Here is a 265,422-nt window from a genome sequence, read left to right as displayed (position 1 = left end):
GCGGAGGGGGAAGGGGGGGGGATGGCAGTCACTGGCACTTGGCCCAAAGTCCCCAAACCAGCTCCTGGTGACGGCATCTCCGTCCCTTTCCCGTGTCCTGGAAAGTGACGGGGCTCAGCCGTGTCCTCCACCGGTGTCACTTGGGGTGCAGCTCTCATCCCAGGGCATCCAGCACCTCAGGCTCCCCAAATCCCCAGGATTTTGGGGCAGCAAGAGCCTCAAGAGGGAGCTCAAAGCTTTCAAGCTGCCACCCCGGAGCTGGGAAGAAGCAGCCGGGCACAGCCCAGCCTGGGCACCCCCTGACCCGGGGGGACCGGGGGGTCCCTGTGCCCCAAAATGGCTTTGCTTGGCAGGGCTGGGAGTGGCTGTGAGCAGGGCCGAGCCCTGGGAAGTCCGAGGTGAAGGAAGGACAGGGCAGGGCAGGGATGTCCCACAGCCGAGGCGGGCAAGGAGCCACCCCGTGTGTCCCCAAACTCTGTCCTAGGGCAGGCTGGGACACCGGGATGTGTCACCTCAGGCTCTGCCGGGACGTGGCTCTGCCGGAGCCCTGGCGCTTCTGCTCTCCCTCCCACCCCCTCTTCAGGATCAATTAAGATTACGAGCGTGGCTAATTAACACTCTGCTAATTGCACTCTATAAATCATGAGCTTTAAAAGCAGCTCTAAGGAAGACGTTGCGTCCTTAACGCCAGCGCGGCCTGAAAGCCTTCATCCAGAAATTCCTCATTTTCCCAGTCCCTCTTCCCAATCTTCCTGGGACTGGGAGTGGCACTGGACCCCCCGGGATGGCCAGGGTGCAAAGATGTCCCTGCTGTGGGGCTGGGTGGGCTCTGATTTCCCTGGTATCCCGTTTTTCCCACCTGCTGCCCGCCAGCTGGAGTGGGAACTTGGGAATTGCGTCCCAAGTTGGGAATTGCTGCTGTGGTTCCCTTTGGGATCCCGGGGAGCCCTGCAGCTTCCCGAGGCGCTGGAGGGGTCAGGATCCCCCCCATGGCACCCACCCAGTGTCCCGGTCATCCCTGTGCCTCCACCACGACTTTGTCCCCGTCAGGGCAGAGGACACGAGGCGGGTGTGGGTTGGGCAGTGCCTGCCCTGGGCTGATTTTGGGATCAGGTTTGGGATCAGAGCCCAACTTCTCAGCCTGGCTCCTCCGCACCTTCCAGCCGGGAACGCCGACTTCCAGCTCCGGTATTCCCTCCCCCCCAGCCCCAGGCTCTGTCACCAGCAGCATCTGCCCCCTTTTGCCCTACAAAGTAATTTTGGGGCGTCTTCACAGCCTTTGAGCCACGGGGTGCAGAGCCAGCAACATCCTCTGCTCCCTGCTTCTCGTCCTCAGGTTCCTGTCACCTTCCCGGGGCTGGCACTGGGAACAGGGACTCACAGCACCGAATGTGCCGGGTGCTGCCAGGGCCGGGAGGGTGACACGGAGGTGTTGGGGTTTGTCCCCAGGGCTGTCCCACAGCCTCCCTGTGGCGTGGCTCGGTGGTGACACGGGGACAGGCTGCGACAGGAGGAGGGGGTACCCCACTCCCCCACCCAGGGCAGTCGCTGCCTTTATAAAAATATAAAAAAGAAATGAAAAGAAGGAGGTTTTTGGAGCTGAGGAGGTTTCTTTCATCGTGGTTTTGTTGAGCCCTCGGTGATATTGGGGAGCAGGGGAGTGACACCCCCAAACCCTGTGGCTGATGGGGCTGGCGGTGCTGGGGAGTCCCCTGAAACCACAGTGGGGGACCCTGGGGATATGCCATGAGCCAAACCCAGAACCTGCTCCTGAAACTGCACCCCAAAACCTCCATCCCAGCCCGGCCTGAACCCCCCAGTGAGGGCACAACGTCCCCTGGGACCCCCCAAACTTCACCCCGTCCCAGTGCCCCAAATTCCCACAAACCCACCATGTCCTCCCCTTCCAAATCCCCCATCCCAGGCCCCCAATCTCCCCAGCCTCACCCCTATTCTATCCCCCCACATTCCCACAAACTCATCCACGTCCTCCCCTTCCAAATCCCCCACCCCAATTTCCCCGGGCCCCCCAGCCTCACCCCCATTCCAGCCCCCCACATTCCCACAAACTCATCCACGCCCTTCCCCGCCAAATCCCATCCACCCCCTAGGCCCCCCCAGCGTCACCCCCATCCCAATTCCCCCCATATTCCCCCGGAATCCCCCCAATCCCACCCCCCAAATTCCCCAGGCTCCCCCTCCCCGCAGCCCCCCGATCTCCCTGACCACGCCCCTTCGCCTTCGCCCCGCCCCTCTCCCCGACAGGGGCGTGTCTATGCAAACCAACCCTCACCTTTAGCCAATGGCAGGACAGCCCGGCTGCTCTATGCAAATCTTCCGGCGGGATGGGCGGGGTTATGCAAATGTCACCGGCGCTGCTCGGGCAGGCGGCGGCCGCGCGCGCTCCGGGGACACGAACGGGACCGACACCGGCACCGGGATCGACACCGGGATCAGCACCGGGATCAGCACCGGGATCAGCACCGGGGCCGCCCCGGCTCCGCCGCAGCGCCGGGCACCCGCGGCCGAGCGGGCGCGGAGCTGCCGAGGAGGAAGCGCCGCTGTCCAGGTGCGTGTCCCGCGGCGGGCACGGGGGGTCCCGGGCGCCCCGGGACGCGGCCGCGCTCCGGCGGGACCGGGGCCGAGCAGGGGGGATGACAATGGCACATGACAGCACCGCTCCCCGTTCTACTCCGACCGGGCTCCCTCCGCATGCCGGCGGCCGCGCCGTCGGGGCGCACGGGCAGGGGGAGCGGGGCCGGCCCGGGGAGGGGCCGGTGCGGCCGGGCCGGCGCCCGGCGGGCTGGTCTGGGCACGGCGGAGCCCCGGCCCCCGCCCCGCCGTCTCGGGATGGCGGGCTATAAAAAGCCTGTGGTTTGCGCCGCGCTCGGGGCGGTTATTTTTACTCGTGTCTGCGCAGGGAGGAACGCCCGGGTTTAACCCAAAAGTGCAGCCTGGGTGGCAGCCGCCCTGCCCCGGCCCCGCCGCCACCTCCCCGCCACCCCTGGGCCCACCGGGGGCCTTTGGGGGTTGGGGCTGAGCTCACCGCGCGGGGGGAAACTGAGGCACCACATGGCCGGGCTGTTGGCTGGATGTGGTTGTAGTGACAGCGGTGACACCGTGCCCAGGCAGCCCCGATGGCACTGGCACTTCGCTGGGGTGTCACGGCGGCCTGGCTGTTCCTGGCATGTGCTGGTGGCAGCCCAGTTCCTTCCCACTCCCAGGTGGGGACAGGACATGGCCACGGCTCCAGACAGCGGCACCTCCAGGATGGTGGCACTTCCAGGGTGGTGGCACCTCCAGGGTGGTGGCATCTCCAGGGTGGTGGCACCTCCAGGGTGGTGGCACTTCCAGGGTGGTGGCATCTCCAGGGTGTCCCAGTGCACCTGAGTCCCCCCGTCACCTATGGAGAGCGAGGTGGATCCTCTGCCAGATCCTCCTGCCCACCACAGCCCATTCCCAGCGTGTCCCTGTCCCCATCCTCAGGGTTTTTCCTCTTCTGATGAGAGAAACTCTCCCAGCGCTGCCAGCTCTGGGGTTTCACAGGGAATGAATTAACCTGGAAGCTCGGGATGAGCGGAAAGCAGGGATGGGACCACGGGCTGTGCCCCCAGGGGACCTCCACGGGCATCCCTCGGGGCACCGGGCACCGGCTGGGAAAGGGACCGTGGGTGACCCATCCGGACATCCCAAACCTGGCCCTTTTCCATGTCCCCGGCTGCCAGCTGGACACGTCAGGGTGACGTGTGGGGAGATCTGGGGGTCAGGAAGAAGGGGGGATTCGGGAGAGGGGTGCAGGCCTCAGGTTTCTTTTAGGATGTGAAATGTTCCCGGTCACCTCCATGCCCAGAGCACTGATGATATCCGGGGAAAAAAAGCGGTTTTGGGAAACTTTGGGAAACTTTGGTGCAAGAGGCCAGGGATCCTGCTGGGTCATCCCAGCAGTGAGAAGGCTGGAAAGCCTGGCACGCTGCTGTGGGGAGAGCCAGAAGGATTTGGGGGGGAATTGGTGCATTTGAGACCTTCCAATTTCCCTCATCTTCCCGAGAATCCCAGCAGGACTGTCAGGAGCAAACCAGGCCTGTGAGCCAGGCAGCCCTAAAGCCACGGGGCCAGGCTGAGATCAGCCCTGAGTGCACCCAGCAAAGCCTCCAGCACCAACCGAGCGTCACTTCCCAAATTAATTCCCAACTGTGGCGCGGGGCAGCCCAATCCCATGGGAATTGCGAGTTCCTTCCCATGGACGTGGCATCCACCGAGCCACAAACGCTCTCTGGGCATGGAGGGGGGGTCCCCGTGTCCGTTCATCCTCCCGAGGGCCACGAGCCACCTCGTTTTTGGGGGCCCTTTCAATCCTTCCTCCTTCCACACACTCATTTTGGAACCGAAAAGCCTCCACCCATCGGCACCGGGCCGTGGCAGCGCCTGGGACTTTCGCTCTGTGTCACCCCCGAGCGAGGTGACAGTGGGGTTGGAGGGTGGCAGTGTCACCCCGAGCCTGGATGTGGCTCTGGATTGTCCCAGGGCACAGATAAATTAATTATAATCCCCCTTAGCGGTTTTGGGGTCGCTGGGTGATGTTTGGGAGGTGGGGGACAAGGCTTTTGGAGGTCGTGGTGGTCCCAAAAATCCCTCAGCACCCCATCCCCACCTTTCCCCTACTTCCCAGCTGGCTCCTCCTGCCTTCCCAGTCCCCACCCAGCGCTGCCAGCCCCGCGCTGGTTTGTACTGGTCGCTTGTTTAAACAACCTATAAAAAGCAGAAGGGCCCGGCAGAAACTCCATGCTCAACTTTGACTTTTCCCCGGGCTGGGGCTCGGGATGCTGCTCGCACCAGCTCAGCCGTTCCCTGGGGATCACCGGGATCCCGGCCCGCGCCCGGGGCTGGATGTGTCCCTCTGGTCCCAGCGCTCCGTGTCCATCCCGGTGCGTCGGGCCTTAAATCCCCATTTCAATCCCCGTTTTCCTCCCTGTCCCTGCATCATCCCCGCCCTCCTGTGGGATTTCGCTGCTCGTGGCTCAGATTTTCCCCTCCCTCCCTGTAGGAGATGGGATGGAAACTCTTTCTCCCGCTTTAATCGTTGTTTTCCTCCAACAAAACGCTTTTTGGGAGCTGCCAAATGCGGGTCCTCGATAACCACTCCCCTCCTGCTCCTGCCCAATCACCCCCAGCTCTCAGATTCGCAACAAAACCCCCAGAATTTGGTGAAAACAGCTTTCCCCCCTCACTTTCTGTGTCCCGTGGGAGCTCAGGGACCCAAACCTGGGGGTGTTTTAGGGGAGCGCTCAGACCCCGGAGCAGCTTTTCCCACAATACCCCACCTGCTTGGATTTTAGGATGAATCCGGTGGATTTAACGCTTCTGGGATCATCCAGGGCTGTAAAGGTGTTGAAGGCAGTGCTGGGAGGCCCCGTCGCGGTGCCGGGAATCCCGCACGGGCTCACGGAAAACCACGCGGCTCTCCAGGGATCCGTTTGGTGTCCCCAATCAGGAGCTGGAGAAGGGAATCTGCACCCCCCTAAAGGCGCAGAGGATCCGGGGGATTCATTATAAACCCGATCCCAGCCCGGGGCTCGCGGGGAGACCGCGCTGGATTCCAGCGGGAATGGTTGGGATGAGGTGGGAGCGATTCCGATCCCGGTGCGTGCGAGCCCGGGCTAAAGATAAGCACCCGTGGGAGGCAGCGGAGCCGGACGGGTGCCAGGAGCACCGGAGCCTCTCCCGGACAGGGAAGAGGGGGGAATCTCCTGTCTGGAAGGTTTGGAGAGCTCCAGAGCGTCGGGATTTCTTGGAATGCCGGTGCTCTGGGGATATTTAGCGCGTCCCCGCGGCGGGGACAATGCCAGGAGGGGCTCTGGGGTCCCTCCAGGGCTTCTCCCCGCCCATGAGCCCTCCCTGGAGTCAGGTTCCATCCTGCCCTGGAGGTGCCACCTGGCTGGAGGTGACGATGCCGCCCCGTTGTGCCCTCGCTCACCTTATCCCCATGAAAATCCCGATGGGAAAATCCCCGCTCCCCTCCCAGCCCTTCACACCTGCCCGGGGGGTCCCGGGGACGCGCTGAGGTGGCCGAGGTGACACCGAGCGCCGCGTTCCTGGGGACATCTCACCCCGCTGGTGGCACCTGGCCGTGCCCCCGGGGCTCCCGGGAGGGGCAGAACCGTGAGGAGCAGCCGCCGATGGAACGGCCCCGGCGGCTGCACGAGGCCTCGGCCGCTTCTCCCGGTGCCGAGAGTCCCGACCTGGAGGGTCCCTGGATGCCCTGGATCGATGGGGCTGCGGCTCTGCTTCCTCTGGACTCCCTCCCACACCTTCCAGGACTCTCTCAGCATCACCCCGTGGGTGTTTGCGCCTTCCAGGACCTTCTCAGCGTCATTCCGTGGGTGCTGGAACCTTCCAGGACCATCTCAGCATTGCCCTGCGGGGCACTGAGCATCCAAGGAGCTGAGGTGGATTGTGCCCAGGCAAATCCTTGGAATTATTTCATGTCCCTGCTGCAGGTGGAGGTTTCATCCATCCATGGATCCATCCATGGATCCATCCATCCCTCCATGGATCCATCCCTCCATCCATGGATCCATCCCTCCATCCATCCATCCCTCCCTCCATGTATCCATGGATCATTCCCTCCAGCCATTCCCAACACTCTGGAGCCTCAAAAATTCCTGCCGGGATGAGGCTGTGCCAGGACACAGGGGGGGTCACAGCCGGGCGAGCACCCCCTGCCCCAAACGGGGCCAAACGCAAGGATCAGCCCCAAATTCCCACCCCCAAATGAAACACCGTGGAGTGGGGACCCTCTGGATGTCCCCAAGGAACACCGCAGGTGTCGGAGCCGGGAGGAGCAAGGAAAACACCCCAGGGATGGTTGGGAATGGGAAAACCTCTGCCTTTCCACCAGGGAATTCTCGGCCCTTTCCGGCGGGGCCGGGGTGGTCTGGGCACCCCCCTGGACCTCTGGAGGGGGGCACGGGGGGGGTCGTGCGTGGGCCCGGGGACACAGGGTGGCAGTGGGGCCGTGGGAACGGCAGCGCAATTTCCTTCCATAAATTAAAATTAGTTTTGATCAGCTAAAAATAGCGGCCGAGCACGATGGTAAAATGGCAGCGTGCTCGAGAGGGGGAAGCGGGACACGCCGGGGGCATCGGGGGACCGGAGGGTCCCCAACTGCACCCCTGGCATCCGACCTGGCACTGGGGGGGGGGGGGGGGGGAAGGGGCTGCTGGCCCAGCTGGGGGGTCCCAAAGTCGTCCCCAACACGGAGCTGCCGCCCCGCTGCCTTCCCAGCTCCGCTCTCGCCCCGGGCTTGGGGTTTGGGGACAGCAGGGACAGAGCCACCCCCAAACCGGGGTGGGCACGAGGGTCCCGTTGGGAGCCACCCGCGGTTCTGCACCATTGGTGGCGCTGGGGTGTCCCGGAGGGATTTTGGGGTGGCTCTTGCTGGGTGGGGGTGGCAGAAGAGCAAGAATTGGGGGGGTGTGACAGCAGCGGGGTGTCCCAAGGCTGTGACAGGCTCGGAGGGTGCTGGCACCCCACAGCCAGGGTGGCACGGGGGGTCGCCAGCCCCGTATCCCTGCCCAGGGCTGGCTCACGTGGCCGCAGGAGTGGGTGGGTGGTTTCACTTTGCTGTCTCCTCGTGCAGCCACTTCCTGGCCTGCGAGCGGTGGAGGTCAAATTTAGTCTGGTGGAGGTTGAAAAAAAAAAAAAAAAAAAAAAAAATTAAAAAAAAAACCCCAAATTTGAACCTAAAGCCAACCCTTTTGTTCAAGGGACCCTCCCCACCGCCAGCCCGGCCCCCTTTTAAACGCCCTCCGCATCCCACGGAGCCACCGTGAGCAGCTTCAGGAGCAGCCTCGGAGCGGCCCCTTGGGTTTGGGATGAAAACTCTGATCCCAAACTCCCGCTGAAGCATTTGGGATCACGGCACTGCCGCTTCCCAGCCAACACCCAAAGGTGCTTGGGGCTGCCGTGGGGGTGATGGATTGGGGCTGCTGGGCAGGGCCAAGGGGAATTTTTCCCCTCTAACCCAGCAGAATTTCCCATTTTTTCCCCATTTTCCGCTTGGCCACCATCTTTGCGGAAGAAGAAATGACCGAACTTCCTCCGAAAACTGATTTTATTTGGGGCAGCCAAACTTATTTTTGGCGGCGCTGGGGACAGCCCCGAGGGCTGTGGGGCTCAGAGGTTTCTCGCTCTCTTCCAGCCCCAAACCCAGCAGAGGAGGCAAAAATGGGCCGGAAAAAAATCCAGATCAGCCGGATTTTGGATCAGCGGAACCGGCAGGTAGGGGCCTCTCGGGGCTGAGGTGGGGCTGAGGTGGGGACCGGGGTGATGGGAGGCAAAGCCGCCCTGCTGCCACCACCACCCCGTTGGGAGCGTTTTTAGGAGAATCTGGGCTGTTTTACGGGGCAGGTGACCTTCACCAAGCGGAAATTCGGGCTGATGAAGAAGGCGTACGAGCTGAGCGTGCTGTGCGACTGCGAGATCGCCCTGATCATCTTCAACAGCACCAACCGCCTCTTCCAGTACGCCAGCACCGACATGGACAAGGTGCTGCTCAAGTACACCGAGTACAGCGAGCCCCACGAGAGCCGCACCAACTCCGACATCCTCGAGGTAGCGGCCGGGGGCGGCCCCCGGGGCCCCGGGGTGGCCACAGGGACCCGCTCATTGTGGCCTCCCCGCAGACGCTGAAGCGCAAAGGGCTGGGGCTGGAGAGCCACGAGCTGGAGCTGGAGGAGGGGCCGGAGCCGCCCGGGGACAGGGGGAGAAGGCTCGGGGACGGCGTGGATCTGGCGCTGGCGCGGCCCAGGTTTTATGTGAGTGGGGGTGAGGGTCCCCAAGGGTCCCGTCCCATCCCTGGCTTTGATTTCTGCTTTGTCCTGAAGGGTCCCGAGGGTTCCCAAGGGTCCCGTCCCATCCCTGGCTTTGATTTCTGCTTTGTCCTGAAGGGTCCCGAGGGTCCCCAAGGGTCCCGTCCCATCCCTGGCTTTGATTTCTGCTTTGTCCCCAAGGGTCCCGAGGGTCCCCAAGGGTCCTTGTCCCTGTCCCCTCCTTTGACATCTCATTTGCCCTGCAAGGTCCTGAGGGTCCCTGTCCCCATTTCCTCCCTGTCCTTGATCTCTGATTTGCCCTGCAAGGTCTTGAGGGTCCCCGAGGGTCCCGTCCTATCCCTGCCCTTGGTTTCTGGTTTGTCCTGCAGGGTCCTGAGGGTCCCCAGCCCCTCCTTGAGCTCTGGTTTGTCCTGAAGGGTCCTGAGGGTCTCCCTGTCCACTCCTTGTCCTTGATTTCTGGTTTGTCCTGCAGAGTCCCAGGTGTCCCCAAGGGTCCCTATCCCCTCCCTGTCCCTGACCTCTGCTTTGCTCTGCAGAACCCCAGGAGTCCCCAGGAGTCCCTGTCCCTTCCCTGTCCCTGACTTCTGCTCCACTCTGCAGGTCCCCATTCCCTTCCTCGACCTCTGCCTCTCTCTGCAGTGCCCCGAGGGTCCCCAAAGGTCCCGAGGGTCCCTGTCCCTGACCCCTGTGTGTCCCCACAGAGCCCGGTGCCACTGCCCGAGGCAGCCTATGGCAGCTCCCCTCCGGCCACCGACACCTCCCTGGGCAGCGCCAGCAGCTCCCCGCAGGGCCAGGGCCGCTCTCCTGCCTTCAAACCGGCTGCCTCGAAGCCACCGGGACGGTCCCCAGGGCCACTGCCCCCAGGTAGGCTCGGGGCCATCAGCCGGGCACACTGTGAGGGGGTGGGCGCAGGGGAGAAGGGCCCTGCCATGGGTGTCCTGTCCCCACCGTGGGCACCCCATCATCACCCTGGACACCCCGACCCTGCCATGGACACCCCATTCCCAACACGGAAATTCCATCCCTGCCATGGACACCCCAACACCACCCTGGACACCCCATTCCACCCATGGACACCCCGTTCCCAACACGGACACCCCATTCCCAACACGGGCACCCTGCCCCTTCCATGGCCACCCCATCCCCACCATGGCCACTCCCTCCCTACCACGAGCACCCAAACCCCACGGCCCCGCGGGGATTTTCCCAGCCAGGCCCTGCCAGGCCCCGCATGCAAAGCTCCTCTCCCGGGGACTTACCGGGAACGGGGCCGGGGCGGCTGCGTGGGCAGGAGCGGTGCCGCAGCTGTGGAAACACCGGCCCCAACCTCCCTCCAGCTGCTTCCTGTGCCCTGCCAGCAGCCGGCACCCAGCTGTCCCCTCACCCTGTGCCCGCAGGTCCCTCCCGCGTGGCACAGCTCGGCATGGGGGGCTCATCCTGCCCGCTGGGACAGGGTGACAGAAAAGCAGCTGGAAACCCCACAAAACCTGGGGCTTGACCAGTGGAAACCCCAGCCAGGGGGGTGGGAGGTGGCGCAGGATGGGGACAGGCAGCATCCCAAACGCTTGGATGGGGACAGGGGCACGCTGGGCATTGCCACGGGAGGTTCCGGCCGCTCCATGGGGAGCTGCTGCTCCCCTCAGCAGGGTCCGGCCAGGGGGGTTTGCAGCCTGCTGGATCCGGCCACTGCCTTCGTGTGTCACCTCTCGTCACAGCCCGTGGCCACAGCCCAGGTGGCCCATGGAGGAAGTGGCTTTGCCGGAGCGCGGCACCGTGCAGGCACACACGGCTGCCCACGGCCCCGGGGCCACTGCGGCCACCGCGGCCACCGCCACGGGGATCCCCCGAGGATCATCCGTGCATCCTCCTGTCCCTCTGTCCGCCAGGTCTCAGCTACCCCCTGTTCCCTGCCGCCAGCCTGAGCCGCGCCTTGGCCACCAAGACGCCACCACCGCTGTTCCTGGGGGCCGAGGGCCGGCGTGGCGAGCCCCAGGGCAGCCTGGCGAGTGGCCGGAGCGGCGGCAGCGCAGCGGTGAGTCAGCTGTCCCCACGGCCACACGGGTGTCCCCTCCCCAAATCCCTCTGCTCCGATCTGCCCCTTCCTCCGGGGCTTTGCTGGGGGGCACAGGGAGCGGTGCGGAGGGGTCCCCCGAGGGTTTGGGGCACAAAACCTATGGGGGTCACCCCATTTCCCGCAGCGGCCGCTGTACCCCGCCCTGCAGACCCTCAGCCCCGTGCTCAGCCCGGGCAGCTCCGGCCTTCCGAGCCACGGCCTCGCCGGCTTCCCCTTCCTCAGCCCGGCCCAAGCAGGTGAGTCGCGGTCGCTCAGCTTTGGGACAGCGCTGTCCCCACATTTGTGACCTTCCCCTGCTCACTGTTGTCCTCCCACCCCGCAGATTTTGGGGCTGGCGAGGTCCCGCCGCCCCCCGGCTTCCTGCAGCCCCCGGCGTGGCAGCACCCGCGGGACATGGCAGCGCTGGGGTAAGGATGGGGGGCACAGGGGGACAGGGCAGGCATGAGCCCATTCTGCCGCACCCGCGGGTGTCACCTCCCAGCCGTGGGCACCGAGGGGCAGCCCCCCACCCACCAGGGTGGTCTTGGGGGTCACCCCAAAGCCTCTCCAGAGCTTATTTCCAGCGGGATTCCCCCACGGATCTTGTCCCCATGTCCCCCCCCCCCCCCAGTCACACTCCAGGCTCCCAGCAGCCGTGCGAGCACCGGCCCAGTGCCCGACTGGGCCAGAACCAGTCCAGGACAGGAATTTGGTGGGGTCTCAGCCCCTCTAGGTGGGAAAGGGGATACCTGGCAGGGGATACAGGGAGATGCCCTCATCCCCGTCCCCTCTCGCCGCAGGGCCAGCAGCCGGATCGTCCCCGCGGAGGAGCCCGCGCCTGCCCCCGGCGCGTCCCCGCAGCACCAGGCCATCAGCATCAAGTCGGAGCGGGTGTCGCCGGGGCTGGGCTGTCCCCCGGGCACCCCCCAGCCCTCCCTGACCAGCCTGGCGTCCCTCAGCGAAGCCTCCCGAGCCCCCGGAGACCTCCAGCCCCGGGATGACCTCGCCAAGGGCTTCCCTCCCTACGCGCTGGGGCCACCGCGGCCACTGCCGGACGAGCAGAGGGTCCCTGTCCCCTCTCGGCGGGGACAGCCCGTGGACGTTTGGCAGAGATAGCGAGGCCGCCGGGGTGCAGGGAGGGGGAAAACCCAGCTTGGGGGAGCAGCCCCCCGCTTCTTCCCCACCCTCAGACCCTCGGGAAGCCCCCCGTGCCCGTGGCAGTGCGGTGGTGGCGACCAGCGGTGACACCGGGCTCCCTGCAGGGTCACTGTCGCCCAACCCTGGGGCTGCAGCTCCTCGAGACCCCCCCCCTCCCTGGAGCCCCCAGATGCCACCAAGTCCCCTCCTTTCAGCTCTGCCCGCCACCCCCTGCGAGGCCAGGAGCCCAGCGCTGTGCCGGTGTCCTGTCCGGTGGTGTTGGACACCGGCCATCCCCGTCCTTGCGCCTGTCCCCGCGCCAGCAGCGTGTCCCCAGCGAGCGGGAGTGGCTGGGAAGTGCCACGCGGTGGCAGCAGGACTGAGAGCACCGGCAGCGGCTCCAACCCTGCAGCCACCGGCCCAATTCCGCGTCCAGGGGGACACGGGAGGGGGACAGGGGACAGGCGGGGTCGGGGGTGCCGCTCCCCCAGCCAGGGACTCTTTTCTATTTATTATCTTCTCACCAATAAAGAGCTGGGGGTCTCGGGGTGTCTGGTGTGAGCTTCTTGGGGTCAGGCAGCCCAGTTTGGGGGTGGCACGGCATTGACGTCCCCAAAGGGAGAGGTGGCACATGCCCACAGCTCTCAGCGTCGCTGGGCCCCCCGTGTCCCCCAGGCTCAGAGCCACCTCTCAGGGTGGGTGACAGCCGGGTCACCCCCACTCTGGTCAGGTCGTTGGGGCTCAGCCGTGGTGCTCCCACCCCTCAGTGACCCCAAAAAGCCTCTCAGGGGGTGTCAGAGCAGGTGGGAGAAGGAAAAACCCCTTAAAATCGGGATTTGGGGGCCGAGGCGGGGGTTAGGGGGGGGGTGGGCCTGGCCCAGCTGAACTGAGCCTGTTTTAGCTCAGGGCTGGGCTGGGCCTGGGGGTTCTGCCGCTTTTTGGGGTGCATCCCCTGGGTCCTGTGGCGTGCTGGGTGTGGCCACAGCCACGCTGCTGGGAGGTGACCAAGGAGGGGGCACCAAGGTCCTGCAGCACCATCACCCCACAGGGACATTTTTGGGGGGTTTGGGTCCCCCCCCAGCACCACCTGGGCACCCCCAGGTCGGGATCAGGCAGGGCTAGGGGTCCCCCCACACCCTCCAGCGCCGAGCTGGGCCCCTTCCCTCGGAGGCGGCGGGGATTACGAGCCCCGAGATTAAAACCTGGGCGGGAGATTAATCCTGGGAAGAGTTTGCCCCGTTTAATAGAGCGCCATAAATACCAGGCGGGATTAGGGGCTGTGCCGAGTCCCGGAGCCGGGCTGGGCCACCCCCCCAAAAGGTGGCAGGTCCCCTCCAGGGCCACCTTTGGGACCGGGAAAGGGTTTCTGCCTGGCAAGAGGAGGCGAGACACCGGGTGCAAGGAGTGGGGGCTGGGGTAAGAGACACTGATTGAATAGCAATGACTGCATGATTTATGGTTTGCATTATTGCATGGCTCATTTGAATATATGCTAATCAGGCTTTTCTCCCCTCGTTTTGTTTGTAAGATTTAGATTTGCTATGGCAACCCGCTGGCATGGAAGGAGCGCCAGGAAATGTCAGGGCGAGGTGAGCCCCGGGGAGGGGCTGGGGGCTGCCGGGATGGGGTGGCGGTGGCGGGGGGGGACTCGTCGCATCCCAGCACCGGGACACGGGAACGGCCGGCGGGACCCGGAGGGCAGCGCCGGGAGCGCCGGGAGCTGCTGGAGCCGCGCGTCCGACCCCTGCCTGCAGGTCCAGTAACGCCCATTGCGACACGTCCCAAACTGGGCTCGGGAGGTGCCCTGGGGTGTCCCCAAGCCCCGCTTTGGTCCCGCAGAGAGGCCCCTCTGTCCCTCTGTCCCCTGCCTTCCTGCCGGGTGTCCCCAGCGCGGGGGAGAGGGCGGCATGCCCCATGGCACTGCCCCGAAGGTGGCACCCAGGGCCCCCCAGCTGCCTCGGGGTGCTCGGGGGGGACACTGGGAGGCGACAGCGCTGCCGTGTCCCCCACCACGGCCCACCGTGGCCACCTCTGGCGCTCCGTGTCCCCTTCCCAGCTGGCCCGGGAGGTGCCCCAGTAAAGCCCAGTTACCTGCAGGCCCAGCCCGGGGGCTGCGCTGCTCCGGGGGGTGCTGGGCTCCAGCGGAGCCGCCGGGGCTTTGTCTCTGCTCGGAGCCGGCGCCTCCCCCTGCGCTGCGGGCGGGATGTGCTGGGGGGCTCCGCACCCCAATTTGGGGGCCGAGGATCTTTCCGTCGGGGTGTTCCCTCGCTGCCATGGGGCGGTGTTGGGGGGATTATTCCCTGCCCAGAGCTGTGGGGGAGCAGCCCGTGTCCCCGGATCCCTTGGGGCGGTGATGTCCCCCTTCCGAGGGGACATCCCGGGTGGCCGTGGGGTCCCCCCGCTGTCCCCACCCCCCTCCCGCTCTGCGGCACCCGGGGCCGGTGCGGTCCCTCGGAGCCCCACGGCCGCGCGTGACCGCGGGCAGGGCCGGGCACACTCCGGGCTGCGGCGGTGGCCCCGGGGCCGGGAGCCGCGTGTCCCCGCAGGGCCGCCCGCTTCCAGCCGGGACCGGTCTCCGAGTCGCCGGGGCCGTTTCACGCCCTTATAACGGGGCTGCAAAGAGCCCCGGGGCTGCGGACCAGCGGTCGCCTCCGCGGTCCCGACGGAACGGAGGTGACCGGTCCCTCCTGGCGTCCCCGCCGCCTCAAAGCGGGGCCGAGACGGGCACCGGGGGCCGCCTCCCCCCCGGTGCATCCTCCCCCAAACACCCACTTTGTTGTTTAGCGAAAGCCCTGAAATATTCATGGCGCTGCGCCCAGCGCCTCTTAATGAATTTTTGATCAAAACTCCATCAGGGAGCCAAAATACGCCACCCACTCCCCTAAATCCGCGCCGTCGGGGGTGGGGGGCAGCGGGCCCGCCGGTACCGGGCGGCTGGAGGAGCCGGGCCCGGCCCGAGCGCCTTTTACCGGGGGAAGCCCCTCAGCAACCCGGGGGTCTCACGGCCACCGAGGGCGGGGGTCGCACCCCAGCGCCGGGCACGGTAATTCCGAGGCTGGCAGTAAGATTTGGGGTGCCCGACGCACAGGCCCTGCCTCCTGCTTCTCCCGGGGCTGGCAGGGACCGGCCGAGCCCCCGGGAAGCCCCGCTTGGACGGGACGGGCGGCGGGTGGCCGGGGCCGCGCGTCCCGGTGCCCCCCAGCTCGGCCGCGAGAAATATTCGTTAATGAGGAAATGCATAAACGGAGCTCATTAGGGGAGAGCGCGGAGCTCGCGGCCTCCCCGGCAGCACCGGGCCGGGGGCTGCCCGTCCCCGGGGCGGGCAGGGCTTGGGAGGGCACCGGGGCGGCACCGGCAGCGGCACCGGCGCGGTCCCGGTTCGGCGGCAGCGGCCGCGCATCCCGGTGGCTCCAGGGGCTGCAGCCAGGCCCGGCCCTCCCCGGCCCCGCTCGGTGGCTCAGGGTCTGCGGGGAGCTGGGTGTCCCTGGGTGTCCCCCCCTCGCCGGGGCCGAATTTGGGGTGCAAACCCCCCCAGGCGTTGCGCGAAGCCCCCGATTTTTTAGCGCTCCCAAATTCCCGGTGCGCCCGGAGGAGCGGGGGGAGGTGGGAATCCATTCCCGGCCGCTTCCCGGGGGCTCGGAGGTGTTAACCCGAGGAGCAGCGGGGGATTTGGGGTTGAATTAAATAAAAAAATCGCCAATTTCTGCTTCATTTCCACGCAATCATCCCGCAACGGCCGGGGAACGGCGAGCGCCTTCCCCAGCCCCTGCCGCAGCCCCGGGCAGGGGGGAAAGGGCAGGAGAACCCCCCAACCCTCCCTCTGCACCCCATGGGGCGCCCCAAATCCCGAGGGAAGGCGAGGTGGGGTCCCCGGAGTGGCCGGTGCCACCGGCTGCCCTTGCAGGGCCGCATCGGCGGGGTCAGCGGGCTTACCGTTATTATTATTATTATTATTATTATTATTATTATTATTATTATTATTTCTCTCTCTTTTTTTTTTTTAATAATAAAATCCTCGTTATTTTTAGGTTCTGCTGCCAGAGCCGCCCCCCGCCCCCGCGCTCCCCCCAGCCTGGTTTTTCCCCCCCGCCTCCCTCTCCAAGCTCCGGGCTAACCTATCCCGCTCCCGACGCGAGGACGTCATTCCTTACGTAGTAAAATATGGAGAAAGCAAGGGGGAAAAAAAAAAAAGGAAAAAAAAAAAAAAAAAAAAGACGCATTTTTCCCTCCTCTCTCCCATCTCCATTTCCAAAAGGGACAAAATGGATGTTTGGGCGGAATCCTTCCCCCCTCCCACACCCGCCCCATCCCGAGGCCCCGGTGGCGGCGGGCCGGGGCTGCCCGGTGCGCTCGGGGGGTTCGCGGCGTTCAAGCTCCGGGCAGACGTTCCCTGTTTAACCCCACGTAAAGGCAACGTGATCGCGGGGGGCTCCGCTTCCCACAGCCCGGCCGGTCCTCTCCGGGAGCCGCAGCCCCGGCTCCGCAGCGCCTGGATGGCCCCGGGCTCCGCGTCCTGCCCGCTGCCGGGGCCGGTTCTCCCCCAGCCCCACGCCCCGGAGGCTGCCGGTGTCCCGGCGGCTCCCGGCTCCCGCTGCCGCTAAGTCATTAATGGATGCAGAGGTGCGGAGGGAGGTAAATAATCCCACCCCCCCCCCCCCACTCCCCTTTTTTTCACCGCCGTTTTTATCCCCCCCTCTCCCTGCCCCGCACTGAACTCCCCGCGCCCGCCGGGGCAGCCGCCGGTGCTGCCGGTGCCGGAGGGGCAGGGCTGGGCGGGCACCGGCGGCCGCGCCGCTCCCCCTCCCGCTTCTCCCAACTTGGAGGAAGTCTGCGAGGGGGGACCCCGCGCCTCCCCTTCCCTCGCCTGATATTTTTTATTTTTTTTCGGGGGGTGGGTGGGGTGTTCTTTGCCCTCCCTCCCTCCCCCCCCCCCCCCCCGCACCCCCCATCCCGGATTAGGGTCCCGGCAGCCCCGGTGTGAGTGTCGGGGTGGGGGTGAGATGGCGGGGGGGGGGGGGACGAGGCGTGGAAAGCTGCCCTCCCTCCGGCTCCCGCAGCGCCGGGAACAATGGCCACGGGCTCCGTGGGGACAATGCCCGGCGGAGCCGAGCTGCTTGGGTTGCAGGACACGTCCACCACCGCCTCGGCCACCCCGGGCCCCGGCCCCCCGCTCCCCCGGGGCCCGCACCCCCCGTTCCCCCGGGACAGGCACCCCCCGTTCCCCCGGGGCTGTGGGAAAACGCGTGGCCGGCGCTGGCGGGGAGACAAGGGGCGACACCAAACTTAGGGAAAAGTGTCCCCACGCCGCTCCGGGGGTCGGCACTGTCCCCTCGCGGCTTTGGGGTCCCCCTCCCGGCCCCGTCGAGCCCGGCTTGTCCCTGTCGCCCATCGCGGCTCTTCCCGCAAACTCCAGCGGGTGCCGCCGGCCGGGGCTCAACAGGTCGGTACCGGGCAGCGCCCAGGTGCGCTCGGCTGCGCTCCCCCCGCCCCGCCGGCCTTTCCCACCCCTCCAGCACTCCCCCAGCGCCCCGCTCTCCCCCCGAACCCCCCTCCCCTCATTATTCCTGTTATCCCAAGGCAGCCTCCGTGCCCAAACGCCGGCATGTGCGAGGCAAACAGAGAGCGATTGTTCGGAGCCTGGGAACGCGCGGAGGGGGCGCGGGGGCCGCCGCCCGCCGCCCCCCGCCCGGCCCCCGCTCAGACGCGATTGTGATGGAAATAGGCCTTTCCCCGCATGCTGTTGAACTTGATGTTGACTCCTTTTCTTTGGAGTTTCACATCTCCTCGGTCACTTGTTTTGTGGGAAAATTTTCTCCCGAGCTTCGGTGTGAAATTAATTAATCGGGGCCTCTAGATGGCAATGGGACACAAAAGGGGACAGCCCGGGGAAACTCCGGCAAACTCACAAAAGCCACCCCCGGGGTTTATAGCCCCGGGGCCGGTCGGACCGACTGCCCTGCCCTGCCCGGTGCCCGAGGTAAGGGGCTGCCGGAGCGAAGTTTCGGTGTGTGCAGCTATTTTTTATTTCGCGGGGGAAGGATTTGGGGGAAAAAAAAAAAAAAAAAAAAAAAAAAAAAAAGGAGAGCAGGGAGAAAGGGGTGTGGGGGATGTTGTGTGGGGTTGGGGTGTTGTGTGGGCATCCCCTTCCGTCCCCTCCCAGCTCTGCGTTGGTGCGAGGTTGTAAAAAAAAAAAAAAAGAAAGAAAAAGAAAAAAACAAGAAAAAAAACCAAAAAAAGAATCCAAGGGGGGAAAAAAAAATCCCCAAGCAAAAGGCCGGGGCTGAATTGGGCATTTCTGGGGAAAGGAAGAAAAAATAATTAATTCTCTTGGTTTATTACTATTTTCCCCCTTCAAAAAAAAAGTAACTGGGGGGTGCTGCTGTGCCCGGCTCTGCCCGAGCGGGCACGGCGGGGAATTCCACGCCGTTGTTCCCCGAGCTGGGAAATCTCTGCCGTGCGCGGGGACGGGGGAAAACCGTTCGGCTCCGAGTTTGGACTGGGAATGGTTGTTGGATTCCCAGTCCCTCTCCTCGCTCGCAGTTTCGGCGGGCGCCGCGCGTGTGCGTTCTCCGGCGGGATCAGCAGCGGCGGGGGGATAAATGGAAAATCAGATTTTCCTCGGGAGCACTTTGCAGGGCAGGATGTGGTGGTTTTGAGGCACATCAATCTTTCGCAAAGCGTTCGGGGCTTTGGGGGAATATTTTTGCACGGGAACAGGCCAAAAATACGAGCGTCAAATGCCATCCCGCTCTTTGTTGCCACAACACCTTTGGGTGACAGCGGCTGCTGGAAGAAAATGACGAAAATCTGTTAAATCTTTAGTTTCCCCCCACATCGATATTTTCAGCTGGGCGGGAATTCGGGGGAATTTGGCTGGGGGTTTGGGGACCCCTTTTCCTTGGGATCGCTCCCCCGCCTCTGCCGTGCTGGTTGAATCGAGCTGCGAAGCGACGTGGAGGGAAACGAGTCGTTGTGTTTTAAATGCAAATAATTCCCAGCGACGTTGGAGTCAAACGAGGGGGGGGGGGGAAAGAAAATTAGAGGGAAAAAAAAAAAAGAAACTGGGGCGGGAAAAGGAAAGGAAAAAGACCGAGGAAAAAATCTCGGTGGGAGAAAAAGAGGGGAGGGAAATAAACAGCAGAAAAATGCACTTTCGAGGGGAGCCGGGCCGGGCGAGAGAGCGGCTCCGGTGCCCGGGGAGCGGCGGGGGCTGCCCGGTGCGAGGCTGCGGTGCCCAGGGAGGCTGCGGTGCCCACGGCAGGGGGGAGCTGGTACAGACGGACAGACAGCCGGACAGATGGACAGGCACCAGGTGTGGGGCTGCCCCAAATCGAGGGTGTCCCCGGCAGCAGAGGCCGTGTCCCGGCGTGGCCCTGGGCTCCGGGGGGGTGTCCCCACCCCGCGCGTGGACGGAACCGGCTGTGGGGGACTCCACGCCCTGCTCGCCGGCGGGACCGGCCCCGGCTGCCGGGCAGGGGCTCCAGCGCCGCCCACCCCCCGCCCCCGCCGCCGGCCTCGCCGGGAAAGTTGCTCCAAGTTGGAGCGATGGCGGCGGCTCCTCCTGACGCATCTTCTCTCTTTCCCTCCCCAGGTGGGCTCGGCCGAGCGGCGTCGCGGGCACCGGACAGCGGGCGAGGCGGAGGTAACCGCGGCTCTCCCCCACCTCTTCCCCAGCGGCAGCCCCGGGACGCGGCCGGTAGCACCGGAGGGATGCGGGGCAGGTGCGGGACCCGCAGTTGGTGGCGTTACCGGGAACGGTGGCAACTTCCCGGGGAGCGGCCCCCGGCGGCATCGCTCGGTGCGGTGGGACGGGGCTCCGCGGCCGGCCGGGCTGCTCGGGCTCCGGGGCTCCGGGGAGAAGCGGGGACCCAGCGCCGAGCCCCGCCGCGCTGCCTCCCGCCGAGGCGGCCGCCGGTTCCTGCGGCGAGCGCCGTGCTCGCACCGGAGCCCAACATGGCTGCTGTAGTGAAGGTATTTGATGCACACGGGGGTGTAGGCGAGGGGAAAAGGGGGGACCAGAGGCGCCGGGGCCGTTCCAGCGCCCGCAGCCGCCGGGGCGATGGGTACAGGCGGGCGACGAGTCGGTAAGTGCCGGGAGGAACGGGTCCGGGCGGGCCCCGTGCAGCCCCCGCCGCGGACACGCGTGGGGCGGCCGCCTCCCCCGTGTCGGCGATGCCAAGCTCCCCCCGTGCCTCTCGGGGACGGCGAGCCGTGGGCAGCGGGCACCGGCGATCGGCGGGGGCGAACCGGGCCGCCGCGGCCCGCCAGGGCCCTGCGCGGTGTCACCGGGCCCCTGGGCGGTGGGAGCGGGACCGGCGGGGATGCTGCAAGCGGCCCCCCCGTGCCCGAAGCGGCCCCTCCTGGAGCCGGGCCCGGGCCGGAGCGGGCTCCCGAGGCGGCGGCGAAGCTCCGCCGGTCTCCTTCGTTCCCTCGGCGGAGCTGCGGGGCCGCGCTCGTTGTTGGGGTTTTACCCTTCGGGCAAACACCGCCGCCGGGCCAGCCGGGCCAGAGCCGTGGTCAGCGGGACCCACCGGGACGGCGGAGCGGGGCCGGCACCGGCGGTGCCCTGGCGGTGTGGGAGGCAGCGGGGCCGAGCCCGCCGGGGCCGCCGCGGCCGCCCGGGGCCGGGCAGGGAGGAATTTCGGAGCCCGGGTTCGGAGGTAACGGCGGCGGCTCGGCCCACGCGTGGTTCGGGGCGTGGGGAGGATGGCGGGCAGCAGCACCGGGGCTGTGCGGGGGGACGATCCGGTAATTCGGCAGCCGGTGGCCGCGCTGGCACCATCTCCCCGCTCTCCGGTCTCGGCAATGCCGCGGAGCAGCGGAGCCGCGGGGACGGTAACGATAATAATTAATAGCCGTAATAATAATAATCAATTAGCGGCAGCTCGGTGAGAGAAGGCCGGAGCAGGCACGACCCCGCACGGCCCCGGGGCGCGGCGCGGCCTCCGTTCAGCACCACGGAGAGCGGCGGGGCCGGTGCCCGGTCCCCGGTGCCCAGTGGCGGCGGGAGGAGGCTCCGCTCGTTGCCCGCGATGCTACGGCCGCCGCTGGCAGTCTGGGGGGCTCCGACCAAGGGCTGCCAGCCCTGGGGATGCCCGGTGCGGGGCAGAGAGCCCCGCTGCTCCCGGGGAGCCGCCGGTGCTGGCGGGTTGGCATCTCCGCAGGCGCCGCCGTGCCTTCCAGCGCGGATATTCCGTATATTCTGTATGTTCTCTCTCTATAGGTGAGGATATATAAAAGGGCGGGTGTGGGCAGAGGCGGCCAGCTCGGATCTGTGCCTCCTTCCCGAAGTCGGAGCACCGGGAGCGGGAGCCGGGCCCCGCCGCCCACCCCGACCCGCTGCTCCCGGTGCCCGCAGGAAGCGGGGCCGGCCCGGCTCTGCCCATGGCCGGGGCACCGGGCCGCCGCTGTGCCCGGGGCCGCGGCCGGGGCTGTGCCAGGGCCGCCTGTTGGTTTCGTTTTCCGCCGTTTCACCGGAGCGAGGTGCGATGTGGCGGCCCCGGGAGGGCTGCGGAGCCCGCCAGGCCAGGGCCAGGCCGGGGTACCGGGGGCATGAGGAGACTGGGGACAACCAGGGGGGACATTCGGGGGTCCTGCGTGGCTGTGGGTGCGCCCGAGTGCGTGTGCGGAGCCGTGCGGACATCGGGGCGAGTGTGACCATGGGTGTGAGCCGTGCACCGGGGGTGAGATGAGCGCTGCGGGGGGCTCCGCTGTGCCCGGGCACCCCTGCGTGGTTCGAACCCACGGCTGTACCCCCCCGGTGCCCTCCCGGTGAGGCGGCGGGTGGGTGCCGGGGAAAGGCCGCTGTCCCCCCGGTGCTGCCCCGGGAGAGCGGAGCGGGGCCCCCGCACCGGGCAGCGCCGGCGGGGACCGGCCCCGGGCGGCCGCACGGGGGGGACGTGGAGCCGGACCTCGGCCCCGCGCCCCGGGCTCTGCCCCGCCGCCCCTCCGAGCCGCGGCCGCGCTTTGTCCCGGGCCAGGGGGGTCTCTCCCCGGTCGGGAGGCACAGCCGAGGCCGGGCCCGTCGGGGGACCCCGTTAGACCCGGGTTAAGGGGTGGTTCGAGCCGCGCTTGACTCTTGAGCATCTTCCCAATTTCCCCTTTGCAGCGGCGCCCGTGAGCGCAGCCCCGACGGGAGGGACCAGCCCGGCCGCCCCCCACCCCCGCGGCCGCTCCTCCTCCCCGGGCACGGGGGGTTTAACCCCAGCCTCGGCCCGGGTGGGCGGCTCCGGCAGCGCCCTGCCCGAGCGGGGTTACCCCCGGGGCACCGCCGCCTCCCCGACGGGGCGGGCCGGCTGCGGCGGGAGGCTGCGGCCGGGGGGTGGGCCCGGGCCGAGCAGACGGAGCGGCCCCCGGGGACAGCGGCGGCCGTGGCGAATGGCGCTGCCCCCCCCGGGGGGGTGACCCCTGCCCCGGCCCCACGCCCGGGCTGTCCCAGCCCCGCCACTCGGGCTTTGTCCCCGCCGGCCGCCCCGTCCCTCCTCCCGCCCTCCCCCGCCCTCCAGCCAGCCCTGCGCCGCCGACTCTGCCTCAACTTTAGAGGCAGGTCCCGGAGGCGCCGGGCAGCGGGAGAGGGACAGGCACCGGCACCGGGCGGGGATGTCCATCCCCATCCCCGGGCTGAGCCTCCTGCGCTCCCCGCCAGCCTGGGAAGGACGCGGCGACCCGGAGGCGACGGCGACCGCGGGCAGCAGCGGCCCCAGCGGGATGAGCAGGTACCCCCGCTCCGGGAGCCCTCCCCGGGACCCCTTCGGGAGTCTCTCGTCCTCTCCCCGGCTCCCGTTGGGCACCGGAGCAGCCGCTCCGCCGAGTTTCCCTCCGAGCAGCCGGATCTCCCTGGGAACAACCCCCGCCGCTGCCCGGGGCCGCTGTCCGGAGCCTCCCGGCCAGGGCGCAGAGTCCCGGTGGGGACCGGGCCATCCCGGGGACTTCAGGGTGACCCCCCCTCAGGGAAATTCACGGCCCGGACCCGCAGGAGGTGCGGGATCCCTGCCGGGTTTGCAGGGCCCGGCTGCCGGGAGCAGATGCGTGAGGAAGGGGAGGAAGAGGGGCACGGCGCGGGGGCGCGGTGGGAACCCCCGGGGGGGCCCTTTCGGCTGGGCCCGTCCCTTGCCCAACCACTTTCCTGACTCAGCAGTTCCGTGCCAGTAATTTCCAGTAATGATCAAGCGGGAGCGGGCTCCGGGCTGGGTCTGGGGGGTGAATTTGGGGCTGGCAAGGACGCAGCTCCCTGGGCCTGTCTCCGGGGCTGGACCCTGGGGGGGACACCCTGCCCGGCGACATCCCCCAGGCCGCGTGGACTGCGCGGGGGCCGAGCCCGCTTTAGGGTCCGGCTCCTTTTGGGGGGTGCGACGTGGCCTTGGGGCTCTGGGCTGGGCACCGGGGGTCGTTGTGTCGCATTCCAAGGCACCGGAGCCGATCCCTGCTCGCCCACCTTGGGGCTTCCACCGTTTTTGGCGCTGAGGGGACAAAACTCGCGGCCACCGGGGGGGCTCCGGTGGCCCCCGGGCGCGCGGCAGCGGCCGAGGCCCCGTTTGGTCGAGACCTGGGTGGGTTTTTCTCTTTGGTTATCTAGCTGTATGAGTGTATGTGATATCATAAAGCTAGAGAACCGAATGTAAAAACCTTCTCGCTATCCTCCGGGAGAGAGGGGCTCACTGCCCACCGGGCTCCCCGAGCCACCGGCCCCGCTGCCTTCGCCAGGGGACAGCGCTGGCAAGCCAAATGGAGCAGGAATTTTGCCTTTCATCATTTTTTACCGAGGCCCAGAGCTGGTGCCTGTGCCTGGCTGATGATTTCTCTTCCAACCACCAACCCCGGCGCTTTTATTTTATTAATTTTTTTTTTTTTTCTTTTTTTTTCTCTTTTTTGCCGCTGTGGTTTTAATTTCCACCCCGACAATTAACGCTGCCTCGCGCCGGAGATAAATGAAACGGGGCCAGCTCCGAAATAACCCCCTGAGAAACGCTGTTTATAACGAAGTGCAAGGAAAGTTGCTTAAATATATTACCGCATGCAAATTGTAATTTAGCACAAACCCCGTTCCTGAGGCCGATTTATCTGCCGGGGAAGGGAAATAAATCATCGCCGCTTGTCGCTTCCTCTGCATCTGCGGAGCTTTGTTCTTCCGAGAGAGGGATTTGGGAGCATCTGAGGGTGCTCCGGGCTCAGCCTCACGCAGATCCCTGCAGGATCCCCCGTGGATTTGGGATCCTGCTCTCTCCTTCCCTTCAGCTCCTCTCCATCTCCAGGGAGAGTGTCCAGAGTGAGGGCTGCGCTGTGGGAGCTCTGGATGGTGCTGGGATAAGGGAAGGCTCTAAGTGGTGACCCCAAAGGTGGATCCGTGCCCAGTTATTCCTGGGAATCCCAGGAAGGTGTTTCCAGGTGGTGTTTTGGGGTGCAGCCTTGAGGGAGGGCCCTCAGTGCCCTCTCGGACATTGGGGAGAGGGAAGTGGGGATGATCCCTGTGCTGAGAACATTTTAGGATCAGGACCACCCGTTGGGGTGCAGGAACAGCGTGAGGGCGGCCGGAGCAGGGCGGTGGCACCGGGGCAGCTTCACTCCCCCCTCACTGTGGGGTTTTTGGAGCAGCAATTCCCAGGCCAGAACTGAGAAACGGGAAGGGGAGGAATGAAAAAGCTCAAGGCCCCAGTCCCTCTCTCCATCCTCCTCTCCCTGGTTTCCCTGCGGGATTGTGTCTCCTCTTCCACCTGGAGGCTGCAGCAGAGGAGGGATTTGGGGGCCAATCAACAGGTTCAGGCAGGAGAGGAGCAGATTCCTGCTCCTGGATCCCTGGGATCCCTGGCTCTGATCCTGCCCCCCCAGGACACCCTGGGCTCACCCAATTTGGGGCCTTTCCCTGGGCAGGGAGGACCTGGCATGGCATAAAGCAGGAACAGCCCCCTGGACACCCCAAAATGTGGTGTGGGATGAAGAGGAAGCGGTTCCCTGTCCGCCCTGGGCCCCAAGGAGATATTCCACATGGATTGGGGCCAGGAACGCCGGCGCTTTGGCCGTGGTGGTGCAGACACGGAGCTGCCGAGGCATCCGGAGACACCCCGGGTTGTGTCCTTGGTGGAGACCCTGACCCCAAGGGAAATGTGCCCTGTCCAGGGGCTGATGCCACCCTGAGGGGCTGGACGGGCAGGGAAAACCTTCCCTGGCTCCTCAGCTCTTCCCTGCACTGCTCCAAAGGATGTTGGGATGCTGTCGGAGCAGCTTTTCCATGCTCCACCCGCTCCCATCCTTTCTCCCATCCCCAGACCCGACCCAGCCCTGGCTCCCATGGCTCCCTGTGTGAGTTTGGGCAGGGTTTGGGCAGAGAATTCCCGAGTTTCTGAAGCTGGAAGGAGCCTCTGGATGGTGGAGACAGCAGGGGACAGCCAGGAGGGTGCCCAGAGGTGGCTGTGCCACACCAGGACGGACACCCAGCACCCAGCACGGCTGGGAACCCATCCTGCCCTCACCTCTCCCACTCCCAATCCCAAAAAACCCCACCACGCCCCCCCCATATCCCAGCTGGGACCGGCGGGGGGCAGGGGGGGATCGGCGCAGGCTCCGCCGCGCTCCAGAATCCTTCTCCTCCCTCCTGACTACTTGTAAACCATTTAGCAGGAATTTCTTAAAATAGGTTCCACTTTAAGGACTTATCTGCTGAATGCCATTAATTTTCTGGGGTTCGTTAAAAGCAAACTTGGTCTCATAGCAACGGAATCTATTCCAGGGAAGCAGCCAATTGCAGGGTGTGCAACCCAAGGCGAGAGAAAAGGAGCCTTTCAGGTTTATTCCAGGCCTTGGTGCCGTTTTTGCCAGCGAAGTTTTTTAATTTCCAGTGTTTTATTCCCCCCGGGCGGAATAATCCCGAATTTCTCCCCGCAAAAAAGCAAAATATTGGTGGGGGGGGGGGGGGGTGTGGAAATCGCTGTGGTTTTGTGGTGTTTGTGTGCAGGGACAGGAGGGATGGATCCTCTTTGGGACAGCCGGGTCCCTCCAGGGGTGGCACTGCCAATGTCGCCCTCGGCGTGGCTCAGCTCCGCTTCTCCGGCCACCCCGGCTGGATCCGGGACGGCCCGGCGGGATTTGGGGTTTGCTGGAAAAGCGAGGCCGTTAATCCCCGTCTCATTTCCCCGGCCTGGCTAAAGGAATTGTCATTATTTCCCTTTTAATCCCATCTCTCTCCTCTTTTCCATTAGGCCCTAAGCTGCAATCTTGTTCCCGGGGGATGTTCCGCAGGGATAATCCCAGCAGCTCTTGGGGTGCCCTGCACGGCTACTTTTGGGGCAGGGGGGTGGCTCCCAGCCCTGGGCTGCCGATGGATTGGGAATGAGCTGGGAATCTCCAGTGCTGCGTTGTTGATGGGTCAGGAATGAGCTGGGAATCTCCATCCTGATTTCCAGCCCTGGGCTGCCGATGGATTTGGGATGAGCCGGGAATCTCCAGTCCTGGTTTACATCCCTGGGCTGCCGATGGGTCAGGAATGAGCCAGGAATCTCCAGGCCTGGGCTGGTGATGGGTTTGGGACAATCCGGGAATCTCCATCCCTGATTCCCAGCACTGGGAGAGGACCCGGGATGAGCATCCCAAAACGGGCACAGCAGAGCGAGGAGGGGACAATGGGATGCTCTCAAAATCCCGTGGGGATGGGAATAGCTCGTGATGGCTCGGTTGTTGGGATGCTGGGATGGTGTTGGATCCAGCCTCGGGATTAGTGTTGGGATAAAAGGAGCCGTGGGCTGCCGGGATTTGGGGTGGTGAGAGGAGCCAGGGGCAGCTCCACCCCGGCCTCGTGGTGGGGATCAGCCAAAACCCCCCAAAATAACCGTGCCTCCCACCCCAGCATGACAACATCCAGGTTTTAATTGGGAATGAGTGGTGGGAATTGAGTTTGGAGCTGCCCAGCCCACTGGCATCATTCCCAAAGGTCTTGGCACCTGATTTCGACCTTAAATCCCAACTCTCTCCATCCCCAGGCGAGGAGCTGCCTGTGCCACCCTCCAGCCCTGACATTTCCCACCCCAAACTGATGATTTTCCAACCTGACGGCGCCAAGGGAGAAAAATAAAAGTCATTTCTGATCAAAAGTCCCACTTAAAGTCCCACAAAAGGTGGAAACCCCAGACAAAACCATTTCCCTGGGGTGGAGGGAATGGAAAATACAGGGATGGGTTTAAGTTTAGGCCATTTAGAAATCAGAATTCCTTCCCATTGGGTCCGTGTCGGAGAAGCTCCCGGTTATTTACCCCGGGTCGGCTCTTTAGCTGCTAATTTTTATGGATGGAGATCCCAGCCTGGATAAATCAGGGGCTGGAAGAGGAGGAGGAGGAGGAGAAGGAGGAGGAGGAGGGAGAGGTGGGAAACTCTCTGGCAGTGCTGGAGGGATGGGACCTGGGTGAAAATGAGACCCCAAGTGCAAGGACAGATGCCCAGGACATCGGGATCTGCTTCCAGAATGCCAGGATCTATTCCCAAGGATGTTAGGATCTGTTCCTAGGACATTTATTCCCAACCCACCAGCCCCACACGCCGGAGCAGTGCGTTCTCTCCCTATTTTATTTATTTATTTATTTTCTTCTTTTTTAATGGAGAAATTATTATTTACAGTTTAATATCTTCATGTTTCTATGGAAACTCCAGGGCTGTGCCGGGTGGAGAAGTCCAAACCGGCCGGGAAAATGGGAATATCGGGAAGCAGGTGGGTGCTTGGACAGGGAGCAGGGCCTGGATGTGGAGGAAGCCGCTGGGAATGCTCAGGGTGATGGGAATATGGGAACAGGAGCGGAGCAGGAGCTCGGCCTGGGGTGGGGACAGGATCCAGGCTTCGGTGACGCTCCGGACGTGGCTTTGGGGTGGCTCTCCCTCAACTCCAAATCCAAACCGAAGGATGCACGAATGGAGCATCCCTTCCCCTTCCCCACACCGGGAATCCTCCCAGGAAAACCCCTCGGGCAACCGGAGGAGCCTTGGGCACACCAGGCCTGGCATCGCCCGCCCGCAGCCCCGAATGTAGGTCACGCACGTCCCGTCCCTCGTCACAGCCCAGCGGTGGCTCCCCAGAGCCGGGGCTCATCCGTGCCTCTCCCATCCTTGGGAAACGGGGGGCGAGCGCGGGGCACCGGGGGGGCCGGGGGCACCCCCCTGCCTGGCACCAGCGCCGGTGCTCATGCGGAAAGAGCGCGGTGGCGGCGGAGACCTTCTCGCCCTAATCGCCGGTGACAGGGACGCGCTCGTGGCGATGTCCCCGCGGAAGGTGTGCGGCGGCCCCGCTTTTGTCAGAAAGGATCTGATCAGAGCAGCGGGGAAAGGTCAGCGGGGAAAAGCACCCGAGGACGTCCGTGTGTCCGTCCCGCCGTCCTCGCCGCTCGGCCCCGCCGAGGGGAGAGGCGTAAAAAATAAAAACGAAACCCCCGAGCGCTTCAGAAAAATCAAAAAAAGGAAGAAAATACCGGAGGGTTCTGCTGGCGGAGCCTTCGGGGATGGCGTTTGCGAGGCTTCCTCGCCGCCACCAGGAATGTATTTATTTATTTTTAATGAAAAGCACCAGCTCTGGGGCTGGGCCTTGGCAAACAAGGGAAGATGTTGGGAATGGGAATGGGAATAACGGGGCTGCGCCGCCACCCCTCGGCTCTGTCGGCCCCGCGAGGCTGAGCCCGGAGTTTCTCTGCCCTAATTCCCTGGGAAGCCAGGCGAGGGCTGATCCTGGCGCTGCTGGTTGTTGTTTTCCAGAAATCTTGGGTTTCTACACAGCTTGGAGAAGGTTTTGGGGCAACCTATGGGGTCGAGGGTAGGGGGGATCGAGGTGTGATGCCCCAGAACCGCCCCGTCCCTCGGGAATTCCTTCGTGTCGTGCGCCAGGCGGGGATTTGATGTGGAATATCTGCTCCTGGAGCATCAAATGCTGGGTGTGGAACACGAGGAGGGCTGCGGTGTGGAGTGGGGTGGAGGGACGGGGCTTTTTGGGGTCCCCATGGCTGCGGTGTGGAATGATGGGGGGTTTTTGGGGTCCCCATGGCTGTGGTGTGGAGTGGGGTGGAGTGAGGGAGCTTTTTGGGGTTCCCCATAGCCGGGTTGTGGAGTGGAGGATGGGGGTTTTTTGGGGTCTCTATGGCTGTGGTGTGGAATGACGGGGGATTTTGGGGTCCCCATGGCTGCAGTGTGGAATTACAGGGGGCTTTGGGGTCCCCATGGCTGCAGTGTGGAATTACAGGAGTTTTTGGGGTCCCCATAGCTGCAGTGTGGAGTGACAGGTGTTTTTGGGATCCCCACAGCTGCAGTGTGGAGTGACAGGTGTTTTTGGGATCCCCACAGCTGGGGTGTGCCCTGCAGTGAAGGATGGGGGTTTTTGGGGTCCCCAAGGCTGTGTCCTGGACAGGGGTTAGGGACACCAACCCTGCATCCCCTCTCCTCTGAGTTTTCAAACCAACGCCGGGCACTGCTCCTTTTCAAACCCCATTTTTACCCTCAAAATCGAAACATTTTGGACCCGGGGGGAGCCCAAACCCGCAGCACCAACACCGGCAAACTCCCCATTGCACCCAGAACGCGCTTCAGGGCTAAAAACCCCACAGCACCTGCACTTCCCAAAGCCCGGAGGGGCCACACGCGTGCACCCCCGGCCTTGCACACGCGTGTGCAGCCGGGCCGGAGCCGCTGCTCGGGGTGCGAGTGGCATTTCAATGCGAGCCCGGCGCGAACAATGAGGTGTGTTTTTAAGGGACTGTGAAAAGGGTGGGTTTTTTTTGTTGTTGGTTTTTTTTTTTTTTTTTTTCTCTCCGCGCTCAAGGCCTGAAAAGGCGGCCGGGGTTGGGGGGGAGAAGGGAGGGGAGGAGAGGAGGGAGGGGAGCCGGGCAGCCCCTCCATTAGCTCAGTGCAGCAGCGAGAACAGCTGTGAAAAGAGCCCAGGCCTTTTTCCCACGCCCAGAGGAGCGGAGCGAGGGAAGGAGCCCTCCCAGCGAGGTCAGATCCCATCGCTAATACAGACACAGGCTGTGCCCTCATTCACGTCACCCCGGCGCAGGTTTGTTTAAGGCACACACACACACTGACACTAATTTCTCCTCGCCCTCGCTCCCCCAGCCGGCCCCATTATGGTCCCCGCTGCATTAAACCCTCCCCGTGCGCCCCGGCGACGGCTGGCGGCACCCAGGGGAGTGGGTTTGGGGTGGGGTTTTTGGGTTTTTTTTTTTGGTTGGTGGGGTTTTTTTTTTTGGTTGGTTTTCTTCTTTTTTTTTTTTTTTTGATTTGCCATCCCTCCCCCCTCGGCCCTCCCAACACCTGACCGACAAGGTCAAGACGAGTTGCCCGAGCCCCGGCGGAGGCGGCGATGATCGCGGTTGTGGCCGGCAGCTGCTGCGCCGGGGCCGGCTCGCAGGAATGCGCCGGGCCCCGCAGATGGGACCTGGCGGGGGTCTGACACCCGGGACTCAGCTGGTGGAGGAGGGTGGGGGATGCTGGGCTGGGGGGAGAGGATGGAAATTCCGCCCCCGTGCCGGCTGTGGGCATCCTTGGAGCGTGGCTGATCGATGCGGTGGGAGGGTGGGGTTGGGGGGTTTTGCTGGTGGCAAAGGGAGGGTGGGTTCGGCCCTGCCTGGTTTGTGGTTTTCTGACCCTAAATGGGGAGTTTTGGGGTGGGTTTGGGGCTGCCGGCAGCGTCTCGGTGGTGCCAATGTGAAGGGACCAACGCAGGGCACGTGTGATGGCCAGAGCCTGCCCTTGGTGTCACCATCCCCTGCAGCCCAGCTCTGGGGAGGGGTTCAGACCCCAAATGAGGAGTTTTGGGGTGGTTTTGGTGCTGCTGGTGAGGTCTCACCGGTCCCAATGCCACCAACACAGGGCACGTGTGATGGCCTTGCTGCCACCCTCCCAGTGCCCTGCACCCCAGCACTGGGAAAGGTTCAGACCCCAAATGAGGAGTTTTGGGGTGGTTTTGGTGCTCCAAGTGGGGTCTCACCGGTCCCAGTGCCACCAACACAGGGCACACGTGATGGCCCGACCCTGCCCTTGCTGCCACCATCCCCATCCCCTCCACCCAGCCCTGGGAGGCTCTGGGGGTGGTTGCTGCTGGTGTGGGGGTTCAGGGACACCCTGCAGCCCCCACAGAGGGTGAGAGAGCTGCTCCCTTCCCAATCCCCGGTTCCAGGGCTCACCCCATGCCCCCTCGCTGCCATCTGCCGCTGGGTGAGCGGCGAATAAATCAGCTCTTGTTTATTCTCGTGCCTGGGCTTGGTGTGTGAGTTCATTTTAAAACGTTCTGCCCTAAATTACAGCCTAATAAATCAATACCCACTTAGCCGGGCGAGCCAGCGGCCGCAGTTTGCCCAAGGAATTAAAGTTCCTTCCGTGGCTGCCGGGGTTTGGGAAGGGTGAGGGAGCGAATCCCAGCAGGATCCCAGCCTGGGATAGGTGTGGGCATGGCTGGGAGGGGCTGGGATGTGGATGTGGCTAGTTGGGACATGGCTAGGACACACCTGGGCACGGCCAGGACAGGTGTGGCATGTCTGAGGGACACGTGTTGTGTGGGGGATGGCCCCGAGATCCGAGGGGATGGTCAGGGTTTGTGGGTTCACAGCCTGGAAATCCATGAGGACGGTCAGGGTTTGTGGGTTCACAGCCTGGAAATCCATGAGGATGGTCAGGGTTTGTGGGTTCACAGCCTGGAAATCCATGAGGACGGTCAGGGTTTGTGGGTTCACAGCCTGGAAATCCATGAGGATGGTCAAGGTTTGTGGGTTCACAGCCTGGAAATCCATGAGGATGGTCAGTGTTTGTGGGTTCACGGCCTGGAAATCCATGAGGACAGTCAGGGTTTGTGGGTTCATGGCCTGGAAATCCATGAGGACGGTCAGGGTTTGTGGGTTCATGGCCTGGAAATCCATGAGGATGGTCAGGGTTTGTGGGTTCACAGCCTGGAAATCCATGAGGATGGTCAGGGTTTGTGGGTTCATGGCCTGGAAATCCATGAGGATGGTCAGGGTTTGTGGGTTCACAGCCTGGAAATCCATGAGGACGGTCAGGGTTTGTGGGTTCATGGCCTGGAAATCCATGAGGATGGTCAGGGTTTGTGGGTTCACAGCCTGGAAATCCATGAGGACGGTCAGGGTTTGTGGGTTCACGGCAGGGACATCGGTGTCACGGCCCTGCATGGCACTGGTGACGTGTGCCAGGGCAGGTGTCTGACACCAACCACCCCATGCAGGGACCTGGGGCAGCCTCGGAGCCAATCCTAATCCACTCTCCAACTCCTCTGGCACTGGGTTCCCCAAAAAATGGGTTCCTCACCTCCATCTCCCACCTGCCTCTGCCTGGATGTCCGCTCCCCGCTCCGGCCACTCCATCCTGGCCCAGCTTTCCAGGAGTTTCACCCCTTCCCTCACACCTAAATCCCCTTGTATTTGTCCGGGGCTGCCTTCCAGGGCCTCCCACCTCTTTCTGGGGCCGAGGAACCTCCGCCAACCGGGTGCTCCTTGGCTTGGAGGGACCCAAGTCCCTCTCTCAGCCTCCCCATCCTCCTCCTCCTCCTCCACGACGATTCAGCGCCCACAACCTCCCGGTGCCACCGCTGCCAGTCCCCACCAAAACCACTGCTCGGGGACCCTCATGCCGCTCCTCCCCGAGCTGTGTCGGGGCCGGGTTCCTCTTTCCCTCCTTCCCTCGCTCTCTCCCTGCCCCCCTCGTCTCCTTTGCCAAGCCCTGACACTTGATGGCAGCCCATTCAAAATGCATGGGCTCCCCTTTCCGAGCGCCCCGGTCCTTTTGAACTAAAAGGATTTTCTCAGAGGCTAAGTTCAAATGTACGGCCGTTATTTATTTATCACCCCGCTATGTATTATTCATTTATTTAAAAATGTATGGCAGCTGGGAGCCCCGTGTTTAATCACCCCACGGATGGCGAGGGCCAGGTGGAGCCGGCCCCTCGCTCCGCCGCTAACCTGGCGCGGTGGCCTCACGCCTCAGTGACCACGGACCCAACCAAAACTGCCCCCAGACCCTGCTGGGGCCACAGGGGATGCTGAGGAGGAGCTGCCGTGCCCCCAGTGCTGGCTGTGGGGTTGTTGTCATCCTTCCCCCGCGCTGCTTTTTTGGCTTTGGGGACAAGGACGTGCCAGATCCCAACGCGAGGACAACGCGGCCGAGGCGCTGCTGCCGTGCGGGGAGGATGGAAGGGGCTGGCATTGGGCTGTCAGAAAGGAAAAAAAGGCAGAAAAAGAAGAAAACAAGGCCGGGCTTTGCTTTCCTCACCATGGAGGGGAGGAGGGGACACATCCAGCCCTGCTGGCATCTCGCTGTCCCCGCAGGGCTGAGAAGTCCCCTGGAAGGGTTAAGGATGCTGAACGTCCCCCCAGGAGCCCCGAGGAGCCCCCGCCACCCCGTTCCTCGGCGGGACAGTCGCTAATTGAGACAGCTCCGGCCGCTGCCTCCCTCCTCTCCCCCTGGGGCTGAGCTGCCTCTTCCCAGGGGGAGCACATTGTCTGCTCCGGCGGGTTGATGTAATCCCTAAGCCCGAACAATACTTCCCCACCCCGCTCCGGCTGAAAGGGTATTAGTTGCCCAATGAGATAATTACTCCGCAGGCCACCCTAATCATCCCCTCCGCTTCGCCCGGGAGCCGCCCGGGATGTGGGGTCGGGGGTGGAACCCGCCGCAGGGGCTCATCCTACGGGGCCCTAAAAAGCGGCAGGGAAGTGTTGTGGAAAGGAGGGATGTGCTCCTGTGGGGTCACCTGCAGGCTCACCTCAAAATGTCCCTCGTTGTGCGGGGTGTGGGTGGGAGTCCCCGCATGCTGATGGAGCAGGGCTGGGATGAATCTCCTCGCGCTGCGATGGGATTTGGGTTTTTCCCGAAGTTCCAACCCGGCCTTGACCCCTCGGGAAGGGTCTGGGCTGGCAGATGTCCCTCGAGTGCCCGGCAGTGAGCACGGCCCTGTCAGAACCTGTTTGCCAGGTTAAAATCTGGGGAAGCAGAATTCCGTGTTTTCCTTAAATATCCCAGAATCTCAGAATCCCCGAATCCCAGGAGCAAGTTGGCCTTGAATCCAAAACCCCAAATTTCATCAATTTAAACCCCTGTCCCAAACTCCAGGATAAATGTGCAATTCCCAGAAGAGGTTTTTAGGGAATAATCCCAATTTCCGGCTCCATTTTGCTCGGGATTTGCTGCCACAGGGACCCTGCGCTCGCTCCCATGGAATTTGTGGGATCACGTGTGTACCCACCCATCCCTGGGCTGGAATTTGGTGGTTTTCCCAGCTGGATGATTCCAGGGCTGGTTTTCCCCATCCTGGAGCAGCAGCCGTGGCCATCAAGCTGCAGAGAGCTCCTGATGTGGGATTGAGAATGCTGCAGGAAAAGGGACCTGCTGAAATTAAAGCCTGGTTCTTACTAATCCCGGTCTTTGCGGCTCTGGCTCTGCCAAAGTCGGGGATTATCCCGACTGCCGGGACAGCACGAGCCAGGCAGCCGGGAATTAATCTCCTGTAGGTTCTGCTGATCCCATTCCCTCAGGAATGGGGGCTGGGGGGGATTGGAGGGGCTGGGGGACAGAGACAGGAGGGGGACAGGGCTGGGATGGGGACAGGGCTGGGGTGGGGACAGGGACAGGATGGGGACAGGGCCAGGATGGGGACAGGGCCGGGATGGGGACAGGGCCAGGATGGGGACAGGGCCGGGATGGGGACAGGGACAGGATGGGGACAGAGGCAGGAGGGGGACAGGGCTGAGATGGGGACAGGGACAGGATGGGGACAGGGCCAGGATGGGGACAGGGCTGGGATGGGGACAGAGGCAGGAGGGGGACAGGGCCAGGATGGGGACAGGGACAGGAGGAGGACAGGGCCAGGATGGGGACAGGGACAGGATGGGGACAGGGACAGGAGGAGGACAGGGCCGGGATGGGGACCGGGCTGAGATGGGGACAGGACCGGGATGGGGACAGAGGCAGGAGGGGGACAGGGCTGGCATGGGGACAGAGGCAGGAGGGGGACAGGGCCAGGATGGGGACAGTCAGGAAGGACACAGCACCAGGAGGGGACCAGAAGGGACAGAGCCAGGAGGGGGACAGGACCCTCTGCCACCGCAGATTTGCGGCGCTCGGTGACATCCTCAGCGGGATATTCCCCAGGACGCTCCCCAGGAGCAAGGACGAGCTTCGAGGCCTGGCACCAGCAGTGGCTGCTCCACTCCACCCTCCCAGCGAGGCTGCCAAAACCCCATTCCCAACCCCGGCATCGCCGCCGGCCGCGGGGGCCGAGCAAGGCCAATGCCAGCCCAGGCCCTGCCCGCTGCCCTGACCGCTCCTCCCCGGCCCTTGCTGGGCTCTGTCCTGCCAGACAAACCCCGGCTCTTTGCCGGCCACAAAGTCCTTGGCCAGCCAAGCACACAAAGCGGCTCCATTATCCGAGGGGGGCCGCAGGGGAGGGGCCGGGGGCGGCCGCACAACGCGCACGAGTGGCCGCCCCTATTGTGTCTGGGCAGCAAGGCCGGACCCCCAGCGCGGCCCCTCAATGGCCCCATTGTGGCTGAGCCCCCCCAGCGACTCCTCGGGGTGTTTGTCCCCCCACCCACCCCAAATCCGGGCAGTTTGGGGGTCTCCGTTCCCGTCGGGAATGTTTTGGGGTGGACGGGGGTGCTGTGGTCACTGAGGGTTGGAGCTGTCGCCTCCCCCCGCTGTGGTTTTGGGGGATAAAAAGGCTGATTTGGGGTGGCCCCGCGCTGGCAGTGGGTGCTGGGGACAGGGGACACGGCCGAGGTTTGTCCCCATCGTTCAGCATGGAGGGATTTCCCTCCCCACCGGCTCCTGGATGCTCTCCCTGCCAGGGTCATCCCGGCTGCAAAATGTGGGATGTGGGATCCGTGGGGTGATGGAGCTGCTGGAGCCACTCCAGATCCCACTGAAGGGGTCAAACAGAAACTGGCCCCAAACTGGGGCCTGGGATTGGCGTGGTTTGGGGTGATCGGTGAGGGTTTGGGGTGATCAGTGTGGTTTGGAGTTGATCTGTGAGGGTTTGGGAGTGACCAGTGAGGGTTTGGGGTGATTAATGAGAGTTTGGGGTTGATCCCTGAAGGTTTGGAGGTGATCAAGGAGTGTTTGGGGTGATTTGTGAGGGTTTGGAGCTGATCAACGAGGGTTTGGAGGCAATAAATGAAGATTTGGAGTGATCAGTGTGGTTTTGGAGATGATCCATGAAGGTTTGGAGGTGACCAGTGAGAGTTCGGAGTGATCAGTGAAGGTTTGGGGTTGATCAATGGGGTTTGGAGCTGATCCACGAGGGTTTGGAGTGACCACTGTGCTCCTGGAGCTGACAGAACCCCTCATTCCATTTTGTTTTGCAGAGCAGAACCCCCACCTCACCCTGACCACCCCGATCCAGCCCCATCCTTCCCCGGGAACAGGGATGGGACGGAAGATCCGGAGCCTTGGGAAGACCCCGCATCCTGCAGCGCCCTCACCCTGGAAATCCACGGATGCAGCAGCCCCGGGAGCTGCCATGGACTGGAATTTCCTGCCCCTGGGAGCTGGGAAAAGGATTTTCCTGGGTTTGTAGGGGCCAGGCTGGTCTGATCCATCCCTGTGGGATAATCGGGATGTCGGCTTCGCTTTCCCAAGGATCCTCGAGGCCCCTTCACTCCCCTCTCCTGGATGAGGTAAGTTTGGGATTTTCCCTGCTTTTCTCTCCTTCCCTGCAGGCCCAGAACTGGCTTTTCCATGTGGAATCTCCCCCTGTGCTCTCTCCAGCAGGGATTTGGGGGGATCAGGGAGCAGCTCACCCCATCCTGATTCTTTTCCCCTTGCATTGAGGGGAAAAACTCCATTTGATCCCCATTTTATTTATATTCCCCTTTGGAAATATTCAGATTCCAGCCCCTCCCAGAGCTGGTGGAAAACTGGCCTATTTGGGATGCCAAATAATCGATTTTTCCCCCATTTCCCTTTTAACTGATACCCCAAAATCTTCCCCCCATGACCCAAACCCATCCTTTAATCCTTTAAAAGGGAATTTCCTCTCGTTTCCCCCCCACCTGGACGTGCATCCCCCACCCCTCCGTGCTGCTCCATCCAAACCCGCTTTTCCTGGGATTTCACCACTTCCAGCTGCTCCTGGGAGCTGTTTTGGGGTTCCAGCTTCATCCCAGCCTTCTCCTGGAACAGGGAAGGGGGTGGGGACAAGCAGAACCCTGCAGCAGCAGCAGCAGCAGCAGCAGCAGCAGCTCATCCCATCCTTGGGAATCAGTCAAGGGAGAAAATCCACATCCCCTGCGGTCCTCCCTCCTCCAAGTTTTTTTTCCACGTGACAGCCAAGCTGTCCAAAACATTAGGAAAAATAACTTCCACCTTTCCCGGGGTGAGCCTGGCAGCCGGCGCTGCTCTCCCGGGCGCATTTTCCAGCAGGGATTTGCTTCATCCCAAATGCGCAGCGAGGGGGTGAGGGATACGAGATCCCAATTGTTTTCCCCCCACCCCAAATGCAGGAGGGGGTTGGGTGTCTGCTGGTGGAGGTTGGATTTTCCCGGGGTCACCCGTGGGAGAAGGGGCTGGAATGTTCCTGTGGGTTCCTCGTCTCCCATCGCTGGGGACACCAATCCCCTCATCCGCCCTCGGGACCGGGATCAGCTCTGTCCCATCAGGGTGAGGCCGGATTTGGGAGCCCCAGTCCAGGCTGAGAGGCCTCAAACCCCCTAAATTCTGAACATTTCCCACGTTTTTCTCTTCATTCTTTTCTTTCAAACCCCTTCTTCCTCCTGGCCCCACCAAGGCCGTGATGGGGCCGGATTTGGGAGCCCCAGCTGAGCCTGAGAGGCCTCAAAACCCCCAAATCCCCACATTTCCTACATTTTCACCTCATTCCCTGCTTTTAAAACCTCCTCTCCTTCCTCCAAGGCCACCATGGGGCTGGATTTGGGAGCCTCAATTGACGCTGAGAGGCCTCAAAACCCCCAAATCCTGAACCTTTCCCACATTTTCCCCCTTCATTCCCTGCTCTCAATCCTCCTCCTCTTCCTCCAAGGCCTTGATGGGGCCGGATTTGGGATCCCCAACCGAGCCTGAGAGGCCTCAAAACCCCCAAATCCTGCACCTTTCCCACATTTTTCCCTTCATTCCCTGCTTTCAATCCCCCTCTCCTTCCTCCAGGCCCCACCACGGCCATGCTGGAGCCAGATTTGGGATCCCCAATCCAGGCTGAGAGGCCTCAAAACCCCCAAATCCTGAACCTTTCCCACATTTTTCCCTTCATTCCTGTGATGGGGCCGGATTTGGGATCCCCAAGTGAACCTGAGAGGCCTCAAAACCCCCAAATCCTGAACCTTTCCCACTTTTTCCCCCTCACTCCCTGCTTTGAAAACCTCCAAGGCCGCCATGGGGCCGGGTGGTGCCCGCTGGGTGCCCCCAGCAGCTGCTCGGTGCCACCGTGGGCAGAGCCACCCTCACCCTCCTCATCCTCATCCTCCTCCTTTTCCTCCTTTTCCTCCTTTTCCTCCTTTTCCTCCTTTTCCTCCTCCTCCTCCTCCTGGCTCTAAGATGGCCGGCGGCCCCAAAATGGTGCTGAGCATGAGACGCCATCTGCAAGGCTGGTCCCACGCCCGGGCCGTGGCCTTTTTATGCAAAGGGAAATTAATTAGATTTGAATATGGTAATTAAGCCATCAACCCCTCCTCCCCCCGCCCCCCACACCCCCCCCTCCCCAGCCGGGTGCTCATCACGAGGTTCCCTTTTTTCTCCCGGGCTTTCTCCTCACCCCCTCTCTCCCCCTTCCCGCTTTTTCCCCCTTTTTCCCCCTCTTTGCCCCCAAAGAGCTGCTCCTGAATCCTAATTAAATTCCCGGGGCTGGCAGTGCCATCCCAGCCCTTTTCCCGGCCCTTTTCCCGGCCCTTTTCCCGCTGTTTCCATCCTTGGCCAACGCTTGTGGCCGTGCCCCTTCATGCCCCCCTCACAAAAGCATCCGCAGGGATCAGAGCCGCCACCCCAAAAGGAGAATCGGGGATTTCCATCCAAATCGAAAGCAGGGAATGGATCCAAAATTAATTCCCTCCCCCCAAAAAAGTCGTGTTTTGAGCCTCTCTGATCCTCAAATTCCCAATATTCCCTTTTCCCCCCCCCCCCCCCAGCCTGGTGCTGCCCTTGGGTGGGCAGGGATGGGGGAAGCTCCTTTTGGGATTTCTGCCGGGGTGCTGTGGGATGGGAAGGGAAAGAATTGAGGATTGAAGGAGATTCTACGTCCAAAAAAGGATTTTTTTTTTTTTGTTTTAACTGGGAATTAAAGCTTTTCCCATTCCCACATTTCTTCAGTGTCCATCCGCTCACCCAAACCTGGAATTTATCCACCTGAGCCTGGGGATGTGCAGAGCCTCGAAAACCCCTGGAAAAAAAGGGATCTGCACAGGGAAAAATAAATCTCATTGGGATATTTTATAGACATCTATATTTATCAGGAAAACATTTCCCTTTTTTCCCCACTCGCCTCATAAAACAAACGAAGGAAATTTGGGAATACCCTGCAGGAGCTCAGCAGAAAAGCCCCCGGGTGTTTTCTGGGAGAGTTGTTGGGATTGCTTTGTTTAAAATTGAGGATATTTGCAAGGGGATAAATTCCAGGGAAACTCTAAAATCCACCTGCAACAAGAAATAGGCTGAAATCATAATTATAAATCTATTTACATATTCATATATTTATATATTTGTATATTTATATAAAATATATCAATATATCAATTTATGGGCTGTGTATTATATATATTTATGGTGGTGAGGCGTGGATATTTCTTTTTCTATGGAATATATTTATTTATCCGGCGCTGGGAAGAGGCTCCCGGGGTTTAATCCCAGTTGGAATCCCGGATTCCTGACTCTGACCTACATAGGACACGATGACGACCACGGAGCTTCCCTTTGGCACCAGTTTGGGTGGAAATCAAGGAGAATTGGGATTTTTTAAATCCTGGCTCCTCTGTGGGCAGAGTGTGTGGGAGCAGGGATTTTGATCCTCAAATCCGGGTGATTTTCGGGATGAATTCCTGGGTTTTGCCTCATCCCGACATTCAGGACGCCGCTGGCATCTCCCGGGCTGGAATTCCCAGCTCAGCCTGAAGCAAGATCGGGAAATGCCACCCAAATTCCCAGTGCCAGGGAGGGGAAATCCAGCGGGGGGAGGGAAAAGGAGCAGGAGAAGGAGAAGGGGGAGAAAGCGGAGGAGGATCCGCAGAGCGCGAGAGGAAATAAACCGGAGAGGGAGAGAAAAACAGAGGAGAGATCCTAAAAAAACATGGAGAAAAGGGGCAGAAGTCGATTATTTGGCATCCCAAAGGATTCCCTGAGCATCCCTGAGCATCCCTGAGCATCCCTGTATCCCTGTTTTCCACCCACGCCCTGCAGGTGGGCAGCACCCACGGCGGGCAGGTGGCCGCGGAGGGAAGGGCAGGGCCGTGAATCTCCGGCAAAGCTTTTCCAGGCAGGATTTCTCTCTCCTCTTCCCACTTTTTCTTTTTCTTTTCTTTTTTTTTTTTTTTTTTTCCCTTTCCCCGCCTTCCCGCGGCCGCCACGTGGATTCCCCGCGGCAAAGGAAAACAAGGCGAGGATGCTTTTTTTTCCCTTTTGTCTCGCCTCGGCCGCGGCTCGAATCCAGCCCGGCCTCCTCCCTTCCATTCACAATTTCCTTCCGTAGCTGGGGAAGGGGGGGGGGACAAAAAAAAAAGGGGAAAAAAAAGGGAAAAAATGATTATATTTTATATTTTAATTTTTGTTTTGTTTCATTAAAAAATAAAGGGAGGGAAGGAGGGAGGGAGGGAGGGAGGGAGGGAGGAAGGAAGGAAGGAAGGAAGGAAGGAAGGAAGGAAGGAAGGAAGGAAGGAAGGAAGGAAGGAAGGAAGGAAGGAAGGAAGGAAGGAAGGAAGGAAGGAATTAGGAAGGAAGGAGAGGAGAGAGGAAGGGAGGGAGAAAGGAAGGAAGGGAGAAAGGAAGGAAGGGAGAAAGGGAGGGATGGAGAAGGCCGAGCTGGTCCCAGGGTGACCCCAAGGGTTTCACTCCCCGAGCCCCCCATGATGCCACCTCAACGCGGCCTCCGAATGATTTCTATGGATTAAAAAAAAAAAAAAAAAAGAATAAAATAATAAAATAAATCCAAGCGATGCGCCGGGAAGCGCTCGGGATTGGGGGAGAGACGGGAAAGAGGGGGGAGGAAAGGAGGGGGGAGGATGGCGAGAGCTTAAAAATTACAGTGGGAATTAGCAGGAGTCTGAGCCGTTGTTTGCGCTGCCCATTAGCATCTGCCTATTTATCTGTCACCAGATCCTCGTGGCATCCATCCCCGCATCCATCTGGATCCCTGTCAGTCCGGCTGCCTGTCCAATTATCCGGGAGCATGGCAAAGCCCCCCTGACAGGGCAGACGCGAGCCCACCTCGGCCGCCCTTCCCCAGCCCTTCAGGAGCCCATTCCCTCCCCGAACAGCACAAGGGCGCTCCTGGAGGGATGCGGGAACGGAGGGGAAAGCGGGGAAGTTTGGCACGCTCGGTTTTAGGGCCGAGCTCTCCCAATCCATGGCCGCCCCATGGATGCTCCATCCGGGGCGCGGGCACTGGGGCAGCTCCGGCGCTTCTTTGTGGGGTTTCTTTGTTCAGGTTTCCCCCCCTCCCCGCCTGCCCCCCGGCCCCGAGGAGCAAATCAGCGGCGTTTGCATATTCAGAGCAGGTGGGGGCCCATATGCCCGAGATGCACCAGACAAAATTAGCCACCATAATCATAATCAAGTGTGCCGAGGTGCTGGGGGCAGGGCGAGCCTGGCAGACAAGGCTGATAATTATGGAGCTCAGCATGTGCGCAGCGCTTTTCCCAACAATTATGCCGAGCTCAGCAAGCTGGAGATGAGGCTCGTTCCAGCCACCCTCCGTCGCCCACCGGGAGATCGCTCCCGGGAGGGTTGAGCCGGTCCCGGTCCTTCCCGAGGGTCTTTTGGGAGGTTGGCGAGGGTCCCACCCCATCCCGATGCCCTTTTCCGATCCGTTTTCCAAGCTGGGTTGTGGCTTGCTGGTGGCAGCTTGGGCGTCGCACGGCTCGAGGTGAGCCCCGAGCTCCTTCCCGCATCTCGATCCTGGGCTTAAATCCGCATTTCCCACCCGGATTTATCCAAGGTTCTTCCAGAACCATCCTCATCCCACCCCCCGCTGTCCCTGTCCTGCGTGGAGAACAACACAAACCCTCCGTAAAGGGAGCTTCAGCTTCCCAAAAATCCCTTTATTTTTGCCTCCCTGCCCCTCGCCGTCCTCCCCCGCCTTTTCCAGGGGTGCCTTATCCCCTCGGATCCCTGGGAAAGGCGGGCTGTGGCGGGAGGTGACATTCCGGATTCATCGGCGGGGCCGGTGTCAGGCAGCATTTCCCGGGAGGAGCCCTGCGGAAAGGGCACCGGGAAGGGCACCGGGAAAGGCACCGGGAAGGAGCCGGCGGGAGCTGCGGGAGATTTTCGGGACCAGCCCCCGCCTCGGGATGCCCCAAGCACCTTCCGACCTGCGTGCAGCCGAGCAGGAGGAGGAAAATCCAGTGTTTTCCTCTTGGAAAAAGGCTGGGAGCGGCTGTGGGTCCGTGGGAGCTGCTTCCCTTGGGGTGCCCCGGTGAGGTGGGGACTGAGCTTGGAGCTGTTCCCGGGTGGATCAGCGCAAGGAGCTCGGGACGGGTGGGAATCGCGGCTCTGCTTCCATCCTTCCTCCTCCTCTTCCTCCTCCTCTCCCCCGTGGGGTGTTTGGGGTCAGGAGAAGCAATTCCCACCCAGCCCAGAGGAAAATGCCGGAATTCCACAGCTCTGGGACAGCTCAAAAAAAAAAAGAGGATTTTCCAGGAAGGGAGGTTTGGGGACATCCCAGAATCCATTCCCAGTCCCCTCCCAGCTCCATGAACTGCAGGGAGCACCAAAACAGCACAAAAACCCGGGGATTCGTCAGGAAATGATGGAAAAGCTGGGAAAGGAGCAGTTCGGATCATTGAGGCATCTCCCAAAATCCAGGAAAACAGCCCCAAAATCCCACATTTCTCCAGGATGGGGCAGCAAATGCCCCTGGGGACAAATTCCAAGCCTTGGAGGGGGATTCGGTGTCCCTGAAGATCCTGCCCGGCTGTTGGAAGAGCCACTGGATCCTTTCCGGGCTGGATTTTCCCTCCGGGAAGCGGGGAAGGATCCGATCCTTGGCAATTCCCCATCGCTCGGCATCTGATCCGCACCAAGAATTCCCGACCCTTATCCATGCGGGAATTTCTGTGCGGCTGGAGCCCCGAAAGATCCCGCAGTGGCCCCATTTCCCACCCACAGAGATCCGCAACTCCTTTTTTTGGGAGAGTTTGGAATAACTCGGCAGGAACTTGGATTCACCCCCCTCCAAACCCTTCTTGCCCTTATTCAAGGAAAATTTGCCTTTTTTTAGGATTTTCCAAATCCCAGCAAATCGGGGGCGTTTCCATGCCGTGAGCCTGCGCTGATCCTCCTCTTTCTTCCCCAAATATTGAGTTTTTCCCTGGCTGAGCCCTTCCCAAATAAGCCCAAATCATCTCCTTCGGAGCAGGGAATGCTGAGGAGCTTCCCGGGGACTTCCATGGGTTCAGGGCAGACCCCAAATACCCCATTTTGGGGGGTGTTGGGGCTGCGCCCACCTCTAGGAGAAGGATTTTAAAATATTCCCTGCCGGAGATTCAGGATTTTGAGGTTTTTAAAGGAATTGGCCGGCGAGAAACAGAAGAAACAGAATTAAAACAAATCAGCTCCGCCTTTTCACCCCCTTTCCCATGCTTTAGGAGCAGAGAGGCTTTGGAAAACTTGGGAGAAGCGGGAAAACCCCTCCACCTGTTTGCTTTTAAATCGCTTTTTTTTTTTTCGGGGAAAAAAAAAAAAAAAAAGGAAAAAAAAACCGGGATGAGGGGAAAAAAAAAAATCCTCTCCCACCCCACAGGACTAAAAAGCGGCCGTAAATCCCGCTGGATCTCGCAGGCCGGCGGTGATTGAGATGCAGGGAGCAGGGGACAAGGTGACTGCCGGCTCCATAAATATTATTGGGAGCGACGGGGCCGCCCGGGGCCGGCGGGAGGGGACAAAGCGCCCATTGAGCTCCGGCCCAGCTGCCGCGGGGAGCCGGGACGGGCGGGGGTCAAGGTCAGAGGTGGCCCCTGCCTGGGTTTTTCCCCCTTTTTCCTCATCAAAACCCCTTTTCCTCAAGCGCGGAAAATTTAAGAACGCTCCGCCAGGGAGGGGAAACTGAGGCACGGGGGTTGGCTCCGAAAGAGCTTTTTGGGGTCTGTTTAATGCTAAATAAATTCAGATTAAGGCGTGGTGGGCTCTGCTGTGTGCCCACCCCAAACCCCTCCGCACCCCGCGCTCGGATCCCCCCATTCCAGCGGTTTTTCCACGCGGATGGAAAACTTGGAGCTTGGGGTTCAACGCTGCTGCCCCAAAATCTTGGAATTTTCGGGCTCTCCATCCCTTGGCAACACTCGGTTTCCATGGCAAAGAGCCGGGAACCTCCGGGAGAATCTTCCAGGAGAATCCAGCTCCGTTTTTGGGGTTTTTTTGGGGGGGGGATGTTTTGAGGCCATCCTGAGCCTCGCAGCCCGGCTTTACCTGGGAACAGGTGAGCAGCCAGCAGAGCTTCTCCTGGAAAAGAGCAGATCATTTTTTGGGATATCCCCACCAAAAAGTGCTCCTCCCCATCCCTGCAAGCCCAGCTCGGGAGCTCCAGGGTTTCCAGGCTGGTTTTGAAAGGCTCCAAATTTATGCAAATGAGCCGCTTTTCCTGGCTTTTCCCCGCTTTTCCAAGGTTTAACAGAAACCAGGAAAGGAGGCGCAGGGCACTGGGGCAGCGCTGGGGGCTGGGAATGAGCCTGAATGCTCAAAAATCAGGATTCCCGCAGAAAATCCCAACGGAAAGGATATTTTTTTCAGTTCAAAAAGCAAATAAATGTTAAAATCCCGGAATTTCTGCGCCCCGCTTGGCGTTGTCCGAGAATTGGGTTCAATTCTCCTTTTCCCCGTCCTCAGTGGATAAAATTCCACACGGGAGCCGTGGCAGGATCAGGGTCAGCCCCTCCGCGGAGACATTCCCGGCAGAAACCACCCCCAATCCCCCCTTTTCCACCCCAAATTCCCGTTTTCCACCCCAAATTGGCTTCGTTTTTTTGTTTTGTTGTGGGTTTTTTTTGTTTTGTTTTGTTTTGGTTTTTGGTGGTTTTTTTTTTTTGTTTTGGTTTTTTTTTTTTTTTTTGAGTGGTGCTGGGTTTTCCCATCTCCACCTCTCCAGGAAAATAAAGGAAATTCCTTCTTTTTTTTTTTCTTTGCTGCAGTGGAAGCGAATCCTCGCAGCCCTGAAGGAGCCCTCAAACCTCCCGACTTTGCCATAAAAAATCTGTTGCTCCGCTCGTTTCCAAGTGTTCCCTATCCCGGATTTTTTTACCCCGGGAATTTGAATCCCAGCTCACTCTTTGAATCCCAAATTCCGAACAGAATGGGGGGAAACCCCCCCGAATCCGTCATTTCAATGCTCTTGTGCCGTTTAATAGGGGGGATTATAATTTTTCCTCTGTTCCAAGGGGGCCTGGGGAGGGCTGGAAAAGCTGGAAAACCTCGTGGCCTCGGCAGTTCCTGGGATTTCCGAGTCGTGGGATCGTGGGTCTGCTCCAAGAGGGGTTTTTCCCCACCCTGGATATTCCCGTTTTGCTGGAAATGGGATGGGAGGGCTGGGGGTGAGCAGAATTCGGGGACATCGCTGTGTCCCCCCTCTGTCTGTGCCAGAGCTGATCCATGGGGATGGAGAATCCTTCCCAAAATCCCTCTTTTTGTGCCCAGGGAGTGCTGAAAAGCAAAACGTGGATTTTTGGCGCAGGTCAAACATCCCCAGGGAAAACCTGGGCGAGGTGGGCGCATCCATGGGTTTTCCATCATGGAAAATCCCGTCGATTCCCGAATTTGCGCCTCCCAAATTTCTCCCCTTAGTGGTGTTTTTTGGGCGATTGTCGGGTCACTGCTTGGAAAGTTCGGGAATTTTGGTGGGGTTTGGATTGCTAACCTTGGGAGCAGGGATTTTGGGAGGCTCGGGATGGGCTCCAAACATTCCCGAAGCTGGGAAGGAGGGATGGAGGGGGGGGAGGATGGAGCCCCCCACCTTCCTCGTTTTCCCATCTCCCCCAATCCAGGCTCAGCTCCCACACGCTGCTGGGAAGAGGTGAAATTAATCCCTATGGAAATTTATTTAAATGAATTCCCGCCTGGACACTCAAGCTGTTCCCAGCCTGGCGAGGGGGGGAGGGAGTGGAGACTCCCGGGAACCCCGATTGCCCCCCTTACAGCCACATTTCCTGGGATTATTCCCTCCTGGAAGTGCGAAGTTGAGCCCCAAATCCAGGTTTGAATCCATGATTTTTGCCAAGGGGTGTCTTGGGGAGCAGGGAGAAGATTCCAATGGCTCTCGTTGTGCCTTGGAAAACGTTGTGGTTGTTTTTTTGGGTTTTTTTGTGTTGGTTTTGCCCCAAAAAAACTCGAGCCTCGGTTATTCCACGAAGCAAAAATGGAGCATTCCCAGAAATGAGAAATCCGGGTTTTCCTGCCCGAAATTCCTTGGTTTATTCATTAAAATGGCCCTGAAATAGATCCCAGATTAAGCAGATCTGGCTCTTCCCGTTCCTGTTGGGATGGGGCCCAGGGAGATTCCTTTGGGTTCGTGGCCCCACAGTGACCCCAAAATCCCGGGAATTCTGGGCAGCCCCCTTGGGCCCCCCTGATCCCATAAAGCCTCTGGAAAGGGGGATCCAGGACATCCGAATCCCTGGGATGGGGCTCCTTTGGGACTGTCAGTGCCAGGAAAGGGCGAGGGAGATCCGGGACTGGGGTTTGACCTGGGATTGAAGTGGGAAAAGTCGGGATTGAGAGGGAGCACCTCTGGCAGGATTCCCATCCCCTTTGGAGCATCCTGGAGGGAGAGCCTGGCCAGGCTGTGGCAAAATCCCGGGATAAAGAACTTTTCCAAGAGCAAAATTCCCACTGGAGCATCGAACACACTCCCACCATCCCTGCGTGGGCATCGTGTCCGTGGGTGGATTCAGGGAATCCCTGGGGCCATCCTTGGGGCTGGAGGGGGTCGGGAACTTCACCTGGACTGGAATCCCAAAGATCCTGGGAATCAGAGCTGGGAGAGCCAGCAGGGAGAGGCATTTCCAGGGATTTCTGGGATGCTGCACCCCATAAACAACCCCAGGGGCTGAACGTGCAGGGGGAGCGCAGGGCCACCGCGATTAATTATCCCAAGCAATTAATTAAAGAGGGAATTTGGGCTAAGGCCGTGCAGGGCTGTGTGAGGAGAGGATGGAATAACGTGGGATAATGAGGGAGATGGGAATTGGGAGGAGGGACATTCCTGGGGACAGCAAGTGACATTGGATGTGTCCATCCCTGTCCATCCCTGTCCCTCCCTGTCCATCCCTGTCCATCCCTGTCCATCCCCATCCATCCCCGTCCCTCCCTGTCCATCCCTGTCCATCCCCGTCCCTCCCTGTCCATCCCTGTCCATCCCTGTCCATCCCCATCCATCCCCGTCCCTCCCTGTCCATCCCTGTCCATCCCCGTCCCTCCCTGTCCATCCCCATCCATCCCCATCCCTCCCTGTCCATCCCTGTCCATCCCCATCCATCCCCATCCCTCCCTGTCCATCCCTGTCCATCCCCATCCATCCCCGTCCATCCCCATCCATCCCCGTCCCTCCCTGTCCATCCACAGGACACTGTCCAGGCCCTTGGCTGACCACACCCCCTGGCCAGGACATTGGGACCCTCTCGAGCCACCCGCAGTGACAAGGACACGAGGGAAGAGGTGCCACCGCCTGTCCCCGAGGTCACCCTGTCCCCAAGAGACCCCGCCCAGAGGACGGCGCGTGGTGAGGAGCTCCTGGGAATGGGGTGGGAAGTGGAATTGTCACCTGCCCTCCTTCCAGGTGTCCCAAGGTGTCACCAGCCCCTTAAACGCACGCTGATGTCAAATTCCCGCCTGTCCCTTTGCTGGAATGTCCCCAAGTGCCCGGCAGGGTGGGGACAGAGGCTGTGGGGACAGAGGGAATGATTTGGGAAGGGATTTGGGATGGTGGGGACACCGTCACCTCCTCGTCCCTGGTTCTCACTGGGCTGGCGCTGGGCTCACACCAGTTTGTCCCATTCACAGGTGACAAGAGTGGGCGTCGTGGGGGTCCAGGTGACCGAGAAAGGCTGGACAAAAGCCAAGGCTGGGCTGGAGCCGTGGAATTCCCACTCCAGGGTAAGGGATTGATCCCTCCTCTCCCAAAATAAAGCAGCTCCCAAGCCGGAAGGTCCCACCTGAGTGTCCCCCAAGCCTCTGGGCCAGGTGACAGCGAGGTGACATCCCAGGACGCCACGAGGACACGGAGCCGGTGCCACCAAGCCCAAGGCACCGGGAGGACGAGGGGAAGGGAAAAAATTCCAGTGCATTAAAAAGTGTTGGAAGCTCCCAGCCTGTCCCAGCCTGGTGTTTGAGTGGAATTTTGTCCCTTTTCCCTGCAGGATCCCCCAATCCCTGCAAAACTCGGTGTCCAGGGGGTGTTTCCTTCCCCCCCAAAAATTGGGTTTTCCTCTCCCAGCCCTCTCCTTCCCTGCAGAGGGAGGTGAGGGGTCCCGGCAGCCCAGAGGGGACAATTCCTGTCCAATTCCCTGCGGGGACAGGGATGTCCCCCCTCACCCTCGCTCCCTTTTCCTCTCCTCATTTCCATCCAGGACCTGGGAACTGGCTCTGATCCCTCTTTCCCGACTCCCTGGGATGACCCTGATGGGGACAGGTGGGACAGGCTGGGGGACAAGGCCAGGTTGCTCCAGCTCCAACTGGTCCTGCTGGTCCCAAGCCTCGTTCCAGCTTCAAAATTCCCGGTTTTTTTCCGTCTTTTACCCGGATTTCAAGGCAAACCCACAGCTCCAGCAGCGGCTGGGGATGGAGCACGGCAGAGTTCGGTGACTCCAGCTCTGTCCTCTCCACAGGGGGACAGCTCTAAAATCCCACCAAACCTTTCCGGGGACCAGCGACGAGCCGGGACAAACCTCGGGAAGGACATCCCGAAATTCCCAACCTCCCAATCCCTCCCAGCACACGCTCGCCGCCGCCGCTGCCGCCGCCCAAATATTGAGCTCTACATTAAATTAGCCAGGGGAAAATAAATAAATAAATCAAGAAATCAATCAATAAATAAAATGAAAAAGGTCCGGGAGGGAAAGGCGAGCACGTCGGAGGGGAAGCGTGGCAGTTTGTTATGCTAACCGAGGGGGGCTCCGCTCGGGGGACAAGTCGGAGAGGTCTGAAGAGCAAGGAGTTCACAGGCCCTCTCCTTTTGTCATGCTAAAAGTGCAACACAGAAAATATATACAGGCAGCTGCTCAATGGAGCGTGAAATACGAGTGATTTCTCCGCCGGCCCCGGGTAATGCGATGCAGCCCCGGGACAATGCCCGGCCGCCGCCTTTGTGCGCCACGGGAAACTTTTATTTTATGTTTTTGGGGCGGTGGGGAGAGAAGAAACGGCCGCCGAAAGGGAGGTGGAGGTGGGAAGTCCCCTGAGCGCCTGGCGGTGTCCCCAGGATTGAGCTGGGTTATGCCAGGATGGGCCGCGGCTCGGTGGCTGCGAAGTCACCTGGGAGGAAATGTCCCGTTTTGGGGACATTTGGGGACGCTGCGAGCGGGGTGGGGAATGCGGACCCCGTGAATTTGGCCGCGGTGTCCCGCGGCGGCCGCTCCCTTTGCTGATGCTAATTGGGAGCGGTGTAAAATCAGCCCTCAAAGCGGCTTTTGTGTCCCCCGGGGGAGGCCGGCGGGGCTGGGGGTGCTCCGAGCATCCATCTTCCACCTTTCCCTCGGTTTCTTTTTCTTTTTTTGTGGCCCGGCCGAGCTGAAAGCGGCGCTGTGGGGGCTGAGAGGGTCCTGGGGCTCTGCATTCGTTCCAAGAGGGGCCGAGGTGCCGCTTTGGGCAGCCCCAGTGCAAAAACTGGGGGTCCCGCGGGGATTTTGGGCGGCCCAGGGCATGGAGGCAGCGAAGGTGATGGAGCAGGCTGCTTCCCTGGACTCTGGCAGCCAGGACTGGGTCATTTTGGGGGAATTAGGGGGATTTTTGGCGTCGCATGCCATGGGCCGAGGGGCTGCTCGCTCCTGGTGTGGGTGGCACACCGGGGGCTGCCCCGGGGGTGCGCGGGGAGGTGTTTTGGGGTGTCACCCCCCCAAAGCCGGGTACCCCAAGGCCTCGGGGGATGCTCTGGGCACGGGCGGAAGCGACATCTAGTGGGAAGCGCATCCCGTCGCCAGGGAGATCGATATCCATGGCAACCCCTCGGGAACAGCGCGCCCGCCTGGACCAGGGACACCCCGCGGGGACCCCGGGATCGGCTGGAATGCTCGCAGATCCCGGCGGGATGTCGGTGCTGGCACCGGGATTTGGGTCCTGGCACCAGGATGTGGGTGGTGGCACTGTGATTTGGGGGATTTGGGGCCTGGCACTGGGATGTGGCATCGTGGTGGGCGCTGAACCCGGGCTCGGCCCTGTCCCCAAACACCTTTGTCCCCTCCGGTGCCCGCAGCCGGGCAGAACAGCGGGATAAAGCCAGGAAACGATCCCATTTATCCCATTTATCCCCCAAGGAAAACGCGAGGAGAAGGACGCGGCGGGTGGGGTGGGCGCAGCTGGTCCCGTGGTGTCACCAGCAATGGAGGCACGGAAAAGATCCGTGATGTGGCACCTGGGTGACACGGTTTGGTGGCAGAATCTGGGCTCTGTGGAGAGAGGAGCCTGTCCTGGAGCAGGGCAGGAGCGTGAGCAGGAAGGGGCAGCAGGGACAGCACCATGGACTGACCCCATTCCCTGTCCCCTTGTGCCACCGGGGGAAAGGAAGGAGAGAATTTGGGAATGAAGTTAAGCTCCGGAAGAAGGGAGGAGTGGGGGGGGAAGCTGGTTGTAAGATTTCGCTTCATTCCGCATTATCCTGCTCTGCTTTGATTGGTAATAAATTAAATTAATTTCCTCGAGTCGGGTCTGGTTTGTCTGTGTGGGTCAGCTGAGGAGGGGGAGTGCTGGAGCTGCTTTGGCGGGTCCCTGGCGTTTCTCCGGGGTCAGCCCACGAAGGGGACGAGGGAAGACACGCGGATATGATTTATTATCGACATTATCGAGACCGAGATCCCGTGTGGGGCTGCGTGCAGGGCGCACCCGGGACTCGAACCCGCGGCCCAGCCGCTCCCGGGAGGCCGCGCCCGCGGAACCGCGCGCCGCGCAGAGCCCGCCCCCCCGCCCGCATCCCGCTCTCCATTGGTCAATTAGCTGCCAATCAAAGCGAAAGCGGACGCGGATTGGTTGTCTGGATGGGGCGTGCCCTCGGGGGCGTGGCCGCGGGCGGGCTTCCTGCGGCCGCCTTTGCGCTGACCCCCGGCATGGTGGGCGCGGGCCGGGGCCGGGCCGGGCCGGGCCGGGGGGTTCTGACCGCGGGGGTGCGAGGGGCCGGCCCCGGAGAGGGCTCTGAGCGGGGGGTGCATGTCCAGGCTGCCCGGGGGGTGCGGGTCTAGGGGGTCCCAGCCCGGAGGGTCCCAGAGTTCGGCACGGCCGGGGGGTCCCGGGGTGACCATGGCCGAGGGGTCACTGCCCGGGGGTCCCATCCCGGGGCGTCTCTGGGGTGCGCATGGTCGGGAGGTTGCTGTCCGGGAAGTGCCAACCTTGGGGGTCCCTGCCCGGGGGTCCCACGGTGACCATGGCCAGGGGGTCACTGCCCGGGGCTGTGCCCGGCCGGAGGGTCCCTGCCCGGGGGTCCCACGGTGACCATGGCCAGGGGGTCACTGCCCGGGGCTGTGCCCGGCCGGAGGGTCCCTGCCCGGGGGTCCCACGGTGACCATGGCCAGGGGGTCACTGCCCGGGGCTGTGCCCGGCCGGAGGGTCCCTGCCTGGGGGTCCCACGGTGACCATGGCCAGGGGGTCACTGCCCGGGGCTGTGCCCGGCCGGAGGGTCCCTGCCTGGGGGTCCCACGGTGACCATGGCCAGGGGGTCACTGCCCGGGGCTGTGCCCGGCCGGAGGGTCCCTGCCTGGGGGTTCGCATCCGGGGCGTCCCCCCCCAGGGGATCCCCAGCAGGGGCAGGGCTGGGGACAGTCCCCACGCCCCCCATCCCCGGGCCCTGGGGTGACCCCGCGGTGTCCGTGTGCAGGCGGTGATGGGGGTGCAGGTGGTGGTCACTCTGCTGGCCGCCAGCCTCATGCAGAAGATGGCCCCGCACTGCTCCTTCGCCCGCTGGCTGCTCTGCAACGGCAGGTACGACTCTGTCCCTGTCCCCAGCGGGGCTCGGGGACCCCCAGCAGCTCTGACCCCCCTCTCCCCGCAGCCTGTACCGCTACAAGCACCCCTCGGACGAGGAGCTCTGCGCCCTGGCCGGGAAGCAGCGCCCCAAGAGCAAGAGGGACAGGTCAGCCTGGGTCACCCCTGCGGCCCCGGGGGGCGGGAGGGGCTGGGAGTGGGAAATATTTGCGGTTGGGGACAGTGGGAGTCACCCCAGAGTGCTGAGGGGTGCACCAGGGGTGTCACCCCACCACGGGGTGACACAAGGGACGAGCCAGCTCTGGTTTCCACCGCAGGAAGATGAACGGGATGATGGAGGACAAACCCCTGTCCGTGCCCCGGGACATCAACCTCCAGCTGGACACCAGCCCCATCACCGCCGTGGACGCTCTGGGTAATGCCCTGTTCCCCCAGGACGCCACCCAGGCCCCCCCAGGGGTGTCCCCAGGGCGGTGACACGTCCCCACGCCCCCCCAGTGCTGCGCTATTTCCTGGAGTACCAGTGGTTCGTGGATTTCGCCGTCTACGCCGGCGCCGTGTACGTCTTCAGCGAGGGCTACTTCTGCCTGGTCAGCCCCACCAGGGAGACCAACCTCGGCGTGCTCTGGTGCCTGCTGACCATCGTCTTCTCCGTGTATCCTGATTTTTGGGGGGCCAGGCTGAAGAGGGAACCCCCCCAACCCTTATTTTTCTTCCGCGCTGAGGCGTAAAACTGAATTTTACGGATTGTTTATGACGAGTTCTGAAGGTGCCCCGAAGAGGAGCTGGTGGTGGCTTCATGGTGGAGATGTTTAGGGGCCTCTCCGGGGTTGGGGTGTCCCCTGGTGTCCCAAATTTCCTTGACAGCCTCCCCCAAACCCCAGCAAGGTTTTCTTCATGGTGATGCGGCATTATTTCCGCTCGGAGGAGGGCGGGGAGCGCTCCGTGTGCCTCACCTTCGCCTTCTTCTTCCTCCTCCTCGCCATGGTGGCCCTGGTGGTCCGCGAAGACTACCTGGAGTTCGGCCTCGAGGCCGGTGGGTGACAGGGACGGAGACAGGGAGCAGGGAGGTGACCCAATCATGGGGGTCACTCCCTACTAATTGGTCACCCCCTACTCCCAGGGGTCACTCCCCACTCCCAGGGGTCACTCCCCTCATTGGTCACTCCCCACTCACAGCAGTCACTCCCCACAGGGCTGTCCGGAGTCACCCATAACCTGGAGGCCATCCTGAAGCCACGGGGCTGGGAGTGGACGTGAGTTGGCAACTGGGCAGGGAGGGAAATGGGGTAAAAACTCCTTTTTGGGGAGGTTTTTGGGAAGTTTGGGGTGGGAACAACCCCCCACTGTCCCTCCTCTGCGTCCACAGGCTGCCCCTGGCCAAGCTGGGCTTCAAGCTGGGGCTGGTGGCCCTGTGTTCCTTCCTGGGAGCCCTCCTGACCTTCCCGGGGCTGCGCCTGGCCCAGACCCACCTGGACGCCCTCAGGATGGCAGCGGACAAGCCCCTGACCCAGTTGGGTGCCACTGGGGGACAGCGGGGACCCCCTGGCTGTGGGGGAGGTTTGGGGTGGGAGGGAAGGGGGCAGCGGGGGCTGTGGGGTCTCTGATGGTCCCCCCGCAGGGTCCTGCTGCACGTGGGGTTCGTGGCGCCCGTGCTGGTGGTGGTGATGTGGGTCAGGCCCCTCTCCCGGGATTTCCTGCTCCAGGCCCCGCTGGGCAAGCGGACGGTGCAGATGTGAGTGGGACATCTGGGGGGACACTGGGCCACGGGGGTCTCCCATCCCCCAGTGACCCCCAGTGACCCCCTGTGACCCCCTGTGTCCTCCCCAGTAACCCCTGTGACAACATCCCCACAATAACCCCCAATGACCCCCCACGTCCCCTTGTAATGACCCCCCAATGACCCCTGTGACCTTCCATGACCTTCAGTGACCCCTGTGGCACTCAATGCCCCCCCAATGTCCCCTAATAACCCCCCCAATGACCCCCACACCCCCCATTCTCCCTGTCCCCCGTGTCCCTTCTGGAGCAGGGGGGGTTCCTGTCCCCCAGCCCTGTCCCAGCCCCTGCTCTGTCCCAGCCTTTCCGACTCCTCCTTCGACACCGCCCGGCTCTGGGCCATCGTGGTGCTGTCCCTGCTGCGCCTGCTGGGGACTCGCCACCACCTCCAGGCCTACCTGGGGCTGGCCGAGCGCTGGGTGCAGCGGATGAGGAAGGAAGCCGGGCGCATCCCGGCGCTGGAGATCCAGCAGAAGGTTGGGATTGGGATTGGGGCTGGGATCGGGGCGTGGCTCCCCCCCCCGTCCCGCGGGGCTCCTGCTGAGCATTCCCGGAATTCCCGCAGATCACCAGGATCTACTGCTACGTGTCTGTGGTGAGCCTGCAGTACCTGGGGCCCATCATCCTCACCCTGCACTGCGTCCTGCTGCTGAAAACACTGGGTGAGGAAGGGGGTCGGAAATTTGGGAGGGTTTGGGAAGGGCAGGATGAGCCTGGAGGTCACTGGGAAGCCACCAGCACCCAAATTGTCCCCACCTGTCACGGACTCAGAGCTGCCTGCAGCTCCTCTCGAGGGGCAGCTCTGATCTCTGGGAGCAGGGACAGGGCCCAGGGAGCAGCTGGAGCTGTGTCAGGGATTTGGGATGGAGAGCAGGGAAAGGTTCTTTCCCCCAGAGGGTGCTGGGCACTGCCCAGGGAATGGGCACGGCTCCGAGGCTGCCAGAGCTCCAGGAGCATTGGGACAACACCCTCAGGCACAGGGTGGGATTGTTGGGGTGTCTGTGCAGGGCCAGGAGCTGCATTCCACGACCCTTTGGGTCCCCTCCAGCTCAGGACATTCCGTGGTTCTGTTCCATGATTCTGTTCCATGGAACTCTGCCACCAGAGTGCACAGAGACCCCCCCAGACCTGTCCCCTCTGTCCCACAGAGACCCCCCCAGACCTGTCCCCTCTGTCCCACAGGTCAGCACTCCTGGGGGCTGTACCCCGAGTCCCCCCCCGTGTCCCCGGCAGCGCCGGTGGCCCCGCCACGCCCCGAGGGTGACGCCGGCGAGGACGTGCACGCGGTGGTGCAGGAGATCTCGGGGGTCCTGGGCTGCATCTTCACCCCCCCCTTCTTCCGAGGACTCTTCTCCTTCCTCACCTGGTGGGTGGCCGCCTGCCAGGTGGTCACCAGCCTCTTCGGCCTCTACTTCCACCAGTACCTGGCAGCGTCCTGACTGGGAGGGACTGGGATGTGCTGGTCAGAGCCCGGCTGCTGGTCCCTCGCTGCTGCCTCGGCTGGTTGTCCCGCTTTGAGGACACGTGTGGGGACATTGGTGCCACCAGGACGGGTTTTGGGGCCGGGTCTGTCACCTCTGTGCCTCTCTTGTCCTTCCAGCCCCTCATGGGGACACTCCAGTGCTGCTTTTTCCTGGAGGGCAGCAGCTCCTGGTGCGCTGGGGACACGGTGGGGACATCCGGCAGTGGCACCTGGACTTGCCAGCACAGACTTTGGGGTGTTCTCAGCTGAGGCTGAGGGGGTTTTTGTAGGGTCTCTGCACCTGGGCTTCACCCCCACCCGTGCTCCGTGTGACTCCTCAGGCCCAGCAGCCTCGGGGGTGGCTGCTTGACAATAAAGAAGTGACACCAGAGTCCTTGTCACCCAAAAGCTGCACTCGGTGTCCCCAAAGCCCCCTCCCCCCGAGCAGCTGCTTTAAGCATCACCCTGGAGGAGACCTCAGCTCACCCCACTGGTGCCTGTCCCTGGGGTCACCCCGGGGCTGGTGACACCGGCGGTGGCTGCGGGGGGCGGGGGACGGGGACAGGGCCCCTCATCCCTCTGAGCCGAGCTGTTCCACGTGGTGGGTGCATGAAACAGGATTAGCAGGTCTGGGCTGCTCGGAGAAAGGGAGAGGGGCTCTGATCCTATTTGATAGCCTTGTAATGGTCTTAATTCCCTCTCGCCGAGGGCCGGGAGGAGGCAGGAGCCCTGGGCCCGGTGTTAACTGGGCTAATCCAGCCTCCTCCTCCTCCTGCTGCTGCTTCCCGGGAATCCTCGCCGTGGACATTTGAGGAAAAAAAAAAAAAGGGGGCGGGGGGGGGGAGAAATTCCCATTTTGTGACGGGGGAATCCAAAGCTCAGCCCGAGTCCAGCGGTGCTGCCGCGAGAGAAGGGTGGGAAGGCGCCGGGAGGGAGCGATTCCCGCAGGATTGGGATGCGGAGGGACCTGTCCCAGCCGCCGGGGCCATCCCATTAAGAGCCGGTCCCGCCGCCTTGATGGCTCATTTATCTGATTTTCCCGGAGGAGGCCGCCGGGGGCGGCGGGCCGGTTGCTAAGGCCGGAGTCAGACACGCAGACGGAGCCTCCCCGGGGAGCTGCCCAGACGGGTGACCCTCCCCGGCGGGGACAATGACAGATCGAGCAGCCGGCAGCGGCAGACACCGCCGCAGGCAGCGAGGGAACCATTCCCAGCCCGTTTTCCGGGATGGTTTTCACTCTGGAGTTCGGTTTTCTGCCGAGGATGGGGCGGGCTGGGAGAGGGGGACACGTGGGACCGAGAGGTTTTGTTGCTCCAGATCCTGGTGGGATCTGGAGAAGAACCCAAGGGTGTCCCTGGAGCTCTTCCTTCGTCCCTGGCAGGGAGGGAAGCAGGGAATCCTTTCCCACTCCGCTTCCATCCCAAATGAGACCCCCGCGGAGCTGTTCCTGCGTGGAGCAGAGGGAATTCGGGAGCAAAAGCAGTTCCCAAACCCAGGGAATTCCCTCATCCAGCAGGCTGGTCCAGGGAACGAGGACAGGGACCAGTTCTGCCCCAGGATTCCAGCCAGGTTTAAACCAAGTCTGAGCCTCCGGGTCTTGATTTCCCTGCGGATACAACCGGGAACAGCCATGGGATGCAGGGAGGCGACTCTGGGACCTGTCCCTGCTGTGACCTCCCTGTCACCCGGCAATGTCACCCCCACCCCGGGCCTGGAATGCGGCTGGAATCCCCCCCAAAAGCGGGGGTCCCCAAGCTGGGGGAAGGCACCAGGCCGTGCCTAAGCCGACAGTGCCACCTGCTGCCACCGCACACCCAGGCTGGGGACAGGGACAGGGACAGCTCAGCCCTGGAACCGTCCCCAGAGCTCCTTCCCTTCCTTTGGGATTCTCCCGACTGCCCAGCAAAGCCCTGAGCCGCAGCACAGGAGATTTGTGTGCTCAAGGGGGCACAACTCCCCAAAAAAGTCCTCATAACCACCAAAAAAACCCCTCAAAACACCCCTAAGCCCCCCCAAAAAACCCCTCACAACCCCCCCAAGAAAACCCTCATAACCCCCCCAAAACCCCTCAAAATCCCCTCCAAAAATCTCCTCCTAACCCCTTAAAAAACCCCTGACAACCCCTCAAAAACCCCCTCAAAAATCAGCTCATAACCCCTCAAAAAACCCCTCATAACCACCCAAAAAACTCCTCACAACCCCCAAAATAACCCTCAAAACCCCTCAAAAAAAACCCCTCAAAAAAAAACCCCTCAAAAAACTCCTCAAAACCCCTCAAAAATTTCCTCACAAACTCTCAAAAATCCCCCCCAAGGTGTTCCAGGCCTCAGAACAGGAGCCACCCGTGGCGAGCCGGAAAGTCAATCATATTTTTTATTAAATATACATCCTCTCTTGGCACAAATCTTAAAATATATAAACATTATATAACAAAGTGTCTTCACTGCAATAAAATAGAACTCCAGATCCAAGAAAAGCCGTCAAAATCGACACACGCACACGCATCGATGGTGAGGACACAAAAAGGCAATTAACAGTGTTTGTGCTAATTAATAGATGCATAGACCACACAGGCAGTGACCAGTGCTGGGACACCCTGCAGCTCATGGCATTTTTGTGGAGGAAAGAGGGAGGAAAGAGGAAGGAAAGAGGGAGAAAAGAGGGAGAAAAGAGGGAGAAAAGAGGGAGAAAAGAGGGAGAAAAGAGGGAGAAAAGAGGGAGAAAAGAGGGAGAAAAGAGGGAGAAAAGAGGGAGAAAAGAGGGAGAAAAGAGGGAGAAAAGAGGGAGAAAAGAGGGAGAAAAGAGGGAGAAAAGAGGGAGAAAAGAGGGAGAAAAGAGGGAGAAAAGAGGGAGAAAAGTGGGAGAAAAGTGGGAGAAAAGTGGGAGAGAAGAGGGAGGAAAGTGGGAGAGAAGAGGGAGGAAAGAAAAGAGGGAGGAATCAACCCCTACAGGGTACAAAGTGAAGATGCCAAACCGGACAAGGAGCTCAGGAAACTTCCTCAAACCATCCCATGGTGCCTGAAATTCCTGGAGCATCCAGGCTGTGAGGGGAAAACGTGGTTTGGGCTGTCTGGGCGTCGCTAAAAAGCTGCAATTTTGACATTTTGGGTGTGGTTTTTTTGGACCTGGTTTTCTCGAAGTGCCAGTGCGGGGCTCAAGGTGCAGGAAGAAGCAGGGGGAGGGAGAGGAAAAGAAAAAGCACAAATTTGGTGGTGATGCATTAAGGATCTGTGAGGAAGGTGAGTGGGAAATCAAATTAGAGAGGAATAAAATGCAAAATTAGGGAATTGCAGGGAAGGAAAAAAAAAGGAGAACGTTCCTGTTTTGAGTTGTTTCCTTTCTCAGAGCTCTTCCTGGCCAGCACACCTCAGAAAAAGATCTGGAACGTGTCTGAATCCACGGGGGGAAGGAGAGAAGGGAAGGGAACACTCCATTTCCCCTTTTCTACATTCAAATCAGAAGAAAAAAAAAAGAAAAAAAAGGGGAAAAAAAAAAGCTTTTTCAACCAACCCAAAGCAGCAACACACTCTGAGAAGAAACAAAAGCACCAAAACCATCACAGGCTGAATTCAAAGATCTGCCTCTGCACAAACACCCAGCCTGCAAAACTTGGGGGAAAATTGGCTGAAACTCCACTGAATTTAAATCAGGTGCAGCTGCTAATTAGGGAACAACTTCTCTTAGCCTGGCAAGGTGGGAATGGCAGGGTGAACACACAGGACCTGCTGGCACTCCTGGAACTGCCAGGGAATTCCTCTGGATCGGGACAAGAGCAGGATAATCAGCTTCTCCATTGGAGAAAAGAAATCAGGGCTCTCACACGGGGCTGAACAAAGGGAAAGCAGAGCTGAGCCTTTTCCAGCAGCCAAAAAAACCCCTGCAGAATTCGTGGCCATCACCTCCCCAAACCCCACAGATCTTTAATTCCCAGGTAAATCAGGGAGTGTGTCCCAGTGGAAACCACCCCTGCTGGGCTCGAGGGCAGAATTCCCGAGGTTAATCCCAGTTCCAGGCTGCCCCATCCCAGCTCTGAGAGTAATTTGTGTGTCAACACTTCAGTGCTGGCTCTGTGCCATTCCCACATTCCCTGGGATTGATTCCTAAGGAAATATTTGGCATCAGGAGCAGGTTTGTGCTCCAAAGAACGAGTGCAAAGACAAAAGAAAGGAGAAGGCTGCTCCTATCCCCTTGTGCAATTCCCTCCATTCCCATTAATCCCATCCGGCTACAACAGCCAAAATATGAAACAACCAGGAAAGGACAGGATTTAAATTAAATCTTTTTATCTTTTTATACATTATGGACTCTCTGGGAAAGGGATTTTTCACCTTGGTTTGTGTCATGTGATCAGAGGAGTCAGAAGTCTGCTCTGCACTCCAAATTTAACACAGGGATGGATCAACCCCACCCCCCCCCCTTCCAAAAAAATCTCCATTTCCCTGAAAACTGATTTGAAACAGAAACACCAAGAGGTTCTTCTCGTTGTCAAATTCCAGCTGGAAGTGATTGGCACAGTAGGGTCAATGCCATGGTGCCCACAATCCCAAGGAAGGGTTAAATCCCAAGAGGAATTTTAGGGATTAAAAAGCTGAGGGGATGAGTTAAAGAACAGAGGTGACACGACCTACACAGCAGGTACCAAAAAGGACAACCAGGATGTCCAGGAGCAGGGCCAGGAGCTGGGATCAGCTCCCAGGGCCAGCTGTTTTTTGGGACAGCCCAGGCTGCAGCAGGGTTTGTTCTCACACGGTGCATAGAGCAGCGATAATACTGAATAAAACAAATGGGATGTGAAGGATGTAACACCTCCTTCCTCAGTGCATCCACACCACCCCTGGAAAACGCTGCCTCTCCAGGGTAGGACAGCACAGAAGGAAAAAAACACAAATGCAGCTGGGGTGGAGCCAGGTTGGGAATCCAGGCACAGCCCTTGCTCGGCGACACTGACAACACACGCAGCAGAATTTCATTTCTAAAGGGCTCAGGACTCCCCTCCCCTGCTGCCTCCAGTCTTTGGTAATCTCAGAGGGACACCACAAACGAGGGACGTTGATGCAGCTCAACCCAAAAATGAGAAAATTAATGGAAAAAAAGGCAGCATTCCCAGCCAGAGAGAACATTCAGCTTTCGGAACAAGCGCAGTGTCCTGGGCCTGCCCTGCCCTGCCTTCACAGGCCAGGGGAATCTGGAATTCCCTACAGACTACACTGGAATATTGCACTTGGCAGACTGCCTCCAGCTACCCCACGGAGCTACAGAACTGCCACTTCCCAGATCCAGGGGTTCACTGCCAGCAGCTCCGAACCCCGTCTGTCACCATCCATCGCTTCCATCTGCCCGCCGAGAGCCAGGTGAGGAGCCAGGAGCAGCACAGGTGGGGTGGGGAGGCTCCACTCCTGGGGGCAGAGTCCATCAGAAGGGTGAGGCAGCTGCTTTGGAGGACTCAGCTCTGCAGGATCGGGAATTTTCACTTAGGGAACAGTTAGCTTCAGGTCGAGGCTTCCAAATTAAAAAGGGGGGAAAAAAAAAAAAAAATCCAGGAACAACAGAAAAAAAAAAAAAAACCAAACCCAACAAGATGGGCGAGTTCTCAGCTGCAGGAGCACGTGAGAGGCCAGGGAATTAATTGCTCTTTCTACACGTGGGGACGAAGCCACTACCTCTCCAAGCCGGGGCCGTGCTGCAGTTTCCGGAGCAGGATCTGTGTCAGGTCGAAGGTGGTGAAGCTGATCCCCACGGCGATGGGGCCCTTGACCCAGTTCATGCTGAGCCCTTTGTACAGGCCCCTGATGAGTCCCTCCTCCCTGACGATCTCCTGCATGGTGAGCAGGATGGAGCTGTAGGTGTGGCCCAGCACGCCGGCCGTCTGCATGCGGCGCCGCACCACGTCCAGCGGGTACGAGGCCGACTGCCCGATGAGGCCGGCGCACGCCCCGAACAGCAGCCGCTCCGGGGGCGAGGGCTGCGCCTTCCCGCTGTGCTCTGGGGGGACAGAGAGGGGGCACAGAGGTGGGAACTCCTTGGAATGAACGCACGGTTAAGGGTGAGCGGGTGTAGAGCCGGAGGTTTTGTTCTCCACAGGTTGCGCCGCCCGAGTTGGAGCTCACGAGGTTTTGTCGCCCGAGTTTTATTCCCGAGGTTTTGCTGCCCGAGCTTTGCTCCCCAGGTTGCACTCCCAAGCAAAATCATTAGATATGGTCCCCAAATCACTAGATAGGGTCCCAAAATCACTAGATATGGGCCCCAAGTCACTAGAAAAGGTCCCCAAATCACAAGGAAATGTCCCAAAATCACTAAAGGTCCCCAAATCACTAGATAGGGTCCAAAAATCACTAGAAAGGGTCCCCAAATCACTAGAAAGGGTCCCCAAATCACAAGGAAATGTCCCAAAATCACTAGATATGGTCCCAAAATCACTAGAAAAGGTCCCCAAATCACTAGATATGGTCCCCAAATCACTAGATATGGTCCCCAAATCACTAGAAAAGGTCTCCAAATCATTAGAAAAGGTCTCCAAATCACTAGATATGGTCCCCAAATCACTAGAAAAGGTCCCCAAATCATTAGAAATGGTCCCAAAATCACTAGAAAAGGTCTTCAAATCACAAGGAAATGTCCCAAAATCACTAAAGGTCCCCAAATCACTAGATATGGTCCCCAAATCACTAGATATGGTCCCCAAAATCACTACATATGGTCCCCAGAAACAAAGCCCTGAGAGATGTCCCATTTACTGACACATCACAGGTACAGCTCCCGAGGTTTTGCTCCCAACCTGGTGCATGGACCAACTCCTTCTCCACCTGGGAATCCCACCTTGTTCCTCCACAGGACAGGCACAGCTTTCCTGTAGCTTTCCCTGCTCATCATCCAGAGCTGGACAGATTCCAGAGTGTTGCTTTTTGCGAGGAAAAGCACTCTGACCCCTCCATCCAAACCCCTGGAGCTGGCCCCAAAACCTGCAGCATTTGCCCCGATTTACCTGCATGGACTTTCTTCAGCGTCTCGTAGGTGAAGAAGCTGAGGCCGGCGTAGGGGATGACCCCCAGGATGGTCGGTGTGAAGCCCCTGTACAAGGTTTTCAGCCCCTCCTCCCGGGATATCCGGATGAAGACGTGGACAATGCTGCTGTACCTGGCGTGGGGACAACGGGGAGAGCAGACCTGCGCTGGTGAGCGGCTGGGATATTCCCAGCAGGGCTTCCTGATGGATTAACTGTTAATTAATTCGGCTCTGAGCTCATCAGGCAGCTCAGAGGGGATTTCACCCGAGGGAGCAGCTCTCCCACAGCCCTGCTGTGCTGTCTCTTGGATCTTCCCGGATCCAGCTGGCCTCCTAAACTGGTCTCCCAGTATCCATCTCCTCCCACATTCACGCCTCTGCTCACTGAATCACTGCTCAGACCCCAGGGCTTTATTCCACCAAAGGCTCCCAGCAAGAAATGACCCAGAAAATGGGAATAAAGCCACGTGACCTTATTAAAACCCTAAAAAAAGTTGTGCATGAGGCACTTACATCTCCTTGGGTGTGACAGCCATGCGGGCACGGACCATGTCCAGGGGGTAGGTGACCATGGCAGCCGTGGTGCCAGCCAGGGAGCCGGCAATGAAGCGAGGGAAAGGCGTCAGCGCCCTGAAGTGAGGGGAGAGAAGAGACCAAACGTCACCTGCAGCTGCAAATCCCACCCGGCTGCTGGGAATGGCTCTGCTCTGCCTGCTCCCCACTCCCTGCCCTGCCTGCTGGGCTTTCCCAGCCATCCCACAGGGAAAATCCATGGGGAGAAGAGGCTCAGGGTGAGGCTGGAGCCTGCTGCTTCTCCTGCTCTTTGTTTTGCCTGCCTATTGCTGGTGCTGGGAATTGCTCGTTCCACGTCCAGGCCACTTCTTGCTCACGCCTGGACACAACAGGGTTGTGTCCTCACAAAATCTGCCCTTCCCTTGGCCCCTAAAACCCCATCCCAAGAGGGGCTGGCACTCGGAGCTGCCCCCCCAGAGCTTCCACCTTGGAGCTTCCATCTTGAAGCTTCCCCATCAGAGCTCCCCCATCAGAGCTTCCCCTTGGAGCTTCCATCTTGGAACTTCCACCTCGGAGCTTCCCCCTCAGAGCTTCCATCTTGGAGCTTTCGCCTCAGAGCTTCCTCTTGGAGTTTCCATCTTGGAGCTTCCCCTCACAGCTTCCACCTCAGAGCTTCCACCTCAGAGCTTCCCCATACAGCTTCCACCTCACAGCTTCCATCTTGGAGCTTCCCTGTGGAGCTTCCATCTCACAGCTTCCCCCTTGAGCTTCCCCTCACAGCTTCCATCTTGGAGCTTCCACCTCGGAGCTTCCCCCTCACAGCTTCCCCGGAGCTTCCATCTCCCAGCTTCCCCCTTGAGCTTCCCCTCACAGCTTCCATCTTGGAGCTTCCCCTCACAGCTTCCACCTCACAGCTTCCCCTTGGAGCTTCCATCTTGGAGCTTCCCCTCACAGCTTCCCCCTTGAGCTTCCCAGTAAAGCTTCCCCCTCACAGCTTCCATCTTGGAGCTTCTACCTCAGAGCTTCCCCTCACAGCTTCCATCTTGGAGCTTCCCCTCACAGCTTCCCCTCACAGCTTCCACCTCACAGCTTCCCCCTTGAGCTTCCCAGTAAAGCTTCCCCCTCATGGCTTCCATCTTGGAGCTTCCCCTCACAGCTTCCCCTTGGAGCTTCCCCCTCACAGCTTCCCCTTGGAGCTTCCACCTCAGAGCTTCCCCCTCAGAGCTTCCATCTTGGAGCCTCCCCCTCAGAGCTTCTCCTTCAGAGCTTCCCCCCTCCAGCCTCTGCTCCACCCTCCAGGATCCAAGGATCCCAGCAGGATCCCGAGCCCTGCTGCCTCTTACTTTCCCTGGAATCCGTAGTAATTCCCCAGGATCTGCTTGTACTCCTCGTGGGCGCAGAACTGGATGGCGGCGTAGGGGATCACCCGGACCATGGTGGCGGAATTCCCTCTCCAGAGGCTCCAGAAGCCCTCGTTGAGGTAGGTGTGATAAATCAGCCTGTACGCTTCCTGCAGGGATAAATCAGCCCGTGAGCTTCCTGCGGGGAACAGGGCAAGGGTCAGGCAGGGACACAGGGATAACGGGAATGCAGGGGAAGGAGGTGACCCCACAGCTTAACCTCTCCCAGTCCCCCATTCCCAGGGAGCTGATGTGGCAATCCCGGATCCTCTGGGGAGGCTCCGTCGCATCCATGTTAAAGCCAAAGGCAGGGAGAAGGTTTAGATCCCAGCCTGCCTTGTTTTCCCTCTGAGGGAAGGCAGAGTTTGCACAAAACCCCTTCCCAAACCCAAATTCATCTCCTCAGGGCCGGGCAGGAACATTTAGATCGCACACACACGGGCATGGCACACGGGGAAAAGCTGGAATTCACAGGGAAAACCACTCAGAAAGCCACGAGAGGGATCAGCTCCCGGACTTAATTCCCTATAAAGGCTGGAATGACTCCTGTGTGGTTGGGGGAAGCAAACAAGCACTAGAAATGGTCCCAAAATCCCCAGGAAAGGTCCCAAAACCCAAAGCCCTGAGTGATGTCACATTTATTGTCATGTCACAGGTACAACCTGGAGTTTGAACCCCCCCAATAACCACTGTCCTAATTAATCCTATAATTAACAACACCATTCCCAGTCCTTCCCTCTGTGTTTTCACAGAATGCTGCTGATAAATCCCCAAAAAAGTGAAATAAAGGCCAACAAAAGATTGATTATCAAACACTTCAGGGCAACAGCAGACAGACATCACCTCACCTTGGCAGAAAATCTTTTTGAAGACACTAAAAAAAAAAAAAAAAAGAACATTAGGGCTTGCAAGACATAAAAATAAATATCTGATCCATGAATCCCTAAATAAACTACACAGGTGTTTTGGCTGAAGGGATAAAAATAGAAGGAAAAGAATGAATGCAAGAGGAAACAGAGATTCTTTATTATAAAGGCTTTCCACTGGTAAATGCTCCCATAATTTAGCACAAAAGCCCATTTTTTTTCCCCACTGCCTGTTAGGAAAATTCAGTTTGTGTGGAATAAATGAATAAATAAAAAAAAATTTTAATTAAGGAAAAACATCAAAACTGCACCGTTCACTTATTTTTCAGAGCATTTCCATGCCCAGATCCCAGCCTAATTCCAGAATCCAGCGAGGAGCAAGCGAAGCTCCACGCAAGAGCAGCTCCATCCGAGCAAAACTCAAATGAACTCCCTGTTTTTTTCCTTCCCTTGCATCCATCCAAAGTGACAGCACCTCCTTATCCGTGGAATCCACGAGGCCTGGGGAAGCAGGATTTGTTTGGCAGCTCTGCTTTGCAGCAGGGAAGGGAAAACCCTGCCTGGAAACCTCTAATGAAATGTGGCTCCAATTAAGGGGCTGCTGCAGCTTCCTCCTCGCTCATCTGAGACCTGGGAGCCTCTCGAGTGTATCCAACAATCCCATGCAAATCCATTTTCCCCACTGCTGCTCCTCTGTGCAACTCAACACTTTTATTTGGATTTTTTTTTTTTTTTTAAGGAATAAAACCACCGCCACTGGTTATTGAGGTGGTTTTATTCCTTTAAAAGGTTTTCTCCCTCTGCCACAGGGAAATTTATCGAATCGTGGGATGGTTTGGGTTGAGAAAACTCATCCAGTTCCATCCCTCTGCCATGGACATTTTCCACTATCCCAGGCTGCTCCAAGCCCCATTCCCCAGTTTTTAATTCAAGGGATCACTCTGACAATCCAGAGGTGCTTTCCTTCTTCACAAGACAGGGAATGAAACCCTTTAAGACAGCAAGAACCCAAAAAATCCATCAGATCCCAAGAAATTGCTCCAATTGGAACATTTTAATCCCATCCTTTCCAGCCACGTGGATGGGCCAAAGCAAACAGGGATTTTTAGGAATGTGGCCTGTCCAAACTCCAGGTGATTCCCTTGGTCTGCTGCTGGCTCACCCCAACTCTGTGGCTTCCCTCTCATCCTTGCTCCTGATATTTCCAGCCTGAGATGAACCCGGGTTTGTGTTTTTGGTGGGAAAACCCAAAAATTCTGGTCCAAGTGGCAATCCCAGCACAGGATTTATTTGGCTCCCTGATCCATATCCCAGCAATTCCAGAGCTCCTTGCTCTGCCCAGAATGCAAATCATGTGAGTGAAAATCAATTCTAAATTAAATGTCAGCCAGGGATTAGATGGAGCCCCATTCAGTTAATCCAGGACGTCACCAGATTTAAAATTCTTGGCTTTCCCCAGCGTCCAATGAATTAAAGGCCTGTGCTGCTCCCTTTGGGATAACTGGTGGAGCTGACAGTCCCTGCACTGCAAAAGATCCCAAAAATCCACAAATCCTGCTAAACACATGGAAATTCTCTATTCCAGTCAGAGGAATTTTCCTTTTCTGCTACAATTTAGAGGTTCCAGAGGACACACACCCAGAGAGGCAGCAGCTCCAGTGCCTTTTGCCTCCCGATTTTGAGGAGAGTTGACACAATTTGGGCATCCAGCCTTCAGCAGGGAACTCCCACAGCCCAATTCCTTCTTCCCAGTGTCTCCACATCTCCTCACACTCCTGGAAAACCAGCTGGATGAGCAGATCAGAAGCTCAAAGTAAAAACAATTCAGGAAAAGCCCACGGGACTCACCTTGGAACATGATTTTTGTCCTGTCCAGAGGAGCCACTGCAGTTTTAGCCACAGCCCCAGCCAGAGCCCCAGACATCAGGGAGTTCAGCACTTTCTTCTTCTCCTGGTTATCCTGGAAAAAGCATGGGATAAGTGGGACAAAAGCAACCCCACAAGGAATAATATTTCACCTTGGCTGCAGTTTTCACCCCGTGGCCAGGATTTGGGTTAAAATGTTTCACTAGGTTTCTAGCACAGTGAATTCCCGGTCGGATCATGAGGAAAAATTCCAAGAATTCCTCATGCATGTGCTGTTTTCTCCCTATTATTTCTCTTTTTTCTCCCTCCCCACGATTTAGGCATGGACAGAAGGGAAGTTTCTGGAAGAGAAGCACCCAAGCCCTATTCCCACATCATTTCCAAGCTCCTGAGGATAAAACCAGGCATTTTCCCTGCTCTGATGGGTGAAATGGGAGGGATTTTATTCTTGGCATTCCTGCCACAGCTCAGATTTACAAAATCAGCATTTTTCTCCCACAGAGAGCAAATAAATGCCACAAAATCCAACCCCGTGGAGGTTCTGGAGTGAGGACAAGTCCAGGCTTGATGTGTGAACTTTTGACACTTTGTGGACGAGAGGAGTTAACATTTCCCTTGTTTTCAGGAGGTTTCCCAACTCCCAAGTTAATGTTTATGGCCAAAACCCCTGGATCAGCTCAATTCCCCCTCCCAAGCTGTGCCTTGGTGCAAGGGCAGCCAAGCAAAGGTGAACTTCAGCCCCAGATTTAGGCGAAACCAGAGCAAGGTTCGGCATCACCTCCTTTTCCAGAGATTCCAACGAGCCTGGGAGCAGGGAAACATGGATTGGTGGCCCTGGTGCAGCTCTGCCACTTAACCCTGGGCACAGAAGTGCCCTGCCTGCCAGCTGGGAATGCCCAACCTCTTCCCAAGGGGATGGGAATGCTTGGATCCGCTCAGAGGGGCACATTCCGTGGATTACACAAGCACTGCAGCTTTTAGGAGTCCAGAGCTCAAATCCCAGACTGGTTTGGGTTGGAAGGACTTAAAACTCATCCCATTCCAGGGGCAGGGACACCTTCCACCAGCCCAGGTTGCTCCAACCTGGCCTGGGACACTTCCAAGGGATGAGGCAGCCACGGCTTCTCTGGGAATTCCATCCCAGCCCCTCCCCACCCTCACAGGGAGGAATTCCATCTCAATGTCCCATCCAGCCCTGCCCCCTCTGCCAGTTTGAATCCATTCCCTGTGTCCTGACCCTCCATCCCTTGTCCAAAGTCTCTCCCCACGTTTCTCATGGCTCCTTCAGGCACTGCAAGGTCACAATTAGGTCACCCTGGAGCTTTTCCAGGCTGGACAATCCCAATTTTCCCAGGCTTTCCCCACAGCAGAGCTGCTCCATCCCTCTGAGCATCCTGGTGCCTCCTCTGGACTCGCTCCAACATCTCCACATCCTTCTGGACGCAGAATTCCAGGTGGGATCTCACCTGAGTGGGGCAGAATTCCCTCCCTGGAGCTGCTTTGGATTCCCAGCCCAGCTCCTGCTCTCACCTCTGCCGGAATTCGGGCTGTGACGGGCTCCACATCCCTCTGGAATTCCACTGGACCTTCTCTCACACCATTACCCATACCAGTCACGCTTCCACGGGGGCAGAAGAGCTACAGCTCCTAAATGGAACCCGAAACCAAAGGAAAAAGTGTCAAAAGGTGGAAATATCCAGGTGATAAAGCACAGGGAGGGGGTGCGACCCACTCCCAGAGCCATTTTCAGTAGGAAAACCCTCTCCCAATTCCCTGAAAAGGGGCATTTCCAGGATCCCGGTGCCATTTCCTTCCTTTAAGGTGTAAATGTATTTTTGGGGGGTGAGGGGAGAGTACTTTGGTGCCAGATAAAAACTGTGCCATTCATATCCATGCTTCTCACCCCACAAGGAACTCAGCTGCAATAAAACACCAAAATATCCATAATTTCCAGGGAAAAGCAGCAGATCCTGCCTTGCCCTCTCCCAAAAAGGATTCTGGTGGCTCCTTGGGACTGCTGAGCAACGAGATACTGGAGAAGGAAGGTGAAAATTTAAAACACTCTGGAAAAGGGGGAAAAAGTAGTCCCAGGAGTGAGTCCCCAAAGCCTGCCACGAGCAAGTGGAGGTTATTTTTGGGAAGAGAGGGATCCAGTGCCTCACACGTGCCACAAAGGCCATTCTGGGATTTGATCTGGTGGTTTCAGGACTCCCTCTCCTCCCAGGGTGGTGGAACGGGGTGGCTTGCACAGGTTTTTCCTGCTCTGAGATGTCCCAAACCACCCCACGAGACGAAAGGTCAGCCTGACCTTGGCTGCAGCATGTGGATGAACGAATAATTCTACTTAAACGGAATAATTCACTTTTGTTAGCTCTTTCTCATATTTCTGCCTTTTGTGCTGCAGCTTTTTCAGCCTGGAAGATTCAGAACTGGAATCGCTGCCGTGAAAACCCCGAGGTGGCACCGGGAGGTGGCCCTGGAGCTGCTCACAAAGGGGCTGTGCAACGACAGAAATTGCTTTTCCAAGCCACAAAGCTGCTGCAACAGCCCCATTTTGGAAGGTTCCTCTCAAGGAATGTGCTCTTAGGAAAAGAGAATTCCTGAATTCGGGCAGCTCTTGCCTCCAGCAGTTCCTTCCCTCCTGCTCCCTCTGATGCCTGCGAAACCTTGGGCACAACATTTCACTTTACCTGGAAAAAAAAGCCTCATTCCCAGCCTCTTTTTTCCCCCTTTTTTTAACAATCTCAGGTACTTTATGCCTGTCAGCACCTTTCAGACTTGCTGACCTATTTTTTTTCCCCCTCATAAATTAGTGCCAGCCCTCATTTCCCAGGCCTGGCTTGCAGCAGATTTTGAACACAAAGCGGAGACGGCTCAGCCTTGGCTGAACTCGGGCGTGACCAATTTGGGATGGAGGAGCCTCATCCTCACTCCAGAGGGGGACAAACACACCTGGGGATCTTTAATCATCACAGAATTCTGGGATGGTTTGGGTTGGGAAGAACTTTTAGGATCATCTCATCCCACCCCACACCTTCCACCATCCTCAGGTTGCTCCAACCCGGCCTTGGGCACTTCCAGGGATGGGGAGGCCACAGCTTCTCTGGGAATTCCATCCCAAACTCCTTCACACAGCCAAAAATTCCTTCCCAGTATCCCACCTATCTCTGCCCTGTGTCAGTTTGAAGCCATTCCCCCTGGTCCTGGCACTCCAGGCCCTTGGAAATCGCCTCTCTCCATCTTTTTTGTTGTCCCCTTCAGGCCCTCAAGGCCCCAGTTCAGTCACCCCAAAACTTCTCCTCACTTCCCAGAGCTTTGGGAAGACACAAATCCATGGATTCCCAACTCCTGAGGGTGTTTTGGAAACTCAGGGAGGGATAACTCCAGGTTTTCATGGGACAGAACACCTGACATGACCTGAACAGCACCACCAGAAAAGTTCCCTCACGTCAGAGCAAGCGAGCAGAAACTCCCACAAGGATCAAGAGCAGAGATGATCCATAATTATTTTGCACTTGAAGAACACAGTTAATTATTTCTAATTACTACCTGCAGTCATTTCCTTCCCTTCTCGTTCCCCCTTATCTCACAGGCCTGGAAAAATGCATTGTAAAATTCCCTTTCCTTTCAGTCAAAGCATGAAGGAAATCACAGGTGGAGATATTATCCCTCCCCTGCCTGGAATAAAGGAATGTAGGTCACAATATCAGATTTATCTCTGCCAAAAATAACCCTCCTTCCCCCCCAAAAATAGAAATTGTGCTAAAGGGCTTAGCAATGCAAAATGCAACTTTCTTTCAAAATATCATTTTGAAAGACTATTGAGAAAGAGAAGCCTGGAAGGAAATTTGTCAAATTAAAGTGATTTTATTAAGGCTGGACTTATTTCTGCATAAAGATGAGATTCATTTACTCCACAATATTCCCTTTTATCCCACCCAGACACATCCCTTTTTTATTTTTAGTGCCCACTGCCCTGAGCCTACAAACACCTGTTTATATGCTCAGTTTTACACATCAAATCTGCCCTGAACATGCTGAGGCTCAAATGTAAAAATAGCATTTATTTATTATTTATATTCCCCTTTGCTCGCCTCAAAGCTGGATTTTATTTTGGACTCAGGCTGGATTCTGATGTCAGGGGGTTATTTTGACCACTAATTCACACTGGAGCCACAGACAACAAAGATTATCTTAAAATTTAGCACAAATTTCAAGTTTGGCCATTAAAAAGCAGCCATTATTTTGCAGCTCCATCAACCTGACTCTCTTATTAAGTAACCCAGCAAAAGCCACGAGGAGCAGCTGGATATTTGTGTTAAATCCCTGTATTTTGGATCTCTCCCCACATGGTCATTCCTTGTGTTTACAAAGCCAGAAAAAAAAAAAACCAAACCCAAAACCAAGCTGGGGATTAAATGTGTTTTTTTCCTAACCCACTCCTGGGTTATTTTTACAGGAGTTACACAAGTCCCTGTCACACATCTGGATCCTGAACTCCTCAGGGCTGCAGAGCAAAGCATTCCCTGAGGAATAAAGAGGGAAAATCGCTGGAAAAGGCGAGTTTGGGAGTTAAGGGCTGATGAGTAACGTGGAACTCGGCCATGGATTAAAGATTATTCCCCAAGATGGGAAAATAGGGAAGCTCCTTCTCTGGCATAGCTGAAATTAATTAAAATCATTAATTGTTCAGCAGAAGGGCCAATGAGGTCCAGGGAGCAGCATCTCAAATAAGAAATAAACACGAATTGGGATGGGAGTAATTAAAAACAAAGCAAAATTAAAAGAATTCAAAACGATGCTGAAGGTTTGGGGGATTATCCAGCAATTCTATAATTCCAAATGAAATTTTAATGGAAAAGTTTGGCTTCACAACCTGCCTGCAATTCCTCTTTTCTGTATTTTGCCAGCTCTGCTTTCCCAGGGCAGATCAACAGCAAATTCCAGCAGGAAGAAGAGATCCAAAATGTGGGGGGAAAGGGCAGAATTGGAGGATTTTTAAGGCCTTTCCAACCCAAACCATTCCAGGATTCCAGGAAAGGAGGCTGGAGCCAGGTGGGGGTCGGGCTCTGCTCCCAGGCCACAAGGGACAGGACAAGAGGGAACAGCCTCAGGTTGTGCCAGGGGAGGTTTAGGTTGGATTTTAGGGAAAATTTCTTCATGGAAAAGGTTGGCAGGGCAGTGGTGGAGTCCCCATTCCTGGAGGGATTTAACAGCAGTGGGGATGTGGCACTTGGTGACATGGACTTGATCCTAAAGGTCTTTTCCCACCTGAAAAAATCATGTTTTTCAGGAATCATGGATGTTCTGTGGAATTCAGACCTGTCCCAAACCCCTGGGAGTTCTGAAAGAATTCCCATTCTCCTGTCCCCAGCAGGGACAGACAAGCTGCAAAGCAAAAAGCCCCTATTTGCTGAGAAATATTTGCTTTTTTCCCCTGGACAACACCAGCAGGAATTATGAAAAATAGTTTGGAGGAGCACAGGAACGGCCCAGACAGGGAATGGCAAAGCTGGGACTGGACGCCCACAAAATTCTCTGTATTCAAAGATAAACAGAAGGAATTTAGCCTGAGGAGAGAAGAGATGGAGAGAGAAACGTAAAGGACTTTTTAATTCCATAACTGGGAATTACAACAAGAAAATTCCACCGACACAGATGTGGATGAAGCCACAATTCCAATTTAACTCGGGTAAAATCCCTTTTACACCTCATCTCGCACTCACCAGCTCCCCTCAGTTCTCCTCCCTCCTTTGCCTTTATTATGCCATGAACGGCGCTGATGAAAGCACGGGATGAAATTAGGAAGGAACAAAACCCAGGGAAGCTCCTGCAGGAATTTTCACACCTCTCCCGGGCAGGCTGAGGTGCCCCAGCACCCGGGGAAGTTGCTCCTGTTCGGTTCCCTTCAATCCTTGCTCAGCTGAGCACTCGAGGCTGACAGAGGGGGAGATGTGCTAAGAGCTGCCATCACTGCAGCCTTGGAGCAAAAGCAGCCCGGAAAATCACTGGAAATCACGGGGAAAAAAAAGGGCTGGAATGCTCAGAACGGGATGAACTCTCCCCTTGAGGTCCCTCTCTGCCTTCCAGTTTGATTAGGCTGTTAAAAATCAACCCTGCGGCCCCAGCTCTCCCCAGTCACTTCCACCTCGCTGCGCACAAATCCCACCCTAAAGCATGAGCTGGGAACAGTCCAGGGCTCTTTCTCCCTCCAAGGCCTGGCCAGGAAGTGTTAGGACTATTTGAAGGAATCATTGCCTAAAAGAATCCCTAAATTACAATATCTGGAAGAGTTTAAGTTTTTTTATGTGCTCCCTTTGCTGTCAAATACAAATAAAAGCTGTTCCTGCCTCCCTCCCTGATGGAACTCAGGCCCCCCAATAAAACTGAGGCTAAAAATCCCAATTCCTGGCGTGGTTTTAGAGGCTCTGCCCTGAATTAGGGCCACTGGGAAATGGTTAAAGCCCACAGCTCAGCTCCCAGAGGCAGCTGATTATTCCAAGTGCGCTGGAGGGAGCTGGGAAGGAACAGAGGGAATCTTGGCAAGGGAAAACAGAGCTCCATTCTTCAGCTGCTTTGCTGGGAACACCTCAGCTGTGTTGGCCACGGCCACAAACCGAAGACCAGCTCTTATCTGCAAGACAGAAAGCAGCTTTATCTCAGGGAGGGCACAGCTCCTTGAGCAGGGGCCTCTCCACGCGCCAGGGAACAATTCCCGTCCTTCCGAAGGAAAAGCGACCCCAAAACCCCTCCCCGAGCTCAAAAGTTGTTTCTCCGAGGAAATATCCTAAAGAAATGGCAATAAAATATTCTAAACTCATGCTTTCCCCATCAGCAGGTCCTGCATGCACTGGCCTGGATGTCACCAAAGCCACACAGGAGGTTCCCAAAGAGACAAATCCCAGCACAGAGGGATTTTTTTTTTCCATGGGATTATTTGGAATAGAAGCAGCCCTCAGTCAATACAACTTTGCCAGGAACTACTTCAGCACATAATGAGTAATTACAATAACTGCTCTAAACCTCCCCCCCCCCACCCCCAGCAGTTTAAATTGCCTCTAAAAACAAAAGAAAAAAAGGAAAAGGAAGAATTCAAACCTTCCATGGTGAAGCAGAACGAGCCACAAGTGTGCCAAGGAAGTGCCATTTCCTCAGGGAAACGCTTTCCACCCTGCCTGGAGCCTTGCCCGCCCCACTGCTCCCTCTGCATTCATTTTGGTAGGGTTCACAGTTAACCATCGCCTCTGCTTGGCCAGAACGCTGCAGATTTCCACTAAATTTGATTATTTTCTGGTAAGCCAGGCCTTACAGCACCAACACAGCACCCAGAGCTTCATCTCTGACTGTGCAGCAACAAGGAGAAGTGGATTTAAAGCACAACTAAAGCAGAGAACTCCTCCAAGCCTCATTTATTTGGCGACCTTGAGGGAGCTGTTTGCATTGCAGTTCACCTTTCCACTCAAGGCTAAACAGAACATCCTTTCCCAAGGATTTCCTTCACCAGGAATCCTTCTGCATCCCCTGGAAAACCCAGGCAGCACTGCAGAGTGAAGAACTGGTATCATTTTCACACAGAAAAGGGACAAATCCGAATGAATCTTCCTCCAAGTAGCAGCAAAGTGACTCAAAACTAAATTATTCCTGGTTCTTGAGGTTTTTTTTTTTCCTAATAGCAAACCTGTCTGACCTGTACCAAGCCCATCACACACTCAGGGCTGTGGTTTGAGTTTTCAGCAACCTCCTGAAGCCAAGTTTGACACACCAAACACACCTGGAACCTGTGCAAGGAAGGGCAGCAGCTGCAGGTCAAGCAAAGTGAAATTCTTGCAGCTCCCGGGGTTGCCAAGGGCCCAAATTCCCTTGTCTGGAGCAGCCACTGGGGCCGGAGGACTCCTGCCAAAATCCAACACCCAGGACAGCCCCAGTCCCCCCCTTTCCTCAGCATCTGTGGTCCTAAACAATCATTTGGACTTGCAGGGGGACACAAAAATAAACGTTGAGTATCCAGTGCTCTGTAAAGATGCTCAGAGGGGCCTGGAATCCAGCCCTGGTGTTTCACCCACTCAGTGCCACAATTATTTTTAAATTCCTTCACCCACAAGTTGTTGGTGTGATTAAACCAACCCTCACTGCAGCCTCTCCTTTCTCAGCTGTTTTTTCTCCTCTGCTCCAACCTGGAGTCGCTTAAAACCCAGGATGTTTCCAAAACACTCCAAAATCCACCTAAACCACAGAAAAACACGGGAAGAGCAGCCAAACCTCCGCACACAGCACTAAATGTGATGCAGGAGAACCCAAAGCAAAGCGACAGCAGCTTCCAAACCCACTCCAAATCATCAGCCAGCAGGGAAAAAACACCATCAACACACACAAACACAACCCTGACGCCTCCAGCCTCGAGGGGAGCCCAGGTTTAAGGTCAGCAGCACCGACTGCTCGGCTGGAACAGCCAGTTCCATGTTCACACACGGCAGGGAAGGTGGAACAGCCTTCATTGACCCTGCACAGGCATTTCCAGCAGTTTCCACCTGTCTTTTCACATTATAACTCAAAGCCAAGCCAAGAGGCTCCTTCCATTCCCACCTTTGAGGGCAAAGCAGGGAGTTCACCCCTGCTCTGCGAGTTTTTGCTTCTGCTGAGGTGGGAGAGGCAGGAGACACGGAGAGATCTGTGTTCAACACCTTCTGTGCCCCCTGGGATCTGTCCCTCAGCACAAAAACACCACTGTGCCTTATTTTCAGGCTTCTCAGCGATTGGAACAAACAAGACAAAAATCACATCTCGCGTTAGGAGCCGCACATTTGGATCGGGAAGGGAGCAGGAGCCTGACGTGCCCGGCACAGCCACCGGGAGACCCCGGGGTTGGCAGGGCAGGAAAGGGGGCAGTGGGACAGGCTGGAAAGGTGGCAGGGCAGGGTCAGAGGGGGGTGGCAAGGTGGGAGCAGGGCAGGCAGGAAAAGTGGGGTCAACAGGGGCTGGAAAGGCAGGGAAAAGAGGCAGAGAACACAAGGAAACAGGGAAAACAGGTAAGGAAAGCAGACAGGGAAGGCAGAGAAGAGAGGGAAGAAGGCAGGGAAAGCAAGCAGGGAAGAAGGCAGCGCAGGCAGGGAGCGCAGCCCGCAGCCTCCCGCACCCAGCCCGGGCAGTGCGGGCCGGGCCTCCCGCGCGGTGCCGCAGCCCGCGGCGAGCGCGGCCAAGGCCGGCACCGCTCCCCCGCAGCTCAGCAAGGCCGCCGGCGGGTCCCGCCGCTGCACCGAACTCCCGGGCTAACCGGACCGACCGCGACACGCGGGCGGCCGCGTCAGAGCCCCGCGGACCGGGCCGGGCCGGCACGGGGTGACCCCACGGGAGGCCGCGGCAATGTCACCTGGCGCCTCACGCCGCCACAGCGACGCAACGCCGCCCGGGCCTCGGCCGCGGCGATGGAGCCGCGGGGCCGCGTCAGCGCCCGCGGCGGGGCCGGTCCGGGTCGGTGCCGCGCACTCACCGGCTCCGCTCCGCGTCCGCCCCGGCCGCGTCCGCCGCCGCCAGGCCGCCCCCGCTGCGCCGCGGGAGGCGGGGCCCGCCCCGGGGCGCGGCCAATCGGCACGGCGGGGGCAGGGCTGTGCACGGAGATTGGCTGCGCGGTTAGGAGTGACGGCGGAGGCGACCAATCGGAATCGGCAGGGGGCGGGGCGCGAGCGAGGGGCGGGGCGCCGGCGGCGGCGCGGAGCGCTCGGTGCAGGGGCGGGGAGCGGCCGGGGCTGCCCGGGGATCCCAAACCGGGAGCGCCCAGAGATTCCGCCCGGCTCCGCTGTCCAGCACGCCCCCGGTGTTCTCCAGGCTGCGGCTCTGCCCGGTCCCCGCGGCCCCTCAGGGCTGGAGGCGGGAGCTCAGCTGCAGCCTCTCTTGGGAAGGAAATTAAATCCCGCGGGGAACCCTCTGTTTGATTGTCCCCCAGCCTTGGGGCTGCTTTTCCCCCATCCCAAACTCCCCAGAAAGGCCAAGCCTGGGAGCCACAGGCTGCACCAAACACGCTGCCACCAGCAATCAGGTTCTCCCCAAAATGCAGGAGCTCTGCATCTCTTCATCAGCTCTTGTCCACTCTGCCATGAAGGAACGAGGCCCTTTCACCCAGCCAGGGGTCAGAGCAGTGCACAAACCCCTCCAGCTCTTCCCCCAGCAGGCAGAGAGGAGTCAGGCAGCCTCTCCTCCCCCACGGGGGTAGGAAGCTTTGAAGAACACACTGACCTTTGCAATCTGCTGGCACATAGCAGCAGGGCTGCAGGAGGTTTTACTCACAAACTCAGCACTGAGGCATTTCCAGCACCTTGCTTTTCCTGCCACAGAAAGGCTCCACAAAGAGCCGAGCACCCCTGGAACGTTTGTATGTTTTATAAGGTCACCATTTCTACAGAGAATATCACATTAAAAACATCCACTCACAAAAAACAGCGGCGGCAGCAGCGCAGGAGGAAGGCTCAGCACCAGAGCAGGGCTGGTAACACGGCCCAGCAAAAACCTTCAGCTGAGACTTCAGAGCCCTTCTGGGGCCTGCTTTGCCCACAAGTCCACAGTTTTGCCTCAGTCCATGAGGTTGTTGGCCTCTTCACTACAATTAAAGCATTCCTGGATCCAGGGAAGTGCTAAGAGGTGACAAAGCCTGGGCTTCCCAGCGCTTCCCGCTGCGTGGAACCACTGCCAGCTTGGCCCCACTTTAGAATTCCCACCCCCACTCCCAGTCCCTGCCCTGCTCCTCTCACTGAGGGAGAACATGAACTTTCCTCCTGGATGCCAATGGTTCCTTTGGGCCGTTATTATCCCAAATCCTTACTTTGCTTTTTTTTGTTTAAAACGTTACGCTGGCAGAAAAAATCCCAAACAAAGCAGCAACACAGAGTAGGGTCAGCAGTAAAAGAACAAGGGAACAGAACAGAGCACATTCACAAATGCTGGGATTCCTCCTCATCCAGCCCGTGACCAGCTCCATGGGCAGAGGGACAAATGGCAACCAGCAGCCACGGTGCCAAACTCCGGGCAGGAAAGAGCCACTCCTGCTGTCACCGCGGGGATCAGAGCAGCGGGAACAGCCCCGTCCTGCACACGAGGGGTGACAGCGGGGAGCAGATCATCTTCAGGCATTAGATGATCCAGGGAATGATCACTACACAGAGTTGATTTTGCAGCCTGTGAATGCAGAAAGCCGTTTCAGCCGTAGCTCCCAAGAAAAAGTTCCCTGCAGCCTCCCAAGCCAGGCATTTGCTTTGGATACTCCAGCTGGGCGTCGGCACCGAACGATCCATGCCCGTCGCTCTTCCCACAAGATTTCAGGAACAGAGACGCCTTGGAGCTTCCCTGCTCGGTGGAATGAGGATTCACTGAGCCAGGCTCCCCTTCTGGCCCGTCCACAGCTCCCGCAGCTCCACTTTGCAGCCCAGGTCCCTGAGGGCAGCCCTGGCCACGTCGTCGCAGTCCCTGTGCGCCGCGCGAGCCTCCGTGATCAGGTTCTCGGCTCCCATCTCCAGGATGGGCTGGGAAAAGTCCCGGCTCCGGGACACCAGGTTGCGGATCAGCATGCAGGCCTGTTTCTGGGGACACAGGGCAAGCACAGGGGTCAGTGGGGTTCACAGGGAAACACAGCCATGGGAGATTGTGGCACGCACAAAGCAGATCTGACTCCAGCTAAAGAGTATTTCTTGAGAAACCCAAATGTGAGATGCTGCAGAGAGCAACAAACTGTTCCCTGGAAGAATAAAATCCATGGATGTTATTCCCTGTCGAAGTTTGTGTTGAATCTCTGTACAAATATCCACCATCAGCCAGTATCAATTAATTTTTAAGTAACGCTAAGAGAGAATTCTCCAGTGCAGGAGCCTCACCTTCCCACCCCTCCTATGCTGTTCCAGGCACTTAACTCAAAACTACTCCTTCAGAAAATATTTTCTATGGTATTTTAGTACTCTGGAAAGCACAAAAGTGAACACAGAACCTGCTGAAACCTGCAGGAGAAACCAGGGGCAAACTTCTTGCCATGCAGGTGGTTTATTTGATCCTGGAGAAAGATGGCACAGGTTGGGTTGGAAGGAGCCCATCCCCATTCTGCTCTTCCCAGGAGGAAAAGGAATGCCTGGAAGAGGAGTGTGGCATTCCACAGTTCTAGGAACCTGCATTCAGATGGATTTGAAACCTAAATTAAGTTTGCTCTGAGCAAATGCAGGGGGGCTGCATTGAGTCACTGCCTTCCCAACACCCTCAAAACCCGCTGGAATTTGATGAGTAAAGGGAAAAATCCCACAGAAACAGGTAACAGAGCCAAGAGCAGTCCTGACTGACTCACCAAGTGCTGTGAGGGACGTACCTGGACAGCCACCTCTTGTGGGTGAGCCTTCATGGCCTGCAGGGCTGCCAAGGCCCCACCGCCCTCCATGATGACGCTGCAGTTCTCGGGCTTGCGCAGGGCCAACATGCACAGGGCTGCACAGCCCTGCTCACAGATCTGCAACACAGAGGGGAGCACGCTCACTGCCTGGAAACGTGGCTTTAAGGGAAATAGAAGTGAGGTTTGTTTCCTTTTATGGGAGTTTTTGATTTATTTCTATTGTTTTGAAGTTTCTCCCACTGCGGCATCCTGCTACTCCGGCAAGTAAACCAAAGGGAGGGTTGGAATGATGATCTTAGAGGTATTTCCAACCTTGATGATTCTGTGTTTTGCATGCCAGAGGTGTAGAACACCGTCTCCACTATCTGTGTGATTCAGGAATGAGAAAAAATAAAACAATACACGGTGTAAAAACCTTTAAATTCACACAAATATTTGCCAGGCATGCTCTCTACAACTGAGTATTCAAGGTTTATACCCTGCTCAGCTGCAAACACACATCCTGCAGCTCGAGCTGAGCTCCATCCCCATCCCAGAGGGAATTCCCAAGCCCCTGGAGGGTGGTACCTGAGGGTTGCCCAGGTGGTGGCTGATGGCCAGCACGATGAGGTCGGTGGCCCCGGCATCCACGATGGCGTCTTTGACGTCGTCGTTCCCGGCCACGGCACGGATGGCACTGAGCACCTGCTTCACCACGTCCTGCTCCGTGGAGAAAAAACAGGGCAAAAACCAGCAGAGAGAGTTTGAGACTTTGGAAAGCCAACCAGAACATCCCCCAGCAAGTCCATGCCAATGGTTGTGGTAATTATCAGTTACAAGGAGTAACTCTACCCTCAGTCACTTTCTTGCCAGATAAAGGACCTTGAAAATTTCTTGCCAAACCATCAGTGAAGCTCAAAGAATCAAACATCAACCTCTGGGACTCGAGCATCTAAATCCTCCTGGATCTCTTCTAGCTGGAATGGTGGAAAACCAAACATTCAGCTTTTCTGGGAGCAGGCAGAGTTCTGCTCTTGGAGGGTGGAAGACACAGGAGTAACCTAACTATGAGCTCACAGATCTTACCTGCAGAGCAGTTAATTCTGTATATATGGCTGTAAATGGGGATCAGAGCGGTTTCAACCCTAATTGCACCTAAAATACTGCACAGGCTAAGGCTCACTCACTAAAATGAACCTCATTCCTTAGAATGAGATGTTCCCTTCCAATCCATTCCCAAAGCACTTCCCATTGCTCACCGGGTGATCCATACAGTCAGCCAGGAGAGTCACCATAAAATTTAAGCCCCCAAGGTCCACAATTTCTTGGCAGAATTCATTCCTGACAGAGAGGCGAGAGAGGGTGGCACAGAGCTCACTGAGAACCCCGGAGTTATCCATGAACGCTGCGGAGGAGAGAGGAGGGATGGAGTAACTACAGGCAGGGAGGGTCCTGCAGAATTAATTTGTTTAATTTAAACAATATATTTAACGTTTTAAATTAAAACAAGAGATGGCACCTGTTTCTAGGCAGAGCCAGAACGTGTTTTCTTGGCAAGAAGCACCTCAGCAGAGGTAACTGCCCCTAAACCTGCAAAATACTTCCTAAATACAGCAACAAACAGCTCTGACATTTGACTGCTCCAGAGGCTATCAGCAGCACCACACTGGCACTTTTTGGCTCTCTCAGGGCACATTTCATCGACAGAATTAAACCCCATTTCAGTGACAAATTCCTGAATCACCTCTGAGGAGCTTCAAGTTAGACAAGGAAAAATGAAAGAAATCACAGCTGATTCCCAAGACAGTAAAGGAAGAAATCCTGGGTGATTCCCGATTAGGATCAACAGCCCCGGGGCTAATTTTACCTTTTGCAGCTTCAATGAGGACTCTCAACCCATCGTTTTCCAAAACAATCATCTTGGCGTGGTCGTGGGCGTGACCAAAGGGCACACGGATGTCATCGTCAAAGGTCATGATCCTGAGGGCCGAGGCTGCCGTCCTGACCACCTCAGCGCTGTTCCCGTGCTGGATAATGGCTCCGGTGAGGAGAGGGAGGATCCCACCCTTGACAAAGTCCTGCCTGTTCTGCTCGTGTTTGAGGCAGGCGTGCCGGACACAGCGGATCCCCGCCAGCGTCATCTCCGCGTCCTCCCGCTGCTCCCGCAGGGTCTGCAGCAGCAGCTCCTGCCCGGCGGCGTCCAGCAGGTCTGGCTGCCCATCCAGCAAGGCAGACAGGGTGGAGAAGGCTTGGAGCAGTAAATCCCTGTCTCCTGAAGCCAGCTGGCAGGCAGAGAACACCACGGGGTAGGCCCCATTCTGGCCGGCCAGGTAGCGGAACGCCAGCTGCTCCTTGCACTGCGCCGCGAAGGCCGAGAGCTGCTCGGGCAGCTCCGCCACGTCCGACTGGGCCACGGTGCTCCCCAGGGCATCCAGGGTCTGAGGGAGACACCAAGGGTTAGTTTTGCACCTGAAGTGTGCAGGAAGAAGAGCAACTTGTTTATTTTTAGTGATAGTTTTGAGTTTAAGATCAGTTTGATGTGATGGGAGCAATGGCTGCCTTAAAGAGCAGCGTTTGGGTTTTGCGCACAGAAGCCTTGGAAGGACAGGGACTTCCCTCTGCCACCACTGTCACATCTCCACTGGGCACCAGTCTGACCAGTAGCAGGTGAACTGGGTCCCACCAGAGCACATTCCAGCCCCGGAAGTGTCCAAGGCCAGGTTGGACAGGGCTTGGAGCAATGTCGGATAGGGGAACTGACTGCCCACTTTTTCACCAGCCCAGAGCCACATCCTGTCATTATTCCTTGGACACCTCCAAACCTCCCCAGGCAGCCCCTTCCAATGCCTGACCACTCTTTTCATGAGGAAATTCCTCCTGATGTCCCACCTGAGCCTCCCCTGGCACAACTTGAGGCCGTTCCCTGTTGTCCTGTCCCTGGAGCAGAGCCTGACCCCCACCTCACTTACACAGATCCTCCCCTGAAAAGTGCAAGAAGCTCTTGGAATTTTTATCTCGTTCCCAGTTTGAAGAATAGATGGGATTAACTGCCTGAAGAGCTCCCAGAGAAATGGGACAGAGGCAGAAGTTGGCCTAGTACTTATATTATTATATAACCCTGATCCTTAGGAGACATCATCAATTTGTGCTCCTACCAGCAGGATTTGATGCTTTTGCCTCTGCCCGTTCTCAGAGGCAGGAGGTCGCACAGCTTTCACAATATTGCTCAGGTCCACACCTAAAATGGGAAATAAAACCAAGATTAATATTGATTCCAAGATAATTAGAGTCAAATAAACAGTATTAGTTCCAGGGAAAACCTGCCAAGTTCATAGAGAACAAAGATGAACTTGTAAAGATGCTGAGAGGTTAAATTCTGACTGTAAGGTCAAATCCATCCTGGAACAAAGCTAGGTGTCAGTTGAGGGGAAAAAAAGAAAGAATTTCTTTTCACTGACTAAATTTTGCTCTCCGGTTTCCCTCTAAGCAGTTTTCCAGTCATAATTAATCCACAAAACCAGGTCAGCATTAATGGTGTCTCTGTTCCACTTCACAAAAGCTCCTTTCCAATGCTGGATGATCCATCTTTGCCTACAGCTTTCTCTTCAACCTTCGGATTTGTAAAACCTCAGCCTGTAACAACCCGAGCTGCAAAAGCAGCTGCATGTACAATACCTTGGGACTCAAACTGCTGCACAGCTTCTCTCACAGCCTCCTCTGGATCCATCTCAAACTCGGTGATGTTCTCCTGCACTGCATCGTCAAACGTTTCTTGGGCGATCTGTTTGGACCCCATTTTCCTGGGATGGGATGAAAGCACCTCCGTGTCCTGCTGTCGAGAGAGACCACAGCTAATTTTACTGCAAAACCTTCTAAAGCCAACCAGAAACAAGGCAAGAGGGTTGTTCTTCCTCAAAACAAAAGCTCAGAACTCTAAGCGAAAAATATACAAGCGCATGGCCGGATTTTTATTTAAGGGGAAAAATACGGCAATTAAGAGAGATAAGGACATATTTCAGCAGCATTCCAGGATTTTGATGGGGTTTCAGGATTTGTTACCGTGACACGGCTCTCGCTGCGGCACAGAGGGCACCGTGCCCGGTCACGGTCCCGGCCCTTCAGCCCGCCCCTACCCCGCTCCTCCCGGGCCCCGGCGCATCCCACACCCCCTCAGCAGGCCCCGCAAGCCTGCGGGATCCCACCCCGCTGCTCCCAGCGACGCGGAGAAGGCCCTGAAGGAAGGCGGCAGTGCTGAGGGAGCTCCGGGGGCAGCGGGGGCCATAGAAGGGCCGCGCTTCCCCTCACAACCCACCTGGACTCCCGCCGGCCGCCCCCGCCGGACAAAAGGCGAGGGCGGGACGGCCCCACTCGGCCGCCGTACGCGGGCCCTGCCCGCTCCGCGCATGCGCCGCTGCCTAATCTCACGCCGTTCGCCCTCACGGCGAGCGAAAAAGAGCGCGGGGCGCCGCAGCGCGCATGCGCAGCACCCCGCGCGCGCGGCCGCTCCCACGCACGCGCAGCGCGCGGAGCGCGTCGAGGCGCGCCCGCGCTGCCCCAGCGCCCCGCCCCCGGAGCGGGAGGCCGCGGGCCGCTCCACTCGCTCCCGCTCCGCTTACCGGCACCGTTAGCACCGCCCCGCGCCGCAGCGCCAGCACCGCCCGCCCGCAGCGGATGAGGCGGCTCCGCGCGGCGCAGGCGCGGCGGGAGAAGGCGGGATCCGCCCGTCCGGGGGCGCGGCCAACCGCGGTTTGAGGGCGTGGTGGGACGGCCGAGGGGGCGCGGCCGGTGTGAGGGCGGGGGCGCGGTTAGACCGGCTCGGGGGCGCGGCCTAGAAGGGGGCGTGCCCAGCAGCGGTCTCCGGGAGTCCCGGGGCCGGCGGGAGGGGCGTGGCTACCGGCGGAGGGAGCGGGGCCGGCGGCGCCCCGCGCGGGCCGCTCGGAGGTCCCGGTGTGGCGGGAGGCGGCGGCGGGGCCGGGGCGGGCGGGGCCGCCTCGGTGAGGGCGGGGCGGGCTCGGGCTCCGGCTCCGGCTCCGGCTCCGGCTCCGGCTCCGGCTCCGGCTCCTCCTCCCGGCGCTGCGCGGGGGGCGGCGGGGAACCGTGAGGCTCCCCTCAGGCTGCGCCTCCCCTCAGGCCGCGGCGGGAGCTCGGCGCCCCGCGGGACCCCGGGCCCGCGCCAGGCCGTGCCCCGGGCGGCGGCCGCGTTGTGCGGGGCGGCTCCAGGGGGAAAATGGCCTCTCGGAGGATCACCCGGGAGACGTTCGAGGCCGTGGTGCAGGACAAAGTTAAACGGTACCGCATGGAGCGGAGCGATGCCGCGGGGGACACCATCCATCATTTCAAAGGTAGGGAAAAGCGGGATGACGGACGCGCCGGGGGATGTGCCGGCTGTTCCGGGAGCAGCCTTCCATCGCCTGCCATTTATTTGCCTTGTGCTGGTGTTTTTCCACATCCATTTTTATGGAAGAGGCGAACAGCTGGGCAGGACTGACACCGTGCAAATTCTAAGGGGGGGGGGGGGGGAAATGGAAATTCAGACAAAGGAATTCTGTTCAGGCAGCATCAGAGAGTGGGTCCAATTTCAGCGAGGTCTCCAGGGATGTTGCTGCAGGATGGAATTCTGTTGATGGCTGGTAAGTTAAATAAACGTAGGAGTGCACTGGAAGCCTTCGGGTCTTTGTGTTTGGTGTTATTTTAGGAGAAATAGCTCAAAGCAGGACATTGACCTCATGAACATAACACAAAACGTGATCCCCAAATTTATTTTACCTCCTAAATTTGAGATATAAAATGTCCAGCAAAACACTTGGATCACATTCACAGGGATGGGCATTCATAGGAGAGCTTTAAAATGAAATTTGTTATTTTTAGACTTGTATGAGCCCTGGAGAAATAATTTATATTAAATACTTCAATTTTTTTTCAAGTATTCTTTACTTTCGGAATCGAACTTCTGGGATTGAGGAACGGGGATCTTGGATAATGAGAAATCCTAGAAATTCCTGCAATAATTAGATAATTGTGGTTGAGTTTGTAGGAAATAGGAGCTTCTGTCCAACTGTGAGATTCCTCCTGGGAAATCTGGTTTGGGTGACAAGGTGGGGATTGGTCAAAGCTTGGAGTTGATGGTCTTGGAGGTCTTTGACAGTTTTAATTCTGGGAAACTGAAAGTTCGAGGTTTTGATGGGTTTTATGTCTCAGGAACCCCAGTAGGAGATGAAAATCTGACAAAGTGATGAGCAAAGAAAAACTGGGCTTTAGAGGAAAACTTGCGCTCCTCAGTCTCTGTAGGGACTGGAATATGGGAATATCCTGAAGTCAGATACGTGGGTTTCCTTCAGAAATTTCGGTATTTTGACTCTTTTCAACCCCTAAATGTCTTCCTGGTTTTATTTTCCCAGCTCACTCCAGGCCACTGCCCCGGCCCCGCTACAACCAGAGCTTCCACGACGACGGGAGGTTCCCTCACGACAACTCCCAGCACGAGGACTGGAGCGAGGATCCCAGGGAAGATTATCCCAGGGAAGACTACCCTGGCCCTTCCTACAGACCCTCCAGCCCTCTGCTCCGCAAGGACAATTATTTCCACGAACAATTCGGCCGCCCCACGCCCCGGGAGCGGGAATTCGGCCGGGATTACGGGCGTCCCGCTTCCCAAAACCGGGAATACGGGCGTGCAGCTGCCCAAAGCAGGGAATATGGGCACCCTGCTCCCCACAACCGCGAGTATGGACACCAAAACCGGGAATATGGGCGGGAGAGGGACTATGGGGGCCTGGCACCTCACGAGCAGGACTACGGCCCCTCAGATTCCTGGGAAGCCAGCGGGCCACACGAACCTGATTTTAGCTCCTCGGATATTTTAGGGGATTTCAGGTCGCCAGGGCTCATGGAAGAGGAATATGGCAGCGTGGAGAACCAGGAATACGAGGTGGAGTTCGGGGCGCCGGACAGCGAATTCCGGCCCCCGCTGCGGAGGGGAGGCGTGGGCAGGGGGAGGATCCTGAGGGGCAAGCGCCTCACCAGGGGGGTAGTGAAAGCAAAAGTGTTCAAAGGAGACATCAAAGCTCCCCTCAAGAAGTGGAACATGAAAAAGCCACAGCCAGGCCTCGATCCCAAACCGCTGGATCAGCCTCTGGAAGCTGCTGAACACCCTAGCCAGAGGCCGGTGCCCCTCCAGCAGCGCCCCAACCCCAAGCTGCCCCCACGCCCTCTGGCAGCCCAGAGACCCATCCTGAGGCTGCCAAAGCCTGCCCACGTGTTCAGGAACCTCAATTTTGACCTGGTGGATAAATCTGACATTTTTTCCACCTTCGGCATCGAAATCATCAAGTGGGCCGGGTTCCACGCCATCAAAAACGACGCCGAGTTCTCGCGGCTCTTCGGGGCCCTCTTCGAGCTGGAGACTGAGACCTGTGCCAAAATGTTGGCCTCCTTCAAGTGCTCCCTGAGGCCAGAGCACAGAGATTATTGTTTCTTCACCATCAAGAGTTTACAGCACGCCGCCCTGAAAACCCCCAAGGTGGACAACGAGTTTTTGAACATGCTGCTGGACAAGGGGGCGGTGAAAACCAAGAATTGTTTCTTTGAGATCATTAAACCTTTTGATAAATACATCATGAGGCTCCAGGACCGCCTCCTCAAGGGGGTCACCCCGCTGCTGATGGCCTGCAATGCCTATGAGCTGAGCATTAAAACCAATGGGTTTGGCAATCCCAGAGAAATGGCCAATGCTTTCGAGACCACTGTGTCCCTCTGTCGTAAATCCCTGGCCCTGCTGGGGCAGACCTTTGCTCTGGCCTCTGTTTTCAGGCAGGAGAAAATCCTGGAGGCTGTGGGGCTCCAGGAGATGGCTCCAGCACCGACATTATTCCCAAATTTTGATGATTCGACGCTGTTTGGGAGGGAGTACATTGAGAACTTGAAGGCTTGGTTGGAGAAGAGTGGATACCCGATCCAGATGAAAAAACCAGAGCCAGAATCCACGGAGCAGCTCAAAGCACCCTCCCCTGACACCAAAGGTAAAAAAGGAGGGCGCTGCTGGGAGATGCTTTGCAGGATGTGTTTGATTTTATGGTTTCATCAGGTCAGGAATTCCTGACTCTGGGAATTCCAGGTAAATCCCAAATCAGGGCTGGGGCAGGGAGTGAATGCTCTCTGTTGGCATTTTTGTGGTGAAATCATGTCCTTCCTCCCCTTTCTGGCACCTGTTTAGACCTTAAATCCAGGATTTTCATCCTGGTTTCACCACCTCAAGGTAGGGAGGCCAGGACCAACCTGGAACTGCCTTTATTACAGAGTGAATATTTGCATATATGCAAATCTGGAGATGTCACCATCACCACTTTAATCAGATCCAGGTGCATTCCTTTGGAGATGTTCAGACCCCATCCCTGGGTTAGGCCAGTGATTCTTCCTGCCTAAAACATTCCTGCTCATCCTGGTTTTTCCTAACTGAGCTTCAGATCCTTTCTCAGGGAGGCCTTGCAGTGCTGACACCGAATGGTTGAAAATTTGTCACTCAGCCCTTTGGAGCAGCCTTCAAATAAACGGATTTTCCACAAAATCCTTTTGCTCCATGAAGAAACTGCCTTTTTAAGGATGATTTCACTTACCTAGGAGAGCCAAGAATGATTTTTTTAAACCGTGGTGTTTCTAATAATAATGAACAGGTGCAGAATCTCAGTTAAAGTTTAGAGTTTTCCTTAATTTATTTTAGTTTGGGAAGGATGCACTGGAAAGGTGTGGGTGCCTTGGGAAGAGCATTTCCAGCAGGTCAGGGAGGGGATCCTGCCCCTCTGCTCCCTCTGGAGTGCCCAGTTCTGGGCTCCACAGTTCCAGGAAGACCAGGAGAGGCTCCAGAAATTATTTGGGGTCTGGAGCTTGAGGAGGGACTCTGGGGCTGGGCCTGGAGAAGGGTAGGCTGAGAGGGGATCCCAAAATCCATACAAATATCCCCAAAGAGTGTCCAGAGGATGGTGCCAGGCTCGTCCCAGTGACAGGACAAGGAGTAATGGCCACAAACTAAAGCACAACGAGTTCCACCTCCCCGTGAGGAAAAATTTCTTTCCATGGAAGTGGCAGAGCTCTGGAGCAGCTGCCCAGGGAGGGAACCTGGAGCCTCCTTTGGGGACATCCCAACCCCACCAGACATTCCTGTGTCACCCACTCCTGGGCAGGGGTTGGATTTGGGATCTCCAGATGTCCCTTCCCACCCCAGCCCTCCTGGGATTCTGCTGCCTGTTAATACCTTGAAAAATTGCAAACATCAACCTGTGAAAAAATAAAAATTACAGCATCTTGTATCTTGTCACTCTGCTGATGAGAATAAAACAACGAGTGGGTTTGACTGGTTTTTATTTCTCCCTGCAGCCCCACAACGAGCTGACAGGAAAGTTGTGGACACAATCGAGCAGCTGGTGACCAGCATCGTGTCAGGAACTTTGTCTGCCAAAGACAGGAATGCTCAGAAGAACTGTCCCGAGTATTGGTGGGTGTGTGGGAACTGGGGCTGGGGTATTTGGAGTAGATGTAATTAAGTTCAGCCTTTCACTCAATGGAAAAGATCAAAGCCTATTGTATATTTAATCAGCTTTTTTTTTTTTTTTGGAGAATGTTTTCCTGGAGCTAATTATCCTGCTGTCCCTGGAAATGATCCTGGTGTTTGTGTTGTGGGGAGGAGATCCCGTTCCTTTTGATGTGCCAATAATGGCTCTTTGTCGATCCAAATCCGAGGTGTTAAAAGCAATTTGCATTTAGGAGCAAATTCAGGTGATGGAGACATCCAGCAAGGTAACAGGATTTAGAGTTCCACGAAAAACGTTGGAAAAGGGAAGCTGAGACATCTCCAATGTATGACAGCACCTCTCCATGTGTGAGCTGATTAATTACCCAAATGATTTATGTCACACCCCTCCATTATTTATTTGCTTGGCACACTTTCCTTGCTGCTCTAGACTTGTTATTCCCAGAGAAACCTGCTCAGCCTCACGCTAAACACCTGGAAAAAAAAAAAAAAAAAAAAAAAAAGAAAAAGCTGGATCGCTGAGATTTCCTGGCTTGAAAAATTAAGAATTTTCAGCTGAGTTCTCCTTTCATTTCTGTGTTCCTCAGGTTCCTGTCTGATGAGGACAGTCTGGAGTACAAATATTACAGGCTGAGGCTGTCAGAGGTGCAGAGAAGGACCGTGGGTGGGGAGGGAGCTGCCCCGGAGTCCCTCCGGGCCATGCTCTACGCCAGGAAAGTCGCCAGCATTAAAAGGAGGCTTTTCAAGAGGAAAAAACTTGGAATTCTCCCACCCCGTGGCACCAGGGCGAGGAAGGTGAGGAGAGCAACCACAGGCACCCAGACTGTGCTGTCAGCTGGGACAGTGCTGAAGCACCAAGACAAACATCTTCCAGGTTCAATCCAGGCAAAGATTTCCGTGCCAGATTCCAGCCTGTCCCAGCAGAGCCCTGCCCTCGACGCCACCTCAGCCTCCCAAGGTGCCACCAGCTCCGAGGTTTCTGTGCCAGCAGAGGGAAAAGCAGATCCTGAGGATTTATCACCATCACCAGAGCTTTTCCCACCGTTGGCCTCTCAGTTTCCTGATGGTGAGTGAGGATTCGGGGTTAGATGTGAAATTTTATAGAAAAAAATTTCTCCTGCAAACCAGTTATCCATGAAAAGAATTTCTGCTGGAAATCCTAACCATCATTTCTTTTATTATTTATTTGTGAAGTGGCTAGTTCTCAGCTTGCACTGACCTTTCCAGGCTCTGGGTGAAGCTAACAGAACATTTTGTCCCTTGCAGTGGATGCCAAAACCATGGAAACTGCAGAGAAACTCGCCAAGTTTGTGGCTCAGGTAGGACCAGAAATCGAGCAGTTCAGCATAGACAACAGTGCAGATAACCCCGACCTCTGGTGAGTACCTGCACCTTCCTCTGGAAACCCATCACAACCACCAAAATGCTTCCTTTTCCTTTCATTTTTTGCTGAGATCTCTGTTTTTAGTGTGTTCAAGAACAGAGGATTTGGGGCAATTCTCCCTGGTGCCTTCAGCACTTCCATTAATGGTGAATATCTGAAATGTCTAAGAAAAAAAACCCACTTCTCTCAAATGCATAGATTTATTTCTTTTTGATCCTAATAATCAACCTGAATCCTGAAACAAAAGTGAATTTTCAAGATGATTCCACTGAATTAATTCTTCCCAGCAGGGTTTGGGAAGTGCTGCTGAACATCAGCTTAGGGGGAAAATTGCTGTTTGTAGGAAGGGAATCCTCCAGTTCTCCCCAAACACACCTGGAGTGACCACTCAAAATTCAACCAGAGATTTATTTCTGATATCTTGCATCGTTCCAGCTGAAGAAAATCTCTCCTTGACCTTATTTTCCCTGGATTTTTGGTTTTTCTTTGGCTCAGGTTTCTCCAGGATCAAAACAGCTCCGCTTTCAAGTTCTACAGAATGAAAGTTTATGAGTTGTGCCCCTCCATCAACTTCAGTGCTGAGGCAGCTGAGGCTGGAGAAAGTGCTAAAGCTGCAGAGAGAACCCTGGAGATGTCAGAAGAGGAAGAGGACGAGGAGGAAGAAGAAGAAGAGGAAGAAGACAACGAGGAGGAAGCTGAGTTTGAGGAGGAAACCTCCCAACCTCTGGAAGAAACGGAGGGGGAAGAGGAGGACGTGCCAGCAGGTAGAAGTGTGGCAAACCTAGAGGAAGAGCTGGTTTCCAGAGCAGGAGAGGAAATTTCAGGAGGTGAAATGCAGCTTTCCAGCCCCTCTGATGGTGCTGTACCAAATCTGTCGACACAGGCACCGCCCCCGGCCCCCGGCGCCCGATTCCCCCGCAAACGAATCAGCAGCAAGTCCCTGAAAGTTGGGATGATCCCTGCTTCCAAAAGGATCTGCCTCATAGAAGAACCCAAAGGTCAGTGGGCATGGAAATGTTTCAGTTTTATATCCAAGCAAAAAGAGAATTGGGACAAAAATCCGGATTTTTTTTTTTTTTTTGTTTAGGTGCTTTGTTGCTGGTTGTTGATTTAAAAAATTGCATTTAGTACAAAACTGAACACAAAATTCACTTCACGTTGTTCAAGTGGCAAAGGAGAAGGTGAATAAATAATTTGTGTTATGGGCCAACAGCAAAGTTTGTATCAAACATCTTCCAATATTCTCTGAGTATATATTTGATATTTCTAAGTTCTGATCTCATTGCTCTGATTTTTCTTATTGATTCTGTTTTAGGTCCAGGCATTGAATTAGGCTTGAAATGCACTTTTTGGAGGTTTTTTGGCTGTGTTTTGGAGTTCTTTACTAAAATAATTTTGCTTTCCAGCTGAATTTTGTCTTTGATTTGCCTTGCAGTGCATGAACCTGTCAGGATTGCTTATGACAGACCCCGGGGCTGCCCTGTCACAAAGAAAAAAAAGGTAAAAAATTTGTGTTCCTGCCACAAAATCAAACTCAAAATGAGAAACTTTGTCCTGGAAAAAATCTGGACTAAAGCTGTGGCTCCTCTAAACTTTAATATTTTAGATTTTAACCACCTTTTTTTTGATTATTGCAAAGCTGGGTGTTCATTTTCTATTTAAAAAAATAAAGATTTGGGTGCTTTGCTGCTTGGAAAACAATATTGTGATTTTGCAAAATTGGTGAGGTTTTATTTAACTGGTGCTGTATTTGTAACAGGGATTGAGTCAGCAAATCACTCAATATTTATTATTTTAAAAAAACAACTATATAAAGTACAAAGGGGTGTTATTTGCCATTTTAACAATGTAATTAAACAGTTGGAGGAGCTGAAATTGATCTTTTTTTTTAAAGGAATTTCTTTTTTTTAAAGTAATTTTTTTTCAGGATTTTTTTAAAAGGAATTATTTTCAAATGAATATTTTGTTAAAGGAATTTCTTTTTTTTTTAAGGAACTTTTTTTTAAAGGATTTTTTTAAAAGGAATATTTTTTTCAAGAAAAAAATTTTAAGGGAATTACCCTCTGAGTGACTTTTTTCTGAAGAACAAAATAATCCTCTAGATCCAGAAATCCAAACAAAACTCAATTTAAGGCTGGCTGGGGGTGGATTTGAGCCATTTTTAATAAATCACCTCCCTGCCTAACAACCCTCCTTTGTTTTTCTCCTGCTTTCCCCCCCCTCCTTTTTTTCCATAGAAACCAAAAGATTTGGAATTTTCCCACAAGAGACTGACCCCCAGGAACGTGGGGTTCCAGATGCTGCAGAAGATGGGCTGGCAGGAGGGGCACGGCCTGGGCACACGGGGCAGAGGCATCAGAGAACCTGTCCAAGTGTATGTAAGGGCAGCTGGAAAAATTTGGGATGCTCCAACTCCACCCTGGCAGGGTTTTTATCCCACAGGATTATCCTCAGGGTCTCCCTGTTGCTCCATCAAACACATCAATTACAAGGAAAATGCAGGAATGTTGCAAGTTTAGGCAGTAATTTGATTTTTTTTCTCTAATTTTGTGGTTTATTGCACATGGGAAGAGGTGAGTGCTGCTGCCACGAGGTAAGTTTTGTCTTTAAAATGCACTTTTTTTAAAGAAAAAAAGGTTTATTTTGTCATTTAAAGCTGCTGGATCCAGAGTCCAGCATGGAGAATGGATAATAATTCCTCATGGATAATACTTCCTTATGGATTCCTTCATCCCTCTGCCTGAAAAAGGAGCAGAAATCTTATTTATTTCATAATTTCCCCCTGAGCCCACACAACTTTTCCAGTCCACACTCCTAGAATTTTCCTTCTCCAGGGATTTCTGTGCTCTCTTCACGCCCTCGGGGCAGTTCCTGCTCATTTTAATTGGTTTATTAAATGATTCAATTCACTAATTGGTTATTCTCTTCACTCCGTAAAATTCCCTTTTATCCAGAGCTCTTTGGTGTTTCCTGCTCACTCCTCAAAGCCTCTTAATTTCTGAAATAACAAAATCAAGGGTTTTTTTGGGGCATCTTTTCAGCAGAGGACCAAGCCTAAAGTTAAAACTGATACCAGAATTTCCTCTGCCACCTGATTTGATCCACAAAATCCCTTTTTCCTGCTGGGAATTTGCACTTGGAATGGGAGGTGGGGGATTATTTTAAATAATTCGCTGTGCCAGGCACCAAATTTGTGCAGAATTGGTGCCACCTGAGCTGTGCCTGTGTTGGAAAAGCTGGGTTTTTTGGCATCTCGGGGTGTTCTAACTCTCAAATTTTGCTCCCTAGGGGTGCAACCTCTGCAGGGGAGGGCTTGGGTGTTGCAGGGGAAGAGAATAAAGAAGATGCATTTGATGTTTTCCGTCAGAGAATGATACAAATGTACAGGCAGAAAAGAGCAAGTAAATAGGTAGGTGCCACAGCCTTTAGGGTCTACAATTAAAGCCCACCTTTAAAATCTTCCTTCTCCAAGCAATTTATTTGCTGTTGCCACCAAGTTTTTTTCTGGTTTCTGAGAATCCAGAGGTGCCCTGAAGTGCCTGGAGGTGCTGAGTGACCCCGAATCTTCTTTCTAGGTTTGGCAAACAGAGGCTGGGACATGCAGAGCTGCTGTGGGGGAAGCTGCAGCAGCGGGAAGAGCGCTCGGCTCTCTTGTAGAGGACTCCAGTTTTGAGTTTTGTTTGTTTGCCAAGCTTCCTGCTGGCCCTGGTGGTGCAGGGGCTCATCTTCTGAGGAAGAAACAGCTGCTTTTGGTGTCAGAAGTGCCTGTTCCCCTCTGTCTCTTTGGCCAAATCTCTCTTGGGATGGGATTGCTCACCAAAAAATGGAATGAGTGACCTGGAAGCCGCGCTTAGGCTGGTTCTGGTCCTTTCTCCAACCAAGAGTCTTCTCCAGTTCCCATCTTTTGCAAGGCAGTTCAGGTTTTAAGATCCATTTTGTTGTTGGGGTAAATCTTCCAATCTCCTCCTGCATTTTTCCTTCCCTCCATCCACCAATTCTCAGCCTCCACCACTGTGTTTATTTTGGAGTCTTGTAGGATGAACAGCTGAGCTCATCCCAGGCTGCCAACACCAAACTCTTCCCTGACAACCTCAGCTCCGAAGGTTTTTGGTTGCAAAGGACAAATAATTCATTTTCAAGGGTGCTTTTTGTTTCGTTTCTTGCTCTTCTCCAAGAAATTCTTGAGGGATTCCTTTCCTTCCCCCTGGGCAGATGCAATTCCTGTTCCTGCAGATGAAGAGAACGCTCGGCATTCCGCTGGAAGTGGATCAGCAGTTCAGAGAATAATTCCTATCAAATATTTGCTTTGCAGAAGTTCTCTGAGTGAACAACCCCAAGGCATAAGACAAAAAACTTGTGCTTTTAAGGGAATATGGCAGAATTTCCTGGAAGAAAAGCCCGGATTAATGAACAAAAAGTGTTTCCTTCTTGGGGAAGCAGCGCTGAAGACGTGGAAGATTTCAAAGTGGTACCAAAATTAACACCCAAGGTCTGATCATTCATCTTTCCTGACTTGCTGAGGGGGACAGAATTTAAATACTGCACTTTTTAGTGCTTCCTCCACCATTTCCAGTCCAAACCCAGCCCCAAGTCTTCACTTGGATGTTCCAAACCTGCTTCACTGGAGATCTTTTTAAAGTTTTTGCTGACCAGCAGCCAAAAATCTGCATGAAAATTGTTCTTGAGTTACCAACTTGCCCCTGCCTGCTGCTCAAAGAGCAAAATTAAACTCTTCTCTCCATTTAAAACTGTTTTCAATCCATAGCAACACATTCTCCTTGCTTGTAGCAGCCACTTTTAGTTCATGAATGCAAAGTCATTTGGTGGTTTTTTTTTTTTTCCTTTGCTGCCTTTGAAAACAAAATTGTGGTGTTGGGTAATTTCCTCCTCACTCAGTTTGAGCTGCCTTGAGACACAAAAATCGCTCAGAAACCCCAAAAATGACAAGTCCAGGAAAATATTCTGGTTTTCCATGGATATCAGATGTGTCTTTTCCTTCACAGTGCAAGGAGCTGAAGCACCAAGGCCATAAATACAAATTTTGGTGGCAGATTAAGGACATTTGAGACATTTCTCAGATTTCTTGGAAGTGTTGCAATCCTTAAAGGTTTTGGGCCACAAGAAGAGCATCAATCCCAGTGCTTGGCAGGGGTGCTGAGCTGTTTAAGTCCATTTTTGGGGTGTTTTTCACTGCCCCCCTTTCTTTCCTGGGTTTAATCAGGAAAACCTGAGCCTTTCCATGAGGTCTCCCAGTCCCAGCCTGGACTGGGATAACTGGAGCCAGTGCTGGTCTCTGATTTAACCCCCAGCTGGGTTTGGCTTTTCTTTGAAGCTTCCCAGTGTTGCTGTTCACAATTTTTATTTCCTTGCACAATTCCCCCTTCTTCTTTCCCCTCAAATTTTGGAAGGATTCTGTGTGACAAAAGTGGAATTTCAGGATTTAAATCCCCTCTTAGACCAGACCAGCTCTGGTTTAACCCTGACTTCACCAGGCACCTTTTGGGGTGCATTTGCTGCTCCCCAGGCTCGGAGGAAAGCGCTGCTGATCCAGGAAAATGGTTCAATTCAGAGTTTTAGGTTAATTTTGAGTTTTAATGCTGCCTTGAGAGTCAGAAGTGACCACTGGGCACAGCATGTCCTGGCTGGCCGGAGCCTGGCCTGCCTTTCCTTGTGCCAAACCTCACTCACAGCAGTGCTGGTGCTGAAATTCCTTCCCCCAAATGGGATTCTGGACCTGCCTTTTGCAGGCAGCTCTGCCAAATTTGCCAATATTTGTAAATATGAAACATTTGTTGGCCACTTTGCCCTGCTGGAGGTTTAAAAGCTTCTTCTTCTTCTTTTTTTTTTTTTTTTTCTTTTTTTTTTCTGTTATTTTAGTTCCAGGCTCTCTTCCATGAAGACTGCAAGCTTCAGTGACCATTTTAACTCACTCCAGTGGTGTGTCTGCTGTCTTTTGGTTGGGTTTTGCCATTAATCCCGTAGAGAATTTGCTCCTTTCTGTCCCGTGCAGATGCAGCAGTGCTGAGCTAGTGGCAATGGCTTTATGTTCCGAGAAAAAAACCGAACATTTCCCCCTCCCTCCCCACACCCCTTTTAGTGTAAGTAAACCTTTGGTAGCGTTGTTAAATCTCTGGATAGCTGCAATAAATGTAGAGCTGGACGATTCCTGGTTTCAGTGATGGTTTTTTTTTTGCTTGTGAGTTTGGCCATTTGTAAGAGATGTGCATCCCTCTTTTTTTTGTGTTGCCTCGGCACGAAGCGGTGGCGCGGGGATCCTGCAGCGTCCTGGCGGTGTGGAGCAGCATTTCGGGGTGTCTGAGGGGAGGCAGCTCCCTCTGGTCCGTGCTGCTGAAGGTCTCTCTGTTGAGAGCCCACGGAACCACTGCTGATTGTCCTTTCCCACGTGTTTTTTGGTGCATCCAATCCGCCCCCACAGCCTCACTGTGCCCCAGAGGTTCCCCCTTTTATCCCCCCCCGTCCCAGGAACGAGCTTTGTCTCTGATTTCCTTGCTTAAAACAGCAAAACTTTTCTCTTTTCCATCCCTGGGTGGTTTCTTGTTGCCTTTAAATCCAATTTTTTTTTTTTTTTCCCTAAGGCAGGAGGTGAAGAGGGGTGGAAGTTTTAGGGAGCTGAAATTTAACCCTTGTTCAGCCTTTTCCCTCCCAATCCAGGGATAAAGGGACAATCCCTGGCTTTGCTTTGGCACTGCCAGCCAGGAAAAGCTTCACAGAGCCATGGCCACACTTTTCTCCTCCTTTTCCTTGAAAAAATTGATGCTATGGAAGGCCCTAGAAGAAAGGGACATTTGCTCTCTCTCTCATTGTTGGAGAGAAATGAGGAGATCCCCATTTTGGGGGAGGTGCCCTAAAAACTACAGTCAGTAATTCAGCATTTGCAGTAATTGTGTTGGACTCATGGAGATGTTCTCATTTTTATTTTTTTTTTAGCCTTCAAAGCTTTTCTTTGGTGTGAAATAAATTTTTCCTATTTATTTTGGGGTTTTTTGGTTGTTTAATTTTTTTTTTTAGAAGACACTACAGCATCCTTAGTGGGAAGATTTAGTCAGTGCTATGTTATTTCTCAAAATCAGTGTACAGGATTTTTTGTCTGTTGATATCCCACTCTGCTTTCAAGTTCAATGGTGCCCAAAGAAAGTCTGCACTCAGAAATTCAAACATTTCTCCTTTGGGATTGTTTTCTGCCCTACAGCAGGTACATTTTCTAACTAAAAAAATTACTGCCTAAAAGTCCTGTATCCCCTTTTTAATCCTGCATATCTCATATCTGAGTGGCCAATCACAACCAGACTGTAGATTTGAGCAATAATAAAACACCTGAAAATGAGAATGTGCTCAAAAGAACAATAGGGTCCTTCTGAAATAAATAAGTTTGGGTTTCTTTTTCTTTTGTGAACCTTGTTAAGTAGGAGACTTGCTGGATTGCAGCAAGGCTGAAAACTGTTTGCATTCTCTGTGGGCAATAAAGTTACTGCTGTTTAAGAAATTTTGGTGTTTTCTTCAGCTTCGTGGAGTCAGGGAATGGGGTGGGGTGGAAGGGACCTTAAAACCCATCTGGGGACGCTTTCCACCATCCCAGGTGACTCCAGCCTGGCCTGGGACACTTCCAGGGATCCAGGGACAGCCGCAGCTTCCCTGCGAAATCCAGCCCAGCCCCTCACTGCCCTCACAGGGAGAAATTCCTTCCTAAATCCCATTAAACCCATTCCCTGTGTCCTGTCACTCCAGGCTCTCGGAAATCGTCCCTTTCCCTCTGTGCCCAGGGTTCCTGGCCCTGTTTGGGGTCTGTGTCCCCGCCCCGGGGTCCCTGGCCCCGTTTGGGGTCTGTGTCCTTGCCCTGGGGTCCCTGGCCCCATTTGGGGTCTGTGTCCCTGCTTGGAGGTCCCTGTTTGTCCTCTGGGCTCTGTGTCCTCCTCTGGATTCCATATCCCGTGTCCTGCTCCCGGTGCCCTCCCTGTGCTCCAGGCCCTCAGAAATTGTCCCTTTCCCTCTGCACCCCGGGGTCCCTGGCCCCGTTTGGGGTCCGTGCCCTCCTCTGGGGTCCCTGGCCCCGTTTGGGGTCTGTGTCCTTGCCCCGGGGTCCCTGGCCCCGTTTGGGGTCTGTGTCCCAGCCCCAGGGTCCCTGGCTCCGTTTGGGGTCTGTGTCCTTGCCCCAGGGTCCCTGCCCAGGGGTCCCTGGCCCCATTTGGGGTCTGTGTCCCTGCCCGGGGGTCCCTGGCCCCGTTTGGGGTCTGTGTCCCTGCCCAGGGGTCCCTGGCCCCGTTTGGGGTCTGTGTCCCTGCCCGGGGGTCTCTGGCCCCGTTTGGGGTCTGTGTCCCTGCCCGGGGGTCCCTGGCCCCGTTTGGGGTCTGTGTCCCTGCCCGGGGGTCTCTGGCCCCGTTTGGGGTCTGTGTCCCTGCCCAGGGGTTCCTGGCCCCGTTTGGGGTGTGTGTCCCTGCCCCGGGGTCCCTGGCCCCGTTTGGGGTCTGTGTCCCTGCTCCGGGGTCCCTGGCCCCGTTTGGGGTCCGTGTCCCTGCCCAGGGGTCCCTGGCCCCGTTTGGGGTCTGTGTCCCTGCCCGGGGGTCCCTGGCCCCGTTTGGGGTCCGTGTCCCTGCCCGGGGGTCCCCGTTTGTCCTCTGGGCTCCGTGTCCTCCTCATGAGTCCCCGGCCCGTGCCCGCTCCCGGTGCCCTCCCCACGTGCCCCGTCGGGCGGCGCCACGTGCCGCGGAGCCACGTGCCTTGTACCACGTGCTCCTCTGTCACGTGCCCACACCACGTGCACATCTGTGGCGGGCCCGCGGCCGCCCCCCCCCCCCGCCTCCCCTCAGGCGGCGCCGCCATGTTGGGGGGGGGAGCGCCCTGAGGGGCGGCTTGGGAATTGTTTCCCAAAATTTCCGAAATTCCGACATTCGGGATTACATACGTTCATAAACCTCCTTAATGAGCGCAGAAAGGCTTTTTGCATGGGTATTAACACGCTAAGGGGCTTTAAAAAGGCTTTCAGCCTCTTTCTCTGCGTGTTTTAATGCACGTTTGTTTTTCTTACAGCTTCAGCATAAAAATGGTAAATATCAAAATATATTTGTGAGCAAACATCATCTGAAACAAAGTGGTTTTGGCTCCAAAGTCTTCAGTTAAGGACCAACCAAAACCTCCTCCAAATGCAACTTTTAAGGGTTCAGTTTAGTCATAATTACATATACAAGGGCCTGGATTCCAGTGGGTTTTGTAGCTCTAAGGGAAATCGCTGACACCTTCCACCATCCCAGGTTGCTCCACCCTGGCCTTGGACACTTCCAGAGATGGTTTCTTCATTTTCAGCAAAATCATATTTAATACTCTCTTAGGAATGTCTTTGCTTTATTTTCTTCATTGCAACAGAGGAGTATTTTTAGTGTGAGGTATCTTGGTGCTGTAAATATGAATTTAATTGTTCTAATTAAACCCAGCCTCTGGATTGTCCTTTTTTTGTTTGTTTGTTTGTTTGTTAGCAAATAATTTGCTCGTGTTTTACCAATATCAAACATGTATTGGTAAATAATTTGTATTATAATATTTGTATTAAATAATTTGTGTTATAATCAGCAAAGAGATACCCGTGGATAAGAGGAAATAAAGGAATATTTATCAGGAAATGCACCTTTTTTATATCCCTTGGTGAAACATAAAAGCAATTCTAACCCATGTTTGTTATGTTTCATTTCTAAAGCATTGATTTCTTTGCCTGCAGGATTGGATACCAAACTTCTTCTGCCTTGCCTGGAGTTTTGCAGTTTGTCAGAGATCCCCCTCTAATGGATAATTCTGTAAATCCAGTTGGAAGCAGCTTGGAGAGAGGCTCAAAAACCAGGATTGCAGCAATCAGAATCATTAAATAAACAAACCTACCATGCCCTGCTTCTAGGAACAGGTAATGCTTTTATTTTCAGAGAAACTACTGCACATTTTTATGTGTTTTGTTCCACAGGTTTGGTTGGGTTTTTTTTTTCCCTGAGACTTCCAAAACAAAAAAAAGTAAAAGGATTCATCAGCTTGCTTTGAAGTTTTTGCATTCACAACTATTAATATTTCCAGCTGAGGTAGATTAAGAGTGTTTGGCTTGTTGGACATTAAAAGACTCCCTTTAGAAACTTCCCATATCAAAGGAGAGTTGATATAAGAATATTTGCAAATTCAGGGATTGTTTGAGGTTGTTCTTTTCGGTTTTTAAATCGCCTGGAAACGCCTCATAATTCTCCCTCCACCATGTATTTGTTTAGAACAGAAGCACAAAACCTCTTTGTTTGTGTCAAAATGTACCTGAAAAACCTTTTTATGTTCGTTAAAAATTAAGGGAGAAACTCCCATCGTTTTATTGTGGAAAAATGGGGTTTTCTCTGTTACTGCTTCATGCTTTAAACCCTCTCAATCCAAATCTGAATAAAAACTCTGAAAATGAAACTCTCCCTCCCAAGGGGTGGATAAATATGACCTAATAGATAAATAAATAATAATTGTTGGGAGTTATTGGTGTCCCTCCCACAGCCACAGTGCAGAAATCACACAATATATGAAATATCCTATTAAATATGTCACTGCTTCAGGCTGCATGACGTATTTTTAACAATACACTTTAAAACAAGGGGGTTTTTGTTAACAGCCACTAAAAATGACATTTATTACTCCGAGTGGGATGGAGAAATTAATTATTTTAATGTGAAATTGCAGGTGTGTGATCAGGTAATTCTCATGTTGTGACTCCACAAGGTAAATTGCTTTATTTGTGACACAAGCTGTGTCTCTTACCTCCCCTTTAGAGTCAGACTTGTCTTCAGTCTTACCTAATTTAGGCTTAATTAGGTGCAGACATCAAAGTGTTGTCAGTCACCAATCCAGCAGCTGAGGCACACAAAGGTGAATTAATTAATTAATTTGTTTGTTTGTATGTGAGGCAAAATCAGCTTAAAACCTGGAAGTCTTAAAACTTTCAGTGCTGTGATCATTCTGTGGGAATAAAGCCAGAGGGTCCTACCTAGGAATGGGATTTTTTTTTTTTTTGTCTTTACCCCCTTTACCTTGTCAAGGTTGAACGAAATTTTTAATTTATTTGAATTTATTTCGTTCTGTAAGTTTAAACCCTCGGTTTTCTTACTTTAGAAAAATCGTAATTTCAGAAAATAATGGGAGAAAATCTCTTTGCCCTTGGGCACAAGGTGCACCTGGAATGTTTTCCTCGGGAAGTTCAGTGGGAGCAGACTCCAAGCCAAGGAATCTGCCAGAGGAACACCGATATTTAATGTGAGGATGGAATTTTTTTCTTTCCAAAGGGAAGGAATCCCTCCTCCCAGGGATCCTCTCTGCCTGAGAAAAGCAGAAACAAATGTTATTACTGCCCCAGGGTAATGAGGTGGGAGATGAGGATTTGCAGTCCCAGCTCCTGAGGAGGCAGCGGCCAAAGAGAAGATCTTGATTTAAGGCTGGATTTCCCCTCATCCTCTTTTTTCTTGTTGGTTTGGAACTTCTGCAAGGATCATTTATCTCTTCCTAGAGCAGGCAAAACTCAAAAAACCACCGAGATGTGTCACCAGCTGCTGCTTTTAAAAGCAAAATTCCTTCTCTGGGTGCCTTTTTTGGTGTTTTATTTTTCACATGCTCAAACCACGAGTACAAATTTCTTTCCAAAATGGACACTGATCCACTTTTATGTAATGCTGGGCTTGCCCAATTACAGAAATTAATCCTTCAGCAGCTAATAATACTCAGCATTTAGTGCTTTCACCTTCAGACTTTCTGTTTAAAGCAACTAATTAAGTCTCCCAGTGCCCCCAGAGGCTGCTGCTATCCTGGTTTTACAGGGGAGGTTAAATTACTTGTCACTGGCCAGAGCAGCATCGGTGTCAGATCTGCTGCTTTGTTACAACCTCTGCTTTCCCTGTTTTCTTCTCCTTTCCCTTTATTTAGGCTCTCAAAACAACTTCCCACACGTTTCTTCCCCTAATGTGACCTTTTCCACATCTCCCTCTGTCCAGAATTGCCGTGAATCAACTTAAAAAACTCTGGATTTGTTCCTGAGGTGTGGCCACAATTCAGACCTTCGGTTTGAGGAGAAAAGCTGAAAGTTCAGCAGTTTTTCTGAGCCAGTTTTCTCTTCATTTTCAAATTAATGTTCCCTTTTCTTGATTGGAAAATACCCTGAGTTCTTGGTCAGGAAAAATCCCAGGACAAAAAGAGGCTGTGCTGCCTCATTGTCTCTTGCCAGGTGTGGGTAAACTACAATGTTGATGCTTTTCTAGGCACAAACAGCTCGGTTTTTCCCCACTTCTCTCATATCTGTGGAAGGAGAAACCTGCCTGGAAATGGATTTTTCCACATGGAAGTCTGTACCAGCTGTGATAAGACAGCTGCTTCCAGGTTAAACAGGAATGTTTGGAAATCAGGATGTTTTTCCTCCCGGAGAACATCAATGGATGAAACTTTTCTTTACAAAAGTCCCAGAATTTAGGTTGGAAAAGACCTCCAGGATAACTGAGTCCAACCTTTCACGAGATCAGAGTCTCTTTTAGGATTCCTCTTCCTCCCAGGATCAAACAATTCTCTGCTCCGCTTCATAACCTCAGGTTCTCATGTTTTATCTGCAGATATCACAGGAAGAAGGTGAGGGGCTGGCCTTGATCCCTGTGGATCCCTCCTGCCTCACCAGGATCCTCCAATTCCCTGATTCTCAGCCAGGTATTGAATTTCAGGAAGCAAATGTATGGATTATTGGGTCTGTAACTCACAGCAATGTTTGCATTTTCCATGGAGGGATGTAAAAGTGGGAACAATCAGCTTGTCCAGGAAGGTGAAGCCACTGTGTGGACAAAGGAATTTTATCCACTGGATGTCTGGAAATCAGGAGCTGCTGGCACAGGAGCTGCTGGCTGAGTTTCAGTGCTTTCATCAGCACTGCAGCACCCAGCTCTGAGCTCCTCTTGCCTCACTTGCCCTTTGGGATGGAGTCTGGATCCTTACAGGATTCCTTTACCCAAATTCCCACTCTCTACAGGCAAACTACCTGGAAATTAATGCAGCTGCTGGTAACCAGCATGGGAAGGGCTGGAAATTGCCCTGCTCCTCTTTGGGGACACTCGCTCCCTTCCCACAGTGGCAGGAAGTGCAGATGGAATCTCAAACCCCATTTCAGAAAATCCTCACAAGGCTGCCAGCTCCTCGCTTTTAGTTCAGTTCCTGCTGATCCAATTACCCCAATTTAAATGTGTCAAATAATTAAAGCTCCTGAGCGAAGTTGGGATAAGTTAACGGGTCGATGTGAAAGATACTGTGCCCTACTTTCAGTGGGGTTTGTGGTGCAGCTGGAGTCCTTTTGTCATTGGTGGCCACGCTGCAGGAAGGACAGAGGACATGGAGCTTGTGCACATGATCCTGCCAGGATTTTTCTGAGTGTGGCCACCAATAAAGCAGGAAAACACAACCCTTCCCCACAGCTCAGCTCTGGTGGTGCCAGAACTCCTCTGTGTTGGCATCTGCTGCCCTGGTGTCCCACAGAGCGTCACCTCACACCTTGGGGTCACACTGCAGCACCCCAAACACGGGGGCAGCACCGGAGGGGACACTGGAGACCAGGGATGACACCTGGCTCACAAAACAGGGAGGAGGAGGAGAAAGGCTGGAAGCAGAGTGTGAGCAGTGCTGTTATCATCACCCGTGTTATCACTCGTGTTCATGCTGCCGGGATGGAATTCTGGGTTCCATCCATGGGTTAGAGGGTTTTGGGGAACAGAGGGTTCCGGTGCACAGAGAATTCCAAGGATTAGAGGATTTGGGGTTGCAGAAGGTTCCAGAGAGACAAAAGGTTCGCTCCTGCCCACGGATGGCAGCCGAGGGTGGCATCAGCTCCTCTGGCCACACTGGCACCTCCCGAGGGGATGATGGAGAATGAGTCCCTCCAGTTCCAGGCCCTCGCAGCCTCCCTTCTCCCAAGGCATTTTCCCATCTCCTAACCATGTATTCACGGTTTATTATTAATTTTCCACTCGTATAAATGGCTTCATCAAGGAGGGAACAACAAAGAACGGCCTTATCCCTGAGTCTGGACTACGACTACAGAATGGGGTTTCATGGAATCGTGGAATGGTTTTGGTTGGGAAGGACCTCAAAGCCCATCCCATGGGCAGGGACGCCTTCTCCCAGTGTCCCAAGTGGCCTTGGACACTCCCAGGGATCCAGGGGCAGCCACAGCTGCTCTGGGAATTCCATGCCGAGGCCTCCCCACGCTCCCAGCGAGGAATTGCTTCCCAATATCCCATCCAGCAGTGGGAAGCCATTCCCTGCGTTGGTGACAGCCAGCGCCCATCGGTGCCCCGGTGCCACCCCGGTGCCACCGCGGTGCCAGCGAGCCCCGCTGTCCCCGGCAGGTGGTGCCGCCGAGCCGGCCCCGGCGCCGGGAATAAAGTCGGGAGAAGAAGCGGCGAAATGTGAGCGGGATGGGGCGGCTGGAGCAGGGAGGGAGCGGGTAGGGACCGGCAGAGCCGCAGAACAAAGAGCTCGGGCTGCCGGCGGCGCTCCGGGGCTGCGGGGACGCGCAACTCGCGGGGAGACGCTTTGTCTGGGGAAAAAAAAAAAGGCTTGGAGAGGCACCACCTTCATCCTGCCGCTCCCTCCCATGCTGAAGGGAAGGAGGGAGCCTGGGAGCCGCAGCCGGAGCAGCGCCGGGGCAGAGCCGGAGCGCCCCGGGCTGCGCGGGGGTCCCGGTGCCGGTGCCGCCCTGCCCCGCTCGCCCCGCGGAGCAGCAACGCTTCAAAGTGAAATTCCGGAGGAAATTTAAAGAGCATCCGCATCCGGAGAAAGACAGAAAGAAAGAGGAAGGGGAGAAAGAAATCAAGCCGTGGGGAGGATCGCAGGCAGCTCGAGGAAGGACGGGAGAGAAGCGATACCCGGCGGGGATGGGGTGAGACCGGCGGTTTGTTATTCTTGCTCTGCTTTTGTTATTCATGGCCGCTGAGCTGTTTTTAAGGCAACGGCGAAAGAAATGAAGGGGTTAAATGGCGGGGTTTTTTCCACGTTGAGATCTTGAAAGTTTAGCCTTGCTTTTTATTTCAGGGGTATGGAAGTGGGCAATTGCGAGTTGCTGCAACTTCTTTAGTGGGCAAGGGAAGGCTCTGGTGATCTGTGTGTTATATGAAATCCAAACTGGGAGGACTGGAGCCGGGGTTGTGCCCACAAACTTTTCCAGAAGTTAAAAATTAAGGATTTTGTTCGGTTTGTTGTGACTCTGGCATTCAGTAAAATGGATCCTGTTTGCATTTCTGTCTGGATAAAGAGCTGCTGGAAATTCCCCGATGATTTAGTTCATGATCCCCCTCGGATTTTCCAAGAGTGAAATAATGCTGCATGGATGTGGCAGTGGATTTTGGCATGGAAATAGGAGCTTAGTCAGGTATTTAATTTATGTCCCAGTTCTAAGTCTCAATCACGTAACTTTTAGGACCTGACACGTTGTGAGTTTCTTGTGCAATAGAGTTTTTGGGGCTGTTTGAAAGCCACGTGGATCTGGAGGAATCCTGTCGGATAATTCCCTCCAAACGTGGGGTTTGGCAGGGCAAGAGAAATAAATAACATTCCTGGGGGCTTGTTTTCCTTTTTTAAAATTTTCCTTTTGGACTACCTAGATAAAACAACCAGTCAAACACAGGATTTGAGAAGCAGAAAAGGTAGAAGTAAGGAATCAAAAGCGACAGTAATGGGAGGCTGGCATAAACCCTTTGAAGCTGGCAGAGGATGTGCTGATCCAGGTTAAATCACAGTGTCCCTATTTTCCTGTCACTTTCCCTGTGATCTGCAAAGTTACTGTAAAACTTCCAGAACTGCCAGGAGAGGTTTAACAAGGCCAAAGCTCGGGACTAGCACTTTTGGGTGAATCCGTCTTGGATCTCCTGCAGGCACACCCAGCAACTATGGGATTTCTTCTGAGGGTTTCCAGCTCCATGGAAAATGTTGGGATGCAGCATCAGTCTGTAATTATACTGGTGGAGCAGCAAAAGCAGTTAAGCCAGACATTTCCACCCAAAATTCCTTATTTCCATTTAATTTCTGAGATTAAAGTGTGGGTTTGGTGGTCCCACAGGGATATTGAGCAGCTTCCAGCAGCATTTCCATAAGTCTGGCTACAAAAGAGATTAAAAGCACATTCAGGCAGCTGATTTTAGTTAACTTATTTTTAAAGCAGGGATTCTGCTTTCATTCCTCCGTGTTCGACTTCTTTGTAATATTTTGGTTGTAATATTCTGGTTTTCCAGGATGAATTCTCCGTGGATTCATCTGTATCCACGGAATGTAGGTATTGAAGGGGACAGTTGGAAATAACACCTGATCCTGAGGGAAGTGAATTTAGTTACATCCAGCTGAGCCTTCAGTGGCCACGTCCTCACATTTCTGCTGGTATTGTAAATTATAAATACAGGGAGGTGCTGATGGATTGTCAAATATAAATACGGGGACGTGCAACTTACTGGCTTCTAATTTGAGCACTAAAGAGTTTATCCCAAATTAATTCAGCCACTCATAGCTATGCTGCCCTCTGCCACACAGGCACTTGGAGCTGTCCTTGTCACAGAGTTGTGCTCCTGGAGCTCTGGCAAGGACAGGGCAAAAATAGCAGCAGGTCTGGGGGACTTTTCCCAGGGAAGCTGAGCAGGGATCTGTGCCTGGATGTGCTTCGGTGTGGAAATGCAGAGGCGCGGTGTGTTAGACACATGGAGAAATGTTCTTGGATCTCCACTTCTCTGATTCTCATTATTCCTGGACATATTTTCTGGGATGTGTAAGGAATTCCTGAGTTGCAGCCTGGCTCCGCTGGGGTTTTTTTTTAACTTTTAATTGCTGCACAGACTTCTAGCAGTGGTGTTTGTGTCCCCAAGCAGGAGCTGCTGCAGGAGTTGTCCCAGGAAAAGGACTCAAAATGTTGTGGAACACCCAGGAGCAGCCAAGTTGCTCCATAGATGGGGGTGATTTCCCAAAAAAAAAAAGCAATCCCTCAACTCAAACATAAAATCTGAGTGTTTAAATGCCCTCCATCCCCTGTGTGTGCCTGACCTTGCTCGTGGCTGTCCCCTGAGCCGATCCAAAGGCAACACGCTCGGCCAGGGTTCCCTTTATCTGCACAGCCTGGGAGGCAGCTGCTCCTCATTCCTGTGCTAAGCCCTGCCCGGGAATCTCCTGGGAATCGAAGCAGCCCCCAGCAGGATCCTATTCCTGGAGCTGCAGCACCTCCCTGCCTGGCTGGGGGGGACAGCTCTGGCCTCCTCCAGTCCCATCTGGGCACTGGCAGCGTCCCTGCATTTCCCCCAAGGTCACAACGTGCAGCACCAGAAGGAGAGTGAAGAGGATTGAAAACCTTCCCGATTATTGGGACAAAGGCTGGGAATCTGCTCTCCCAAACTTTGTTCCCAAAGTACTTTTGCAGTTCAGTGTCCTGGGGTGGAACCATGGAATATCCTGAATGGAAAGGGACCCACAAGGATCACCAAAGCCCAACTCCAGGCCCTGCACAGGACTAGGACAGGGACTGTCCAGGCACGACCCGCGCCCACAGAGTCCAGAGGCTCCGGAGGGGTCGGAATTCAGGGAGAAAGGCAGAGGGAAGGAGCTGAGGATTGAGTCTCATTAGCCCCCACTTCCCCAAACAGCGCTGACAGACAGACAGCAGCTCCTCAGGCTGCTGAGGGGAGATAAAAGGAAACCACGACAGACAGCCCTGGAGGAGGAGGAGGAGGGGTAGAGTTCTCAGGCCCTCTCTGTGCTCCAGTTTTGCCTTTTGGAATGAGGGACTCTGTCTGAAACCCACCCTGACCAAACCCTCCTCAAAACCACCCTGGCTGGTGCTGCTGGGGGGTTTCTCACTCAGGGCTGGGCTGGGGAGAGGAGGGAGAGCCTGGTCCGGCCCCAGGCAGGGCTCTCAGCTGACTCAGCGTGGCCGTGGGCCGGCTGCCAGGGCTGAGGCACATTTCTGTCCTGCTCACATGCTCTCACGTCCCCTGTGCCTGCACAAACTGCCCTGGGGACACCCAGCCGGGAAACCAAACCTGGAGAGGGAAAGGACTTTGGGGGAGTTGCAGTGAAGCTCCACCACAGCAGCTGGGAGATCACAGAATCACGGGATGGTTGAGGTTGGAAAAGAGCTCCGGGATCATCGAGTCCAAGCTGTGCCCGATCCCCACCTTGTCACCAGCCCAGAGCAGTGAGGGCCACGTCCAGGAATTCCTTGGACACCTCCAGGGATGGGGTCCCTTCCAAGGCCTGACCACCCTGATGTCCAAGCTGACCCTCCCCTGGCACAGCTTGAGGCCACTCCCCGCCCTTGTCCTGATCGCCCCCGGCTGCCTCCGGCTATCAGGGAGTTGTGCAGCTCCTCCTTTTCTCTTGTGGCTGCCAATGGGCCTTTATCAGAACAGCCTGTGAAAAACGAGCTTCACTCTTTGTAAAGTTTTAAGGAAAGTTTAATAAAAGGGACAATTAGGAGACAACAGTAAAAAGGCTGTTACGGCCGGGTGCTTCGGCAGAGAGCCAAAGGCACACCTTTACACCCAAAAGATCCTCTTTTAAAAATACATCGCTTATTTCCTATTCATCACCATCATGCATAATTCATTAATTCTTTGGAGTTGCTGAGTATCATCAGTCTTATCTTTTTCCTTGGTTCATTCCATCTGGTTTCGGGTTCTTTTTTTCTGATAAGATTTTCCTGGAATGTGAAGACCCCTCTCCCCCGATCCTTCCCAAACTGTCACCCAAAGTGCAGCCATTCTACAGCGTTACATTACAGAGCCCAGGCAAAGCTTTTCTAACGTTAAGGAACATAAAAAACCCAACATCACAATCCATCCATAGCAGTTCTGGAACACGCGAAAAGCCAACACCACAGTACATTTATAACAGAGGGATCGGCCGGACGGACCCGCGGCGATGCGCTCCTGGACGCGGAGTGATCCGCCTGGAGGGACTATTTGTGATGCGAGCCTGGACGTGGAGGAATCAGCGGTTATGCGCATGCGCAGGCGGAGTGATCCGCCGGAGGGACTCTTTGTGATGCGGCCACGGCCGCGGAGGAATCAGTGGTGATGAGACCGGCCGCGGAGTGATCCGCCAGGAGGGACTATTTGTGATGCGGTCCTGGCCGCGGAAGGATCAGCGGTGATGCGGCCGTCCGCGGAGTGATCCGCCAGGAGGGACTATTTGTGATGCGGTCCTGGCCGCGGAAGGATCAGCGGTGAACATGCGGCCTGTGAAAAACGAGCTTCACTCTTTGTAAAGTTTTAAGGAAAGTTTAATAAAAGGGACAATTAGGAGACAACAGCAAAAGGGCGTTACTGCCGGGTGCTTCGGCAGAGAGCCAAAGGCACACCTTTACACCCAAAAGATCCTCTTGAAAAGTGAGATTTTCCAGGAATGTGAAGACCCCCTCCCCCGATCCTTCCCAAACTGTCACCCAAACTGCAGCCATTCTACAGCGTTACATTACAGAGCCCAGGCAAAGCTTTTCTAACGTTAAGGAACATAAAAAACCCAACATCACAATCCATCCGTAGCAATTCTGGAACACGCGGAAAGCCAACACCACAGTACATTTATAACAAGCCCCTCTTTTCTGGGGTTCGCTCCTTGTGGCTGCACGGTGCCCCAGAAGGTACCAAACCCCTTCCCTGCCCTGCGGCCGAGTTTGCCCTGCCCTGATCCCCGGGAGCGAACGGCCCTGCTGAGCTGCTGCTTTGTGAATTCTTGCAAGGCAGTCCCTGGTTTTCGGGCCACGGAGCAGAGTGTTTGCAGTGATTATCCTCTGCATCCAGGTGCACGGAGGCGCCTTTCCGTGACAGGGAAATGAATGTCCCTGCAAAGAGAAGCTGCAGGGAGGGAGTGAGAGGAGGCGCAGGTCGGGGAGCAGCAGCACGTGGACTTCCAGAGATGCCCTTGGCTGAACCCCAGCCAGGAGCACCAAGGCAGGTGCAGTCAGTGAGCTCAGCCTCCCCAGGACGTTCCTTAAAGGTACTAAAAGACTTTATCCCGAATCTGTTCGCTATTTGTGTCCCTCGGAGTGCTTTGGGCTTGGGCTCCCCCACCGAATCTCTCTGAAAACTCGTGTCTAGGTCTGAATCCCGCTCTGTTGGCACACGGCTGAAAACAGGGCAGAAACACTGACACAAATCCGAGGAGCGGTGGCTCCAAAAAAGCTTCTCCCTCCGCAGCGAAGCTCAGGTCTGTGCTCCCTGGTTGTGCAGCAGAGGGTGGGGGCAGGTGAGCCGGCTGTGTGAGTAATCCAGTTACTAAACGACCGTGTCAGAGGCCGCAGACAGGGCTGAGAGGTGAGAATGACCGAGAGCAAACAAAGAAGTGGAGCTCAGTGGGAAAAATCTTCCAGGTTGCACAAGAAAATGGAGAACAAGGACAAAGCATGAGTTAAAGGCAGCTGTCAGTCAGGAGAGCCCTCCCCACAGCCGGGGTAGAAACTGTGGTGCAATAAAGATCTAAAGGAAACAATAAACCCCCGATTTCTTCTCTCTGCCTCCCTTTTGAAGAGATCTGGGGGCTCACCTGGGGCAGAACCTCCTCCACCCCCTGCTCCCACTCTTTGGGGTGTCCTCTCCGGGAGGAGGTGGCTCATCCCTGGCCCTGCCGTTATCTCTGGGTTGTTTGAGCAGATCCCCCTCAGGAAGAGGCTCCTGTGACCGGGAGGGCAGAGCCCACCTCGGGCCAGGACACTCAAGGACAGCCTGGGTGACATCTGTGTTCAGATTACACAGGCAGGGCTGGATTTAGTCCTCTCCAGACTCTGGCACCTCTCGTGCCCACTGTTCCCCTCTAGGCAAAACGTGGTGCTGGTGCAGGGCCTGAACTGATGCCATCTGTCCCTCCTTGGCACGGGGGGTGCTGTCCCCAGGGTCCTGGCCGTGTGTCACCGTGTCCCCACCTGACAGGTCCCTCTCCTTTGCCCTGCTCAGTTCATTGCTGCTCTGCTGAGACCGTAAATTAAGAGGACAAATAACGATTTGCTCTCGTGGCAATGGTGAAATAAGCAGCTATTCATGAAGAAATCAATTTGGAGGCCGTGGAGAGGGAGCTCATCTGAGAACCAAGGAGGAAATGAGAGCAGTGAGCAGTTTTACATCCTCTCCTGATGACCACTGAGTCAGACTCCCCGGGCAGGGAGCAAATCAGAAACGCTTGATCCATCCCCCGGATCCCTGCGTCCTCCCCAAACATTCCCTGTGACCTTCCCACAGCTTCCCTGTAAGGAGAGGCCAAAGGGGAGGCGTTCGGGTCTTTGCTCAGGCAGCACCTGGAGCCAGGTGAAGAACACCTTTAGGAACAGGGAAATGAATTAAATCATCCCTTCTTTTCCTTACTGTTGCTGCTGCCGGAGTCTCAGTGGATATCCATCGGGACAAGTCATTCTTAAGCTCTCAGGGGCCGTGGGATATTGAATTTTGCCCTTCCCCCCCTGTGCTGGGAGCAAACGCTGGCAGGGATGAGACCTGGATCCCTTCCAGTTGCCATCAGGCACTCGCTGAACACGTCTGTGTCTCAGCCAGATCTTTGTCCTTTCAGTCATTTGCTTTGGTTCTCCTTAATTATCTGCGAAGGCCAGCCCTGGGGGGATGTAAGTGGTTTTATTTACACGTGCCCTTTTCGCTGCTGGGGCTGCACTGGTGCGGGGACTCCCGGCTGGGAGCAGGAAAAGAAGCGTCAGCATTTCAGGGACTGAATTCAGTGTGCACTTAAAGCACAGGGGACAGGAGGGCTGTAACGGGAGATAGAACACGACACTTTGAATCCCAGGGCTGTCTTTAAAAGCTTTGTAGTGTTTTGGGAAGCAGGACGGCAGCAGCTTGGCCTGGGTGCTCCTCAAGCAGAGCTTCTGCTGCAGCTCAGCTCTGGCTGTCACCTCCTGGATGTCCCTCAGCATATCCAGCCCTGTCTCTCTGTCCTCACCTGCCTGAGCCACTCTGCTTGGTCAAACTGCTGAACGGATGGAGTTGGTTTAGATTGGAGATTATGGAAAAGTTCTTCCCTGTGAGGGTGGGGAGGGGCTGGGATGGAATTCTCAGAGAAGCTGTGGCTGCCCCTGGATCCCTGGAAGTGTCCAAGACCAGGCTGGAGCAACCTGGAACAGTGGGAGGTGTCCCAGGAGTGGAACTGGGTGGGCTTTAAGGTCCTTCCAAGCCAAACTGTTCAGGGATTCTGGAGGTAGAGGCATTTTCCGTGTCATGCCCCAGCTGTGAGTTCTCAGAGGTGTGCCCTGCGATTTGCAGCCTTTCTGGCTTTTCTCCCCTCTGGGTTTGCCTTGCTGCCTGCTCTTCCTGGCTGCTTTTTGTTGTGCTCCACCACGGAGGCTCCTGGCAGCTTTTGTTTTGGGGAGTTTGCTTTAACCTTGTCAGACCAGTGAGTATTGAAAGCAGGTTTGCAGCACAGCCAGGAGCTGCACAATGAAATTCTTGTGCGAGCTGGGTGCGATTTGTATCATCTGATGGATTTAAAAACCCAACAAGCAAACAAACAAAGACTTTCATAGAATCCCAGAATGGTTTGGCTTAGAAAGACCTTAAAAATCATCTCATTCCACCCCCTGCCATGGGCAGGTACACCTTCCACTGTTCCAGGGTGCTCCAGCCTGGCCTTGGACACTTCCAGGGATCCAGGGACAGCCACAGCTGCTCTGGGCATCCTGTGCCAGGGCCTCCCCACCCTCACAGGGAGGAATTCCATCCCAGTATCCCATCTAACCCTGCCCTGTGACAGTGGGAAGCCATTCCCTGTGTCCTCGTACTCCAGGCCCTTGGAAATTGTCTCTTTTTTCCCTGCACTGCAAAAGGACCACAAACACCTCCATGCTGTCCCCAAGCAGAGCACGCTGGGGACACCCAGCTTGGCACCACCTCATCCCTTTTAGGGCTTTGGGTACAGCCCCGTGGATGGACGGGAATACAGGGATAGGATCCTGGATGGACAGGAGCCCAGGAACAGCTGCTGTGCCCAAGGAATGATCTCCCAGGAGGGTTTTCCATCAGGCAGCAGCATCACGTGGGCATGACTGGAAATGCTGGAGCCTTCCAGGCTCCTCTGTGGCCTTCTCCCAGCAGCCAGCACCTGCTGCCAAGGGATTCACTCCAGTTGCACGGCTCACCCAATTATCTCCCATGACAGGGGAAAAAACCTTGTTCAGTGATGAGAAATCATTGCAAACGAGAAACTCTGTGAATATTCAGGGAAGACAGAGCCCCTAAAGGTGCCTGGTTGTGTTGGGGAATAACAGCTGGACTTTTCCATCGCTAGGGAATGAATCCCTGTGGAGGCAGCGCCAGGAAGGAACCTCAGAGCAGCTGAGAGACACCTGAGGAGGAGCTGAGGAGAGGGGACACCTACTAACTGCACGGGCCTGTAGCCTCCTGCCCTTACTAACAAATGTCAACAACTCGGTAAAGTCCTGCCTCTGTTCTTCCCAAAATGAGCCCAGCATTTGGGGGTTTTAGGGGCAGGAACATCAATTTTTCCTGTGTGTCAAAGATAAGTCATAATCTGTGTGAGAATGGAGCCTGGAAAATTTGAATCTCATTCCAAAAATCCAGGCAGAGAGGATGTGGAGACCCTCGTGCTGTCACAAGAGATCTGAGTCAGGGCTGGCACCTGGGAACAGGCTGGGAGCTGGGAGGTGGGAAGGAAATAAAATATTCCCTGCTAAGTTTCGGGGCTGGGTTTGGAAAGCACCAGGTGCATTTGGATTGATGGGACAGGCTGTTCGTGGCAACTGGGAGTGCTTGGAATGGGAAGGAAACACAGGAGTCTGGATTTTGGGGAGCTCCACAAAGCAGGATTGTGCCTGTGCCTTGCAGCTGCCGGGGGGGGTTGGGAGTGTTCCAGCACATCAGATTTCACTGGGTTTGGGTGCTGAGTGTGGCCAGTGCCGTGTGTCGGACCAGAGTCAGAGGAATCCCCCAAGCCCTGGTGCAGCTGGACTGTTGTGTCATGGAAAACATTCCTTCCTTCCCCTGGAACGCTCCAGTTACATCCTGATCCCTGAGATGCAGCATCTCTGCTCAGCTCAGATATTCCTGGCTCCAAAATCCCAGCAGTGCTGGGCTCAGGACTTGCCTTCAGCAGCTGCACGTTTGGGAGGTGAAGAGTTTCCTTGAATTCATGGGGGGACTTGCTTTAATCCTGGGATGTGAGCCCTGGCTGCAGGATGTGCTTCCCAGGCATGAGTCAGGGGAGGAAGAGCTGAGGGGAAGGAGCTTTTTATTATGCTCAGTTCCTGCCTCCATCCATCCATCCATCCATCCATCCATCCATCCATCCATCCATCCATCCATCCATCCATCCATCCCTCCCCCCCTCCATCCATCCATCCATCCATCCATCCATCCATCCATCCATCCATCCATCCATCCATCCATCCATCCATCCATCCATCCATCCATCCCTCCCTCCCTCCATCCATCCATCCATCCATCCATCCATCCATCCATCCATCCATCCATCCATCCATCCATCCCTCCCTCCCTCCCTCCCTCCCTCCCTCCCTCCCTCCCTCCCTCCATCCATCCATCCCATCCATCCATCCATCCATCCATCCATCCATCCATCCATCCATCCATCCATCCATCCATCCATCCCTCCATCCCTCCCTCCCTCCCTCCCTCCATTCCCCTACAGCTCCACCCTGCAGATATCCTACAAAACAGAATTAATACAACAGCCCTAAAATCCTGTTCCTGGGGAAGCTGCCATGAGCTGAGCACTCAGGGATGAGGGATGGTGGAAGAAAGCTTCAAATCAGGCTAAAAATAATATAAACCCTGATCATGACCCTGCCCCAATGGCTGTGCTGTGAGGGACTACCAGCTGTGCCCCAAAAATTAGATTTTGGGGGTCTTTTCATGTTCTTACCTGGAAATTTTCAGCCTGTCCTTGGGTACAAGGACTTGTCTCAAGTGTGTAGGAGAGGTCCAGCTCTAGAGGAAGGTACAAACCTGTGCCTGGGGTGAAACTCCCTCCGTTTTTGTGCCAAGGGGATTTTCCAAGTGCAAGGTCACTGAGAAGCGAGAGCTGCTGCCTCCACATGGGATGGTGGGGACAGACAGGAGGCACAAACAGCCACAGGCTTTTCCTTTGCTCAGGCATCAGCAAAGGATGATTCCAGCTTCTCCCCCAGCTTCTAAAATTGGGATTTAGAGGAGTCCCAGGGATGTGGAGGGCTCCGGGGCAGAAACCCAGAACTCTTGGAAAAACAACTGACGGGAATGCCGGAGAGCTTGGGTCGTGATAAGAGGGGCGTGAAGTGATGCCAGCAGGGACAGTGGGGAGCTGCTGCTCCCTGCCCAGAACCTCATGAGGGGCTGGTGTGGGCTTGGGAAGAACACAGGGAAGGGGAATGGCAGGAGTGCAACATGAGCAGCAGGAAATGCTGCACTTCCCCCTTTCCTCAGCTTCTCCCTGCCTTGACATCCCTGTTTTCCTGTCCTGCAGGGAGCAGCCAATCTTCAGCACCAGGGCCCATGTTTTCCAGATCGACCCTGCCACCAAAAGGAACTGGATCCCTGCCAGCAAACACGCCCTGACCGTCTCCTACTTCTACGATGCCACCCGCAACGTGTACAGGATCATCAGCGTGGGGGGCACCAAGGTGGGGCACAGCAGCTTCTGCCCCACAAAAGCAGCTGTTCCCCCACAAAAGCAGCTTCTCCCCCACAAAAGCAGCTTCTCCCCCACAAAAGCAGCTTCTCCCAGCCCAAACCTGCCCTGCTGTGGGTGGTTTTGGGGTCAAATCAGGCAGTTCTCAGCACAGGCATTTCGGTGTCTTCCTGCAGGGCGTGGAAGGTAAAACATCCCTGCCCCCGTGCTCAGGTGACACTGATGATCAAAAAGGTGCCTGAGGATCTGATGTTGTCCCTTCTTTCCCCACTCTGCTGTCACAGAAGTGTTTTCTGAGAGCTTTTATGCTGTGCTGAGCCCAGCCTTGCAGACTCGGTGAAACAACAGAGACTGAGGGAGGCTCAGAGGTGAAGTCACCTCCACAAAAGATGATTTACTCTCCCTAAACTGCTCCTGATGGGCATTTTCCTGGCTGGTTCCTGAAGCTCTCTGATGGCAGAGAGTGTTCCAGGCAGCTGATTTTGCTGCTCCCCTACCCAGCAGAGAGGGTTGTGTAATAGCTTGTCCTGAGTGCTGGTTAAACCTTTTATTTTTCCCCTTCTTGCCACGAGAAGGGAGAACATCAGAATGTTGTTGAGGCCCCAGAGACAAACTGTCTCTCATCATCTTTTCCAGCAGTGGAGGAAGCTGGTGGTACTGAGGGTTTTATTTTTTCCTTTTTCAGTAGAAAAGATCATTAAGATTCATTCGTGTCACGTAGTCAGACTTTTGGTCACAAAAACCTGGAGTGTTGTTTTATAAGTTAAAAGCCAGGGATTTCTACCCCTAATTCCCAGAGTTCTCAAGGGTTCTGGTGGTCCAGTGAGTGACATCCCAGCCGTGGCAGGAGGTTGAATTGAGATAATCTTTAAGGTCCCTTCCAACCCAAAGCATTCCCCGATTCCCCGATCAATCCCACACCAGGGCAGCAGCCTGGGGTTTCCTGACTCGCACTGCCTCTCTCCACAGGCAATCATCAACAGCACCATCACCCCCAACATGACCTTCACAAAGACATCCCAGAAATTTGGGCAGTGGGCTGACAGCAGAGCCAACACCGTGTACGGGCTGGGCTTTGCCTCGGAGCAACACCTGTCCCAGGTAATGCTGCAGGGAGACCTCTGAAAACCCTCAGGGGAGCTCAGCCTCTGCAGAAAAACCTTAGGGACCTGCTGGAATGCTGCTCTCACCGGGCTATAGTGTAATTTGAGGTGCAGAGATACTAAAAACAGCTTTAAAGTGGCATTTGCAGAGTGCTTTGAGCATCACAAATGGAGCTGAGTCTGCAGGCCCCGTTTCTGTTGTTGCTGTTTAGCTGAACCCGCAGCCCCGAGTGCCAAATTCAGAGGTTATTCCCTGAATTTTATTATTTAAGAGAAATTAAAAAGCATTTTAAATGAAGCTGCAGACAGAGGAGGAACCCAGGCATCAGCTTTGCTTGTTGCACATTTCAGCACAGCCCCACAGTGACTTTTCCCCTCCCCTCCAGTTTGCAGAGAAATTCCAGGAAGTGAAGGAAGCAGCTCGTTTGGCCAGGGAGAAGTCCCAGGATAAAACAGAGCTGACCAATCCTGCCCTGAACATCACCTCCCACCAGGTAATGCTTGGGAACAGGGAAGAGGGATGAGGAAAAGGGGAGAAAATGGTCCCTGTGGTGCTCTCCTCTTGCTCTCATCCCATTCTCTGCCAGAGCTTTATTGCCAGCCAGGCTGGACAGTGGTTTTGGTGACACCAGTGGCCCTGAGGTCACATAATATAGATGAATTAATTAATTAGTGCTTGAGTGGAGCTCCTGGGAAGGCTCACACTGCTCCCTCTTTCCCAGTTAAACTGTCAAACCCGTATCATATCTCACAAAGCCATGCAGGGGGTGTGGGCGTTTCTCGTCGTGGTGGTGGTTGGAATTTTGTTGTTGTTGTTTTTTTGGTGTTTATTTTGTAATTCCCAATCATTTTTTCCTGCCTTTTCTGAGGCTGCAGGAGGTTCTTCTCAGCCAGAAAGCTGCAGCCCATCACAGCTCATTCCCACATCATTCCACTGGCAATCTCCCTGCACAGCTAAGCTGGAATGGGAGCTGTGGGGAGCTCTGTGCTGCTCTTCCCTGTGGAGAAGCAGCTCCATGCTGGTGCTGGAGGTGGCCTCCCAAGGAGTTTTGCTCCAGAGGTGGCTCTGCCGTCCCCAGAGCTCCTGGCAGCAGGAGGGGAGCAGTGGGCTGGAGGACACGGCGTTCCCTGGGATGGGCACAGATGGGAAGGCAGCAGCAGAGGAGGAGGGAGTGTGAACAGTACCTTGGCCTGCAGGGAGAAGAGGGAGGTGGTGGCTCTGCAGAGACTGGAAATGTCACGTGGGGTGCAAAAATGGGGGAAATCTGCCTGAATGTTGGCTCACTCCAAGCCCTGTCCTAATGGGTGGCAGGTAAAGAAGGGAGTAGATTATTCCTTGGAGAAGCAAAGTTTTTGGAGTCTTTTGGAGACAGATTCCTGGCCAGCTGCAGCCTCCATCTCCCAGCTGCAGCCTCCCTCTCCCAGCTGCAGCCTCCATCTCCCAGCTGCCCTGGCTGGGAGCAGAGATTCCCCCTGTTCTCCTGTTTGCAGCAGGCAGAGCTGCTCAGGTGCCACAGCAGGACACGCTCCTGTCCCCTGTGCTGAGGTGGCACCTGGCAGAGGAGGATGGGGAGGTCATGCACAGCTCAGGGACCTGGCCCAAGGCTCTGCTCATTCTCCTGCCTTGACTCAGCAGTGCTAAAACTGAGCCCTGTTCCCATCCCAGCCTGCTCCTCTCCGAGTGGGAGCACCTGGACACGGGCAGGGCCCTGCCTGCAGTGACAGTGACACGTGTGGTGTCCCCTGCTTGCACAGCCTGTCCCACATTCCTGCCCTCCCCACCATCCCTTCTGCTGCTGTCCCAGCTGCTGATTGCTGGGCTGTGCATTAGCAGAGCTCCAGACACGAGTTTCATCTCTGAATAATTGATTGTGTGTCTGTTTGCAAGTGAGCACAGAGCGGATCTGTCTCCTGAAATTAAATCAGGCCTCCCTCATTTCTGCATCTGTGCTACTTTCTTCATGCTTCACATTTTCTGGGCTGGGGAATTCCCAGAATAGCATCTCTTCCCTGTCCTCTGGTACCTTTTAGGGCCAATCCCCATCCCATTTAGCAGCCCCAACTCAGGGTGTGTCCCTGTGGAGAATGGAAGAGACACAACAGTGAGGAGCATCTTCAACTCTTCCCAGCTTCACACCACAGGAGGAACTTCTGCCCCTTCCTGCCTCCGTTTCTGAAGTGTGCAGGAACAGGAGCCATGGAGAAGGATTAACTGTAGGGGCAGAGGCTGTTTCTTCTCCCACACCTTTGGAAAATGGGTGCCAGAGTCCCCTGAGCAATGACAGAGTTTTTCTCCCTGAGAATGTCACCTGGTGTCTGAATTCCAGCTGAACCGAACCCAGGCGGCCTGGCAGCTCTGTGTTTGGAGTTTAAATCTTCCCAGTGCTCTGAGAACCAGCAAGAAAATCCTCTGAGGAATTCAGCAAAGGCCTGAAAAGGCCACTTTGAGCAGCTGAGGTTTGGGCCTGGCCACAGGACTCAGGTGACAGGCTGTGACACCGATGGCATTTCTCAGGGGGAGCTGAGGGCCAGAGAATTCCCTGTGTCCCAGCAGGAGGGAGGGATGGCTGTGAGCTGTGAGGCCACTGCACTGGGATCTGGTGTCCCCTGCACTGGGATCTGTTCCCCCTGCACTGGGATCACTGCCCCAGCCCAGCATGGAGACAGGGAGGATGTGGCACTGCTGGAAGAGCAAAGCACCAACCTCCCTGTCCAAGAGAGAGCTCCCAGAGCTACCCCTGGGCCATGGCTGAGGGGGTTTGTCACCTCTTGTCACCTTCTGTCACCTCTTGTCACCTCCTGTCACCTCTTGTCACCTCTTGTCACATGGACAAACCCAGCTCTCCCTGAGCTGGGAGGGATCCAGGTTGGTCCCAGGAGTGCAGGGGCTGAGAACTGACCCCGTGAACCCAGGCTGGGTTCGTGGCCACAGGGCCAGTCCAGGCCTCACTGCTGGTGGTGACCACCCCTCCTTCATCCCCCAGGTACTTCCCAGCCCCATCATCAGCTCCAATGGGCCGGGAGAGGATAAATTATTCCGGAGCCAGAGTGCTGATGTGGAGATAACAACGGAGAAGGAGAGGCTGAAGAAGATGCTCTCAGAAGGGTGAGGCTGCCACGAGTGCTCCTGACTCCCAAACTCTGTGCTCTGGCAGCACTTGGTGCATGGCTTTGTCATCCCAAATAATTCTGGGCAATTCTACTCCTTTAGATCTCTGAGTAATGCCCCGTGTCTGCTTCTCAAACCCTCCACTGGATTCATTTCCCCCTTTCCCAGCGGGAAGTTGCTCCAGCTTGGAAATGTGCTGCTCAGGCAGCGTGGGAAGGAAGATGCTCTGTGCCTGCAGGAGGGATGGGTTGATGCCAGTTATCTACAGATCAGTAGTTTGTGATACCAGGAGATGTTCACACTTTTCCAGCTGGCCCAGGGCTGTGTTTGTGTTAATTCCCCTGATGATTCCAGCAAAGTCCCTGCTGCTTCCTCTCTTTGTCTCTTCAAAAGACTTGGGGCTGGATTCTGCCCTGTGGCTCCTGTCAAGCTCCCAGCTGAACACTTAAGAGTATTTTTAAATCAAAAGCAAAGTGTCCTTTGCTACTTTCTCCTGAGTCTGGGCTTTATTCAAATCAAACTCTGCTCTAATATGGATTTTTGAAATGGATTCACAATCCCACATTGCAGAACCCCTTCAGAGTACCTGGATCTCCCCCACCCCATTAACCTCAGTATCGTTTGTGCAGCTTCAAGTTTGAAAGCCAAATATTATCCAGAGATAAAGGACAGAGGGGGAGATTCAGAGCTGGAGGAAGTGTTTAAATTTGGGAAGTTAGAGAGAAACCTATGGAAAAAGAGCACTCAGAATGGGGAGAGAAGCCTCCACCCCTCTCCTGAACCTCTCCTGCTCTCTCCCCCAGCTCTGTGAGCGAGGTGCAGTGGGAAGCTGAGTTCTTCAGCCTCCAGGACAACAACAACAAGCTGGTGGCTGCTCTGCACGAGGCCAACGCCAACGTGGACCAGTGGAAGAAGCAGCTGACGGCGTATCAGGAGGAGACGGAAACGCTGCGCCAGCGGGTGAGCTCGGGGCAAACCCCAGCCCAGATGCTGCCCTTGACCCCCTTTTGCCATCAAATCCAGCAAATCCAGGGTGCTGCACGAGCCTGGCAGGGAAATCATGTCAAGAAATGAGGCTGTGTGTGCTGAGTCCTTGTGGGGGGAAAGGGAGGAAACCAAAGTGCAAAGTCACAGAATTTCAGCTTCCCTTCAGATTTTCTGGAAGTAATTCCCAGCTTCCAGCAAGATTAAGGCCTGTTTGCCCCGGCCAGGCATCAGGGCGATGTGTGGCTGCTGACAGGAAGGATGAAGATTGCTCTGGCTGCTATAATTAGCTCGGATCCGAGCTGCAACATCATGAAACCCGTGTGGCGCAGCACAAACAAGCCCTTGTTCCCTTGGAATAACGGGATCTTTGACCTCCAGAGTGGCAGGGAGGTCACAGCCCCTCTGTGTGGATCTGGGCAGGGGAGTGACAGTCACACGGGTGGCTTTGCTGGGAGGGTAGAGCCCTGGAGTGCTCGGAAAAGGCTTTTAAGGACAGCTGGGGTTTGGCTGGGAAAGGCCTCCAGAGGCTTGGAGAAGGAGGCACGGAGCCATTGCACTTGGAGATGGCTCATTGAAGAGCCAGCAGGGATTTGGAGCAATTAACAGCTGTTTGCACTCGATGGCTGTGGTGTGGCCAGGGTGTGCAGTAAACATCCATCCCTCAGGATTGCCCGTGCCTGGTGCTGGTTCCCAGTGCTGGTGGCTGGAACAGATTTTCTTCTGCTCTGCAGCAGGAGCAGCAGAGACCTCGGTGTGTGGCTGGCTGGGGGTGGTTCTGGGGCTGGCTGGGTCGGGCTGACTTTTCCCTGCCCCTGCTCTGTGCACACTCAGCTGAGAGCTGGGAAGGAGGATTTGGGGAGCCTCGGCTGGAGGACAACACTGGAGCCATGGCAGAATCACAGAAGAAACTGTAACTCAGTGAAACATCTCAATTATTGTCCCTAAATCAGAGCATTTTGGTGGGTTCTGGCCACCACCCTGTGATCCTGGCAGCTCACAGCCACCCTGGGCATAGATCCAGTGCTGTCCTGCTCCTGGGAACACCAGGATGTGCTGCCTGTCTGGGTGAGGTCCTTGTCACTGGAGGTGTTTGCAGAGCTCAGAGCAGCCCCAGTGGGAGCCTGGCCCCAGCTCAGCTGCTGCAGCCCTTGTGATGAGCTTTAAAAATGAATCCTCCTCATGAATAATCCAAGCCACCGAGCTGAATGTTTCAGAGCTGGGGAGTACTCTTGGGCAAGCCCTTCCAGCTCAGCTGCTGAGCTGCAGTAACTCCCTTTTCCTGGGAAATCTCTTCCCAGAGGTGCAAATGGAGCTGGATCTTTGGGCTGGAGGCTCAGGTTCTTGGTGTCAGCCAGTTCAGCTGTGCTGAAGTGCAAAACTCCTGGAGAAAGCATAGACAGAGTCTCTAAACTGGGTTTTTTAGCCACAAAGTGTTGCTGGGCGTGATCCAGGCAGAGCAGAAGGAATTTTTTCCTTCCAGCCCCAGGTGGGAGCTGCTGTGAACTCAGGTGGGTTTCCAGGGAAGCCCAAACATGGCAGAGAACGGCAGTGGGTGATGAGGAGGCAGGAAATTCCTGCAGCTCTGAGGGAGCCTCCCCTTGCAGGTGGCAGAGCTGGAGTCGCAGGGGACTCACGATTCCTCCAGCGAGAACAACAAGGAAGAGCTGAGCCAAACCCTGGAGGAGCTGGAGCTGCTGATCAAGGCTAAAGATGAGGTGAGACTGTGATAACCCCCCCAGCCTGTCAATCACCAGCAGCCTGTCAGTCATCAGAGCTGCTCTGAGCTCAGGGCCCTCGTTATTCCCTCCCCAGGAAGCAAAGCTGAGGGACAGGGAAGCACTGGGACATGCTGGACATGCTTCCCATGTCCCCAGCCTGGAGTGGAGAGGCTCAGGCCCTCTGCAGAGCTCTGTTACCCCTTCCCCTCTCAGCCATCTGTGGTGGCAGTTGGCCTCTGGTGTGGTAATTGCTCCTCCCTTTCGCTGCATTTAAATGAATGAATGATTTAAAGCAGGGTTTTAATTACAGAGGCTGTGGGGGAGGAGAGGTGTGGAGAGGATCTCTGCGATTTACACATCCCTGCTGCTGGCCTGGTGCAGGGATGGAGCCACAGAGCAGGGACTGAAGAAGAGAGGGAGCTGTTTTGGGGTTCCTGATCCTCAGAGGAGATCTCTGCCCCCTCCCCAGGCCTGGAGCAGAAGTGCTGGGGCAGAGCTGTGCAGGGGCTTTCACCCAGGTACAGCAGACACAGAAAGGGAGGTGTGAAAATTGGGAGCTGCCTGTGGTTCTGTGCTCCTTGGAGCGAGGGAAGAGGCCTTGGCTGGGAGCTGGGAGCTGTTCCTGCTGGCAGAGGGGTGGCTCTGACACGAGGCTCTCCCTCCCTGTGCTCCAGGAGATCCAGATGCTGAAGAGCCAGAAGTGCGGCCGGTGGGAGGCGGAGGGGGAGCGCGAGGAGACGCTGCAGAAGCTGCAGGTAAAGGTGGCACACCTGGGACACCTCAGCTCCCAGATCCATCCCCACTTCTCCTTGGAGCCACAGAGGGAATGCCAGAGGGCTGCCACGCCTCTGGATGCTGGGAGCAGCTTCTTGCCTGTGTCTCTGCCTTCTGCCACCCTCCCTGTGTCCCTCAGGGATGTGACACGGGGCACAGAGAGCAGCCAGCAGCAATCCCAGCCTTCCTTTTCTCTCCTTGAGCACTTCCAGCAGCCCCTGACCATGGGACTGTGGCAGAGCTTGGGGTGTCCTGTCACCCTCCACCCTCAGAATTCCTGAATTCCTGCTGGAGCAGAGCTCTGGCTGGCAGGGACACAGCTGGAGTGGGATGTGCCTCTCTGGGGCTCGGAGATAAGCCTGTGCTTATCTCAGAGCTCCAGAGCCCCACATGGGCTCCCATGGCAGGAGCAGCTCCACACAGCCAATCCCACCAGCCTGGAGAGGATCCACGTGGGGAGAGCTGCAGTTCCACACCCTCACACCACGGGCAGGGCCTGGGGTGGGGACAGAGCTCACCCACGGTGGCTCAGGCTAGGGACATCCCTCAGGGAAGGACATCCCTGGGGACACGGGGTGGCTGTGGGTGGCAGCAGGGCTGCTTGGGGGAGATCAGGGGCTCTGAGCAGCCACCTCAGTGCTGGCTGTCCCTGGCAGGAGCTGGAGGCCCGGAACGCAGAGCTGGAGCAGCGCCTTCACCTGGCTGAGCAGACCCTGGCAGAGACCCTGGCCGAGAGGGAGAAGATGCACAACGAGGTCACCAAGGTGGCCGAGATCATGGATGTGAAGATCTTCGAGCTCAGTGAGCTCAGGCAGGGACTGGCCAAGCTGGTGGAGAGCAACTGAGCAGCAGCAGAGCCGGAGCAGCCCCCTCGGAGCAGGGGCAGCCTCAGCTGGGACTGGGCACCGAGAGCTCCTGTGGTCACAGGGCAGCCTCGAGGCCTGTCCGGGCAGGATTTGCCACCCCACCAGCAGCTGCCTGGACAGAGTGGACACCAGACCAGCCACTCATTGCCCAGCGAGCCCCCAGAGCAGGGCAGAGAGGACCTGAGCTCCTGAATCCTCTCCAGGGAGCACCTGAGCCCCCGAATCCTCTCCAGGGAGCACCTGAGCCCCCACATCCTCTCCAGGGAGCACCTGAGCCCCCAAATCCTCTCCAGGGAGCACCTGAGCCCCCAAATCCTCTCCAGGGAGCACCTGAAGTCCCAGCCAGACCTCTCTGGCCCCTGCCATGGCCGTGGCATGGCCCAGAGATGGCAGCTGTGCCCGTGCTGCCTTCCCACCTCCCTGCTGCCACACTGTGTCTCCCAGGTTTTTACATTTTCTAAGGGGAAGGGGCTGAGCCGCCTTGGTGGTTTTTTTTTCTGTAGTTTTTTAGGAAACCACTTGCCTTTTGCAAATCAGCTGCCTGTTTCCCTCACCGAGGGGAGGGAGGAGGAGTTTAGCACACCCAGGACAAGTTCCTCCTTTTCCTCTTCCCCAATCCTGTGTCTTTCCAGCAGGATCCAGTCACTGTCAGGAGCACCCCGAGGTCCCCACTGCAGAGATGGGAGCTCCCCTGACCCCGTGTCCTTCCCACTGCTCTTCCAGAGGAAGAACTGCAGGGTTTAAAGCCTGGCTGAGTTGAACACGGTGGGATTTAATGACTGGTGAAAACTTTGAGCTGAGCAGAGCAGAGGCTTGGTTGAGGACGGTGAATTTGGGAAATGGGACATCCCTCAGGGCACGGCCACCAAGCTGCTGGGTTGGCATCTCTCCTGGCCTCTGAGGGCTGCAGTTAATTGAAATTAAATGGAGCAAGTCAACAGTTGCTCTTGGGTTCTTTTTTCCTTTTTTTTTCCCCTCTTACATTGGGAAGCAGCCCCAGGGATGTCCTGCTCATGTCCTGCTCATGTCCTGCTCCTTGTGACGGGGACAGGTCCCAGCTGGATTCAAGGAGAGCAGGAGGTGTTGGGAGCACGCTGGGACCAGTGCCCTGAGGGGCCTGTGGGAAGTTTGGGAGTTATCCCAGAAGTTTGGGAGTTCTCCTAGATGTTGTCCAGCCTTTGGAACTGAGCAAGGCCTGAGGGAGGCCCGGGGAAAGCTGGAATTGTGTCCCTCACCTCTGTCATTCCCAGAGCCTGTGGGAGTGTCTGTAGCTGTAGTTGTAACCTTACAGGAATGTTGATGGATTTGGATGTGTTTTGGGCTTGTATTTTTGTCCTCTTTGCCACTAAAAATTAGGCAAAGGCAGCAGAAATCCTGGGAATGTTCCCTGTGGAGAGGCCCTGCCTCTCCTCTCACTCACCTGGTGGCCGCAGAGGAACCCGCAGCTCCCCCACTCCGCTGCAAGTCAGGGCAGGACCCGGGTCTGGCACCTCGGGAATCTGCTGGAGTGGGGAGAGAACTGCTGGTGACTCTGTGCTGGATCGTGGCCAGGCAAAGCCCTTCCCTTTCCCAGGGAAACACAGAAATTCCCGGACCTGAGGAGCCAGGGAAGAGCTCTTCTCCTCTGGGTCTGGGTTTTTCTTTTTCCCTTGGTTAGTTTTTACTTTATTTTCATTTCTGTTGCATGAAGTGTTCTCACAACTGTCTGGGGCTGGAGCTGCTGTACTAACATTTTGTTCCAGGGTATTGAAGAAGAGAAGGAAGGAAGTGGGTGGCAAAAAATTTTTTGGGATTTGTTTCCCACCCCATGCCAGTGTTGGATATTTTCTCCCTCCAGGAGCACCTTCTTTTGAAATAGAGATCAGCTCCAAGCAAGGTGTGTTTAGTTTGCATCTCTGTCACTGCTGTGGAAGCAGGAGGGTGGGATTTGGGAGGGAAAAAGACCGGGAGAAAGTTCCTCATGTTCTCCACCAGGTTCTCTTGCGTGGCTGAGGTGGAGCTGGGAATGGATCCTTAAATTCTGGCAGCAAAATTCCAGCCTTGCTTTGCTCCTTGGTGGCTGCCACACCTGGCTGAGTCACCTTTCCCAAGGCAGGGAGCTCCTGATCAAGCTGCTGCACATCCCAGCAGGACTCCCAGGAGGAAAACACACACAGGAGCTCCCCCAGCTCCAGGGAATTCCGTGCTGGTGGCCCCAGGACCTGCTCTGAGCCAGCTCAGGCAGCAGTGCAGCACCAAAACAGCTTTTCTGCCAGTTCCTTCTGCCTTTGATACCCTCAGAGCAACCCCTGAGGGCTCCACCTTGACCTGCAGCAGAGAACCGACCCTCTGAGAGGCTGGGCTGAGTGTGGGAAGGTCTAAAAGTCGTGCAGTGAGGTCCAAAAATGACATGAGAAGGTCCAAAAATGATGTGAGAAAGTCTAAAAATGACGTGAGGAGGTCTAAAAATCATGTGAGGAGGTCTATAAATGATGCAAGGAGGTCTAAGTCTTGCAGGGAGGTCTGAAGTCATTCAGGAAGGGGTATAAATCATGCAGTGAGTCACAAAATAAGGCATCTGCAGCTAAACTAGGCTCAAACTGTGGATTGGGGGATCTTCATGGATCCCAGGGATCCTGCACAAGGATTCTGCCTCTTCCCAGGACTCAGAGCCCAACCTGGGCAGGTGCCAGCCCCCTGTTCTGGGTGTTCTGTCAATTCCTGCCCTTGGCTCCTGTGGGATCAAAACGCAGCAGGAGCAAGGCCAGGCCCCTCATTAATCTCGGAGCAGCCTTTTCCAGGGCTCTGGAAGCTTTGTGGGATCTTCCCTGGGCCTGGCAGGCTCTGGGGCTGTCCCTGCCCACCCCAGGGCTGTCCCTGAGCCAGTGCCAGCCCTGGCCGTGCTCCCTCAGGCACCAGGCACAGAGGTGGCCACGTTCCCTGTGCCTCTCCCCCACCCGGGGCTGCTGGAGCCATCCTTCTCCTTGCCAGAATAATCTGGAAGTGGTTTTTTGATGAGCTCTGTCCTGCGCTCAGCATTTGTTCACAAAGGCCTTTCTCGAGGCCCTGTGATGGATGGCTCTGGGAGGCCTTTCCTCTGCAGCCTTCCCTCCTTCCACACTAATGAAATCCCATTTATCACCAGCTATTCCCACGAATCTGGGCTCAGCCAGGAGACAACTCCACTGGAGCTGTAGCAGCAGCACCAATTCCATCCATTTCCAAAGGGTTTTTGGCTGTGGCTCCGAGCAGCGGCACCGACACGTCCCCACCCTGCCCTCTCCAGCCCTCTCCCTGATTGATTTCTTATTTTTGTGCTTCCAAAGAGGAAAGTCCAGGGTGTTCCAACCGTGGCAAAGCTGCAGTTTTGTGTCTCCCACCAATAATTCCTGTCAGCAGCTCCAGCCCAGCACCCTCCTGGCTGGGGGAGCTCCCGACCTCAGGTACCCGGAGAGGCCTCGTGCTTTTGGCAAATTAGGATCTTAATTATTCACAGCAAAGCCAGCCAGAGCATTAATAAAGGGAAAATGATTCACAGAGGAGAGTGGGATGAGCAAAGAAAACGTCTTGGAGCCTTCCCCTGTCCACAGAACATTGAGCTGAGCAGAAAGGGAGGATCCAGCCCCAAAACAAGGTCCTGCTGCCCAGCCCAGCCCCAGGAAACGGAGTTTTGGTGGAGATGGAAATGGGAGATGCCACCAGATGCAAATCCAGCCCTGCCAGCCCAGCTTTGATTCCTCCTCCTCCACAAAGGACAGAATTACCCTCCCTGAAGCCCTGCTGGACTTTAATTACCACCACCTCCGAGGTGCCTGGAGAGCCAAGAGGAGAAAAGGTCAGCACAGGCCACGCTGGGTAATGTCTGAGTCCTCTGAGTGATTTTAAACAAGAGGTAAAAGTCATTCCCTTCCCCAGAAAGCCCCAGGTGATGCTGTTGTGTTGTTAGACACCCTCACATCGAAGTTATTTAACAGCCTGCCTTTGATATCTGAATTTTTATCAGAGCGAGTTCCTGATGGAGGCAAAGCAACGAGGCGCTTTTGTTCCCAAGCTCCCCAGGATAAAACTTAAGGGAATTTGTAATTAAATAATGCCATTAATGAAAAAAGAGGTGACCTAACCCTGCTGAGCTCCTGCATCTGGGCTGCAGGGATCAGCTGCTCCCTTCCTCAGAGGAGAGGTTATTTTTAGTGCAGAAATGCTCTGTTTACACTTGACAGCACAGGGCAGCACAGGCCGTGCGTGTAACACCCCCCAAACACATGCACACCCTGCCAGACCATTCCCATGCACACCAGGGACAGGGAATTCAATGTGGGGGTTGGAAAACGGCCCCAAAAAAACCCCAGCAGGGCTCCCAGTGCTCTCTCCCAGAGCAATTTATCATTATTGTGGTGATTAGGGGGTGGTGGGGGGAGGTTGTTTGTGCTCCCAGGGAAAACAACGTGCACTCATCATCTCCACCTCCCTCAGCTTCCCAACCAAATCCCAGCAGCTGGAATGGTGCTGGGAATGAGGCACAGGAGATGAGGCAGCTCCAACAGGGAATCCAGAGGAACGGCGCCCGGAGCCCCTCGGCATCGCTCAGCCCTGCCAGGGTGAGCCAGGGACTGGGAACCAGAGGGAGCAAATTCCGTGTCCTTGGGTGCTGCTGGCACTGCAGCTGTAGGGAAGAGCCAGGTGGGATGGGTGGGAGGCTGGTGTCACTTCTGGTCCCATGGCATCATCAAGATCCCCATGGCACCACCTCTGTCCCCATGGCATCACCTCCATCCCCATGGCACCAGCCCTGTCCCCATGGCATCACCTCCATCCCCATGGCATCACCTCCGTCCCCATGGCACCATCACTGTCCCCGTGGCACCAGCCCTGTCCCTGTGGCACCAGCCCTGTCCACGTGGCATCACCTCCATCCCCATGGCACTAGCCCTGTCCCCCTGGCACCATCACTGTCCCCATGGCAACAGCCCTGTCCCTGTGGCATCACCTCCATCCCCATGGCATCACCTCTGTCCCCATGGCACCATCACTGTCCCCATGGCACCAGCCCTGTCCCCATGGCATCACCTCCATCCCCATGGCACCAGCCCTGTCCCCATGGCACCAGCCCTGTCCCTGTGGCATCACCTCCATCCCCATGGCATCACCTCCGTCCCCATGGCATCACTTCTGTCCCCATGGCACCAGCCCTGTCCCTGTGGCACCATCACTGTCCCCATGGCACCAGCCCTGTCCCCATGGCATCACCTCTGCCCCCATGGCACCAGCCCTGTCCCCACGTCCCCAGCTGCAGTCCCAGCCCCATCTGTTCCAGGCCATTTCCCCTCTGAGTTCCCTGGCACCCCAATGTCAGTTGTCACCCTTCCCTCGGCTCCTCCCCCTGTGCCTGGCTGGTTTTCCCCAAGGGCTGTAGGACAGCGGGAACGCTGCCTGGGATCTGTCCCTCTGTTCCCACCAACCCCGGCTCAGACCCCAGCAGGCTCCAGGCAGAACCATTTCCCCCTCACCTGGAGATGTTCGTGCCCAGCCCTCGTTAGGGGACATCAAATCAGTGTCCGGGTGGCACAGGTGCCACCTCCCCTGTGACCCTGCCGTGCGGTGAGGTTTGGGAATTGAGGAGTGGCGCTGGGAATGCTGAGCAGGGATGAAAGGAGGGGGCTGAGCCTCTGCCGCAGGCTCCTGCCGTGCTCACAGCTTCTCCCTGCGAGGCCACAGCAGCGTCCCCAGCTCCCTGACAGCCACTGTCCCTCCCAGAGGTGACAGAATCCACATCTCAGCAGGGCTGGGAGCTGCTGCAGGGAGAGAGGGGTGGGGGTGGATCAAACACAGCCAGCAGGAGGTTTGCTCAGCACAGGAGGAAGAAAATTCCAGGTGTTTTCTTCCCTCGGTCCCAAGCCTGGAGTCCTGCTGCTGGCAGGGAGGGACGGGGACAATCCCAGTGTCCAGCATGTCCTGGGCAGCTGCAGCAAGCCCCGGGTGAGGGAATGTCATGGACAAGGGATTTACCAGCAAAAACCGCCTGGGAAGAGCCTGGAGGTGCAGCAGGGAAGGGGAAGGAGCTGCGGGATTTGGGATGGAGGAGAGCCCTGGGATGGAGGAGCAGGGTTGGGGTCAGCCCAAGGGAGAGGATCCGGGAGATTCCTGCCAGCAGCAGCCCCCAGCTGGGGCAGCCTCTGGGGGCAGCCCCGTCCCCTCCCGGCTTTTTGAAGCCAAATTTTCCCGTCCACCCCCAAAATGTTCAGGCCGAGCAGCCCTTGAGCTGCGATTCCCTGTGAACGCGGGCTGGAGCCAGCAGCGAGGTGTCCAGCGCTCCCCAGCTGCCATCTGCCGGCAGAGCGGCCCCGGGAGGAGCCTGGGCAGCGGGGAAGGGCCATTCCTGGGGATAAACCCCAGCTTTTTACGGCGTTCAGAACAGCAGAGTTTGTGTTTGCAAAGAGCATTCCAAGGCAAAGCGGCAGCAGCAGAGAGACACCAAACCTGGCCCTACAATTTCCCCCAATTTTTTCATTGCAGCTGCTTTTGTTCCAGATCCAGAGCTTTTACCCCGGGTGTGAAGGGGGTGCCAGCTCCTGAGGGGCCCTGCAGTGTCACCGGCCTGTCCCTGTCCCTGTCCCTGTCCCTGCATAGCTGCAGGTGTGGGGGATTTATCAGGTGCTGAGCATCTCACCCAGGGGCATCCCAGCTGCTCCCTTCTCCCTGGAAACTTCTGGGAAGGACCCCTTGGAGGGGTTTGTTCTTCCATGAGAGGGGCAGAGGTGGGGGAACGCTCCAGGAACGGACAAATATTGCCTTAAATGCACCCAAAAAAGAAAGGCAGCCTTGGCACGTGACCTGTCAGGAATTGCTTGGGAAGGGGGGAGGAAGGACTGAGGAGGATGAGGAGGGTGAAGGATTGAGGAGGATGAGGAAGGAGTGAGGGAGGATGAGGAAGGACTGAGGAGGATGAGGAAGGACTGAGGAGGATGATGAGGGTGCAGGACTGAGGAGGATGAGGAGGGACTGGAGGAGGATGAGGAAGGACTGAGGAGGATGAGGAGGGACTGGAGGAGGATGAGGAAGGACTGAGGAGGATGAGGAGGGTGCAGGACTGAGGAGGATGATGAGGGTGCAGGACTGAGGAGGACGAGGGAGGACTGAGGAGGATGAGGAAGGACTGAGGAGGATGAGGAGGGTGCAGGACTGAGGAGGATGAGGGAGGACTGAGGAGGATGATGAGGGTGCAGGACTGAGGAGGATGAGGAGGAACTGGAGGAGGATGAGGAAGGACTGAAGGAGGATGAGGAAGGACTGGAGGAAGATGAGGAGGGTCCAGGGCTCTCCCCCCGCACCCCAGCCCAGCCTCAGCAGCCACACCCGGTCCAGGTGAGAGCAGCCGCAGCGGCGATGCTGAATTGGGAAGGGTTTCCATGGCAACGGAGGCAGGGAACCCCCAGACCCGCGGCTGCAGGAGGGGAGCGGGGTGGGCACAGCTCCTGCACAGCGCAGGGAACTCCCAGGCTGGGAATTTGAGGGATTTTGCTCCGTCCCGGGCAGCAGAGCAGCCTCTTTCCCTGCTCAGCCACTCCCAGCCGCACCCAGCGCTCCGATTCCCAGCTCGGGCTGCTCAGACAGCGCTGCATGAAAAGGAATTTGGAATAAATCTTCCAGACAAGATCCTTGATCAAACCCCGCGTGTCACAGGGGGAAGGAGAGGGAGAAACCCCGCCAGGCTGAGGCAGAGACTTCAGACAGAGGGGTGGCAGCGTCTGCAGGAGTGACGCTCCCAGGGAGCAGCCTGGCTCGGGGAAGGTGGCTTTTAATCCCCACCCGACTCCCCAAATCAGCATTCCAAGGCTGTAGGATTTAGTATTCCAACAGCATCAGCCTGCTCCAAACCGCTGCTGCAGCTGCTCCCGGGCAGGGCGGGGAAGGCTTTTCCTTCCTGGAGGGCACCCAGGACAAAGGAGCAGCTCCGAGCAGCTCCAAACGCACCCTGAGGCCACCAGGGATGGACCTGGCCCCTCCCAGCCCCGGAACACCCGGATGGATCCCTCAGGGAAATCAGGGAAAAGGCACCACAGGGAAGGAGCTGGGCTCAGGCTGCCTGAGGGATAAAACACCCCCAAAATGCTCAATCTTTACCCAAACCCCGTTTTCTCTCCACACAAGTGCTGCTCCCCACCCCAAAGGCCCCATAATTCCCCGAAAAATTCCAGTTTCCAGGCACGTGCAGCAATAAATATTTATTTGGGCACGGGCCACAGCCACTGTTTTTGTACAGGACAGAAATAACAGGGTTTCAGTCAGAGAAAAGGCACTGAGGATCAAAGCTGGGACAGGGCTGGCCAAAATCTGGGATTTTTTTTTTTTGTCTCCAGAGGGAAACAGAACTGGATTTTAGGATTGCTCAGCCCTCCCCAGCCTAACCCTGTTCCAAACACACCCAGGGAGGCCCCAAACCCAACTCTGGTTCCTCTGGATGGAACAAGGACCAAGGGAATCCTGCTCCTGGGGCTCTTCTGTGCAGGAACGATCTTGGAAATTCAGGAAAACGGGGCCCTGTCTCCAAACTTTAAACATACAAGGATTATTGCAAAAGCAGGATTATTCCCAAAGTCCCAGGATCAGCCCTTACACAACCTCCCCCCTGTGTTCCAGGAATTTTCCCCTCGGAAAACTCCAGGCTCTGGCACAGACAGATGCTGAGCTCAGCTCGTCCCAGTATTTTTAGACTCTGGCTCAGGGGAGAATCTGTTGATCCAAACAAGTGTGAGTGGCAATCACAGCCCTCGGAAGGGGCAGGGACAGGGGAGCTTTATCCCAGCAGGAATCCAGGCCTGGCCCCTCCTTTGCTCCAAGAAGGAAAGATCCTCCTGAAAGGAATTCTCCAGGAGGCCGACCCAGCCTGCCAGGAATGGCCCCAGCTGTGCAGGGGGGAAAAAACTCTTCCCTGTGAGGCTGGGGAGGGGCTGGGATGGATTCCCAGAGAAGCTGGGAATCCCTGGAAGTGTCCAAGGCCGGGCTGGACGGGGCTTGGAACACCCTGGGTGGAACTGGATGAGGTTTAAGGTCCTTCCAACCCAAACCATCCTGGGATTCTGGGATTCTTCCCTTCACCCCAACACCGATTTCAGGTCAGGAATGTCCATATTAAAGTGTTAAATCCCAATATTCCCAAAGCAGAGCAGTCCAGGCCAGGCCCAGGGATGTCACTGCTCCTCCTTCTCCTTCTCCATCTTCCTCTTCCTCCTCTCCATCCTCTTCTGCAATTTCCTCTTCAGCTGCAGCTGCTTCTTCCTCTCCAGGGTCTGCTGCACCTTCTCCCGACATTCCTTGTTTTTCTTCTTGATCTTGGCCAGCTCTGCTTTCCTTTTGGCCTCCAGGTCTGGGTCCTGCGGGGGCAAATGCCAGGACATTGGGGACACGCCCAGGACACTGGGGACACGCCCAGGACAAGCCCTTGGCCTTTCCCAGGTGCCCACGACTGAGGAGGTTCCACAATTCAGACCCTTCTCCCTTTTCTCCAGAGCATTTTTAGCATCGTAATATTTATAATTTTCAATCTCGTAGTATTTAATGTTTTTAAGATCCTAATGTTTAATATTTATTTGAGGATTATTTTAAATAAATCTTCCCCACCCAGAAGGGGAGTGAGCCCAGCAGTGAGGGAGGGAGAGAGGGAGGGACTGTCCTTCCCTTTGCCTTTCCCTTTTCCACACTTTATCGGCTTCTAAGAATTCATAAAGCAGCAGCTCTCACCTTGCCTTCAAGGATCATCTGTTTCCTCTTATTGATTTCTTTCTTCTCATCAAAATCCATCCCCTCCAGCTCCTGGAAAAGGGAAAAAGCAGCAGAGCAGTCAGGAATGGGAAGAGCAGCACAGCAGGAGCTCAGTGTGCTGGAAACTTCAGGGCTGCAGACCCAGAAACCTCAACCCTCAGCAGCAAAAAACCCCGAAAAACTGTGAAAAAACCGAGCAAACCACGGGCAGAGAGCAAACTGAGCCTCCCCCACACATCCCTGGGGTTCTGCAGGAATTTTTCCCAGGATTTCCAGGGAACACACTCACGATTTCACACTCCCTCCTGGTGACGTTCACTTGGGTCAGGATGTCCAGCACAAGCTGCTCCTCCACGGAGAACTCCTTCAGCTTCAGCTCTAAACCAGGGTGAGACATTGAGAGGGTTACAAAATCCCAATCCTCAAGGGAAAAAAAATCCCAGTGCAGTCCCTGGAACGATCAGTGGGACTGGTTTATGTTCTATTGTTAAATGTTAAGATTGTTACACGCTGTGATCATTGACTTCCTGAGCCTCCAAGGGATTAAATCCTCCCCTCTACCTGCAATCCCCTACAGCACGAGATGTTGCATTTTTTGGCCCCTTTCCCAGGGGGAAAAAAAAAAAAGGGAATTTGAACCTGAAGCAACCTGGGCTGCTTTAATAAAGAGGAGCTCCACGCGATTCCTCCTCCACTAAAAACAGCAGCAGAACAAACAAGGTCCTGCCTGACACCCCCAGGGGCTGAAATCAGGGGTTCAGCTGCTCCTGCTCTCTCCCAAGCCTTTGGCACACGTGGAGAAGGAGCCTCCTGGCAGCAGGAGCAGAGCCCCACTCACTGATCTCCTCCTCGATGGCGTGCACCAGGTGGATGTCGTACTGCGTCACCAGCGTGATGGCCATGCCCTGCCGCCCTGGCATGGGGGAAAAACAGGGATGGGGGAATCCTGGCAGGCACACAGGGATGAATCCAAGCCATTCCAAACCCATCCATCCCCGGAAGCCACCCTGGGGTGCTCAGAGGGCTCTTTTTTGCTCCGAAATCCCGTTAACCATCAGCACAAGTCCACGTTGGTGTGACCCATCCTAACACACGCCAGGGCAGGATCCCAGTGATCCCAGCGGATCTGAGGACACTCCTGGGACACCCATGCAGGGCCCAGCCCCTCCCTGGATCCCCGTGGCCCCCAGAGCAGCCGTGGTGGCCCCGCTCACCCGCGCGCGCCGTCCGCCCCACGCGGTGGATGTAGATCTTGGGCAGCCCGGGGGTGTTGTGGTTGATGACGACCTGGACTGCAGGAATGTCCAAACCTCTGGAATGCAGGGGAAAAAAAAAACCCCACAAACAACCCCCCCAGATGTTGCAAAACAGCTTTAATATCATAGGGTTGTAAAATGCCAGAATGGTTTGGGGTGGAAGGGACCTAAAGCCCATCCAGCTCCACGCCCTGCCTTGGCCAGGGACACTTCCACTATCCCAAGGATCTCAGTTTCATTCCTGCTTCCTCCAGGAGTCCCATCTCCTCATGGATAGAGGCTTTACTGGCTGACTGGAGAACAAATTCCTTCCTCACACAGTTAAACAATTCCCTGTCCCCTCGGAGCTGCTCCCTGGCAGCCCCAGGGAGCCCCACAGGAACCGCAGCACCCACAGGCTGCAAACCAGAGCTCAGAGAGGTTGGGAACAGCCCTGTCCCACCCAAAAGTGGGGGATTTGAGGGTCTGCTCTTGCTAAACTCAGCCTAAACTGGTTCTGGTGAACAAATCCAGGTGTGAGCGCTTCTGTTTTACCTGGCAGCGACATCAGTGGCGATGAGGATCTTGAAGATGCTGGACTTGAACTTGGCCAAAGCTGCAAATCTCTGTTTCTGTGAGCAGAAAGTTCCGTGTGAGGGGCGTGGGATCCACCTGGAAGCAGCCACCTGCCAGGGCTGTGCATCCCTCACCTGCTTCATCATGGAATGCAGAGCCACAGAGGGGAATTTGTATTTCCTCAGCATCATGTTCAGCACCTGGCAGTCCCTTGAAAGGAGAAAAAACCAGGAAAACAATCAGGGTGCACCAAAGGAATGGATCAGGACAGAGCTGGGACAGGCAGGGACACCTCCCACTATCCCAGGGTGCTCCAGCCCAGCCTGGGCCACTTCCAGGGATGGGAAAACCGTGCCAGGGCACAAGGAAACAACCCCGAGGGAAAACCCCGCTCACTTGCAGGTTTTAGTGAAGATTATGATGGCCCAGTCGTCGTGCTCGTCCTGGAAGGTCTGCACCAGGTGCACCAGGTAGGCATCCTTCACCGCCTCGGGCACCAGCAGGTACCGCTGCTCCAGCTGCTCCACCGTGCGCACCCTGCGGCCAGGAGCGGGCACAGGGAGCGGGCACAGGGAGAGCCCAGCTTTGCTGAGCCTGGGAAGCCCTCCAGGATCACCCAGGCCAAGCTGTGCCCATCCCACACCGCACCCAGCCCTTCCTTGGACGCCTCCCTGGCTAGTTCTGAGCCCTGGCCACCCTTTCCGTGAGGAAATTCCCGCTGATGGCCCACCTGGAACAGCTTGGGGCTGTTCCCTCCTGTCCTGGTGTCCCCTGGGACCCCCCTGGCTGTGCCCTCCTGGCAGGGACTGGTGGAGATTGGGAATGTCCCCCCTGATCCCGCTTTGCTCCAGGCTGAGCCCCTTCCCAGCTCCCTCAGGAATTCTCCAGCCCCTTCCCAGCTCCCTCAGGAATTCTCCAGCCCCTTCCCCAGCTCCCTCAGGAATTCTCCAGCCCCTTCCCCAGCTCCCTCAGGAATTCTCCAGCCCCTTCCCAGCTCCCTCAGGGATTCTCCAGCCCCTTCCCAGCTGCCTCAGGGATTCTCCACCCCTTTCCCAGCTCCCTCAGGTGCTCCAGCCCCTTCCCAGTTCCCTCAGGAATTCTCCAGCCCTTTCCCAGCTCCCTCAGGGATTCTCCAGCCCTTTCCCAGCTCCCTCAGGAATTCTCCAGCCCTTTCCCAACTCCCTCAGGAATTCTCCAGCCCTTTCCCAGCTCCCTCAGGTGCTCCAGCCCCTCCACATCCTTGTCCCGACACCCCAAAAGCCCTCAGCAGCACCAGCACAGCGCGTGGGACACGCAGCAGGGGAAAAGCAGCAAAAGGAGCAGCAAACAGGGGAAGAACCCGACTCGTGGGCACTCACTCGGATGCAGCCTCCCAGAAGAAGGGCCTGTTGGCAGCCAGGGCCCTGAGCTCCGTCAGGGTGGCCGTGAGGGTGGCACTGAACAGCAGCGTCTGCCGGCGGGCGGGCACGGCCTCCAGGATCACCTCCAGGTCGGCGGTGAAGTCGGCGCAGCCCTGCTCCAGCAGCCGGTCAGCCTCGTCCAGCACCTGGGAATCGGCTCCCTCAGCTGGATTCCCGGCTGGAAAGGCACCAGCAGGAATCCCTGAATTCCAGGCAGGGCTCCAGGCTTACCAGGAATTTGAGCTTCTTGAGGCTGAAGGTGCTGGAGCTGCGCAGGTGGTCAGCGAGGCGCCCGGGGGTGGCGATGACCACGTGGGGCTTGCGGGACAGCTCCAGGGCCTGGGCCACCATGTCTGCAGGGAGAACCTCGGGAATGGCAGGGAACTGGGCAGGGAGCCCGGAACCAGCCGGGCTGTGAAGCTGGGGGATGCCACTCTGTGTGCTCCCAGCAGGATCTGCTGGGTGGCGGAGAATCCAACCAGGCTGGAATGGGAGCAGGGACAGGACCAAGGGGAAGGGCTGGAGAAAGGGACAGGAGCCAGGGGAAGGGCTGGAGCAGGGGCAGGAGCCAGGGAAGGGCTGGAGAAAGGGAGAGGAGCCAGGGAAGGGCTGGAGCAGGGACAGGACCAAGGGGAAGGGCTGGAGCAGGGACAGGAGCCAGGGGAGGGCTGGAGCTGTGTCTGGGCTTGGGATGGGGATCCGGGAAAGGCTCTTCCCCCCGAGGCTGCTGGGGCACGGAATTCCCCCAGGGAACGGTCCCCAAGGCTGGCAGAGCTCCAGGAGCGTTCGGACACCGCTCCGAGGCACAGGATGGGATTCTGGGGTGTCAGGAATGGTCCCTCCCAGCTCAGGGAATGAGCGGAATTCTCCCTCTACCCCCGCCGGGCTCCAAGGGGGAGGCAGAAGCGCGGGATGCCCCGCGGGACTCACCCAGGCCGCCCACCACCACACAATCCTTCAGGCCCAGGGGTTTGCCCAGCACTCGGAACTGCTCGGCGATCTGATACGCCAGCTCCCTGCGGGGAGGGACAGCTCAGCCGGGCCCCGGCTCTCCGGGACCCTCCGGGGACCCTCCCGGGGCTCTCGGTACCTGGTGGGCGTCAGCACGAGGCAGAAGATGCCGTAGGGATCCTCGGACAGCACCTGCAGCACGGGCAGCACGAAGGCCGCCGTCTTCCCGCTGCCCGTCTTGGCGCAGCCCAGGCAGTCCCGGCCTGCGGAAGGCACCGGGGCAGCGTCAGCGGCCGGGCCCGCGATCCGGGACGGGGGGAAAGGGGCCGGGAGAGCGGCGGGTCCCGAGGGAGGGATGGGAGGCCCGCGAGCGGCCGTTCCCGGGGACAGAACCGGGCGCACAAACGGCCCTTCCCGGGCGCGGGAATGGCCCGCGGCGCTCACCCTGCAGCACGGCCGGGATGCAGGCGGCCTGCACGGGCGTGGGCCGGACGAGCCCCACCTGCCTGGCCTGCTCCGCCAGCCACGGCGCCAGCCCGAGCGCCCGGAACTCCGCCATGCCCGCTCCGCGTGCGCGCCGGCGCGCCCCGATGGCGTCACCGCCGCGCCGGTCGCTCATTGGCTGGCTCGCTCTAACCCCGCCCACACTCCATGCAGCGCGTCGCTTTGATGACGTTCCTCCTCCTCGCGTTGCTATTGGCGGTCTCCATGGAGACGGCGGCTCCCGGCAGCCCCTGCGGCGCGGGCGCTTCCGGGGACGTGTCTGAGGGCGATGGCGGCCGGGGCGGGCGCGGCGCCGCCCGGGGAGGTGGATGAGCTGTTCGACCTCAGGAACAGCTTCTACATCGGCGCCTACCAGGCCGCCATCAACGAGGCGCAGCGGGCCAAGGTCGGGCACGGCGGGCGGCGCTGGGGGGCCGCTGCTCGGAGCCCACCGCGGCTCTAAAGGGACACTGAAGGCGCAGGGTTGGGGCTCCCTGAGGGTGTTGGTGGCCCCGGGAGTGTTTGTGTGGGGCTCGCCCGGGGGTTTGTTGTGGATGTCTGAAGCCCTCAGAGGTTCTTGTTTCCTCCCTCCCTTCAGCCGTCCAGCCCCGAGAAGGAGGTGGAGAGGGACGTGTTCCTGTTCCGAGCCTACATCGCCCAGGTGAGGCTGACTGCGGTTTCGTAGGAATTGTGGAATTGTTTGGGCTGGAAGGACCTTAAAACCAACCTTCCACTGTCGCCAAGCCCCGTCCAGCCCGGCCTTGGGCACATCCAGGGGCAGCCACGGCTGCTCTGGGAATTCCCTCCCAGTATCCCATCCATCCCTGCCCCTCCGGATCCCCGTGAGTTCTGCTCCAACTCCAGCCTGCCTTTCCTGCCTTTCCTAGAGGAAGTACGGGGTGGTCCTGGACGAGCTCAGGGCCAGCAGCAGCGCGGAGCTGCAGGCAGTGAGGATGTTCGCAGAGTTCCTGTCCAGCGAGAGCCAGAGGTGAGGGCTGCTCCTCCCCTGCCCTACAGGGAACGTTCCCCTCTCCCCACGGGGACAATCTGCAGAGTTGTGGGCTTTGTGGTGGTGCAGTGAGTGTGGAAAAGGCAGAATTCCACAGAATCCCAGAGCTGTGGGGCTCTGTGAATTGGAGGGGGCTTAAGGATTATCCAGACCTCCCCCCAGCCCCAAGGCTCATCCAGCCAGGCCTTGGACCCTTCCAGGGGCAGCCTCAGCCTCTCCCATCGTTGTCCCTCATCCAGCACCCAGCCAGCCCCAGGTTCCCTCTTTCCCTGCCCACAGGGACACAATTGTGGCAGATCTGGACAAGAAGATGGCCAAGAGCGTGGATGTGGCCAACAGCACCTTCCTGCTGATGGCAGCTTCCATCTACTTCCACGAGCAGAACGCTGACGCTGCCCTGCGCTGCCTGCACCAGGGCGAGAGCCTGGAATGGTGAGGGAATTCCCAGCTGGGCCCAGGCCTGTGCTCCTCTCCACAGCCCGAGGGGCTGCCTGAGCCTTGGCTGCGCTCTCAGGAGCCTTGGGAGCACCCAGAGGCTCCTCAGAGGTTTTGCTTTCGAGGCACTCGGGGATTTGGGGCTTTTCCCAGGGTTCTGCAGGGTTCTGGTTCCCGAGGGGGATGGGAGAGCCTGGTATTGATCCGTGTGGGCTCCGTGCCAGGGAGGGAGCTGGCAGCGCTGCAGCTCTGGGAGTCAGAGTGCTTGGGGGTGGGAGGGGCCCTCGGGGTCATCCCAGGGTGCTCCAAGCCCTGTCCAGCCTTTCCTTGGACGCTCCCAGGGGTGGGAATTCGCTGGGAATCTGTGCCTGAGCTGGATCAGTCCCTCTTTTGTTGTCCTTGCAGCTTGGCCATGATGATCCAGATCCTCCTGAAGCTCGACAGGCTCGACCTGGCCAGGTGGGATTTCCCTTTCCCTTCTCCTTTTCCTGGTGTTTGTGTGGGGAGAGCCTGGAAAAGGGAACACCCAGCACCTTCTGTGCTGCAGAATTGTGCTTTGAAGGGCACAAAGCCCTGGAGGTGACAGAGTTGGAGCTCGAGGTTTGATCTCCCCTCCAGCAGGACGTGTTTGGAATCTCTCTCCTGCATTTGAGAATCAAACCAGGCCCCTCCTGGTGAAATATTTGCTGTTTGTCCCATTCCCAGCACGGAAAACTCGAGAGGAGAACCCCCAAGGTTTTGGTTTTTGTGTGGAAATCACCTTTCCTTTGTGATTCCTGCAGGAAGGAGCTGAAGAAAATGCAGGAGCAGGATGAGGACGCGACCCTGACCCAGCTGGCCACAGCCTGGGTGAACCTGGCCATGGTGGGTACCTCCCTCCTCCCAGGAAGCAGCCAAAACACACTCAAATATTCCCAAAATATTCCAGAGGAGGTCAGGGAGCTGCTCTGCTGCCCCAATCCAGACTCCAGGACAAGAAATATCCCGAAAGATGTTTGGGAATGAGGCAAAACCACTCGGTTTGGGAGTGCAGGGGGCTGAATAAACTCCTAAAATTCCACGGAATCCAGGCTTACCCAGCCTGTTGTTCCATTAAAACAACTTCTGGCACTTGGCTTTGTTACAAAATCTCTCCCTGCCTTTACTGGGTTTCCTGAGAATCTGAACTTTCCCCTCTGAATGGAGACCCCACCTCATGGAGAACCTTCCTGCATCCAGAGCCTTTGGAGAGCCCAGGTGTCCATCTCCGTGTTTAATCCCCACCCCCCTCATTTTCCACCTCCTTTACGCCACCAAACCCCCAAATTGGTTCTTTTGAAGTGGATTTTCCCTTCTGAAGCCAAACCTGCCTCCCTTGGTCCCTTGACTGGTGCTGAATTTGGTCCATTTTTTGCATTTCTTTGCTCTGGGTTCTCCCTGAGCCGCCGGAATCCCACGGATCCCAACCCCGGCAGCGTCGGGCCTTTCACCCACAACAATCCCACCGTTCCCCCAAAGGCTTTACACACCCCACAGAGGAGCTTTGGTGGGGGATGAGGATCCCCAGCAGCAGGCAATGACCCTGTGCATGTTCCTCCTACTTTTCCAGGGCGGGGAGAAGCTCCAGGATGCCTTTTACATCTTCCAGGAGCTGGCAGACAAATATTCCTCCACGCTGCTGCTGCTGAACGGCCAAGCCACCTGCTGCATGGCCCAGGGCAAGTGGGATGACGCCGAGGGAGTGCTCCAGGAGGCTCTGGACAAGGTGCAGCCTGCACTTCCCAGAGCTGCCCAGCACAAGGGAGGGTTTTTCCTGCTGAAATCTGGATTTATGGATCCGTCTGGCTGAGGGCAGGGCTGTCCTTGGGCTTCCTGAGGGTTTTGGGTTGGGAGGGATTTAAGGGTGATTTTATCTCTGCAATCCCAAGTGGTTCCAAGGTGGCTTGGGACACTTCCAGGGATGGGGCAGCCATGGATTCTCTGGGAATTCCATCCCAGGGAAGCATCTCTTCCCAAAATCCACCCTCTGGAAGCCACTCCCTGTGTTCTGAGCCTCTCTTATCTCTCTGATAACGCCCCAAGTCCTTCCCTGCCTGTTCCCGCAGAGCTGGCCTGGGTTTTCCTGGGATAATCCAGGGCTTTTTGTTTTCCAGGACAGCAGCCACCCTGAGACCCTCCTGAACCTCGTGGTCCTGTCCCAGCACCTGGGCAAACCCCCAGAGGTGAGGTTGGGTTTGTTGGATTGGGTGTTCCTTGGGGGGGTTTGGAATTCTGGGTGTCCCCAGCAGGATTTGGGGATTGATGGGATCATCGTGGGAGTGGGGAGCTCCCAGCTGCAGGGAAGTGGTGGTGGTACCTGGAATGGTGGGAATTGTCCCTGCCCATGGAATTAGATGATCCTTAAGGTCCCTTCCAACCCAAACCATTCCATAATTCCACGTTCTTGAGGGAAAAGGGCAGAAAAAACCATTTTGGGTTCTAAATTCAGCTCCTCCCGGTTTTTTTTGTTGTTTTTTTTTTTTTTTAAACTGGAAACCACCACTGAAAGTTTATTTTTATTACTTATTTCCAGCGTGTGTGCATGGATCCCACTGGTTTGAACTGGGACACGGAGAAAATCGGGATTTTAGGTGTAAAAAAACCCACACTGGGGTGGGATTTGTTTCACTCTGTCAGCCCAAAATTTCAATTTCTCGTCTCCCCAGGTCACCAATCGTTACCTGTCACAGCTGAAGGATGCTCACAAAAGCCACCCCTTCATCAAGGAGTACCAGGCCAAGGTAGGGAAGGGAAGGGAATAGAAACAATAACAGAAATAAAGAAAATAAATGGAATTTCACCACGTCCTGACGGGTTCTTTACAAACATCTTCTGAGGGGGCAGCTCCATCTCGTTCCCCTTTTCCAGCTCTTTTGGGAATCCCAGACCTGGAAGAAAAGCTCTGAGATGCAGATTCTTAATCCAGGTGGAAATTTGTGCTCCAACAGGAGAAAAACCGGGAGAGGGAATTTGGGGAGAGGGGAAGGGGAGAGCAGCAAAATGGGGAAAAAAAAAAACCCCAGGGATGCATGGGATGATGTTGCTGGAATTCCTTCAGCTTCAGGGAGCTGGTAGTGGTGTGTTCAGCTAGAGGAGAGTTAATAAATGTAAATCTGGGGATTAGTGATCGATAATAATTAATTAATAATTAATTTAATACGTTTTTGGTTGGCTGTGGTTGCAGGAGAACGACTTTGACCGCCTGGCCCTGCAATATGCACCCAGTGCCTGAGCTGGGCTGGGACAGCCCTGGGACAGCCCTGGGACAGCCCTGCCAGCTGGGATTGATGTGGGAATTCCCTCTGGGACATGGAAAATCCCCCCTGGAACACGGAAAATCCCCTCTGCACCCCAGCAGCTGTGGGAACACCCGAATTTGGGGGATTGAAGCCCCACCTGAGCCCTGAACTCTGCTTAAAGGACACTGCAGATCCAGATGCATTCCTAATAAAGCTTTTCCTGGATCTCTGTGGGCCTGGATTTCTGGGATTCCAGCCCTGAGCCCGGGGGGATCGCAGTGGGAGAGTGGGAAGGTGAATTTCCAGCATCTCCATAGATCCATCCCCAGTTCTGCAGCGTCTCCCAGCCCATCAGGAGCCGGGAGAAGGATCCTGGGCTCAGATCCCAGAGAGGGAAAATCCCCAAGTGAAAAGAACCCTCCTGTAAGAGGCTCAGGCAGTGAGGCAGAGCCAGGAGTGTCCTGCAGCCAGGACATCCCTCCTGCAGCGTCCTTGTCACCAATCCCTGCCGGGAACGTCGTGGTTGAGCCTGGAGTCGTGGGAATTCTCGTGGCCGTGGAGCCCTCCCTGACCCCGAATTCTGGGATTATCTTTGGAATTCTCCCTCGGGCAGGGGGAGCAGGGGGCTGTGCTCTGGCACAGGGGGGTTCCTGGGTGCCCCCCTGGCCGTGCTGGCACTGAAAGGGCCCTTTGTGCCCAGCTTGGCTCCTTCCAGGCCGGGCTTTTTCAGGGGATGAATGTTCCCTTTGTGGAGCTGTCTGAGGGAGCCTGAAAGGGTCCTGTGTGCTCGGGGCAGCCCTGCCCCACTCCAGGGCCCTGATAAATTGACTGCAGAATGTAAACAGTCAGAGCAAGTGGCAGAGCAGGAGCCAGCAGGGGCTGGGAGACACCGGGGGGACACGGGGGCACCTCCAGAGCAACGAGTTTGTGTTTCAATTTGTGTTTCCTCCCTGCTGCCCCAGAGAAATTGGGGGTTGCAGACAACCTGAGGGACTCCAAATGAGGTTAAACTCGGTTTTATTTGGGGTTTTTCCTTTCCCTGGCAGCTCCAGGGGTGCCTGGGATGAGAGTGATGATGGAGCTCAGTGAGGTCTTTTCATCAGGGGTGACCTTTGGGAGGGAGTTTGATTTTCACAGGTGGATTTTATTATTCCAGCCTCATCTTGAAGGTGACTTTCATGATTCCATACCCTTAAACTGCAACAGGTGCCCAAAACTGAGCTGTGGGGGGAGATTGGGCACACCTGGAAACTCCCGAGGAGCTTGGGAAGGGCCAGAGCTGCTCCGAGGTTTGTGCTGAGAGGGAGGGGAAAAAAATACCTGGAAAAACAATTTCCTTGGCTTATCAAATGAGTGAAACGCTGGCAGGAGAAGGCTCAGGTAGGGATTTTGAACGTGCAGCTCCGTGCTCTTGAACCCGCCCCAAAGTGGGACCTGAACCCCCCCAAAATTCGCACCTGAATCCCCTAAACTGGCACCTGAGACCCCCAAATTTGCCCTTGAACCTCCTAAATTGGCCCCCGAGCCCCCGGAGTGGCAGCTCCGTGTTGCCACCTAATTGTGCCCAGCGCCTTCCAGCCCCGAGGGTTCCCCAGGGCAGTCACAGGAATTTCCCCACCGTTCCATCACCCCCGGGACCGAAATTTGGGGTTTCCCTCGCCCTTCCCCTCTCCAGCGCCTTCCCACCGCGTTGGTTTCGCTTTCTTTCCGCTCCCCGCGTCCCTCCCGAGCCGCTGCCCCCTCCGGGAGCCCCGGCCGAGCCCGAGGGGGGCCGGGCCGTGCCGGGGGGCGGCTCCTACCCCGGTACCGGCGCGGGGGGAGCGCGGTGCCCGCCCCGCCGGAGCCTGCGCGGGGCCGCGGCCGTGGCAGCTCCGCGATGCCGCCTCCGGAGCCCATGCCCGGCTACGGGGAGCTGCTCCGCCGGGGCTACGGCAGCCTGGCCGCGGCCGCCCGGGGCTGCGGGGACTGCGGCTGGGAGCTGGCGCGCCGCACCTGGGCCGAGAACGCGCACCTGGGCTGGGCGGAGGTGCTGCTGTGCGGGCTCTGCGCGCTGGGCTGGACCGCGCTGCGCCGCGCCTGCTCCCGCCGCCTCTTTCGGGTCAGTGCCGGGCACCGGGAGGGCGATGGGACGGGGGTGGGATGGGGATGGAAGCGGGGGGGGTGCGCGGAGGGCAGCGCCCGCCCCTGGCCGCGGGGTTGGGGATGGGGGGGGATGCGCGTTTTCCGTGCTTTAGGGGGTGAGGGATGCGCCCCAATTCCCCTCCCGGCGCTGCAGCATCCTGAGGGACCGGGAGAGCCCCCCCCCCTCCTCCCCGCCGCTGCCTTCCGCCCCCTCCCCCCGCCGCCTTTCCATCGCTGCATCCCCGCAAGGTTGAGGGTTTTTTTTCTTCCAGGTTATTCCCAGGTTGTTCCGTGTCTTCCTCCGGAGCAGCATCCCGGAGGATGGAGCATCCCGGTGCACCGGGAGAGCCCCCCCTGCTCCATTTCCCCCCGCCCCATCCCCCCTGGATCCATCCCTGCATCCCCGCAAGGTTGAGGGTTTTTTTCTTCCCGGTTATTCCCGGTTTATTCCCAGGCTGTTCCGTGGTTCCGTGCCCGGGGGCTGCATCCTGTAGGATTTGAGCATCGGCAGAGCCCCCCCTGCTCCTTTCCCCCTTATTCCCCCCCACGTTTCCATCCCCGCAAGGTTGAGGTGATTTCTCCCCGGTTATTCCCGGGTTATTCCGTGCCTTTCCCGGGGCTGCATCCCGAAGGATTTGAGCATCCCGGTGCACCGGGAGAGCCCCCCCCCCCGCTCCTTCCCCCCCTCCCGTTCCCATCCCCGCATCCCCACAAGGCTGAGGTTGTTCCTTCCCGGTTATTCCCGGGTTGTCCCTTGCCCAGGGGGGGGGAGGAGCTGGGCCACATCCCCGCGTGTCCCCCGCGGTTTTGGGGCGGCGGAGCGATGGCGCGGGGCCGCCGGCTCGGTGCTGCAGTGCCGGCCTGACCTTCCCGGGGCGCGGGGATGCAGCGATGCTCCCGCCCGGCCCCGCAGCCCCCGGAGGGGCTCGCTGGCCGCTGTCCCCCGCTCCTGTCACCGCCCGGCCGGGGGACAGCCGAGCAGGGGGTCCCCGGGCGGGGAGAGCGGCTCTGGCTCGTTCGCGGCCGTGCAGGAGAGCGGAGCTCCCCTCCCTCCGCCGTGGCTCCATCCCTGTTTCCTCGAGAGATGCTGCAGGCTCTGCCCCGGCCTCCAGAGGACTTTAAGGGCAGAACTGCCGGAAATCTGGAGGATTTTGGGGTCAGGGGACAGCCCCGAGCTGGTGGGGACACCCTTTTGTCACCTCCCTGTGCCAGCGGGCCTTGGGGAGCTCCCGGAGCTGCTGTTCCTCATTCCCCGGCTGAGCTGGATCCTCATGGATCAGGCAGCTCCCTGTGTCCCTGTGGGGGTCACTGCTCCCCTCTGCCCTAAAGGGGCTCCTCCTTTGCTTAATTGGGGTGCAAGGTCCAGCCCGAGCCCCCCAGACCCGTTTGGAGCTGCTGAAGGGGCTGTGGGTGAGGAAGGTGTTAGGAATTTGTGCCAGACTGGATTTTCCCTCATTCCCTGCCCCATCTGGCTCTGATGGGCACCTGGCAGCACTGGACTGAGGCTGGAGGGAGCCCTGGCTCTGCTGGAACAAACCGAAGTCGATTCCATTCGTGCTCTAGTTCCCCCTCGTGTGAGGCCCCCCCAGAGCGAGGGCTCAGCCCTGGGAGCCCACCCGGAGCTCTGGGAGGCTCCTGGCAGCTCCTGCAAGCGCCAGGGCGTCGTTCCCTGGGGAAATGGGTCACTCCTGTAACTGCAGAAGGGCGAGGGGGGCTGAGCAGGGCTGGTTCCTGTGGCTCCATCTGCGTGCGGCTGCTCCTGATGAGATGCTGAGCGCGGTTCTGGCGGCATCAGCTTTCCCCCGGTGGCAGGGAGGGACAGCTCTGTCTCTCCAGGCCTGCATTTTGAAAAGATTGGAAGCTTTTCCTTGCTGGAACTGCTGTGGGAGAGGAGGGGAGTTGTGGCTTTTCCCTAAAACCTGTCAGGAGGTCGGTTTGGATCAGCTGGGATCTCGCAGCCCCTGGAAGGGCAGTGCTGGACTGGGGTGGTTGAGGGGAGAAAAAGGAACTGTTTCACCCTGGGAACTTCTTCCCTGCTCAGGATTTTGCTTTTTGGGGCATCCTTCCTCATTCTGAGCCTCTCCCTGTGAGAACCGAGAGCTGCCGGGGATGGAAATGACTCCTCTGGGTGCCCAGCACGTCCCTCCCTGCTCAGGAACCATCAACCTCACGGTCCTCCCTCGGCAGCTGGGCAGGAAGCGCCTCTCACCACAAGAGCATCGATGCACCTTGCTCAGCTCCGGCCACGAGGGCTGCTCTGAGAAACCTCTGAAGGTGCTGGAGCCTCTTCCTGTGCTCTCTGTGGGGTCAGAGCTGGTGCCTCGGGCTCCCCCCCAGCTCTTATCCCACCAAATCCCTGCTCCAGCAGGTCCCCCAGCTGGGCTGGAGCAGCAGCAGAGGTGGTGCAGGTTTGGGAAGGGTTTGGGTTGGGTTTGAGTGGATTTTCCAGCAGTTTTGGTGCTGGTGGTTTTCTCCTCGTCCTTCTCAGAGCAAATTCTTGTCCTTTTGCTGCTTCTTCACAGAATCCTCGGTGCAAACACATCAAGGGGTTGTGTTGGAGTGGGAAAGATCCCAGTTAGGGCAGGAAATGTGGATTAAAAGGTAGGGAAAGACCTTCAGAGTCAGCTGTGCTGGCATGTGGACATCCCTGTGGGATTTATCTGTCCTTTCCCAGGCCTTGCCCGAGCCTCTGCTCTTTGTCCCACCGGTTTCTGGGTGCTCTGCAGGAGCTCCCTGGGGTTGCAGACCAGCTCCAGAAATTCAGACCAAGTTCTAGGGAAGTGCTGCCAGCCCTGGAATCCTTGGATTTGCCCCCGTGGTGCCACGTTGGTGTCTGAGCTGTGCCCTTGGCGTGTCCCCGTGTGACGGAGCCAGCCCGGAGGACTTGGATTAAAAAAGCAGCAACCTGAGCACATCTGCGTTAATTAAACCCCCTGGAGGGCACCTGAGCCTGGAAAAGGCTGGGAGAAGCCCCTGGAGCTCTCTCCTTGCCCAGGCAGTGCCCTCGGGCAGGTAAATCCAGGAGAACCCTGGATTTAAGGCACAGCTGGAATTGCTGTGACCAGCCCCGGCCTCCAGCCCCCAACCCCGCCGAGCTGCTGGACTGGAAATCCCTGAAGGGAACTCGGAGTGAGTCCATGAAAATCCTCTGGGTGGGAAATCTGGGTCTGGGGGTGGTCAGGTGTCCCCTCTGTCCCCAAGGCTTTGTGCTGCAGAGGGCAGAGCTCTCCAGCTTTGGCCCAGACCGGAGCTGGGTTTTTGTCCCGGTGGTGCCCAGATTTGCAGGACACCCCGGTGTCCTCTGCAGGGAAAAAGGTTGGAAAATGTGCTCAGGGAAGCAGGGCTGGAGAGGAGGGATTCCAAGCAGCCCCAGGGAGGATGTGGAAGCTGGAAATGAAGGATTCCTGGTGTCCCTTTCAGCGATTTAGGCAACTTTTCCTCACCCTGCAGCACGACCAGGGTTTATTTTTCCAGTCCCCAGCACTGGGATAGGGGGGGCGACTTGGAGGGGGGAATGTCCCCAGAAGTGACCCCCAGCACAGTCCGGGAGCAGAGCACACCGAGCTGGGGGGAGGCTCTGCTGTTCCCTCCTTTGAACACAAACCCTGGAAGCTCCAGAGGGGAGGAAAGCCACAACAAAGGGCCCTTTCTTCCCCGGGGCCGGAGCTGCTCGGCGGGGGCTGCTCTGCTGTGTCAGCACGTGGGGCGTCCTCAGAGCGTCTCCTGCTGCTCCTCTCCCCTCCAGGGACAAGGAATCGAGGGGAAAAAAAAAATAACATCGGGTCCATAGTTTTGGTGGGAAAAGCGCTTTTTTCCACAGGTCTGTGCGGGAAGCGTCGTCCAGAGCTTGGCACGGGGCAGGGAAACTGAGGCACGGAGCTGCTGCAGGGATGGAGAGAGGAGAGTTGGGGCTCTCCACCCCCTGCTCGGCTCCTTCCCCTCGGGGGTGGGGGATAATCACTGCCCCGGGGTCCCCAGGCTCGTTTGGGGTCAGAGATCAGGGACATTTTACTGGATGTTCCTTTGTTTAAAGCTGCCAGAGGCAGGGTGGGGTGGGATACTGGGGAGGAATTCCTCCAGGATGGATTTCCCGTGCAAGCCGTGGCTGCCCCATCCCTGCGAGTGCCCCGGGCCAGGCTGGACGGGGCTGGGAGCACCCTGGGCTGGTGGCAGGTGTTGATTTTAAGGTCCTTCCAAGCCATTCTGGGATCCCTTGGGAGCCCCATCCCAGATCTGGGAGCAGTGTCCAGCCTGGGGACAGAGGGGACAGAGGGGACAGACCCCTCGGGGCTCTGGGAAGCCACACACGGAGCTCTGGATGTGTCCGGGCAGCTCCGCGGGCTCATCCCTCCCCTGTGCCCCAGGAAAAGCCGCGGTGGCGCTGCCAGTTCCCGGGGATGCTCCGTGCCAGCCGCTCCTTTGTGTCCCTCGGGAACTCGCTGTGCCCGCAGCCAGCCCTGGCACCGCTGGGCTTCAGCCAGGCCCGGCCCTGGGCGGGGGGATCCAGCTCCTCTGGAGCAAACCTCCATTCACAGCCCCCCTGCCCCTGCCCGGCTGCTCCGTGTCCCGCTGCTGGAGCTGGGCTGGATTTAGGGATCCCCGGCTGTGGATTTAGGGATCCCCGGCTGTGGATTTAGGGATCCCCGACTATGGATTTAGGGATCCCTGACTGTGGATTTAGGGATCCCCGACTATGGATTTAGGGATCCTCAGCTGTGGATTTAGGGATCCCCGACTATGGATTTAGGGATCCCCGACTATGGATTTAGGGATCCTCAGCTGTGGATTTAGGGATCCCCGGCTGCTCCCTGTCCCGCTGCTGGAGCTGGGGGTGGATTTAAGGATCCCTGGCAGTGCTGGAGGCTGGGAAAAGGGAGAGGAGCTGCGTTTGCTCCTTGCCCCGGGTGTTTCCTGACCCTATGGGCAGCTCCCGCTGGGTTTCTCTCCGCAGCTCCAAACCCCTCTCCCAGCTCCTTCCCCTCATCCTGTCGGGAATGCTGCGGGAACGGGCTCCTCCCCCGGGCCCATCGGTGCTCCCGGTGAATCGGCGGGTGCCCGTGGGGAGGAGGAGGAGGGGGAGGAGGAAGAGGAGGAGGTTGCCCTTTAAGCAGAGCCCCATTACATCACTCGCCAGGAGCCCTGGGCTCTTCCAGCCGGAGCCAGATCCCGGCTCCCGACGCAGCTCCGTCGCCCGTAGCAACAGGCATCTCTGCGCCGTTGCCATGGCAACGGCAGCCGGGTGATGGGAGGACATCCCTCACTCCCCTTCCCACCCCACAGGGCAGAGGTGGCTCCTGTGAACAGCTCCAGGGACATCCCTGTGTCCCCCCGTGCCCCCCAGGCGCTGCTGGTCCCCTCCCGTCCTTCCCTGAGCCGGCTCCCGTTCCTGGAGTCCCTGGGACCAGGGAAGGGTTGGAACTGCAGGATCCCGGTGGTCCCTTCCACCCCAAACCCCCGTGGGGTGAGCGGGGATTTGAGGCCGAGCTCAGCATCCCAAATCCACCCTCTGCAGGGAAAAAGGTTGGAAAATGTGCTCAGGGAAGCAGGGCTGGAGGGGAGAGATTCCGAGCAGCCCCAGGGAGGATGTGGAAGCTGGAAATTAGGGATTCCTGGTGCCCCTTTCAGTGATTTAGGCAACTTTTCCTCACCCTGCAGCACGACCAGGATTTAATTTCCCAATCCCCAGCTCTGGGATAGGGGAAGGTGTCCCTGCCCCATGGACCCCACAGATCTCTGTGGGCCCCTCCACCCCAAACCCCTGTGGGGTGAGCAGGGATTTGAGGCTGATCCCAGCATCCCAAAGCCCCGCTGGCACCGTGAGCTGTGCCCTGTCCCATGGACACCCCAATAATTGATGCTTCCTGGGCTCAGGACTTTGTGTCTCTGCATTATTTATTCACCCTTCGAGCTTCCTCCTCTTTTTCCCCTCCGTGGCTCCCGTTGGAAAAGGCCTTGGCAGCAGCTCTGAACGTGGGACATGTCGGGGCTTCCAGGGCTGGGAAATCCAGAGCTTTTGGGCTGGGATTGGAGCTCTTGGAAAAGTGGACCCAGCCAGAGGGGCCAAAACCCAGCGCAGCCACAGCGTGGGGACAGCTGGGGCCTTAATTTAGGAGCGAGGCTGCAGAAAGTGCTGACCCGGGGCAGGGTCCTGTTACTTTCCAGGCGTTTTGTTTTCACCTCCAGCTTATCTGCAGCTCCCAGGGAGCTCCCAGAGGGGGGGCTCTGGGTGTTATCGGCGCTTCGGTTCCCTCAAACCCTTCCCTGTGCCCTCCCCTTCCCTGTGCTGTGTCCTGGGGGCTCCGGAGGGGCCCCTGGCACTGTCACTGCCCTGATGGGAAGCAGGAACGGGGCCTGGAATTGCTCAGCTGCCACCGAGGGAAAACCTCCCTGCCCGGAGCCCCTGGGAGCAGGGGTCACACACGGGGAAGGGCAGCACATCCCCTGCAACGTTTATTCCCAAAAAACCTGAGGCTGTTCCATGCTGGCTCCGGTTATTCCCAAAAAACCTGAAGCTGTTCCATGCTGGCTCCGGTTATTCCCCAAAACCGAGGCTGCTCCGTTGTTTTCCTGCAGTTCCCAGGCTGTCCCTGCCAGGGCCGGGGTGTCCCTGTCCCCCTCGGGAGCCAGGATGAGGAATTTTGTCCTGATTTTGAGCTGCCCGACCTCCCCACCCCGATTTTGGGCAGATCTGGGGGAGGTTTGGCCTCGTCTCTGCAGTTCCCAGCAGGCAGGAGGGAGCTGCAAACAGCACAGGGGGAAATCCCGGGGGAATTGGGGCTGGGAAAGCCGCTGGGAATGCGGGGAGGGGTGGCCCAGCACGAGGTGCTCGTCCTGCTCGGTCCCCAGTGCTGATGGCACTTGGTGGCAGTGCCAGCGTGCCCAGGGCTCTGCCGAGCCTTTCCCTGCCCATCCAGAGCCTTTTTCCCCGGGAGCTGCCCGGGATAACGCGGTTACAGCCTCCCCTCCGGGCTTTCCCTGGGCTTTGTTTTTATTTTATCAGCTATTGGCTCTGCCCTGCCGGAGCCAGCTGCCCTGGGAATGCTCCCAGGATGTGGGAGGATGCTCCAGGCTCCTGCCTGGCTCCACTTCCACAGCTCCAGGCTGGGTGGGAGGATCTCCAACCTCCTGATTTCCCCTTCCTCAGCCTCTCTGGGCCTCATTCCTGCTGGAAAAACGGGGATCCTGCGCTTGGCTGGCACCACCAGAGCTCTTGGAATGCTGCTGATCCCCCCCTGGGGATGCTCCTTTCCCCTCTCTCCGATGATTTTCCCCCTTTTCCTCGCAGCCCTTTGGGGAATGGTGCAACCTGCAGCCCAAAGATGCTGCCAAGATGCCCGAGAGTGCCTGGAAGCTGCTTTTCTACTCCTTGTCCTGGTCCTACGGCGCCTACCTGCTCTTCTGCACCGACTACCCCTTCTTCCACGACCCCCCCTCGGTCTTTTATGGTACAGTGGGAACCAGGGAGGGGTTGGGATGTTCAAGGGGATGGGAGTTGGGATGAGAGGAACAGCAGACAACCCCTAAATTCCCATTTTTGCAATGCTGTGGGTGCAGAAAGGGCACAAGGGGGTGTCTGAGCATTTCTTTCAGTCGCTTGGTGGCTGCTGGAGGGGTTGAGTGGATGAATCAGGAGAGAATGAAATAATGGAAGGGGTTGGGTGGGAAAGGATCCTAAAGATCATCTCACAGCCATGGGCTGGGGCAGCGAATCAGGGCTTAAAAATCATCTTGGTCAAACTTGCTGTGCCAAATCAGGGTTTAAAATCACCTCATTCCCACCCCCTGGGCTAAATCAGGGTTTAAAAATCACCTCATTCCCACCCCCTGGGCTAAATCAGGGTTTAAAAATCACCTCATTCCCACCCCCTGGGCTAAATCAGGGTTTAAAAATCACCTCATTCCCACCCCCTGGGCTAAATCAGGGTTTAAAATCACCTCATTCCCACCCCCTGGGCCAAATCAGGGCCTAAAAATCACCTCCAACTCCCTGCACCAAATCAGGGTTTAAAAATCACCTCATTCCCACCCCCTGCCATGGGCAGGGTCACAAAATCAAAATCAAGGTTTTCCCCTAGGTCTAGGATAGGGTTTGATGCCAGAGGCCGAGTTTGGGAACAGCTGGATCCCCACCCACCCTCCACCTCTGTGCTGACCTGGGAGGGACCTGGACCCCCTGAGCCCCACTGTGGCCCCCCAATCTGGTCTGACCGGTGTCCCTGTGCCCCCCCCAGACTGGAAGCAGGGCATGGAGGTGCCCACGGACATCGCCATCGCCTACCTGCTGCAGTGCAGCTTCTACGGGCACGCGCTGTACGCCACCGCCTACATGGACACGTGGCGCAAGGACTCGGTGGTGATGCTGCTGCACCACGTCGTCACCCTGACCCTCATCGCCTCCTCCTACGCCTTCAGGTGAGCCCTGAGCCCAGCCCGGCCGCGGAATCCCGCGGGAATCCCGTGGGGAATCTCCTGGGCACGGAGCGGGGCGGGCTCGGCGTGGGTTCTCCGCGCTCCCGAGCCCTTGGGCGTGCAGCTGGATCACGCAGGGGATGGCAGACTGGGGGTGCTGGGAGCCAGCATCAACACTCCTCTCTCTCTGCTCCCGTTTTCCCGCCCTTTTTTTCCCGCCTTTTATTTCCCCCCCCCTTTCCCGCTCTTTTTTCCCGCTCTTTTATCCTGCCTTTTCCCCCCCCCATTTCCTGCTCTTTTTTCCCGCCTTTTTTTCCCACCTTTTTTCCCCCCCCTTTTCCTGCCCTTTTTTACCCCCTGCCCTTTTTTCCTCCTGGCCATTTTTCTCCCCCTTTTGCTCCTCCTTCTTCTCCCCCCTTTTTTCTCCCCTTTTCCCGCCCTTTTTTCCCACCCTTTTTTTCCTGCCCTTTTTTCCCACCCTTTTCCCCCTCCCCCTTTTCCTGCCCTTTTCTCCTTTTTGCCTCCTGGACATTTTTCTCCCCCTTTTTTTCCTGCCCTTTTCCCGCCCTTTTTTCCTTGTCCTTTTTTCCCACCCTTTTCCCCCCCCTTTTCCTGCCCTTTTTTCCCCCCTGCCCTTTTTGCCTCCTGGCCATTTTTCTCCCCCTTTTTTTCCTGCCCTTTCCCCCCTGCTGTTTTCCCTCCTTTGTCCTTCCTTCCCCCCTCATTTTCCCCGTTTTCCCCCCTTTTCCCCGCAGGTACCACAACGTGGGCATCCTGGTGCTGTTCCTGCACGACGTCAATGACGTGCAGCTGGAGTTCACCAAGCTCAACGTGTACTTCAAGCACCGGGGCGGGGTCTACCACCGGCTCAACGATGTCATCTCCAACATCGGCTGCCTCACCTTCAGCGTCAGCTGGTGCGTCTGTGGCCCTCACCCCAATCCCAACCTCCTTCCCTGCCGGGTCTGTGGCCCTCACCCCAATCCCAACCTCCTTCCCTGCTGGGTCTGTGGCCCTCACCCCAATCCCAACCTCCTTCCCTGCTGGGTCTGTGGCCCTCACCCCAATACCGACCTCCTCCCCTGCCGGGTCTGTGGCCCTCACCCCAATCCCAACCTCCTTCCCTGCCGGGTCTGTGGCCCTCACCCCAATCCCAACCTTCTTCCCTGCTGGGTCTGTGGCCCTCACCCCAATCCCAACCTTCTTCCCTGCCAGGTCTGTGGCCCTCACCCCAATCCCAACCTCCTTCCCTGCTGGGTCTGTGGCCCTCACCCCAATCCTGACCTTCTTCCCTGCTGGGTTTCTGTCCTGATCCCACTCCCGACCCTCCTCCCTGCTGGATTAGTGTCCCTGATCCCACTCCTGACCTTTCCTGCTGGATTTGTGTCCCTCATCCCACTCCTGACCTTTCCTGCTGGATTTGTGTCCCTCCTCCCAGTCCTGACCCTCCCTGATGGATTTGTGTCCCTCATCCCACTCCTGACCCTCCCTGCTGGATTTGTGTCCCTCATCCCACTCCTGACCTTTCCTGCTGGATTCATGTCCCTCATCCCACCCCGACCCTCCTCCCTGGTGGGTTCATGTCGCTGATCCCACTCCCATGGGTTTGGCTCTCTGATCCCAATCCCAACCCTCCCTGCTGGATTTATCCCCCTGATCCCAGTCCCCACCCTCCTCCCGGCTTTCGGAACCCCCCCAGCGCCTGCTTTGGGATGTTTTGTGCTGGGAAGGAGCCCTTTGAGGCGCGGTTTGTGCAGAGCTCCCCGCAGAGCCCGGCCCCATGCTGGGCTCGGAATCCCTCTGTAGTCCCCGGGCCGTCTGTCACCACCCGGCTGCTGTGAAATTGCGCTTCCAGCGTGACAAATGACCCCGGGCAGGGACGGAGGGAGGAGGAGGAGGAGCTGTTGCCATTTCCCCACTGCCTGGGTTCAGCAGCAAGGAGCGCTTTTCCCGGCAGGAAAAGGGAGGTGGGGCTGTCCCAGATTCCAGCTGCCCCTGGGGCCGGGCGGGAGGAAAACAAAGGGATGGAGGGATGGATGGATCCATGGATGGAGGGATGGAGGGATGGATGGGCCACAGCCTCAGTTTGGGGGGAAGCTTTGGTGAGGAATTGCGGGTGCAAGGACTGGGAAAAGCTTCCAGAGGTTTTCCCACCCAGCAGGGAGGCCCCGCAGAGTGGACCAGCCTCTGCACCAAACCTCTGGGATGTGCTGCTGTCCTGCCCTTTCCCAGGAGCAGCGATGGGGATGCCAGGGCAGCAGGAGGCTGTGCTGGCTCTGTCCCCTGCCAGGGAGACACTAAACCCCCGCTGTCCCTGTGCCCCGGCAGGTTCTGGTTCCGTCTCTACTGGTTCCCCCTGAAGGTGCTCTACGCCACCTGCCACTCCAGCCTCCAGTCCGTCCCCAACATCCCCTTCTACTTCTTCTTCAACGCCCTGCTCCTCGTGCTCACCCTGATGAACATCTACTGGTTCCTGGTGGGTGATCCTGGTGGCCATCCCTGCCCAAACTGGGCTTGGGGACAGCAGGGAAATGTCCCCCTCACTGGGGTCCCCCCTGTCCTCGCTGCTCCCTCCCTGCTCTGCTGCTGGGATTGCAGGGATAGAGGAGGGTTTGAGGGGTTCAGGGCAGGAGGGAAGGCTGGGGGGTTCCCACTCTGGAATTCAGACTGTCTCACACCCCGGGGATCCGGAGGGAGGGATAACAGCAGCTGGAATTGGGGAGAGGTGTGAATGGCCTGGGAATGTTCCTTGCATCATTCCCCTAGGAAGCAAGGAAAGGAGGATGAGGAGGGATCCCATGGGGCAGGGCCGGGGAGCTGCTGATTCCATCGTCCCCTGGGATGAAATCAGGGAAGGGGAGCTGCAGGAATTCTGCTCTAAGGCACAAACCCCATCCCTGGGGGAGCTGCCCTGCCCGAGCTGGGGCCGGGACAGCAGGAAAAGGTCCCCCCCAGCCTCGGGCCGGGCCTGAGGGTCTCTGTTCCCCCTGTCCCCCCCAGTTCATCGTGCTGTTCGTGGCCAAGGTGCTGCTGGGGCAGATGCAGGAGGTGAACGACGTCCGCGAGTACGACGTGGAGGAGAGCAGGAATCCCAGGAAGAAGGAGGCTGGGATCCAACTGCCCGAGGCTCTGAAGGAAGGGTGCGTGGCCAGGGGGTGGCACACAGGGAATCCAGGCTGGTTTGGGTTGGAAAACCTTAAAGCACGTCCAGTTCCAGCCCTGGGACCCCTTCCACTATCCCAGGGTTTGGCCTGGGGCACTTCCAGGGATCCAGGGGCAGCCACATCTCTGGGAATTCCATCCCAGTCCCTCCCCACCCTCACAGGGGGGAATTCCTTCCCAAAATCCCACCCAAATCCCCCTTTTCCAGTTTGAAGCCATTCCCTGTGTCCTGTCCCTCCATCCCTTGTCCCAAGTCCATCTCCAGCTCTCCTGGAGCCCCTTTAGGCTCTGAGGTTTCCCTGGAGCCTTCTCCGTGCTGGGGGTACCTTCCCGTGCTGCATCCTGGGGGCAGATCTGTCCAACTGCCCAAATCTGGGGACAGGAGCGGCCTCAGCAGGGAAATGAGGGAGGGAATGTGGTGTGGACACCAGGCTGACCACGGGCTCTGCTCCTCCCCAGGCTGCACCTCAAGAACGGCCTCGTGAAGGACAAGAGGTTGTGAGGGCGGCGTGGCCGTGGCCGGGGCAGCTGCCAGGGCCTGGCACTGACCAGGACCCTGCTCTGGGACCCTGCAAAGGACAGGCCCAAGGAGAACTTCACCCCTGACCCCCTGCCAGCCCTGCCTGGGGCCGGGGAGGACACGCCACTGGCAGGATTGTGCCCCTCGGGGCTGGGCTGTGCCCTGTCACCTGTGCCCTGGGGCTGGGGGCTCCCCGTGGCCCAGTCTGGCTGGGAGACTGGTGGCTTTGCTGGCCCAGGTAGGATTTGAGGCTGGCTTTGTGTCCCTGGTGTTGCTCCTGTCGTTCTCAGCCCCGCTCTGATTCCCCCTGGCTGGCGCTGGACCCTCCCTCAGACCCTTCCCCAGCAGCTCCTGCAGGGTCCAGCTCCAAACTGGGCAGGGAAAGGTCCAGTCCTGCCCTGGGAAGGTGATGGAGGGACCCTCGGAGCGTCCCCTCAGGAGGGGCCACTCACCTGCAGCTCCTGTGGGCAGCTCCCACCTCAGGAGCTTTATCCCAGCCCTCTGGAGGAGGCCCAGGAGGATTAATTTGCTTGAATAGCCCGAGTAGGTCTTGGAGTGGCTTAAGGAGTCCCACAGGGCCTCCCCCCTGAGCACCATCCCCTTGCTGAAGGAAGAACAGAGAATTCCTGCTCCCCGTGTTGGTTTTCCAGGCAGCTCCAGCCCTGCAGGTTCCCAGGTCCCTGGCCCAGGGAGCTCTGTGGATTTGGGGCCCTCAGACCCCACTGTCCCCTCGCTGTCCCCTCCCAGGGCCAGGACCTGCAGCTCCCTCCCCGCTGGGGACAGCAGCCAGAGGAGGGAGGGGGATCCAGGGCATTAATTCCAGGTGTGAGAGGGTGGGAATTTGTGGGATTTTTCCATGTTTGGTCCTTCACGTCGCTTCCCCTCCAGGCTCGTTGTGTGTGAGCCAGGGAAAGGTCCCGAATGGGGCTGGTGGAAATGTCCCCAAGCTGTGGCAGGACCTTGTCCCTCTCCGTGACTTTCAGGGTGTCAGAGGAGCATCCGAGTGCTGGAATTCCTTGCATTTCAGTGGGATTCAGGGCAGGAAGGGAATTGATAACCCAGGGTGGGTCAGAGCAGAGCTGGGGTGACCTTGGAGGGATAAAAGGGAGTTTTCCAGCTCTGGCTTTGAGCTGGGTGGCTGCAGCTGGTTTGGGGGGGGCTGTGACATCGACATGGTGGCGGCAGCTCTGCTGTGATGGCCAGGAGGGGACCGTGGGACCTGGGGGTGCCTGGCTGGGGCAGGGACTGGGGGCTTTTGGGGCTGTGTGAAGCAGGACTTGGATGGTTTGATATGCCGGGAGTTGGTGGCCTTAAGAGAAAAGCGTTGGACGCCGTGATTGGGTTAAAAAAAGGGGTTTTGGGAGGAAGAGCCGGCTCAGGGTCTGCCCCTGGATCCGGGCGGGGTTTTAGGGAGCAGCGCTGGATTTTCCACCCTCACCCCTGACCCCACGGGCTGTGCTGGACCTCAAGTGGACGCGGTGGAGAAGCGGGAGAGACTGCGGAGCTGCTGAAAGGGTTAAGGGGTGCCGGGGAGCCCCGGAGGGATCCCACCCTCTGCCCAGTCCCGGGAATCCCGCGGCGCTAATTGCGCACTAATCAGATCAAAGGCTCCAATCAGGGAATCAACACCCCCGGGTCCCCAGCCCGGGCTGTTCTTTGTCTGGGCGAGGACAGCAGCGATGTGGCTTCTCCGCAGCCTCGCCTGGGCTCTCCTGAGCCCCGTCCTGGCCACCGAGCTGAGCTTGCAGGAAAGTTTCTTGTTAAAATCCTTGGGTCTGAGCGCCAAGCCCAGCCCCAAAAGCCCCGTCCCGGTGCCGCCCGTGCTCTGGAGGATCTTCCAGAAGAGGAAGGCGCTGCCCTGGCCGGACAAAGAGCTGGATGCCTGTAGGGTGGAGGAGTTTAATGTGCCCGGGAGCATCGTCCGTGTCTTCGCTGACCAAGGTACAGCCACGCCGCGTTCGGGGCTTTCCCTGGGATCGAGCCTTGGCTCCGCTCCTTCCTTCCCTGTGTCCCGAGGCCGGGGCAGCGCCCAGAGCTGGATCCCAGGAGAAATCCCCGCTGTGTGAAGTCCCTCTGGAAGCTGTAGGTGATGGTTTATGGGTTTGGAATGCCGAAGCAGGGGGCGAGGGGGGGGGCAGCTGTGCCAGGCTCTGTCCTGGAGCCCCCCAAATCCCTCCCGAGGTGCTGGTTTGATCCCAGGCTTTGGGATCCGCGGTGGTGGGGGTGAGCGGGGATGGGGCAGGGAGGGGATGCTCGGCCCCTGGGCTGTGTCCCCCCCGCTCCTCATTGTCCCAATGCCTCTGGCTGACCCCAGGGCACATCTGGCTCCTCTGCGCCGTTCTCGGTTCCCTGGGCACTGTTTGCGTTGTGTCCTGGAGGTCTCAAGGCACCACAGAGCTCTTTTGTGGTTCCATTTTGCCACGGGCTGGCTAAAGCCGGCAGCTCCCCAAATTCGCTGCTGTTCGCCCTCTTTTCCCCGTCCATCCCAAACAGCCGGAACCCACAGCCTGGGGCAGACAGGTGGGGAAAACACGGCCCCAGGATGGGGGGCAGCATCCAGAGGAGATGCTGGAGTGGCTGCAGCGTCCCAGTGCCACAGCCTGGAGCCCGGTCGGTGCCTCCAGAGCTCCCTGCAGGCCGTGCCATGGGGCCGGGAACCCTCCCTGCAGCCCTGGCACCTTCTGCAGCTCTGCCAGCCCCGGATGCCTCTTGCTGGAGCTTCGATTGGAGCCCCGGGAGCTGATCCTGCCCAGCCCCAGGGTTCAGCCACCCCCACCCCTGTTTCTCCTTCTTTGTCAGGCCGCTTCCTCCCCGAGGGGCAGCCCCAGGGGTGGCTGTGTCTGCGGAAGCTCCTGTTCTTCAACCTCTCCGCGCTGGAGGAGGGCGAGCGCTTGACCATGGCCCAGCTGGAGCTCCAGTTCCACCACAATTCCTACCACGCCCCCAGCCCGGGCCAGGTTTTGGAGCTCCGGCTCTACCAGGTGTCCCCCTGGGGGCTGCCCCAGCCCGGCCGGAGGCCGCTGGTGGAGCGGTCATTTGTCCAGCTGCACAAATCCCTCCTCTTCAACCTGAGCGCGGCGGTGAAGGACGGGAAGGTGCCGGGCAGGAATTTGGCCTTGGTGCTGGAGATCTCGGCCAGCGGCCGCGCCGGGGACAGCGGGACCCTGCGGAGCCTCTGCGCCAGCACCGACGCCTTCGCGGCCACCTCGCTGCTGCTGGTGACGCTGGGCCAGCAGTGCCAGGCTGCCCGCAGGAGGAGGAGCGCCCCAAGCCCCTCGGTGACCCCCAGCACCCTGTGCAAGCCCCGCCGGCTCTACATCAGCTTCAGCGACGTGGGCTGGGAGAACTGGATCATCGCCCCCCAGGGCTACCTGGCCAACTACTGCCGCGGCGACTGTCCCTTCCCGCTGGCGGCCGAGCTCAACAGCACCAACCACGCCGTGCTGCAGACCATGGTGCACTCGCTGGACCCCCAGGGCACCCCCCAGCCCTGCTGCGTCCCCGTCAGGCTCTCCCCCATCTCCATCCTCTACTACGACAACAGCGACAACGTGGTGCTGCGGCACTACCAGGACATGGTGGTGGACGAGTGTGGCTGCAGGTAGCGGGGGCCGTGGGGGAAGGATGGGCAGAGGGGACGGACGGACGGATGGATCATGGACGGATGGATGGATGGAAGGATGGATGGATGGATGGACAGACAGATGGATGGATGGACAGACGGATGGACGGATGGATGGATGGATGGCTGGATGATGGATGGATGGACAGACGGATGGATGGATGGATGGCTGGATGGACGGATGGACGGATGGATGAATGGATGGATGGATGGATCACGGATGGACGGATGGACGGACGGATGGATGGATGGACAGATGGACAGATGGATGGATGGATGGATCATGGACAGATGGACGGATGGATCACGGATGGACGGATGGATGGACAGACGGACGGACGGATGGATCACGGATGGACGGATGGATGGATGGATCATGGACGGATGGACAGATGGGTGGATGACGGATGGATGGATGGACAGACGGATGGATGGATGGATGGATGGACAGACGGATGGATGGATGGATGGATCACAGATGGATGGATGGATCACGGATGGATGGATGGATGGATGGACAGATGGACGGACGGACGGATGGAAATGTGTGTGAAATCCCCGCTGTGTTCAGGTGGTTCCGGAGCGTCGGGGCCTCCCCTCTGCACTGGGAATGGTCTGGCACTAAGGGGGCGTTGCTGGAGTTGATTTAGGATTAGTTGGGTGATGGGATTATGGGATTATGACCAGGCCTGGTGCTGGTTCCCTTCTCCACAGGTGATGGTGGCACCGGGCTGTGAATCCCAGATTTCCCCTCTGCTTGTGCCAGGCAGCCCCAGGGCTGCAGCTTTTGGGTTTTTGGCTGATCTCTGCAGATTTCTCAGGGCATAAATGACTTTTCTGGGTGAAATGGGGCCGGGGTGTGATCCAGCTGCAGGGACAGGCATGGGGTGACCAAATCCCTTCCCAGCGGAGGCAGAGCCAGGCAGGAGCTTTCTCTTGTGCAGAGGGGGCTGTTTTTAGGGTGTGGTTGGTGATGGGGTGGTTTAGGGACAGGGGTTGTGTTGGGTGGCCAAATGCAGTGGAGGTTTTGCTTAAGAAATGAAGGTTTTACCTAAAAAAATCCCCTGGGAGCCGCGTGCCAAGGGCAGGATCCTGCAGGCGATGTTGTGGCTGAGGGAATTCAGGGGGGCGTGGTGGGGTCAGTGGCATCTCCTCCCCTCCCAGCCTGCTGCGAGTCAGTATTAATTTACCTCATTTGCAAATCGATGAGCCCAGGGTGTCCCTGAGTGTCCCGGGGCAGGAGCCAGGTGGCAGCCGAGCCTCAGGCGAGGGCAGAGCCCAGAGCTCTGCACTCTTGCGCTTTTCCGGGTTATTTTTGGTTTATTTGTTGGCTTTTGTGCGCGGTGGTGTCACTGAGCTCTTCAGGAGTCGCTTCACGGGGCAGGGCCGGGCAGCAGGGACACAAATTTCCACCACTTCCCATCCTTGGCCGCTTTTCTTCCAGAGCGTGGGCTCGGAGAGGGTTGGAGCCCGGGCCCAGCTCCTGAGCGTGTAAAGCCACCAGAGTGAGGCTTTCCTGCCACCACTTTCGGGATTTTGGGGGAACTGAAAAGGAATCCGAGGCAGACTTGAATTTTTTCTCTTTGTTTTTGAACTGTGAACCTGACCCCGTAGCGCAGCTTTGGGTTTTTTTTGCTGTTTTTGTAGCAGTGTTGTGTCTTTGAGGTCTGATGAAGTTTTCCCACCTCCTTCCCCCAGGGGAAGCACTGAGGGTTTAACCACTGTGGGTCCCCTGTGATGGTGGGTTTTTTTTTTTTGTTTAACACCTCAAATGTGGAGCTGAAGACCGAGCCTGGAGCAGCTTTAGTTGGATTCACGTTCCCAAATCCAGGTGTTTTTCCACCCAGCCCTGCTCTGCTCCATTTTAGTGTTTTAAGGGCTTAACTCCAGCCAGCAGGAGCCATTTAGTTCTGATTTAAGATGTGCAGGAGGAAGAAAACCTTTGAGTATTCCTGGGTTTGTCCCTGTGGCCACCCAGGACAGGACCTGGGGTGACCCTGGCGTGAGTTTGTGCCCAGGGTGGTGCCAAGGCCAGGCCTAAACCCCCACCCCGACCCCCCCAGGCCCAGCTTTGAGCCCCCACCCCCGAGCCTGGCAGGGCAAAGCCATGTTCGTGTTTCCTGCAGGGCAGGGGGAGTTTCCAGGCCGGGCTGGGCCCTTCCAGCTCCAGCTTTTCCCAAATCCTGGGGCTCCCACCCCCTGCACGGGCTGGAAGGGGGTGGGGGCATTTCCCAGTTTCCCCAGTTTCGTTGCTCACCCCCCCTCTGCTATGCACACCCCCACTTTTGTACTAGTCCGTGTTTAAAAAAAGTAATAAACTTGAAGTTTATACAATCAGACTAAAGCTTTAATGAACGTTGCATGGTTTCCTCATTGAAACTTAAGGGGCCACCTTGAATGCAAGAGCTGTTTATTCGTTATTTTTTTATTGATGACAAACAGGTTTTAAAACAAAACTGAGACAAAAAAAATATAATTAATCCAAAAAAAAAAAAAAAAGAAAAAAAAAGAGTTTTAACACCGTGCTAGCACTGATGTCTGGATTTGTAAAACTCAAGAGTTTTAACTGCTACAAAGGAAAAAACCAGCACGAAGCAGAGGCAAGCATTCCCAGCAGTGAAATAAAGGGGTGAGGGGAGAGGAGGGGGCTACATTACTCATGGATAGCTTTGCACAGAGGGGGCCAGCTTAAACCTATCAGAAAAGTCTACGCCACTACGCAGCCTACGAAGGAAAAAAAATTAAAAAGCCCTTCGGCAATGTTAATAAATAAAACAGTCCATCTCACAAGGAAGGAAGGTGGCCTGTGTCTCCATTCTTTCACTGTTTTAGAAGTCTAAACTCTGGAGGCTTTGGATGAGAAAAGAATGGGTTTTGTTAGTTGAGTTTTTGCAGTTTCTGGAGCTCCCCCCGGGGGGTGGGGGAGCACGTCCCTCCCGGGCTGGGGCTGTTCCACACCAGGTCAGACACTCGGGGCGAATCCAGGGCAAGGATCTACAGGAAGGACAGGAATGAAAGGGCTTCCCCCCGCCCCGGGTACAAAAAATGGGGTTTGAGCTGTTTGAAGTACATTCACATGAGAGGTATTTTGAGTTCTCCCCCCCCCAAAAAAAGACTAGAAACACTTGGAGCCCTTAGAGTGTAAAGCTACCTTCACTCCAGCTTGAGGAACACCCAGGTTATGGATCAATCTCTGCTGCTGCTGCTGCCAATTGGGAGGTAGAGGTTATTCTAATTTCGGGGTCTGCTAAAAATGGGTCTGGAGGAATCGTCAGTTCTCTCTGCGCTGTTTCTAGAAAGGTTTTGACAGAAATGAAATGCTCCCAGTGTCCCCCTATGACTGTTGAAGACATGGGTACAACTCAGAACGTGGATGGCTTCTCCTCGTGTGCTGTTCTCAGTCCTGATCCCCAGCTGGGCCGGCGCAGCCGTGGCCGCTCCCTGAAAACTCCGGGCTCGCTCCAACACCTCAATCTGTCCCTTGCCTGCCTTAATCACCGAAGGAGCCACCCCAAAGTCTGACCCATTCTCTCCCATTAAACCCAGCTCTCTCTCAGAGGCCACCTTCCACCACCTGCCTGCTTTGTCCGTTTGTCCATCCTGCTCCTGCAGTGGCGTGGAGTCTTTACTTCCCAACCAAAATAATCCCCAATTTCCACTACTCCTCCCCCAAATCCGCGGGGACCAAAGCAGGCCTGGCTGCATCTTCCCTCCAGGGCCGAAGGGCACAGGAACCCGTCCCCTTTCAAGCATAAAGTTCATCTTACAGAAAGGCTGTTTTTCACAGAGTAGAGTCCAGACAGTTGCCAATTAAAGCATACAGAAAACACTTTGAAACCCTCCTGCTCGAGCACGCAGGCTCCTCTCACTCTAACTGCTATCCCATGTAGGAAGAAGAGGCTGATTGCTGCAACTTTAAATCACACTGAAAGTTCTCAAGGTTGGTGCTCTAATTTTTGTTTGAAACATTTTTTTTTTTGGTTTTTTTTTTTTTAGTTTTTTTGTAATATAAGCTTCTCAGAACAAGGATCTAAATCTCCCAGGTCCACCACTAAGAATTCAGAGACAAAACTTCTTAAAAAATTCAGTGCTCCTTTTGAAAGAATCTCTTTTAAAACCACCTCGTTCAGAATGTGGGCGACACGATGACACAAATTTCAGAGCCAGTGTTGGACAACAAAACCTGCACCTCAGAGTTGAGCAGCAGCTGGATTTCTGCTTGGCTGGCTGTCACCCAGTCAGGGACTCTTTCTCTCTCTCTCTCTCTTTTTTCCCCTCTCTCAGATACTCTGCTTCTAAAATGTAAACAGTTACTGCTAAAATATTTTAGTACCCCTTGCAAAAGGAGCCCAACTCTGAGATGAGGGTTTTCCTCTCCCCATCTGCTCTGAAAAGTTAATGCCCTGCTCGCAAAGAGAAGTATGGAATGAAGTGAAACCTGCTTTTAAGGCCCTTCTCTGGAGCTGGGGGTGACTGGGGGAGCAGGGACTCAGCTGACCACTCCTGTTGGGGTGAGTTCCTTCCCAGTGAGGCGCCAGCCAGTCCTTCAGGGCTCTCTCTCCTCTCGGTCAGTCTCCTTGTCTCAGTGAGCTCTAGCAGTGGCTCTCTCGCGCGCTCCTTTCTCTCTCTCTCTCCTCTCCGTTGGTTGGTTTCTTTCTCCTGTTGCTCTCACACAGTGGTGCTTCAGTTTTAGCAGTGGAAAACAGGTATCCATTTTATTTTATTTTTTTTATTACCCAGAATAAAATGCTGATGAACTAAGCTCCACACAAGCTTAGCTCTTCTTCCTCAACCTGGAGGCAGAACGAGAGCTTGGTTAGGGGTGGCCCTGCTCATCTAAACCCTGCCCAAAGGGTTAAATCAGGGGAGGGGGGCTCGGGGGGGTTCTTACACTCTAATACTGTGACAGTCCCGTCACTCCACCATGTTGATATGCACGTTCCCCCTGGTAAGTTGAGTCCTGTGACAGCGCCACGTCAATCTGGGATTTAAACTCATCACCAAGGTAACTGTCCTGGAAGGGAAAAGGTGAGGGAAGCCTCCAAGTCAGTGTCAGCTCAAGTGCAAAGCAGAAGCAGGTTAATGATAAAGCTGAGAGGGTTTGATTGGTTTTTTAAAATCTGCTTTTTTTGGTGCAGAATTTCCCCAAATTAAGGTTTTTCTGAGCTGCTCATCAGCTCAAAGTTAAACCCCAGCTGAAGCAACATTTCACTTTCACACCCTTGTGCACTTTGAGAGTCCAACAAGTGCAGGGTGTAAATGCTGCAGCTGAGTCACTGAGAGCACTTTTGGTTTCATTTCCCTCAGGAAGATGTGCAGGCACGGATCACCAACACAAACCCCAGGAAAACCTCCCCACATCCCTCCAGCCACGCTCACCTGGGATAATTCCGGCTGGGAGAGCCCAGGCTGACTCATCTGTGAGGGCTGACTCATGGAGATATAGCCCTGAGTCAGGGGGCCCTGGGAGAAAGGCTGGGACACCACGTCCTGGCTGGCCTGGCTGTTGGGGAGGTTGGACTGGCTCGTGCCAGGAATCCCAAATCGGTTTTTCTGCCGCCCGCCACGGCCGGTCTTTCCTTTGGGAGCCCCACGGCCTGGAAAAGAGTTCATCCCACCCAACAGTGAGAGGTTTTATAGGTACAAACACATTTCTTTAAGAGATTTGATCCCTTCCAAGTGGCTCCTGGCCACTTTTCCCCCCCCTGTACCTGCAGCGGGGCCGTTGGCCTGGCCGAAGTAGCCCGGGGGAGGCATCGGGGGCATCACGAGGTTGAAGGGGATGGGAATGTTCATGGCAGTGACGTGGCTGGGGCCAGCACTGATCATCCCAATCTGGTCGTGGGTTTGGAAGTACATGTTGGATGGGCGCCCTGGGAAAGGGGGAAAAGCACAGGGATTGCAGGAATCCTGGATATTCCAAGATCAGTTCCTAGGCCTGATTTTAACGGGGTGGAACAGGATGGAGCAGTCGTGGAAAAGGACGAGCTCCCAGTGCCAAGAGCCACCAGCAGTTCTGCCTCGCTGTTTGTTCCACACCTGGAAATCCCATAAACTCATCCAACACAAGCTCACTCCCACAGCTCCTCTTCACAGAACCGTCTGAGATTCCTGAAATGCTTCTCACCCTCCTTTTCCCCTCATTTTGCACTTGCTCTGCACACATCAGGTTGGGATTCTATTTACACAGAGCAAAAGCCAGGCAGATCCTAAAGATTTTCAGCCCTCAAATTCACCCCAAACATTTTCAGCCCTCAGCTTCATCCAAAGCATTTTTAGCCCTCAAACTCATCTCAGATATTTTCAGCCCTCAACTTCATCCCCAACATTTTCAGCCCTCAAATTCTGTATTTTTCTGTAGTCTGAAGTTTAAAACTTTTAACAAATTCAGAAGTTTCACAAGTTTAATTTAAGAGGTTTCCAAGTTTGAAGCGTGTAAGGTGTGACACCTCAGGGGCTGGTTAGGGGAAAAATAAACCCATAAAAGTGAATTTTGGGAATTTCCTTTACCTTGGCTGCTGCGGTCGTAGACAGAGCCTGGGATGATGGCCTCCCGTGCATCATACATGGCAGTGGTCATGAAACGGGCACCCTGCAGAGATGTTGGGAATTAGGCACTCATCCTAATTGTTTTTCCAGAAGACCTTGCACTGCAACCTCAGTTAAGTGGAAGTTAACCTCAGTGGAAGTTATTTGGGGTAAAAATGCAGTAGAACTCCACAGATCACACAAGTGTTGAGGAAACATTAATTCTAACACATAGAAAACCTTTAATTCTTATTCCAGCCACATCTTGAGCACCAAAAAAAAGATTTTACAGCAGCTTCTCCCAAACTGTGAAATATTTGATGAGTTTTCAGTCTATTTTGAGGCCCTGAGAATTCCCTTGCTTTATTCACTGTCCTGTGGTGGCTACCAAGCTCCCCCAAAAGAAGCATTTATTTATGTTAAAAATCAAGCATAAAACTTGCAGCTTTAGGGTTAAGTGAGCTTGCCCTTTCTACACAAACCAGTTCCTTTATTTCATTCACCTCAGAATTTACCCCTCATAAAATCCTGCAATTAAAAAGAAATAAGGAAATCTTTTCTCCCAGTGCTCAGCCTGGGCACAGCAGCAGCAGCAGCTGCTTCCCCCTGAAGTCACGCTGCATCAAAAAGCAGCAAAAATGGAAACTTCTGGGGGTGTGAGGCTGTGTGGGTGGCTCATTGCAGCCATTTATGATTAATTAATCCATCAAGGCCTAATTGGCTGCTGTCAGCAGCCCTGAGGGCCAGGGGAGGTCACTCACGGGGTTGATGGTGTTGACGAGCTTGCGGGGTTTGCTGAACTGCATGAGGCTCTCCCGGAGGTTGTTCAGGGGCCCCTCCACCAGCACCTTCTGCTCCTTGTAGTAATTCAGGAGGTGATTCCAGAGGGGCTGCTTGGACAGGGCTTTGGGGTTCCCAACGATGATCACCCCATACCTGTGCAACAGCAGAGGAAGCAAAATTAACTGGGTCACAGTTAAAGCCATGCTGATGTCAGAACAGCCCCCGGGTTCTTCTCTCTGGCAGCAAAATGGGAGCTCCAGGAGGAGCCTGATGCAACTGGAATTGTTTACAGCAATCATTTCCAGAGGGTGGCTCAACACCTGGAAGGAGATTGCTTCAGCCAGTTTCTCAATCAGCACAAACTTCCTCCTTCAGGCTTGCTCTGTGTTCAACCAAACCACCCTGTGCTGGTTTTAAAGCCTGGAGACAGCAGGGAAGCCAAGCAGCATCGTGCTGGATTCCTGATCAGCCTTTTTGGAATCAAACCCATTACAAAAAGCAAAATGGCCAAGAAATGGTTGCTGGGGAAGGGATCTGTCTTGAGAAGGGGAAGGACAAGGTGGCTTCTAAAATCTACTGATGCCAAATGGTGACATGGGCTGAGATGAGCAGATAAAAATGGCACAGAATGGTTTGGGTTGGAAGGACCTTAAAGCCCATCCAGGGCCACTCCTGCAGGGGCACCTTCCACTGTCCCAGGCTGCTCCAAGCTGGCCTTGGACACTTCCAGGGATGGGGCAGCTCTGGGAAATCCATCCCAGCTCCTCACCACCCTCACAGGAAGGATTCCTTCCCGATATTCCCATCTATCCCTGCCCTCTGGGAAGCCATGTCCTGGCACTCCATCCCTGCAGCTCCCTCCACGTGCCCAATGTCCCTTTACCTGGCTCTTGTCAGGGCCACGTTGAGCCTCCTGGGGTCGTTGAGGAACCCAATTCCCTGGTGTTCGTTGGCCCTCACACAGGACAGGATAATGAAATCCTTCTCCCTGCCCTGGAAGGCATCCACACTCGCAATTTCCACTTCCTGGAACAGAGGAAAACACGTAAATCACGGAAGCAAAACAGCTCTGCCACCAACAGGCACTGCCAAACGCCCTGGCCATGCACTGAACCTTCCCCTCATCTGAGAAAAATGTTGTTTTTGGAGTGGGAGATGATTTGGTAATTCCTCTGGGCACTGAACAGCTTCCCCAGAGGGGAACAGAGAGTCTCAGTTTAGAAGAAATTCCTTTCATGTTCAGCACTTTATGGTTCTCCTGTTTCCCCAAAACTGTGGAAAGCAGCTCTTTGCTGAGGGTGTTGCCAAAAAGTTCTGACTGTTCCAAAATTTGTAGGATGAGAGCTCCAAATTAGCTCTGAGAAACCTGAATCTGAGGGACACATCATTCCTGGCACAGGGAAAAGTATTTCCACCAAGTTTCCCTGCAGTGAAAACACTGCTCAAGTTCTCAGTCTTGCAAAACAAGACCATATTAAACACAGTAACTGTCCTGTTTGTAGCAGCTCATTTTTATGTTTGGTGGAGGAGTTCACTGCTGGCAGGACGTGTTCCCAAGCAAATAAATCATGTGGCCACCAGGATTTATTTGCTCAGTTTCCTGCACGTCCCTTGGCACAGGGAGTTGATGAAGGCACAAGGTTTTCCACAGCTGGAGCCCCAGTGACCTCTCCCTCCTGTGCCTCAGAGGATTTGTTGGAGTCTCTTTCCACACCAGATTTTAGCAGGGCTTCCTCCTTTACCTGTTCCCACTGGCACCTCCTAACTCTTCTCAATTTTAACCAAAACCAGCTTAAAAATTCAAAAATCAATCAACACTGACCGAGAGCCTGAAGATGGAGTAAACACAAAAATACTGAGAATTTCACAATCTGTGCCTTTTGGGCTTCTGTGCAGCCCAGTACCTGGTAGAGCTTTGTGTGCAGGGAGCCACTGAACTGCATGTACTGCACCAGGTAGGAGCGCTGCCCCTCGTAGGGGGTGATGATGCCAATCTGGTCAGGTTTGGCCCCAGCTTTGAGCAGCTTCGTGGTGATCTTCTCCACGTTGGCAGCTTCCGTCCTGGAGAGGCAGATTGGGTCAGCCAAGGAGGATCAGGGCATTAGGGCTCAGTTTTTAGCCAAGTTAATGGGATCTAAAAGCCTTCCACATGAGGATGCTTCAATAAAAAGATCAAGTTTGCTCAAGCACCGCCAATTAATTCGGCTCAAGCTCGGCAGCAACATTCAGCACCCGTCACCTCCTCACTCAGGACAGGCACAGAGGAATTTGGGGCCAAACCAAACATCTCAGAGATCTCAGAAAAACACAAATTTCACCTCCACCTTCTCGGAACTGCACAACAGGACTTCCTGGAACAGCAAACCCCCTAATTCCAAATGGGATTTCTTGCTGGAGTTGAATGTACACGTGTAACTTTTATAATCAACATCATTCCAAACATCCCCCAGATCCTTCAGCTGTTTTATCTTAAAGCTTTAAATATAGAATGTTTTGAATGTCAATGCCCCCTATCAGCCAACTATTGTGCTGTTTGTCTGTGCACAATCTGCTGCACTGTATCCAGTCTTGCACATGCTGTTCAGGAAACAGAATGAGATTAAAAATATCTCGGCTGATATTTTTTTCACAAGTTGGGCTGGTTTCCCTGCCAGGCACATGAACAATCATGACCCAAGAGGAGCAAATTTTAAGTTTATTTGTTGACAAAGAAGTTGGAATGTGCAGAAAAAAGGGATAGGAAAAAAAAGTTCATTTCCATCCCTTTTGCACTGCCACCAAAATCTGAGCTTTAGGATTCTGCTTCAGGAGTTATGGGAATTCAAAATGTGACTTGATCAGCATTTCCTGCTGGCCCAAATTCATCCACATCAGGCACTTCATCATCCCATGCTCCTACACCCAGTGAGGGAAGAACTCCTCCACACAACAATCCCAGCCCACTCCAGCTCTGAGCTGCTCCCACCTGGTGCCTTTTTCTCCTGGTTTGCTATAAAAGGAGCCCAGGGCAAACCAATTCTGAAATGCAGCTCAGGCTGCACCCCCCTTGCTGGCAGCTTTTATTAAAGCAGCAAAGGAGGTTTTATTCATTGACTGAGGAATCACCAGCCCTGCCCTGAACACTGAGGCCAAGCTTAGATAGCAGAGTTTTGCTCACCTGTTTAAGTAAGAAGTGCCTGAGCTGGCAATCTCCTCCTGTCCCTGGGTCACGTAGAAGAACATGGGTTTGTCAGGCTGGGGCCACTGGAAATCAAAGCCTTTCTTCACCCTGTCGGCTGAGGAGCACAAGAACAGGGAACACAACAAATCAGCAACACCACTTTGCAATTTCCATATCAAAGCACCTCGAAACGGTGCACGATGCCATTTTTTTTAATTCAAAACCCTAAGCTAGATGAGAGAACACCTGCTTTGATCCCTGCTGAGGGGAAGGGGGGCTTGCAGGAGCCCCTTACCTGCGGTGACCCCGTTCTGGAGCGATCCCTCGTAGAAGATGTTGGAGGGGAAGGCGCTGAGGGCGGGGTGCATGCGGTACTGCACCTGCAGCCGGATGGGCCGGATGCCCAGCACCACCAGCCTCTCAAACAGGGACTGGGACAGCCCAGCCTTGGCAGCCTTCTTGCACATCACCACAGGGCCCAGCTGGCAGTGGTCACCCACCAGGATCAGCTGTGGGGGAGAGGTTGGGGATAGCTCAGTTTGGTTGCTGGAGCTTGTTTAGAACAATGAAAATATCCTGCTGGGAAATATGGAATTGTGATTTGGGTTGGGAGGATCTTAAAGCTCAGTCAGTGCCACTCCCTGCCCACCCTTCCACTGTCCCGGGGTGCTCCGAGCCCCATCCAACCCAGCCTTGGGCACTGCCAGGGATCCAGGGGCAGCCACAGCTGCTCTGGGAATTCCATTCCAGGGCCTACCCACCCTCCCAGCCAAGAATTCCACCCCAATATCCCATCTAACCCTGCCCTGTGGCAGTGGGAAGCCATTCCCTGTGTCCTGTCACTCCATGCCTTGTCCCCAGTCCCTCTCCAGCTTTTCTGGAGCCCCTTTAGGCACTGCAAGGGACTCTGAGGTCTCCCTGGAGCTTCTCTTCTCCATCCTGGCCTTGGACACTTCCAGGGATGGGGCAGCCACAGCTTCTCTGTGCAACCTGTTGTCTCCCCTCCCTCACAGGCAACGATTTCTCCTGAATATCAAATCCAAACCCACTCTCTGTCAGTTTAAACCACTGCCTGACATATTAGGAATTAATCACTCTGACTTGTGATAAGCTTCAGATCTCCCCAAAGGCTCAGAAACCTTTAGTGTCACTCTCTTTGCAGCTGATCATTTTAATATAAAATCTTATTCACTCTCCAGATTGTTCCAACAGCACCAACACCTTCCAGGCCACGGGAACAGAAAACTAACAGGGCTAACCCAAAATTAACAGGGCTAACCCCAAATAAAATCAGTTAGGTCTATGTTATGGAAAAGGAAACATTTTGTGCACCTACAGTGGGAATGTGAGTGCTCAGTGTTATTTCCTGCTGTGTTTATAAATTCCTTTTTAGAGGGAATCCAGGGATTTACCTGCTTTGCCCCCAGGACCACGGGCACCATGCACTCCGGCTCGGTGGCCTGGGTGCTCTCGTCAATCAGGATGGAGCGGAACTGCATCTTGGCCAGTCTGGGATCTCCAGCTCCCACACAGGTGCAGCAGATCACATCAGCGTTCTGGGACAGGGAGGAAAGCAGGGATCAGCACTGGGATAGCAGCAGACAGGCAGGGATTTGGGGTGGCAGCCCCAGGGCCTCACCATGAGCAGCTCCCGCTCTGCCGTGCGCTTCAGCGCCCGGTAACGCTTCTCATCAGCAGAGGAAAGTTCTCCAGTCTCATCCTTGAGCTGCTGCAGCTTCTGAAGCTCTGGCATGCTGCAAAGAAGCAGGAGTTTTGCTTCACAGCCCAACCACCAACTTTGTAGGATTGCAGTGACAAGTGATTTTTAACTAAAGCAGAAGCAATTCCATCAAGCAAATAACGGTGCAAGGGTGACAATGCCCATCAGCTGTGTCCATCTTAAACACTAAAACTGAGGTTTCTTATTCATTGCTCACCTGTCCATGTTTCTGATCTGGTTGTGCAGTGCCAGGAAGGACACGGGAGAGTCGATGGCCTCACGGCTCTTTGCACACAGACGAACCACTTTGAGGCCAGTCTGGTGGATCTTCTCCGTCAGCTGATCCACAGCGATGTTACTGGGGGCACACACCAGCACAGGCCTGCAAAAATCACCCCAAACTCTCAATCATACTGGACATTTTTTTCCATGAAACTTGCAATAAAATATAAATAATGACACATCCCCTAAAAATATACGGGGGAGGCTGTTTTGTGAAAGGACCCCAAATCCCCCCCAGAAAATACAGTTCAATGATACAAATGATTTTTGGTTTTAAAATCAAGGTGATGCTTTGCATGAATCAAGTAGCCTCATCCCTAAAGCTTCAGAGAGAGCAGCTCTCACCCATTGCCCTGCCTGGCCAGGTGATACACGATGGTGGCTGATGTCACTGTCTTCCCAGTGCCAGGGGGACCCTGGATAAGGCTCAGAGGACGCTGCAGGACAGTCTTGACAGCATAAACCTAAAAAATAAGGTTTGTTGCTATTCAACATTCAAAGCACAGGATTTAAGTTGTTTAAGCTCTATTTATAAACCCTTTCTCTCATCCTGTGCACTGAGAGGAGATGAGGTTACCTGAGAGTGGTTGAGATCAGGGAGTCCCTGTGCTGTGAAGCGCTTTGGCAGCTGGCATTTGATGATGACATCTTCCACCTCGTGGCCCAGCAGCTTGTGGTAGATGTAGCCAGACACCGAGGTCTCATCCACTGCAAATGTTTTCAGAGCACTCTGCATTCTGAAACGAGGGAAAAGCAGGAAAATCATTCCTAAAGATAAGTGTGGCCTCAAGTCAGCCACCCACAGGTGTCCTGCATGGAGGGTAATCAGACACCAGGCACAAAGGGGAAAGAAAACAACATCCAACACTAATTAAAATCACAAAAATGACACTCTGAGAACACAGATTTTGCCTTTTCCCCCATGTGAACATTACAAGGTATTCCCAGAAAAATGTGGACAGGAACCAGCCTGTGCTGACAGAAGCTGTGACAGTAATTTGAGGTGAAAAATTTGAAGGAAATTTGCAACCATAATGAATAAAATAAAAGGGTAAGAGGAGATAATAACAGTAGGATATACTAATAATAGGGAATTCTAGTAATAGGCTAAGAAGCCAACTGCTGTCTTACAAAACACAGACATGGCTGAAACCTGTGGGCCCCACAGCCAAATTCTGAAATTTTAACTATTTAAAGCACTTTCAGGAAGCTGAACTACAAAATGGTTTTCCTTCTTAAGTTTCTAATTAAACATAAGGTAAATTTCCTCCTTTGATGTATTTGCAACAAACCCTTCAAAATGAGAACAATTGGCCATTTTATGCCATTGATTCCACTTCTAGCCCAAGTCAGGCTCTCTGAACCAGCTGCCAGGCGTTCACCACACACTGGGATTTCTGATGGGTGGTGCCAAAGCAAGACAAATTTTTTTTTTTGTTCAAAAACACTCCCTGAAGACAAAGAACAAAAATCTACACCGAGTGTGTCCAGTGCCTGCTGAGTTCCGAGGTGCTGCCTCAATACCTGTCAAAGGAAGTCGATTTCCACACAAAATCCACCTGGAAGTTGTGAGTGACTTCCACGGGAGCTCCCACGCTGCTCCTCAGCTCGATGGCTATCTCATCACCATAATCTGTAGAACCTCGTTAAGTAGTAATTTAGAGCAAACATTTGAATTTTATTCTTCCCAATTTTGGTGATTTTCTTCAGCACTTCCCCCCCCCCCCCCCGCCACCCCCGCTTCCCCCCGACAAATTTAAAATCAGCTGAGAATTACTTTTGGACATAATTAATGACTTTCTTAACGACTCCAGCCTTGGCTTGGCCTTGCTGAAGGCTCTCTAAGTAAAGGATACTATCAGGAACTTTGATAACGTGCCCAATTCCTTTCCAGAGGGGGGCCAGGTCTCCCTTGTACCTCAGGCAGATCTCATCTCCTTGCATGAGGCGCATGTCTGCAAAGGAAGGACAAAAAAAAGCTCTCAGCAACCACAAAAACCTTCCAGAGCTATCCCAGGCCAATCCCCAGAGTGCTCTGAATGCTGATTTTATTCAGCAGTCAGAAAAAAAAACCCTGACAAAGAGACAATCGAGGTGTCCTTACCTGAATCAGTCTTTGGCAAAGTGAAATAAGCAATTCTCTTCTTGTTCAAGCCCAGGTCCCACCTGACTGTGATGTTATCTTGGGTCTGAGGGAAAAAAAAAAAAAAGCACCTATTATGTTCTTGAAGAGCTGTTTGCCAACCACCACAGTCCTGTGCTTCAAAACAGTGGAGAAATAATAAAACTTGCTGTTCCAACATCACAAAAATCTGTATTTATTCCTGAGGCTGAGTTCACAGCACCTGCAGAAGGTGAATTCTGTTCTACAAGAATTAATGATGAGAAACAAAGTCCTGCTCACCAGCTGTGTAATTCTCCCACCCTTCAAACACTCATTAAATGCTTCCAGGACCTCCCAGAATTCCCATTTCCCTGACAGGGAACTGCAGGTTCTGAGGGTAACAAAAAGCTGCAGTTCTGGGACAGAAAAAACTTTAACACAGAGAAGGTGAGAAGTTCCCGAGTGTTTCAAGCTCTTAAAAACCCTCACTGTGAGGATTTTCCTCTCCTCCCCCTGCTATCAGACAGCACCATCAATGCTGACATCACAGCAATTAAGATAATTATTTATTTCACTCAAGGTTTCCTGTTGTGCTGGGAAGTGACCACGTTTGACACCAGAGAATGATCAGCAGCCCCTCAAACAGGCAAATCTCACACATTTTACCTGAGATTCCTTGAGTTTCTTGTCATAATCTGCTTCAAGCTTGACCAGAGGACCAAATATATTTTGGTATTGATAAGCATCTTCATATCTAAGCAGGACATGCTGGGGTTCCTCATCAACACCAGGTTTTTCCAAGTCCTCGAGGGTTGCAGATGGATTTTCCTGGAATTTAAAGCACAGATGCTTTGTTTCAAAGTCTGAAGTATAGAAAGTGACAGCAGGACTGACAGAACTGTGTTTTACTGATACAGGGAGTGATATCAAGGTGGAACCACCTTTAAAACTACACCAAGACACTACAAGTCATGGTTAAACCCAGCTTAAATTTAAAGGATGGACACAAAACCTCTCAAAAACCCAGTAACTGAATGGGGCAACAATTCCCTGCTCTGCTGGGCACCACTTAAGGCAGAAATATGTGGAAGACTTGATATGAGCAAGGAAAGCTGTTTTTCAAGTTGGTGAAGCTTTCAACAGTTTCCTGAATCCTTTGACCAATTCCCAGTGGCACAGCAGGATTTAAACCTTGTGTGATTTCTGCCTTACAGAGTTCCTAAAGTCTTGTCCTTCCTTCAAAAAAAAAAAAAAAAAATCAGAATTGGTAAAATATATCCCAAAAGAAACCCCCCAGGCTGTACCTTCCAGAGCTCTTCCAGTTTGTTGATCTGCTGGGCTGTGATCTGCCGGGCCCTGAGCTGCTCCTGCTCCGAGGGAATCTTCACCAGCCAGGAAAGGAAGCAGCGGTCCTGGATCAGGGGCTGCCACTGGGAACTGTCCCAGTTGATGTCCTTTAAACTGCTCTGGCTGGCACATGGCTGCCTGCACAACCAAAACACGGCAAGGAATTGTGAGATTAGACAAGTGTAAGGAAAAGCCTGGCGTGGAGGGTAAAAGCAGGGCTGGTGTGCTCCTGAAACTACTCATGAAACAGGAAAAAACCAGCAAAACAAACCCAGTCTGCTGGGAAAATTCATTTTTCAGTATTTGCTATTTCAGCACTGGGAAGGGTCAGGATTGTGAGAAGTGTTGTTGGGTGTTTCTAGGACTGAAAAAGTTTGCATTTAAAATATTAAATATGACACCTTTGGAGGTGGTTACAATCCATAAGGATTGTGCACACACAGATCAGAAAATGGGATTATTTCCCAAACAGAACTCCTTCCACAGAAACACAATTTCTACTGTCAGATACACAGTGACAGCACTGAATCAAAACACACAGTTATAAATTTTCATTTCTGATTGAGCCTGTCAGAACAATTTCTGATTTATTGTGGTCTCAAATGATTCTGTGAGCTGAGAGAAAAACACCCTGAGGGAGAGTCACTGTTCCATGGCTCCACAGTCACTTCCTGAACTGATCTCTGGCTCTTCCAAAGCTCAAAAAAGAGGGAAAAAACTCCTTTCTTCCATTAAGGAATGCACAAGTTTGGAAAAACACTTTTCTACAGAACTAAGATGTTTGCCCAGTGTAACAGAACTCCCTTTGCTGCATTATCCACCTGCACTCCTGAACTCTTTATGACCACCTGAAGGAAAAAGGGTGGCAAACCAGAACATAAAACACATTTTGGGACAAAATGAAAGCAAGGGTCGCTTTTTAAAAACCAGATTATGCAGGAGAGCTGGCAGCAAAGGCCTTCTCTCACCTGCACAGCAGAACCACCACGGAGTCAGCCTTGGCTGGGATGAAGCCGAGGAGGAAAACGTTCCGACAGCCACAGTTGTAACATTCCAGGACAGTCTCTCCCAGAGGTCCATCCTTGTGCAGAGTCACCTCTTTGCACTTGGCTCTCACCAGGTGATTCACAATGTGGCTGCAAGCAAACAGCACAGGTTTATAGCAATCTCACAGCTAAATCACATTTAGTCTTGATTATCAGTTATTAAAACACAAATTTATTTAAGGTGGCAGACATTGGTAGGATCTGGCTCTTCCCATCCAAGCAAAGATGTTGGGAACAGTTCCAGGAGTTTCTCAGTGCATGGATGCTTTGAGTGTGAAAGGAGAGGAAATGGGTACAAAACTGCCATTTTTATTTCCATCATTTCCCCATTTACCTGCCAGATGTGTTTCCACGCCCGTTACAGAACCATTTCTTGCTGGTGTTGCAGTAAACCACACAGGCAGGGTCATGGATCCCACAGTAACTGCAATTCCAAGGGAAAAAAACAGGAAGTGATTGGCTACTTAGAGGAAAATCCAAATCCAAGCTCTAACTCAATTTACAGTGCACAAAAATAGGGGGAAGTGGAAATTGGGGAACAACAGTGTTGGGAGAAGCATCAAAGAGGAGCCAGATTTCTGTTGTGAGCCACAAATATTTTAAAACTTCCCACCACTGGGCTGGCTGAGCCTGGGATTTATTCCTGGGGGAGCTCAGAGGTGGCCAAAAGTGCATATGGCAGCTCCAAATCTGGATGAGAACTCAGAGAGCGGCACAGGAAGTCGTTCCCAAAATCCACCTTTCCCTCCCTCTGGAATTCTCAGGGATTGGCTCTCACCTGCAGGCATGCACAGGGAGATCCTTGGTGTAATAAGTGTCCTCTTCATCCTCCTCAAAGTTGAGCTCTGCCAGGAGCTGGCTGGTCTTGGCCACGTTCTCATCCACAGCTCCATTCTGCAGGATTCCATCAGGACCATTCACCTGGAATGGAGGTGCACACCCAAAATAAACCCCAAACTCCTCTTCAACCCAAAATCTTGTGTGCCATTTAAAAATCTCCCCAGAAAAATGCTGCCAAGAGCTGAAACACACCCATTATATAACCAATATTTGCTTCATCAACTGCTGTTTTCCAGGATTATTTAAACTGCAACTGATAAGTTGGAAAAAGTTAACTGGAGGAGATTGCTTTCCTGCAGATTGTATTTTTCCATACAATCCTACAATCAATACTTGCTCCATTACCTCCTGTTTCACAGGATTATTTAAACTCCAACTGATAAGCAGGGAAAAAAAAAAATCAGATTGCTTTTCTGCATTTATATTTTTCCAGTCTTACATAACAAAATTCCATTTCAACAATTCCAGCAGCTGTTTTCTCACCCTTCTTTTTATTCCAGGGATCCACCTGGAAACAGGATCTTTATTGCACAGGATTTTCCCTGCTTAGTCCTGTTCTGTATCCACCATGGACTGCCAGAACCATGGAATTCTGCAACATTTGGTGCTGTGTCAGCAACTTTCCCACACCCAGCCTTTCTCCTGTTAAAAATAACTCCTTTTTTTGGTACTTTTACCACCAGGAGGTGTGGATGTCACGCTGGGATTTTGGCATGGCCACTGCAGGTGTTGTCCCTTGGGCTTCTCAGGTGTCCTGGTTTAATTTCTCCATCCCTGAGGGGCTTTAGCACCTTGACATTATGCTGGGAAAGACCCCAAAACTTGGTTCTGACACTTTATTCTTTGCCTTCTTTAGCCAAGATCCCACCAAAAGCTGAACAGGGATAAGTTTATCCTAATCCATGTTCATTTTGAGTGGAAAATGTGGGAAAGGGTTGCCTGTAATATTCACAGCACACCTGAGAGGAGTGCTGGGGTCATTTCCCCATCACAGGGATCATTAACACCCCTCCAATGTTTCTAAGGGTAAGATTTATTTATAAATTTTAACCAGCTAAATAGGACAAAAATCACTCAAGGCTTTTATCTACCAATACAATATTTTAACAACTTAGATTTAATGCAATTTATCTGGTAGATGCAACTTCATTCTGACAGAAAGCTGCTCCCAGGGAGAACACAAAACCTTTTATAAAAGAAATTAAAAAATAAATTAAAAGTTGCCCTTTTCAAGCTGTAACTCAGAAGCGAAGCAAACCCAGCCTATTTCTCACTTAGAGAGACTCCAGATTAAAAATTTAACAGCCAATTGCAAGAGTTAAACTCAAAACCAAACTTCACATTTGCCCTGAGCCGTCAGAACCTGCCCTCAAAGCCACCAGTTCCGTTTCCATCTCTGCAAATGAAATGAGGAGCATTTGTAAAACACCACCTAAATAAATGGGCTGGCTTTTTATTGATGTTATCTCCAAGCTCTGCCTTTTTTAATAGAAAGAATCAGCCAAAAGGAACCCAACGTGCAAAAGGGAAGATGGAAAAAAGGAATAAAACCCCACTGAAGGAGCAGCAGCAGCAGCAGCACAACCCCATGTAGTGGTTTGGTCTAAAATACTCATTACTGTTTATTAGTGGGATGAAGGCAAATCCCATCAGCTCACTGTGGAACAGCATCTGCACAGATGTGAGCAGATAAATATCCACTTGAAATATCCACTTCCAATTGACAGAGCCATTTTATAAAACAAGGAGATAACTAAATAACTCATCGTGGCACAGATGGAATTCCAAAGCCACAGCTGATCTGAATTCCTTACAAGCATTCCCAGGCATTTCTATCCCAAAGAAACACAATGCATTACTTTAAGATCAGTCGATTTTAGTACATTTTGTTTGAATGCTCATAAAAAACTGACTTCCTGTTAAAAAAAAAAAAAAAAAAAGCAGCAAAGTTTGGGTTTGGTTTGGGGTTTTTTAAAGGCAGAAAATGAAAAAACTCCAAGTGCAAGTCGTGCAGGAGTGACTGAGCTGTCCCAGCCCTCAGGGAGGCAGCAGTGATGTCACCTGTCCTGTGAACGCAGTCCCAGCCCTTGGCAGGCTCACAATGAGGAAGTGATTGTTCCAAACCCTCCTGTGATGTCAGCCTATGTGCATAGGATTAAAACTCTGGCACCAGCAGCTGTGGTGGCAGGGGGGCCGCTTCTCTATTTTAAAAAGCCTTGGCTGCAGCTTCTGGCACAGCGAGTTTGGCAGCTCCAGGCTGAGCGCCGAGGTGCCACTAAACTACTCCCGAAATCCTGGGGCCTTCCTCGCTCCTCTCCTGGCCTCCAAAATACTCACTGGGAGGGAAAATAAAGGCCAGGGACTGAGTTAAAGGACAGAAACCAGTGGGGGACGGGAAAGCTGTGCCTGCTCCATCCCTGGGAGTGCCCAAGGCCAGGCTGGATGGGGTTTGGAGCACCCTGGGATAGTGGAAGGTGTCCCTGCCTCTAGGACTTTTAAGCTTTAAGGTTTTCCAACCCAAATCATTGCAGGATTCTGCTGCCTGGGAGTCCCCAGATCAGTGGCAAGAGAATATTCCCATCTCCATCCCTGCTCCTGGCTCCCACACCCCACCCAGCCCAGGAGCAGAGCCCCAGGTGAACACACCTGCAGCCACTTCATGCAGCTCTGCTTTAAAGTGGTGCATTTCAAGCTGCAACAAGAACTTTTAATTGCACTTCAGCAGGTATTTTGCTAGAAAAGTTCTGTACCAAGGCTTCAGCCCCATCCTGCTGATGGATTTCAACACCACAATGTCCCAGCTCAGGCAATTCCCCCTCACACTTTGAAAAAAACCCAAATTTTTGGAGTTGTATGGCAAAGGCAGCTGTTATTAGTATTTGTAATTCTTTTCTTTAGAGCTATAAAGCATTGCCTGAGCTTTGCTGTAATCCCTCAGTGAGGGTGATTTGCTTTCCCTTTCCAAAGGAGGAAGTGGATGTTGGGGAAAGCCTCACCCCTGGGAGGGAGTGGAGCTTCCAGATGGGACCTGAGCAACAAGGACTCGTTTGGCCTGGACAAAACGGCCTTTGTTAGGACTGGAAATTAAATCCAGCCTCCCTAGGCTAGACCACAAACCTAAGAGCTGCCCCAGCCTCCCTGAGCCACTCCAGGAGCTGAGTTACATCCACACTGTGGGACCCATCAGCAAAATCCCACCCGCAGGAGTGAAAAAATGAGGCAGGAATGAGAATTCCAGAGAATCCCAGGATGGTTTGGGGTTGGAAGGGACCTTAAAGCCCATCCAGGGACACCCTCCATGACCTGAGGTTGCTCAAACCTGGCCTTGGACACTTCTGAGCAACTTTTAAACTCCTCTTAAAATACTTAAGAAAATCGATCCTTATGTTTATTGAATCCTAGGAAAAAACGGAAACAGAATTTTCTGAAAAAACAAAAAACAACAGGGAATGTTTCTGCTCTACTCCTACTTTTGTCAACTGGATACTAATCAATTTTAACACTACTGAACTATTAATTAAGTATAGGTTGAGAAAGAAAGTTCTTTTAGACTAAATCCACCACATTTTTCTAAAAAATGAGGTGCTCTGCATTGTTCAACTCATCTTTTTAAAAAGACACCAGAAACAGCAGAGCAGAAGCTCCAAATATTCCTCAGCTCCAAATATTTATTTAATTAGCTTTAATTATAATCACAGGGCTAATATTTCATTAAGCAAAACCTGGTCAATTGGAGAAGTTATTATTTAAGATGCCTTCTGCCAAAAAGCACAAATAACTTCAATGATCTGGTGAGGGCAGCAAAACTTTTGCCCAGAACCTTTTAAAAAAACCACCTAAATTCTGATTTTATCAGTCCTGAGCCCGTTGAAAAAGGGACAGGTCTGAGCAGATCCTGGGGTTTGTTTTACTTCGCCCAAGAGGAAACGGTGCCTGTTCCACCTCTGAGAGTCCTTGTTGCAACAGGTCCATCCCTCCTCCCCAAAAATGACATTTCTAACATCAAAATGAGGACCAGGATGACCACAAAAGTTTGCAGAAACCTAAATACACCCTGGTTTAAAAAAAAAAAAAATCATCAACATAAAACCCCTTCCTTTTTGCCAGGAGACAAAACCAGTACCTGAATGTGCTCTCCAGATCTTTTATTACTTTTTTTACTTTGGCTTCAAAGAGTTTTCAAACATGTTTAGACAAAAAAAATAAGACCAACTAATAATCCTCTTGTCTGGACTTTTAGCTTATGAGGCTTATTTTGAGGTGGTTTTTCTGCTCCTTGGCCACATATTCTCTACTGGGAGTTCTGGAGTGATCACAACCCATTAAAGCCTTAAAATTAAACTTTATTCAAATCCTCTTTTTAGTCATTTAATGTGTAGTCTAAATGTACACAAAGATTTTATTCCTGGCAGAAAATAATTCTGATCTCTCAGTGCCCAAATTGGATAAATTCTACCAAATCCAAATGCTGCAAATAAACAGAAAATAACCAAAGCCCAGGGCTCTCTGACTCTGCCTTGCAAACCCAGTGACCTGAGCACGTCCCTGCTGCCACTGAGCACTTTCAGACATAAAAAAATATTCAATTTGCGCTGGGATAACCCCCCAGGACAGGATAAAAGCTCCCTCAGTCCTGCACTGCACACCTGTGGAGCTGGAGGTGCTCCCTGCTCCCACTTTGCTGCACTCACAGACCCAGCTGGGGCAGGTTTTGCAAGTAAAAGGACAAAAACCCGGTCCAGGATGTTTGGTTTGGGGATTAAAAACTCACTTAAAGCTCTCCTCTTTAAACTCATCCCTTAACACGTGGGTGATGCACAAGCATTTAATTGTTAATAACACGATTTGAGGAGTCTGTAAAGAAACTGAGCATTCCATGATCTTTAAACTGGAGAAAAGCGTGGCTTTTTAAAAAATACAGGAGAGAGTTCTTCAGTGTTTTTGTTGTTTACTATGGGCACACTGAGATTGTTATCTTCATTTGCACCACTTCTTGTGAGCTGTAATCCTAATTCCTCCCCCACCTTCGAGCTGTGAATTGTTAAATAAATACAATTTCATTGTCTTTTGCGTACCAACCATCAACAGAATGTAATAAATAAAAAACCCCCAAAACTAAAACCTGTTTTTAAGCCACGAGGAAACAGAGCTCAGAACTTGTCTCAGGCCTGTCCCTGCCATACAACCCCCAAACAAACCGGCCCAACAGCCGTGCAGCAAAAAAAGGGGAAATTAATGAAAAAAAAATAGCAATAATAGTGATAATAAGAAGAAATTAAAGCGCATTTTAGCGACAGGAAGTAAACCAGCCGAATTTCCTCAGCACTCAACTTTCGATTAACCAAACACCACCCAAAGCCGTGTTTGTTCTAATGAAAAAGAACCTGAAACTAACACGCACCCTCGGGTGGTTTTTTCAGCTCCCTATCACAACGACACAACTATCGCGACACGGCCAGCCGGCCGCAAGTTTTTCTCCCTGGAATAACTCGCTCCAATTCCGGCTCCCGGGGCCCCTCCACACGCGGCTCCCGCTCCCCGCCCGGCCCGGGGGGGCCCCGAGCGCCCAACCCCGCCCGCCCCTTCCGGACCCCCCCCCGGTTCTCCGCCTCACGACCCCCCTCACCTGCGCTTCCAGCGGGCCCGGCGCTCCCTGCCCCGCGCCGGGGGGCCCCTGGCCCTGTGCCGGCCCCGCCTGGCCGGGCCCGGGCGGGGTCTGGGTCTGGCTGGGGAGGGTGAAGTCGGTGAACTCGAACTCGGAGCCCTGTGTGTCTGCGCCGAGCAGCTCGGCCTCCTCGGTGTCCAGGAAGGTGAGGGTCTGCGAGCTGGGGCCGTACGCCTCCACGCTCATGGCGGCGGCGCTTCCTCTCCCCGGGAGCCTTCGCTCCCCCCCACCCCCCCCCAACCCCGGGCCTCCCCCTCAGCGAGCCCGGGCGGCCGCGCTACGCGAGCGGCGGGATCCGCCGCGCGCACCAGGCCGCGCGCGCCCCCCCCTCCACACACAAAAACGAACCCGCCGCCGCCGCCGCCGCCGCGCTCGGGCCGGGTCGCGGGGCGGCCCCGGAGCCAACGGGCGGGAGAAGGGAGAGGAGCGGGGCCGCGTCCGACTGTCCGGCCGGGTCCGAGTGTCCGTCCGGCCGCGGCCGCCGCGCGCCAGGCCCGTGAGCGGTGACGCGGAGCGCGCGCGGGGGACGCGCCGACGGCAGCGCGCGCGCGGGAGGGAGGGAGGGAGGGAGGGGGCGGCGGGCGGGGGTGACGCACACGCAGCACGTACGAGGCCCAGCACGGCCGCCAGGGGGCGGCGCTGCCCGTTCCCCGCAGCCCTCGGGGGGGGGGAGGGAGCGGCGCTTGGCGCTGAGTGACGGGCGCGGCAGCCAATGGGCTCGCGAGGCGGAGGGGTGCGCGCCCCGCCCGCGCGCTGCACGCGGTGGGGATGGGCGGCGCTGGGCCCTGAGTGCTGCGTGCGGCGGCCAATGGACCATCGAGATGAGGGGAAAGGAGGGGTGGGGAGCGTTTAGAGCCGCCTGGAGAGGGGGGGGTGTGCGCTCCCACACACACGGAGGGGTGGGTTTGGTTGTGAGTGAGTGACAGGTGCGGCAGCCAATGAGGGCGAAAGGGCGGGGGTGAGTGCCCGCCCACTCATCGACACGTTGAGGAGGCGGGGCTCGTGTCTGAGTGACGGCTATGGCGGCCAATGGGATATTGAGGTTAGCTTGTGGGCGGGGGTTGGGTCTGAGTGACGGCTGTGGCAGCCAATGGGTTATTGAGGTTAGCTTGTGGGCGGGGGTTGGGTCTGAGTGACGGCTGTGGCAGCCAATGGGACGTCGAGATGAGGGGCGGGAGCTGTGGGGGCTGAGGTGGTGGAGAGGTCACTGTGAGGGGGATGCGGTGGCTCTGGGCGCCTGTGAGGAGATGGGGGGGCTGGGATGGGTGACCCTGTGGTGACAGTGCGGTCCCTTCATGCCCTGTGCCCCCCATGAGCTGGCAGCTCTGCCTGTTCCTGTTGGGACTGACGGGAGGGACACAGGGGGTTAAGTGGGAATTAAGCATCGGGAATTACAGTAATGCCTGCTTCAGCTGTAATTCCTGTTACACCTGTAATACCCCGTACCCCTGAGAGAAAGCTGAGCTGCTCTGAGGGTGCTGGATTGGGGATTTTCCGAGGTCAGGGTTGTGCAGAAAAGGGAGCACCACATTTCTACCCCTAAATAAACAAAAAGCTTTGGATTTACCCTTATTCCATTTGATCAGCACAAAATAAATCCCTTTTAAGAGGACTTCTGTGTTGGGAAAGGCTGGATATTCAGTCCCTCTTCCCTACCCAGTTAAGATGCAAGTATGTATCTTCTCTTATAAATAACTTTGATTTTATATTCTTGCTTTTGGTGTAGGATAAAGCCCAGCCTGAAACAACATGTACCAGATCTGCAGCTGGTGGGCTGAAAAGATGTAGATGGAGATTGGAAAACATCCTTGTCCTGGGAATACTGTGCAGCAAAAGGAGGGGGAAAAACAAGTCAAGAGAACACAGGAGTCACCGCTTCTGCAGAGAGACTGAATTAATCTAATTTTTAAGCCTCTGAGTAGAATAAACTGTTCAGACCAAAGCGTAACGGGGAGAAAGTGTGAAATAACATTTGAGGATGAAAGTGGAACCGGAGGGAAAAGAATGTGCAAAGCCAGGTGGCTGCTTGCTGCGAACGCTTTATTTATTAATAAACACAACGTGCTCCAAACGTTTGGCTGCTTGACAGAATCCTCAAAAGTCTTGGAAAGGGATCAAAGTTCTGCTGCTCTGCCGGGTTCCTCTCCCTGTCCCTGCCACAACTCAGGGAATAACGGTGCCTTTAAGGACAAAGTGGCGTGGAAATCTCCCCGGGAATGAGGGCAGGAGGTGGATTTGTCCCCTGAGGATGGCCTTGGGGACACTTTGGTGCTGCTGTCTGAGGTGCTGAAGCCTCAGATCCCCCACCACAGCCTGGGCCTGGCCAGAAGGAACAGCAGGGGCTGGAAAAGCAGCTGGAAAAACCAAACTGCCTGTTCGTGGTGCTGTGTTTAAACTGGAGGCTGAAATTGTCTTTACACCAACACAGAGCAGAGGCATTTGAATTTCATGCGCTGGAAGCTCTGGGGGCCACTTTGAAGCTTTTAAGGATAAAATGGAGACAACACCCAGGCTACAAAGCTCTCAGACTGTATTTTTTTGTGTGTGTGTGTGTGTTTTGTGCAAGTTTTCTCCCTCAAATCTGGGCTGCTGCAGAGGGAAGGCACTGTGACTCACTGGGCTTGACTGCTGTGCAGCCAATACGGAATTTAAAAAGGCAGCACTTGGGAAAACTGGCACAATTCCCTGAAAACGGCGCCGAGTTCCCCATTTTCCTGCAGATCAGAAGCCGGAATTCGCAAGACAGAACCATAAGAAGAGAAGAAATGTAGGTAAATTAATATTTTAAAAGATGTTTTCTGCTTCCAGGAGGTGAAAATGTGCAGGTGATTATCCCGAGGTGCTAATGATGAGTGACAAACCCGAGCAGTTTGAAGTGTTGGGAGAAATCCCAGCGCTGGAAATAACGAGAGGCCTTTCCTTGAACCTGATTTGAATTCCAAAGCCCAGCAGCTCTGGGATTTGCTGGCATCCCCCACTCGGGGCTGGGAAGAAGCTGTGAGGGGAAGGGAGGAAGCGATTGGTCTCCAGGAATTCCCAGCCATGGAGATAGTGCTGGAATGGCACCGTGACGTGAGGGGGGCACAGCCAATGGAGCCCAGCCTGGCAAAAAGGGGGGGAAAAAAGGGATATTTTTATCCTGGGAGGAAACAATCCAGGTTAGGGGGAAGTGAGGGTGGAGCAGGGATCAGGTGGGTAGGGAGGAGCTCAAGGAAAGCTCCCACCCAGAGCTGGGTCACAGAGCAATACGTGCACCCAGGAGGTTCATTAAGGAGATTTATTCGCTTTATTTCCCCCCTTGCTCTGTTCACATCCTTTTGTTTAATGCTCAGGGAGCTCAGAGTGTTTAAAAATCACAGAATTCCAGCATGGTTTGGGTTGGGAGGACCTTAAATCCCATCCATTCCACCCGCTGCCATGGGCAGGGACACCTTCCACCATCCTAGGTTGCTCCAACCCCATCCAACCTGGTCTTGGACACTTCCAGGGATGGGGAATTCACAACCAATCTGTTCCAGTGCCTTTTATAATAGAGAATTTCATCCTAATTCTCCATTTTCTGTCTCTGTTTTGCCTTTTTCTTCCCTTTTCCTTACACCAAATCCTAAAGGAAAATCCCTTAAAATTTTACTTAATTCACCACACCTGAATACCAATAAATAAAAGAACAGAAAACCACCTGCTCTGGGTTTTCTTTAAGAAAAAAACTTCTCTATACTGACAAAATTCCGATTAAATAATTTTTTATTCTTTAAAGGAAAACAGTAAATCCATAGGAGAAAAAAATTGGGATGGATGGGAATGAGTTTTTTCCAGTGCAGCTGGGCCATTTCTCCTGAGTTACCACGAGAGGGACACAGAAGGAAAGCTAAAGGAGCTGGGAAAGAAAGAATCCCAGGAACAGCTCGAGGAGGGATCGTAGCAATGCACATTTCCCTTTTGTTTAGGAATATTTGGGATCACAGCATTCCTACAGCTCCCTTCATCCCACAGAATCCTCAAAAAAGCTTCCCAGAAAATGGGCTAAGAAACACGAATGGTTAAAATGGATTTTTTTTTTTTTTTTCCCCAGAATTTCCTCATTTTCCCTCAGCTTTTTCCCTTTGGAATGTCGGGACAGGGAGAGGTTGGGCTGGCTGGGATTTTGTTCCATCCCGAGCTTCTGGAGCAACAAATCCCGCAGGACTTTGTGGATTTGTGGAGATATTTTTGTTTATTCCCAGTGGACTTTTGTTTATGGAGGTTGGGGAGGTATTTATGTTTATTCCCAGTGAATTTTCACTAATTAGTGGCTGATGATGCAAATGCCTGGAGGTCCTGGCTCCCATAAAATTCCTCCATGGAGCAATGGCCCCATAAACCCCCCTGATGTAAATATTGAATATTTAGTGGGCTCTCGGGGAATTGAAAAGCCCAGACCTAAAATGCCCTGGATTGGAAGTAATGCAGTGAGGATTTTTAGGGATCTGCAGCTGGATTCATCCTTAATGTCAGCAAAGCTTCACTTCCAGCCCTGGCCGGGCAGGCTGGGATTGGGATAAAAATGCTGGGAAAAAGGAAAATGGGAGGGAAAAAATCTTATTTTTTTTTAGTTATAGTTTTATAGACTTCAGTCTTAACACATTCCTATCACAGCATTTTCACATCACATTGAAAGTGCTGGGACACTGAGTGGTCATTTTTATCTTTTTATCTTTTTATCTTTTTAATTTTTATATTTTTACCAAGCCCCTTAATGCCCAGAATGTTTTCACAAGCTAAAAACATCTCCCAAAAGTGTTATGAAATAAATGTAAGAATTTCTTTAAGGTGCCAGGAACCTCAGTGCAATGGGAACTGCAAATCCAGCTTTTATTTCAGTAGAGAAAATTCACAGAAAAGGGTTTTTACTCTTGATTTTTTTTTTCTTTGTTTTTCTCCTTCAGCAAATTGTGATAAATCTGTTTAATTCTGATTTACCTGCAGGTTTAATTGTGGATGTAGAAATATTCCCAGAACAAGTCGTGGGGATGTAACTTCATGGTGGAAAAGGAGGAGAAGTTTTTGGCATTTCTGCAGGGATTTTGAATGAAGGAAGTTCTTAGAAATTAAGGATGGTGAGTGACATTAAAAGATAACAGATAATAAAAGGTAACAGATATTAAAAGATAACAGCAGGAGATGAAAAGCAGGAAATGAAACTTGGTGCTCTAAACCAGCCAAATGGACATGAAAAAGCCATTAAATTGTAATTTAATATTAAAATAAGAATTAAAAATACTGTGTTTCAGTAGGAAACTTGAAATCCTTCCCTCCAAAAATGTATTAAAACTCCCTCTCCTTGAAAAGAGCTGAAGTGTCCATCCCAAACAACAGGACAGGACCTGGATTCAAGGAATTAATGTAGGGAATAAAAGCTTTTTATGGACAGAACTTGTGGCTTTTGGTAGGTTTTTATTTGCAGAATTACCATGTGAAGTGATGTGAAGCTAAAAGTAGCTAGGAAAAAGACAAGAGTTCCTAAAATCGGAGGGCAAAAAATAAATGGCTGGAATTCCTGAATATTGAGAGATATCCTGAGATATTTGGGAGGATCTGTTACCTATTAAAGCTGGAAGGAGCAGAGTTGTTAAAAATCCTCCGTTTCCAAAGGGGCATCGGCAGCTCTTGAAAAAAAAAACCACCAGGATTTCTCCAAAGCAGATGTTGTAGCTGAGCTTAAAAACAAAGTTTGGAGCTCTTGATGGGCTCCAAAGTGTCCCTGTTTGTTGGGATTCCTGGCAGTTTTCCTGGGCAGATGGAGGTGATTGTGGAGTAATGGAAAATCCAGGCTTCCCACAGGGCTGGGATGTGTGTGTGGAGCTGGTGATCCTCACTTTGAGTGGGGAAAAGAGAGGAAAATGAGGACTTTTCAGGTTATCTCGTGGAAATTTGGGAATACGTGGAGTTTCAGCAGGTTTTTGATGTGGTGACAGCTGATTTCTCCTCAGATTGTTGCTGATGCAGAACAGGTTTTTAATTTTGGGGCAGGCAGAACGCTCAGGGTTAAACCTGAGGTTGGGTTTGTTTCTTCAAAGAACAAATCACTTAAAAATCAGGAGTTTTTGCAGTCCCACCCTGGCTTTTTCTGTGCTTTTTGTGTAAGGGAATAACATATTTGCATTCTCTGCACAGAAAGAAAATCCTTCCAAGGAAATCCTTCTTTCCTGCTGTGGGAGAAATCTTAATTTGGCTCTTGAAAGTAAGAAATAATGTAAGGAATCAATAATTGGGGTTTGGCTGAGTGTCCCAACATGTGCAAGGTGTGTTTGGCCACGGAATGTGGCTCCAGGACTAAACACCCTCATCCAAAAAGACCCTGAAACAGGAAAATTTCACTTTCAGGCCTCCATCTCTGAAGAATTTTCCTATTCAGCTCCTTTTGATGTTAAACACAGAATTCGCCAGCTTGGCCTTATCTTTTCCTTGCAAATATTCCGAGTTTGGAAAACAAGGAGTGTAAAGTCATTTATGTTTCCACAGCTATAGGAAAGGCTGGTGATATTCCATCAAGTTTACATTTACTTTTCATTCCTCTTCGAATAAAAATAAGCCAGAATTGAGGGAACCCAAAAGTGTTGGGTGTTGCAGTTGTTTTGCCATCATGGAAGCCCTTCCAAGGAGCTGTGTTTGTCATGTCTGGGGTGATGCTTTTAGGAGGGGGAGAAGCCTGAAGGGGAAGGAATGTTTTCATTGCAGAAATCCTGTGGACTTGAGGAGGAATCCAGCCAGGGCTGCCCTCAGGCCGTGAATGGCTGCAGTGTAGTTTTGTAAGGCCTTCCCAGAAGTCAGGAGTTCCTTGGAAATGGACCCAGGCCACTGGAGGAATGTCATCAAACAGCCTGGGAAAAGATCAAGGGGGCTGTGGGCTCCCAGATTTCCCCACATTCCCGAGGGGGAACGTTCCTATTCCATTATGGCACCAACACCCTGAGAACAGAGGGATCCTTAAACTCTGGATCTGCCCCTACGTGCTGGGAAGGTTTCCCCCCATCCCACCGATGTTCAGGCCTGTTCCTGCTGCTTCCTTTGCCAAGGATTATCAGTTTTCCCTTTTTCCATGTGGCTCCACAGCCTCGGGAGGGATCCTCCCACCCCAAACTGGTGATGCTGAGTCCTGTCCCTGCCTTAGGATCGTGATGGAAACACCTCAGGACCTCCCTGGCCCTGACCCAAGCTGCCCTTCCAGAGCCACTGGAGCCTCTTGGCTTCTCCATGTGCTGTGTGAGGAGGCAGAGTTCCCACTGGGAAAGGCAGCCAGCTGGCCAAGGAATAATCACTGGAAAGGGTCTGCAAGAGCCATGAAAATACAGAGATAAGGAGTTTTTCCATGCTGATCCCTCCAGGGTCACGCAGAAGAGCCACCGACAGTGGTGCCAGTCAGGATTCACATTCCAGAGGCTGCTACAGGTGCTCCGAGGGAAGTGGAGCCTGCTGGACTCGGAGCAAGGCCCGTGGCAACACAGCAAACCCACCCTGGAGTCTGGAAACTCTGAACTGGGGCTGTTTTTGCTAAAAACGTCACTGCTGGCCTTGATTTATGAGCAAACAGAAGTTTGCGAACGGCTTCTCGAGCCTGGTCCAGAAATCCATGAGCCTGATGTCATGTGGAGAGGGCCCAGAACGCAGAATTATTTTTATGGACTTGTTAGCAAGTGTTATTAAAAAATTGAAATGTTAAACTGGATCCTGTGGAGGTTTTTTTGGCTATAGGATGGAGGCAGAGCAAAAGTCCTGGAATGGATGTGTCATTCCAGGCTTGGACAAGACACCCCAGTTTCAGGCCACCTTCCTGGCTCCAGATGAAGAGGGGATTGCAAAAGGGGATGTGAGGAAGGTCTGGAGAGCAATAATTTTAAACAGCACTTCAGCAATGATGTCATTTCAGCTGAAAAATAATGTTAAAGTTTGGGCAAAGAGTTCTTTTGGAGCGAGAGGAGCCCGGGGCCAGCAGCCAGGGTGGGGAGGAGCTGCAGCAAAATGGAAAGTCCAAAGCGTGGAAGGTCACGATGGAAAACCCTATCAGAATAATCCTGAGGAAAGGTGGATAAAAACCCTGGAATTTTCTGTGAGCATGAGGATTCCAAGGAAATGGAGGGCAGGAAGGTGCTACAGCCCTGGATGGGGTGTCCACTCTTCTGTCTGGAAGTCAGAGGCCAAATTTTGGGGGGGGCTGGAGCACAGGAACAGCCTGAAGGATTGTTGTGACCCCAGACTGTGATCCCAGAGCGATCCTGAGCTCTTCTCTTGGGGCTCCACCCAAATCCAGCCAAAATCTCCATCTTCCTCCTTGCCCGAGGAGGCCAAAAGGCTGAAACAACCAAGGGACGTTGTTCAGTGGATTTGAACATCAAAAATACCATCTAAAAACGGCTTTGTGGGGTTCTTCCCTTCTAGGATGACTCATGGGCTGAAATGGAGGATCACCCTCAGGCCAAGCTGTAGGATCAGCCCTTTCCATGGAGTTTTAAATGAATTCCCACTAATTCAGCCATCAACAGCCTTGGGTAAAGCTGCACATGCCTCGCACATTTTGTCCTTTTTTTGTTCCCTGTTCCACTAGAGGCCACCACAAACCTCAGCTGGGGAAAAAAAAAAAAAACACAAAGCAAGCAAAGGAAGGGGCACCTGCAGCTCGAAATGACAAAAAGCTCCTGTTTTAGGAGGAGATTTAGGACTTGGATCTCCCCAGGAACAACTTCTCTTCCCGCTGTGTTGGGAGCCAGGGAATGAGCTCAGGCTGTGAGATCAGATTTTGCTGAGTGTACAGGGTTAGGCTTGTTCATTCCCCTTCTCCAGAAGTTCCCCTCTCCAAGCCATGCCTGGATATTTGATTTCCTTGGGAAATCTCAGCCCTCTCAGCAGCTTTTGCTGCGTTTTGTGTCCGGACGCTCCACTTTGCCAGCAGAAAAGTTCCTTTTGTCATTCCCATTTCTCCACCTGAGGCGTGGGGTTCCTGGAATTGTGTGTGTGCTTTTCCTGGAAGAAGTGGTGGAGGCTGTAATGGCTTGTGCAGAAAGCACTCCAAGGCTGAAAAGATGTCCAGGAGGCAGCTGGAATTCAGGGAGAGCTCCTGGAATTCTCTCTCCTGATGGGTATTTCTCTGGCTGTTGATGTCACACCCAACGTGCTCTGGCTCGAGGGAAAAGTTCAGGGAAGAACCTGACCCTGTGCTGGCCAAAAGTAATTGGAATTTTATGGAAGGAACACTGCAAAAGTGCAGAGGATTGATCTGGTTTCCATGTGGAATTAAAATTAAAGGAATTTGGGACCATCACAATCAGGCCAAGCTTGTGCCCTTGCAATTTTTGGGTGGGAAGAGCGGTTTAGATGAAGCAAGGACTGACTCTGGATCTCTCCACAGCCCATGATCCTGAAAATTGTTGTGGAAAAAGAGCAGATTTGCCCTTGAGACTGTTTTTCAGCTCTGGGTGGGGTCAGGAGAAGGCAGTGCCAGCACTCTCCAGAGCCAGTTCATTCCTGTGAGATTTCTGGGGCTGATATTTTCTGGAAAACTCCAGAGGTTTGGATCAGTCTCCAGCCTCCCTCTTTCTGGAGAGCTTCCCACCCCTTGTGAGCCTGCACACGCCATTTTTCCATTTCTCTGGAAGTGACAAAAAACCCCCAAACAACCCCACAACCTGGATGATGATGCTGAATTTTCCTCTGAGCTCATCAAGGATGTCCAAAGCAGCACCATTTTCAGCTGGGGCCAATAATCTGTAATGTCTCAAAGGCGAGCAAAATAAAACGTGTGTGTGAGAAGAGACGGGTGGTAAGGGGAGCTGAGGGGGTGGGAGCCAGGAAAAGGATGGATTTAGGATCCAGTGGTTGTCCCAAAAGCCATGAGGGGGTGAAAAGAGCACTCCCATGAGTGCAGCTGTTTGTTTGAACCTCTTTAATGAATTATTTTGATTTGAATTTGTTAATGACCTTCAGGAAGGAGCCGCAGCTCCAGAGCATTGCAGGGCTGAGAGGGGAGATGCTCCTGCATGGAAGTGTTTCCCACTGCTCCCTAACTGCTCAAGGCTTTTATTTCTGGAATTTCCTTTTTTTTTTTTTCTTCTTTGGAAATGCATCTTTTTATTGGAGGAAATCTTTCTTTGGAGAGAGACAAAGTGCTCCTGCTCCTGAGGGTGTCCCTGTCCTTCCCCATGCCCAGAGCATCTCCATGGATTCATTCTGGTCACAGCCAGAATTATCCTTGCTGGAAAACCTCTGGAATGCCTCAGGAAATCCCTGGAAAGGGGGACAGCAGTGTGAGGAACTGATACACCAGGGGATTGTCCCTCTCTGCTCGGCCCCCAGGAGCTGGAATCCTTCAGTGCTCGGGATTTTGAGAGCAGTTCCTGAAGGCATTAAAGGCAGTTTTTTGGGAAGAAAACTTCATTCTGGTTTGCTAGGGATTAAATATCGACTGAAAGGGGGGACAGGAAAAAGGATTGAGCCAAAGCTCTGCTCCACCACCCCCAGAAGAGGAAGAATTTTGTAATAAATCCATTTTCTTATTCAAGATTCTCATTTTGCATAAGGATAACGAGACAACTTCAGAGGGAACAACATGGAAAATTTGCTGGTGCTTCCTCTACCCCCCTATTCTTTATGTCCTCCACGAATTCCTGATTCCACAGCAAAAAAACCCCACCTATCCTAGAGAATTTTCATTGTAATTCAGAAAGGTTTTCTTCCCCATTTTCCTATATAACAAAAAGCCCTTTTTCCTCACACACATGTTCAATGACTCCTTTTAAAACCGCATTTAAGTGAATTTAGGTGAATTTAATCTCTTCCTGAGACGAGACAGAGAATATTACATTCAATAATCAATTTATTCCCCCTTTTCTCTGTCCTACCTGGTATTTTGAGTTTGGGAGAAAGGGAATTAACACACAGCGATCGATCCTTTCTTCCTCTCCTTACAACTTAAATCTCATTTCCAGCAGGGAAAAGGTTTCTGTCTCCTGCCAAGAGCTGGCTGCAAAACCATTTGTACAGAGCACCTCTTTGATCACTGGTGTCCTGAAAAGACCTGATTGCTGGGTTTGCCTTTTTCCAGCTGTTAAATTATCCCAGATATCTTCCTGCTGGATTTGCTGGGGGGGTTTTAATGGAAAAAGGGAAAATGGGAGGGGAAACCCAGCCCCTGCTGAAGTTGGTGAGAGGAAGAGGCAAGAGAAGTGGCATTAATTTTGAATTAATTAATGAAAAGCTGCTTTTTGCTGTGTGTATTCAGGAGACCTGGGCAGGTTTCCTTAATAAAACTCCTGGCATGGAAAATATCCCAGTGTTCCCTTGGGATACCCCACAGAAAGGGCAGCTTTGTGGGCAGTCTGGCCACAGTTCCTGGGAAAGGCGACTCCCAGCTCCCCACTTTTCATCCCTGTGGGGTGGGACAGGCTGAGAAATCCAGATTTTCCCTGGGGGATGTGCCCAGCTCTGTCTCCAGGGCATGGAGGCTCCATTCCTTGGCTCCCTGGAAAAAACAAGGTTTCCTCTGGAGCCCCGAGCTGAATATTTCCCTTTTTGCCTGGCTTTGGCTGCGCTCCCTGTCCCTGTCATTAGGGGTGAATATTGTCAGGTTCTTGGGATCCTCCCAGCGGAAAGGAGTGATGGAAGCTCTGTTTTGGGTGTCCCCAGGGCTGTGCCAGCTGTGCCAGGAGGCAGCAACCTGAGGACACCAAATCCTCATCCGGGAGGTCCTTGGGAGCGCAGAAATGTCGTTTTTCCTACCCAAAACGTGCATTTCTGTGCAGCTCCTGAGCCCACCGTGTGCAGGCAGCTCCGCAGCGAGGAGATTCCCAGGATCCCTCAGCTCCAGGGTTCTGCCTGTCCAGGGGTCGGTGCCAGATGTTCCTTTGGAGTTAATAATTCTTGGGATGTGTTCAAAGCCAGCTCAGTGCTCCCTAAGAGAGGTCCCAAAGCTATTAAAGCGTGGACGTGCTGTCTGCCCACCTCCACCGTGATCTCAGAGCCCTGAGCACTTCCAGTCCTGCCTGCGAGGAGCCAGTTCCTGTTTACTGCCTGCCTGGAGACCCCTGCATTCCAAAATTGGGAGCTTTGACCACAGAGATCAATGGGATGCATCGTTTTAGGGGAAGAGGAAAAGCCAGGCTGCTTCGAAGAGCTTCGGTGTTTTAAGCTCTGCCATCCCGAGGAGTTTTGGGAACACGGAGCAGTAAATCTGTGTTATTGTCATTATGACTCTGGGAGGTGTTTTTCAGGAGAAAATCCCAAAAAAACCCCAGGTGATCACAGCCAAAGGACTTTTACTGGGAAAACCTGAATACTCTGAGCATTAAAGTCCCAACAACAATTCCCAGCAAGCTTCACCCTCTGATCATTTTGCATCTCTCTCAGACAAAACATCCCTCAGCCTTCCCCGATTTTCCAGTACAATTCCAGTTAATTATTCCCGGTTTCCTCAGTGTGTCTGAGCTCCCGCTGGCTGCTGGAGGAAGAGGAGCTCATTGTTACAAATGAGCTTAATCCAGAGCTCCAAATCTTTATTGTCCCTGCTAGAAAATGGCATGAATAGCAAAGGAAAAAATGCGGGACGTTTCCTGTAGGGTTTTAACGACCCTCCTGGGTGTGGGATTGCGCCATGTGCCGGGGAATTGCTTGGAGCAGGGTGGCTCTGGCAGCATTCCCACCCCCATCTGCAAGGCTCGTTACAGGAGAGGCGGGGAAGGATGGGAGACAGCTCTTCCCGATCCCAACGCACCCCTGGGATTGGTCACCCTTTGTCCCTGCCCGGTCCCAAAGGGAGTTTGTGGCACCTTCCTCGGCCTCCTGCCCTCGGGTTGGTCAAGTCCAGATGAATTCCAGGTGTCTCGGTTCTCCTGGGACAGGATCCTGCTGACACGCAGGCTCAGGCATTTGGGAATGGGTTGGGATCACCGGTGTGGGACCGGGAATGTCCAACAGTGCTGGGGCCTGCCTGGGGCTGCAGAGGAGATTCTGGATGCAGCAGAACTCCTGGATCGTGTTTTAATGCGGGATCATGTCCAGGGTGATCCTGGATCCCTGGTTCTGGATAAACCTTGGACCTGTGACGTGGCTTTGTCACTGGTGTCACCTCCTGCTGTTCCCGAGCAGATTCCCTGGATGTGCTGCAGGAGACCAAATAACCCAGCCCACCTGGAGGGTCTCCATGAGCCTCTGCATTCCTCCCGCTGCTCCCTGAGCTCTGGAAGTTCAGGATCACCCCAGTTCTCCCTGTGCACTCACTCTTTATCCCACAGAATCCCAGACTGGATTGGGCTGGAAGGGCCCTAAATCCCATCTCATCCCACCCCGTGCCTGTTCCTTGCTTGCTCTCAGGACACTCCCACCGAGGCAACCAGGCCAGGACTGGCTTTTCCTTGTCCCATTCCCATCGTGAGGAAGGAAGATCCCTCTCTCCAGGCCTGGAACGGAGTCACTCCAAGGCTCAGCAGCTTCAGTGGAGCCTGGAAGGGTCCGCCAGCCCTGGAATCGCGGATCCGTCTCTTCCTGGAGCAGGGGAATCTTCACTCACAACCTCTGGCAGGGAAAGACACTAAAAAAAACCAAGCAGAGGATGTGCACATTCATCCCAAAAATAAGTGTTAGCACACATGGCGTGGGCAGCTGGTTTTCCTGGAAGGGACACGGCCTGCCCACGTTGGGAAGGACACGGGACAAGGCCGGAATTCCGAGGAGCATCAGGGAGGGAAACTGGACTTTACCAAGAGGAGAAAATATCAAATAATTATTGCCCTGCAACAAATGGGCTTTACATTAATAGAGGGCAGGGTTTAATGGGATACTGGGAAGGAATTCCTCCCAGGGAGGGTGGGGAGGGGCTGGGATGGAATTCCCAGAGAAGCTGTGGCTGCCCCAGCTCTGGAAGTGCCCAAGGCCAGGCTGGAGCACCCTGGGATAGTGGGAAGTGTCCCAGGGGTGGAACTGGATGTGCTTTAAGGTCCTTCCAACCCAAACCATCCTGGAATTCTGTGATCTGAAGTGGAATCAGCCTGACCCACTTCAGCAGGAGCAGATCCATCCGAAGCCCCGCAGAGAAACCCGAATTTCCCAGCAGCTTTTCCTTACTTTGAGTGCTCCAGTCTGACATCTGCAAATTCCCAAAATACTCCATGGAAACAACTGGACACTGCAGCTGGAGGCAGGATCCTCAGTCTTGTCCCACCTTTCTGCCCTGTGCTCCCAGACAAAACAAAAATCCTGCTTTTAAAAGTCTGCGAAACCAGGATTTTCCAGCTTGATCATGTACAAATCCCAACTTCAGGCGTTGCTAAAACACAATCCCAACAAACAGGATTCTGAAAGGATCCACTTGGAGCTGCTGGCAGTGCTGAGGTAACGACACTTAGGCATTAATTAATAATGGAAACCAGTAGCCGCCGTGCTTTGGGCTCGTTATTTCAGATAAACACCCAGAGTGATGCAAATATTATAAATAAATCCATTAATCCATGGGAAGAGCAGCCCATCCATGGAATAATCCATTAAAGGCTGTGCTTTGTCACAGGATTGAGGAGTCCCAGCCTGCTGCAGTCTGGTTTGTGTCTCTAAATCTGAATTCCTCAGGCATGAAAGACCTTTTAGAAAGAATGGTAATGCTTTGTCTTTCATTTAATCAGTGGGGAAGTGAATTAAACCTGGAGGCAGCTCCATTGTGCACTTTATCCTTAATTTTTTAACTTCATCCTTAATGTTTTTGACTTCATCCCTAATTTTTTAACTTTTGTTGTTTCTTTCTCCAGCTGTTTTCTTCCCTATTTGTGGAATTTGAACCATGGCAAGGCTGGGCCACCAGCACAGGGACACAGGGACTGGCACCTTGGGACAAGGACAGTTCCTTCAAGTAAGGTTGGGCTTCCAAGTGTCATTTTTATTAGGATTTATTAGGATTTATTGGGATTTTTTGGGATTCCAGGATCCTATGAAAGCCCGGAATTGCAATGCACGTTTTCCATCTATAATGTGAGTTCAGAAAAATCTGCTCCTTGAATCCATGGGGAATAAGAACAGAAGGAATGGGCTTAAGCTGTATCCCTTCAAACAGTGGGAATTTTGCCTTGGATGCTGCGTGGATCCCCCTGACTGGAATTATTTAAAACCAGGGAAGAGAAACCTTTGGAAGGAGCAACTGAGCCCAAACTGTGAGGCAAATGAGAAGTTTTTTGAAATCTTTCCTTATATTTCCTCCATAATTTGCTTTTATTACACCATAAATGCATCAGAACCCCTGTGGAACCCTTCTCACCCCATCTCCAGGCCGGAGATGTTTTCCACTTATTTTTAGAACCTGACCTTCCAAGGCTGAAAAATAACTTTTTCCTTCTTCTGACTTTTGTCCTTCACTTGGCAGAGGCCACTTCAAAACCAGAGAAATGGAAAATATTTCGACTTTCAGGCTGCAGGAGCTTTGCTTTTTGTTGTTTGTTTGTGAGCTCTTCTCATTTGTGATGTCAGCTCCAGGCAGGAAAAGAAAGGTGTAACGAACCTGGCAGTGCCCAGCCTCCAAAAAACCAAATAAACATTTTCTGCTCCATATTTGGATCTTTTTATTTTAATCAGTAAAGCTTCAAAAAATAATCCTGCTCCAAGCTGGGAGATGTTTCCCCAGCAGCTCCTTCTGAATTTGGGATTTTTCAACAGGAACAAGCAAACATTTTCTGCTCTGCTCCTGTGCTGAGCTCGGGTTGGAGGGTGATTTACAGGGAATTCACGGTGGAGTTTAGAAAGGAATCAGATGAATCCAAGGAAAATAAAGGTAGGAATGACCTCAGCCCATGGAGCCACCAATTGCTCAATTCAAGCCAGGAGGAACCAGCTCTGTTGGACTTTGCTGCTCTCAGTGGCCAGAGTTGATCCCAAAAATCTGCTGCAGCCTGAAGAAAAATTCCTTTGGGTTTCTAAAAGGATGTGGAAAAATTGCCTTGATATGCAGGAGACTTAATTCCTTTTATTGGCAATTATTGGGGGTTCTTTCAGCCTGCAGCAAAAAACCTAGAGGAAATTATCTGACTTGTCAATAATGTGGTTTTGGTGAGTTAATTGGGCTGTTAACGAATAGAAAATAGGATTATTTTTATATACAACGGGATCACCAGTTTATAGGGTTAGAAAATGGCATTTTGGAAGTGCTCAGCTCTGTCCAGAGGCAGCAGATGACTCTTGATGGGCTTCAAAAGCTCTTATTAAATTAAAAATACCCTCCCTTGCTGGCTGGGGGTCACAGACCAGTTCCAGTGCTCTCCAAACTGGTTGTTTCTCCTCTCCAAAACTGGTGGGATTTGGGCCACTGAAAATTTAGCAACACAGAATTGGTTGGAGACTGGACTTTCAAGGGTTTGTGTTGGGTTGGGTTTTTTAAATGAGGATGTATTTGATAAAGAAATAAAAATAAAATTTTAAAAAAATATAAAAATATATAAAAATTAAATTTTATATCTATAGGTGGCAGAAAACATCACTTCTGCTCAGATTTATTTTGGGAGCAGTCCATGGTTGGAGGAGGCTTGGAGCAATCTGGGGTGGTGGAAGGGGGTTGAATTGTAAGGCCCTTTGGACCCAAACCATGCCATGATCCCATAATCCCTGATTCCATGATCCCACAGCTCCTTTTCCTGCAGAATGAGGGCTTTGGCTTCTCACTGCTCCCCACACAAAGCAGATTTTTGGTCAGTTGTTCCCGAGGTGACCTCACGAGTGACCCCTGACCACTCTTCATTCCATGGGAGTTACATCTTGTCTTTCTGCTCTTTTATGACTTCTCCACAGTTTAAAAAACCCCTTTTTTGTAATGAATAGCTGGCAAAACCCTTTTTTATTAATGTCCTATCAGGCCTCTGGTGAAGTAATGTGCTTTTCCTTCAACCTCTTCACTGCCATAACAGGCACTGCTGGATTTCCTTGGAATGGGAATGTGAAAATTCCGGATTGTTTTGGCTGCTCCTGCCATCCCCAGCTGGATGAACCCCAATGATCACAGCTCTGGGTGAAAGATTTGATCCCTGAGGGATGTGGGACAGGGAATTTTTCACTCCCTCACTCCTCATTTGTTGCTGGAAAATCCAATTTATAAATCAGATTTCTCAGGACATCAGGGAGAAAAAATGGTATCTCTTATCTTCAATAATAATAATGAGAATGGCATGGGCTTAATTTGTCCAGAAATGCCAAAAACTGAGAAATTCCATCATTTTGATCCCACATGGATCAAATCCTTCAGGCCGTGGGCTGAGTGCCAGCAGAGGCCACTTGTGCCAGGCCAGCAGAGCCACCCAAATGTCACTGAGTGCAAATTATTTTATTTCCAGTGTGAATTTGCTGCAAGAAAGTGTAAAATCCGTGATGTTCCAGCATCCCTGGGACTCCAAACCGGGAATATTCCGTTTATTTTGGGGCCTGTGTGGGCCCAGCAGCGCCCACAGCACCAGGCCCGGTCACCACAGGGACCCGGAGCTCTTCCTGAGCACGGGAGGTCTGAGGTTATAGCAGGAAAAAAATCCCATCTTTCTGTAAATATCCCAAATTCCTGCTGCTCCCACATTTTAGAGACTGAGCTCCTGTTTCCTGGGGCTTCCCTCAGCCTCTCTGGGGGTGTTTTGTGCTGGATTTCCAGGCCAAACTCTGGGAATGTGGCAGCAGGGGTTTGTCTCCAGACCTTTCCTGACAGGTAACACTTCCACCTGGAATTTTTCTTGGAAGATTCCAGGAAGGTTTTCCAGCTTTTCCTCGGCTGCTCCCGGGTTGATTTCTCAATCTGCTCTGTGTTTCCTGATGGGAAATGCTGGATGGAGACAAAAATCTGCAAATTCCCCCCTTCTTTTCCCTCAGTTTTACACTTCATCCTTCCTTCAGGAATAAAAATCCCCCTCCAAGGATGTGCCCAATCCTTCTGCAACAGAATTTGGGAATAGAATCGTGGTCCAATGATTCTCCCCCAATTCTGAGTGGTGAAATTTGCCTGTGGGGAGCTTAAAGAGCTTTTTTCTGGAATTCTGGTGCACTCCAGATGTCTCAGAGCCTCTGTGAGCAGTTTCAGAAGGAAAATCCGCCTGTGAATCATCGTCTGCCCCGTGTCTGTGAGGAAGAAACAAACCTCCCCCCCCCCAAAAAAAAACCAGAATCCCTTGAATTCTGGAATTTTCTGACCTATTTTAGTACCAAGAAAAAAAAAAAAAGGGCAAAAAAAAGAAATTTCAGCTCCTCTGCTGATGAGTTTCTCATATTGTTTACTTTTGCAACGTTCTCCGTGGAGGAGCAGCCAGGAATGACGTCCACCCCTCGTCCCAGCATCCGAGGGAGAACTCCAGGGGAAGGAATGTGGCTTCATAAATAGCAAACCACGAATGGGGAGCAGAGGCAAAGCTGCAGGTTCAGATCTCCCTGCAGGAGCAGCTGCTGCACCCACCCTGCCCCGAAATTCCGAGATGATTCCAGCTCTGGTTGTGTTTTTCCTCCTCTCCTGTCCCCTCTCCTTGTGTCAGCAGAGAAGAATAGGTAAGGGGTTTGAATTCTGGTTTAATTCTGATTTAACTCGGATTTAATTCTGATTTCATTCTGATTTTAGTTCTGATTTTAGTTCTGATTTCACTCTGATTTCGTTCTTGTTTCATTCTGATTTAAGTTCTGGTTTCATTCTGATTTTTTGGGGGGGATTTTTAGGCTGCTCGGAAAATGCTGGGGGGTGGAAGGGGATAAAGAGGGAGGATGTTTCAGCTGGAGCCTGAAAATGTTGAGGGATTTGGGGCTTTTGTAGGAAAACTGTGTAAATGCTCCGTGGGATTTTTCCCCCGTTTCCCTCCTTTTCTTTTTTTAAGGAAAACATTTATTGTTGGGTTTTGTAAAGAGCTGCCAGAGACACTTTGCATTAATCTGCATTTTACATCTGAGTTAAGTTTAAAAGAACCCCCATCCCACAGAGCATCCCAGCACAGAATCCCTGGATTTTCTGCACATGGAGCTCAGGGAAGCCCTGACCTCTAGGAATGGACAAATTCCACTTCTCAAAATGCTGTTTTTGGGGAATTCTCAGCTCCAGGAGGATCTGTGGGATCCAAATTAGTGCAAAATCCAAAATTTTACTGGAGAGGTTACAAATATTCACCAAATCCTTTTGGGAAGATCCACGAGGTTTCTGGGCTCGTTTGTCACATGGAAATGAGGAATTTTTGTTCAATCAGTGCCCCTTTGGCATTGGAAAATTCTCCCTGCTCAGGGATGCAGAGCCCAGATTCCAGCTGATTTTTTCCCCCTGGACACACAGAGGGTTTTGTAGGATTTATTCCTGGTTCTCTTTTTGCTGTAGGTGAGGTGTGATTTCTGTTAAAGGAAATCAAGGAAAAAAGAGAGAAATTATAGGAAAAAATAGAGAAATTATAGGGAAAAAAAAAAAAAGAGAGAAATTATGGGAAAAAGAAATTATGGGAAGAAATTCTAGAAGAAATAGAGGAATTGGAGGAAAAAATGGAGAAATTATGGAAAAAATCAGAAAAATTATAGGAAAAATAGAGACATTATAGAAAAATACGGAGTAATTATAGGAGAAATAGAGAAATTATAGGAGAAATAGAGAAATTAGGGAAAAAAAACAGAGAAATGAGGTCGTACATCCTCCTGGCCAACGAGGAACTGGACACTGGGATTTCAGGGGAATCCCTGAATTGAACTCCGTGTCCAATTCTCTTTTCACAATCAAATTCCCCTAAAAATCCCCTAAAACCCTAGAAAACCACGAGCTCCATCCCTCCCTCCCTCGGGCAGAGCCCAGATTTTTACCCCATCCCAAAAGGAGCCCCAAATCCAGATGGGAGGGAATACCCAGGATCCCCTTCCCCGGCTGAGCTCGGGAGCCCATCCCGACCCTCCAGCATTCCAGCTTTTCCCTGGATGAGCACCCGCGTGTCCTTTGTATCCCAAAGATCCCAGCCGGCCCCTCCAAAGCGCCGCCACCCGCAAAGACCCCGCCTTCAGCAGGAATCCAGGGAATGCCTTGGGAACAGGTGAGGAGGCAGCAGCTGCTGGGCCCCTTTTCCACACTTGGGAGAGGCTCAGCCTCCGGGAGCAGAGCTTTTCCCAGCCCGGAATCCGGGATTTGCTGCTTTTGGCACCAAATCCCTTCCCAAGTGTGAAGTTCAGGGGTTGTGCCAAAGGAGCAGCTCCCACTGTGCCAGCGCGGAGCTGTTCTCTCCCTTCCAGCACTGCTGATCCCACTCCATACCCAAATTCCAGCAAAAATCTCCCTGGGGTGGAGGCTGAATCCTGAATATGAAGTTATTCAATCCATTGGATGATAAACCTGGGATCCTCTGGGATTTTCCCAACCATTTTGGCTTTTTTTAGGAGGAGAAGTTGGGCCAGAAATGCTGCAAGAGATGAGGGAAACCAATCGTGTGCTGCTGGAAGTTCGGGATTTGTTGAAGCAGCAGGTGGGTGAGGAAGGGGCCTAATTCCTGATTTCCTGAGGTCTGGGAATTCTCTGCTCACTCTGGAATGGGGGAGCTGCTTCCTGAGCCTAATTCCTGATTTCCTGAGGTCTGGGAATTCTCTGCTCACTCTGGAATGGGGGAGCTGCTTCCTGAGCCTAATTCCTGATTTCCTGAGGTCTGGGAATTCTCTGCTCACTCTGGAACTGGGGAGCTGCTTCCTGAGCCTAATTCCTGATTTCCTGAGGTCTGAGAATTCTCTGCTCACTCTGGAATTGGGGAGCTGCTTCCTGAGCCTAATTCCTGATTTCCTGAGGTCTGGGAATTCTCTGCTCGCTCTGGAATGGGGGAGCTGCTTCCTGAGCTTAATTCCTGATTTCCTGAGGTCTGGGAATTCTCTACTCACTCTGGAATGGGGGAGCTGCTTCCTGAGCCTAATTCCTGATTTCCTGAGGTCTGGGAATTCTCTGCTCACTCTGGAATTGGGGAGCTGCTTCCTGTGTGGAGGGAGCAGCAGATTATTGCTTCAAAACAGAATCCAGAGGTGGTTTCACGTTGTATCTGTAATTGGGAGATAAAGTTGGGAAAAACCTCAAGTTGGGAAAAACTTCAAGGTGAAAAAAACCTTCCAAAGTTGGGAAAAAAATCCAGTTGAAAAAACCTTCACGTTGGGAAAAACAAGGTGAAAAAACCCTTCAAGTTGGGAAAAAAACTCAACTTGAGCAACTCAAGCTGGAAATTTGAGTTGGAATCACTGGAAGTTCCTTTGAATTCCCAAATTCTCCTGCTTGGAGCTGAAACGTGGAGTGAACCTTTAACAGGGACACACCGGGATGGGTTGAACTGGGAAAACAAAGTCACTTTTTCCTTGCCTTTGTGGGCTCAGGAGACCTGGGGAGAGGCCAAGTGTGGGAGATGGAGGAGCCCTCCCAGCCCTTTATTGTGGTCCCATGGAGCTCTGCATCCCCTCTTTCCTGCTGTTGTTTCAATCCTAAAAGCCCTCCTGGCTCCAGCAGCTTTTTAGGGAATTTGGAACTTCTTGGGTGCTCTTTCCCCGTTTCACCCAGGATTTTATCCGATGGTTTGCCTTCAGCTCTGGGAAGGGGACAGAAAGGTTCCATTCTGCTGCAGTTCCCGGTGGGAGCTGAGGGATTCCAGGGGCAGGGAGCTGGAATCCTGCAAAAACATCGGAGCTCCTCTCACATCCCAGGCCCTGCATAAAAACCCAGTGTTTGCTGGGAATCGGGGCAGCCAGGGCTCCTGGCAGCCTCCAGCAGCGATTCCAGTGCTCCCTTCCAGCTCCCAGGCAGATTTTCCTGTTTGTTCTTTCACCCTCTTGCCACACTTTATTTTATTTTATTTTATTTTATTTTATTTTATTTTATTTTATTTTATTTTATTTTATTTCATTTCATTTCATTTCATTTCATTTCATTTCATTTCATTTTTCTTTTCCTTTCTTTTTCCTTTCTTTTTCCTTTCCTTTCCTTTCCTTTCCTTTCCTTTCCTTTCCTTTCCTTTCCTTTCCTTTCCTTTCCTTTCCTTTCCTTTCCTTTCCTTTCCTTTCCTTTCCTTTCCTTTCCTTTCCTTTCCTTTCCTTTCCTTTCCTTTCCTTTCCTTTCCTTTCCTTTCCTTTCCTTTCCTTTCCTTTCCTTTCCTTTCCTTTCTTTTATTTTTTATCCACGATTTCTCAGCTATCCCAAATCCTTTCCTCAGGAGCCAAACTCGCATTCCCAAGTGGGAAAACAAGGTGGAAATTCCTTCATCTGGGCAAAGATTTCCCAAAAAGTGACTTTCCCTTAATTCAGCATCCTGGGCTGTTGGCAGGGAGGGTGCAATAAAAGCGATTAAAGGTCAGGTTGAGTCTCCAGAGCTAAAGGCTGGAGAATCCTTGGATATCCCTGAATCCTCTGCTCTCTGTCTCCCATTTCCAGTGGGAGATCTGGGATCTGGGATAGATCTATCTCTGCATATTCCAGAATTCCAAAGACACCCCAACAATCCCACCCTGTGCATCCCTGGGAGCGTTGTGCAAATATTCCCGGAGCTCTGGCAGCCTTTGGAATGTGACAATTCCCTGTTCAGTGCCCAGCACCCTCTGGGGGAAGAACCTTTCCCTGATCTCCATCCCAGCTCCATGTGGGAAAATTTTCAAGGGGAGCCCAGAGGAAATCAGGAGGGAATTTCAGGAACAGATTCTAAATATCCACAAAAATGGCACCAGCAGTGCCCAGGGTTATTCCCAAGGGAATCTCCTCCTGCCTTCCCTCTCCAGCATTGCTGGATCAGCATTCCCAGGAGCAGAAAACAGATTCTTTTTTTCCTCGTTTCTATGTGCTCAAGTGTTTTCTCCTCTGTGAGAGACCAACATCATCCTGTGGCAACAGTGGAATTCATCCAGGGAATGAATTCCAAGGGATGAACCACCCCATCTCCCAGAGAATCCCCAAATTTTGGTGGCAGGAGCTGCTGGGTGGGAGCTGAGCAGGCCCAGCCACGATGCTTTGCTGGCACTGGGAATCCTTGGATCCAAATCCCGCCCCTGGCTGAGCGTGGCTGTTGTTTCCTTCCAGATCAAGGAGATAACATTCCTGAAGAACACGGTCATGGAGTGCGATGCCTGCGGTGAGTGCCGGGGCTGAGTCCTCTGCTCAGCTGCCCCCTCTGGGTGCCAGCAAGGAGGGAAATGCCAGCTGTGCCCCTGTCCCCAAAGGGAACAGCCTGGATCACAGTTAGCCCCGGTTATTCCCAAGATTTGGGATATTTTTGTGGCCCCCTGCACACAGGGATTGGTGCCCTGGGCTGCTCCCATGGCTCGAGAGCAGCTGGAGCTGGGGGAGCTTCCAAAAGCTTCTCTTTCCTTCCAGAATCCTGGAATGGTTTGGGTTGGAGGGACCTTAAGGATCATCCGGTGCCACCCCTGCCATGGGCAGGGGCACCTTCCACTGTCCCAGGGTGCTCCAGCCTGGCCTGGGACACTTCCATGGATCCAGGGGCAGCCACAGCTGCTCTGGGAATTCCAGCCCAGCCCCTCCCCACCCTCACAGGGAGGAATTCCTTCCCAATTTCCCATCCAACCCTGTGGGATCAGCCCAGGACTGGGGAGGTTCTGGGCTCTGAGCCCCTCATCCCCTAAATCCTTCTCCCCAGGGCTCTTTTCCATCCCTTCACCCCCAGCCTTTGCTTCTCCCCCTCTGCCGTGAGCTGTGGCAGATGAGAAGGTCCCTTCAGCCCAAACCATCAATGACTCCTGGGGTTTCTCATTTATTTATTGCCTGCTCTGCCTCAGAAGTCTGTCAGCTGATGATCCTAAAGGTCCCTTCCAACCTCAAACATAATCCTGGGATTTCCCTCCACTTCCAGAATAGGGATTTCCCTCCATTCCAAAACAGGGATTTCCCTCCATTTCCACCCCTGGCAGAGACCAGGCAGGGATGCCCCAGCTGTGCCCACCCCGGGGAGGTGCTGGCAGTGCCAGCTCTGCCCTCACCACCCCTCTCATCCTGCAGGGATGCGGCCAGAGGTGACAGGTCCTGTCATCACCATGACCCAGTTCAACCGGTGCCTCCCCAATCCCTGCTTCCCCGGAGTTCCCTGCACCGAGACCGGCGCCAGCTTCCGCTGCGGGCCCTGTCCCCCCGGCTATTCCGGGAACGGCACCCACTGCACCGACATCAACGAGGTAAAACACCCGGGGGCAGCCTGGAATCCACAGGACTGGCCCCATTTTCCTTGGAATGTTCCAGGGTTTGCCTTGTGGTTGTCAGGGAAAGTCCTGGAATCCCTGCGGGAGCTGGAATTCTGTGCCCGGCCCTCCCTGCGCTCTCCCCGGGGAGGGTTTAGGGCCAGTCCAGCTGGGATTTCTCCCAGCAGAATAAATCCTTAGGTTTGTGCCACACAGGGAAGGGCGTTTGGAAGAGCAGAGCGGCCTCCTGTGCTGATGAGTTGTTGGAGATAAGATTTATTAGGTGTGGAACGGGATCAAACACTTCCCAAATAATCCTTGAAACAGCAAACCTTAACCACAGGGCTTTGTCTCTGCCCTAAATCAAACCTTGCTGAGCAGACACTGTGGGGTTTTTTTAGGAAATGTGGCTTTCCACCGATTTTAAGCTCTGTGTGTGTGCAAAGCTCTGCTCATCCACTGGTTTTTTGTAGGGCTCCTGAGTTCTGTGCTTCCCAAACCATATTCCTGAACTTGATTATCCCACTCTTGCAAAGCCTCAATTGCATTTCAATTTAAAAACCTGCTGAAGGCTCCATGAGAGATTTTGGGATTGTCAGTCCAAAATATGGGATCCACTGTATTCCTGTGATGCATCAGCCAGCACAGAGCATCAAAATCCTGGGAAAATAACAAAGTGTTGCAGACAGCAAAGCATTCACAGCAATTTTGGAAAGAGAGTGGTAAACAAATAACTCTTGATGTGTTTCAAGGCCAGGGTGAGGAATTGTCCAGTTCCCTGGACTCTGAGGATTCCAGGAAGGAAAATGTGAAGCAAGAGCAGCTCCCTGCCTGGGCTCTGGTGTCACCTGAGGAGAATTAGATCTGAAAGTGGCTTTGTGACACCCGAGCTGGGGAAGCTCTCGAGGAACTTCTGGGCGATTTTACCTTCCTTAAAACTAAAAATCCATTAGCTGGATGTGCCCCAGCCCTGGAGCTGCCCCCTGGCACAGCCCTGGGCACCTTCTCTCTTGTTTCAGTGCAATGCCAACCCCTGCTTCCCGAAAGTGCAGTGCATTAACACCAACCCCGGCTTCCGCTGCGACCCCTGCCCGCCCGGCTTCACCGGGCAGCTGCTGGAAGGGGTGGGAATGGCCTTTGCCAGGGCCAACAAACAGGTAAGGGCCTGGAATGTTCCGTGTCCCTCAGAAACTGGGAATTCTCTCCCATCTGCAGCTGGGACTCAAAGGTCTTCGAAGAAACGGGAGGGAAACGGGAGGTGATGATTCCTAAAGTGGAAGGGATTCCTGCCTGTGAGAGTGGGGAGAGGCTGGGATGGAATTCCCATCCCTGGAAGTGTCCAAGGCCAGCTTGGAGCACCCTGGGATAGTGGAAGGTGTCCCTGGGGGTGGGAATGGGATGATTAAAGGTCCTTCCCAACCCAAACCATTCTGGGATTCCTTGATTCCATATATTGGTGGGAATGCAGGGAGAGAGGAGAGTGCCCAGGACACCTCAGCCCCAGAGCCACCTCCCCTGTGCCAAACTGGGGCTGGACAGAGCATCCCAACAACCTCTGTGGCTGTGGAGCCATCCCAGGGATGGGGATGGGAATGGGGACGGGAATGGGAATGGGAAAGGGGATGGGGAAGGGGATGGGAATGGGAATGGGGATGGGAATGGGGAAGGGGAAGGGGATGGGAATGGGGATGGGAATGGGGATGGGAATGGGGATGGGGATGGGAATGGGGATGGGAACCCTTCCTGCTAGGATACAGAAGAGTTCACACAGCTGCTGCCATCCCCTCCCAGCTTCCCTGACAGCTCCAGACAGGTTAAAGCCAAAATCCCAACAGCCTGGGCTGATTGGGGTTTTTAGGGATAACTGTCCCACAAAGGAGCACTCGAGGCTCCAGGTGTTTGGTCATGGGATGCACCCATTGAGCTTCCAAATCCATGGACCCCTTCCATAGGGAGGATATTCCAGCAGCTCAGCTCAGAGCTCAGAGCCTCTGTTCCCAGCCTGGAATCTCTGCTGGCTCTGGAAAGGGGGTCTGGAGTCCTGCTGGGATCTGCCTCAAGCTTGTCAGCAGGGCAACTTACCTGTCCTGGCCTAGTGAGGTGTGCCAGGGCTCTGCTCGTGCCCCTGGCCCTGCCCAGGTTCTGGGGTTTGGGGTGAAGGTGAAGGCGTGTCCTGTTCTCCCTGGGCAGGTGTGCACCGACATCAACGAGTGTGAGACCGGAGCTGCCAGGAACTGTGTCCCAAACTCCATCTGCATCAACACCCGGGTAAATCCTCAGGGATATGGAGAGGATCCAAGGGCCAGAGCCCCTCTGGAGCCAGGCTGGGAGAGCTGGGGGTGCTCAGCTGGAGAGGAGAAGCTCCAGGGAGAGCTCAGAGCCCCTTGCAGGGCCTAAAGGGGCTCCAGGAGAGCTGGAGAGGGACTGGGGACAAGGGCTGGAGGGACAGGACACAGGGAATGGCTTCACATTGGAAAAGGGGGATTTGGGTGGGATATCGGGAAGGAATTCCTCCCTGTGAGGGTGGGGAGGGGCTGGGCTGGAATTCCCAGAGCAGCTGTGGCTGCCCCTGGATCCATAGAAGTGTCCACGGCCAGGCTGGAGCACCCTGGGACAGTGGAAGGTGTCCCTGCCCATGGCAGGGGTGGCACCGGATGAGCTTTAATATCCCTTCCATCCCAAACCATTCCAGCATTCCCTGACATTCCTGGAGATCCTCGCGGATCTCTTTTCCCAGGCTCCCCATCCCCCGTGGCAAACGCAGCTGCCGAGGAAGGGCTGCAGCAGAGATTTGCCGGGATTTGCGTTCGAGTTCCTCCCCGTTTTCCCTGCAGGGATCCTACAAGTGCGGGGCCTGTAAGCCGGGCTTTGTGGGCGATCAGCTGAGCGGCTGCAGGAGCCAGACGGCGCCGGGGACGCGGCGCTGCCCCAACGGCGAGATCAGCCCGTGCCACGAGAAAGCCGAGTGCATCGTGGAGAGGGACGGCTCCCTGTCCTGCCAGGTCCGGGGGGCTGCCCACAGCCCTGGCACCGGGGGGTGGTCCCACCCTATAGAGATTGGGGTCTGGTCCCACCCTACGGAGACTGGGGTCTGGTCCCACCCTATAGAGATTGGGGTCTGGTCCCACCCTACGGAGATTGGGGTCTGGTCCCACCCTATAGAGATTGGGGTCTGGTCCCACCCTGCTGCAGCTGGGGTCCGGTCCCAGCCCCGCGCCTGGGCTGTGCTCGCTCCGCGCTCCCTCATCCCGCGCTCCTCTCCCGGGTCTGCCACTGCCCTCTCCTGGAGATCGCCCTTCCCAAACCGGCCCTGCTCGTCCCTGGCACCTGAGCCGAGGCCCCCGCTCCTCCCTGGGCTGCTCCGGCACCTCCGATCCGCTCCCGCTTCTTTGGGGTTTTGGTTTTTCCTGAAGCGCTGCCGGGCACGGAGTTCCCTGGAGCTGAGCAGGGAGAATCCATTCAGCAACCTCAGATCCGACTCCTGCTGCCGCCTCTTCACAGCCTCAGCTCCGAGCAGAGAGTTGGATCTGAGCTGTCCAAATTCCAGGAATGTTTCTCCCAGGCGTTATTTCCCTGTGGGCTTTCACAGCCCCGGATTTGCAGCGTTTTGTGCCGGTCCTCTTGTAAAAACTTGGGTTTCGGGGGGGGAGCTGTGGCCATCGGGGAGCTGATTTTGTGTCTCTGCTGCCTTCCAGTGCCTCGTGGGGTGGGCAGGGAACGGTTACGTGTGCGGGAAGGACACGGACATCGACGGAATCCCCGACGAGAAGCAGCGCTGCTCCGACAAGAAATGCCGCAAGGTGAGAGCAGCCGGCTCCCGTTCCTCAGGAAATCCGGAACTTCAATCCAGGACAGGACTGGGTGCTGCTGAGACCTCCAGAACTCGGCCTGGGTGACATTCCCGTGTCTCTCCTTGCAGGATAACTGCATGACCGTCCCCAACTCCGGCCAGGAGGACGCGGACAGGGACGGGATCGGAGACGCCTGCGACGATGATGCCGACGGAGACGGGATCCCGAACGCTGAGGTTCGAGTTGTGCTGCCCTTCCCAAAGCAGCAGTGGGAATTCAGAGGTCCTGGTGGGAATTCAGAGGTCCCGGTGGGAATTCAGAGGTCCCGGTGGGAATTCAGAGGCCTTGGTCTGGATGCTCTGAGGATCTAAAACCAGGCAGAGAAACATCTGGGCTCACAAGGGCTGGGAATTGGGGAGCCTGTCCTCAGTGGGGCCTGGCTGGGGACACCCCGAGGAGGTGCTGGTGTTCCCAGCCCGTGTCCCTGTCCCTCTGCAGGACAACTGTGTGTACACGAGGAACACGGACCAGCGCAACGCCGACAAGGACAACTTTGGGGACGCGTGTGACAACTGCCGGCAGGTGAAGAACAACGACCAGAAGGACATCGATGGCGACGGGAAGGGCGACGAGTGTGACGATGACATGGATGGGGACGGTGAGAGCCGAGATCCAGACACGTTCCAGACTGATTCCTGCTGGGATCAGGCCCAGCTCAGCGCCTGGGGTGACAGACTGGGCAGTCCCCGTGTCCTGGAGCTCAGCTCTGTCACAGGGTGGTGCTCACAACCTTTATTATCCCTTTTACTGCCCACAATCACCCCCAGCCTCATCCTGGCTGCCTGGTGCTGCATTTCAAGGGAGACATTTGGGAATATCCAAGCTGCCAGCAGCTCCTGGCTCGAGGCTGGGGGTGTCAGGGCTGTCCCTTGGGGTGGACACAAACCTGGCTGGCTTTGGAAACTGAGCTGATCACGATTTGCACAAAAGCTGCTCCCAGCAGCCAGGAATCCCCACTGCTGCTGGCCCCAGCCATGGGGAGTTACTGACAGAGAATTCCCAGTGCATCCAGGGCTGTTTGGGTACGGATGGGTCCTGCCAAGCTGCTCCAGCCTGGCCTGGGACACTTCCAGGGCCGGGGCAGCCACAGATTTTTTGGGAACCTCGGGAACCCTGTGCTGCTCCTGGTAACACCCCGTGTGGGACAGCCCGGGGCTGGTTCCACCCCTGCTCAGGGGGAGCTCAACAAACACCATCCCCAAATCCTGAAATCGCTGCTTTATCCGTGAATTCTGGGTTTTTGTGGACCCACTCTGCCCTGTTTTCCAGGGATCAAAAACCCCATGGACAACTGCAGGAGAGTGCCCAACCCTGACCAGAGGGACAGGGACGGGGATGGTGTGGGGGACGCCTGTGACAGCTGCCCCACCCTCAGCAACCCCGACCAGGTACAGAACCCTCCCGGTTTCAGTGCTGCAGGGTCATTCCTGCCACCCCAACAGTGCCTGTGTCACCTGCCCAGGTGACAATTCCAGCTGCCACCCTCCTGTGGCACAGAAGGAAATTCCCTCGGGAGCAAACGGCAGCCAGGGAGGAAGTTTGGCACCCTGGGCTCTCCCTTCCTGCCCTGTCCCAGTGCTGGAATTCCTCAGAATCCCCCCGAAAAATCCCACAGAAACTCTCCTGCTGTTGGCAGCTCTGTTCCCTGTTCCTGCTCTTGATGTCTGGAAAATTTAAATTATTCTTCTTTTATCTTTCTAGAAAGACACTGACCACGATCTGGTGGGAGATGTCTGTGACACCAACCAGGACAGGTGAGACCTTGCTGCAAAAATTCAAAATTCCATTTACTTGTATGAAATCCTGGGGATGAAGGGAAAAAAAGGGGCTGTGACAACCTGGCCTGGCCTTATCCCATTAAAAAATGAAGGTTTAGAGGTGGAATTGTCTTCAGACTTCAAAAAAAGCGACCACTGGAAGTAAGGACCATTCCCAGAGCTGTCCACACATTCCAGCAGGAATATTCCTGACCTTTTCTTGGTGTGACAAATACCTTTAGGGCCGAAATCCCCGATCCTGCTGCTCCTGCCGAGGATCCCAACCCCTGGGACGGTTTTCTGTGCTGGTGGCCGTGGGTAACGTGTCCCTGTCCCTGTCCCTGTCTCTGCAGCGACGGGGACGGGCACCAGGATTCCCGGGATAACTGCCCCACAGTGCCCAACAGCTCCCAGCTGGACACGGACAACGACGGGCTGGGGGACGAGTGTGACGACGACGACGACGACGACGGGATCCCGGATCTGAGGCCCCCCGGCCCCGACAACTGCAGGCTGGTCCCCAACCCTGGCCAGGAGGACTCCGATGGTGAGGGATGGATCCGTGTGGGGGCTCCTTGGGGGTTCCTGGGGTCGCTGCGAGCTCTGGGATCTACAGGGATTTGGGTTTCCTCGGGACTGACTCGAGCCAGGCCTGTGGCACTTGCAGATCTCCTCGACCCCAGCATCAGGATCATGTTTGGGATGGTGTTTGGGATTGTGTTTGGGGTCAGGTTCTCTCTTCCAGACGTGTCTGTGGTTTGAGGGGTTTCTCTGCAGCTCCTCGGGGTGTCCCAGCTCTGAGCAGCTCCTGGTGCTGCCCGAGGCTGAGCAAACCCAGAGCAAAGGGCAGGAGCAGCTGCTCCAGGCTCGTTCCTCCTCCTCCTCCTCGTGCCCAGGGGACGGCGTGGGGAACCTGTGTGAGGACGACTTCGACAGGGACATGGTGATCGACAGGATCGACGTCTGCCCCGAGAACGCCGAGGTGACGCTCACCGACTTCAGGGCCTTCCAGACCGTGGTGCTGGACCCCGAGGGGGACGCTCAGATCGACCCCAACTGGATCGTCCTCAACCAGGTAGGGGAGAGCTCCAGCTGGGAACAGTCCTGGATGGTTTTTCCTAAAAGACTCGGCAGCCTCTGTGGTTCTGCAGTGCCCAAATCCCAGAGTCGCAGCCCCGGAGCAGCACAGGAGGGAATTTGGTGTGTCTGGAACTGCAGTAACGAGTCACAATTCCTCCTTCCAGGGCATGGAGATTGTCCAGACCATGAACAGCGATCCTGGCCTGGCAGTAGGTGAGGAATTTACCTTTTCCCACTGGAAAATCATCACTTGGCGCAGCTTTGATCGGCCACTGCTTAATGATCCATCCACTGTTCCCTGTAGTCTCAGAGTCCAGATTCCCCTTGGCAAAATCCATCTCCCCAGCTGGAAGAGATCCTATAAATAGATGCAGTCCTGGGTCTGTTTAGTCCTGGAATGCAGAGTCTCTGTTCTCCTGCCCCTGACAGGGTACACAGCCTTTAACGGGGTGGACTTTGAGGGCACCTTCCACGTCAACACGGCCACGGACGACGACTACGCCGGGTTCATATTCGGGTACCAGGACAGCTCCAGCTTCTACGTGGTCATGTGGAAGCAGATGGAGCAGACCTACTGGCAGGCAAACCCCTTCCGGGCAGTGGCAGAGCCTGGAATTCAGCTGAAGGTAAAGGAACTCCGGAGCAGGAATTCCTTGGTGGATTTTTGCCTTGGCAGAAGCAGCTGTAATGAATCCTTTCTGCACACACTGACCAGGCTCTGCTCTGTCCCAGGCAGTGAAATCCAAAACCGGCCCCGGGGAGTACCTCCGGAATTCCCTGTGGCACACGGGAGACACCACGGACCAGGTGAAGCTGCTCTGGAAAGACCCCCGGAATTCCGGCTGGAAGGACAAGACCTCCTACCGCTGGTTCCTGCAGCACCGGCCCCAGGTCGGCTACATCAGGTGAGGCTCTGCCCTCCCCTGCCCTCAGCTCCAGGCAGCACAATTCCCACTGGGAAAATCAGCCTCAGGGAATCCCAGAATGGGTTTGGAAGGGAACTCGTCCAGTTCCAACCTTGCCATGGGCAGGGATTCCACTATCCCAGGCTGCTCCGACCTGGCCTTGGACTCTCCCGGGGATGGAGCATCCAGGAGGCCTGGGGAGCTCCTGCTCAGTCCCTGCCCTGTTCCCCTCCAGGGCTCGGTTCTACGAAGGCCCCGAGGTCGTGGCAGACACCGGAGTTGTCCTGGACACCACCATGAGAGGGGGACGCCTCGGGGTCTTCTGCTTCTCCCAGGAGAACATCATCTGGTCCAACCTCCGTTACCGCTGCAACGGTGAGCTTGGCAAAGCAAACATGGAATTCTTTCCCCTTTCCCAGTTGTTCACTTGGACACCTGCACAGCCACGGGAATGGGGCAGCAAACAGGAGCTGAGTCCATTTTCCCTGCTGTTCCTGCTCCTGATCTCTCTTTGCTTCGATCCTCAGACACCATCCCAGAGGACTACGAGACGTTCCGGGTCCAGCAGGACTAATCCCCGTGGAGTGTCCCTCCAGCCCAACCTGCTTCCCAAACCGTGCTCGCTGCTGCTCTGGAATCCTGCCCCAAGAACTGTCAGCACCTCCCACTGCGCCCTCACAGCCTCCAGCTCCTCTTCCCCAACAGCAAATCCCTTAAAACGCTACACAAATCCTCTGGGAAGGGCAGAGGTGGAGACAGGGAGTGTGACCAGAAGCCCGAGCTGCTGCAAGCCCCAGCTCGCGGCCGTGCTGGAAGCTCCCTGCAGCAGCTGGGATGGTTGGAGGAAGTTTGGCGTGGATGATTCCCAGGAATCTTTTCCCTACTCCAAGGCTCCTGAGTGTGAATGTTGTTTTCCTTTTCGAGACCTGCTGCAAAGCAAACCCAGCACGAGTCTGAGAAGGAGGCGCGGAGCAGCCTCGGTACGAGTTGCTCATTTTAATAAATAAAAAAGCACTTTAAGGAGAGTATCTTTGTTCTGGAATGTTGGATAATAAACACTTGGAATGTTGGATAATAAATTCTAGATTTCTCCTTGGTCACGTGTGTGTCCTTTCCCCTCTTCTGAAGCTTTTCCCTTGCAGATGTGGAAGGGAGGAACCCTCCAGGGCTGAGCTCAGTGGGGCTGAGAGAGCCCTGGGCTGCTTTGGGAATTTCCTTGGAAGTGCCAATGCATGGAGGCACCTTTTCCTCAGGAACCTCCCTCTCCCACCCATCTCCTGGGTGAGAGCTCTGCCTGTTCAAGGCCACGTGTAAAACCCTCTCACCAGGCAGCTCTGGGCTCTGAAATTCTCATTTTTTCTTTCAAAATCCACCAACTCCCTCAGAATCCCCACCCCAGGGAGCCCCAAAGCTGAAGTGAAGCAGAGCTGCCACCAAGAGACCTCAGAACTCGGGGAGTGTTTTGGGGACAGTTTAAATTCAGACCTCACCACGTTTTAGAGCAGCTGCAGTTTCCTCTTGAAGAGTCCCCAGTTCAGTTTTCAACCAAAATAATCTGATTTTGCTGTTTTCTTATGGACACTGAACCCCCCCCAAACCAACAACAAATGAAACAGAAAAAGCCGAGCAGCCAGAGGCAAAAACATTTGAATTTTATTCCATTTCCTTTACAAAGAATGCAAAGATACAAAGACAGAAGCCTTCACACAAAAAAAAATAAAGGTGGGAAAGGATGTACACGGAGCTGAGCTGCATTTTCACATCAGGCCTGGTTGCAAACACTTAAAGCCAACGTCAGTTTTCCACTTTACCCAGAGAAAACCACAATAAATAAACCTTTGCTGGAGCAGGGACTTTTCCTGCATTTCTGTGCCCCTGCTGCTGCACCAAGCAGGGTTTGTCTGCATAAATCAGTGAAATCACGCACAAATTGTCTGAATAGAAAAGGTTTTGCTTGTCCAGGGCAGCATTTTTGAGGCTGAAAATGCATCATTTTGGTTTTTTTCCCCAAACTCAACACCCTCCACCAGGTCGGGTTCAGCTGCCACTGAGTCAGAGACGCTGCTGGGTTGGGTTGGATAAAATCAAACCTCCCCTTCAGGAAACACCTTCATTCCCCCTTCCACAGGGAATCCGGTCAGGGGCTCCCAAAAGGTCAGGAAGAGCTCCAAGTTCTGTCTGATTCCTCCCCAAAACAACCCCCAGAGCCTCCTGCCCTGTTTTGTCTGGGTTTTACGGTGCCCCAGGGCTGTGGATGTGTCCAGGGGATGCTGCCCCACCCCGGCCCCTCCGACTGCGCCGCTGCTCCCGCCAGAACACTCAGGATCCAACAAGGTTTGGTTTAATGAGCCTTAAACCCCCCCAAAACTTCACCCCACAAACATCACAGAACTCCAACATCCAACAATCTCTGCAAGGGTGGAAACGTCACCTCTATCTCCTCATTTAATACCTTAAAAATTGCAAATTTTTAAAAATTTGCAAAAATTGCCAAACTGCACCTTTTCCTCTCACACGTGACATCAGACAGAAGCCAGGATATTTGGGAAGGGCTTTTCCTGCTGGACACACAGGAGAGATCTGGTTGAATTCCAAAAATTCCCTTTCTGTGGCATAATTCAACTCAGTTTCTACGAGCAAGTTCAAGCCCGTTGGTTTTTCCTTCAGGAATTTTACAACTCCAGTGCCAGAAACCATTCCTGGGTTTAGAATGGACACTTTGATCCCTTTTCTTTCCCTAAGCCACAGTGGGGAGGAGCGGGATTGAGGAATCCCTGGGAACGTTCAAGCAGCCACTTGGAGCAAGCCCAGCTCTGTGTCTGGAATTCTGGGCTGGAGGATTCTCCAGTGGCTCACATGGACCAGGAGGTGACATCAGGGTGGATTCCCCTGGGTGTGTCCCTTGTCCCCTCAGGGGCTGGGACACCGGGCAGGGAAATCAAAGACCCCGAGACAGAACCACCCCGTGTCCAATTCCCAGCTCCAAGGTGGCTCCATCCCAACTCACCAGGACACAGAATGAAGGAAAACACCAAAACTTGACCCAAAGGACGTTAAAATCCAACGATTTTAAGCCTGACCCGAAGCCACCAGCACGACCGGTCCCTCAGAGCTGCCTGTCCCTGTCCCCAGGGCCACCACGGCTCCGGAGTGTTCGGACAACGCTCCCACAGGCACGGGGTGGAAGTTCCACCTCCACATGGGGAGAACTTTCCATGGGGGTGGCAGAACCTGGAACAGCTCCAGGGAGGCCCTGGGGACATCCCAAACCCACCTGGACACGCTCCCACGGCCCTGCTCCGGGTGGGCAGGGGTTGCACTGGGGGATCTCCAAAGGGCCCTTCCAACCCCAGCTATTCCGGGATCATGGGGTCCTTGGGGTGTCCTGGGATGAGGATCCCTGTGGGTCCCTTCCAACAAGGGATATTCCAGGATTGCAGGGTTGGAATTGTAGGATTCGAACTCAACCCCCTGCTCTTTACTCCCAGGAGTAATTCCCACACAGCCCAGCTGCGTTTGGGATTCTCTCCCTTTTTTTCCCCACGCTTTCCCATCCCATCCCATCCCTCCACCCCCTGAAGAAAAGAGCCAGCGGATTTTACCCCTTTAGGCCTTTATTTTGATAAAATTGGTCAAGCCCACATAAGGCAACGCACACACGGCTCCACCCGCCCCCCGCCCGCCCCGACCGCCTCGGAAAATAAATAACACAAACCAAGAGAGAGGACTCCATGTAGTGTTTGGCTTTGCAGTATAGAAATTCCACACAATGATTTTGTTGTGTTGTTATCTTTTTTGTTGTTGTTGTTGTTTTGTTGGGTTGTTTTTTTTTTTTTTTTTTCCTGTTTAAAAAGGTAAAAATGATTTATAATACACAGTCAGAATGTCGTGGTGCCCGCATAGAAAACCGACATGCAATCCATGCCTACACTGCGCCGTATAAATAAGATGCAACTCAAAATACAAAGAACAGGAACACTACAAAGTTTAATTCTAAGAGGGAGGGAGGTTTTTTGGGGTGTTTTTTTTTTTTTTTTTTTTTTTTGTTTTCCTGGTTGTTTTTTAAAAAGGACAGACACACGTAACAAAGGCTACCTGCGCTTTCACATTGCCATCACAGTGACGGGGGGGCCGTTGCTCCGAGGAATAAACGCGCTGGTTTTGGGGTTTCTCCCGAAAAAAACAGCCAAGGTCGGGATCTACAGGGGGAGGAGGGGCCTTCCTGCTTCCTTCGTGTCCAGAGGGGGTTTCCAGGGTCTTTCCTTAATTGTTGTTTCAACAGAAATCCAAGTTTTTAGGACCGAGAGTTCGGTTTTGAGGGAAATTTAAGTGGTTTTGGACATTCTCAGGAGCTGCTTTTAGGTGAACTTGGGGCAGCTTTTGCTCTTGGAATCATGGAACTGAGGTTGGGAAAGAGCCACTGAATCAGGGCTGCAAAAGAATCACTGAATCGAGGTGGGAAAAGAACCTGAATCAAGGCTGGAAAAGAATCACCAAATTAAGGGTGGAAGAGAATTACGGAATCAAGGTCGGAAAGGAACAACCAAACCAAGGCTGGAAAAGACCTCCAGGATCATCAAACCCAACCTCCTCTGAGCTGAAGGCTCATCCATGAGCGCTCTTAGAAATGAATTAACCAAATCATTCATGAAACCTCCGAGGAGCTCGTGGAACACGCAAGGAACGAACGATTCCCGAACCGATTCCGCGGCTGTTTCTGGAAACGTTTTCCCCTCTTGAAAATGAAAATTAAGCCCAGGGGGCAGAGCCCAGCCCGGGCTGTGTGTGGGGGACAGGGGGCACAGGGGGGGCGGCTGGCAAGCGCTCCCTGCCATGCAGAAGCCGTGGGAGCCGGGCCCGGGTCACGCATGCGGCCGGTGCGGAGCCAGCGGGGCGGGAACGCCAAGGGGAAATCTATGTACAGGGAAAAGAGGGAAAAGAGGGAAAAGAGGGGAAAAAAGAGCCTCCCCCCACCCCCCCACAGCACCAGGGCTGGGTTTGCTTCTGGAAAAAAATCACAGTTTTGGATGCACCGAGGGTTTATTCCTGTTCTTCCCCATTGTATTGGCAAATGCAACAGTCTAGCTTGGGAATTTGGGAATGAATTCGTTATGGATATAAAAACACGGAGGGAGGGGGGGGTCACTCAGCAGGGAGGGTGGGACAGTCACCCCTGGAGACACCAGACAGCTTCAACACCACTGAACTCAAACTCAGCAATAATAGCAATTAACACTATTTTCTCCTTGGGATTTTTTCTTGCTCTCCCTTTCCGCTCCCACCTGCGGGGAGGGAGCCCCACACAATGAGCACGGGAGCGCTAAACTTGAAATAAAAGCAGATTATTTGGGCTGGGAACACTTGGGGTCCGCTCCATGCTTTTCTCTGTGTTTGCTTCCAGATCAGCCTGATGCCACAAAAACTGGAATTTTAAGGAGAGAGAAGGGGGGGGGGGGAATCCCTCTGGGGCAGCTCCCACGTGAAAGGCTCCCCTTGGGGAAGGGAAAGGCAGGAGCTGCTGGAATCCCTGGATCTCAAAGGGTCGGGATGAGAAGCAGCTTTTCCCTGCCCACAGCTGGAGCCCATCCTGGCACACACAGCATTCCCACGGGGACATCCCAGCTCCTTCCCCCCTCCCAAGGAAGCAGAACCTGGACTTCTCTCAGCTGGATGGTCCCTCATTGTGACAGCTGCATCCAAGGTGTGTTATTTGAAATTAAGGCCATTTTCAAGGTCGACTTACAAGTGTAAGAAACGAAGAGCTCTTATTTACACACGGAGTTAAAAAACCGGGAAGGAGCCGGAGCCACAGCTCCCTGTCCGAGTCTCCAGTGAGGAATCTCAGCTCCTGCTCGGATGCTTCGCTCTGAAGTGACTCTGGTGTTAAAAAAACACATCACAGACAAGGATTGCCACATGCACGGGAGTCATCCCAACGGGAGAGCGACACGGAATTCCCACCGGGGCTACGGGAGCTGCACGAAGCGCTTTGGGCTCACACTGTACCTTCAGCAAAGGGCTCCGAGTCACCTGGGCCCAAATTCCTCCTGGTTTTTCCAGGTTTCCTCCTGTTTGAGCTGCCTTTTATCTCCTCCTTAAACCCAAAAAGCGTGAGGGATCTGAAACAAGCAGCCACCAGGAGTGAGCGTGTCCTACTGGGCTCAAACCCTGCCAAAAAATCCCAAAACATTCCCAAGAGATGCGGGGAAACCTCTGGAGGGAGCAGGGAAGGATAAAATAAAGTAAAATAAAATAAAATAAAATAAAATAAAATAAAATAAAATAAAATAAAATAAACCAAAAAAAGCCCCAAAAGACACAGGGAAGCCAAGAAAAAAATTCCATATTTTTAGTGCAAATGGTCAACAAATGGCACGGAAGGTGAGCGGACGCCCCGGGACTGGGGAGATCCCGAGCCCGCTCCCGCTCAGCAGAGCAGGCAGGAATCTCAGCACGGCAGCCCACGGATTTCTGGAAGCACACAGAAACTTAGTATAACTCATTAGGAGCAGGAGAACTCAGGAGAGCAGTGAGAGGCCGTTAATTGCAGGAGGACTCTCATTAATTGCGGTGGAACTCATTAAGAGCAGCCCAGCGCCACTCCCAAGCAGGAACAAGGAGAAGCTTCCCGGGATTGGGAGTGCTGGGGGTTGGGATTTCCTCGGAAGGGCTGAGAAAGGAACAGGTCTGGAGGCAAAAGGCAAATCCAGGTGGTGCAGAAGGGGTGGGAAGGGGAACTGTGGGGGAACAAACCACAGCTGGTGTGGACTGGGAACTGGAATGGGATTTTAGGGAGGGTGTGGGGAATGAAATCCACGTGGCTGCTCCCAATCCTGGGTGGAATGGAAGTGCTTCCCTCTCCAGGAGCAGCTCACCGTCGGGGGTCACATTTTTAATTAGTTAATAAGACTCCAAATCACGTTAATTCCTGATTAATTCCTGCCTTTTCCTGTGCTGGGAGATGCAGTCCCCGTGCAGATCCCAGTGGAATGAGGATGTTCCATCAGTGCCCTGGGCAGGGAATAGCAGCCCCTTTAAATTCACTCATTCCCAGAAATCTGGGAACCGCCATCGATCCGGCCACAGAGAAACCCCCAATTCCCAGTCTGAGGAATCTGGATGGGATCTTTTTAATTTGCAGCACAGAATATTCACCAGGGCCACCAGGAACAATCAATTCTCGATTTAATCCAACAGAATTTTGGAGGATTCAATCCTGGTCATTGTGTGGAGGGAGAGATTTTTTTCCCTCAGGTGAATGAAGGAATTTTTAAGTTCCAACCACTCTACTTTGCCTATTCCAAAGGAAAACATCTAAACTTGCCTTAAGCTCCCTTATTCCTGCTTAACATCTGTTTAAAATTCCAGTTAGTTTAAAAATACCTATATATATATAATATATATAATATATTTCTGGAATAAAACCACAAAAAAAATGTACTGTACAAGAGTTATGTAGAGTGCTTCCACTGGCTGTATGTAGTTGAGCTACTTTCCTAATATCCAAATATTTAAATAAAAAAAGAAAAAAAAGAAATGACAACAACAACGACAAAAACAAAAAAGTCATAAATAAGTAACAGAATAAGTAATGAATAAGAATAAAAAAATTTAAAAAATCATGACTCTACAAGCCTGGCATTGCTATGGAAATGCCCTTCCTGTTGCCCAGGAATCTCTCACAAAGTAAAAATTAGGATTATGCAGGTTAGTCTCTATTTTTTTTTAGCTGCTTTTAGATGTTCTGATCCTCTGTCTAATCAAGTAATGAATTATAGAACTTTCATGTGTGCTCAGAAATGCTCTCTATATATGTAGCCATATATAGAAATAGATATATATTACATATATATTTAAAAAAAAAACCAAAAACAAACAAAACCAAACATAAAAAGCTTGGAAAAAAATAGTGTTTAAAGTGGATTTTTGGGATTGGTGGCCGGCGGCGGCTCCGCTTTGCCGGGATTGCTGGGAAAGGAGGGAGGGACAAGAGGTTGGGGACACACCTGGGGACGCCTCGAGGGAGGAACAGTGTCACAAAGCACAGTCACAATTCCAGGGGGTGGCAATGCAGGGATTTGCTTCCCAGTCCGGGAGAGAGGAGGGGGCACAGCCGGGGCTCGCCCCTCCAGCCCCAAATTTCGGTGTTTGCCAGCATCTCCTGCCCTTCCTCAGCTGCCCAAACCCCTTCTCTAGTGCAAAGAGACACGGACAGCGTCCCGCCGGGGCTTTGGTGGGGGAAAGGGGGGCTCTGGAGAGGAAAAGGCCAACGGAAAACTGGAAAACCGGGAAACTCCTGACTGCTGGACGGCAACGAGCGGCTCGGGGGTGACATCGCTGGGCGCCACGGGGACGGGGGCTCGGCAGCGCGGCAAGCTCAGAACAACAAGCTGTGGTTACTCATTGTACAGGGGGACACGGAGCTGCTGCTCCAGGATGGATCCTCCAGGATGGATCCTCCGGGATGGATCCTCCGGGACGGATCCTCCGGGACGGATCCTCCGGGACGGATCCTCCGGGAGAGCCCGGCCGGAGTCACAGCCGGTCCATCCGGAACGTGTCCTCTGTGGCGGGGTCGGTGAGGACCATGTCGGGGTCGTTGAGCATGTGCAGTCCATCCAAGGTCAAAGGGTCAATTTTGAGTTCATCCAGAGGGAACTGGGAATCCGTGTCGAAGCTGACGTCCCCCACTCCCGCCAAGGAGCTGGTCAGTTCTTTTGATAAGCTGGGGGGGGATTCTCCTGTCACTGCGGGGAGCAGAACACACAGGGGGTCACTCGGACAAACACAGGTCTGGAAGTCATCAAACAGCTCCCAAAAACCCTGGGAATATTTATGGAGCTCTCGGATAAATAACATCCATCCTCCTCCAGATTTCAGGTTCCTCTCAGCATCTCCAAACCACCAAATGCAACCCGAAATTCGTGTCTGGATGTTTGGTGTCACTCGAGTCCCTTTTCTCTCCCTCAGGTTTAGGAGGAATAACCTCCATTTCCAGCATTCCCATCAGCAATCCCTGGCTGCAGCCACAGTATCCCTGGGCAGAGATTGTTTCCAAAATCCTGCTGTGACCAGACTGGCCACCATATGTGACACTCCAACCCTTTGCTGGCCAGCTCGGGCTGAGCAGGGGAAAGAGTTTGGCTCTCACAGCTTCTCCTCGCTGCGGCAGAGGATCCAGGGAATTCAGAGCCAGGAAAAGTCCATAGGAAAACTGGTGCTCTACCTGTGTGCTGGGATTCCAGGTGAGGGGGACACTGGGACACACCTGGACTGGCACCACAGCCCAGGTGAACAAACCCCTCAACAGCAACAATCCCCTTTTCCTTTCTTGGCTCAACAGAGAGAAACCCCAAGGCCGGGATCATGGAATATCCTGAGCTGGGAGGGACTCACAAGGATCATGGAATGCAGCTCCTGGCCCTGCACTGACACCCCAACAATCCCACCCTGTCCCAGAGTGGTGTCCAAAGGCTCCTGGAGCTCTGGCAGCCTCGGGGCCAGGACCATTCCCTGGGCAGCCTGGGCAGTGCCCAGCACCCTGTGGGGGAAGAACCTTTCCCTGCTCCCCATCCCAACCCCCTGACACAGCTCCAGCCGCTCCCTGGGTCCTGTCCCTGCTCCCAGAGATCGGAGCTGCCCCACGGGAGGAGCTACAGAACCCACGGCGTCTCCCTCATCCTCCTCCCGAGTGTCAGACCTTTTCCCATCCCTGAATCCCAACTTTGGACACTCCAACAGCTTCAGATCTCCCGAGGTGCCCCAGGTGAGGAGCAGGACAACCCCTTCCCTCTGCCACCAACACCACAGGGTGCTGGGAACCCTGGGAACCCTGGGAACAGCATTCCCGGGCCGGAGTTACCTGTCAGGATGATGTTGGGGATGTTGCCGTGGCTGGAGTAGTTGAGCTGCTGCGAGTCCTGCAGGCTGCCGTGGCTGCCCGTCAGTCCCATCATGGCAGCCTGGGAGTAGTTGAGGGTGGAGCAGGGGCTGTACAGGCTGTTGGAGCTGATGGCGTTCTCGATCATGTTGAACTGCTCCAGCTGCAGAGCAACACGGGAAGTGTTAAGTGCCAGCCTCGGGAATGACAGCGGGGACAAGGGACACGGCTCGAGGACGGCACGAGAGACAGGCAAACAAATTCATCTTTAGCTTTGTTGCTCAAAGAGGGGCTGCTGGCCCTGAGCTGCCCAGGATATTTCCTGCCCAATTCGGAAGGAGGGGGAGGAGGATGCACAAATCAAACTGGGCCGTGGGATCGGGAGAACGAAAGAAAAGGGAGGTTTTAAAGGAACGTAAAGGGAGTTCAGGCTCGCCCTGAGGTCTCTGCTCACCAGAATTCCCTCTCTGGACACATTCCTGGTTTAAGTATTCCATAATTTAATGAATCCGTGCTCTGGAGGCTCTGACTATTCCCAAATAAAACCAGCCATGGATTGTTCCCAAACTCTGGAGTCAGTCACCTACAACTGACTCCTTCCCAACTGCAATTCTAGCCACAAATGTGGAGCTTGAAATATTTAATGATTTTAATTTTTCAATGTATTTCCATGATGTTTAATTTTAAAATTTTTTCGGTGTTTTAAATTTTGTCCAATTTATTTTCATTGTTTTAAAGATTTTGGTTTGTCATTTTAGAATTTAATTTCATTATTAATTTGCAAAATTTGCATTATTTTAAAAAATTCATTATTTTAAAAATTTCTTTTCATTATTTAAAAAATTTCTTTTCAAAGCTCATTCTCATTATTTTAAAACATATTTTCATTGTTTTTCCTTTCAAATTTTATTGCTTATCCCTTTTAAAGTTGTCATTACTTTAAGCATTCCTTCTCCTTATTTCTCCTTCTTAAAATGAATTTTCATTATTTTAAAATTTCTTTTCAGTATTTTTCCTCTTTCAAATTTCATTATTTTTCCTTTTTAAAGCTCATTTCCATTTTAAAATTCTCACTATTTTTCCTCTTCCAAACTACCTTATGTTTCCTTTTTCAAGCTGATTTTCACTGCTTTAACATTTTCTTTTCACTCTTTTCCCTTTTCAAAGCTGCCTGACATTATTTTCACTTTTAAAAGCTTCATTATTATTTTTTTTTAATTGCTTTCCTTTTTTTTTTGTTTTTGGCAGAACATTTTAAACACCTACGTGGGAGTGGGAGGACAGAGAGTGAGGAGGGGGAAAAACCAAACAAAACAAGAAACTGCTGAGTAACACAAACAAAAAGAAGGAAAACTCTACATGGACAGAACGGGGACGTGACAGAAAATTAACTGGGAATTAATTGGCATTAATTTGATGTGGGAGAGGCCGAGCCAGGCCCGAGATGAATTTGCTCACCTGGTGGGAGAGGGCATTAGCCTGCCTAGCTGTCATCTGCTGCTCATAATAGGAGTCCCCAAAAACACTGCCCAGCATGGAAGAATGCTGAAAACAAAACAGAGGCTTTATGGTGCAAAATCCCAAATTCCTCCCCCGGCTCTCCCGGCACCGGGAATTCCAGAGAAATCCGCACGGAGCGGGCGGGAATCACCCGGGGCCCGCACGAGTCCTCCGGGGCACAGAGGATCCCACAGGATCCCAGGGGATCCACACGGAGCAGGAGAGAATCCCACAGAGCCCAGGGGATCCCACAAGATCCACAGAGAGCAGGAGGGAATCCCACAGGGCCCAGGGGATCCACAGAAGAGCAGGAGAGAATCCCACAGAGCCCAGGGGATCCACACGGAGCAGGAGGGAATCCCACAGGGCCCAGGGGATCCACACGGAGCAGGAGGGAATCCCACAGGGCCCAGGGGATCCACACGGAGCAGGAGGGAATCCCACAGGGCCATGGGGATCCACAGAGAGCAGGTGGGGATCCCACAGGATCCACACGGAACAGGCGGGAATCCCACAGGGCCCAGGGGATCCACAGAGAGCAGGAGGGAATCCCAGAGGGCCCAGGGGATCCCCGACAATCTCCACAGAGCAGGAGGGAATCCCTCGGGACCCACAGGATCCACACGGAGCAGGAGGGAATCCCACAGGGCCCAGGGGATCCCACAGGATCCACAGGGAGCAGGAGGGAATCTCTTGGGACCCACAGGATCCACAGGGAGCAGGCAGGAATCCCTGGGGACCCTCATGGAGCCGCTGGGAATCGCCCCGGACCCTGCACCTGCCATGGGCACGGGGACACCACAGAACCCCACAGGCTTCTCCCAGAGCACGGACAACACGGAAAACTGGGATTTATGGACACGGACACTGCGCTGGGAAACACGGGGAGGGACAACAGAGCTGCATTTCTGCTCCTTTTGGAATTTTGTGTTCACAAATGAGGCGGGAGGGGCTGTTCTGGCTCTGAATCTGCAGCCTCAAATGGCGAAATTCCTGGTTTAAAGTCATCCCATGGGAACTGCAGAGCAGGAAAGGTCAGGGGGAAGCCCAGTGAAGAATTCCAGGAGGAATTCCTCAGCCTTGCTAAATCACTGTCCCCTCCCTCGGTTATTCTCCATCATTTATCAAGAATTTCAGGTCCATGTTTTAATCCTGTCCCAAAAAAATGCCAGATAAAAATCAGCAACATCACTCCTGATTTAAAATTCCCAAATCCTGATATTCCTGCTGAAAAAAACACTATTAACTAACAAAGAGAACATCTATAGAAGACAATTTCCATGGAGTGATTGTCTCAATTTTGGGAAACAAAATTCAGTTGCTGGTTTATCCAGATGGCAAAAGCAGAAGGCTACAAATTTCCTCCTTAAAAACCTAAGCATGGGAAATTCAGGAAAAGCTTAGGAAGAATCAGAACAGGCACAGATTTGAGACCCTCAAAAAAATACCCTGTATTAAAAAATAATTCAAAAACCACCTAAATTGTCCTTCCATGAGGGGATTACCGGGAAAGAAGCACCAAGATATTCCTTAAAAACCTCCCCACTTCCAGCCAGACCCCTGGGATGGGGGTTGATTTATAGGGATGATTTGGATGAATGTGGATCAAGGGAGGAATTCCCAGCCTGAGACTCCGTGGCTGGAACTCCTCCTCCAAAATCCTGGCTGAGCAGATCCTGGTTGATCCCAGAACTGCTCGGAGCAGGGATGGTTTGGATGCACTTGGAAAAGAGATTTGGGATTCACTTTCCCAGGCATTTATGGTCTGTCACAGGCAGACCACCCAACAATCCCTGACATCCCTGCTCCATGTGCAGCCAAAACTGGGAAAGGGCTGGAACTGGAGCCACTTTTCCAATTTATCACCTGGTCATCAACACTCTGGAGGCTGCTGGATCCCTGGAAAGAAAGGATCAAACACCAGGAGGGATCAAACACCAGGAGGGATCAAACACCACAAGAGCCACTGGTAAGATACTGATAAGAGAAAAGCAAAGCACCCCTTAGAGCAATTTAAAGAAAACTTGGGGGTTTTTTAACCACTGAGACCTGATTTGCTGCCCTGTCAGGCTTTGATCAACTACTCCAGCTCCACATTATCCAACCTGCTCCATCTGCTGCTCCTAAAAAACTGGAGGCAGAATCCAGAGCTCACTCAAGCAAGTGGATCAGGAGACGATTCCCAGCCGAGAGGCAGGAACGGGGTCAGCTCTAGGTGATCACAGGATCAATCAGGTTGGAAAAGACCTCAGGGATCACTGGATCCAACCCAATTCCAGACCAATCTATGGTTTATAACCATTTCTAAGGAAAATCTGAATTTTGGGATGACACAGACTCGATGGGAAGCAAAACCAGCACTAAAATCCAACTGCTATTCGAGAGCTCCAAAGAGGATCGAGGTATTTTTTCCCTTGAACTCCTGTCATTCATTCCACAGAATGGGAGTGGCAGGACAATTCCCAAAATGAGGACAATCCCTAAAATCTCTGTGTTTCACTAAGCACTGTTCCCATCCCAAAAACTTTGGGGAACGTGAGAGATAATCAACAGGAGAGCAGAATGTGCTTGTGCAAGTCCAGCTCAGAGCCTCCTACCCAAAGCCAGCCTGGGTTTGCTCCTCCTGTGAAGGGTGCTGGTTCCTACAGCTGCAAGCACCAGAATTCCCAAAGGAAACCCACAGGAAATGTCAATCCTTCAACACTCCAGAGCCTTGGAATCATTTATCAACAGCTCCAGGAACAACACTGTGCAAACACCATCTCCAGAACCATTGCAAAGTCACCAGAGCATCTTCTGGGGGTCATGGAGCAACTGTGAGGAAAAACCAACCCCAAAGCACAAATCCCTGGCTGGAATGATCCATCTAAAAATACCTACCAGGTTCTCCAGGTCAGAGCCACTGGAGCAGGAATATTTCTGTCTAACTGGAACAGGATGCCAGGGATGAGAGCAGGGAAGCAGCCAAGGCACTGGGGGTGGAAGCCATGCAAACACAGAGCTGGGGGGGCAGGCAGAGCTTTCCCACCCCTGTGGGGACAGGGAGGACTAGTGGGACACACACACACGGCTGGGACACGGGAGCAGAGGGGTTGGGAGAGGTGGGGCATGGAGAAGAACCTGTGGTGAATGAACTGTGTGGGACACAAATCAAAGCCCAGGTTTGTGGTTTAAGGAATGTCCTTTGGCACTCGGAGGATGAAACCCCAAATCCATGGGGGAAAGAGGAGCACGTGGAGGCACCTGCCTGGTCACACCCACTGCGTCCCACTCATCAGTGCCAGGCTGCTCCACAGTGGAATATTCTGCTGTTGGAAGGGATCTGCCTTCACTCGGGGCAGATTAAGGGATTCTGCTGCCTGGAGCTGCCCCATCTTCACAACCAACCCCAATTTCCCCTCCAAACTGGTTTTTCTTCTCTCTACGTTTCACATTTGTGACCACCACCAGCTTTTGGGTCATTCCTGGAGGCACCAAATCCACCTCAGTTTTAATTCAGCAAAACTAAGGAATTCTGTGGGTGTTTAAGAGGCCAATACTACAAAAAGCAGCATTAATAAATCCTCTTCCTTCTACTCAGTGCTGTGGTGTCCCCCTCAAACAGAGCAGAACCTGAGGAAGTTTTTACAGGATAAAACCAGCAGGAAAAATCATAGCCCAGGGTGTGCTCTACATGCTGCACTCTGGTCCTTGGGACTGACCAGTGGCAACAAGTCTGGGGACAAAACCAAGCCAGAGTAATTGAGAAATCAAAGGGGGAAAAATCAACATAAAACCTAAATTTGGATGTGCTGCCCAGTGAGAAGTGAGAGTCTGCAGCAAGCTCTGCTCTAGGGGACAGTGCTGGTTTCTGGAGGCACACAGAGCACAGCAGAACTCACAGAAGCAGGCAGAAGAGAGAGAGGTTAAGAAGCAATTAAGCCAGGGTTAAGGAAATCCAGACAATTCCTGCCACTTGGATCCAGGGCTGAGCTTACCATGACCTGGCTAATGAAGGGGACCTGGAGCTCCTGCCTGGGAACCATGAAGGGGCAGCACTTATTTAGGAAGGATCCTCCTTCTAGCCTTCAACGTTCAGTGGTGAAACAGAAAATGGATTTGCAGACTCTTGTGATGCTCTGGAAGAATTCCCTGCACTTCTTTTCTCCAGGTGGGATTCTCCAGAGCAGCCAGCTGGGGCTCTTTCCGCAGCATCAGGCACTGAAAATGCACTTTCTTACACTGGGGCACCCTCAAAGTCTGCTCCTTTTTAATTTCTTGTTGCTGGCAGGTAAAAATGCCCCTTCAGAGGATCACACACTCTCCTCAGTTGTGATTTCCATCCAGGACACGTGGATGTGTGAGGAGATACACGCAGAGCAAGGAAAAGCAGCTGGCATGCAAGGGAGTGTGCTGGGAACCCATTCCCTGCCAGCCACAAGCTGCTCATTTTAAGAGCATTTTCTCCAGTGTTTTCTCTCACAGGGCGTGTTCCCACATAAAAACCGTCCTGATCTAAATCAGTTTGGGATATTTAGCGTAAATATTTAAATGTTTAGTGCCCCAGGAGATTTCCTGCTGCAGGAGGCACTGAAATTCCCCCTTCTCTGCCCTCCCAACTTCACCCCCATCAGCTCCCCTGGGATCCTGGGAATTGAAAGGGTTCTACCTGGAGGTTCTGCCCACCAAACAAACACCACCCCAAGTGTTCAACCAGCAGCCTGATTCTGTGATTCTCTGCTCACTAAAAAAAGGCAATTCAGCAGCTCCTGAAACCCTGTGGGAGTGGATGGAAGGGCAGAAGAGATGGGACGTCGGTGATGCATGAGGCACACACGGAGTCACAGTGAGACAACTATGGGGCAGTGATGGAGAAATCCAGCTAAAAACACACACGAGAAGCAAGGCCTGTGGAAGCACAGAGTCCCTTACTTGAGGGGAGCTGCCAGGAGAGAAGCCTTGATTGGAGACAGGAGAGGTGGGAGACTGGTTGGCTGGGGATCCAGCATTACTGCGGTACTGCTGGAGTGAGGCCTACAGAACAACACAGAATTAAACACCATGGCATTGAGGGAGGCTTGGAAAATACAAACTTCTGGAGTGATGGGAGTTGGGAGAAACCATCCTCTTCAGTTTCTGTGTGGGAAGACAGGATTATGTGAATGAGGTCCCAAAACAGGGGGAGAGCTCTGGGGGTCTGCCCCGGAGCAGGGACAGGCACAGCTGGGAGCGTTTCCTGCCTGTTCTCGCTTATGCTCGATTCAAAATATATTAAAAAAAAATCAGGTCAGCCAAGGATTTAGGGCAAAGAAGTCTTGGAAGCTGGGAATAATTCAAAAAGAATGTCATCCATGCTTCAGTTCAAGTGCCAGCCCCACATCTGTGTTCACTGGGATCCTGCTCTGCCTCCAGCTGGGTTATCAGCACTGAGGTGCAGCTGATAAACCTGGGGTACAAACCTGTCACCACACAGCCCCAAACTCCATTGCACCCCAGAACATGGAGCAGACACCCTCTGGGAATTCACACTGTGTTTTGCAGGTTTATAGCTGTGATTTTTACACTCTTCCCAGGTGTCTTGAGAAGTTATTTTCAAAGATTTCACTTTTTTTTTCCCCTCATTCGAAACAAATTAATAATATTAATGGTATTTAAATAATGTTGTACTAATTAACATAAATAGTAGCCCAGCTCTTCTCATTTTACTTCCTTTAGAAATTAAGGGATGATTGAGGAGAACCTGCAATCCAGTGAATGTAATCAGGTTTGCAGTGTGGGAGAACTCTGCACCACCAATTTTTGACCCCAAATTCTGTAAATCCCAAGAAAATTTCCCTTTTTGCTCTGCATTGCCACTTCCACCCTGTCAGCAGCCACCCAAACTACAAATTAAATTTCACTTCTGCCTCACAAAAGCTGTGTAGAAGTTGCCAGCGAGGCTGTGACAGCTCCAAAGGCTTTTTGACAAAGTGGCTTTAAATCTGTTTATTTAGGAATTACTTCAGTTGCTTTAGAAGATAAGCACAGCAGCCTAAAAGTTCAGGTCATAAAGAGGTTTAGGATGAGGAAAGCAACACAGAAAGCAAAGGATGAGATCAGAATTGTCTGTACTGGTGCTACATGAGGATTAGAATCAAAACAGGGACACATTTTGAGTGGGGTGGGATCCTTTCCACTGCTGGATTGTCCTTCCCTCTTCCCCTTCCCATCCTGCAAGGGAAGCAGCTGCTCTCAAGGAGCACAAACTGTTAAAAATTTTATCCACAACCGAGGGCAGATCAATAGAAATGATTTCTTCTCATTCCCAAAGCCATTCCTGTCACTACAGCGCTGCCAGGACACCACAGGTGGGGACAACCAGGACCCTACGGGGGCAGAAGGAGCAGGGGGAGCTGGGACATCCCTCCCTGCCTGGCCTGGGATCCCTGATTTGGGATTTTCAGCTGCTGAGACAGAACATTTCCTAACAGACTGTGTTAAAACAAGCAGGAAAAGGGATCTGTCCATAAATCCTCACTCCAATTCTTTTGGCCACTGGAGGCAGCCACAAATCCCATTTTGGAATAGATGCTCCAAAATTCCTCAAAATAAAAGGGTTCTGAGGAGAGAAACTGCAGAAAATACCTGGTTCTTGACAACTTCTGGAAAATAAATTTTCCAGGTGGTATTTTGACTGGAAAATGCTTGTTGTAGTTGGACTCTCTCTCAAGGCTCTGGGAGCTCCCCCAGTCGGTATCCTGATGTGTTGGGGGACACCGAACACCCTGAAAACACCCCAATAAATGCTGACAGATTTAAGCTGGGCCTAATCAAACCTGGGACAAAATTTAACGTCAATTTTTCCTCTAGAAAACACTTCAAGGTGCATTCAACCAAAACCATCCTAAATTTACGTCAGCTTCCCTAAAATTCTCCTTCTCACGGGGTTGTCCAAGCTCATTTCCCACCCTACACTGAACGTTCCCAGCTTTCCCAAGGAAAGCCCTTCCCAAACTCACCGAGTTGATGTCTATCCCCATGGAGGGCTGGCTCTGGCTCCCTGGAGGTGACTGGGGGATGGTGGAAGGTACCGTGACGGAGAGAGGGGGGAGCTGGGGGCCCCTCTGCAGCCCCGAGCTCTGCAGCAGAGGGGGGGTCTGGGGCAGGGAACTGGCCACTGGTGCCTGCTGCTGCTGCTGGGAGCTGGTCTGGGTGAAAAAGGGATACGGGGGGAGCTGCTGCTCCAGGGACAATGCATCCATAGCCACGGCCTGGAAAAGAAGGAGCAGAATCAGGGAATTCCCAGGGTGCTCAAGCACGTCACACCAAGGAAATTGAGTCAGGCTTGGTTTTAAAAATGGCACCTAAATGTTAAAAAGTCAAGAAGCTGCTCTAAAGGAAAATGTTTCTGCCCATGGCAGGGGTGGATTGGATGAGGTTTAAGGTTCCTTCCAACCCAAACCATCCTGGGATTCTGTAATTCTGTATTTCCAAAGATTCAACATCACCTCCAGTGTATAAACCAATCCTTTAAAACCCAGTTAAATCTTGAGGTCAGAAATCACCAACCTGGGCAGTCACAGAGTCACACTTGTAATGCCAATTTTAAAAGATAATTGAGCTTCTCTCACGAACTAGAGAAATGGCTTTCGAATTTCACAGCTCACTTTGGGACATCACAGAAAAAATGTGGTCTAAGAGATGGTTTTTATCACAGTTCTAGAAAAGAGGAAGTAAAATCTGTAACTTCTACAAATCTCTCCCTTTTTAAGGCTCCGAATTAAGGAACACCTTTAAAGGAGGAAATTACAGAACAAGAGATGAAGTTCATGGAATCATGGGATGGTTTGCATTGGAAGGGACCTGAAAGCTCATCTTGTCCCATGGCAGGGACACTTTCCACTATCCCAGGTTGCTCCAAAGCCCCATCCAACCTGGCCTTGGACACTTCCAGGGATGGGGCAGCCACAGCTTCTCTGGGAATTCCATCCCAGCCCCTCCCCACCCTCCCAGGGAGGAATTCCTTCCCAATATCCCACCTAACCCTTCCCTGTGGCTCTTTGAGCCAAACCTCCAGCCTAAGCAGATTAAAACAATGAACCTGTGATTAGAAAACTTGGGTTCCCCCAGGAGTTCCTACCTGAGTGATGGGTGAGAGCGGGGACAGCGTGGGGGACATTTGCTGGGACTGAGGTCGCCGCGAGTCCGCGCCCAAGGACAGGGGGCTGACACTGGGCTGGCGGTGCTGGGACGGGGCCGGTGTCGTCGTCATTCCTGCCAGGAGTAACAAACCACCTTCAGCAGGGACACAGCAAGGCCTTGGTGATATTTGTACCCAAAATAATTCCCTAAAGCAGGAAAAACGAGCGGCCAGAGCTGACAACACTGGAGGAGCCTCGGCCGAGCGGGCGGGAGCTCGTTAGGTGATTTGTAATTAATTTTGTCAGGTTGAAGAGCATCAGGATGAGAGGAAGAGCCCTGTGGTTTGTCCTGGCTCAAACCCAGGCACGGTTGGTCAGATTGGTGCCCAGGATGAGGAATTGGAAGAGGCAGAGCAGCCTCAGCAGTTCCAGACACCGCAGGCACTGTCCTCGCACACCTGCACTCGCCAGGCCCAGGAAAAGCAGGTTCTGCTCTGTTTGTTTGGGCTCCAGCTCTGGGAATGAGATAAGAGATCCTGGAACCAGGCTTATCAGAGGGCACTTGAGGTATTGTAAAAACAAACACCTCTTTAATGGAAAAAGCAGAAGCCAAACTGGTTACGCAGGAAGAGCTCCATTTTTAATGGCACACCAGTGCAGGAAATATCCACCACACTCCCAAGAGCCACAACCCAGCAGGGGGTAGGGATAAACAACTCAAATATTGTCATTTTGTTCAGATCAAGCCAAAAATCTGGGAGTTCAGAAACCTCCCCTCTCTTCTGCTTCACCCCAGAGGAACCGAGTCACCCTGGGAAGGGATTTGAGGCCAAGCGAGAGTGAGCTGCTCCCCGGAGCTGCCAGAGAGCAGCAATTCACGGGAGCCTGCAAGCTCCCAGGCACTTGGCAAAGGCTCAGGGCTTCCAGGCAGGCTGCCAGGGAGCCAGGAAGGCCAGGCTGCCAAGGAGCCAGCAGGAAAAGTGGCTCAGGCCAGGCAGGTTCCCAACACAGCCCCGGCCGTGTTTGCAAACCCAGCATCGGCTCCTGGGACGTGCGGGAGGGACCCGACACCCTCCGGGCACCAATGTCCTGGGACCTGGCAGGAGGTGGCTTCCCCAGCTCTCCTCAGGGAGTTCTGTGACATCCCTGAGCAGGGCACAGGGATCAGAAGCCTTCATGGGAGGTTTTCTGCTGAAGAGCAGCAAGGAAAGGTTGGAAAAATCGGTTTGAAAAGCACCAAACACTGAGTGTGGCAACGAATAAACTGTGGGATAATCTCCAGAGAGAAGCAGGAATACAGTCAAGGAGTGTATCTTCAATTTGTTCTATCTTTGATAGATCAGGGAATGTTTTCAAAGCATTACAGACTCACCAGTTGGGGTTTGTATCATTTACTTTGATTATTACGGGGGAAAAAAATGTGGAGATCCATTGTGGCTTAAATCCGACTTTCTAAAGCCATCCACAAAACTTTGGAGACCAAAAAACTCTTCCAAGGATGCTGAAAGTGCTGCCCCACTCTGTCCTCAAATGGTTAAATCCTTTTCTTGCTCCCCAAACTCACCTGCTCAGTCACATCAACCTGATTACAGTAATTTCCTTTTCCCAATCCAGGAGACGTGGGAAAGGGAATCCTGCCCAGCACAGGAAATATATTTGTATTTTTGGATACAAATCCTCATTTCTATTCTAGGAATCAACAGACTGCAACTGTCACTGACAATAAAAAAAAAAAAAATCAACCCTCATCATAATTATTTGAGTATCAGTGAAATTACTTAAAAAATAGCAATCAATAATTGCAGTGTTAATCAATAACAGACCCCAAAAGGATCCTCACATTTTAAAAACTGCTGTTCTAAAGGAATGGAAATAAAAGGGCTGCTGGAGATATTCCCATAACACAAGGGATGTTGGGGTTCAGCACGAGGAATTCCAAGAGAGGAACTCCAGTCTTGCACATTAAAAAATAAATAAATAAATAAAAATAAACACAAAAAAAAAACCCCAAAAAAGCAGATTTGGGCATCAAGAACATGAGATGAATGTCCTGTAACTGAATAGAAGCGTCTCATCTTTTTTGTACCTCCAACACAAAGGAAAACCCTCTCAGAAAGAACAACATTCCATAAACTCCATCATTTCAGGGAGGTGACCTGGTGCTGTGCCCTCACCCTGGCTGGCAGTGCTGATGCCCAGGTGAGTCAGGTTGGCAGCCAGGTTGCCCGTGCTGTTGGAGCTGCTCAGGGCTGGGAATGTGGATTCCTCGGGATCCAGCGGCGTGGGCAGGGGGGATGGGAAGTGGATGTTGGTCAGGTCCGGCAGGGAGCCGCCCGTGTTGTGCGTGGCAGGAATCAAGGCTGTAGTGTTCTCCTGGTCAGCTGATGGGAAGATGCTAAATTTGGGGGGGGGGGAAAAAAAACACCCCACAGTTAATGGAGATGGGAATTTTCATGGCCAACACATCTCACTTTGTGAGTGTGGCCACCCTCAAAAACTTTGTGTTCTTTCCCGTTGGAACATTCCCAGCCCAGCAGAGTTTCTGCACCCAGAGAAAAATCCAAGTCTTTTACAACTCAGTAATTTTGGGATATGCCTGGGAACATCTGGCAAGATTTTATTTTCTTGTATTTAACAAGAAAATTTCATCAAGAAGGTATTTTTGATAGATTTTGTATTTCTGACCCTCACAGAGGGCATTGGTTTGTATCTAGAGCCTTTCCAGAAAATTCCAAAGCAAGAGGATATTCAAGGATATTCAATACATGACATTTTCTCTTCAAGATCTCAATGTTCTTCAAATAAAAATTGCTGAAAACTTACTTGATTCCTGGAACTTCACAGGATTTAGGTCTCGATGACCCAGTCTAAAATAGAAGGAAGAGAGATTTAAAGGCAAAGATGCTGCTGGAGGGTATTGCCTAGGAGATATTTCAATTAATAAGTCTAATTTCATCCTTTCAATGTAAGATCTGGGAGCTCTTAAAAAGATATTTATCTTTTTTTTGCTTTATTGGCCCAACAAATCTTAAATTTCAAGAGTTTCTCCTCATATAATCAAGCCTGTGCATTCACACACACAAAATCCTTTCTAATTTATTGTTCATTATTTGTTTTTAAACAAAACATTTAATCTCCAATCTCTTCAAGTAGTTTGTTAATACTGACAGAAATTAAAGCATTCATTTATCTAACTATGTTCAGAAAATAAAACCTCCACACTTTGAAATGTGCAATTCCCACCTTTTTAGTGTCCCAGCCTTGCTTAGAGAGGGTTTTGTCTGCATCAGAGGTGGTTTCCTCCATTCCAGGGACAGTCAGCAATAAAACTAAAAACCAAGGAGATCAAAAGGAATCATTAATAATCAATAATATTCAGCTTCTCACCGAGATATTTTCAGATTGGAAGTTTAACCTTTGAAAAATTCTTATTAAGTTTAAATTATCAAGGAGGATGAAACAACTGCGCTCTATTATTTAAAAAACCAACGTACCAGAAACCAGACTGAAATTGTATTAATTAATTCATTCATTCATTCATCAGTGAGACTTTTAAAAAAACCACCCAAAATAATACTTTCCAAACTTCTGGCCTCCAGTTTATTCTGCTCAGACGTCCATGGAAGGGTTTATTTGGGATCTGGTTTTCCCCATCTTTTGCACTTTGCACAAGTGATGTCCACCCTGAACACCTAAAGGGCTTCCAAGAGGACAATTCCAGAGGGGAAAGTCCAATCCATCCTCCCTGGCATGGAGAAACACCACAAAGCTGCTACTTCCCCATAGCCCAAGGACATTTCTTTGTTCAACAACTGCAAGGTGACAAAGAAACAAAAAAAAAAAAAGCCCAGACAGAGAGAGATGAATCAATGAAAACATTTCACACCGATGAGTGTAAATCCCTATTTATGGGATCCTGGTTAGGATGAGCACTTCCCAAGGTTTTCCAGCTCCAGGAGCACATGGAAGAGCTGCAGGACAGCACAGACGTGTCCAAGGGCTGTGCTGCCCGTTCTTAATCTCTAGGTGCTTGTTGAAGGATTAAATTTTAGGAGTTTTTCTTAGGATCAGGGAATATTAAGGCTGGAAAAGACCTTTAGGAGATCATCAATCCCAGCCGTGCTTCCCGTTTTTCCCGAGCTGGAGCAGGCACAGGGCCCAGCAGAGGGCACCAGAACTGTGGGTGCCGGAGCTGCTCCAGCTTGGAATTGCTCTGGGGATGTTTGGAAGCGCTGCCTCCTCCCAGGGGAGGCTCCCTGGGGATCCTCAGGCCATAAATAAACACGGCACGAAGCCTTTGCTCCTTCCCGATCTCCAGTGTCCCTGATGGAAATGCTGGGAACTCCACACTGCTCCTGAAGTTCCTCCAGACCTCTGGGAGTGCTGAGAACTCAACACCAGAGTCCCACCAGCCCAGAGGATCCTCTCCAGGGCAAGAATGACAAAATTTAGGGCTCAGGAAAATGTTCTCCCTTAGTTTTGTGTCATTTTTCCTGGATTTCAGCACCCAGAAAGGTGAGTAAGATCCAACTGTTGTGTCACAGGATGCAGGAAGTATCAAGACTCCTGAATTTTACAAACAGATGGAGCCCAATCCATGGGCATTCCACTGTTATAAATCTTTTTATCCTTTTTTTTTTTTGCTCACCTCTTTTCTGCTGCATGTCCTGTGACCCTCCTGAAAAGGATTCCTGCTGAGCTGGAGTCATGGTGCTCTGGTGCAAGGCAGAATCAGAATTCGTCCTGAGAGAACGCAAAAATCACAACATTTTTATTGTCAGCTTCACTAAATAAAAGAATCTTCCTCTCAGATAAAAGCAACAACTCAGTAAAACCTCAATATTCTGCATTAAAACCCAAAAATCTATATATGGCATAAAGCAGGCAGACTTTCCTTGTGAAACAATCAATTTGCAGAACAAATTAGTTCAAGTTTGAAGAGCAATTGTTTCAATAATGGGATTGAGAGGAACACAGGATAAATTGGTTGCCCTTGTCAGAACAGAGTTTTATCTGCTTTGTTCAGATTAAACACGATCAAATAATGCCATTTTTAAGATGTTTAGCCATACTTTGGTTATTGTGGTGGTTGAAAAACAAACCTTCCTGGTTGGGAGGGAGGAAAAGGAATGGTTCAGGATGTTGTGGAGATGGGAATTTTCATGGCCAACACATCTCATGATGAACTTTGTGAGTGTGGCCACCCTCAAAAACTTTGTGTTCCTTCCCATTGGAACATTCCCAACCCAGCAGAGTTTCTGCACCCAGAGAAAAATCCAAGTCTTTTACAACTCAGTAATTTTGGGATATGCCTGGGAACATCTGGCAAGATTTAAAAGGACGACACTTGCTGACACACCTTCATTTTAAAGCTCAACTAAAACGAGCACGAATAGAATTAAAAACTCCATTTCTGAATTTAAAAAGGCACAATTTTGCAACCATTCCACTGCAGCTGGAAGTGCTGCAGTGTCAGGGAACAGCCCCAAACCCCCCCAGGATGGTGGCACCCACCTTCTCCAGCTCGTGTCCGACGGAGGTGACAGGTACACGGTGCCATAGGGGCAGCTGTCCACGTGGGCCAGGGTTAAGGCAGCAATGCTTCCCACTCAAGCAGGAAATCTCTTCCCAAGAATAATTCCAATTATCCTGTCAGAACCACTAAACTCACAGATTCTCTATGGGGAACTTTAAAATGACACTCAACACAAAATATTACCTGGATTGTTGTAATATTTGAGCAATAAGAAATCTTCCTCCTTTTCCATGGATTTAGCTCCTCCCTGAGCAGCCCTGGTCCCTCCACCCCGTGTCACACATCCCCTCCAGCCCCATCAATCCCCTCTGCTTTTAAACCTGTCAGAAATGCTCAGCTCGTTCCTGTTCCCAAATGCCAAACGGGTGAATCAACCTGCACTGAAATGCACGAGGAGCTGCAAAGGATAATCCTGGGCTGGGTTTGCTCAGCTCTGAGGGAAACTCCATTTCCCCAAGTCAGCCCTGACCTTTCAGGGAATCATGGAGTGGTTTGGGCTGGAATTGAAGGATCCAGAGCTGGCAGTGAGGGTGCACCCGGTCCCACTGTCCATATCACCATTAAATGTGCCCAAACCAACCCCTGAGGACACCACTCGTCACCAGTGTCCACTTGGACATTGAGCCACTGACCACAACTCTTCGGACACATCCATCCAGCCAGCTCCTGATCCACTGAGTGTCCAACCATCAAATCCAGTTTAGACAAAGGATATCCCATGGGACAGTGCCAATGCCTCCACGAGCCCCGCTGCTGATGGCAGTAACCCCATCAGAGAAGGCCACCAAATTTATGGGGCACCTCTGCCCTGAGTGAGGCCCTGCTGGCTGTCACCAACCCATGCATGCATCCCTCAGCTCCACATGGATCATTATTCCCACGGAAAGCTACGGAGAGGTGAACTCTTACTTTACAGACAGTGGCTATTTAGGGATTAGATCAGAGCTCGGGACAAGCAGTGACATGGAGCTGGGAAGCGACCCTGCTGCCAGGTGAGGAGGGGAGGAGAAGGGAACTGTGCAAAGGGAAAGCAGTGCTGATGCTCCGAGCCCTGCTCCCAAGGATATCTGCCTGCCGTGCTTATCCACGGAGAGGGGCCGGCGGTGGGGGGAGCCCAGGCGGTTCCGGTCCCGGTACACTCTGTCCACCAGCCCGTGGTGCCGCGTGGTCCTGCTCGTGTCCAGCGCCGACGACTGGAACGGAGTCTGGGAGAGACACAGGGATTATCCACAGGGAAACACCTCCACAGCCTGCCCAGAGCCTCCTCACACCTGTGCCAGGCTGGGTTATTCTAAGGAATCAGACTCCAGAAAAGATGTGGACGTTGTGCCATCCGTTTCTCCTCCGGCAGCTTTGGGGGAAGGCTCCCTCCTGCAGAAGGGGACCATGCTGGACCTGCCCTGCCCTGCCTCAGCGCTGCCCTCACACCTTGGCATCCCTGAACCCCGGGTGTGAGCGTGGCAGGAGCTGCCAGCAGCTGTCCACATGCCCTTGGTGCAGCATGCAGGGTGCATCCAGGAGGAACATGCCGACATCCAGAGCCTGACTCCGAGGGCAGGAGATGCAGGGAGGAGATGCACGCTGAGCTCAGCATTCCCCAGGACACGCTGCCTTCTCTCAGGGCTTCCTCTCACCCCTCCTTGCAGCAGAATTATTTTAAGGGGACACTGAGAGAATGAAAAGAAAAAGAAAAGCAGTTTCCTTCCTCCTCTGTCTAGAAAAAGTTACGGCATCTGATGGTTTTGAAGCGATCTGCAGCTCCTTCAGTGACCCGAGGTGGGATGATCCCACCTGGACTCTTATCAGCACTGACATCCTGAGCGGTTCCTTGTCAGCTGATGATTTCAGAGCAGGAGGATGGCAGGGAAAGGACAGGGAAGATGAATTCCCAGGCTAAACTGGAAAACTTTCACATTTTCCACAGCCTTTCCCAGTGTATACCTGGGGAGGGACAGAGGAAGTACCGAGGGGTCAATCTCTGCTCATACTCCACCAGCAATTTATGGGTCTCCAGGGAGAAAAAACCTCCCCAGCCCTGCACTCCTTGCCAATGTGAACAGCTTTGCTGAGTCCCTCAACACCATCTGTTTGGAAATCCAAAATTTCCTCCTCCATTCAGGTGCTGCACGTGGCAAATGCACTGTCCTGTCTGCCAAGCCATGGAACCATCTGGCTTCCACATTCATCCCTTTTTCTTTTTGTGGGTTTGGCTTTTTTTTTGGTTTTTCTTTTTTTCCAAGTGTCAGCTTTGGCCATTAGAAAGATTATTTCTATAAAGCTTTGCATTTATTTTGAAAGGCTTTGTTTGTATTAACTTTTTAAAGAGTCTTTCTACTATTTTAAACTCTTTTCTCTTCAGCAAATATTGGGCTCCTCACCCTCTCTGCACACACGGGCTGTGTTAACAGAACTGCATGCACAGGGGCTGTGGTGTTTATTTTCTCACTTCAGGGCCAACATTTTATATGCAGCAGAATATTTAAGGCAACAGGGGGCTGGAAAGGAGCACAGTGACTTTTTACTGGACTCTCAGCCCTTCAGATCATGGGGGTTTGTGCTTCACTTCCTCGCTTGTATGAAAGCTGAGAAATCTCAAATAAAATCTCAATTTTAAGGCTTTTAAATTCAAACACGGTGCTTTAATCTCTGCTGCAAGCACTGAACAACAATCCCCACACAGAAGTGGGAATATTCATCATTCCAAAGCAACAAAAGGTCTCAAACTCCTCCTTTGCTCTGTTGTTACAGCCCAAAAGGCAGCAAAATTTGCAAATACGTGCTTGGAAGGTCAACAGGAAAAGCAATTTCCTATGTCAGTGGTGTCACCACAGTGCTGCTAAAAAAGGAGCAGCCAGCCCGGAGCACAGGGAACACAGAGCTCACCTGGAATTTAAAGGAATTTTAGATATATAAAACTATAAAGACAAAAAGTTCAATGTAAAACCAGCTATTTTTTAGGTTTTCCCCTTTTCTGGCACAACTTCCTTATTAAAAATACAACAGAAATCTCATTTGAGTGCAGCAGTGGCACAAGTAAAGGTGGAACGTGTTCCAGCTCAGGGCTGAAGTTTAGAGAGGGATTTGGGGGCAGTGCTGTTCCCTGGCTTTCCAGGAACAAAGATCCCAAAAGAATCCTGAACTTAGGGAAACAGAAAACACCTGAGGAAATGGGTATCACCTCCAACAGGTCAGGCTTCTCTCAGCAACCTTCCCATAAAATTTATTTAGGGCCAAACACCAGGACAACATGCCTGGATTAAAATTCCCCATCTCTGCATGGCATGAGATATTTAACTATGGGAGGAAAAAAGGATTAAAAAATAGATCTGAGCATCGATTTTATTTAGGAAAATGAAGAACTAAAAGGGTTTCAGCTCCCCTGAGAGAACGTTCAAGGGTTTGAGGCCAGACCCAAAGCCCCCCAAACCATGAAAAAAGCAGCTCAATACAGACAGGAAGGAAAAAGCTCAGTGCTCTCCAAGTGTCCTTTTAGGATTTAGCAAGAAATAAACCCAAGTGAGGTGGATGAGGGGGAAGGAGGAGTGGTACCTAGTGATAGTTGATATTTTGGTGCCTCCTGGTGCCAAGCAGGATTTGGGAATTCATTCTGCCCTTCCCCATGGAGTTTAACATGCAGGCTGAGTGCACATGCTCAGAGATTGCTGAAATCACAGGCCAAGACTGAATAATCCCCTGTCTGCACCAAATAAACCCCCAATAAATCATAAAGAACCACATGACAACAAGTCCAGGGAGTCTGCACAGGAATTATTTGCATGTTCCAGACTGGGATGCATGGCAAAACCTGTATTTATGTGCCAGCCCAGCAGTCCTGGGGAGCTGGGAGGTGAATCAAATAAATCCTGTGCATAGCAGAGCAGGTGTGCTGAAATACGTATCCACCTGGGCAAACAGGACCAGTCCTAAATACGTATTTGCACAAACCTAAATACTTGTTTACCAAAGAGACAGGAACTGCTCCAAAGGCTTCAGCCAGAGCTCCGTTGTGCTGCAAATCAAAGAAGCAGAGATGCTCAGACACCAACGCTCTCAGCAGGCACAACCACCCAGGCTCTGCCTCAGCATCTCCACACAATCCCAGAGTCATTTGCAGTCATGCTTTGAGCTTAAAATTGGAAAAACCTGGAAAGCTTTCCCCACTGGTACAAACACATGGGGTTATTTTGTTGCTTGTCACCATTTGTTATCTGTAACAACATCAATTTGGGGATTTTTTTTTTTAGTGTGTGTGTGTGTAAAAATATAGGAAACCCCGGAGTTTAAGGACAGTTTGTTTCTGTCTCCTCCTCCAGTCATTCATAAATTTTTGAATATTCCCTTTCCAGCAGTCAGGATTAAAACCATCTAGGTAAAAACCACCAGTGATGGCCATCAAGCACAGAAATACAGAAATATTATTGCTTAAAAGGAATTCTGAACCTCCTTAACAAAAAGCTGAAGAGAAAAACTTGAACAGAGCAGACATTGTGGAGTAACAGTGAGGTCTTCAATCCACTGCAAACCTCAGCTCTGTATTCCCCAAAGACTTAAAGATTTAAATAGATTTTTGCCTCTCCTCTTGCACAAGATTCAAGCTTTTAACCTGCCCAAATTCAGCTGTCTGCACCTATTTCAAGAGGCAGTGAGAGGTCAGCAAGTTTCTCCATCTTTATTAAGCACCCTTCATCAGAAAACCACAAACTGCAAAATTTCCTTCTTACCACATCCTCATGAGCTAAATTCTAACTGTTATTGCTCAAAAAAGGAAAACTAATGCAGAAATGTTCATTATTTTGAGCACTCTAAATCAACTAAATGTGGAAATCAGAAGTCCCCACAGGATCTCCCAACTAATCTTGTTCTTGGACAACATCCTCTGTCCAACATGCTTCAAGCAGCAGAATATTCACCTGAAACTCTGCCTTTCTGTTTATGGTGCATCACCTCTGGAGCCACAAAACTCAGCCAGGACATTCTTACATTTCCTTTTCAGCCAGCCCCCCAGAAAGTGATTATTCTGACACCACTTTGTGTCCCACTCCCCTTCTCCTCTCCCAAAATTATTCCCACAGAACATGCACATCAATTCCTCCATCATCACCTTTATTTCCTTCCATTTTACTTTGAATTTACAGCATCTTCCCAGATTTCACTAGGAATTGCATCTCTCAGAGCATTCCTGACCCCAAAGCATCACAACCAGGGACAGGAGAACTAAAATCTACCACAACTACAATGAAAAAATCCCCACGTATCCCAATCCCATCCCGAAGGAGCAGAAGTTTTTAAACCAGGGTGCTGATTTCTGGACCAGCAGCTGCCTCAGGAGCTTAAACCAGCATTCAAGCACAGGATTCATCAACAAATCCAAGGAAAAACCCCTTGAACTCACCTGGAAGGGGAGATCCATGGCACTGTTCCCGATCTGGTTCACATTTGGCAGTGACCCCCCGTAGTACTGGCCACGACTCTGCCCCAGTTGCAAATATTGGGTTTTCTGCAGCTGTAGCTGGAAGAAAAGAAGGAGGAAAATGTAATTTCAACTGTTTTAACCAACACAATTTGACAGTGATCACTGAGAATGGAAACCATTAAAAGGCATAGATCCAACTTTTACAAATGAGGGTCGACCTTCTCCACAAGGTTCTTGCACCAGGAAAAGGGTTCAGGGATGGTCAGGGATGGTCAGGGGTGCTCAGGGATGGTCAGGGGGTGCTCTGGGATGTTCAAGGATGCTCTGGGATGTTCAAGGATGCTCTGGGATGTTCAGGGGTGCTCAGGGATGGTCAGGGGTGCTCAGGGATGGTCAGGGATGTTCAAGGATGCTCAGGGGTGCTCAGGGGTGCTCAGGGATGGTCAGGGGTGCTCAGGGATGCTCTGGGATGTTCAAGGATGCTCAGGGGTGCTCAGGGATGCTCTGGGAAGCTCAGGGATGCTCTGGGATGTTCAAGGATGCTCAGGGATGTTCAGGGGTGCTCAGGGATGGTCAGGGGTGCTCAGGGATGCTCTGGGATGTTCAAGGATGCTCAGGGGTGCTCAGGGATGTTCAGGGATGCTCAGGGTGGTCAGGGGAGCTCAGAGTGCCCACGCCAAGACAGGATGCAGAGAAAAGGCCCAGCCTGCTTATTCCATGTGAATACTTCGGGATGTGTCCATGGATCACAGAATCCCAGGATGGTTTGGGTTGGAACGACCTTGAAGCCCACTCAGTGCCACCCCTGCCATGGGCAGGGACACCTCCCACTGTCCCAGGCTGCTCCAACCTGGCCTTGGGCACTTGCAGGGATCCAGGGACAACCACAGCTGCTGTGGGAATTCCATCCCAGCCCCTCCCCACCCTCCCAGGGAAGAACACTGTATTACAATAGTCCCTGAATACAAGCTCACCCTGAGGACAGCTCACGAATTTTCCTGACATTCAAACAATTCCTAGAAAACTCAAATACCTTTTATTCACAGAATCTCCCCCAGAAGCCACCGATTTCCAACTGCACAGACAGCTAAAATCTCTGTGCTTGAGCTGAGGGACCAAACTAACCCCTGATTTAGGAGATAACTCGTGGAGATGAAACCTCTCCACAGATCCCAGAATCTCAGGATCATTTAGGTGGGAAAACAGCCCCAAGATCGTGTCCAGCCTTTGGCAGGGCGCTCTCAAAAGCCTCAGCTATTTGGACAAGACACCATTCACTCAGTGGCTGAGGGTTTTTTCCTTCCCAGAAGGGCAGATAATCCCCTCAGGCTGAAGATTTATAAAATAGTCCCAGTTTTCCCTATCAAATGGCTCAGAAAGATCCCATCCAAGGAGCGGGAAAGCCCCCCCTGCTTTTCTTGTGCAATCTTTAGCCACGCAATTCCTGAAGCAAGACATGAAATTAGAGAAACCCTGTGCTGGTATCACTTAGTGAGTCACAGCCCCTCCAACTCAGAGCACAAAAAGCACAATATCAGAACTAGCTGTGCTTTTTCCCTGGCCCCTGCATATGTTTTTGTTGTTAAAAAAAAAAAATTAAAAAGCCTTGTTTGGGATTTGGGCCAAACATTGAAGTAACTATTTCAACAGGTGTTGGTTTCCTTTCAAGAACCTCCGAAAGGCACCCAGGGAGGAGGGGGTGGCTTTGTGTTTTTTCAGTGTTTGGGCTTTTCTCAGGATATACCCACCTCAAAGCAGCACAGGACAGGGAGGTCACGAGCATTTGTCTTTCTGCTGCACTTGAGCATGGAAATGAGGCAACCCCAGAGCTGGGGAGCCGAGCCTGTGCACTGCCTTGGCTCTATCATTAATTTTAGCAACGCTCCCTTCGATAAACACTCCTGGAGATCTGTGCCAAAAATAAGAGAAGTGATTGCTGCTTATTGCTCTCATCCATCACCACACCGGCGGGGAGAGCTGGGCTCGCTCCTCTGCTCAGCCTCCTGCCTTTCAAGAGAGAGTGGCCCCCAGACTCCACATTTATTGGAGCCCATCAACAACTGCCACTTGCAATCTGGGAAGATCAAGTGTAAGCAGAGCAGGATTTGTGTCCTGAGCGCCTCCAAGCTCCAGCTTTTTAGCTGGAAAAAAAAGTTTGTTTGAATCTTAGGACCTTGCTGTCATTCCAGCAGGAAATTAGGAGTGAAATCAGCTCCAGTTTTTCCCTTCGCAGCAAACAAAAAAAGCTGCAAATTTCTCTGTCGTGCTCTGAGGTACCTCAGTGCTCAGAGGGAAGCCAACACTGAAATCCAGAATAAAAGTTTGAGAAGGGACCTTAAATATTATTTAATTCCACCCCACACCTTCCACCATCCCAGCTTGCTCCAACCTGGCCTTGGGCACTTCCAGGGATGGGAAATCCACAATTTCTCTGGGCAACCTCTGCCAGGGCCTCCCCACCCTTTAGGAAAACAGAAGATGTTGTGACTAAAATGAAATTTCTTTTTCCTCTCCATCCATCCTGCGAGGTGGAGCAGGTACAGGGCATAACCGGGGATGAGGTTTTAAGAGGGGTTTGATTTTCAAAGAAAACAACAAAAAGAAAAAAGCCTTTTCTTAATAGAAAAATTCTGATTACTCTTCAAACGTTACCAAGGCTCACAGCAGCCCCAGGGTTATCTCCTGGGGTTGGATTCAATTAGTGCAACTTGGATTCTGGATGAATTTAGATAGGGAAGGGTGATAAGGAATTACTTAGTGCTCACTAGATTTATTAATTTCATGAACCATGAGAACTCGGTGACTCTACATCACAGCTTTTCCATTTCTCTATGGTGGGGCCGAGAGAGCAGCTCCCTGACAGCTGAAATTATTGCTAAATATCCCAGCTCTCTCCCAAGAAAGCTTTTGGTAAGGAAACAGCTTTTGCTCGTTAAACCACTTTATTTCTGCTTGGTTTTTCTTGTTCTGAAGAAATGTTCCCCAAACGCCAGGTCCAAATGGAATCTGTAATTTTCCTTCCACAGCACTTCTCTTACTCCACTTAACTTTAAATCTTCATTTTTTTTCTTTAAAATCCAATTTAATCCTGAAAAATTAAGTAATTTACGTGAACATTTATATGAAATACATCAATTTTTCCACTTGGGTTACCATTTGCTGGACACACGGCTGTGTTTGTAGGGAGAGATTCAAGTTCTACTATTAAAAAAATAACAAATAAAGACAGAAACAAAACCTTAGATACAAATCCAGTTTTCCTACAGACTTTCTAAGTGTCCAAAATATGCAGATGGGAATCAAATGAAGCATTTATTAAGAATTCAACACTTCAAGTTATTGAAATTCTTCCCACAAAAATTCTGAGTAAATACAAATTAGTGGGCAGAACTTACTGGGAAGTTTGGCAGTTTGGGCACTGTAAATCAACCAAAATCCACTGTAAAGGTTTCTTTAAAAATGCTTTTTTTAACACGTGAAATTTGGACTGCCATAACCATAATAAAAGGGTGGAGTGTCCGTTTGATAAAACCCCGAGATATCTGATGACTACAGGAAGCAAAGATTTTGTGATAACGGCTTTTTCACCGCCTTGCAGTTTCCATACCAACCTTTCTTACAACTTCATTTTTTTCCCTTGAAAAAACCCGTTCTCTTTAGCACCTCCAGCCTAATAAGCAGCAAAACCAGTGCAGATTAAAATTAGAAAAGTATTATTAAAGCCTAATTGGGACTTAAATTCTGCTGGCAGGATTAAGTGGAAGTTTTAGAAGCTGCATTATTGGTAAAATCCCGTTGTGCTCAGCAGCGTTCGGTTGGACTGGGCTGAATTTTCCCAGGGAAGTTTTCACCTGGAGCACCCAGCCCCGCTGCAGGATTTGGGCTTGGTGTCAGGACTGGATTTTTGATGTGAGAGATTTCCCAGTGCCTGTGCTGAGAGGAAGCAGAAGGCAAAGAGGCTCCCAAAGTTCTGGCCTGGCTTCTCTCTGCAGTGTGGAATTAAACACCAAGTCAAACAAACCCTGCAGTTCCTCGGTGCAATCCCAGCGGGATTGGCTTCTTCAAAGGGAGATTTCTCCCCATTCACAATCCTCGTGTTGATAAGAAAAGCAAATAAAAGCTTAAAAAGAAAGAGACCTTAACAGCAATTTAATGATTTGAGTTTAGATTTAGTGGCAGCGCTGCCACGAGCTACAAATCACCTCATTAACCCTTTCACTGCTTAAAATGTTCTTTAAGGTGCCAAAAACTCTCCAACAATGAGCTCTGACCACCCAGAGTTTGGTTCCTCAAGAGAACCCTTTTCTGTTAACAGTCCAAAAGTCACGTTAAAATCCGAATTTTAAACACTCAGCACTACTCAAACAACTGCTAAAATTAATACACATTCAAATAACTGCTCATTTATGAAACCACCCTCCCTGAAAACTGCCTGGGATTTCTTTAATTCGATGAGGAAGGAATCACAAATGAATAAGAGAAAATCCTGGTAAGCCAAGGAAAAGGAAATTTCTGTGTTGGCCAAAATTTTGTTAATTCCAGGTGCCTCTCCCCAGCCCCAGCCCCAACCTGAAAATCAAAATCAATAATGAGGAGACACAAAGTTCTGAGCACAGAACAAGTTTCAAGGGCAGAGGATTTGGTTTTAGATCCCGAACTGTTCCCATCTCAGGGATCCTCCTGGAAAATGGGAATAATCCCACCAGAAGAATTTTGAAAATGTTTTGAAACTCCTCACACTCCTTCCCTGCAGGTTTAAATTAACCCATCAGCAACTCAAAGTTTGAGTGGTGCTCCAAGCCTGGAGCAACCCAGGGAAAAATCAGGATAAATGAAGATATTCCAGATATTCCAGAGGCTCCCAGTCAGCCACCACCACCACCAGATCTCACTGGGGGAATGAGGATAAATTAATTAAAATATCCTGCTGCTCCCACAGAGGAGATGAACGAAGATTGGAAAGACTTCTGGAATGCCTGACCTTTTAATCTCTTTAATACTTTTAGAGCTTGGGTGAACACTGATTGCTTTTATAACTTTATTGTGTTTTGGATAATTTATTGCAAACAATTACAAATACTTCCATTATTTACGTGTTACTGACCTAAATTCACCCCTGCTGTTATCAAATAGTTCAACAGGTGTCCGAAGAGATGGATTTGCACGTGTAGCTTTTTATTTTAATTTCCCATGTAATTAAAAATTAATATTAAGAAATCTGACAACAGCAATACTTTTCACCCCAGCAGGCACCTGTAATATGTAAATAATAGAGTTTATCTTCAATGCCCTGATAAATGGGGGAAATCAACCTTCTGGTGCAAACCCACGTGTTTTTAATTGTCTTTCAGAGCACCTCAGAGAAAGAAAAAGGTGTGATAACAGCAAACCACAGCTCAAATTCTGCGATAAACCACGCTGATCCTCTAGGAAAGGGCTCAAGACAGAGGGAGATAAAAAATATCTGGGATTCCAGCGAGGTGAGCAGGCTGCTGTCAGCTGAGAGATAAAAAAGAGGACTCTGAAATCCAAATCAGTGCCTGTGTGAGCACACTGAGAGTGGCACTGGAGCTTTCTTTGGGAATAATCAGCCTTTCAGGGCCACAAGGAAGAGGGAATGGGATCCAGAGAGCACAGGCAGCTCCTTCGCTCCCCCCAGCCTCATTTATCAGGGATAAAGAGGAGAGGAGCCTTTGCATTTCTCTCTCACTGAGCTGTCACACTCAGGAAGAAGGCAGATTTCTAAAGTCACCGATTTCCTGCAGTTTCCAGCCGTGCTCCAAGAGCAGCAGAGCTCCAAAGGCGCAGCTGTTCCTCCCAGGAAGGAGGGTAAAGGAAATGAAGGCTGAAGTTGAGAGGAAAGGGATAATCCACAGTGAGAGCAGCTGCTCTGCCTGCCTCACTTGGGAGTTCACAGATTCCAGCAGCAGCTTGTAACAAAATGTTTTGCAACGGTTTGGGGGGGGGGGTTGAATTTTCAGGGTGTTTTTAGTGTCATAGAAGTGAAGATTTGAAGGCTGGCTCCGGACAGAGGAGCGAGGACAAGCCCAGCAAAAGTTTCCCTTGTTGCCTGTGCCAATCCTTGCTGGCCTCCCAAGGATCTTGGTGTCCTGGAGCGATGGATTTTGCAGGGAATGGGACAAGCAAGCCAAAACAGGAAGCCAAATGTCTACTAGAAACTACGTGAAAATTACCCCGAAAAACTGCAGACATATGGGATGAACTGGATGTGACCCCAGACTCGTGGAACTGCTACATCATTGTTTACTCCTCCATCACCACAACTGTCACTCCAGTCACTTTTAAGGACTTGTTCCATTATCCCATCGTCGTGTCAGGACACAAACACAGCTCTCAGGCCAACCAAACGCAGCCAGGAAGAACAAAAATGCAGGAAAAAGCCAAAAAAAAAGCATTTTTGTTGCTCTTTTTTTTCTGAAGGGAAGGAAGCTGTTGTAATATCTTGGAATTTAGCAGCCACAAAAGAGCAGCAGCTTTGTTTCTGCCACACTGAGACACTTCCCAAGCAACTCCTTCCTCAGAGCTGAGCTGAGAACACAAGGCCAGCCTCAATTTTCAGGGATTTTGATTTTCACCAGGATACAAGAGTTTTCCCAATGCACTGAAACACACAAATTTTCTCCACAATTTCAGGAATTAACAACAGAACAGGAGGTGACATCTCCAAGGACCAGCAGCAAAGGGTTGTGCTGCTGCCTGGGAGTGTCCCAGCTCAGCACAGAGTGAAGGGGAAGCAAAATCCTCCTCTTCCATCTCATGGAATGAAACAGCAGCTCCACGAATAAACCAACTGGGATTCAGAGAAAGGTGTTTTCATCATCAGAGTAATGAAAACTGCCAGTCACAGGGAAGGGCACAGCGAGGCAGCTGACTTAAGACTTTATAAATCTGATTATTTTTAAGGTTACCTGATAGCATCGCTTCAATCCTGCACTTCCAGTGGCTTACCAGGAAAATCCTGAGGTCTCAAAGGCTGCAACACCTGCAGGAGGCCCCTGCAGCTGCTTAAAAACCTCTCCAAAATTAAGGCAGAACTGCAAATTCTGTGCTCTGACAGAGGGGAAGGAGATGATGGAGTAAGTTCTTATCTCCAGTCTGAGATAATCAGAGGAACGCATTCCCACCCTTTGGATTTGGGATTGAAACCTTTGTGCCGGCTGCACGTCCATGAAGCAGAGAATTGGGAGACAAGGATCACTTTGTCTTTGCTATCATCAAACTTTGGTCACTTGGGTGACTTGTGGAGAACAGGAGACAAAGCAAACCCAGAAAGGAACCCCACAAAACAACCCCAAAAAGCAGAGACACGGCCCTACCCCAGAGCTGAGGCGTAACACATCACTAATTACTATAAATCAACCTAAAATGAATTTATCACAGAAAAGGCTGAGTTAGAAGGGACCCATCAGGATCAAGCCCAACTCCTGACCATGCACAGGACATCCCAAGAATCTCAACTCTTCAATCCAAATAATCCTTTGTTAAGAGCATTACAGTCCAGTCAAATAAATTTCATTCATAAGAGCTGAGATGTTATTGATCAGCAAAGCCTGGGCAGGAATCATCTGAGCCCCAGCCAAGCCCCAGCACTGCACTTTTAGCACTCCAAGAGAGCCAATTATTACTCATGAGTTCATGTTTTCTTCACCTTCCTGTTGAAGGGATTATTTAAGACTTCAAATCACTTAACTGGATTGTTTTGTCCTGTTATGAGTCATCTCCAAATTCCAAGGCCCCATTAGCTTCTCCTTCAGGAGCTGCGAGCAACTCCCCCGATTGCCTGAGCTATAAAACCGTGAGGAAACGGGGCTGTAAAAATCACCCAGGCTCGGACCTCTCCCCCCAGCTGCCTCCTCCAATTCGTGTGAAAAGTGGAAAGATCTCACACCCCAACACTGTTCACAACTCCCCCCAAATCCACACTGCACTCAAATCCTTTTTTCTTGTGAACCCAAAGAAAACAAACCAGAAAGAGGAGGGGAGAGAGGCGGCAACAGCATTTAATGCTGTGATTATTTTTTATTCTTTATTTCTGTTTTATTTATTTTGTAAAGCACTTCTTTACACATGAACTTCATTTTTCTCCCCAAAATGAATTAATACGAACCATTTGGGGGTCGAGGGCAAAGAATCATTACGAACACACCTTGCAGGATTGGAATAAATACATCAAGCCATAATAATAAAGAATAAAACTTAATGCACAGGCTGTGACTCCGTGTTTAAAACCACTTTGCTATTTCTGGTGAACAAAGGTTTACTGTTTAAAACTTCACAGTCACAACTGAGGAGCAAAAACAGGATACAGCAAACTGGAGCCTTAAAATAGTGACTATTCTTCCGAGTTGTGCTCTATCGCCGGGCAGGGAGCCAAGCAAAGCTACAACAGGCACCAAACCTGATTTGAGAGCTTTGAAAAACAAACCCCAGCCCGTGGCAGCTCAGCAAGTGCCACCCTCCTTCCCTGCGAGGCTTTCAGCGAGAGGGAGGCGTGGATGCTGCTGATAATTCAATATAATGCAGAGGACAGGGCTCCTACTTGAAGCTCATTTATTATTTGATATCCAGAAGGCAAAGAATTCTCTTGGTTATATTTAGATGTAGCTCGACACTCTCCGAATCTTGTTTATTTCTGTGAGCATTATTAGCTAACAATGTGCTCTTAAAGAAAATATTCCTTCTGAGCAGGCATCTGATGGAGAACGCCAGGAAACAATCGTCCAGCTTCAATAAAAAGTTCCTCAACCATCCCCATTCCTCCTATTGAAATGCCTCAGAAAAGCTGAAATAAAAGCAGAGATGCCCTCATTAAGTAAGATAAAAATAGCTTTTATGTTCCATTTTTTATTTTTAGCTAAAGAATGAAAATTCAGTTATGTAACCCTACAAGTTTCGTAAATTAGGAGCCAAGCAGGGCATGTTTGCACTCTTTGGGGTTCAGGGGCACCTCACTCTGCCCTGAGAGTGGCCAAAAGCTACAGAAAATTGTTTGGAGCTTGAAAAATGTGGCATCAGCCAACGCTTCAGGTATCAAAAATATCCAAAACAACATCAGAGTCCAAATTCTTCGAATGCAAAAGGCTAATTCAGCACAATCATCTCCCTGAACCAGAGGCAAATCTAATTACAAGGAGAAGGTCAATCAGACATTTGAATCTGAGCTGGCTGCTGGAAACTTGTGCAATATTTAAGATATTAAATAAATATTAAATAAGATATTCTCTATCCCTCTTGCTGCCAGGAGTAGAATCTACACTGAGACTCTGCAAGGAATAAAAAGGTGAGAAGTCAGGGTATGAAACAATCCCTGCCTTCCCTTCTCCCAGGGAGGATTTTTATGCCTTTAATCCAGCTTACAGATGTTGAAATCCCACTTTGAGGCTCCAGAGCTGGAAAAATCTCCTGCACAGCTTCACAAGCTACTCCTCCAACAGGTCTGAAGAGGCCCCATCCTGTCACCAACAACTGCTCCTCTGTCTGAGGTGGGAGCTATCACCATCTGCCTGGAAATTCATATATTTTGGGTATCAACTCCAATTCCCTCCCCTCCGAGACCTCGGCCGTCCAAGGAAAATAATATCCACATAAATAGTAATAGCTGGGTATCAAAATTAATTGAAAATTCATCTAACAGAGCTGCAGCGTGCAGTTAACACATCTTACTACTCTGGAGTGATAAGTAACCGTAGTAAAAACACCAGTGAGCAGCCCAGCAGGGAAAGCACAGAGGAGATTTTCCCAATCATCAGGAAAAGTGATAGAGCAGGCAGAGGAAGTAAAAGACACTTGGAGAAAATCTGCCTGTGAAGCAGAGACTTTTAGCCAAGGCTTGTGAAGGGCTGTGGAATTACTGCTGCAGCCTCAAGCTGCAGCACTTCAGCCTCCTCCACTTCATTATTTAAGAGCTGTTTTTTGTGGGTGTGTGGTGTTGTTGTTTGATTGCAAAGGATTGTTCTGGTACACGGGGAAGAATTTTCAGCTTCCAAGAAATAATTTGCAAAACAAGACTGTTATCAACACTTGCTTACAACTTTATATTTTATAAAGTCCCAAGGAGATCAGGCCAGAACATCTCCAGCTGATAAAGAGGAGTTTTTGCAGTGCTCCCCTGGCTCCACAAGCACTGTTGGAGATCCTCACGGATCCTCATTCCTGGATATCACTTCCAACAGCACAAAATGCAAATCATTTCAAACAGCAGCACTTTAAATATTAACTCCAGGAAGTATCAGAGATGCTGATAATAAAGACTCACATCCAGCTGCCACCTCAAGCTCACAGAATTCCAGAATGGTTTGGGTTGGAAGGGACATTAAGAATCATCCAAGTGCCACCCCATGGGCAGGGACACTTCCACCATCCCAGGCTGCTCCAACCCTGTCCAGCCTGGCCCTGGACACTTCCAGGGATGGGGCACCAAAGCCTTGGGGACCACATTTGCTTAACAAAATGCGAGGAGTTGAGACCAAAAGAAAAAAAAGGGAAGCAGCAGCGAGGTCACAGCTGGTCACTGCCGCAAAATGAACTCTGTTCCCAAAAAATCTACCTGATTTTGAATTTGCTGCTTTTCACTCCCTCACTCGAACCCCTCAGCAACCCCTCAGCAACAGCTCCTCCAGCACAACTACAGAAACACCGGGGTAGAACTCCAGCCATCACAACCAGGGATGGTTTTAAACCAGAAAAGTTTATTTTCTTTACTTTTTTTTTTAAGATACAGCCTTACATTTGCTGAAAAGTGCCCTGAAGTCAGCTTGAGTTTCAGATTCTGCATTAGGCACAAAAATATCGATGCCAGTGTGGAACAGAGCATTAGGGAGTGATCGATGCTGTCGGGGCCGTTGACCAAACTGCCCTTCCACTGCTCAAGAAAACGTTCCTTTGCAATTACAGATGGATAATGGAGAACACAGATAAATATTTAGCTTTTAAGACATGTTGGTTAAATCCCTATTGATCATTTTTGAGAGGATGCCTATTTTTTGCCAAATTAGCGTTTGATTACCACTACAATGAAAGTGCTCGATAATACTCGATAATTTCACAGAATCACAGAATCCCAGACTGGTTTAGGTTGGAAGGACCTTAAAATCATCAACTTCCACCCCGTGCCATGGGCAGGGACACCTTCCACCATCCCAGGGTGCTCCAAGCCCCTGGCCTTGGACGTTACCAGGGGTGGGAAATCCACAGCTTATCCGAGCAACCCCTGCCAGGGCCTCCCCGCCCTCACTGAGAGGAATTTCTTACAGAAAATTCACACACTTGGATGGAGCAGGAAATCTGAGTTAAATGTGAGTTAAAACTCACGCCAAAAGCCCCAAATCCATGGGTTTGATTTAATCTGGTCCATCCCTGCTGCACCCACATGTGGCCATGCTGGACTGAACACGGTGCTGGGCACGGGAGTGAAAGCTCCCACTGAAATGTGCCCAACGCTGCTGCCTCAGCAAAGAGTCAGGGCTTTGATATTCCTAAAGTGCAGGAAGTGCTTCCTAACCAAAATCAATGGCATTGATAAATTGATTATAAAGTGGAGAACAAACTGTTAGTGAGAGGAGCAGGGGGTTGATGGATAGCAGATTTAAATCAACCTTGTTTCTGAGATAGTTACAAAAATAAAAACGCAGTTTACGTGATAAAAAAATTAGATAAGAACTAATCTGATTAAGAAACCCAAGAACAGGTAAAAATGGTTCCCAAGCCCACGTCCTCACATAACCACAACCATGTTCTGGGCTTTCCAGGCCTGGGGTTTCCCCCTCCTTTTCCTTTGTGCTGGGAGGAACGTTTTTTTTTTCCATTCCATCTCACAGATCCTGAAGACAGTTTGCCCTCAGGTCACATTGCTACAAAAATCATTTTTCAATACCAAATATTCTTGAGAACTACTTTGAGGCACAATTCCTGTGGCTCTGTTTTGTGGGGTGATGTTTTACTCACGCAGAGATCCACGTTCACCCGTGGCCTGCACAGAACTCAGATTAACACAGCACCAACCCCTCCTGTCCCTCGAGGGCTTTGGAACCTTTGTAACTTCTACAGCCACAGCTGGGACTCAAAGACAGCACTACAAACTTCAATTTCTGACTAGAAAACCGAGAGAATCGGTACCCACACCTACCACTTTTCAGTGTAACCACAGGCCCAGCTCCCCTCTGCACAAACATCTCTGCAGCTTGTTCTGAGGGGAAAACCCCAAATCAACCCCAAAGAGCTGGAAGAACCGACTGTACCTCACCTTGAGAAAAAATCCTCTTCCTAAATGAGCACCTTCTATAAATGCAAATTACCACCCAGTGCTGATGCTAAATAAAACTGAAACGCAGCAGCCGGAGCTGAGTCCCACATGTTCACCCTGAGAATTACAACCAAACACCCAAAATGCAGCAGTTGTACAATTCAGCCTCATGTGCTGCCAGATCCTTCCCAGCTCTGCTACATCATTAACACCGAGGGATTTGGCCACTGCACACAGAAAGACTTTGTCCAGCAGCAGCTGTGCTGTGTGGGAGTGATGGGACAATCACTAAAAAAGTCACTGTCTCCTTAAAAAGGGGAAAAAAAAAAAAATCCAACAAAACCTGCCTGGGTTTGCCAGAAGAAACCTTCCCCTGCTCACTGAGTGCAGTGAGTTTCCCAGGATGGCACAGCAGAGCCGGATCCCTGTTTACCTTGGACAGCTCAGGCAGGCTGAGGAAAGCCAAGGGTTGCACAAGAACAGAGATTCTTTGTGCCCTGGCAGGTCACCTCTGCCTCTCACTCTGCTGATCTACAAACATTCTTTCAAAGAATTAAGGGCACTGCTTGCTCACGCAGCCTGTGATGCCACAGCCCGAGGTCACGGCACCTGGAGCATCTCTGGGGGTTCCAAACTCCCTGCTTTGGTTGGGGGTCCTGCTTCATGATGTCAACAAAGTTCACAGGACACAAGGAAACGGCCCCAGGCTTTCCAGGTTGGACATCAGGAGGAATTTCTCCATGGAACGGGTGGTCAGGTATTGGAGGGGCTGCCCAGGGAGGTTTGGAGTCCCCAGTCCTGGAGGTATCCAAGGAAGGACTGGAAGTGGCACTCGGTGCTCTGGGACAAGGCGGGGATGGGCCACACGTTGGGCTTGATGGGCTTGGAGGGCTTTTCCAAAGCTGGTGATCCTGGGATTCATCAGAGACACCAGTGAGTGATCACAGATGAAGCCTAAATCACTCATTTCTTGGTCTGGAAATGTGCAAGCTCAGGGTCCAGACTTTGTATCTGGGAAAGTTAATGGAAAAAAAATACCTTCTAGAGCTTGAAAAATTCACATTTGTGTTTGGAGAGAAACTCACTTTTAACCCGAGCTGCCAGCTGGAAGCATCAATCTCTGTGCTAGGAGGGCTCAGTCCTGATTTTGATGCATTTCTTTAATATCCCTCAGACATTCAAAACCACTCTTACGTCATTAGGAATTTCTTTTGTATCACATCGTTTAATAAAAACCTGCTGAAGACATCAGGAACCATTGCAGCTCTGTATCATCATCATCATCATTAGCATTTCTCATTTTTAAAAGCAGATTAGCATTCCTGATTTAACTAGGCTTTTAAATACTGTTTTGCATATTATCTACATCCAGCGCTGAGCTGGGGATGTACAGAGACATTCTGATCTCTTCCACAGCCAACAGGAACCAGAAAACCACTGAATGTCTCATTTTTAAGTACAAATTTTGTGGCAGGGGGATGTGTGTGGGTCTTACACACACACCATCACAAACTACGGGGTTTTACTTTATTTCTATTTCATTCTACTTCTGTCAAATCTATGCCATTACGACATAGTCCACTTGACAAAACCAAACTTCAGCAGGATTTTGTATTAAAATAACCCAGGTTTAAAATACAAACACCGTGTTTTTACTTCACATGGTTTTCAGGAACTCACAAAAGCCACACAGAACTTTGGATAACACCTAAAAATACACAAGCAAAGGGTGATGAAATTTTGCATAATGTTTCCAAACATCACCATTAAGCTGGGTTTAATTCCCCGGGTGTTGGGGTTGAGCAGGTGGGGCTGGGAGACAGCACCCACTGGCAGGTTTTTGGAGTTTGGGGGGGTCTTTTATTTTCCAAGGTAAGACTTCAAGGCCCATCAGAGGGAGCTCAAACACAGTTCTGGCTAAAAGCCCTCAAAATTAAGTGACTTTAGGTGAATATTAAAAAAAAAACCAAAAAACGATCCTGGAAACCTGAGAAAATCTCCAAGTGAACAAGAACCACCCTTAAAATGCAGGTCACAAATTGTCTTTAAAGATCTTACATTTTTCTGCATTTCAAGAGTCACATATTGAAGGGCTCAGCACTATCTGCACGTTAATTTTTTGGTTAATTACAATTTGAAAGGGCAGCAACAGCCTTGGATGAGTAAATAGATGCATCAAAGCATCCCTGGGCTGAGTTACACCAGAAATTGAGACAAGCCCTGGTAAACAACCCCAGAAATCAGTGCAGTCCTGAAATTCCAAACCTCACAGAAAAAAAAAGAAAGGAACAGAGCCACAAACAAAAAACAGGAGTCAATGTCACAGAGGAAAAAAAACAACTCCCCCTCTCCTCTTCTCACCCACTTTGTTACTATGGGACTGGCAGAAAGCTCTGGATTATAAACACCAAGGTCCCACTCACAAGACAATTAAGCAGCTCCAGAGCTTCCATCGACCACCCACCTCCGCTCTGCGCAAGGTCTGCGCCTCCCAGCAGAGCTGAAATGCCAAAAATCCACTGTGCCAGCTGAAAAACAGGACTCTGCTGCTCCACACAACAGGGAAACCCTTTGGAAAACAAAGTTTACTCTTTCTCAAATGAATTTTTTTTGTATTTTCTGAGGGCAGTAAAGGAGGGGTTGATATCACACTCTACTGAGAAAGATGGATCAGAACTTAAAAATCCCACATGGATCCAAGAGCATAAATAGGTGGGAGATGACCAAGACAGAAAGGAAGCTCAGAGGAGGAACAGTGAATTTCTGCCTCTGCTCTGACCAGTAACCAACAATAAAGCAGACAAGATGGTAAACATTGCAAAAAGACAATTACTAATAATGAAAAGGCAACAGAAATTTTGGGCTGCTTCCACCAACTGAGTAAGGCGTTTTCAAACTGACAGCAACGTGCTGCTTGCCAAATGAAAATGAGAGCAAACAGCAAAGTTGTGCTTAACCCCTTTTGCTTTTATGCTGCATTTTAAACCCGGATGAAATCATGGAATTTGAAAGAAAAAGTCTACAAAGGAGACATTTTACTCAGCTCTCTGGTCAGTGTTTCCATCACTTCAGTACCCAGAATGCTCAGAAAAGTTATGCATCTTGGGTTCTTTCCTCAAAACCAGGTTCTTGAAAGTGTGATGGGTTTCCAAGTGCAAAACCCAGGTTAGGAACGCTCAGATTTGGGAGAAACTGAAATGGGATTGAGGAGAAATGAATCTGGATTCTGACTTCTCTTGCAGAAGGTGAGAGCTAAACGTGTGAGCTAATTGAAGGACAACCTGTAACTGCAGATTCCAAGAACTCCCTCAGGAACACCCAGCTCTGGAGCAGCAGCAAGGACTGACCACTGAAGGCAAAATCCCAGGATACTGAGCCACACAGGTGTGAGAAACAAGATGATTCCAGTGACCACAAACACCTCCAAATTCTCCTCACTGTGGTCCCGACCAACTCCAGCAGGAACATCCAACATCCAGGTGAGCATGAGCAGAGCTCCAGCCTCACACCTTCCCAGGCAGGTGCCTTTCCTTTACATCCAACCAGCAGCACCAATTCAAAACAAATATTTACCCTCTCCTGACACGGAGGAATAAAAGGAAACCTTTTACTGCAAATCCAACTGTGTGTTCTGTTGTTCCTGCAAAGCTTCAGCCGCAAACAGGCTCGTAAATTTTCTTGAAACAGTTAAAAACAAAACACCGACACAAGCAGGTGAGACAAGAACAGAACAGAACAGCTCTGACATCCCTGAATCTGGACCAGAAAAGGCATCTCGTGCCCGGAAAGCGCATTCGTTATGCCGGGAATTTCTGCTGATGGGCTTTGCAGAGACACCACCAGCCAAGGGAGGCTTTGGAAGTGCAGCAATTTGCACCTACGACAACTGGAGTGTAACGGGAACAACACCAGCGACAGCGAGTCCGGCAGCTCCCGCCCGTGGGTGCTCCGTGCCCACACTCGGAGCAGAGGGGGATGCTCCGGGGGGTTCTGGGGGACCCCAACCGGGCTCTGCCCCGGGCTGAGGAACCAGGAGCCCACCGCAGACTCCACTGAAGGAACCGCGACACCTGCTCAGAGCTGCGACCCAACCTCAGCTCCCGGCCTGTGCCGGGATGAGGAGCTGGAGAACCCTCCAGGCGAGGCTGAAGGAACCGGGATTCCCCTCAGACCCGGGACTGCCCCGGGACGAGGAGCTGGGGAACCCTCAGATCGGGGGAATGGAACCAAGACCCCCTCAGACCCCAGTGAAGGAACTGAGATCCCTTCAGAGCCGGGGTCTGTCCAGAGGTGATGGAACCGGGATCCCCCCTCAGACCTGGGCCTGTCCCGGGGTGATGCAATTGGGATCTCCCCTCAGACACCGGCAAAGCATCCGGGATCCCCCTCCGACCTGGGGCCGGTCCCGGTGTGACGAACCGGGACCCTCCTCGCAGGGAACACGAGGGTGCCCCGGCCGCAGCCCAGCCCAGCGCAGCCCCCTCCCCGCCGGGCCCGCTACGGCCGTGCGGTGATGCCGCTGCCCCGACCGTCCGGCGGGGGGGGGGGGGACCGGGACCTCCCCCCGCGGCAGGTGTCGGTCACCGGAGGATGCTGCGGGCCCGGTGGGCCCCGGTGGGCGGCGCGGGCCGGGCCCGGTGGCGCGAAACCGGGGGTGGGGGGGAACGGGGGCCGTGAGGGGGGGGCTGAAGGGGACCTCCCCCCCCCCCCCCCCACCCGCGGGCGCCGCCCGCCCCCGCCAGGGGGCGCTGCCCGCCCCGCCCGCCGCGCGCCGCCGCTGCCCCCGGCCCGAGGGGCTCCGCGGGGGGGGCGCCGCCCCTCACACCCCCCCCCCCGCCCGCCTCAGCCGGGGGCGGCGGCGCCGAGTCTCACCCGGTGCGCGCGGGTCAGGCTCAGGTCCTTCATGACCTCCTCGAAGGCCGCCGTCTCCTCCGCCTGCTTCTGGTTGTGCAGCGCGATCTTCTCGCTGAATTTCCGCGGGTTGTTCGAGGCCGCCATCTTCCCCCGTCCGCATCCCCCTCCCCGCGGCCGAGGGGGGGCGACGCGCATGCGCCGGCCCAGGGAGGGGGGGCGGCCTCAAGGCGCCTGCGCGGCGGCGGCGGCGGGGCGGGAGGGGGCGGTGAGGGGGCGGAGGTTGCGCATGCGCGGGGCCGGGCGCGCGCGGGAGGGACGGCGAGGGCGGGGGCGCGCGCGCGTGCGCGGGGCCGGGGCTTCCCCCGGGGCGGGGGCGCGCGGGGCCCGGGCCCGGTCACTGTCCCCGTCCCCAAACCGGCCTCTGCCCCGGTCACTGTCCCCGTCCCCAAACCGATCTCTGCCCCGGTCCCTGTCCCCATCCCCGTCCCTGCCCCCAAACCGGCCTCTGCCCCGGTCACTGTCCCTGTCCCCGTCCCCGTCCCCCATCCCTGTCTCTGCCACCGGTCCGGTCCCGGTCGCTCTTCCCATCTCTGTCTCCATCCCTGTCCCGTTCTCTCCGTGGTGGCTGCTCAGTCTCCTGCTGAAAAATCGACTTTACTGATGCTCCCTCTTCACTGAAATGACAGAAATTCAGGAGGTCCCAACTTTGTCGATCAGGATTTCATGCAAAAATCACCTGTAATTGCAGAGAAACCACCCTGACTTCTCCTGCACACCTCGATTTATTTCTTTTTAATACCTTCAGCAGGAAAATTGGGCTTTGGACTCGTAGGTGGCCGTCTGTCCTGAGGGATGGAAACAGCAGAGCTTGGAATTGCACTGGGATGTGAACCAGGGGAGGGTCACAGGACCGTGGATGCTGCTCCATCAAGGGCCAGGAATAATTAACAATTCTCCCAGATAATGAGAACGGGCTTGGGAAACAGAGTCCTGCCTTTTCAGTCAAACAGGAGCTTCAAAGCACAACAGGACCTCCTGGGCTTTTATCGCATCCTCGGGGGTCTTCCTGCCGAGTTGTCACCTCCTGCTGTTGTCACCGGGTTGTCCCTTGTCCCCTGCAGT

General features: G+C 53.8%; 13 protein-coding genes and 1 long non-coding RNA gene across 36 annotated transcripts; 9 read left to right on the top strand and 5 right to left on the bottom strand.

The window, feature by feature from the left end:
• Positions 1 to 8,226: 8,226 nt before the first annotated feature.
• On the top strand, positions 8,227 to 12,000 carry MEF2B (myocyte enhancer factor 2B). Its single transcript, XM_068997431.1, has 8 exons — positions 8,227 to 8,280; positions 8,410 to 8,613; positions 8,685 to 8,816; positions 9,533 to 9,695; positions 10,718 to 10,863; positions 11,030 to 11,141; positions 11,228 to 11,312; positions 11,685 to 12,000. The coding sequence occupies exons 1-8, from the start codon at positions 8,227 to 8,229 to the stop codon at positions 11,998 to 12,000; spliced, it is 1,212 nt and encodes a 403-aa protein (XP_068853532.1).
• Positions 12,001 to 51,395: 39,395 nt separating this feature from the next.
• TMEM161A (transmembrane protein 161A) lies at positions 51,396 to 55,940 on the top strand. Its single transcript, XM_068997306.1, has 12 exons — positions 51,396 to 51,440; positions 52,202 to 52,305; positions 52,376 to 52,456; positions 52,626 to 52,723; positions 52,807 to 52,963; positions 53,193 to 53,344; positions 53,504 to 53,564; positions 53,678 to 53,821; positions 53,930 to 54,043; positions 54,389 to 54,563; positions 54,653 to 54,749; positions 55,270 to 55,940. The coding sequence occupies exons 1-12, from the start codon at positions 51,438 to 51,440 to the stop codon at positions 55,524 to 55,526; spliced, it is 1,443 nt and encodes a 480-aa protein (XP_068853407.1). The 5' UTR covers positions 51,396 to 51,437; the 3' UTR covers positions 55,527 to 55,940.
• Positions 55,941 to 57,904: 1,964 nt separating this feature from the next.
• SLC25A42 (solute carrier family 25 member 42) lies at positions 57,905 to 76,767 on the bottom strand. The gene is made up of 8 exons (XM_068997208.1): positions 76,684 to 76,767; positions 68,727 to 68,843; positions 67,179 to 67,290; positions 65,313 to 65,338; positions 64,408 to 64,574; positions 63,065 to 63,181; positions 62,532 to 62,683; positions 57,905 to 61,531 (listed from the first exon to the last, which is right to left on the bottom strand). The coding sequence occupies exons 2-8, from the start codon at positions 68,802 to 68,804 to the stop codon at positions 61,206 to 61,208; spliced, it is 978 nt and encodes a 325-aa protein (XP_068853309.1). The 5' UTR covers positions 68,805 to 68,843; positions 76,684 to 76,767; the 3' UTR covers positions 57,905 to 61,205.
• A 672-nt stretch (positions 76,768 to 77,439) lies between these two features.
• Positions 77,440 to 84,257, bottom strand: ARMC6 (armadillo repeat containing 6). 4 transcript variants are annotated; one of them, XM_068997223.1, is made up of 8 exons: positions 84,150 to 84,257; positions 83,209 to 83,365; positions 82,689 to 82,771; positions 81,401 to 81,971; positions 80,793 to 80,938; positions 80,122 to 80,253; positions 79,534 to 79,671; positions 77,440 to 78,763 (listed from the first exon to the last, which is right to left on the bottom strand). In XM_068997223.1, the coding sequence occupies exons 2-8, from the start codon at positions 83,327 to 83,329 to the stop codon at positions 78,551 to 78,553; spliced, it is 1,404 nt and encodes a 467-aa protein (XP_068853324.1). In that variant the 5' UTR covers positions 83,330 to 83,365; positions 84,150 to 84,257; the 3' UTR covers positions 77,440 to 78,550. The 4 variants fall into 4 exon arrangements, with proteins under 4 accessions (XP_068853324.1, XP_068853327.1, XP_068853322.1 ...); XM_068997226.1 differs by having other exon boundaries at positions 83,209 to 83,362; XM_068997221.1 differs by lacking the exon at positions 84,150 to 84,257 and adding an exon at positions 83,846 to 83,951.
• A 312-nt stretch (positions 84,258 to 84,569) lies between these two features.
• Positions 84,570 to 97,944, top strand: SUGP2 (SURP and G-patch domain containing 2). Of its 7 annotated transcripts, none has more exons than XR_011146750.1 (11): positions 84,570 to 84,875; positions 85,932 to 87,551; positions 88,903 to 89,020; positions 89,644 to 90,122; positions 90,323 to 90,434; positions 90,936 to 91,438; positions 91,876 to 91,940; positions 92,678 to 92,814; positions 93,729 to 93,849; positions 94,016 to 94,360; positions 94,753 to 97,944. XR_011146750.1 is itself a non-coding variant. In XM_068997032.1 (10 exons), exons 1-9 carry the CDS (start codon positions 84,761 to 84,763, stop codon positions 93,847 to 93,849), a joined length of 3,270 nt encoding a protein of 1,089 aa, XP_068853133.1. In that variant the 5' UTR covers positions 84,570 to 84,760; the 3' UTR covers positions 96,318 to 97,944. The 7 variants fall into 7 exon arrangements, 4 of the variants coding, with proteins under 4 accessions (XP_068853133.1, XP_068853132.1, XP_068853131.1 ...); XR_011146749.1 differs by having other exon boundaries at positions 94,016 to 94,929; positions 96,318 to 97,944; XM_068997032.1 differs by lacking the exon at positions 94,016 to 94,360 and having other exon boundaries at positions 96,318 to 97,944.
• Positions 97,945 to 99,275: 1,331 nt separating this feature from the next.
• Positions 99,276 to 104,365, top strand: LOC138099763 (uncharacterized). Its single transcript, XR_011146766.1, has 3 exons — positions 99,276 to 99,501; positions 100,168 to 100,347; positions 103,055 to 104,365. It is a non-coding gene; the product is annotated as an uncharacterized lncRNA (long non-coding RNA).
• A 527-nt stretch (positions 104,366 to 104,892) lies between these two features.
• On the top strand, positions 104,893 to 125,588 carry HOMER3 (homer scaffold protein 3). Of its 4 annotated transcripts, none has more exons than XM_068996897.1 (10): positions 104,893 to 105,363; positions 113,739 to 113,881; positions 115,929 to 116,085; positions 117,063 to 117,194; positions 117,583 to 117,690; positions 120,181 to 120,302; positions 121,109 to 121,265; positions 122,897 to 123,007; positions 123,685 to 123,765; positions 125,286 to 125,588. In XM_068996897.1, the coding sequence occupies exons 2-10, from the start codon at positions 113,868 to 113,870 to the stop codon at positions 125,343 to 125,345; spliced, it is 942 nt and encodes a 313-aa protein (XP_068852998.1). In that variant the 5' UTR covers positions 104,893 to 105,363; positions 113,739 to 113,867; the 3' UTR covers positions 125,346 to 125,588. The 4 variants fall into 4 exon arrangements, with proteins under 4 accessions (XP_068852998.1, XP_068852997.1, XP_068852995.1 ...); XM_068996896.1 differs by having other exon boundaries at positions 104,894 to 105,363; positions 125,283 to 125,588; XM_068996894.1 differs by having other exon boundaries at positions 104,894 to 105,363; positions 124,441 to 125,588.
• A 7,248-nt stretch (positions 125,589 to 132,836) lies between these two features.
• On the bottom strand, positions 132,837 to 139,127 carry DDX49 (DEAD-box helicase 49). 2 transcript variants are annotated; one of them, XM_068996893.1, is made up of 13 exons: positions 138,995 to 139,127; positions 138,690 to 138,813; positions 138,530 to 138,615; positions 137,831 to 137,952; positions 137,558 to 137,745; positions 136,596 to 136,736; positions 136,334 to 136,409; positions 136,179 to 136,255; positions 135,603 to 135,700; positions 135,227 to 135,301; positions 134,678 to 134,766; positions 134,368 to 134,439; positions 132,837 to 134,000 (listed from the first exon to the last, which is right to left on the bottom strand). In XM_068996893.1, exons 1-13 carry the CDS (start codon positions 139,107 to 139,109, stop codon positions 133,818 to 133,820), a joined length of 1,446 nt encoding a protein of 481 aa, XP_068852994.1. In that variant the 5' UTR covers positions 139,110 to 139,127; the 3' UTR covers positions 132,837 to 133,817. The 2 variants fall into 2 exon arrangements, 1 of the variants encoding a protein (XP_068852994.1); XR_011146739.1 differs by having other exon boundaries at positions 133,983 to 134,000; positions 135,603 to 135,680.
• Positions 139,128 to 139,284: 157 nt separating this feature from the next.
• On the top strand, positions 139,285 to 143,959 carry COPE (COPI coat complex subunit epsilon). The gene is made up of 10 exons (XM_068997293.1): positions 139,285 to 139,439; positions 139,632 to 139,694; positions 139,921 to 140,021; positions 140,322 to 140,474; positions 140,883 to 140,936; positions 141,260 to 141,341; positions 142,066 to 142,221; positions 142,610 to 142,678; positions 143,162 to 143,236; positions 143,680 to 143,959. Exons 1-10 carry the CDS (start codon positions 139,323 to 139,325, stop codon positions 143,725 to 143,727), a joined length of 918 nt encoding a protein of 305 aa, XP_068853394.1. The 5' UTR covers positions 139,285 to 139,322; the 3' UTR covers positions 143,728 to 143,959.
• Positions 143,960 to 144,968: 1,009 nt separating this feature from the next.
• CERS1 (ceramide synthase 1) lies at positions 144,969 to 159,158 on the top strand. Of its 3 annotated transcripts, none has more exons than XM_068997193.1 (7): positions 144,969 to 145,023; positions 153,141 to 153,300; positions 154,087 to 154,267; positions 155,020 to 155,181; positions 156,593 to 156,740; positions 157,265 to 157,404; positions 157,886 to 159,151. In XM_068997193.1, exons 2-7 carry the CDS (start codon positions 153,186 to 153,188, stop codon positions 157,926 to 157,928), a joined length of 789 nt encoding a protein of 262 aa, XP_068853294.1. In that variant the 5' UTR covers positions 144,969 to 145,023; positions 153,141 to 153,185; the 3' UTR covers positions 157,929 to 159,151. The 3 variants fall into 3 exon arrangements, with proteins under 3 accessions (XP_068853294.1, XP_068853293.1, XP_068853292.1); XM_068997192.1 differs by having other exon boundaries at positions 144,969 to 145,114; XM_068997191.1 differs by lacking the exon at positions 144,969 to 145,023 and adding an exon at positions 145,611 to 145,832 and having other exon boundaries at positions 157,886 to 159,158.
• A 33-nt stretch (positions 159,159 to 159,191) lies between these two features.
• GDF1 (growth differentiation factor 1) lies at positions 159,192 to 163,902 on the top strand. Its single transcript, XM_068997190.1, has 2 exons — positions 159,192 to 159,887; positions 160,746 to 163,902. The coding sequence occupies exons 1-2, from the start codon at positions 159,626 to 159,628 to the stop codon at positions 161,549 to 161,551; spliced, it is 1,068 nt and encodes a 355-aa protein (XP_068853291.1). The 5' UTR covers positions 159,192 to 159,625; the 3' UTR covers positions 161,552 to 163,902.
• Positions 163,903 to 163,961: 59 nt separating this feature from the next.
• On the bottom strand, positions 163,962 to 185,263 carry UPF1 (UPF1 RNA helicase and ATPase). 2 transcript variants are annotated; one of them, XM_068997184.1, is made up of 24 exons: positions 185,005 to 185,263; positions 179,317 to 179,459; positions 178,873 to 178,962; positions 178,461 to 178,628; positions 177,450 to 177,630; positions 176,812 to 176,973; positions 176,146 to 176,230; positions 175,898 to 175,996; positions 175,566 to 175,683; positions 174,619 to 174,778; positions 174,387 to 174,505; positions 173,977 to 174,141; positions 173,679 to 173,793; positions 173,452 to 173,595; positions 172,335 to 172,548; positions 172,037 to 172,154; positions 170,784 to 170,940; positions 169,763 to 169,905; positions 168,858 to 169,032; positions 168,079 to 168,160; positions 167,280 to 167,441; positions 166,948 to 167,165; positions 166,460 to 166,582; positions 163,962 to 166,361 (listed from the first exon to the last, which is right to left on the bottom strand). In XM_068997184.1, the coding sequence occupies exons 1-23, from the start codon at positions 185,227 to 185,229 to the stop codon at positions 166,463 to 166,465; spliced, it is 3,363 nt and encodes a 1,120-aa protein (XP_068853285.1). In that variant the 5' UTR covers positions 185,230 to 185,263; the 3' UTR covers positions 163,962 to 166,361; positions 166,460 to 166,462. The 2 variants fall into 2 exon arrangements, with proteins under 2 accessions (XP_068853285.1, XP_068853287.1); XM_068997186.1 differs by having other exon boundaries at positions 175,566 to 175,674.
• Positions 185,103 to 217,852, top strand: COMP (cartilage oligomeric matrix protein). Of its 3 annotated transcripts, none has more exons than XM_068997188.1 (23): positions 185,103 to 185,188; positions 186,770 to 187,810; positions 190,009 to 190,139; positions 199,806 to 199,906; positions 203,312 to 203,553; positions 205,396 to 205,481; positions 208,052 to 208,103; positions 208,988 to 209,160; positions 210,183 to 210,320; positions 211,354 to 211,431; positions 211,998 to 212,165; positions 212,859 to 212,963; positions 213,083 to 213,190; positions 213,453 to 213,612; positions 214,284 to 214,402; positions 214,716 to 214,768; positions 215,125 to 215,318; positions 215,668 to 215,846; positions 216,016 to 216,064; positions 216,281 to 216,477; positions 216,584 to 216,756; positions 216,992 to 217,131; positions 217,284 to 217,852. In XM_068997188.1, exons 5-23 carry the CDS (start codon positions 203,403 to 203,405, stop codon positions 217,328 to 217,330), a joined length of 2,370 nt encoding a protein of 789 aa, XP_068853289.1. In that variant the 5' UTR covers positions 185,103 to 185,188; positions 186,770 to 187,810; positions 190,009 to 190,139; positions 199,806 to 199,906; positions 203,312 to 203,402; the 3' UTR covers positions 217,331 to 217,852. The 3 variants fall into 3 exon arrangements, with proteins under 3 accessions (XP_068853289.1, XP_068853288.1, XP_068853290.1); XM_068997187.1 differs by having other exon boundaries at positions 186,770 to 187,814; XM_068997189.1 differs by lacking the exon at positions 185,103 to 185,188 and adding an exon at positions 185,982 to 186,085 and having other exon boundaries at positions 186,770 to 187,814.
• A 2,923-nt stretch (positions 217,853 to 220,775) lies between these two features.
• Positions 220,776 to 264,495, bottom strand: CRTC1 (CREB regulated transcription coactivator 1). Of its 5 annotated transcripts, XM_068997392.1 has the most exons (15): positions 264,319 to 264,495; positions 247,164 to 247,280; positions 245,733 to 245,780; positions 242,839 to 242,976; positions 241,750 to 241,811; positions 240,884 to 240,978; positions 239,479 to 239,564; positions 239,059 to 239,102; positions 238,410 to 238,630; positions 236,235 to 236,368; positions 235,114 to 235,365; positions 233,048 to 233,149; positions 228,095 to 228,181; positions 226,619 to 226,799; positions 220,776 to 225,503 (listed from the first exon to the last, which is right to left on the bottom strand). In XM_068997392.1, exons 1-15 carry the CDS (start codon positions 264,493 to 264,495, stop codon positions 225,292 to 225,294), a joined length of 1,956 nt encoding a protein of 651 aa, XP_068853493.1. In that variant the 3' UTR covers positions 220,776 to 225,291. The 5 variants fall into 5 exon arrangements, with proteins under 5 accessions (XP_068853493.1, XP_068853489.1, XP_068853490.1 ...); XM_068997388.1 differs by lacking the exon at positions 245,733 to 245,780; XM_068997389.1 differs by lacking the exons at positions 233,048 to 233,149; positions 245,733 to 245,780 and having other exon boundaries at positions 228,095 to 228,199.
• Positions 264,496 to 265,422: the final 927 nt, after the last annotated feature.

Source organism: Aphelocoma coerulescens, chromosome 28, assembly GCF_041296385.1.
Source record: "Aphelocoma coerulescens isolate FSJ_1873_10779 chromosome 28, UR_Acoe_1.0, whole genome shotgun sequence".
NCBI classification, from domain to species: domain Eukaryota; kingdom Metazoa; phylum Chordata; class Aves; order Passeriformes; family Corvidae; genus Aphelocoma; species Aphelocoma coerulescens.
Note: the sequence above shows the minus strand (reverse complement) of the source record. Positions and strands in the feature narration are given on the sequence as shown.

Excerpts from the sequence above, each read along its gene's own strand:
- MEF2B (XM_068997431.1), top strand. The coding sequence starts at position 8,227 with ATGGGCCGGAAAAAAATCCAGATCAGCCGGATTTTGGATCAGCGGAAC. Across the intron at positions 8,281-8,409 it reads TGGATCAGCGGAACCGGCAG|GTGACCTTCACCAAGCGGAA; the intron begins GTAGGGGCCTCT and ends TTTACGGGGCAG. Across the intron at positions 11,142-11,227 it reads CCTCAGCCCGGCCCAAGCAG|ATTTTGGGGCTGGCGAGGTC; the intron begins GTGAGTCGCGGT and ends CCCACCCCGCAG.
- TMEM161A (XM_068997306.1), top strand. Across the intron at positions 52,724-52,806 it reads CACCGCCGTGGACGCTCTGG|TGCTGCGCTATTTCCTGGAG; the intron begins GTAATGCCCTGT and ends ACGCCCCCCCAG. Across the intron at positions 52,964-53,192 it reads CTGACCATCGTCTTCTCCGT|CAAGGTTTTCTTCATGGTGA; the intron begins GTATCCTGATTT and ends CCCAAACCCCAG.
- SLC25A42 (XM_068997208.1), bottom strand. The coding sequence starts at position 68,804 with ATGGGTAATGGTGTGAGAGAAGGTCCAGTGGAATTCCAGAGGGATGTG. Across the intron at positions 64,575-65,312 it reads CAAAAAGATTTTCTGCCAAG|GAAGCGTACAGGCTGATTTA; the intron begins GTGAGGTGATGT and ends TTATCCCTGCAG. Across the intron at positions 63,182-64,407 it reads TACTACGGATTCCAGGGAAA|GGCGCTGACGCCTTTCCCTC; the intron begins GTAAGAGGCAGC and ends CCCTCACTTCAG.
- ARMC6 (XM_068997221.1), bottom strand. The coding sequence starts at position 83,938 with ATGCGCGGAGCGGGCAGGGCCCGCGTACGGCGGCCGAGTGGGGCCGTC. Across the intron at positions 81,972-82,688 it reads AAAAGCATCAAATCCTGCTG|ACCCTGGATGCCCTGGGGAG; the intron begins GTAGGAGCACAA and ends TGTCTCCCTCAG. Across the intron at positions 78,764-79,533 it reads CACAAGAGGTGGCTGTCCAG|AAACAGGCCTGCATGCTGAT; the intron begins GTACGTCCCTCA and ends CTGTGTCCCCAG.
- SUGP2 (XM_068997029.1), top strand. The coding sequence starts at position 84,761 with ATGGCCTCTCGGAGGATCACCCGGGAGACGTTCGAGGCCGTGGTGCAG. Across the intron at positions 90,435-90,935 it reads GCAGATAACCCCGACCTCTG|GTTTCTCCAGGATCAAAACA; the intron begins GTGAGTACCTGC and ends TCTTTGGCTCAG. Across the intron at positions 91,439-91,875 it reads CCTCATAGAAGAACCCAAAG|TGCATGAACCTGTCAGGATT; the intron begins GTCAGTGGGCAT and ends TTTGCCTTGCAG.
- HOMER3 (XM_068996894.1), top strand. Across the intron at positions 121,266-122,896 it reads CGGAAACGCTGCGCCAGCGG|GTGGCAGAGCTGGAGTCGCA; the intron begins GTGAGCTCGGGG and ends CTCCCCTTGCAG. Across the intron at positions 123,766-124,440 it reads AGACGCTGCAGAAGCTGCAG|GAGCTGGAGGCCCGGAACGC; the intron begins GTAAAGGTGGCA and ends TGTCCCTGGCAG.
- DDX49 (XM_068996893.1), bottom strand. The coding sequence starts at position 139,109 with ATGGCGGAGTTCCGGGCGCTCGGGCTGGCGCCGTGGCTGGCGGAGCAG. Across the intron at positions 137,953-138,529 it reads TGTGGTGGTGGGCGGCCTGG|ACATGGTGGCCCAGGCCCTG; the intron begins GTGAGTCCCGCG and ends TTCTCCCTGCAG. Across the intron at positions 137,746-137,830 it reads TCAAGAAGCTCAAATTCCTG|GTGCTGGACGAGGCTGACCG; the intron begins GTAAGCCTGGAG and ends GCCGATTCCCAG.
- COPE (XM_068997293.1), top strand. The coding sequence starts at position 139,323 with ATGGCGGCCGGGGCGGGCGCGGCGCCGCCCGGGGAGGTGGATGAGCTG. Across the intron at positions 141,342-142,065 it reads CCTGGGTGAACCTGGCCATG|GGCGGGGAGAAGCTCCAGGA; the intron begins GTGGGTACCTCC and ends CTACTTTTCCAG. Across the intron at positions 143,237-143,679 it reads TCAAGGAGTACCAGGCCAAG|GAGAACGACTTTGACCGCCT; the intron begins GTAGGGAAGGGA and ends CTGTGGTTGCAG.
- CERS1 (XM_068997191.1), top strand. The coding sequence starts at position 145,611 with ATGCCGCCTCCGGAGCCCATGCCCGGCTACGGGGAGCTGCTCCGCCGG. Across the intron at positions 145,833-153,140 it reads GCTCCCGCCGCCTCTTTCGG|CCCTTTGGGGAATGGTGCAA; the intron begins GTCAGTGCCGGG and ends TTTTCCTCGCAG. Across the intron at positions 157,405-157,885 it reads CCCGAGGCTCTGAAGGAAGG|GCTGCACCTCAAGAACGGCC; the intron begins GTGCGTGGCCAG and ends GCTCCTCCCCAG.
- GDF1 (XM_068997190.1), top strand. The coding sequence starts at position 159,626 with ATGTGGCTTCTCCGCAGCCTCGCCTGGGCTCTCCTGAGCCCCGTCCTG. Across the intron at positions 159,888-160,745 it reads CCGTGTCTTCGCTGACCAAG|GCCGCTTCCTCCCCGAGGGG; the intron begins GTACAGCCACGC and ends CTTCTTTGTCAG.
- UPF1 (XM_068997184.1), bottom strand. The coding sequence starts at position 185,229 with ATGAGCGTGGAGGCGTACGGCCCCAGCTCGCAGACCCTCACCTTCCTG. Across the intron at positions 177,631-178,460 it reads GTGGTGGTTCTGCTGTGCAG|GCAGCCATGTGCCAGCCAGA; the intron begins GTGAGAGAAGGC and ends TTGGTTGTGCAG. Across the intron at positions 167,442-168,078 it reads CTACGACCGCAGCAGCCAAG|GGCGCCCATCCAACATGTAC; the intron begins GTAAAGGAAATT and ends CCCCTTTCCCAG.
- COMP (XM_068997188.1), top strand. The coding sequence starts at position 203,403 with ATGGGGAGCAGAGGCAAAGCTGCAGGTTCAGATCTCCCTGCAGGAGCA. Across the intron at positions 215,319-215,667 it reads TGGCCAGGAGGACTCCGATG|GGGACGGCGTGGGGAACCTG; the intron begins GTGAGGGATGGA and ends CCTCGTGCCCAG. Across the intron at positions 215,847-216,015 it reads ACTGGATCGTCCTCAACCAG|GGCATGGAGATTGTCCAGAC; the intron begins GTAGGGGAGAGC and ends TCCTCCTTCCAG.
- CRTC1 (XM_068997392.1), bottom strand. The coding sequence starts at position 264,495 with ATGCGCGTCGCCCCCCCTCGGCCGCGGGGAGGGGGATGCGGACGGGGG. Across the intron at positions 245,781-247,163 it reads CCATGGATCTCCCCTTCCAG|CACAACGGAGCTCTGGCTGA; the intron begins GTGAGTTCAAGG and ends TTTGATTTGCAG. Across the intron at positions 239,103-239,478 it reads AAGGCTGGGACACTAAAAAG|ACTGGGTCATCGAGACCTAA; the intron begins GTGGGAATTGCA and ends CTTCTATTTTAG.